Source organism: Mobula birostris, chromosome 3 (genome assembly GCF_030028105.1).
Source record: "Mobula birostris isolate sMobBir1 chromosome 3, sMobBir1.hap1, whole genome shotgun sequence".
NCBI lineage: Eukaryota > Metazoa > Chordata > Chondrichthyes > Myliobatiformes > Myliobatidae > Mobula > Mobula birostris.
This window is the reverse complement of record NC_092372.1, coordinates 192,980,927-193,244,602: the sequence shown is the minus strand read 5'-3', so window position 1 is coordinate 193,244,602 and position 263,676 is coordinate 192,980,927. Positions and strand designations below refer to the sequence as shown.

Sequence of the window (263,676 nt, the reverse complement as noted above, 5' to 3'; positions counted from 1 at the left end):
AGCAGCTCGTGGTTGAGCCCACCAATCGATCAGCTGTTCGGGATTGGGTGTTGTGCATTGAACCAGAATTGATTAGAGAGCTTAAGGTAAAGAAAATCTTGGGGGACAGTGACAGATAGAATTCACCCTGCAACTTGAGAAAGAGAAGCGAAAGTCAGATGTGGAGTAAATGGAATTACAGAGGCATGAGAGGGGAACTGATTAAAGTTGATTGGAAGGGGATACTAGCAGGGATGATGGCAGAACAGCAATGGCTGAGGATTCTGGGAGCAATATGGAAGGCAGAGGATAGATACATCCTAAAGGAGAAGTATTCTAGAGCAGGGGTCCCCAACCTTTTTTGCACTGTGGACCGGCCGACCGGTGGGGAGGGGATGGGAGTGGTTGCCAACGGACAAGGGTAGCAGTCAAATACATTGTGTTTACCCCGAGAAAGACTACAATGACCATGAAGCCCTGCGCGGGCACCAGTGCGCATTTGTGCACGTGCCGATTTCCTTTCTGCAAATCGTTTTTGGCGATTCTGTTCGGGGGGGGGTGGGATGTTAATCACGACCGCAATATAGGTGATAAGTGGCTAATACACTAGATTTAGTTTCTAAAAGGGTTTATCTAATGAATTTAATATTAAACAGACAGCGCATGTTTTCCTCGCATGAATATAGCCATAAGTCAATTATCAGGGGAGGACAGGGGAGCTTGAAGTAAGTGTTGAATGAACTTCCAGTAGAAGTGATAGAGGCAGGTTCGATATTATCATCTAAAGTTAAACTGGACAGCTATATGGACAGGAAAGGAATGGAGGGTTATGGGCTGAGTGCAGGTCAGTGGGACTAGGTTAGAATAGCATTTGGCATGGACTAGAAGGGCAGAGATGGCCTGTTTCCGTGCTGTAATTGTTATATGGTTATACAAATCACTTATAAGTCAATAGCATCATAACATTTTAAGTAACGTTTGGATGTTAAACACACAGCGCATATTTTCCTCGTATGAACATATAAAATCATTGCAATGCACCAAGATCGCTGAATCAGTGGGAGCCCTGGGCTGAATACTTGTTTTCCTGCAACAAGACGGTCCTATCGAGGGGTGAAGGGAGACAGCGATACTCGAATGGGGTTCCTTATGTCCAGTCTATTCCGCAGTTTAGTTTTTGTTGCATTCACTGCAGAGATGTGTTGGAAATGGAAGCAACGTTTTCAGTGCTTCCGTGTCTATCTCAGGATATTTAGCCTTGACTTTGATCCGGAATGCTGGCAGAGATGTTATGTCAAATATACTTTTTAGCCCGCCATTATTTGCAAGCTCAAGGAGTTGATCTCCTTCCCGCTCTGACATAGATGACGCATGCGTAATGAGCTCGTGTGCGTTCGAGCTCAACAATGGGCGTGACAGGGAATGAGGAAAGGTGCAGCTGACTCATATCGCCAAATCATACCGTTTCCTCGTGGCCCGGTACCGGTCCGCGGCCCGGTGGTTGGAGACAGCTGTTCTAGAGGCAGGATGGGTGCAACTGTTGCTGAAAAATTAAGTCAAAGCCAACATAAAAGCAAAGAGCGGACATAAATAAAGCAAAAAATACTGGGAAGTTAGAGGATTGAGACTCTTTTAAAAACCTAGAGAAGGTAACTAAAAAGTCATAACAAGGGAAAAATGGAATACAAAGGTAAGCTAGCCAATAATATTAAAGAGGATACCAAAAGTTTCTTCAGGTGTATAAAGAGAAAAGGAGAGGTGAGAGAAGTTATTGGAACACTGGAAAGTGATGCAGGAGAGGTAGTAATAGAACATAGAACATAGAATAGTACAGCACAGTACAGGCCCTTCGGCCCACAATGTTGTGCCGACCCTCAAACCCTGCCTCCCATATAAGCCCCCACCTTAGATTCCTCCATATACCTGTCTAGTAGTCTCTTAAACTTCACTAGTGTATCTGCCTCCACCACTGACTCAGGCAGTGCATTCCATGCCCCAACTATCTCTGAGTAAAAAACCTTCCTCTAATATCCCCCTTGAACTTCCCACCCCTTACCTTAAAGCCATGTCCTCTTGTATTGAGCAATGGTGCCCTGGGGAAGAGGCGCTGGCTATCCACTCTATCTATTCCTCTTATTATCTTGTACACCTCTATCATGTCTCCTCTCATCCTCCTTCTCTCCAAAGAGTAAAGCCCTAGCTCCCTTAATCTCTGATCATAATGCATACTTTCTAAACCAGGCAGCATCCTGGTAAATCTCCTCTGTACCCTTCCCAATGCTTCCACATTCTTCCTATAGCGAGGTGACCAGAACTGGACACAATACTCCAAGTGTGGCCTAACCAGAGTTTTATAGAGCTGCACCATTACATCGTGACTGTTAAACTCTATCCCTCGACTTATGAAAACTAACACTCCATAAGCTTTCTTAACTACCCTATCCACCTGTGAGGCAACTTTCAGGGATCTGTGGACATGTACCCCGAGATCCCTCTGCTCCTCCACACTACCAAGTATTCTGCCATTTACTTTGTACTCTGCCTTGGAGTTTGTCCTTCCAAAGTGTACCACCTCACACTTCTCCGGGTTGAACTCCATCTGCCACTTCTCAGCCCACTTCTGCATCCTATCAATGTCTCTCTGCAATCTTTGACAATTCTCTACACTATCTACAACACCACCAACCTTTGTGTCGTCTGCAAACTTGCCAACCCACCCCTCTACCCCCACATCCAGGTCGTTAATAAAAATCACGAAAAGTAGAGGTCCCAGAACAGATCCTTGTGGGACACCACTAGTCACAATCCGCCAATCTGAATGTACTCCCTCCACCACCACCCTCTGCCTTCTGCAGGCAAGCCAATTCTGAATCCACCTGGCCAAACTTCCCTGGATCCCATGCCTTCTAACTTTCTGAATAAGCCTACCGTGTGGAACCTTGTGGAACCTTGTCAACCTTGTAATGGAGGTCAAAGATATGGCAAATAAACTGAATAAGCGTGGAACGCTTATTAGCCATTGAAGGCACTAGCTGTAAGCCAGAGGTCTGTGGGTGTCAGGGAGCAGAAGTGAATGAAGTTGCCATTAATAGGGAGAAGGCTCTTGGGAAACTGAAAGATAAGTCACCTGGATCAGATGGTGTACACCCCAGCGTTCTGAAAGAGTTGGCTGAAGAAATTGTGGAGGCATTAGTACTAATCTTTCAATATTCAATAGGTTCTGGCATGGCCCCGGAGGACTGGAAAATTGCAAATGTCACTTCACTCTTCAAGACGGGATAGAAGCAGAAGAAAGGAAATTATAGGCTAGTTAGTCTGATCTCAGTGGTTGGGAGGATGTTGGAGTCGATTGTCAAGGATATGGTTTCGGGGTACTAGGAGGCAGATGGTGAAATAGGATGAAGCCAGCATGGCTTTCTTAAGGGAATATCTTGCTAACAAATCTGTTGGGATTCTTTTGAGAAGTAACAAGCAGGATAGACAAAGAATACACAAAAGTGGATGTTGTGTGCTTGGATTTTCTGAAGGTCTTTGACAAGGTTCCACACATGAGTCTGCTTAACAAGTTAAGAGCCCGTGTTATTACAAGAAAGATACTAGCATGGATAAAACATTGGCTGATTTGCAGGAGGCAAAGAGTAAGAATTAAGGGAGCAGTTCTGGTTGGTTGCCAGTGACTAGTGATGTTCCACAGAGGTCTATGTTGGGACTGTTTTGTTTTATGTTTTTATGTCAATGATTTGGATCATGGAATTGATGACTTTGTGGCCAGGCTTGTGGATGATATGAAGATAGGTGGAGGGTCAGGTAGTTCTGAGGAAGCAGAGAGGCTGCAGAAGCACTTAGACAGATCAGGATAATGAGCAAATGGACTACAATGTCTAGAAGTGTATGGTCATATACTTTGATAGAAGAAATAAAAGCGTAGTCTAATTTCTAAATGGAGAGAAAACTCAAAAATCTGAGTTGCAAAGGGACTTGGGAGTCCTTGTGCAGGATTCCCTAAGGGTGAATTTGCAGATTGAATTGGTGGTGAAGATGGCAAATGCAATGTTAATATTCATTTCAAGAGGACTAGAATATAAAAGCAAGGATGTAATGCTGAAACTTTATAAAGCACCACTTGGTGAATTGTGAACAGATTTGGGCCCTTTATTGAAGAAAGGATGTGCCAACATTAGAGAGGTTCAAAAGAAGTTCATGAAAGTGATTCCAGGATTGAAAGACTTATCCTATGAGGAGTGTTTGTTGGTTCTGGACCTGTACTCAATAGAATTCAGAAGAACGAGGGGGGAATCGTTCAAATGTTGAAAGGCCTTGAGAGAGTGCATGTGGAGAGGATGTTTCCTATGGTAGGGGAGTCTAGAACCAGAGGGCACAGCTTTAGGATGGATGGACATCCATTTACCACAGAGATGAGGAGGAATTCCTTTAGCCAGAGAGTGGTGAATCTGTGGAATTCGTTGTCACGGGTGGCCATGGAGGCCAGCTCATTGGGTGTACTTAAGGAAGAGGTTGATAGATTCTTCATTCTTGATTAACAGTTTTAGGAAGGAAGCAGGAGACTGGGGCTGAGAGGGAAATGGATCCGTCATGATGAAATGGCGGCGCAGACTCAATGGACCAAATGATCTAAATTATGCTCCTATATCTTATGGTCGTCAGTCCTCTAAATATTACCCAATCTCACCACAATTTCCCAACAGCAAACTTTTACTGTTGGTCTGGTTAGGACTTCCAACTGTGTGTCAGATCCCTCTCCTCCCTCAGGCCCTGAACTGTTTGTAAGTGGAAGAAAGGAGTCAACATTCATTTATTCAAGTAAGGCCAATTCTATTGTGCGCACACCTTACCCTCAAGCACACGAGAATATTGTCACTGTGGTCCTATTCAAGACCACCAAATCCCTTCTTTGCAGCACAAGTTCAATTTGTCCCTTTAGTCAAAAAAAAAAAATTTCTAGGCCATTGCTTTTTCACAGTGAACCTTTCAACACCCTGTTATTATAAATACTTTATACAGTACAACGCTTTCCTGTTGTGACCTGCTAATGTGGCGGACAGGTGCTTTCCTTCATGAAATGATGGCTTTCGTGAGCCTTACATCATCAGGTTAAGATGGGGATTGATAGAAATGAAAAGAATTCCAGCCTTGGAATCTCTGAGAACTGAGAATTTTGCTAATGTGAGTACATAAATTGAGTTCTGCCATAAAGTAATAGCTACTATTATAGAAATAAGTATGTGGACGAAATCAAGTGATTTTTATGATATAAATTTTTGTTCAGAATACTGTTGGTTCAGTGGTAAATATTTTCTCCAGAGAAAATCTCTGTTGACCAAAATGACACGTGATCAAGGATGGGCCTTTGTTTGGCATGTGAGATATCCTCCACCTGCTCTCCAGTTCGCCATGGCCTTCTTCAATAACCATTAATTGGTCTGATATCATAATTACACTCATCTGGTTTCAAACACTTTTCCTGAATGAGAAAACAAGCTCTGACTGCACAGTAGGCATTGAGTTCTGGCATTATTTAATGCTGGCCACAGATCAAAGCATGCACCTCTCCTCTATCAGTGCCTAAGCTTGCAACAAGTATTGCCTTCACAGAATCATAGGTTGGGCAACTTCTCTGAGGCGCAAAACCTGCTGCAATGTCTGACTGACTGGATTACATTACGTCAGAGTTGTGCACCATTATGCTTGGCTGGTTCCTTAAGGTTGTTATAGTCAGGGGTGCTCGTGGGAGTAAGCTCCCACTACGTATTAAATGCTCCTAATGGTGCGCATCTCAAATAGCCTCTGACTCAACGCTGACTGCAACTCCTAGCCTCCACATGTGGTTTAGCTTTGCGTCTATACCCACTCATGGGGAAGGCTTCGGGAGTAAACCCTGAGGAAAAATCCGGAGCCAGAGTCCCTAGGGCAGTCCTACATTGAGATCAATGCTGACTGCAGCTCCTGCAGTGCCGCTGGCACTGAACTATATTGGTCTCTGCGGCTCCTTTGCATTCATCAGCTGTGTGGTGAAGGGGAGTCTGCTACACGGCTAACAGCTCGCTCTCCATATCGTACTGCCCTGGCTTGCATACAAGGTAGACCGCTGGGACTCAACTTCCATGATTGACCCTGACCAACGGAGGGCCTCAAAGCAAGTTAATGCATCTCATTGTGCAAAGAATGAAGGATGCTGACAATCAATCCAACATGATTGCAAGGGACGATGTTGCATGACTACTTTGTAAAAGACGAGCAATCATCAGAGAAACTGTAAACAGTTGGTCTGGGATCAAAGGCTCTGAGATGGGACTGAAACTACGTTAGAACCTGTTTGGGGCAGAAGCAGCAGGATATAAATTCCTTGATATATATGTAATGAACTATACTATTTCAGGTAAGTGTTTCAATACTGAAGCTGACGTTTACCACTAGGCTTCTGTACAATAGAAGCATTGATAGAGGTTGGAATATCAATCAGGAATTACATGGACAGCAGACAATAATACAATCTTCAAATTGTTCAAATGAACCTACAAGGCATAGGAAATCCTAAGTTTTATACCATTGTAAATCACACAGGGGACAAATGTTTAAGCAGGCTATATTGAAATCTCCAGAATGAGATCAGGAGGAGACTGGACTGGTTATCTTGCCACTCAACAAATACTTGAGGGACGTACATGCTCTGGCAATCAATTTTGGGGTGTTTATGTACCCAGAAAGCCACGTCTTACTACAGTGGTGGAAAAAAAAGCTATTTATTGTTTCTTTATTCCTAACAAAACAGTATTTGAATATTTAAAAAGTCAGTGGGTGCCATTTGAGATGTGCTCCCAATATAAATGGGTAATCCTATAGAAACACTTACCTACGCCCAACACTGTTGAAGTAAGCTAGATGATTATTGAAAGTGCATTTAATCACCTGCTGTTATCTTTGTGCTAAAGAGTATAAAAAATGCAATATACTTTTCTTTTGGAGAAATTCTTCTGTGAGATTCTCCCAGGAGATTTTGCAAAGTGAATCTCTCAACTTGGAGAAGCTCACGATTAATTTCCTTCATAAGGCTACTGAGAAAGAAAATAACTACAGCAGTTCGAAATAGGATTAATGACCGTCAACAGGCAGCATTGAACATTGAGGACATTCATAAATATTAACTCAAGTGGGAATTATACATAGAGTTCGGGGAACCTGGGTGGTGTGGATAGAGAAGGAGTGGGTAAAGCACAGTCTAGGAAAGCTGTGTACTTTGTAAGTTAAATTCTATATTGCCAACAAAATGGAAAGAGCTGACAATGCTCAAATCATCAATCAGTGTCAATGGAAAGAGAGAAAGAGTTAGCATTTCACATCAGAGACCATGCATCAAAATTATTCTGAAAAGATGAACTTGTTTCTCTTTCCATGGATACTCTCTGACTGTGTCCAACGTCTTATGTTCTGTTTTTGGATTTCCAGGGTGCGTCTGCTTTTTTAAAAAAAATTCCTTATTGCAAATTTTCTAATGACTTTAATTTACTTTCTTGCACTATTCGAGAATTCTGAATTTTTGCAACATTTATGATAGGACCCTATGGAAATTACTATACTTTTATCTATTATAGTTAATGAGAAAAAGTTAATATTCCTCTTCAAAAGAATGATAATTGCCTTGTGATTTAAGTTTGCCAAATTCTTGCAGTTTAGAGGGAATTAATTTGCACTTAACTCACAATCACAAGATAAGAAATACTGACAGATTACTTCATATTAATGCACGTTCTACTTAAATTCATCAATCAGTGCTACAACCAAATTCATGGCAAGAAAGTGGGCTGATTAGCATTTGCACTTCATAGTCATAGTCATACTTTATTGATCCCAGGGGGAAATTGGTTTTCGTTACAGTTGCACCATAAATAATAGTTAAATAGTAATATGTAAATTATGCCAGTAAATTATGAAGTAAGTCCAGGACCAGCCTATCGGCACAGGGTGTCTGACCCTCCAAGGGAGGAGTTGTAAAGTTTGATGGCCACAGGCAGGAATGACTTCCTATGGCACTCTGTGCTGCATCTTGGAGGAATGAGTCTCTGGCTGAATGTACTCCTGTGCCCACCCAGTACATTATGTAGTGGATGGGAGACTTTGACCAAGATGGCATGCAACTTAGACAGCATCCTCTTTTCAGACACCACCGTGAGAGAGTCCAGTTCCATCCCCACAACATCACTGGCCTTACAAATGTTTGTTGATTCTGTTAGTGTCTGCTACCCTCAACTTGCTGCCCCAGCACACAACAGCAAACATGATCGCACTGGCCACCACAGACTCGTAGAACATCCTGAGCATCGTCCGGCAGATGTTAAAGGATCTCAGTCTCCTCAGGAAATAGAGACGGGTCTGACCCTTCTTGTAGATAGCTTCAGTGTTCTTTGACCAGTCCAGTTTATTGTCAATTCGTATCCCCATGTATTTGTAAACCTCCATCATGTCCACACTGACTCCCTGGATGGAAACAGGGATCACCGGTACCTTAGCTCTCCTCAGGCCTACCACCTGCTTCATGCATGCAAAACACACGGGCATCAACTTAACCTGGAGATGGTAGCATTGGTGACCACTTCCAGGTGAAGCTGCACCCATCAGAAAACTGGACTGTGAATTTCCATATATTGGCCACATTTTTCTGACACCAGGCCTAAAATGTTGTCATTATTTAAGCAATGCCTATTTTCTCCCTAACCTGCAGAAATTGAAGGTCAAATCTATGATCTGTGACTATTATGGACTGTGTCTGCAAAATTAGGAGCGCATCATTGCTCTTAATTGTCTTTTTATTTATTATTTAAAGGGATTCTCTATTGACATTGGAAGACCTAACTGGGCAACTTCTAAAATCACTGGAAGCTGCTGAAACCCTTCCAGTGATCACAGAATGTGGTAAAACTGTAAGCAGTACTTCTCCAGAATTTCACTGGTACGATACTCATTCCTTGGTTGTCTCAGTGGAGACAACCTTGGCAACACCTCATTTCCAAGAGCAGTGGCTGGTGATACAAGTAAAGACATGCCAATTATTGAACAACCTGCTCCTGCACAGTCCTCAGACTCTCTGCATTTATTCGCAGATTTTCGAAGCAGGTCAGACTGAGATGAGGAAATGTTATTACTGTGGAGATCAAGGTCACTTAGAAATAGTTCATGAAGTCTGGTTCACATTTGTTTTAATGGCTACTATATCATACTTTGCAAAAGGCATTTAGCACTCTAACACTGAAAGAAGGAGCTGGGGAAAGAGACAGAGCAAAGAATTAAGTTGTACCACAGAGGCAAAATTCAGAAGGGCGAAGAATGCAGGAATGAGGGTGCTGTATTTAAATGCAAGTAGCGTTCGGAATAAGGTGGGCAAACTCGTGGCGCAATTAGAGATTGGTCGGAATGACGTTGTTGGCATCACTGAGTTGTGGCTGAAAGAAGGTCATAGTTGGGAGTTAAACATCAAAGGCTATACTTTGTATCGAAAAGACAGGCAGGAAGGTGTAGGCAGTGGTGTGGCTCTGTTGGTACGAGATGGAATTATATCTTTAGAAAGGTGTGACATAGGGTCAGAAAGTGTCGAATCTTTGTGGGTGGAGTTAAGAAACTGCAAGGGTGAAAAAAACATTATGAGAATCATATATAGGCCTCCAAATAGTGGTAAAGATGTGGGGTTAAGACTGTAAAGGGAGCTGGAAAGGGCATTTAATAAGGGTAATGTCACAATTGTAACGGGGAACTTACAATGTAAGGGGATCGGAAAATCAGGTTGGTGTCAGGCCACAAGAGAGGGAATTTGTTGAATGCCTATGAGATGGCTTTTTAGAGCAGCTTGTGCTTGAGTTTACTTGGGGAAAGGCTATCTTAGATTGGGTACTGTGTAATAACCCAGATCTTAATACAAACAAGAGAAAATCTGCAGATGCTGGAAATCCAAACAACACACATAAAATGCTGAAAGAACTCAGCTGGCCAGGCAGCAATTACGGAAAAGAGTACAGTCGACGTTTTGGGCTGAAACCCTTTGGCAACCCTGTGTGTGTTGCCAGATCTTATTAGTCAGATCAACATTAAGGAATTTTAGGAGGTAGTGATCATAGTATGATTGAATTAATATTACAGTTTGAAAGGGCGAAGCATAAGTCACATGTATCAGTATCACAATGGAATACATAAAGGGAGTTACAGAGGCATGAGAGAGGAGCTTGCCCAGGTGGATTGGAGGGGGATACTGGCGGGGATGATGGCAGAGCAGAGATGGCTGGAGTTTCTGGAGTTCCCACAGAGGAAGTTGTTCTCAAATGGCAGGGGTTGGCAACCGTGGCTGACAAGGGAAGTTAAGGACTGCATAAAAGCCAAGGGAAGGGCATATAGGGTAGCAAAAGTGAGTGGTAAGTTGGTAAATTGGATGATTGGGAAGCTTTTAAAATCCAACAAAAGGCAACAGAAAAGGCTACAAGAAGGGAAAAGATGAAATATAACACAGGATACTACATGTTTTTTTCAGTAACAGTATATAAAGAATTAAAGGGAGATGAGAATTGTTATTGGACCACTGGCGAATGATGCTGGTGAGGTAGTAATGGGGAGCAAAGAAATGGCAGATGAACTTAATAAGTTCTTTGCTTCAGTCTTTACTGTGGAAGACGCAAGTTGTAAGCCAGAGGTCCGGGAGTGTCAGGGAGCAGGAATGAGTGCCATTGCTATTACAAAGGAAAAAGTGCTAGGCAAACTGAAAGGTCTTAAGGTGGATAAGCCACCTGGACTTATCCCAGCATTCTGAGAGAGGTTGTTGATGAGATAATAGATGCATTGATCATGATCTTTCATGAATCACTTGATCCTGGCATGGTCTCGGAGGACTGGAAAATTGCAAAATCACTGCACTCTTTAAGAAGGGAGGAAGACAAAAGGGAGGAAATTATAGGCCAGTTAGCCTAACCTCAGTGGTTGGGAAAGTGTTGGAGTCTATTATTAAGAATGAAGTTTTGGGGTACTCGGAGACTAATGATAAAATAAGTCAGTCAACATGGTTCCTGTAAAGAGAAATCTTCTCTGACAAATCTGTTAGAGTTCTTTGAGGAAGTAACAAGCTGTGTAGACAAAGGAGAGGCAGTAGATGTCATTTACTTAATTTCAGAAGACATTTGAAAAGGTGTCTCACCTGAGGCTGCTTAACAAGATAAAATCCTATGATGTTACAGGAAATATACTGGCATGAATAGAGGAATGTCTGACAGGCAGGAGGCAGCGAATGGGAATAAAAGGGGCCTTTTCTGGTTGGCTGCCAGTGACTAGTGGTATTCCTTGGGGTCAGTATTGGGACCGCTACTTTTCATAATGTTTGTCAATGATTTAGATAGTGGAATTGATGGCTTTGTGGTAAAGTTTGCAGATGATACAAAGATTGGTGGAGGGGTAGGTAGTGCTGAGGAAGCAATGCGATTGCAGCAGGACTTAGATAAATTGGAAGAATGGGCAAAAAAGTGGCAGATAGAATTCAGTGTTGGGAAATGCACGATAGTGCATTTTGGTAAAAGGAACAATAGTGCGAACTATTACCTAAATGGGAAGAAATTCAAACATCAGAGGTGCAGGGGGACTTAGGAGTTCTCATGCAAGACTCCCAGAAGGTTAACTTACAGGTCGGGTCTGTGGTAAAGAAGGCAAATATAATGTTGGCATTTATTTCAAGGGGAAAAGAATATAAAAACAAGGAGATAATGCTGATGCTTTATAAGGCACTAGTCAGGCCACTCTTGGAGTATTGTCAACAGTTTGGGCCCCATATCACAGAAAGGATGTGTTGTCGTTGGAGAGATTCCAGAGGAGGTTCACAAGGATGATTCCGTGAATGAGTGGGTTAACATATGAGAAGCATTTGGCAGCGTTTGGCCTGTATTCACTGGAATTTAGAAGAATGCATGGGGATCTCATTGAAGCCTACCAAATGATGAAACGACTTAAAAAGGTGGATGTGGAGAGGATGTTTCCTCTGGTGGTGATATCCAGAACTAGAGGGCACAGTCTCAAAACTGAGGGACGACCTTTTAGAACAGAGGTAAGGAAGAATTTTTTTCTCCAAAGCGTGGTGAATCTGGGAGTGTTCTGCCACAGACTACGGTGGAGGCCAAGTCTATGGGTATATTCAAAGTGGAAGTCGATAGATTCCTGATCATTTGGAGCATCAAGAGATATGGTGAGAGGACAGGTGTATGGGGTTGAATAGGATCCAGGATCAGCCTTGATGAAATGACAGAGCGGACTCGATGGGCTGAATGGCCTACTTCCGCTCCTATGTCTTATGGTCTTATAGACATTATGTTGCAGTTGTGTAAGAGGACCACAACCTTGTTGTAGGGCTTGGAGGCTTGCATACCACAATGACCCAGAGAGCTATCTTGGCTGTAGTCAGGGCCTTGTGTTTTGACTCTTGGTAGAGCCATCCATGTCAAACAGGTCAAACGGTGGAGGCCAAGCTAAGAGTGGTCCACCAGGCCTCAGGTTCGGGGATTCAGCTCTGGGCTCACAACCCTGACTGGTCAAAAGATAATTCTTATAGAAACAGCAATGATGAATCCTTCTCTACAGACAGAGATGGAGAACCTTCGTTGCTGTCCTAAATGCCAGTGGTGTAACATGTAGTCAGTAAGGATAAGTCACTGGTGAAGCCACACTTAGAGTACTGTGTACAATTTTGATCAGCCTGTTATGGGAAGTATATGGTTCAACCAGAAAGATTTACAAGGATGTCAGACCATAAGACATAGGAGCAGAATTAGGTCCTTTGGCCCATTGAATCTGCTCTGCCATTCAATCATGCCTGATTTATTTTCCCTCTCAAACCTGTTCTTCTGCCTTCTCTCCATAACCTTTGATGCTCTGACTAATCAAGAACGTATCAACCTTTGCGTTGAGTGTACCCATTATGTTGCCCAGACTAAAGAGTCTGAGTTGTAGGAAAAGGTTGGCTGGGCTGGGTCTTTATTTTAAATTTTAAATTATAAAGTCATAAATTTTAAAGTGTTTAAAATTTATGACAGTCATGGATTTGCTGGATGGTAACAGTCTTTTCCCAGGGTGGGGGAGTCCAGACCTAGGGGGCATAGGCTTAGGATGAGAGAGGAAAGAGGGGCAGCTTTTTCCTGCAGAGGGCAGTGAGTATATGAACTAAGCTGCCAGAGGAAGTGGTTGAGGCAGACAAGAGGCATTTGGATAGATACGTGGAGGGGAAGGGCTTCGAGGGATTGGGCCAAATGCAGGAAATTCGGACTAGCTGGGTGGGCACCATGGTCAGCATGAACTGGTGGGGCCAGAGGGCCTGTACCATGCTGCATGGCTCTATGACTCTCTGAGTGTGGCTGCTTAGCCCTGATAAGAATCACAGATTGGTTGGGAGTGGGCCTCCCACACTCTTCTTAAACTGATTGACCCTCTATCTCTCATATTCTTGTAAACGTTTTTGACCCTCTCCCACATTCCACTTAAACTTATGGGGCCTTTGTCTCCTACGTACTTTTTATGTAATGCAATGCTGCTGAACTTACATTGTTAGAATAAATGTTAAAAATTCAGAAGCTCTAAGCAATTCTGCTCTGTATGAAGAGGAAGAGCAGAAGACTATGAAACTGCTGGATTGTTGTCACATCAAGAGGACACTGTGGGACTCACCATTCTCTCAGGAATTTACGCCGTTCCCGAATGCACTCCAGCTGTCATAGTCATAGTCATACTTTATTGATCCCGGGGGAAATTGGTTTTAGTTACAGTTGCACCATAAATAATTAAATAGTAATAAAACCATAAATAATTAAATAGTAATATGTAAATTATGCCAGGAAATAGGTGCAGGACCAGCCTATCGGCTCAGGGTGTCTGACCCTCCAAGGGAGGAGTTGTAAAGTTTGATGGCCACAGGCAGGAATGACTTCCTATGATGCTCTGTGCTGTATCTCGGTGGAATGAGTCTCTGGCTGAATGTACTCCTGTGCCCAACCAGTACATTATGTAGTGGATGGGAGACATTGTCCAAGATGGCATGCAACTTAGACAGCATCCTCTTTTCGGACACCACCGTCAGAGAGTCCAGTTCCATTCCCACAACCATCACCGGCTTTACAAATGAGTTTGTTGATTCTGTTGGTGTCTGCTACCCTCAGCCTGCTGCCCCAGCACGCAACAGCAAACATGATCGCACTGGCCACCACAGACTCGTAGAACATCCTGAGCATCGTCCGGCAGATGTTAAAGGACCTCAGTCTCCTCAGGAAATAGAGACAGCTCTGACCCTTCTTGTAGACAGCCTCAGTGTTGTACCTACTACAGAGTTGATAAGACCATCTGTGATGGGTGGGGGAGGGAGGAAATTGTCAACATTGTGGGTCAAAACTCCGCATCAGGACTGCCAGTGGAGAGGGGAGACGGCCAGTATAAAGAGGATAGGGGGAGCGATGGGACAGGAGTCAGAGGAAAGGTGGAAGATGACAGGCAGGTTGACCTTAGTGGGGTTGTGTGTGTGTGTGTGTGTGTGTGTGGGGGGGGGGGGGGAGGGCAGGGTGGATCGAGCTACCTACCTTTGGACACAAAATATTGACAGTTCCTTACCCCCACAGATACTGCTCCACTCGTTGCGTTCCTCCAGCAGACTGTTAGTTGCTCCAAGCTCCAACTCCCTTATGTCTCTGACATACCTGTTGGTTTACCATGTTGACGTTTGTCTGTATATACTGATGCCAGTGTTTATGTTTTGGGACGTGTTGGTGAAGAGGAAGTGCAAATTGATACTCTCGAATATAAACACAGAACATCTTGTTACCATAAAGTAGCTTGCATAAGATAAAATGATGTACATATGTGCCAGAGTTTGTGCGGTTAAATTCCTCCAGTGCCTCTGGGATACAGAAACAGTTCGAAATGGGATCCTGCTGACTGAAAGAATTTAGAGTTGTGGCATTACCATGATTACTTTTTCTCTTGTAAATTATGTGTACAACCATGCAGACACATACATCAAACTTGATTTCTAGAGTGAATTAAAATGAACTTTCTCTGATCCAGCTGAGTGGCAAAATGCTGAGTCTCAATTTTTTTTTTGCTTTGCCTTAGCTTTTACAAATAAGATTTTCTATGTGAACTTGCCTTGTGCTCTGAGTGTATAGTAATCCACACAGGCTCCTCACACCCTCCCCACAGCTGTTAATCATCATGTGGTTTGAGTCTGTGCTTACGCTCTCACTCCAGGATAAGGAGTCTTTTGTGTTTTTCCCCCGTAAAATTCAGAGGTGCATGAAACCAGTATTTCTTCACCAAATACACCCATTACATTTTAAAACAATCGTGAACATTTTTATTAGTTTGAATAGTATCAATGGTATTTATCAATCTGGGCCTATATTTCCAACGGAGTGAATTTAAACAAAAGATTATGTGGCATTATTTAAAATGTCCAATACTTGCAGAAAAACCGGAACAAAGAGGTGGGGAACCAAGGCTATTTGGAAGGAAAATCAGGAAGCACTTTTTCAAACTGCTAGAGTTATGGTACAGAAGGATGGCACTCAGCCATTCAGTCCACGCTGGTTTAGATATACCCAAATTCTTTGCACTAAAGGGGAACCCGGCGCAATTGGAACTCTCAAGAATGAGACTGACCAATTAAGTCTCAGTAACAAATATGAAGCTAATATTGATAAATAACATTTAGACCAACCTGAGATTTAGCATTACTGGAAAGATGCTAACATGGATAGAGGTTTGGCTGACTGGTAGGAGGCAGAGTGGGACATCTAGAACATCTAGACCAGGGATTGCCAACCTGGGGTCCATGGACACCTTGCTTAATTGCATAAAAAAGGTTGGAAACCCCGATCTAGACCAAGCTTATGGGGAGAAGGCAGGAGAATAGGGTTGACAGGGAAAATAACTCAGCCATGATCAAATGATAGTATAGACTTAATGGAACAAATGGCCTATTCTGCTCCTATGACTTATGGTCTTGCAGTTTAGCAACACTATGACCACTTTTAGTCACGTTGCACTAATGAATTGGGGAGTTTCAGCAGCATTGAGCAGTTTCTCTTTGCTCCTGTCTTCCTGAGTACATCAGGAGGAATGGACCAGAGATTAATCCTCTGAGTTAGTTTCATCTTAATTTATCAAGGCAGTACTCACAGAATCAGACTTGCACAAAGCAGAAACAGTTGAGTGTGATATCTATCTGCATTACTCCCATTTGCCTGCATTAGGACCACATTGCTTCACTCCCTTCCTATCCAATCCTTGTCCCAATGCCTCTTAAATGTTTTAATTGTATTTACCTCTTCCCACTTCCTCTAGCAGCTCATTGCAGATAACCATCACACACTGTGCAACAAACTAACCCCGCAGATCCTCTTTATACTTAAACAAAAGGTGCCGGATAAAGGCCAGCAATATCATAAAGAATCCCTCCCACCCTGCTCATAGACTGTTTGTCCCACTCCCATCAAGGAAAAGGCTATAGAGCATCCACCAGACATAGAATCAATTACTTTCCCCAATCAGTAAGGCTGATTGACACTTCCACCCATGAACCCAGCCCACCAGCACTGCTTTATCATCATTTCCTGTCAGAGTCATCTTATGTACAGACCCTCCTGTACCTAACGTAATAATCATGTATGTAAATAAGCTATTTTATATATTTTTATTTATTTACTTATTTATTGTGTTTTTTTTATTATTGTGTTCTGTATCTTAGTGTGTTTTTCTATGCTGCATCCGATCCAGATTACCACTTTCTTCATTCCCTTCTACGCTGGTGTACTGGAAGTGACATTAAACAACCTGGGATTTTGTGAGCGGTTCTGGTCGCCATTCCATAGAAAAGATGTGACTAAGCTTGAGAGGATGCAGAAGAAAATTTGAAAGGATGCTACTGGGAGAGTCTCCTCTGGAGCGAAGTAGGCTGAGGGGTTATTACATGGAGGTTTATGACATTGTGAGGCACATAGATAAGATGCATTTCCAAGGGTAGGCGAGTCTAAAACTGGCTGGAATAGATTTAATGTGAGAGGGGAAGGATTTAGAGGGGATCTGAGAAACAAGTTTTTCAAACAGAAGGTTGTGGGTTTTTGGAACAGACAGCAAGTGGAAGATCATAATGCCATAAAATATAGGAACAGAATTAGATTAGTCCATCCATCAAGTCTGTTCTGCATTCAATCATGGTGAATTTCTTTCTCAATCCATTTCTCCTGCCCTCTCACTACAACCTTCAACCCCCCTTATCAATCAAGAACCTATTCACCTCTGCCTTATAAAAATACAGTAACTTCATCCTCCCAAATCTCTGTGGCAACGAATTCCACAGATCCACTGCTCTGTGGCTGAAGAAATTCCTTCTCATCTCAGTTTTAAAGCGACATTCCTTTATTCTGAGCCAATGCCTTCAGATCCTAGACTGTCCAACTAATGGAAATATCCTGACATCCACTCTATCCAGTAACTTGCAGATGTAGGTACAATTATGAATAAAAGATATTTGGACAGGTATCTAGATAGAAAAGATTGAATGATATGGTACTAAAGGGATCGTTTGGGAGGACGTGTATGCCGGCATGCAAGCTCAGCCAAATAGTCTGCCTCTGTCCTGTATGACTTTACGATTCAAAGTATAATGTAGCTCATTTGTTTTGGAATCTGATGCCAGTAAGAAAACATAAATAATTAATATTCTTGAATTAGATAAGTGGTAAGTATTCTAATTTGAATAAACTTTTGGAAGATCATCTAAGGACATACAAACTCAGTTTGACCTCAGACATCTAATTGTTCATATACAAAACTTGCATTGAAAGTACAAGGTTTCTGTTTCCGATTTGCCCAAGTGCTCTCTATCCTTTCCATGACATACAGTATTTATTTTTGACAAGACACTGCTGCTACAAAGAACAGCTGTGAACGTTTCACATAGAACCGTGGGATGGCATTGACTACAAATCATAAAGGCTCACTAATCCTAAATATTGTCCTTGTCAAGTCTGTTTCATGCCTATATCGCAAAAATATGTCTACATGATTTCTTCATTCAGACCGTTTTATTGTAGTGAAACATATTTGATATATATGACATTCGATAACTGTGGGAACCTAACTTTGAATCAATGGTGTGTGGATGCTAAATAATTCCAGAGCTTTGTTGCTCCAGTTCATATCCCTGAATTTATATTTGAGAAAGAAAATTAATCAAAAATTAATTTAAAGGCACAAAGTTTGTTTCTCTCTGTCTACCTGCAGCTCTCTTATATACAGGTGGGAGGTTGGTGTGGCATTTAGTGTAATACTGTTACAATGCCAGTAACACGGGTTCTATTCTGCTGCCGTCCGTCAGGGGGTTGTACATTCTCACCGCCTTGGTTTCGTCCGGGTGCTCCAGTTCCCTCCCACATTCTAAAGATGATGGGTTGGTAGATTAATTGGTCACATGGGTGTAATCAGGTGGTGTTGGCTCGTTGGGTAGGAAGGGCTGTTACAGCCCTGTACCACTAAATAAATAAATTAATTTTAAAAACCTGGAAAAGTTAGAAATGTTCATCAGATCAGGAAGCATCTGTGAAGACAACTTAAATTGATGATCACTCATTAGAATCAACTTGAAACATTAGTTCTGTTTCTGTCTCTGCAGATGCTGCCTCACTTTTCCAGTATTTCCTTTTTTTATTTCAGATTTTCACATCTGCAGTTTTTTTTTGTTTTGTGGAACATCACTTGCCCCCAGTTTAGAAGGTCTGAGCACATAATGCCACGTTAATCATGAAATCTCTAATGAGACCTGTTGCACTCTCAGGGAAAACAGGTCATCTCGCTAATTGAAGAAAGGCATAGGAGGTCCCCTCATATCCTGGAAAAAGTCATTAAAATAGATAATTAGGTCATTAAATCATTACTGTTTATGAGGTCCTGATGGGAACAAGACGGCTAGTTACACATTTCAAAGGTATGCAGATGGTTGTGAAATGTATTGGGTAAGCGTAATTTATTTATCTTCTAATGCTAATGTGGCTGACTATAACTGATTGCTTTGCCGAATTAAAGCAAGATACACAAAATTCTGAGTTCCTCCAGCATTTTGTTGGTGTTGCTTGGATTTCCAGCATCTGCTGATTTTCTCGTTTGTTTTTTGTTGGAATTAATATTGGTTCAAAGTTATTGGAATACTGAGCTTTTTGCGTTGAAACTTCTATGGCAGCCTGTTTGTGTTCATAGCTTTCTGTTGATAGGAGATGCAAATTGTCTCACTGCTATAAAAGCCTGGTGGACCTCAGGCACTGCACTGTGTTTGGTTATCTGGCAGCATGTTGCAAGGTGTTTCATTTTGTGATGGGAAAAACAGATACAAAGCAATGTCTAGAGCATGCAATCCTTATTGTACCTTATCATTATCGTACTTTATCAATTTCAGATTGATGCTCAAGGTGTACTAATAGATCCAAATCTCAGTACTGAGGCTTGTGTCATCGTCTGTACTTCAACTGAAAAGACAAATCAAGATGCTTACCATGAAAATCACATGCTGAGTGCTTGCTTTAGGTTGTCTGTTTAAGTTCAGTGTTGCAGATTTATGGAATGCTTGTCATGGGCTTATATTCATGGTTTGACTCAAGCTCATGGTCATACTGTAAACCCTGAAATGTATCCCTTAAACCCTGCCTTCTTGAATCCATTCCTCAAAACCTACCTCTTCACATGAACCAGTGCCAATTGCTGTCTGGAATTCTTCCTTAGAAGCAAGTTTGTAGAGTTCTTTATGTTAGAAGGTAGTCCATAATGTAGGCCAATCTGGCTGATTGTCAATTGCTTTTAATCATCTGTGCTTACAGTGCCATTATCTTATGTCCTGCAGAGCACAGCATTGTCAGTGAAGGTCTTGGGAGTCTCCTTTTTTTTCCTCTACACATTACCAAACTTGCTTCTTTTTAATCGATAGAAAAATGGAAGGCTGAGATTTGAACTTACATCTCCAAGCCTGAACAATCAGCTGGCTCAGCCATTGAATACACAGAGGGAAATGTATGGTTTCGAACAAAAAAAAGTAGGAGGAAATTTGGTAACATACGACAAGAGTAGTATTTAAAAGAAGTTTCATGCATATATTTTATTTAGCGATAACCTAGAATAATATACACCAGTGAAGATACATTGCAGCCTGTGAATTAGTATTTACACTGAGCTGATAAATAGAAGTTAATTTCAGATCTTAGGGGAAAACAAGTAAATTCCCTCTTGCTTTCCTCCACAGATCTTGGCTTCTATACAAATACATACCTTGGTTTAAAAAATAAAATAACTGCTTTTATTTTCAAAAAAAAATGGAAAAGCTTCTAAGATATGTGACACTTGTGAGTTTTTCTGAGATACTTGTATGCATCTTCTACTCAACACAAACACTGCAGTTTAATTTCTTCAGACCACTTGTCTACTAATATTAACATCATCTCCATGAAGCATTCATAAGGAGACCTAATCTTTGCTGTGCAAATAATATCACCGGAAGCAATGACAATAATCCAGCACCTCTTTCAGACCCACACCACGGATAACGTGTAGCTGAATTTCATTTGATGAGAGAAGAGGACTATTCTATGAAACATACATTTCCGGTCTCGCTCCTACATTGTATTTGGCATTTTGTATAACAATCTGGATTTTTGCACAATCTAGTATTTCATTCCCAGTATTGTCACTAGGATCCTAGCAAAGTATAGAGATGATTATATTTGTCCATTCCAATTATAGTAAACGAAATCTGTGGCACAATTGCAGATTTTACCTCCTTAGAGTTGAAGTGCGCCTGTACAGCATTTTTTGCTATATAAGATAGGGTTGAATTATCTCCAGATTATCAGTGTGGTGGTGGTGGTGAGGTGCAATTTGAGATGATAAATTGAGAGCATTAACACGCTCTCAATTAATGAGAATGTATAGTCATTTAAGTTTAGAGTGTGTTCGATTAAGTGCAACACTTCCTAAAGTGGATTAGCACCTGCAGGCGAAACTATACACTGGCCTTTGATGAACAGGAAACTTCACTTTATAAGATTTTCTAGTAAATAAATAATTATCTAGATCCATCTATAGGTTCACTTCTGGATTCCTGTGAAAGTGACTTCCCTGAAATGGAATCTGGGACCTGAGACAACCAATCAAAGTACAAGGAATTTATATCAATTTTTATTTTGGAAGTCTTTTTGTCATTGGATATAATTCAACTTCTATTGACCATCACTTCATATGCTTCCAATATACATACTATATACAAAGATATGCATTAAATTATACAATTTATCTCTATATATTAAGTCACCTGTAAGCCTACTTGCCTTGCTGTCAATTTTGATTAACTTTAGAGTGCCTGTGAGCCATAGGCTCAGAAAGAAAGCTGACCTCAAACTAGCATGACATTTAAAGTTTAAACATATAACATAAATTGTTCTTTCAGAAGTGTTATTCCATTAAATGTCAGAAAAATAACAAATATGTTGTCTAGAGGAAGCAGGCATCTGCATTAGAATTAATTGCGTTTTGTGATTGGTACAAGTTACTCAAGCTTAGAATACTGTAATGTTGATCCTATGGAAACGTTAAGAGGACTCTGCGCCCTTTCATTAACAGATAACTGACTGATAAATATCCAATATCAAGATTTTATATACGTATACTTCATGGCACTCTGTCAGAATGTAAACACTATTTATTTGTGCTTTTCCATTAAAAACAGCAGGATTACAAGATCTGGTTCATTGGCATGATATAAGGACAAGGCAATTTCCTTTGCATTCACTCCCTGGCAGCTTTTATAAAATCCACTGGTAAGTAAATTACGTGCAAACACAAGGATCATTGGCTGAATTTTATGTAGACATTATAGAATTTAACATTCGTTCTATTCCTTCTTAGGATGTGACCTTTGCAAGAAAGGCCAGCATTTATTGGCAATTTCTCACTACGCTGAGGATGAGGAGAGGCTGATGAATAATCAAAATACCAGATATTTAATAATCCTGTTGTTAGTTCTAATCTAATAATACCGTATACATTAAAATAAATATACACATTTTATATAAAGCAAAATCTTTGAGGCCATTTCTTCATTAATGTATAGTAATTCAGAAAGGCACTAGCATGTCCTTCGCGTATTATATTCACCTTATGTTTAAAGCCAATATAGCCCAATGTATGTTAAAAATGCTATAGAATTGCAAGGTGGTGTTGTTAAGTGATCTTATAGCATTTCTCAGCTATATTAAAATCAGCAATCTTCAAGATTGGGTTGAATGGTCTGAGTAATACCATTTTCTGTATTGCCCACTATTTCCTGCAATGAAAAGGCTGAATATACAATCTCAGCTGTGTAATAACGCTGGATGGCAGCGGCTGATGTGAGATTCACACAGAATCATCCATCACTGTAAAGTTTACTGTTAAGATCGACAGCGAACAATTGGTGCTTACAAAACTTTGGGTGCACTGATTGTAAAATTCCCAGTAGGCAGACAATCACCGCAGGTCAGAAATATTTAAATTAACATTGAGCAGAAGTATATACTTTACAAAATGTAAATGAGCACATCTTTTCCGTTATGCTAAGTTCCTGATTAATGACCAGTATTAATTTGCGTGCCTAAGTCTCTATTGCGAATTCTGCAAGATAAGAACTGATCTTCGGTTAGAGTGAAGGTCATGGAGAAAGATGGAAACATGCCCTTTGACAGCTTGTCCACACCGACCGTCTGAGTTAATTAATGGGCAATGACCAGTGTGTACCGATGGCCATGTGTTCCAGTGTGAACTGCACATTGGAGAATGGAAAATGGGGGAGAGCTCTGACTAGCTGCAACTGGACATTTGAATTTCCTTGTTTTTTCTGGTGAATGGAAATCGGGAGTCTCATAGGACTGGCAGTGAAGACGGGAGATTGGAGTGAGACTGGGGGAAGGTGTTCAATCTACTTATCATTTCCCAACTGCAAACAGAACAGTGCTATTGAAGAATGCCACGTGATCTGCTTTGCCAAGTGTTGCTACAGGAATTGACGGATCTTTAATGCCCTGTACAAGTGAGTTCAAACTGAAATCACTCACCATGTGCTGTATTCCTTTGTCTTTTCCAATTGTAACTTTGTGCCAATTGTTTAATTTCTAACTGCCATTCATGAGTTTCCCTTAGTGGGACACTGTGCCTATCTCATTCCCGCTATCCAAGAGGGATCCCAGGCACATTGGAGTGCAGGGTTGGAACTTGTCCCCACTAGTGGGACCATGGAATCCAGGAATATCTGCGGCTAGTGCAATATATCTAGCTTTGGAAAATAATTGATGAACAAATGAACTCTGTTATCCAAAAGAAGATAGGATAGCAGACCTAATGTTGCTGAATGCTTTCTGAGTTATAGATCCCAAATCCCTGTAACTTCCGTACACACTCTTCTTTTGCCAGTATACTCCCTGCAGCTGTCCAGGCATGTACTTGAAGTCTAAGTGTGTTAATCTTCTAATGTTATGCAGAAACTTGGATCTGTCGTAAACCCATTAAGAACCAGTCCATTCTTAATTGGACCAATATTACAAATCCAGATTCAGAGTTCCAGTAGATGGGAAGATCCATTTCTTTCACATAATCAGATAAAACTAAATGCTGATTTGTGCACGTTCAAATGCCTCTACCAGAGAGAAAGCAAATCCAACACAATACTTTGAGTGTAATATTGCTGATTGTTGATATAAAGTCCAGTTCGTAGAACCTCAAAGTAGAAGACCGGATTTAAAAAAAAACTTGTGCTCTTCAGGTAACTGGTGGGTAGCATGTTCCTTCGTTTCAGGTGTCCAGTGTTAGCGTTTCCAGATCAGGCATCACACGTTTGAGAGCCTTCATTCTGCCTCAACCACAACTTCAGCAGATCACCTCTTACTGAACCAACGTGGCCTCTCGTCACTTCCTGCATCTTCTGCCTGGTGGACTCACAGCAGGTGGGTCATGTGCCAAGTTCTCGGTGGATTTATACTGTGTGTTTATGTGCTGGGTTGTGATATTGAAGAGAAAGTTTACAGTTAATTTCTTCCTGGCAGTGACACAGCATTTTATCAATGTATTTGTTAATATAAACGTACATGTGGAAGGTGTTCCAGATGTTTGCATTTGATGAAAGGCAGACTTGTGAACGACACAGTGTAATATCCACAACATTGTCCTGACTGCTTCTTGCTCTTGCCTGCTCCTTTTTCACACCGTCTCAACCTTGCTGGGATCATAAGCATCTGGAAAACAGGAAGCATGTGAGACTTAAGAAAACTGCACACACATCTGCTTCACACAAAATTCTTACAGCTGCAGATCTGCTCATAACTCGGCATGTGCAACCCAATGTGTTAAAGCATTCCGTGAAAGCAGGATGGGCAGTTGCATAAATGTGAAATGGCATTAAGTGGCACAGTGCATCAACAGGTAGCCCCATGATTGAGGTTCGATCCTGACCTGTAGTGGCTGTACAGAATTTGCTCCTTCTACCCAAGACTGCATATTACGTTTCCTTAAACAACTTAAGGATCAGTAAGAAGCATCGGTCATTTGAACTTTCTCTTACTGGCTTATAGAGTCAAAGAGATGTACAGCTCAGAAATCACTCGCCATTCCTTTTAGCACATCAACACCAAAGCTATTTTCTTGCATTAGATCCATATCCTTCTTCACCTTGCCTATGAGGTGTCTGAATGCTTCCTAAATACTATGGCATTTGGATTTCAACAGTGTTTTCCAGATATCAACTCTCAATGCAAAAATAAACTATCACTAAGATCTCATTTAAATTTCCTACCTCTCATTTTGAAACTATGCCCTCTTCTTTTTAGTATCCCTACTATGGGCAAAAGATTTTGACTACTTGCTCTTTCTACGTCTCTTTTAGTCTGTGTACTGTATATACATTCATTGGCCACTTATTGCATACTTCCTGTACCTAATAAAGTGGCCACTGAGTGTTTATTTGTGGTCTTCTGCATATTATCCCTGGAGGTTAAGGGTTGAATCAATAGAAGGTCACTCAGTGGCCACTTTATTAGATACACTTATACACTTGCTCATTAATGCAAATATCTAATCAGCTAGTCATATGGCAGTAACAAAATGCAGACATGGTCACGGGATTCATTTGTTGTTCAGACCACACATCAGAATGAGGAGGAAATGTGAACTAAGTGACTTTGACGATGGAGTGATTTTTGGTGCCAGATGGGGTGATTTGAGTATCTCAGAAACTGCTGACCCCTGGGATTTTCACACACAGCAGTCTCTAGAGTTTACACAAAATGGTGCGAAAAACAAAAAAAATTCCAGTAAACGGCAGTACTTGTTAATGAGAAAGGTCAGATGAGAATGGCCAGACTGGTCCAAGCTGACGGGAAGGCGACAATTCAAATAACCATGTGTTACAACAGTGGTGTGCAGAAAGGCATCTCCGAATGCTCCACATGTCGAACCTTGAAGACGATGGGCTACAGCAGCAGAAGACCATATCGGATTCACTCCTGTACTTAATCAAATGGCCACTGAGTGTATGTCCTACCGATACTTGACTTCACAAAATACATCACCTTCCACTTGTCAGGATTAAATTCCATCTGCCATATTATATCCAACTATCTTGCCAGACCTTCAAACAATCTTCCTCATCATCTTCAAATCCACCAACCTTCATGTTGTCTGCAAACTTACTAATCATTCCTCCTACATTCACATCCAAGTCATTAATATATAATCACAAACAGCAAAGCTCCCAGCAGTGATCCCTGCTACACTCCTAGTCACAGACTTCCAATCAGAAAATATAGTTTTCCACCACAGTCATTGACCTCCCATCAAGCCAATTTTAGATCCAATTAACCAATTTGCCTTTGACCCCTCATACGTCAACCTTTCAGACCAACCTACCAAGGGAGATCTTGTCTAAGTTCCAGATAGACACCATCTATTTCTTACCCTCATCAATCTTCTTGATAACCTTCTCAAAAAAACTCAATCAACTTAGTGAGACAGGATTTCCCCCTCACAAAGCCATGCTGACTATCCATAATCAGTCACTGTCTTTCCAAATGTACACAAATCCTGTCCCTTAGAATTTTCTCCAATGATTTCTCCACCACCAGTGAAAGTCTACCACTACCAGGCTTATCCCTTCTCTTAAGTAAGTATACACAAGAACGTTAGTCCTCTAGTACTTCATCAGTGGCCAACAAAGATGCTAAAATCTGTCAGGGCTCCTGCAAGCTCCTCCGTTGTCTACCATAGCAGTCTGGGATAGATCTCATCTGGTCTTTCCAAAGGTTACCTGGGTTTCTCCCACTCCCCAAAGGATGAAAAACAAATTGGTTAATTACTCCTCAGAAGGGTGATAATAGATTCAGGGTGGAGTTGACGGACAAGTGGATGAGAAACAGTTACTGAGACATAAGAGTGGGAATGATTTGGTGACCTTGGCTGAGAGTTGAATGGGCTAGATAGGCAAATGGCCTCCTTCCGTGAAAGAATAAATGGTAAAATATGAGATCAGCATTTTTTAGGCAGGATCAGTGCTTGGATCCACTGCCTGTGTTGCCTGTTGCTCTGTTTTGGTCAGTGTGTGCAAAGGACTGAACTTGCTCCAGTTGCAGTGTTCGTGCTCTGACACTCTGGAGGCCGCCTGGACATGCACCAGAGCTCAGTTTAATAACACGCACTGCTTCGGGTGAGCTAGCTCGCTGCATGAAACAATCACAAGCGAAGATGCAACCTGGCGATACTTCGGGGCCTGTGGCAATAAGGTGGGTGACTTCAGCTTAGAAATCAAACAGCTGTTTTGCTTGGGGAGACTTTCTTTGCCTTCGTGTACCAAGGGAAAGCCAAGAATTGAAATAAAAACATAAGGAAAATAACTTTGTAACTGTTTTGAACTAATGAGATACAGGTCTGGGATCTTGGCAAGTGTCTTACATGACTGGGCCCAATGAGATCATTTCATGGATCTAATCAGTATTATTTGTAATTACACACATATTGAGGAAAAATACACTACTATGGCATGCTTTAAGATGGCTGTGTTATGAAAACTGTCTAGTATTGCTCAAGAAACTTACTAATGAATCAGTTTCCAGTTTCTATCAACGACTGGTGTGTTGTTATGATTAAAACCAGGGTCAGGGGTAAGACCAGGAAACTCGATGGATGGGAAGAAAACACCAGGACAAGTCTGGAGAATGACTGGCTTCTATTTAGTGCCTTTCAAAACCTCAAGGTGGAGTGCATTCTCTGTGGATTCCAACAAGATCCACTGGCAGAGCGTGTAGACAAATATACAAGAGACAACAAGCTCAAAGTGAATTAAGTCATCTTTAGTCTGTGACTCGTCTCAGAATACCACCCAGGAACTTAGTGTGAACGCTGTTACACCTCAGTCACATGACATAATTCTTAAAGTTCAAGTTTAATTATCACTCAACCATACATGTGAATGCAGCCAAACAAAACGGCATTCCTTCGGAGCACACAAACCAATGTCTCAAAGAAACTGTTACTCTCTATAATCAGCATCCTGGTATGGACGCTCTAATGCAGAGGAAAACAAGAGGTGGTACAGCATTGTAAACTCAGCCAGCTCCATTACGGGCACAAGCCTCCCCACCGTCAAGGACATCTTCAAGAGGCATTGGCTCAAGAAAATATCATCTACCACTAAGGATCTCACCACCCACAACACTTCTCCTTCTCGTTACCACCATCAGGGAGAAAGTACAGGAGCCTGAAGGTCCACACTCAATGATTCAGGAACAGCTTCTTCCCCTCTGCCATTAGATTTCTGAACAGCTCATGAATCCACAAACACGACCTAATTATTCCTTTTTTGTTGCTCTGTCTATTTATTTGATCTGATTTATTTATATATAGCAATGTAACAAGCCCTTCTGATTCATTATTATAATAGTCAATATTAAATCATCTGTAACAATCTTGTCAGCTTCGTCCACATCAGAAAGTATATTGAAAAGTTCAGATGCTTTGTACATTGTGTGGCTTGGTCTTCCATGCCAGGCAGATAGAAAATCGTGTGTCCATTGCCTTCACGTTTGCTCAATTGTTGTGCACTGAGTTTGCCTGTGATCCTTTCCTGCCACTCTTGTGGGCTAGCTTTGTCCCCAAGTAACCCAACATTGGCTGGTAGACAATAACACATTATCATCAACACTGGTGCACCTTAGGAATGTGTGCTTAGCCCACAGCTCTACTCTCTATATACCCATGACTGTGGCGAGGCATAGCTCAAATGCTATTTATAAATTTGCTGATGATACAACCATTGTTGGCAGAATCCCAAATGGAGACGAGAGGGCTACAGGAGCAAGATATACCAGCTGGTTGAGTGGCGTCACAGCAAAAACCTTGCTCTCAATTTCAGTAAGGCCAAAGAGCTGATTGTGGACTTCATTGAGGGTAGGAGGGGGGATCATGAATCAATCCTCACAGAGGGATCAGAAGTAGAGAATGTGAACAAGTTCTAGTTCCTGAGTGTCAAGATCTCTGAGGATCTAACCTGGTCCAAATATAACCATATAACAATTACAGCATGGAAACAGGCCATCTCGGCCCTTCTAGTCCGTGCCGAACTCTTACTCTCACCTAGTTCCACTGACTTGCACTCAGCCCATAACCCTCCATTCCTTTCCTGTCCATATATCTATCCAATTTAACTTTAAATGACAACATTGAACCTGCTTCAACCACTTCTGCTGGAAGCTCGTTCCACACAGCTACCACTCTCTGAGTAAAGAAGTTCCCCCTCATGTTACCCCTAAACTTTTGCCCTTTAACTCTCAACTCATGTCCTCTTGTTTGAATCTCCCCCACTCTCAATGGAAAAAGCCTATCCACGTCAACTCTATCAATCCCCCTCATAATTTTAAACACCTCTATCAAGTCACCCCTCAACCTTCTATGCTCCAAAGAATAAAGACCTAACTTGTTCAACCTTTTTCTGTAACTTAGGAGATGAAACCCAGGCAACATTTTAGTAAACCTCCTCTGTACTCTCTCAGTTTTATTGACATCTTTCCTATAATTCGGTGACCAGAACTGTACACAATACTCCAAATTTGGCCTTACCAATGCCTTGAACAATTTCAACATTACATCCCAACTCCCATACTCAATGTTCTGATTTATAAAGGTCAGCATACCAAAAGCATTTCTTCACCACCCTATCCACATGAGGTTCCACCTTCAGGGAACTATGCACCATTATTCCTAGATCCCTCTGTTCTACTGCATTCTTCAATGCCCTACCATTTACCATGTATGTCCTATTCTGATTGTCCTACCAAAATGCAGCACCTCACATTTATCAGCATTAAACTCCATTTGCCATCTTTCAGCCCACTCTTCTAACTGGCCTAAATCTCTCTGCAAGCTTTGAAAACCTACTTCATTATCCACAACTCCACCTATCTTAGTATCATCTGCATACTTACTAATCCAATTTACCACTCCATCATCCAGATCATTAACATATATGACAAACAACATTGGACCCAGTACAGATCCCTGAGGCACACCACTAGACACCGGCCTCCAATCTGACAAACAGTTATCCACCACTACTCTCTGGCGTCTCCCATCCAGCCACTGCTGAATCCATTTTACTACTTCAATATTAGTGCCTAATGATTGAACCCTCCTAACTAACCTTCCGTGTGGAACCTTGTCAAAGGCCTTACTGAAGTCTATATAGACAACATCCACTGCTTTACTCTTGTCAACTTTCCTAGTAACCTCTTCAAAAAATTCAATAAGATTTGTCAAATATGACCTTCCACACACAAATCCATGTTGACTGTTCCTAATCAGACCCTGTCTAACCAGATAATTATATATACCATGTCTAAGAATACTTTCCATCAATTTACCCACCACTTATGTCAAACTGACGTCAAACTATCCATATATCAATGCAACTATAAAAAAGGCAAGGCAGCGGCTATATTTCATTTGGAGTTTGAGGAAATTTGATTTGTCACCCAAGACACTTGAAAACTACAAATGTACAGTGGAGAGTTTTCAGACAGGTTGCAACGAAGGGCTACTGCACAGGATTGAAAGCTACAGAAAGTTGTAAAATTAGTCAGCTCCATCTTGGGTACTAGCCTCCATAGTATCCAAGACATCTTCAAGGAGCGGTGTCTCAAAAAGGAATCCCCATCACCCAGGACATGCCCTCTTCTCTTTGTTACCATCAGGAAAGAGGTACAGAAACCTGAAGGCACACACTCAGCAATTCAGGATCAGCTTCTTTCCCTCTGTCATCTGATTCCTGAATGGACATTGAACCCATGAACACCATCTCACTTTTTTATTTCTGTTTTGCATTATTTTTAATTTAATACATATATCTACACTTACTGTAATTGATTTACTTATTTTTCTCCTATATTATCATGTATTTCATTTGTTTGTTGCCACTAAGTTAACAAATCTCATGACATTTGCCAGTGATATTAAACCTGATTTTGATTATGATCTCTGATGCATTGTTTCAGTGTTATCTGGTAGACAATAAACCTGGAATCTCGGGAGATCTAGCTAATTGGATACATATTGACTTAATGGTAGGAAGCAGAGGGTAGAAGGTTGCATTTCAGACTGGAGACCCATGACTAGTGTGTGCTTCAGGGGTCAGCATTAGGCCCATTGTTATTTGTTATCTATTATCAATGACTTGGATGAGAATGTACAGGGTGGGCAAGTTTGCATATAACGCTAAAATAGGTGAAATAGTGGGCAGTGAAGAGGGTTAGCAAAAATTAAAGGAGATTCTTGATTTGCTGGTTGTGGGAAGTTAATTTGGATAAGTGCAAGGTTTTGCAATCTGGGAAAACAAATCACAGTTGAACAGTTACTGTCAATGGTAAGCCCCGAGTAGTGTTGTAAAACTGGAGGACTGAGTACATGGTTCCTTGAAAATAGTGTCACAGAGAGAGAGGAGGCAGTGAAGAAAGGTTTTGGGCTGCTGGCTTTCATCAGTCAGGGCACTGGGTATAGAAGTTAGGATATTATGTTGCAGTTGTACAAGATGGCGGTGAGGCTGCCTTTAGAATATTATGTTCAGTTTCTGCCATAAGAAAGATGCGATTACAATGGAAAAAATGCAGAGGAGATTTATGAGGATGCTGCTGAGACTCAAAGGACTAAGATTTAGAGGGCGTCAGAGCAGGATAGGTCTCATTAGAGTGCAGGAGAATGAGGGATGATCTTACAAAGGTGTATAAAACAGAGAGGGGCATAGATCGGGTGAATGCTCACAGACTTTTTCCTGCGGATGGGGAATCAACAACTCGAGGGCATAGGTTTAAGGTGATGGGGAGAGATTTAACAGAAACCTGAGGGGCAACTTTTTCACCCAGAAATTGTTTAGTACAGTGTATGGAATGAGCTGCCACAGGAGGTGGTTGAGAAAGGTATATTAACAACATTTAAAAGGTACTTGGACTGGTACATGGATAGGCAAGGCTTAGAAGGAAATACAAGCAGACAGGACGTGAAGAAGGGAATCTTGTTAGCATGGATGAGTTGGGCTGAAGGGCCCATTTCAATGCTCTATGACTCCATTCATTTGCACCTTCAAATCTGGGGCCTTTGTATAGTTGTCCATTAGAGAGAAATCTCATCCACCGGCATCACGTTAAAGATCTATTTCTAAATGCTAGTGTGGTTCCTTAACAGGATACTAGTTTTCCTGCTTGATCCACAATGTCATAAGTATAGCGACAGTTTTTTAAAAAATTTATTCATTTATGGGATGTGGGCGTCACCAGCTAAGCTAGTATTTATTGCCCATCCCTAGTTGCCCTTGAGAAGGTGGTGATGAACCTGCCTTCTTGAACAGAGTAGTGTGGCCTTCCCTGCCTCGGGAGTGCAATGGTAGATTTCACACCCAGTATGGCTAGCAGAGGTTTTCAGTCAGCAACTAGTGTGAAACCTCTTTCCCGCAAAATAAGCAGCAGACTGTCACGTGGTATGAAGACGAAACCTCTGCTGAGGACCTACCACTCAGCACCAGCAGGGTTTGGACCTGGGGCCAGACGTGAGGTCAGACGGTGGCAATGGGAAGGAGGGCTCAGGGTGGGGAACGATTTTGGGCAGAGGAGGGATAGGTAGAGGGAGAAGAGTTAAAGATTTAAAGAATAAAGATTAGCTTTACTTGTCACATGCACATCGAAAGACAGCGAAAGGTTTCATTTGTGTCAATGATCAATACAGTGCGGGACTGGATTAGGTGCAGCTTGCAAGTGTCCCCATGCTTCCAGCGCCAACATAGCATGCCAATTTCTTACTAACTGATACGTCTTTTGGAATGTCGTAGGAAACCGGCACAACCAGAAAAAACTCACATGGTGACGGGAAGAACGTACAAGCTCCTCAGAGACAGTGGCGGGAATTGAACTCTTGACGCTGGTACTATAAAGTGTTATGCTAACCAGTACGTCACCTACATTGAGGGTAATGCTCAGGTTGGGGGTGGAATACGAGTTCAGAGGGCGAGATCACAGAACGCAGAACAGCACAGCACAGGAATAGGCCCTTTGGTCCACAATGCTGGGCTGAACTCATCATGATCATCACATCTAATCCCTTCTCAAACAAGAGAGAATCTGCAGATGCTGGAAGTCCAAGCAACACACATGAAACACTGGAGGATCTCAGCAGGTCAGGCAGTATCTATGCAAAAGAGTAACAGTCGACAGTTAAGGCCGATGAAGGGCCTAATAGTTCTGGTGAAGGGTCTCAGCCCGAAACATTGACTGTTTACTCTTTTCCATAGATGCTGTCTGGCCTGCTGAGTTCCTCCAGCATTTTGTGTGTGTTGCTCTAATCCCTTCTGTGTGCACAAGGCCTATATCCCTCCATTCTCTGCATATTCATGTACCTAACTGTGAAACTTTTAAATGCCTCTATAACATCTGCCTCCATCACTATCACTGGCAATGCATACCAGCAACCCATCACTCCGTGTAAAGAAACCTACCCCACATCTCCTTTGAACTTTACGCCGCTCACTCTAAATGCATGACCTCTAGTGGTAGACATTTTGACTCTGGGGGAAAAGGGTACTCGCTGTCTATCAATGCCTCTCATAAGTTTATAAACTTCTATAAAGATCAGTGGCAGGGAAGAGCATCAGGAGCTGTTTGGGAAATGGGAAGGCCACCATGGAGCATGGGGATCATGAGCTTGGAGAAAGGAAGGGTAGCAAGGAATAAACACTGACAGTGCTGTTTCCTCTATCCCAACATGAAGCTCATAAGCATGAGCAACTGTTTCCTGGCAAGATAATGTCCTTTGTCTTGGACGGTCTAGGTCATAGGAAGGATGTTAGACAGGAAGCCATGAGTATTTGTTAATGTTAAATTGTTGTGGCATATCTCAGTGGGCAAAAGGGTTGTGACTGAAGGTTTCAAACAAAAGATGCCACCTTCATCACCAGTATCTTTAACCACCTGCCTTATATTACAGAAAATTATTCTATATTATTTGACAGAAATGCTGGACTGGAGGTTCAGCCCAGGATATACTGGTTGAATGTGGCTCTCTGGTAACACCATCCACCGCTGCCCTGCACAGTGGGGTCCGTAGAACAGATTAATAGAACCTACCAGCCTCTGGCATTCAGATTCAGGTTTATTTGTCACATGCACATCAAAACATACAGGGAAACGCTTCGTTTGTGTTAACAACCAACACAGCTTTGGAGATGAACTGGGACTACACGTTGGAAAGAGGACCAGAAATTGAATTGCAAACATTTTGGGAGTAAGTTCTTCATCTAAAATAAATCATGATTTTATCATTTGCATTGCTATTAAGGTTTCATCTATTTGCAGTATGATTTGTTCCTCCAGTGCAAGGAAAAGCTCTCATTTCCCAGCCTGTTTTAATGTAATTGTTGTTATTGACTCATTCAGAAGAATATTAGTCGTCAGTCTATTTGTTTTATTTATTAAGTGGGCATGCATGCAATCTGTTTGAGAACCAGTCTGATTATTATTTCTAACTATGAGCGGGGAGACTGTTGTTAAACACACAGACGTCTCTGAGAAGATCTCACAGAATCCCATCCCAAACCCACCATGAGTCATTGCCTTAGGGTTAGGACGGGGGTCACATTGCTGAATGTGGAATTGAGTACAAAGTGATGTCGAGAGAAACTACATCCTTTGTAAGTTCACTGCTTTGCTCTTTGTGTGCCGGATCACCGCTGCCAGCAGCAGTGCTGCTTGCAGCTTCCCTGTGATTTGGTTTCCAAAGCTGTGGTAACTCCATAATCAGCTGCCCTCCACTGGATACACACAGAATGACAGCATGTTCTGCTGTAGGAAAACAAATATTGCAAGCTTGAGTTCCCACGTCACATGTTATGGAGAAGCTTAAAAAAAATTAAAGGCAGCTAGCAGCAACTTTAGGAAGTTTTGAAAGGAACAGAGGTTGAAATGGCAAACACGAGAATATCTGGGCTCCTGCCCTTTAATTAGAGATAAATATAAAAATGTCCTGTCCATCACAAACTCTTCATCTTAGGCTCCATTACAGAGTAATACAGCATAGAAATAGGCCCTTCAGCCCACTAGCCCAACACCAACCAACAAACACCCATCTGACATTTCTCCTGCATTCCCATTCACTACCCCTCCCACAAATTCTCCTAATGCTCCTCCTTAGGAGGAAGAGAAGAGGGCGGCACGATGCAGCGCACGCGGCCACTTCGGTGGTGATGTCTATTATTTGTCAAGTAGGGGACCGTGCACAATTCTGATTTGATAGAGACAGATGTGAGAGTACAGAGGAACATCTGGAATAACTTCTGAAATGCCCGTTTCGCTGCCGGTTACTGTGTAGTCCAGAATCTCCAGAGGAGAAGGCCCCGATTCCTTGGCTTTGCTTGTTTTGGCCGCCGGGCGAGGTCGAAGGCGTTCGGCAGAGGATGACACTCGGGAGGCTGTATCAGAGGGGCTGGTCGGAGAGTCCAAGTTTTCGGACAGACGGACTCAGTGTCGGCTGTGGTCGGGTGCTTCCAATGCATCAGCAGTTGTCAGTGCCTGGAGGTTTATGGCAGGGAGCTTCTCCATTTGCCGCCTGCTATCGGGGACTCGGGATTCAATTGACTCGGGACTTTGAGACTTTTTTTTAACCGTGCCCATGGTCTATTCTTTATCAAATTATGGTATTGCTTTGCACTGCTGTAATTGTATGTTACAATTATGTGGCTCTGTCAGTGTTATTCTTTGGTTTGTCCTGTTTTTCTGTGACATCACTCTGGAGGAAAATTGTATCATTTCTTAATGCATGCATGCATTTCTAAATGACAATAAACGAGGACTGAATGTTCTCATAATCTAATCTAATACCCATCTACACTGGGAAAACAGAGCAGCCAACCAATGAGGAATTGACAAATGCTTAGTCACGTGCATGCTACGTTTCATGCTAAATAAAGTGGAATTACCCTCAGTGTCACCAGCTGAACTTTGAGGCACAAACTTTGAACCTTAAGTACCCTACGGCACATAACAAGCTGTTATTCCAAAATAAAGGACGTTGAAACATCAGGCACATCACTCTGAAGCTGAGCTGGTTTTACAGGGTTCTACTTCACATCCTGGCACAGAAATATTAAATGTTCTCTAGAAAGGTGTTGGGTCAAAAACCATGAAGGTATTTAAAATGTTACATGAAATGGACACCTTAGTGGATCAATTGGCACAAGCAATTAAAAAAGAACCTACACAGCTTGCTACATTATGTAGCAATGCACTTGTTGAATATCCAAAGTCCAGCATGGTGTCCACATAGTTTTATGAATATCATCATATTGCAAATTAAAGCAATCGTTTTGATGAGAGTGTCTATAGTGCACAACTCATAAATTAAAACTCCTGCCAAAATAAGTAGTGTCATTAGATTTCTTCAAGTAGTGGGACATCGGATTGTTTGGGAAAGAGAATGCTCATATAGAAGATTATCTGTTGAACTCTAGGTAAATATCAATGAGGTCTTATTGGGAAAGACAGGTACCCAAAGCAAGACTGGCCTCAAAGTGGCAGCTTTGTTGGTGCTACAATGCCAGCGCTGATGTAGAAGTGGTGGTCACACTCTTAAGGAAAACAAGTGCTTGGCAAAATTAGAATTTCCACGAAATAATAGAAAGGACTGCAAAATGTACCTGGGGAGCTCTTTAGTAAAAATCAGCCTTTCACAGGCTTCTAAGAAATATCTGTCTAGAAATAGAAGCTCCCACTTTTTCCTGGCACTGTGCGATTCAATTTCCCTCTTCTGGAACAGATTACATTGAAGATCATTTCTGGGTGAAAGTGCACTAGACACAAAACTGGGCTGAGCACTTCAGTGCTGTATTCCTAATAGTGAGCCTGATGGCTCCCCCATGTTGGGCACACGTCATCTGACATAATTATTCAGATAGAGTAAGCTTTCCATTTGTTCCAATTTCATTGGAGCAGAAAGCTGTGCACTATGTCTCATGGCCAGGTATGAAAACATTAATGCCCAGGAATGGGAAAGTCTGCAAAAATTGGTGGATATAGCCCAGTCAATCATAGGAAAAGCCCTCCCCAGCATTGATCACATTGACAAGGAGCACTGTCACAAGGAAGCAGCACTCATCATCAAGGACCCTCCCATCCAGGCCTTCTCACTACTACCACTGGAAAGAGGTACAGAAGCCTTAGGTCACCCACCACCAGGTTCAGGAACAGTTATTACTGTACAGACATCAGGCTCCTGAACCGGTGTGGATAACTTCACTCACCTCAACTCTGAATTGATCCCACAACCTACAGATTCTCTTTCAAGGACTCCGAAACTCAATGTCACATATCAGGGGACTTTATTAATAACTTAGTGCTGCATTCTTTCTGGTTGCGTCACTGTCTGATATGGAGGAGCCACTGCACAGGATCAGAAAAAGCTGCAGATAGTTGCAAACTCAACCAGCTACATCATGGGCTCTAGCCTCCCTTGCAACGAGGATATCTTCAATAGGTGATGCCTCAAAAATGGTGGCATCCATCATTGAGAGCAAGGTGGTACATGTTGACAATAAATTTACTTTGAATTTGATGATCCTCATGCAACAGCGCTGTAGAACTGGGGACACACCACATTACACGCTTTCCAAGATTTTAAAAAAAGAGACACATTGCTGATGTCAGGAAACTGACCGGTACCTTCAGAGATGACTGCAGACTCTTCAAACATCTTCCCGAGTATAGAGATATTTGACAGATTGCACACTTCTTTTACATTGAACTATTGCAATGCCCATTCCATGCAAGCATCAGTGGCAACACTGCTGGCTGCATACCATTACTACAGGAATTGGTATGGCCAAGGCTGATGACGTGTTGGAATGGGGACAATAGAGCAGGAGGAAAAGCAGAGTCCACCAGCAAAGATACAACTCCAACAAACCCCCAGCTAGGTATCTCTGATGAATAACATACTCACAGATTTAGGTTTTCCAAGGATCTCATCACTGAGATATGAGCATTCTGTGGAGAGACTTTTTCCATCTTCTGTTTGGACTATCCCTGGGCGAGGTCAAAGTCAGACTGAGTCTCAATATCTGTGCTACAGGACACACACAGATGACCGCTGCAAAACTTTAGCCCTGACAAGGTTGGCAAATACAGGAGGGGATCTAGCAGCATTGGCAAGTTTGAATTGGGGTTAGTTAGCATGACTCTGCATGTACAAACAAGAAACCATAGCTCTCAAATCTGTTCAGAGATTTTTGAAGAGGTAATCAAGAGGATTAATGAGGCAGGGCAGTGAACATTGTCTAGAGGGACACTGGCAAGGCCTATAATAAGGTCCTACAAGGAGAGCTAGTCTGTAAAATTAGACTGTATGGGATCCAGGGTGAGCTAGCTAAGTGAATACAAAATCACCTTGATGGTAGGAAGGGTGTTTTGCTGACTGGAGAGACATGAGACTGGTAATATGGCACTGTGATCCATTTGAGCAATTTTTGTTCACCAGTTACATAATGATTTGGATGAGAATGTAAAGATGGTGCTGACGAGTCACATTGACGGTTTACAGGCAGCAAACAAGACCACTAACTGTTCTATTTATTACACTTTTTCTGGACTACAATCACTGCAATCCACAGCATGCAATTTACCTTCTTTTGAACCGTCTGTACGACTTGGCATTTTTTGTGGTATCCTGAAGGATCCAGCATCTGGACCATCAGGAATGCAGGTACTGCAGCAGTGGCCATGGCTGGAGTGGATTTGGGACCAGATTGAAGTGGCAGGGCCTGAGCCCGCGAGCAGAAAATGAACCAATATTTGGCCATGGCTGGAGTGGATTTGGGACCAGATTGAAAGGGCAGGGCCTGAGCCCGAGAGCAGAAAGTGAACCAACGGTTGGCTGATTTAAGTGTCGAGTTAGATTATTAAAATCAAGGTATCAAGGCCAAGAATGAAGGATGAACTGGTGCTCAGCTCATTACTTCACAAGTGTTACTCGCCTCAGCACGGAGCTGACTTTGTAGCTGTGGCCTTACTTACCTGGTCTCTGTGGTTCGTGTTCTGTGTGTTATTTGTCTACCTTTTTATTGTTTGCACGGTCTGTTCTTTTTCTCTGCACATTGGGTGTTTGATGGGCTTTGTTGTGTTTGTATTTTTTAAAAAAAAAATAGGCTCTATTGTGTTCTTTGTTTTGTGGCTACCTGCAAGAAGATGAATCTCGAGGTTGTATATAGTATGTATAGAAGAAGTTGGACAACCTGGGATTGTCTTCTCAGAAGCATTGGAGGCTGAGGGTGACCTGTTTGGCATAAATAAAATGATGAGAGGCAGAGACAGGATTGATAGCCAGAGTTTTTCCCCAGGGTAGAAATAACAAATATTACAGTGCATAGCTTTCAGTTAAGTGGGCCAAGACCTAGACCTCAAAACCTTCTTGTGCAACTGGATCTCTGATTTCCTCACTTGCAGACCCCAGTTAGTTTGGGTTGGCAACATTATCCACTTTACAATCAGCATCAGCACAGGTGCACCACAAGGCTGTGAGTTTAGTCCCCTGATATACTTGCTTTGTGCTTATGACTGTGAAGCTAGTCACAGCTCCAATGCCATATTTGAGTTTGCTGATGACACCACTGTCGTTCAAAGTTCAGAGGAAGTTTATTATCAAAGTATGTATAAACTATACAACCTTGAGATTCAACTGCTTACAGCCATAAAACAAGAAACATGAAAGAAACCAATTTTAAAAAAGAGACCAACACCCAAAGCACAGAGAGAAAGAGGAAAAAAACACACAAATCTTGCACAATAAAAGCATTCAGAATGAAAGTGAGTCGATAGGCTTGAAACCTGGAGCTGCCAAAGCAGACCCATAACCTCAGCGATTGGAAATCTGGCTGAATGGTGCCACAACAACAATCTCTCACTCAACATCAGCAAACCAAAGAGCTGATCATTGACTACAACCAGGAGGAAACTGGAAGTCCATGAGCCAGTCTTCAACGGGGATTAGAAGTGTAGAGGGCAGTAACTTTAACTTCAACATTATCATTTCTGAAGTTTGTGAAGAATTGACAATTTCATCTAAAACTTTGAAAACCTTCTATAGATACACAGTGGAGAATATACTGACTGGCTGCATCACAGCCTGGTATAGATACACCAATGCCCTTGAATGGAAAATCCTACAAAAGATAGTGGATACAGCCCAGTCCATCACAGGAAAAGCTCTCCCCACCATTGAGCACATCTACAAAGAGCACTGTCACAGAAAGCAGCATCCATCATCAAAGACCCCTACCATCCAGGCCATACTCTCTCTGACTGCTATCATCAGGAAGGAGGTACAGGGGCCTTACGTGCCACACCACCAGGTTCAGGAACAGTTACTACCCCTCAACCAAAAGGCCCCTGAACCAGAGTGGATAACTTCACTCACGCTAACACTGAACTGGTTTCACTACCTGTTGGCTCACTTTTAAGCACTTTACAACTCATGTTCTCAATATTTATTGATTATTTTGTTTTTCTTTTTTGTATTTGCAGTTTGTCATCTTTGGCACATTGGTTGTTTGTCCACGCAAACACGAGGAAATCTGCAGATGCTCGAAACTCAAGCAACACACACAAAATGCTGGTGGAACGCAGGTCAGGCAGCATCCATCATGCCTGACCTGCTGCGTTCTACCAGCATTTTGTGTGGGTTGTTTGTCCATCTTTGTATGCAGATTTTATGGTGTTTCTTTATATTTACTATGAATAGCCGCGAGGAAATGAATCTCAGGGTAGTATATTGTGACATATATAGCACATTGTGTGCATTGATAATACAGTTTCTTTGAACTTTCAACTTTTCGAGTGGGGGAAAGTTTCAAGATTTACAAGACAAGTTATTTTTAGACAGATTGGTAGCCTGCTGGAATGTACAACCAGGCGAAGTGGTGGAAGCAGATTCAGAAGCAGCACTTCAGAGGCAATTCGACAAGTACATGAATAGGCAGAAAATGAAGGGATACAGACCATGTGCACGTAGATGGGATTAGTTTACTGGGGATACCAGAGACTGCAGATTCTGGAATCAAGAGGTTGTGATGGAGGGTTTTAAAACAAAACATTGATAATTTCTTTCCTCCCTCTGAAGCCGTTCAACTCACTGAGTTCCTCCAGTAGATTGTTTGGAATTCGTCTAAATTGGCATCGCGCTCATCATGGCTATTCTGTGATGTACATTTCTGCATTCTATAAGTGCATGCCCAACAGCACTCAAGAAATTGTACACTTCAAGTTCACTGTTTAGAACCAAAGATCTTATTTGATTGGTACCTCATCCATCAATGCTAACATTCATTCTCTCCATTACCAATGACTTACTGGAGAAACATAGTGTGCTCCTATTTGGTGTTGTGTTCAGTCCTGGAGTTCCCTCCCCAACAATGCTCTAGGAGCACCTTCACCAGCAGGACTACAGAGGCTTAAGGCAGCAGTTCATTAGGTCACCTTCTAGTGGGAAATTGGGGATGGACAATAAATGGCAACATTACGAACAATGGATTAGTTAGAGTAACATAGCATCTAATAAGCCCTTCAGCCCAACTGATCCAGGACAATCAAAACTCCAATCTGAGCTCATCCCATATGCCTAGTTTAGCCCATATCCCTCTATACCTTTCCTACCCATATACATAATCAAATGCCTTTTAAATGTTGTCAATGAACTGGTCTCAACCATCTCCTCCAGCAGCTCATTCCATGTACAGACCACCCTCTGGGACAAAAAGTTATAGGATCATTGAACACTACAGCACAGAAACAGGCCCTTCAGCCCATTTAGTTCATGCCAAACTATTAATCTGCCTAGCCTCAACAACCTGCACCTGGACCATCCCCTTCTTATCCAAACATTGGAATCAAACCCGTTCCACGACTTCTGCTGGCAGGTCCTATCTATGCCACTCATGATTTAAGATCACCCATCATTCTGTTATGTGCCAATGAGTAAAGTTACGCGGTAACATAGTCGTTAGCACAATGCTCTACCGCGCCAGTGACCTGAGTTCAGATCCTGCGACAGCCTGTAAGGAGTTTGTACATTCTCCCTGTGACCACCTTGGTTTCCTCTGGGTGCTCCGGTTTCCTCCCACGGTCCAAAGATGTATTGATTGGTAGGTTAATTGGGCATTGTAAATTGCTCCATGATTAAGCTCGGATTAAATCGTGGGATTTCTGGGCGGGACGGCTCAAAGGGCTGGAAGGGCCTACTCCATGCTGTGTCTCGATAAAAAAAAAATGCTCAACCTGTCTCTGCAACTTGGTCCCTCATGCCCCAGCAACTCCTTCATAGCTCTCCTCTGCACTCTTTCCAGCCTAATGGCATCTTTTCTGTAGGAGAGTTGCTCAAACAGAGGAGAATATTCTAAGTGCACCAATGTCAAATACAATTGCAAACTAACATCCCAACTTCTCTACTCACTGCCCATTGCTGGAGGCTAGCCTGCCAAACACTTTCTTCACCACCCTGTCTACCTGCAACACCACTTTGAGAGAACCATATTCTTTTTTACTCCTAAGTTTTTCTGTTCTACAACTTATAGACAAGACTATTTTACAATTAGTGTTACAGTTAAGAACTCTTATCTTTGCTGGGTAAGATCACTAGAACTAGCTATACAATAGCATCTTCATCACATTGCATGATCTACAGCAGTTCAAGATGGCTCTTTAACACTCCCTTTCAAGGGCAGTTAGTGAGGTATATATTATCCCAGAAGTGCCAGAATTGTGAATGAAGAAAACAATGCTTCAAGCACAATGATTCAGTTTATCCAGAGTAACACAAACAAAACGCTGCAGGAACTCAGCTGGTCAGGCAGCATCTATGGAGAGGAATAAACATAGAACATAGAAATTTACAACACGTTACAAGCCCTTTGGCCCACAATGTTGTGCCAGCTATGTAACCTACTCTAGAAACTGCCTAGGATTACCCTAGCGCGTAGTCCTCTATTTTTCTAAGCTCCATGTACCTATCTAAGAGGCTCTTACAAGACCCCACTGTATCCGCAATAAAGAGCTAACATTTTGGGCCAAGACCCTTCATCAAGACTGCTGTCTTGTACAATTGCAATTTCTGGGCCTCAGCCGGAAATGTTGGGTTTTTATTCCTCTCCATAGACGCTGCCTGACGTGCTGAGTTACTCCAGCACTTTGTGTGTATTACTCTGGATTTCCAGCATCTATGTTTATGAATCCAAATTATCCATCTGTGTCGCCAACTAGCAGAGTATTTACTTGCTGCTGTGCAATGTGGAAAGCCTAGTTAAACAAATCAAAATTAGCCCCTGCTGTACTACTCATTGACAAAACCCAGTCAAAAATATTATAACCAATGCTAGGACATGCAGTTTGACAATTCTCATGAGGATGGACTTTAGGAATCAACCATCTTTTATAGGACTGAGATCAGTTCGGATTTAAAACAATTCAGAAGATGCTCATGGATGTCTTCCAAAATTGCTCTATATATTCACACAGCCTGATTTTACAGATCTTACTGATTTTATAGGATTGAGACGTGAACTCACTAACCTTGGGCTGCTGGTCCACTTTGTTACTTCTGCATATGACAATGGGCCTTTAAATCAAGTTACATTGGAAGCTCGTGTCATGTACATAATATCACTGTGAATTCACATGTATTCTTAGAAAACGTACATTCCTAGATAAAGAGCTGCAACAATAACTAAAACACTTAAATGTTCATAACTAGCTTCAGAGCACTTTAGGAGAAGGCACACAGATGGTACAGAGAGGCAAGGGACTGATCAAAGCTTCTCTCCCTTCTGAATTATGGACTACTCCAGCAAAATGACATGGCAAATGCTTTTGAGCAATCTGCTGAATTCACAGGGGCTTTGAACGGCTGTAGCAGAGATTAGGATGATCTCTGCTTCTGGTAAGCGCAGCCAGAATTTATTATGAAATAAGTAATATCAATTCAGGTGAAAATGGCAGAAGGCAGCACTTCTGTGACTGAGAATGTGAAGTCAAAGGATCCTTTAATACTCAGGCTTTCCTTACTGCCACCACTAGCTTATTCTGAAATATGATTCTAACCACGCGCAGCCAGCTAAAAGTAGGGTAGCAAAAACAAGAAAGCATAGATTTAAGGTGAGAGGGAGGAATTTTAATAGAGGATGTGAAGTACAAGATTTATTTTTACAAAGCAGAGATTGATATCTGGGAAGTGCTGTCAGAGGAAGTGGTGGAATCAGATCCAATTATTAGGTTTAGGAGGCATTTAGTCTCTCAAATAGAGAAGGTACAGAATGATACCACTGTAAGTCAGACAAATGGGATTAGCGTAGATGGGCAACAGATCAGCATGGACACAGTGGGCCAAAGGGCCTGTTTCTGTGCTGTACAGTATGTCACCGAGTTCATACACACTATATTTCATTATCCAGGGACCATAAGATTTATGTTCCTTTGCTTCTCATGCATTCCTGAATTTCATTGCCGACTATTGGGAGCTGTACCCCCTCAGCAGGTCGTGTGAATTTCTCCCCTATTGTCCTTTGCCCATTTCCCTAATTCTCCTCCTTCAAGGGGTACATTAAAAGATCTTGGGGAGATTCTTGCTGGGCAGAGACAACAGTTCTGATAAAAATGACTGACATTCAGGTGTTAGGAAATATATTACTTCCAGGCAGACACTGTGAAAGCAAGAAGTCCATGACCATCTGATGCCAGAAGGCACTGGATCTGCCACTGGGCACCCTATGGAGTCAATGACAAAGCCTCGTCTACTGAGTATACAGTGTGCTGAACAATTGTCTGAGTCCTATATCAGATCAAACATTGCATCTGATCTGAAACTTCACTGATTGCAATGTGCTTTCCAGGCCTGTGGATTAGGAGGTGGCTGGGAGATCCAGTTACTTTTCTAATTACCTTACTTTAATTCAATGTCCTTTCTAAGAGTATTGTGAGTTTTTAAATAAACTTTTTAATACAAATTTTTAAGTCATAGTCTTTTTACTTACTTACTTCAATTGAATGTCAGAGAAAACAAAAATTAAAATGCCCCACAGTTGTGACAGAAGACAAGGAATTCTGTTAAAGTCCATCCGAAGCTTTTCCGGGGTGAGATTTCTATACTGCACTACCTGGGGTCCAGTTGCTGTCCGTATCTCACTAGCCAACTCTTGGATGTAAAAGGGTAGTGAAATTAGCCTTGTTCAGTCATATGTAATCAATGAATAAAAATCACACCTGCTCTGATTATAACCTTAACTCTGCATTTTCCGGTAATGTTTCACACTCCTGCTTATTAAAATCCATCTAACTCTGTCTTAAAAATATTCAAAGTCCCTACTTCTCAGCACCTTTGGAAGCGGAGAGTTCTAAAAATCCAGAAACTTTGAGGGGAAAAATGTGCTCATCTCTACCTTAAGTAGATGACTTTTTAAGCTTTGAACAGTGGCTCCTATAAGGTCTCATGAGGATACATCCTGTTGAGACCTCTTATTAAATGACAATCAAGTTCCCCCCTCCCTGCTCAAAATTCCAGTGGATACCAGCCTAGCCCTGGTCCAATCTTTTCTTAAATTCAGCTCACACAAAATGCTGGAGGAGCTCAGGTCAGACAGCATCTATTGGAGAGGAATAAACAGTCGACATTTCAAGCTGAGATCTTTCATCAGAAATGATAGATCCTCTCCATAGATGCTGCCTAACATGCACTACCTGGGATCCAGTTGCTGTCCATATCTCAGTAGCCAACTCTTGGATGTAAAAGGGTAGTGAAATTGAGTTCCTCCAGCATTTTGCGTGCTACTCTGGATTTTGAGCATCTGTAGTCTCTTGTGTCTTAAATTCAACCCAGCCATTCCATGAACTAGTATGGTAAACTTTCTCCATTTTCCTTCCTTACTAAGAAGGTCAGTATAGTAAGCAACACTCCTCTATCCAGTGCTCTGTTGAACTGAAGTGCAATCTCCCTCTGTGGTGGGATCCACTCCAGCCCAATACAGTCCAATGTTTTCTCTGACTCCACCTCAGATTTCACTGGACACACCGCAGACTGCTGACACTGCAAGATGGAGGCACAAACAATCTGTTAGAAGAACTCAATGGGTTGAGGAGCATTCATGTCATGGGTGGTGGGAGGGGGGTATTGTTGATGCTTGGGCACTGGACTCTGCTTCGAATATAGAACAGTATAGCACAGGAACCGGCCCTTAAATCAGTAATCAAATGCCCAGTTCATCTAGTCTTTTCTGCCTACACAATGTCTATATCCAAGCAAACGCACAAAATGCTGGAGGAACTCAGCGGGCCAGGCGGCATCTACAGAAAAAAGTACAGTCAATGGTTTGGGCCGAGACCCTCTGGCAAGACTGGTGAGAAAAAAAAATCCTGCTGAAGGGTCTCGGCCCAAAACGTTGACTGTACTCCTTTCCATAGATGCTGCCTGGCCCGCTGAGTTCCCCCAGCATTTTGTGTGTGTTGCTTGGATTTCAAGCATCTGCAGATTTTTTTCTTGTTTGCAATGTCTATATCCTTCCATTTCCTGTACATTCATGTGCCTATCAAAGAGCCTCGAGAACACATCTACTGTATTTGCTCCACTAATAGCCCTGGCATCACATTACAGGAACCCACCACTCTGTGTAAAATACCTTGCCCCGCACATCTCCATTGAACTTTGCCCCTCTCATATTAAATTCAGGCCCTCTGGAATTGGACATTTCAATCCCTGGAAAAAGATACCGGCTGTCAGAATCAGAATAATTATCCCTGCCTGATGTCATGAAATTTGTTATTTCGTGGCAGCGCAAGGCATAGAATTATTATAAATTAATAATTAATGGGAAAAAGTAAATATTGGGTTAATAGGTTCAAGGCACAGTACCTCAAGTATGTGATATCCATCGTTAAGGACCATCACCATCTGGAACATGCCCCCTTTGTGGTAATACCATTGGGGAGGGGGTACAGGGGCATAAAGACCTACACTCAACATTTTAGGAACAGCTTCTTCCCCTCTGCCATCCAGTTTTTGAACAGTCCATGAACATTATGTCACTATTCCTGTTTTGCACAACTTACAGTAAGATTTATGTCTTGCACTGTACTTCTGCCACAAAGCAACAAAACTTCATGATGTTTATCAGTGATAATAAGCCTAATTTCATTTCTGTCTACTCTATCATTGTCTCTGATAATTTTATAAACCTCTATCAGTCTCCTGTCAGCCTCGGCCACTCTAGAGAAAATAACCCAGGTTTTTGCAACCTCTTCTTACAGCACACACCCTCTAATCCAGGCAGCATCCTGGTAAACCTCTTCTGCACTTTTTCCAAAGCCTCAACATTTTTCCTATAATAGGGCATCCAAAATTGAAGCAATACTCCAGATAGGGCTTGACTAGAGTTCTATAAAGCTGCTATATAACTTCCCAACTCTTGAACTCAGTTCCTCACCTATAAAGGCAAGCACCCACATGCACTCTTTACCAGTCCATCAACCTTTGTATTTTTACTTTCAGGGAGCTATGGACTTTGACCCTAGGTCCCTCTGTACATAAACATTGTTAATGGACTTGCCATATACTGTGTACTGGCCATTTACATTTGATCTCCCAAAGTGCAACACTTTAACATTTGATCGGGTTAAATTCCACTTTCTATTTCTCCGCTCATGTCTGCAATTCATCTATATCCCACTATATCATTTGGCCGTCATTTAGGCTATCCACACCACCACCAAACTTCACGATGCCTGCAAACTCACCCATCTAGTTTTCCCCTAGGTCATTCAGATACATCTTAAACAGCAGAGGTCCCACTATAGATCCCTGCTGAATATCATTAGTTACAGAACTTCAACCAGAGTAAGTCTCATCGACCACTAACCTCTGTATTCCACGGACCAGCCAATTCTGAATCCAAGTGGAGAGTCAATTCACCATTTAAGATGCCAAATAAGACACAGATTTTAACCCATGCATAGGTTAAAGGTCTTAAAAACTTCCCAATTTTATTTTTGCCAGCTTGAACTTCTTTCTCTACATCTTTGTCTATCATCTCCTCTTTCTCCCTTTAAAATTTCCTGAAGACACATCTTTTTCTGTTACTCGTATTGCCTTACATGGCTCATGGCAAATTTTATTTGCTTACACCCCGGCAAATCACTCGGGCATGTTTTCTACTTTAACAGTTTATATCGATAAAATAACCTAGAAATTCCATTATATCCTAATAGTGCCAGTAGCAGTGCTCTACTCAGCTGCTTTAATTCTGGGCTCATTGTTGCAAACTTCAGTAATGCCCAAGGCCGTTACCCTGCCCTGCCATTTCCCCTCCCGTTCCTCCTCCTTGCAACTAATCATGCTGCAGATGGCCTCTGTTCATTTGACTAAATAATATATTCCCAAAGGAGGCGTAGCTTGTATATCCTTGAGTGTTAATGTGAAAATTGTGAAGTAGCCTCAAACTCAGGAGAAGTTACTTCGGTTTCTGCTGCACCGCCACCCTCCGGAGACCCAAGTCTCACAACAGTGTAACCAGCACAAATACATTGATTTGCTTTAGCAGCTTATTGGACATCATCCATCAACTAAACTGTAGGTACCTGGCATTTCCTCTAAATGGCACTGTTGAGGGGCTTTTCCCATTCTGAATGGCTGTCATTTGAGAGCATTGTGTTAGCTGGGTGTTTGAGGTACAATGAGTTAGTTAGATTTGCTCCGCAGACACTTCATCACAGAACATAAAGCAGCGCAGCACAGCAGAGCCACTTTGGCGCACAAAGTTGTGCCAAACCTATAACCCACACTAAGATCAATCAAATTCTTTCTCCATTTGTCTAAGACTCAAATGTCCTCAATGTCTCTGCCTCTATCACCGCCCTGGTAGCTCATTCCAAGCTATTACAAAACTTACCTCTGACGTTCCCCTGTACTTTCATTCAGTCACCTTAAAATGGTGCCTCCTCTTAGTAGCTATTTCCACCCTAGGAAAAAGACGCTGGCGGTTCACTCAGCCGATGCCTCTCGTCATTTTTAACATCTCTATCAAGTCACCTCTCAGCCTCCTTTGCTCCAATGTGAAAAGACATAGTTCAGTCAACCTATCCTCATAAGAAATGCTCTCTAATCCAGGCAGCGTAATGGTAAATCTCCTCTGTACCCTCTCTAAAACTTCCATATGAGGAAACTGGAATGCAATACCCCGAGTGTGTCTAACTAGTGTCCTAAAGAGCTACAACACCTTGCGGCTCTTGAACTTAATCCTATGACTAATGAAGACCAACACAACATATCCCTTCTTAATCACTCTACCAACTTGTGTGACAACTTTTGAGGGATCTATGGACGTGGATTCCAAGATCCCCCTGCTCCTCCACATTGATAAGGAAGCTGAAGTCACCCATAACAACAACTTTGTCATTTTTGCATCTATTCAAAATATGTCTCCCAATCTGCTCCTCGCTGTCTCTGTTGCTATTGGTGGGGAGGGGTTTATAGAATACGCAATAGTGCGATTTCTTCCCCTCCTGATTAGCAATGCCACTCCCCACCTCTTTCACCTTCCTCCCTGTCACTTTTGAAACATCTAACCTCAGAACATCCAGCAGCCATTCTTGCCCTTGTGACAGCCAAGTCTCTGTAATGGCCCTAGCATTTGCAGTGACATTTACCAAGGTGCCCTCTGGCACCTTGCATCATTGTGGCCAGTTTGCCAATCTAAAAGAACTAGTGGGATAACACCTGGCTTAATATCTTACTCAGTCGTTTACACCTTGTACTACCACACGGGAACTAAAACAAGGTTATGTTAATTATTTTATGCAATGATATTAGTTAAGACATTGATCCTCACATCAACTTACCTCTAGCCTCTTTGCTCTCAGCATCAGCTGTGATTGAAGTCACAAAAGATTCAAAATCCTGATCTAACAATACAATTCTTTCCTTTGTTGCATGTGTGTCTTCCTTTCGAACTGGTGCACAAGGCCCTTCCTTATCTCTTCGCTCTGTGCAACATTTATCCTCCTCAAGCTCATCGCCAGAGTCTGCACTTTTTATGCTGAGACGCCTGATGCGCGAAACCGAGTCCACTTCTTTCATACGGGCCAAGCGATCCAGAGCTGTGCGGCTCGGAGACGCTGCAATCTTACCTTGCAAGGCTTCGATTATTCCTGTAGTGTTTCGACCTTTCCTCTCTGGACCTGTTAGAGAGATGGTTTTGCTTTCGGTGCCAAAGAAGCAATTTTTGTCAGCCCAGTTATAAAACTCTTGGAAAGGTTCATGAAAAATTTCATTGATGATGGCCCTTTTCCCCAACTGCAGTTCTTTGTTACTTTCAGTAACATGCTTGGATAATTTATTCTGGAACACATTATTTCCATTTGGTAACCACGGTCCATAGACTGGGCTGCCTTTCCATTCCAATTGTTTGTCAGATTCCAAGCCTTTTCCCATTCCATGCCCCAGTACTTCTCCTGAAGTACATTTACTGTTTGCCATATGACTGTAGGTACTGTCCAGCTCCTCTTCAGAGGAAGACTTTGCCTCATTTTCTCCTACATCTTCATGTTGAGCTTTCTTTGTTGGGGAAATCAAGGCTTCCACTGCCACGTCAATACCTAAAATCCTGGCAGCTCTTTCTTCAAATGATTCATTTTTAGAAATTCCTTTCGGTGTTTTCCGTTCAAAGAGGTCATTCAGGTTGTCAGTGAGTGGTTTTGGGCTTTTATAAGAATTTAGAGAGCTCAGATCAGTTTCTGAATAAATCTCATTGGTGTTAAATTGGGAGAGCATCTTCCTAGTAACGCCGTTACATTCATTTTCTGGAGCTGGCACATTTCTTTTACCTGCAGCCTTACTGCTGACTAATGAATTTTCATCAATCATCTCGCCTGCCTTTCTTTCACTTAGTTGATAGATAGGCTTACTAACACCATTGATGTTTATGCGTTGGCTTTTGTAATTGGTGTGCTCCACATTCTTTTCATTGTTTAATTTAGTGAACTGTGCATTTTTTGCTGAAAATACATTTAATGTTGTGCTGCTTTTAGTATTTGCTGTTGTTTTGCTGATAGGTTTATGGAGGGGATTACTCAGCTGGCTGCTCAGCTTGTTGTTGTCAGCAGACACGCGAAATGGTTTCTGTACCTCAAGGGTAATGTTGGGATAACGTGGGGGGTGTTTATTAATTCCACAGTCCAAGTTTTCTTTGGGTGCATTTCTATTGGCCAATAGTTTTTCAGGCACAAACTGCTCAGAGTTGTGACAGGAAGGCATTTGAGTGCTTGGAAAGGCGATGTCCGAACTTATCGACTGGGGTGTTGAAAGCTCACCCTCCTTTTGTGGTGCCTGATTGTTCCGGTCCTCCTGTTCCTGAATCTCTTTGTTGAAATTTTCCAGCTCACTGATTGCGTCCCAAGGACGCCGGTTTACCGGCTTCAGGAGAAACTGACCAAAGCCCACAGACGCTTTGCCATTGTTGGATGAAGTCTGGGGACAGGTTCTGCTCGCTTCCACCTGCTCTTCTGCATGTACATCTCTGCCTTTCTCAAAGGGGGTTTTTGAGGCTCCTTCCAGCTGATTTTTGTGCGATTTAATTACCTGATATTGTGTAGGTGTTGTCCTTGAGAAAGCACTGTTTTTCGATGGATGCAAGCTTGTCTGACCATGTATTGGATGGTTACTGAGCTTCTGTTTCTGGTCAGGGATGACAGGAGCACCTGTACTTATTTTATCTCCCTGCTTTAATAAAAGAGTTTCAGATTCTGAGTGGATCTGCCTGTGACTCTGGTTGCCCTTGGAAACATCTTTTATGGCACTGGTGAATGATTGAGTAGCGCGAGGGCCTTTACTGAAACTTGTTTGTGTTTCCTGATCTTTGTACTGGTCACCTGGCCAAGAGCCAGAGGCTCTTAACACTTTGTGCTGGTTAAAGTTATAGCCGACTGCGCGTTTATTGCTGACTTCAGTCCAAGGCTCCAGTTTCTTCAGCCCATTTTCTGACATCATGTTTCCAGTCAATGCTTGCAACTCCAAGTCAGAAGAGGACATGCTCAAAAAGCTTTGTTCAGTTAAATTTCCAGTGCTATCACTCATAGACTTTTCAACATTTCCATTTCCTATGTCACTATTAAGTGCATTTTCATTTGAACCTCCTTCGGAATTATTGAGTGGAACAGACACGAGGCAAAATATTGTTTCTGTCATCCTTCGTTTTGGCTGTTTCTTTCCTTGCATGTCAAAACACTGAGAATCTGGCTCCCATTTCTTTACCTGGGTCACTGTTTCAGTAGGACATTGGTTTGCATGCAGTTTTCCTTCAGATTTGGTACTCGATTGTGGAAAGTGTGCTGGATGGTTTGTGGTTGAAATAATCCTTGAAGAGGGCTCGCACTGGCTAACTACAAATGGTTTGTAACAATGGTCCAACTTTGTGCTGTTCTCACTGTCTGGCTTGCATGCCACCAACCATTTGTTAATGGATGAAGGATCAGTTATTGGCTTCAGGCCTGCCTGAGTAGAGTAAAGCGACCCTGATGGAACAGAGAAGGCACTATGATGGTGTGGTGACCCAAGCATCTTATTTCTGTCTGTAATTTGGTCTGTTGCATTCCATTGTACTTGCTTATAATCCATTCCTTCAAGCTGCTTGTCAGATTGCACTACTGTAATATGCCTAATCCGAGGATCAGTAAATGGTATGTACTTGACAAAAGCCTTTTGATCGTCGGCGTATCCATTATGCGATGCATTATGGTTTTCTCGAGGATGAGGGGCACCATTACCTACTTCATCATTCATATTCTTGTCCTGTAGCAAATGCTGCTTTGCACCATGATCAACGTAAGCTTGTCTTTCATCAGTTTGATTGCTCTCCTCATTTTCTGAGCACCAGTGAGCCTGATCTGCATGAGTCCTTACTGACTGAGAGAGTTGATATGTATTGTTGTCACAACTAGGCACTTTATCAAAACATATCTGACCAACTTTTTGATGAGGTGGTGTTTTATAGGATGGGGGAGGCACATAGACAGGAGGCTCCAAGTTGCCACTAGCAAGAACTTGGGGACAATTATTATGGTCAGCATCTACTTCAGTGTCCTTGGCAAAATATACGCCTTGCCCTTCATTTGTTTCAGGCACCAGGAGACTAGGGATCATCTCTGAACTTCTCCTAGTTTGCTGATACAGCTCGTAGGAGGGAGGTTTTAGTGGTCTATTGAACTTTGCTTTGGGCAGCTGAGTAAACGGAGTACTCTGCCTGACTGTTTCCCTCCATTTTGAACTTGTTTGAGGATTACAGTAAGAACTGCTGTTTTGCAATGCATGAAAATTGTTTGAACACTGATTTTCCTGTCTGTTTCTATTAAAGCCAGACGCTGTTATGTAATGGAGCCCTGTCTGAAATCCTTTGCCATTGCTGTCTGGAAGGACCCGAGGCAATGACTGAGACTTCCCTTTTTTAACATATTCCATTCCTTCTCTTTGAAATACTTCATCACTAACCATCTTGGGCAACATATTTTGTCTCAACCCGTTTCCATCACTGTCAGACAAATGTCTTCCTAAAGTTGACTTCCATTCCTTAGTCCCCAAGCTTTGGCACTTACGATCCATTGGAGCTCTCCACTTGCCTTCGCACACCTCTCTCTCAACCATACTCTGACCTTCTGCTATCCAACTCTTTTGCTGATCTGGTCTACTTGCTTCTATCACCTGCTGCTTGTTCTTCATCGGTTGATCTTGTGATCCTCTCTCTTGTTTTTCGGTTTTCGGAATGGTTTTAGTTTTCATCATGTTACTTCCTTCTGAATCTCCTCGATTTGTATAATTTAATAAAACACTGAAGTCTTGTCCTCTTCGTTTCCAGTAGGTGACATCTTTACCCGAGTTAGGCCTCGATGAACAGAGTAATGAAGGACCACTGTTTAACCTGTAACACAGATGAAGACTGTGGATCACACTTGAGAAACTTGAATTTCGTTAAGACAGCCTTAATAATTTCTCACTAATGATTTGCAAAATAGCTCTGGGAACAACAAGTTTTATAAATAACACCAAATTAACAAAGCCTACAAGATTCATGTTTAAACACATAGGAGGTGAATTGTGCTAACTTTTTTTTGTCTTAAACAACTTGTTTTTAGCTTGCATTAAGATTTAATGAAAAGAAAGCATTTAATAATATTCTCCTACCCAAAGAAAGCTTAACTTGAAATGAAAGGGGGAAGGGGGGAGGGACTGTACCTACTTCCAAGCACCTTAAAACTGTGCCGCCTTGTGTTAGCCATTTCAGCCCTGGGGAAAAGCCTCTGGCTATCCACAGGATCAATGCCTCTCATCATCTTATACACCTCTATCAGGTCACCTCTTATCCTCCGTCGCTCCAAGGAGAAAAGACCAAGTTCACTCAACCTATTCTCATAAGGTACGCTTTCTAATCCAGGCAACATCCTTGTAAATCTCGACTTCACTCTCTCTATAGTATCCACATCTTTCCTGTAGTGAGGTAACCAGAACTGAACATAGTTCTCCAAGTGGGCTCTGACAAAGGTCTTATAGAGCTGTAACATTACCTTACAGCTCCTGAATGCAATACCAAGGTTGATGAATGCCAACACATCATACGCCTTTTAATAACATTGTCAATCTGCGAAGCAGCTTTGAGAGTCCTATGGACGCTGACCCCAAGATCTCTCTGATATTCCACACTGCCAAGAGTCTTGCCATTAATACTATATTCTGTCCTCAAATCTGACCTACCAAAATGAACCTGACACGCATTTATCCACCACCTCATTCTATTCCTATAGTCACTGCTGTGTGGCACAAGCAGCAATCTCGAGATTACTACCCTTGAGGTCCTGCTTCTCAGCTTCCTTCCTAACTCAGTGTATTCTGCTTTCAGGGCCTCCTCCTTTTTCTACCTATGTCATTGGTACCAATATGCACCATGACCTCTGGCTGCTCACCCTCCCATTTCAGCATATTGTGGACATCACAAAGCATGGCACCTGGGAGGTAAACTACCATCTGTGTTTTTTTTTCATGCTCACAGAATTGCCCATCTGCCCCCATAACTATAGAGTTGTCTTCCGTTCCCTACCCTTCTGAGCCACAGGGCCAGTCTCTGTGCTAGAGGCATGGCCACTGTTGCTTTCCCTAGGTAGGCCCCCCACCACCCTCACTCCCAACCCAACAGTACTCAACAATAGGTCCAGAATTCATGGTATACTCGCTGTCTAAGGTGTGGAAGCTCTGGGAGACCTCCAGTCCTCCTGATAATTACATCTGCACGAAGTGCAGGAGATGCAGCTTCTTAGAGACTGTGGTAAGGAACTGGAGCTACAGCTCACTGACCTTCAGCTCATAAAAGAGAACGAGGCGGTGATAGGTAGGAGCTACAGGGAGGTAGTCGCCCCTAAGCTGCAGGAGGCAGGTACCTGGGTAGCTGTTAGGAGAGGGAAAGGGGATATGCAGGCACTGCAGAGAACCCCTGTGGCTGCTCCCCTCAATACCAAATATACCACTTTGGACACTGTTGGTGGCAATGACCTACTGAGGAAGATTCTGGCACTGGGTCTGGCTCAGACATGAAGGAGGGAGATGAGTACAGTGGTGATAGGGGATTCTATAGTTAGTGAAGCAGACAGGAAATTCTGTGGATGTGAAAAAGACATCCGGATGATATGTTACCTCCCAGTTGCCAGGGTCAGGGCTGCCTCTGATGAGGTCCACAGCATTCTAAAGGGGGGGTGTGAGCAGCCCGATGTTGTGGTACATATCGGTGCCAAAAACACAGGTAGGAAAAGGTCCTGAAGAAAGAACATAGGGTATTAGTTAGAAGGCTGTGAAAAGCTGGATCTCCAGGGTAGTAATCTCTGGATTGCTGCCTGTGGATAAGAGTAAGATGACCTGGCAGATGAATGCGTGGCTGGGGAAATTGGTGCAGGGGGCAGGGTTTCAGATTTCCGGATTATTCGGATCTCTTCTGCAGACAGTATGACCTGTACAAACAGTTTGGGTTACACCTAAAGCGGAGGGGGGCCAAATCTTTGCTGGTGGGTTTGCTAATGCTGCTGGGCAGGGTTTGAATTAAGTTGGTAAAGGGATGGGAAGCAGATTGATGGGCTTAGGGTGGGGTAGTTGGTATACATGTCGATGCAGTGTGTAGTGAGACTGTCAGGAGAGACAGGCAGATGATTGGTAATAGTTGGTCTCAGTGGTTTGACTTAATGGGTAACAGGGGGGCAAAAATCAAAAAGGGTGATGAGTACAGTGTTGGTGTTATATTTAAATGCATACAGCATACAGAATAAGGTCGATGACCTTGTAGTACAGGTACGACGTTGTGGGCATCACTGAGACGTGACTGAAAGAAGATTATAGTTGAGAACTTAACATCCAAGGATACACAGAATAGGCAGAATGGATAGAATGGCTCTGCTGGTTAAAAAAAAAAAGAAAACTAATCCTTAGAAAGAGGTGACACATGGTCAGAGGATGTAGAATCCTCGTGGATAGAGTTAAGACACTGCAAGGGTAAAAATGCCTTGGTAGGAGTTATGTGTAGGCCTCCGAGCAGTACCCGTGATGTGGGGTACGAATTACAACAGGAGATAGAAAAGGCATGTAAAAAGGGAAATGCTATGATGGTCGTTGTGGATTGGGAAAAATCAGGTTAGTGCTGGATCTCAAGGAAGAGAATTTGCAGAATGCCTACGAGATGGCTTTTTAGAGGAGCCTTTAATTGCATCCATTAGGGGAAAGACAATTCTGGACTGGGTGTTGTGTATTGAACCAGGTTTGAGTAGGGAGCTTAAGGTAAAGGAATTCAGAGGAGACAGTGATCATAATATGATAGAATTCACTCTGCAATTTGAGAGGGAGTAGCTAAAGTCAGATGCATTAGCGTTACATTGGAATAAAGGGAATTACAGTGGCATATGAGAGGAGCTGGCCAAAGTTGATTGGAAGGTAACACTAGTAGGGATGATGACAAACAGCAATGGCCAGAGTTTCTGGGGGGAATATGGAATAGCTAGGATTGATACATTCCAAAGATGAAGTAGTATTCTAATGGTGGGGTGGGGGGCGGGGGGAAGAGAGAAGATAAGGCAACAGTGGCTGACAAAAGCCAAGGAGAGGGTACTGTATATAATATAGCAAATATTAGTGGGAAATTAAGAGGATTGGGAAGCTTTTAAGAACCAACAGAAGGCAACTAAAATACCACATTGAGCAAAAAGGTGAAATATGAATGAAAACTAGCTAATAATATCAAAAAGATACCAAAAGTTTACTCAAATATTTGAAGTGTAAAAGAGGTGAAAGTGGATATTGGACTCCTGGAAGATGACACTGGAGCGGAGTAATGGGGGAGAGAGAAATGACAGACCAACTTAGTAAGCATTTTGTGTTATTTTTCACTGTGCAATACATTAACAGTATGCCAGAAATTCAAGAGTATCAATGGGCAGAAGTGAGTGTAGTTGCTATTGCTAAGAAGAAAGGTGGTGCTTGGGAAGCTGACAGATCTGAAGGTAGATAAGTCACATGAGCCAGATTCACTACACCACAGGTTCAGATGTGGGTAGCTGAAGAGATAGTGGATGCATTACTACTAATCTTTCAAGAACGACTAGGTTCTGGAATGGTTCCGGAGGACAGGACTATTGCAAATGTCACTCCACTTTTTAAGAAGGGAGAGAGGCAGTAGAAAGGAAATTATAGGCCAGCTAGCCTGACTTCAGTGATTGGGTAGATGTTGGAGTCCATTATTATGGATGAGGCTTCAGGGTTCTTGGAGGCACATAATAAAATAGGTCAAAGTTAGTATGGTTTCCTTAAGGGAAATCTTGCCTGACAATTCTATTGGAACTCTGAGAAATTAACAGGCAAGATAGACAAAGGTGAGTCAGTGGATGTTATCTAGTTGGATTTTCAGAAGTCCTTTGACAAGGTGTCTCAATAAGGTTGCTTAACAAGATAATTCATGGTAATACAGGATAGATACTAGCATGGATAGAAGACTAGATGACTGGCAGGAGGCAAAGTGTGGGAATAAAGGGGTCCTTAACTGGTAGAGCGCCAGTGGCTAGAGATGTTCTGCAGGGGTCAATGTCGGGACCTTTTATTTTCATGCTATACATCAATGATTTGGATGACAGAATTGCTGGCTTTGTGGCCAAGTCTGTGGCCAATATGAAGATAGGTGAAGGGGCAGGAAGTGTTAAGCAAGCAAGGAGTCTGCAGATAGGGAAAATGGGCAAGGTGTGGCAGATGGAATAAACTGTCAGGAAGTGCATGGTCATGCATGTTGGTAGAAGGAATAAAGGCATAGACTACTTTATAAACAGGGGAAAAGTTCAAAAACTTTCCTTTTATGAACATATTTTTGGGCCGATTGAATGATCTGGTACTTCTCCTGGATGATTTTGTGTGGAGTGGGTGTACGCTGCACTCCATTCCTGGTCAGCTCCATACTGCACGTTGATTGAAGCATCAAATAAGATTAATATTCACACTCTCGCTGCAGCCGGAATTAGGTGCTGGAGTATTAGGTCCCACACTACAAGGTTCAATCGCCTCAGTGGCTCATAGTTGTGGTCTCACTTTCAGCTACGGTTTGATGCTTAAATGTTCTGTGTGCTACTTGTTTGTTTCTTTGTTACTTGTTCTTTTACCTTGTGTGCTTGATGGTCTTATTTTTCTTTAAATGCGTTCTATAGTGTTTCTTTGTTTTGTGGTTGCCTGCAAGAAGATGAATCTCAAAGTTGTACACTGTATACATACTTTGATAATAAATGTGCTTTGAACTTTGACTTGGGAGTCCTTGTGCAGGACTCCCTTAAAGTTAGCTTACAGGTGGAGTCGGTGGTAAGGAAGGCAAATGCAATGTTAACATTCATTTTGTGTGGTCCAGAATGCAAGGACAAGAATATAATGCTTTGGTTTCATAAGCATTGGTCAGACTGCACTTAGAGTATCGTAAGCAGTTTTGCGTCCTTATCTAAGAAAAGAATACTTTTCTCCTCAACACTACCTGTGACTCCACCTATCTTTGTATCATCCACAAATGTGTTGGCATTGGAGAGGGTCCAGAGGAGCCCAATGGAATGACTCTGGGAATAAAGCTGTTAACATATGAGGAGCATTTAATGGCTCTGGGCCTGTACCCGCTGGAGTTTAGAAGAATGAGCTGGGATCTCATTGAAGCCTAGCAAACACTGAAAAGTCTGGATAGAGTGGATGTGGAGAGGATGTTTCCTGTAATGGGTGAGTCAAGGACCATAGGGTGCAGTCTCAGAATAGAGGGATGACCATTTAAAACAGAGATGAGGAAGAATTTATTTAGCCAGAGGGTAGTGACTCTGTGGAGTCCAAGTCATTGGGTATATGTAAAGGAGTGGTTGGTATATTCTTGATTAGTCAGGGAATGAAATGTTATGGGGAGAAGGCAGGAGAATGGGATTGAGAAGCATAATAAATCAGCCATGATGGAATGCAGAGTAGACTTGATGGGCCAACTGGCTTAATTCTGCTCCTACGTCTTATGGTCTTATAAAAGCCATTAATTAGCAAGAAAAGTATTCTGAGATGGAATTTCTTGAATTCTGGTATGTATATTGTGCTTACTTATAACCAGAAGGGATTTCTCTTCACGCGAGTCCATTCCGGCAACCAAGAACCAAAAAATGTACATAATATACAGTGGTCATTCTCCTCTAAAGCACTGGGACGTACACTTCACTTGTTACAAGGCAAAACATATTAGTCTGTATAGAAATGGGGATCAGCTGAACAGAATGAAGTCCACCAAGAACACCAGCAACACTGAAAGGGTTGTAACAAGGTCTGAAAGCTTAGAGCGCATGGGCTTTGAAGTAAACCGAATCCAATTAGTACAGGTTTGCTTTCATGACTGGAAGCATGTGACCAGTGACTTAACACCGGTTTTGGTACTGGGACCCGTACTGTTTGCTATATGCATAAATCACTTAGCTGTTAATGTAGGAGATTGCTACTGACACAGAAGTTGGTAGTGATATGGATGGTGAAGAGAATTGCCTCAGGCTTCATAAAAACATTGACCATCTGGTAAGTTGGGCAATGACAGATACAAATTAAGGGCAAAGTGATGCATTTTGGGAGGTCAAACAAAGGCCCTAAGGTGTATAGATGATCAGAGGGATCTTGGTGCACTAGTCCAAAGCTCCCAGAAGGTGGCAGCACAGGTAGGTAGGTAGGTAGGGTAGCCCAGAAGGCACACAGGCGATCGTACTCACAAGATGAGTGAAGTAATGGTACAGATTTATAAAATATTACTGAGGCCACACTGGGTTTATTGCATGCAATTTTGATCATCACAGAATAGAAAGGACAAGATAGCTCCAAAGAAGTTGCAGAGGAGATTCGCAAAGATATCTGGGATGAGGTGTCTCCATTATGAGAGGAGACCGGGTTTGTTTTCCCTGCAAATGAGAAGGCTGAGGAATGGCATGATCAATGTATATAAAATTATACAGAGCATGGACAGGATGCACAGTGATAAACTTCCCACATTGCAGAGGCCTCTATAACCAGTGTGCAAGGATTTAATCGTTGGCTCTGAGGGAACGTTGGCTGCGACACTGGGCCAACTATTGGGTCCTTCTTTAAATAGCATCACGGTGTCTTTTACATTCATTTGAAAGGTGACACCATTACTTGTGCAGCACCCTTTTTGTGTTGCATTGGTGTCATTACATACTGTTTGCTAAATTTTCAGGAGTGAAGCTTGACATAGAACAGTGCAACACAGTGCAGGCCCTTGTAGTAGCCATTGCCAATATGGGGAAAACATCTCTGACAACTCTAACTATGCCCTGTATCATCTTATTCACCTCCATCAAGTCAGCTCTCATCCTCCTTCATCCTAATGAGAAATAGACTAGATCATGCAGCCTATCCATACAAGACATGCTCACGAATCTAGGCAGCACACCAGTTAATTTCCTGCACCCTCTCAAAAGCTTCTATATCCTTCATTTAATGGGGGGGGGGGGGGGGAGAGGGAACCAGAATTCAACCTAATGCTCCAAGTCTAAATTCAAAAAACTAATCAATAAGCTTCAAGACCTTGGCCTCAATGCCTCCTTGTGTAACTAAATCCTTGATTTCCTCACTCGCTGATCCCAGTCAGTTCAGATTGGCAACAATATCTCCTCCACAATCTCCATCAGCACAGGTGAACCACAAAGCTACGTGCTCTGTTCTACTTGCTTCATACTTACGACAGTGAGATGAAGCACAGCTTCAATGCCCTACGCAAGTTTGCCGATGGCACCACCGTCGTTGGCTGAATGGAAGGTGGTGATAAATCAGCATATAGGAGGGAGATCAAAAATTTGGCTGTCACACACTTACTAGGGGCCACAACAACCAACTCACACTCAATGTCAGCAAGACTGAGGAGAAGACCAGTCCTCATCGGGGAGCAGAGGTGGAGAAGTTCAGCAACCTTAAATTCCTCACCATTTCAGAGGATCTGTCCTGGGTTCAGCATGTAAGTGCCATTATGAAGAAAGCATGGCAGGGCCTCCACTTCCTCAGAAATTAGTGAACATTCAGCATGTTATCTAAATCTCTGACAAACTTTTATAGATATGTGATGGAGAGTATATTGTCTGGTTGCATCACACAGCCTGGTATGAAAACACTAATGCCCTTGAAATGGAACAGCCTACAAGAAGTTGTGGATATTGTCCAGTTCATCATGGGTAAAGACCTCCCCACCATTGAGCACATCTACACAAAGCACTGGCATAGGAAAGCAGCATTAATGTATCCAGACCATGCTCTCTTCTTTCTGCTGCCATCAGGAAGATGGTACAGGAGCCTCAAGACCCAGGCCATTAGGCTCATGAATAGTTATTACCCCACAACTATCAGGTTCTTGAACCAGAGTGGATAACTTCACTTGCCACATCGCTGAACAGTTCCCACAACCGATGGACTTACTTTCAAGACTCTTCATCTCCTGTTCTCCATATTTATTGCTCATTTATTGTTTTTTTTTCCTTTCTTTCAGATTTTGCACATTTTGTCATCTTTTCACACTGGTAGCCTGGCTGTCCTTTTGGGTGTGGCTTTTCATTGATTCGATTGTGCTTCTTGCATTTACTGTGAATGCCCACAAGAAAATGAATCTCAGGGTAGTATATGGTGACATTTATGTACTGCGATAATAAATTTACTTTGAACTTCGAAGCCTTTGAACTTCTGGTATTGGACCTGAGATAAAGATTGCCACCACCTACACTATCTACGCCCCTGTAGCTAGAGAGTGGTGAATCTGTGGAACCTATTGCCACAGACGACTGCGGAGGCCAAGTCACTGCAAATACTTAAAGTGGAGGTTGATAGTTTAATGATTAGTAAGGGTGTCAAAGATTATAGGGAGAAGGAAGGAGAATTGGGTTGAGAGGGTTAATAATCAGACATGGTGAAATGGCCTAATTCTGCTCCTATGTCTTGTAGTCTCATAATTTTATGAACTTCTATAAAGTTGCCCTTTATCTTCTTTTACTCCAGGGAAAACAGTCCTCCAGTACAGGCAACATCCTTGTGAAGCTTCTCTTCACCCTTTAGCTTAATCACACCATTGTGTGGTGAATCAGACCTGCACATGATACTCCAGGTTGGCCTAACCAAAGTTTTGTACAACTGAAACCTTGTACTCAATGCTAATAAAGGCAAGCACACCACACAAGTACTTTACCATGCTGTCCACTTGTGTTGCCGCTTTGAAGGAGCTGCATACTGCACCCATACCTCATCACGTCTTCAGTCAGGGCATCGAGTACAGGAATTGGGATATTAGACCATAAGACAAAGGAGCAGAAGTCGGACATTCGGCCCATCGAGTCTACTCCGCCATTTTATCATGAGCTGATCCATTCTCCCATTTAGTCCCACTCCCCTGCCTTCTCACCATAACCTTTGACGCCCTGGCTACACAGATACCTATCAATCTCTGCCTTAAATACACCCAATGACTTGGCCTCCACTGCTGCCCGTGGCAACCAATTCCATAGATTCACTACCCTCTGGCTAAAAAAAATTTCTTTGCATTTCTGTTCTGAATGGGCGCCCTTCAATCCTTAAGTCATGCCCTCTTGTACTAGACTCCCCCATCATGGGAAACAACTTTTCCACAGCCACTCTGTCCATGCCTTTCAACATTCGAAATGTTTCTATGAGGTCTCCCCTCATTCTTCTAAACTCCAAGGAATACAGTCCAAGAGCGGACAAACTTTCCTCATATGTTAACCCTCTCATTCCCAGAATCATTCTAGTGAATCTTCTCTGTACCCTCTCCAATGTCAGCACATCCTTTCTTAAATAAGGAGACCAAAACTGCCCACAGTACTCCAAGTGAGGTCTCACCAGCACCTTATAGAGCCTCAACATCACATCCCTGCTCCTATACTCTATTCCTCTAGAAATTAATGCCAACATTGCATTCACCTTCTTCACCACCAACTCAACCTGGAGGTTAACCTTAAGGTTATCCTGTACGAGGACTCCCAAATCCCGTTGCATCTCAGAACATTGAATTCTCTCCCCATTTAAATAATAGTCTGCCCGTTTATTTCTTCTGCCAAAATGCAGAACCATACACTTTCCAACATTGTATTTCATTTGCCACTTCCTTGCCCATTCTTCCAATCTATCCAAGTCTCTCTGCAGACTCTGTTTCCTCAACACTACCGGCCCCTCCACCTATCTTCATATCATCAGCAAACTTAGCCACAAACCCATCTATTCCATAATCCAAATCGTTGATGTACAACGTAAAAAGAAGCGGCCCCAACACAGACCGCTGTGGAACAACACTGGTAACTGGCAGCCAACCAGAATAGGATCCCTTTATTCCCACTCTTTGTTTCCTGCCAATCAGCTAACGCTCTATCCACATATGTAACTTTCCCGTAATTCCATGGGCTCTTATCTTGGTAAGTAGCCTCATGTGTGGCACCTTGTCAAAGGCCTTCTGAAAATCCAAATAGACAACATCCACTGCATCTCCCTTGTCAAGCCTACTTGTAATTTCCTCAAAAAATTGTAATAGGTTTGTCAAGTAGGATTTTCCTTTGCTTTAACTTTGGCTTTGACTTCTCATGTCAGCCACGGTTGTACCCTTTTTCCATTCGAAAATGTCTTCTGTTTTGGAATATACCTGTCTTGCACCTTCCTCACTTCTTGCATAAACTCCAGCCACTGCTGCTCTGCCGTCCTTCCCGCCAGTGTCCCTTTCCAGTCAACTTTGGCCAGTTCCTCTCTCATGCCACTATAATTTCCTTTACTCCACTGAAATACCGACACATCAGATTTTGGCTTCTCTTTTTCAAATTTCACAGTGCACTCAATCATGTTATGATCACTGCCTCCTAAGGGTTCCTTCACCTCAATCTCTCTAATCACCTCCGGTTCATTACACAATACCTAATCCAGTACAGCCAATCCCCTAGTGGGTTCAACAACAAGCTGTTCTAAAAAGCCATCTTGCAGACATTCTACAAATTCTCTCTCGAGATCCAGTGCCGACCGGATTTTCCCAATCCACTCGCATGTTAAAATCCCCCACAATTATCATAACACTGCCCTTCTGACAAGCCTTTTCTATTTCCTGTTGTAATTTGTAGTCCACATCACTGCAGCTGTTTGGAGGCCTGTATATAACTGCCATCAGGGTCCTTTTACCCCTGCAATTTCTTAGCTCAACCCATAAAGATTCTGCACCTTCCGATCCTATATCACTTCTTTCTAATGATTTAATATCATTTCTTACCAATAAGCTATGCCTCCCCCTCTGCCTACCTTCCTATCCTTCCGATACACCGTGTATCCTTGGACATTCAGCTCCCAGAGACATGCATCCTATAGCCACGTCTCAGTGATGGCCACAATATCATATCTGCCAATCTGTAGCTGTATGACAAGATCATCCACCTTATTCCTTATGCTGCGTGCATTAAGTATAACACCTTAAGACCAGTATTTGGTACTTTTCGCTTTGAAAACTTTATTGCACTGCAACTCATCCCAATGGCTACAAATTTGCCCCATCACCTGCCTGTCTTTCCTTACATCTTTACTGCTCACTATCTTAGATTTATTTCTGTTTTCCCCTTCCTCCGCTCTATCATTCCGGTTCCCAATCCCCTGCCATATTAGTTTAAACCCTCCCTAACAGCTCTATTAAACCTTCCTGCCAGGATATTGGCCCCCTTCGGGTTCAGGAGTAACCTGTCCATTTTGAACAGGTCATACTTCCTACAATATTAAATTGCAGTTGTACAGTATCAGAATCAGATTTATTTTCACCGGCATGTGACTTGAAATTTGTTAACTTAGCAGCAGCAGTTCAATGCAATAGATAATATAGAAGAGAAAAAAAAGTATATCAATTACAGTATACATATATTGAATAGATTAAAAAATGTGCAAAAAAACAGAAATAGTGTATATTAAAAAAGTGAGGTAGTGTCCAAGGGTTCAATGTCCATTTAGGTCTGAGAAGTGGCAGATGGAGTTCAACCCGGAGAAGTGTGAGGTGGTACACTTTGGAAGGACAAATTCCAAGGCACAGTACAAAGTAAATGGCAGGATACTTGGTAGTGTGGAGGAGCAGAGGGATCTGGGGGTACATGTCCACAGATCCCTGAAAGTTGCCCCACAGGTGGATAGGGTAGTTAAGAAAGCTTATGGGGTGTTAGCTTTCATAAGTCGAGGGATAGAGTTTAAGAGTTGCGATGTAATGATGCAGCTCTATAAAACTCTGGTTAGGCTACACTTGGAGTACTGTGTCCAGTTTTGGTCACCTCACTATAGGAAGGATGTGGAAGCATTGGAAAGGGTACAGAGGAGATTTACCAGGATGCTGCCTGGTTTAGAAAGTATGCATTATGATCAGAGATTAAGGGAGCTAGGGCTTTACTCTTTGGAGCGAAGGAGGATGAGAGGAGACATGATAGAGGTGTACAAGATAATAAGAGGAATAGATAGAGTGGATAGCCAGCACCTCTTCCCCAGGGCACCACTGCTCAATACAAGAGGACATGGCTTTAAGGTAAGGGGTGGGAAGTTCAAGGGGGACTCAGAGTGGTTGGTGTGTGGAATGCACTGCCTGAGTCAGTGGTGGAGGCAGATACACTAGTGAAGTTTAAGAGACTACTAGACAGGTATATGGAGGAATTTAAGGTGGGGGGGGTTATATGGGAGGCAGGGTTTGAGCGTCGGCACAACACTGTGGGCCGAAGGGCCTGTACTGTGCTGTACTATCTATGTATCGGATGGCAGAGGGAAAGAAGCTATTCCTGAATCGCTGAGTGTGAGCCTTCAGGCTTCTGTACCTCCTACCTGATGGTAACAGTGAGAAAAGGGCATGCCCTGGGTGCTGGAGATCTTTAATAATGGACGCTGCCTTTCTGAGCCACCGCTCCCTGAAAATGTCTTGGGTACCTTGTAGGCGAGTACCCAATATGGAGCTGACTAGATTTACAACTCTCTGCAGCTTCTTTCGGTCTTGTGCAATAGCCCCCCCACCACACCAGACAGTGATGCAGCCTGTCAGAATGCTCTCCACAGTACATCTATAGAATGTTGCTTAAGCGCTGTCTAGAGCAGGGATTTCCAACCTGGGGTCCACAGACCCCTCAGTTACTGGTATTGGTTCATGGCATAACTGAAGTTGGGAACCTCTGATCTAGAGTATTGTGCACTGTTATGGGAAGGTTGTCATTAATCTGGAAAGGGTGCAAAGAAAACTTATGAAGTGTTGTTAGCACTTCAGGCCCTGAATTCTAGGTTTGAGTTTGGACAGATTAAGAATTTATTTCTCGGAATAAAGGTGTGGTCTTATAGAGGGGTATAAAATTATGAGGGTGAATGTGCTCAGTCGCTTTTACAGTCATTTTTACTAGAGGGCATAGGCTTAAGTTGAGAGGGACAATAGCTTCATATGGAACGAGCTACCAGATGAAGTGGTTGAGGCAGGAAGCAGGTACAGTAACAATCTATAAAAAGACACTGGAAAGACACATGGATAGAAATGAGGGACGTGGGCCGAATGCAGGAAAATGGGACTAGCTCAGATGTACATCTTGGACGGTGTGGACAAATCGAGCCGAAGGGTCCAGTATTGTGCTATATTACTCTCGGGCTCGCTCTGATCCAGAGTACACCCCAGGATCTTGCTATTCTGTGTGTACGTACTGCCTTCATTTTATCTTCCCAGGATGCATTATTATGCTCTAGTCTGAGTTAAATCCTATTTACCATTCCATTCACCACTTTCCCAGTTGATTCATATCCTGTTGTAAATTTAAACAACCTTCTTCAATGTCCACAATGCCACCAGTTTTGGTCTTATCTGCAGACTTAATAATCATGACACCTGCATTCTCATGCAAGTCGCAATATAATGACAAACAACAAGGGACTCGGCCGTACAAATAAATACAGCCAAATAAAACAGTGCTTCTCTCGGAATAAGGTGCAAAGCATAGTATTAAGAGTCACACACAGCACATATAGCTACAATAGCAAAAACCTACAGTCACAATATATATAGCCCAAGCCTCTGAGTGTCATGGTCTGCAGACTGATGGTGCATTAGTCCTCGTCAGGCAGTAGTGCAGCTGTAGACAATTGCAATTCAACTTGTCCAACCAATGCAGCACACCACTAGTCACAGTCCTCCAAGTTGAAAACCAGCTCTCCACTACCATTCCCTGACTCCTAGCACCAAACCAATTCTGTATCCAATTGGCTAGCTCACCCTAGATTCCAGGTATCCATACCTTCTGGACCAGCTTACTTGGTCACCTCTTCAAAAACCTCCATGAGGTTCACGAGGCACGATTTCGCACACACAAAGCCAAACTGACTATCCCTACTCACTCCTTGACTTTCCAAATGCAAATAAATTGTCTCTCTCAGAACCTCTTCTCGTAACATCCCCAAAACCGCTGAAAGGCTTGTCTTTGCAGCACTTCTTGACTAAAGGCACATTCGTCACCCTCCAGTCTTCCAGTACCTTACCTATGAGTAAAAAAAAACATCGAAACTCTCTCCAAGGACCCTAGAAATGTCTTCTCATGCTTCCTACTATTCCATAGGATTTACCTGATCAGGTCCAGGGGATTTATCCACCTTTAAGTGCTTCAACGCCACCAACATCGCACTTCTGTAATGTTTCATGGCACCACTATTTAAAAATGTACTTCAATGAATCCCTTGCATAGCCTTTGCTCAGAGTTGGTTTTCTTCCTGAGCTGGGAGCGCCAATACTGAGCAGAATGCACCAGAGCACACCGAAAGCAGCAATCTGCCAATGCCCACCATAGCAACGGCAGCCTGATGTAACATGGCTTGGCTTTGTAGTGTGGTAGGGCCTTGAATGACATAGGAAGCCACAGACCTCAGAAGAAGTTCTTCCCCACCTTCATCATAAGTAGCACTCTCTATCCAGAAGTAATACGCTTTTGATTCCCCAGTGGAAACAGCCTCTAAATGGACTAGCTTAGATGGGCATTGCTGATCAATATAGACTTGTTTGGGCAAAGAGTATGCTTAAAATGCTGTGTGACTATGCACCCTGTCAAACACACACAGGATCTAGATCTGTTTCTGGAACTGTACCTCCTTACATTTGGTAGCAGGGTGGAGATACGTCTCTGCCAAAGGAGGTGCAAGGCGCTCCTTCCCTCCGCTAGCCAGCAGATCACACTTAGGCAGGGTTTAGCACCTGCTCAGCACCCCCACCCCATCCCACGCTGGTCAAGGTCATGTGAAGCCATGGGAGCAGGTGGTGGATTGTCGTTTGAGCAGCTGGTGCATATCAGCTGGTTATCTGACTACTGACAACAAGTCAATCTCTGAAGAGTATTGATAATGACTGGGGTCAACCATCTTGAAAAGACATGGCCCAGAAAAGGGCAATGGCAAAGCACATCTGTAGAAAAATTTGCCAAGAATATCATGGTGCAGACGGAAGACCCGATCACCCACATCACATAATGTTGATAATGATATTCTTAAGAACCACCGAAGCTAGACACTAATATATTGAAGGTGGATAGATTTCTGGAATGCATGAGAAGCAAGGGTTACAGGGAGCAGAGGAGAAAGTGGAATTGTGGTCAATAATCAAGTTAACTGTAACCTTGCCAAGTGGCTGAAAAGCCTTGTGTGTTATGGTTACTCCTGCTCCTTTTGGTTATTTTCAAAATCCATCGAGAGGAGAACACAGATGAATCTCACAATGAAAACACTGCAACAAGTACCAAAGTGGATGGAAACATTTCCAAGCTCTCTAAAACCCTGTAAGAGAACGAAGTGTCTTGTTGAAAATAAAAGCATTGACTGGTATACAGGATAAATTCTGGGAATTCCTACACTATTTGTTACTGCACAGTTTCCCCACTAACATTACTTTATATAACAAATGTCCCAAAGTGTTCCGAGGAAAATTGTATTCAGCCTGGATCACTGAGAATTAAGTCAGAAAATATGTTTATATATTGCCATGACATTTTTAAAGCAAAAGCAAAGCAGATTCTGAATAAATTAAAGAAATACTGTTTTCATTAATTATTTAAACATTTAAATTTCCAGCAAGAGTAGTGAAAACAAAAAATTCTTGGGAATTTACAGTAAAAGCTATTGTGTAAGGCCCCCTTCAACTCCTAAAGTTTTATCACCAAAATATAGACGAAATGTCTCCTTTATGAATAGCAGTACATGTTACTCAGCCCCAATCTTTATATTGCACAAATATGATACTTGGACATTTTGTGTTATATTAAAACAATTCACAAATATTATGCCATGTACATCCAGGTGGTTTTGATCATATTCACTTGTACAAATGCATCTTCACTCTACCATTACTTCACTATGATTTGGCGTCATTAAGGAGTATTAAAATACCCAAATAAGATCAAACACAGCACTTTTGAGCAATCATGTATTTAACCTTCATCTGGCTTGGAGAGACAGGAACTCATCTCTTTTCGTGATCTCCCTGGTTCACAGCCTGTTCCCAGAAGACTGTGTTCCCTCTCCCAAACCCACTCCTTGCAAATCCCTTCAAAGTCATTTCTTACCTCAAGCAAATCATGTGCTTGGACTGTAACTGGAGCAAGAGAAAGTCTGGAAAAGCAAAACAGAAAGGACCGGGCCTGTCTGGTTCTATTTATAAGAGAAATCAAGCCTATTAAAACAAATGCCCGTTAGTCCATCCGCAAATCCGGCTCCAAGTTATGCACTGTTGTCCTGCGGAGAGTTCCAGCTCAATTGTACCTGGGAAGCTCCATTCCTCCGAAGCAACACCCCCACAAGTTTCCTGCACTACTCTTTGGGTGGGATTTTATCACTGTGGGCTGACTGCTATATGCATTTGCTATGTTATTTAACTTTCTGCATAACCTTGGCTCAGAAATCAGACAGACTTTTGAAAAAAAACTTGGAGCAAGTTTTATTCATAAGTAAAATTAACGGCTACAATAACAGCATTACAAATGATGAACTTACACTTTGAATATCTTTTTTTTTACAGGTTTCTTTGGCACAATATCTGAATGCTCAGCTCCTTTTATCTTCCAAGTGAGTTCTTAAATTCTAGGTGTCTCTATTTGTTACTGACCCACTGTAATTCCCTGCTACTTTGTTATAACACTACCTATACCTTCAAAGAGTTTCCAAGGATCTAAGCAAATCATTGCTGTTAAAGGAAGGCTCAGTACAATTGCAGTTCGGGTGGTCTGACCAGATACAGAGGGAAAAGAAACTGGTTTTGGAGAAATAAAAGTTCAACATAGAAGGTAAATGTTCGGTAAACACAATAGAGTGCACTAGGCAGTGGCTATCCTGAGAAATCTAATACATTGGTCAATCTCTTAGGAGAAACTTTGGTCTTCCTTTCTTGTAATGTGATATACAAGGAATTAACTTCCTTAGCACTTGGCTAGTAACAGAATTTAGGCTGAAAGGCCCAGGGTTCGGCACACTCAGCCGGCGAATGCATTTACATTTGAGCACATTCTAGTCCAGGGCTGTGCAGAAATGCTTTACATGGGCGCACAAGGCCAGAAGGAGGGCAAGGTGGAAAGCTCTTCCTCTGGGGAGTAGAGTTAATAGGCTCCAGAAAGGAATAACTCGAAGGACAAACAGAAAAAAGATCATGCTTCGTTAAAAGAAGATTCTGGAACAAATCTATCCAATTTTCTTCAAAAAAAATCATCTTCAGAAAACTAGCTTTGATTTCACAAGCACCACTTTTCGTCTCCCCAACACAGCCACCACTCCACTTCACCACTGCTCCACCTCATCTCACCCGGCTCTGGATTCACACCCCTGCCTCATCTCACTCCACCACCTGTCCACACTGAACCCACCTCATCGCACCTCTGCCTCATCTCACTCCACCATCTGTCCACCCCAAACCCATCTCATCGCACCCCTCCCTCATCTCACTCCACCATCTGTCAACCCTAAACACAGCTCATCACACCCCTGCCTCATCTCACTCCACCATGTCCACCCCGACCCCAGCTCATCACACCCCTCTCTCACCTCACTCCACCTGTCTGCCCTGAACCCAGCTCATCGTCCTCCTGCCTCATCTCACTCCACCTGTCCACCCTGAACCCAGCTCATCACACCCTTCCCTCATCTCACTCCACCTGTCCATCCCGAACCCAGCTCATCACACCTCACCATCTCACTCCACCTGTCCACCCGAACCCAGCTCATCGCACTCCTTCCTCAGCTCACAAACCACCTGTCCACCCCAAACCCAGCTCATCGCACCCTTCCCTCATCTCACTCCACCTGTCCACCCTGAACCCAGCTCATCGTACTCCTGCCTCATCTCACTCCACCTGTCCACCCCAAACCCAGCTCATCGCACCCCTCCCTCATCTCTCTCCACCTGTCCACCTTGAACCCACTCATCGCACCTCTGCCTCATCTCACTCCACCTGACCACCCTAAACCCAGCTCATCACACCCCTGCCTCATCTCAGTCCGCCGTTCGACCCCGAACCCAGCTCATCGCACCCCTGCCTCATCTCACTCCACCTGTCCACACCGAACCAGCTCATCACACCCCTCCCTCATCTCACTCCACCTGTCCACCCCAAACCCAGCACATCGCAACCCACCATCTCACCACCTGCTGCCTCATCACCACACCACCCCATTACCCACCATATCTGACCCTACACACACTACCTCACCCCCACCAAGACTTCACCAAGCCACATCACCCCACCTAGCCTCAGCTAAACCCACGTCAGATCACCCTTCCCCCATCTCAACTGATAGCACGTCACTCTTCATCCCACCTCATATCACTTTGCAAGCGATGCCCCTCCCACCTCACTCCTGCTCACCATCCCACCCCACTAATCCCAATTCACATTTCCCTACCTCACTCTCTAATACACTACCCCTTTCCACACCAGCACCACACCTCACCCAAAACCATTACACCAGGGATTGCCCAATATCACCTTGTTACTTCACCCCTCTTCTTTTCAGCCACTGTCAGGAACAGACACAGAACCAAAGATGTAGCCTAGAAAAGGCCTTTCCCCACCAAAACTGGGAAACTGAGGAGATTACAGCCATTATTGCAGAGTTTTGAACACAAGTTTTTCCACAAGACATTTTTGCTCTCTAAGGAATCTTTTCCCATTTATTTTATTCCATTGATCTTCAAAGTTTCCTAATATTCAGTGGTGATCAAGGTGAACTTGAAGAAATTACTGAGCCCAACAGTGCAATGTAGTTCAATTAACAGCAGCAGAATTTCCAAAGAGGAAAAACCTAATGCATTTCCCTCAGAGCATTAACATGTAATCAAGTTATCCTGTAAAGGCCGTTGTAATATTTTACTGGTATTCATACCTCAGTATTGAGAGGAAAGCAAAAATTTTGATTGATGTGTTCCAACTGGCTGGCACAGAACTCTTTCCTATTCCTTCTCAACATCCTCTGAAAAAATACACTAACTGATACAAATACAGAGTTCAGTGGAATACTGAACCAAGTTCAATGTTATTAAATAAGCTGATCACAGGACTATTTGTGGACATTGACTAGCTTTGTCACAGAATGACTTGGAGAACACGAAGTAGGGACTGACAGCAGTAGTAGAATGAAAGTCAAGGTCACTGTTGAATGGATGTAACTCCTTTTTGAGGCATACCTCCAGAAAGGTTTCACATTGATATTTCAATTTCCATGTTTTCTGATATATTTCACTTCTGCCTTCCAAATGGGGCAGAGAGACAGATGAACCTAGCATAAAAACAAACAAACAAAAAAAAAAAATCACTTGTCCAATGGTCAATGTATCTTCACTGGATGCAGAACCTTCATCTCCAAGTTTATATACAGGGTTGACGGAGCTGCTAGATTTCAGTGCTGGAGTCTGCAGAAACACGAAAGATTTACCTCAAGCATCTCTGCCTTTACAAGGCCCAGCTGTGGACCAGAATATCTTGCCATTTGGCAGTACGAGTCCAGCATAAGTGGATGTCAAGCCTCAGCCCAGAACATTGCCACGAGTACAGGACAGGGCAAGGAATATTATTTGTTATTCATTTGGTCACAGTGGCCCAGGTCAGCATTTACCATCACCTCCCAATTGCCGGTGAGTTAGAGTTGTAGTGGTGGACACCTCAAAATGTACCCTTTGGCCCTTCTTGTCCATGATGCCTATGATGCCTATTTATGCCAATTCTACTTCTCTACATCAGGCCTATATCCCCTTTTTCTCTTTTCCAAGTACCTGTCCAAATCTTTTTGTGTGTGTGTGTGTGTGTGTGCGCGCGCGCACGCGCCATACTCTGCCAGAGCCTCGGCGACCACTTTTTTTTTCCCCAAGTGGTTGTCTTGCACGAAAGGTTCTGTGAGTGGTCCCCCACGTCCTTCTCACAGCGCAGATTTTTTTTTTTAAAACGAGGCCGAGTTGCGAGCTCAACTCTCAAACCGGCATGGATGGAAAGCGTGCTCGGGAGCGGCCCGACTGTATTCGAACTGGGAACCTTTGCTCCAGAATCCAGCGCTGATGTCACTGCGCCACCAGCTGGTGACCTGTCCAAATACTTTCTTTAAAATAATTGCAATAATTGATGTTTATTTTTAGAAGCTTTTTGTATGACGAATGGCTCCGGGGTTGTACATCTAATGGGTTCTCTTTTTTTTTTCCTCACTTTCCTGCTTAGTAGGTTTTTTTTTGTTATCACAAAATTTTGTTTTCAATCTTTAAGATGATGGTTTTTTTTGAGGTATTGTAAGTGTTGTTACTTTGATGTACTCATGTTAATACATACACACACACAAACAATAAAAAGATTTGAAAAGAAAGTAAAATAATTGCAATTGTATCTGCCTCTACTACTTAATAGGCCACTAAAAATTGCCCCTCATGTGCAAGTGGATGGTAGAACCTGGGGAGAGTTTATACGAATGGGATTAATACAAGATTTATTTCTGTACCCCATTTCTCCAAGACTTGGCATCACTATTTCCAGCTCCTCTGGTTCATTTTCTCTGACACTAGCTTTGTGTCTATTTTCAGGAGCACACGCAGAATTACAATACTAAGACCTTTTATTCAATGGACCTGTGAGGAATAGCAACCACAGCAGGCCATCTTTGTCCTGTCGGAGATAGAGCTGGGGATCGGTGCTAGCAGGCCTCACACCGGGCCTGTGGTTGCAGCACTGGAGAAGGCCGCTCGTGATCCGATCCCGAGCAGAAGTAGATGTTACTTATTCCGAAGATCAGGCATGCTTTAAAGGGTTCACTAAAGGTGTGTAGAACAGGGAAGGGGGAAGCAACAGCCTGCTCTCTGAGAAAATATAAAGCAAAAACAAAACAGGAAAGAAGGGAGATAAAGGGAAACTGTACACAGCAAGTTGATATGACACAAAAGAGTGTTGAAAGGCAAGTCAATAATAATTTTTTAAAAATTATTTAGAACCAGTATCAGGAATGAGGAAAGACAGGGGAAATGAGGCTAATTGGAAAGCTTAGCAAAGACACTGTGGGCCAAATGGCCTCGTTGTGTGTTGAGAACAAAGTCAACAAAAGAGGGAAACAGGATGAGAACATGGCTCTCTGATTTTACAGAGGCTGAAGTGTTGATGGCTGTCAGCTGCAGAGAGATTGCCCAAAGGCAAGAAACAATGTGCTTCAGCTGGCCTGCTCTCTGCCTGCTCCTCACTTCTGAAGGAAGGAATTTGTTTGGAGCTCAGGTTCGCCAGCTATTAATATCAATAACACTGCCTCCATTGCATGCAGCTGTTTCCATCACTTAGAAAATCAGTGGAAATCACAGGATTTCAGCACTTTCCAGGCCACCTGTGAAGGGTTAGTGTCAGCATACACCCAGCCAGGCAAGCCTGCATGTAATACCCTCCACTCAAAAACAACACTGCAGTTTGGTGCTGCTCTGCTGATAGCTTTCCCATTGACAATGATCAAAGATCAAGCTTCTGCTCAGATTGTGAGGCAGATGAATCTTAGCTTCCCCCTACCACCCCCACCCCAGTTGCAAAGAGGCACATATTGCTGTCTGGAAAATTGAAACTGATGATGGGTGGGTGACATTCAGGGAGTTTAACAAATTGCAAAAACAGCAGATCAGCCAGGCCTCTGTGGGATGCTCCACATCTTAACCTGATTTACCCATCTTGCTTTCATATCTCTGACCTAAAACAACCCTGGCAAACCTAGTTTGGAAATGTTAGTTTTGTCTAATCTCTTTAGATTTTGGAGGGATCATTTTCAAGATGTCCAACAACATTTGGGTGAAGAGTTGCCTCCCGCTATCAACCAGAATCACACACTCAGTGATTCAGGAACAGCTTCTTCCCCTCTGCCATCTGATTCCTAAATGGACATTGAACCCATGAACACCACCTCACTTTTTTATTATTTCTGTTTTTGCTCTATTTTTAATTTATTTAATATACACATTCTTACTGTAATTGATTGATTTTTTTTTCTATATTGTCATGTGCTGCCACTAAGTTAACACATTTCACAACATATGCCAGTGATATTAAACCTGATTCTGAATTGCCAGGTTCGAACAATAAACTTATGCCATTATGTTCAGCATTTCCCCAACCTGAGGAACTAAATTCTCCCGACCTACCCTGGCAAATATTTGCAGGGTGTTAGAACTCCACCTTCCTGAGACTTGTTCTATCGACAGATTTGTGTAACCAACTCACTTGACCAACTAGACTACGAGGGAAAACACGGAATGACGAAGACTGGATGGTTGGAGATTAGACACTGTACTGGCATGGATCAAATAGACCACTAACGCTCCTCACGGACCAGCACTGGGCTTACAACAACCAGGTAGTTTTAAAGCATGAAACTCCTTACCCATTAGCACTATGCGAGTACCTTCACCAGAAGTAATATAGGAATGCGAAAATATTCATCGCTATCATCTCAAGAGCATTAAAGACGGGCACGGAAAGAATGTAAAATATATCCAGATCTAATTTGCCAGTGATAGTATTTACAGTAAATAATTTCAACAGTTGTAATACTGCTAATGTGTAAAGACATGAGTAGCATAGACAGGACAAGTGCACACTGTATTTTTCCCAGGTTTAGGAAATTAAGGACTATATCACAGGTTTGTGGCAAGAGGAAGAGATTCAGTAGGAACCTGAGGGGCAACCTTTTCACCCAGAAGGTTGTTGTATATGAAATGAGCTGACAGAAGAAGTGGATGAGGCAGGTACATTAACAATATTTAAAAGGTATTTGGACAGGTACATAGAGGGGAAAAATTTAGAGGGATATGGGCCAAATGTGGGCAAGTGGGTCTAGAACAGTTGAACATCTTGGCTGGCCCAAAGGTTATGTTTCCGTGTTCTAGGACTCTATAACCAAACCTAATGTATCAATGTAACACACACACACAAAATGCTGGAGGAACTCAGCAGGAGAGGAATGAACAGCTAATGTTTTGGGCTGAGACTCTGATGAATGGTCTCAGCCCGAAATGCCAATTTTTCATTCCTCTCCATCTGATTTCCTTCAGCATTTTGTGTGCGTTGCTCAGGATTTCGAGCATCTGCAGAAACTCGTGTTAATGACTGCATCAGTGCTAGAACTGAGCTTTCTATTTTAGCTGCATTTGCTTTCCTCCTTTTCCTTGTTTCCTTTTATAGTTTTTCCTTACAAATACTCATCTGGATTGAGTTACTCATCTAATTATTGTGCTTTCCTGAGTTTGTTATTTTGCATTTTACAGTGATTGGTATGACAGCTGCAGGGCTTGTATTCAAGTATCAATATTAATTAGCAGTTAGTACTCACAAAATGTGTGAAGTATAGTATAAATACAGCCAGGAGAAGCTAGGATGACACCCTTTGACATTGTAAAAAAGGCAAATGTAATTCTGAAATATCTCCTTGACAGTCATCCGTGTATAATAACCACCAGCAAGTTACGCAAGATTGTGCTGAAGCATTGAAAAGTGTGAGAATTTCTCATTCCCATCCACTGATGCTTCTTCTCACAACATGGTGGTGCAATATCTGAAATGGGATAAAAGATGCAGTGAAGCACATACGTCGGTGAATGGTTCTGTTCCAATGAACTATTTTTAACTGTCACATTTGTCTTTCGGAGCCACTCTGCTGTTCTACCTTGTGAGTATTAGAGTCTTGACATGCAGAACTGCTGCGCCACACAGAGGGTGATGGTTTCAACAAATCACATTACTTCGGTCCATGAGGTTTAGAAAAACAAAACTAAATTGAAAGATGGGTCAGCTCAAGCTCTGTATAAGTCAGTATCTCAAGGGATCTATTCAGGACCCAAAATACAAATGCAATCAAGAAGGCACGCCAGCAGCTATACTTCATTAGAACTTTGAGGAGATCTTGTACATAGACTCTAGTGAATTTTTTACAGAGAATTATGTCTGGTTGCATCACTGCCTCATGGGGACTCCATTCCAGAGGATTGAAACTGGCTGCACAAGGTTGTAGACTCCGACAGCTCCATTATGACCACAACCTTCCCCACCATTGAGGATACCTTCAAACAGTGGTGCCACAGGAAGGTGGCCTCCATCATTAAGGACCTTTACCACCCGGCCATGCCCTCTTCTCAGTACCATCAGGGAGGCAGTCCAGGAGCCACACTCTACATTTAAGGAAAAACTTCGTCCCCTCTGCCATCAGATTTCTGAACAATCCACGAACACGACCTCACTAGTCCTCTTTTGCAATATTTATTTTTATTACAACTTTGGGTAATATTTTATGTCATGCACTGTACCACTGCCACAAAAAAACAAACTTCATGATGTGATAATAACCCTGATTCTGAAAAAGCTCACCACAGTTTAACGCAGTGCAACAAGGCTTCCCAGAAATCTGGTCACAGAAGAGACTTCTATTGGTCTTTTCAGGTATTTCTAAAACTCTAATTGTAATATAGACAGAACGAAGCGTGAAAAGCATTGTAAGTTAAAGGCTAAAGAATTGTATAGCTAATACCCAAATTATACATGTGCTGCTGTTTTTGATAACTGTGATAAGGATCTTTAGGTTTCAATTACTTGAGAAGATTCTGCAGAACAGATATGTTGTGTAAACATCTCTTCACTAAAGGGACCTTTGAACTGTCTGTTATTTTGAAGAGTTAGAAAGATCAGATTAAATCTCTTTGGAGATTAAATTGGCAGAGACAAGGGTACATCAGTGATTGTTCACAATTCAGTCTGCAGCCAGAGGGGAATGGGAAAGGGGTATGAGAGTAACCCTGGAAAGAAGGAACAATTGAGCAGTAAAGGGAATTATGGCTGAAATATCACATGAATCTCACGCAGGATTTTCACAATGGTAACTGAAAGACATTACCGAGAAGGCAGACGACTGTTCATAGAGCACGGCAAGAATGGACAAAAACACAACAGATTCTACATGTACTGGAAAGCTTGCAGAACACACAGAAAATGCTGGAGGAACTCAGCAGGAAAGGCAGAATCTGTGGAAAAGAGTAAACAGTTGACAGTCCAGGCAGAGACCCTTCATCAGGATTGGAAAGGACGGGGCAGAAGTCAGAATAAGAAGGTTATGAGAAGGGGAGGAGTACAAGTAGGCAGGTACTCCCTTCTCTCTCTCTTTCTCTTCCCTCACTTTCTTATTTTGGCTTCTGCTCCCTTTTTTCCAATCCTAATGAGGGGTCTCGGCTTAAAATGTTGTCTGTTTATTTCCCTCCATAGATGCTGTCTTTCTTGTGGAGTTCCTCCAGCATTTTGTGTGTTCCTTAAGAATGGACAGACGTAGCATCCCACAGGGTTGGTGAGCATGAGTACTGATGATCTTCATCATTAATATCTTAGTGCCATTGTTAGGTATTTTGTTAATGTAACTTAGAGCAGCTTAACCTCAACTTCATGTGAAACCTGCATTTGTACCTAAAAGATCAAGACATACAGCACTGTGCAAAAGTCTTGGCCACATATATATATATAGTTAGGTTGCCTCAGTCCTTTGCATAGTAATGTAGTAATTTTATGTATTGAACTGTACTGCTGCCACAAAAAACAAATTTCACGACATAAGTGAGTGACGAATAATGCGATTCTGGTATGGGTCTCTATTGTGGACTGAGAGTGAGAAGAGGGCAGGGAGAAGGGAGGGAGCGGGAAACACGAAGCAACTGAGGGACATTTTGTAATGATTAATAAACCAGTTGCTTGGAATCAAATTACCTTTCCTGGTGTCTCAGGGCTGGGTGTGTCTGCACCCACGTACCCTTCCTTGCCCCTGCACTCCACTTCTGCCACTTGTCCCACACCCCTGACATTCCACTCCCGCCATTCCCACCACAGTTTGCTTCTGCCAGGTTTACAAACTCACCTTCCACTCCACGTTGACAACTACAGTACCGTACATGCATACAAACATATAGCAATTTAAATGAAATGAACCAGGAAACAGATGACCCCTGTATTACAGGAATTTACTGACAAAATTCATAAGTCTTTCTCCAAAAATTTGAGATATGGAATGAAATTCACTGTTACAGAATTTATGTGGAAAAAAACACAAATAAGTAAACACAAAAATATTTGTGTAACTTAATGCACTTTCAGATTTTAGACCACAAGCCCATAAGACACAAGAGCAAATTCGGCCATTCAGCCCATGAGTCTGCTCCGCCATTCCATCATGGCTGAGCCTGAATCTCACAGCCCCATACACCTGCCTTCTTGCCATATTCTTTGATGCCCTGACCAATCAGGAAACTATCAACTTCGGCCTTAAATATACTCATAGATGTGGCCGCCACCACAGTCTGTGGCAGACCATGCCACAGATTTACTACTCTCTCCTCAGCACTGTTCTGAAGTGTCACACTTCAATTTTGAGGCTGTGCCCTTCTGGAAATCCAACTAAATGACATCTACTGCCTCTCCTTTGTCCACCTTGCTCGTTACTTCCTCAAAGAACTCTAACTGATTTATCAGGCAAAATTTCCCTTTAGAGAAACCATGCTGACTTTGACTTATTTTATCATTAGTCTCCAAGTACCCAAAACTTCATCCTTAATAATAAACTCCAACACTTTCCCAACCACTGAAGTTAGGCTAACTGGCCTATAATTTCCTTTCTTTTGCCTTCCTTCTTTCTTAAAGAGTGGAGTGACATTTGCAATCTACCAGTCCTCTGGGACCATGCTAGAATCAAGTGATTCTTGAAAGATCATGACCAATGCATCTGTTATCTCTTCAGCAACCTCTCTCAGGACTCTGAGTTGTAGTCCATCTGGTCCAGATGACTTATCCACCTTAAGACCTTTGAGTTTGCCTTCCACTTTTTCCTTTGTTATAGCAATGACACTCTCACATGCTCCCAGACATCCATGGACCTCTGGCACACTGCTAGTGTCTTCCACAGTGAAGACAGATGCAAAGTACCCATTAAGTTCATCTGCCATTTGTTTGTCCCCCATTACAACCTCACCAGCATCATTCTCCAGTGGTCCAATATCAACTCTCACCTCCCTTTGACTCTTTAGATAACTGAAAAAACTTTCAGTATCCTGCTTTTTGTTATTGGCTAGTTTGCCCTCATATTTCATCTTTTTCCTTCTTATAGCTTTTTTAGTTGTCTTCTGTTGGATTTTAAAAGCTTCCCAATCATCCAAATCCCCACTCACTTTTGCTACCTTATATGCCCTTCCCTTGGCTTTTATGCAGTCTGTACCTTCCCTTGTCAGCCTTTTCTGGCTTTACAATAAAGAAAATCACAATATGGACAATTTTCTAAAATACAACCAAGCCCCACCCTCACCTGTACTTTAACTGGAACTAGCTGTCAAAGGATACAGTTACTACATTTAACGGACATTTAGACAAGCACTTAAATAGGCAAGACCTAGAAGGGTATGGACTTAATGTGGACAAATTAGCACAGATAGACAAAAAAGGTCCATGGGCTGAAGGCCCCATTTTTCTGCTGTACAACTCAATGACTCTGCATTTTGCTATTTTATTCCTTAACGCAAAACTTTGGCTTCAACTTAGACGAGCATATCAACAAACATACATGAAACATATGACAACATAACATTTATATTATTGGGTACAGTTAAGAATGCATCAGAATTTGCCAATCTCCCAGCTGTGCAAAGCAAAGACTGAGTATTTCAGTTCAGGGACTCTTCGCCAGAGAGAGCGTGTGGATATCAGGAAGTGTGGGATGTTTGGCATGGGGGAAAATAGAAAATTCCACCACTTGCCAATCCCACTGTGATTCAATTTATTAGGCATGCAAGAAGAATGTTCAGTGAACTTTTTTATGCCAAAGAAGGTACATACTAATTAAAATAAGGAGCTCTTGAGTAAACCACTTCAGCCCCTGAGACCACTCTAAATTTAATAAAATCATGACTCATCTGATAGTAACTTCTTCCCACCCCACCAGCACACCATTTATCAGGTATTTAACTCAATTGCCTCTTTATTGGGTACACCTGCTCATTAATACAAATATCTAATCAGCCAATCATGTGGCAGCAACTCACTACATAAAAGCACGTTGACATGGTCAAGAGGTTCACTTGTTGTTGAGACCACACATCAGAATGGGGAAGAAATGAGAACAAATTGACTTGACTGTAGAATAATTGCTGGTGTCAGGCGGAGTGGTTGAGTATCTCAGAAACTGCTGATCTGCTGGGATTTTCATGCAGTCTCTAGAGCAGGGAGTTCTTAACCTGGGCTCCACAACCTCGGTTAATGGTAAGGCTCCATGGCATAAACAAAGTTGGGAAGCCCTGCCCTGGAGGTAACAGAGAATGGTACAAAAAACAAAACATCTAGTGAGAAGCAGTTTTGTGGTTGAAAATGCCATGTTAATGGGAGAGGTCAGAGGAGAATGGCCAGACTGGTTCAAGCTAACAGAAAGGTGACAGTAATTCAAATGTCCATGTTTGGCAACAAGAAGAGCACCTGTGAATCCAAAACACATCAAACCTTGCAGTGGATGGTCTACAACAGCAGAAGACCAGACTGGATTCTACTCGTGTACCTAATAAGGTAGCCACTGAAAGTATCTTCCTCAGCCTTAAAAGAAAGATTCTGCTTCCAATGCCTTTTGTGGAAGAGACTCTCAATGACTAATGACCCTCTGGTGAAATATATACCTCACCACTGCCTGAAGTGGATGAGATAGCTCATTTTCATATCATTAGTTTTGCTCTAGATTTCCCCCACAACATGAAATATTCTGTCCACGTCCACCCTGCCAAGACTGCTCAGTACGTATGACACATGACAGGATAAGAAAGTGCAATGCAAACAGGACCAAGTCATTCTTCTGCAACAAATTCAATTATATTTATACCTCCCTCACCTTTTATACACATGCTGTTGTTTCACATCTTTTGAAGCTCTTAGTTAATTACCTAATTGCCTATATCACTCAGTGTTGGACAATTCAACTGATCCAGTATCCTCAGGCTTTTTGGAGAGAGCACCAGTTCAAGATTTCAGTCACTGAAAGTTGCTAATGCTCCCAGCACTAGGTATGAATTTCCTGCCGTCAAGAAAACTTCGTTCTCTACATTTCTCCCCATAACAGCACTGACTGTTCAATAAAATTAATTAACCTAATTGGCCCACTTCAGAGTCTGGTTGTCCTGAAGAGGATGCCATGATCTACTGGAACAGCATCCCATGGTTAACACATGATCAGAATCCAAATAACATCAGAGCTCAGCTTGTGAATCTCCTTGATACTTGACGATTGACCAAAATCTATGGAGAAATGTGGCAAAGCTCAACTTGGAAGATCTCATTCCCTGTACGTACTTCTCTCACTCCGAACAAATGGTTGAAATTAGGATTGTCAGGTTAGCTAGACCATTAGGATTTCCTTAAGAGTGCAGGCTGAAGTTGTAGATGAAAGTAAAATTCCTGGTACTCCATTATGAATATGGATGTGGGAAATTACAAAAGAAAATTAGATCATCCTAGATTTCCTGGCCTCCTGTTAACTGTAATGCCAACAGCACACTGATTGTGAATCTATCTCCATCGCACAGAAGCTACAAAACTACAGAGTTCCTTGATACTTGTTGGGTTACATCACAATATTCTCTGCTAAAACCATAGCTGCAGAATTAGGCCACTCGGCCCATCAAATGTTCCCTGATATTCTGTCATGGCTGATTTATTATCCCTCTCAACCATATTATAAAATCATGGCTGATCGTTTTCATCCCCGTTCACCCACCTTCTCTCCAAAGCCATTTAATAATCAAGAACCTGTTAACCTTTACTTTAAATGCACCCAAGGACTTGGCCTCCCGTGGCAACAGATTCTACAGATCCACTACCCTCTGGGTGAAGAAATTCCTCGTCTCAGTTTTAAAGGAACATCCCTTTATTCTGACCCTAGACTCTTCTACTAATGGAAACAACTCTGCTTATCAACTCTATCCAGGCCTTCTAGTCTCCAATGAGATTCCACCTCACACTTCTGAACTCCATCGAGTTAAGGCCCCAGGGCCATCAAACACCGCTCATATGTTAAACCTTTCATTCCTGGGATTATTTCTTTCCTCTATATTTAAGGAACAATGTGTTTGCATTAGAGACAGCACAGAGAAAGTTTACTGTGTTAATTTCTGGAACTTAGTGGCTGATTGGAGAGGCTGAGAGAGCCAGGCCTATACTCAGTAAAATGCATATAAAGGAGAAATGACCTTATCTCACCCATGAGGATATGAGGAATTGAGGAATGTGTTCAGAATTAAGAGTTAGCACATTTAGGATGAAAATAAGGAATAGTTTCTTTCCTGTGGACGATGATTCACTGCCTCAGATGGTAATGGAGGTGGGGCCATTGAATACATTCAAGGCAGAAACTAGTAAACAATCAAGCTACAGAGGAGTTGAGTAGAGAGTGGCAAGGTGGAATCAAGGACAGTGTTAGATGGTCCATGATCTTATTGAATGGACCATCTCTTCACCTGTTATCATGCTGTCTCCTTCAGCTGTATCAATGTATGGCATGAATAATAATTAAACTGATTTGATTTTTTCTGATAGTCTCTGGAATCCTCCAAGGGTTTTAGTATTTTTACCACTGGAATTTTACCCTCTGTTCTCTATCCAGTCAGAGTCATAACACTATACTGCAGGGAAAAAACTGCTATTTGGCCCAGCTGGTTCATGCAGAACTAGTCCTATATATCTGCATTTGATGTCCCTCTAAGCCTTTCCTATCCCTGTACTTTTCCAAATGCATTTTAAGCGTTGTAATCGTACCCATTTCTATCACTCCTCTGGCAGTTTGTTCCATATACCCACCACCCTCTGCGTGTTAAAAGTTGCCTCCACCCCCCCCCCCGGGGGGCCTTGTAAAATTTCACCATCACCACTACGGTGACCAACCTACACACACTAAAAAGCACAAACACACAAACTGCTGGAGGAACTCAACATCTGTGACAGTGAATGTTTCGGGTTCATTTAGACACTCCCTGACTCCCGGAGTTGCTGCAGCAGATTGTTGCTCCATATTCCAGTATTCGCATTCTCTCTTGTGTCGGCAAAAAAAAAATCACTTGGCCGGCTTTAAAGTCCTAAAGTTGCCAGAGGCGCTATGCAAATACAAACGGGGTCACTGCGAAGGAACTCGGAAGTCCGAGAGCACTGACTCATCATTCATACGAGCACACTGCACACTCTAAGAGTTAGGCAACTCACCGGCTCCCGTCGGCCGACGGCGGGAGCAGACGGTGCACCTGAGGACAGCACCCGCCACCGACCTGCCTGCCCTCGCCGTCACTCAGGTCGTCCTCCACTCGGCGCTGCCTACCACCGCTGTCGCTGCTGCTGCTGCTGCTGCCGCTGCCGCTGCCGCTGCCGCCGCCGCCGCCGCCGCCGCCTCTCTCCCCTTCGCACCCGGGCTTGCGCCTGACTTCAGAGTGGCCCCCGGGTTCGAGACTGTCGGAGGAGGACGAAGACGGGGGCTTGGCCCCTGCGTTTCTCTTCGAGGGTTGATAGCCATGAGAAATCAGGAGGTCCTCCACGCTGAACATGTTGCCAAAGGCTTCAGTCACAGCAGGTAGCTCCGACGCACCGCTTTGCAGCAGAAGCCATCACTGTATGTGCATAAAAGGAGAGCAGAATGTAACCGAACGTTCATCTTCTTTCTACTGAGATTCACGAGTTAGTAACCCGGTTGCTGACATTACTAAGATTCAGTTTTACTCCGTTCCTGACCCCGGTAATCTCGCTGTGACAATCCAGTCTGTAGCGCTGAACTGCACACGCTCAGACACCCACTACAAATATGTTTGCACCGTTTCCCTCCAGTTAATATTTCTCTGCACTTTTATCAGAAGGCAGCTATGAGGAGTGCTGCTGATTCGGTCGTTTCGGCATCGGAGCCTTGTCTTTTGACAACAGCTTTTAGCACTTAATAGGCACTCCAAAAAGGGAAAACTCGCGATTTTTAAAAGCCGAACGTAAAACAAAATTCCGTGGGTCAGAGGTCCGGCAACCTCACACCGAGGCAGCCGAGGAGGGAAAATAACCTCAATGTTACATTTAGCTGTTAATCAAGGTGAACAGATGCCATCAACTGACCGCGATAAAAACTAATTAACTCGAACGGGGACGGATATGGCCGAAGATGTATTGTGTGCGGTAAACATGGGGGGGGGGGGCGAGGTATGAGGTCTAGCGGGAGAGGGTGTGGTTTTTCAAGGGGGAAGATGGCGCGATAGGGGTATAGTGAGATGGGTCAAGAGAGGTGAGGAGTGTCAGGAGGGCGTGGGGTGTGAGGTGTATTGGAGACGTGGTGAGACTAGGAGCAGAATTACGCCACCTGGCCTGGAATCACCCCACAATTCAATGACAGATGATTTTTCTGTCACATTCTCACAGTAGCCCTTAACCCCCTTACCAATCAAAAACCTATCAATTTATGTCCTGAATACATCCAATGATTTGGTTGCCGCTGCCACTGCACCCTGAGACAATGAATTCTCACAGATTCACCACCTTCTGGTTGAAGAAATTCCTCCTCCTCTTAGTTCTAAAGGGATGTCTCTTGATTTCTAAGGCTGAGATCCCAGCCCCTCCTACTACCCTTCCACAGTCACACTCTCCAGCGCTTTCAGTATCTGGTGGATTTTAATGACATGCTTCTTCATTTTCTGAACTGTTGTGTTCTGGCTCAGATGCATCAAATGATTGTCAAGAGGTTGATGTCTGTTGGGAGAGGGAAGATTGTGTGCGGAAGAGAAGGTGAGGAGGGTTGGCTGTCTGCAGAAAGTTTCTACATCTTATCCTTGGCACTTCATTCTGCTTTAGCTCCCGTTGGGTTGTGAACCTCCTAACTGCAATGTCAGAAATGTTGTGCATTAAGCTTTGCTGATGTCTTTCCCACACTAACTCCCTGTTTCTCCAGTGAGGTGCACATAATCACTGTGGAAACTGCAGAACATGTTTCTGAGGTAGCCTTTCCACTCCCCTGACAGAATTTGAAGAGATCCATTTCACAGCAGCCCAATAAATGTATAGAAATTCCAACCTGAACATTAAATGCTGCTAGTTAAAAATAAGCAAAAACTGATCAAGGAAAACCATTAAGAATCACCTTTGTTTACTGGGATGAAAACCTCTGGTCAGGCATAATCTGAATCTGGATATGTGGTTCAAAGTATAATGTTACAACCTGATCAGCCATGTTCTTAAAGGCAGAACAGTCTAGAGGGGCAGAGTGGCCATCTGCTTCAAATGCATATGCCCATATGGTTAACAATCACATCAAATATGATTTTTGAAAATTATACAATTGTAATATTAATAACATTTTTATTCACCTTCTTAGAATAAAATGTGGCTGATGACAGTAATGGGACTGGAGAATTTGGGGCTACATTTGAAAGCTGGTATTAAAGACAGTTGTTCTGACCAGAGGGAATCCAGGATTGTGAGAATACATGTGATGTGGAGGAATATAATGGCAGTGAATCTAAAATAAAGCAAAGTTTATAGTTGATAAAACATAGAACAAGGGAAGCAAACATTCAGGTCTTCAAGGTTGAGACAGGGGAAACTGTAGATTCTGGAATTTGAACCAGCACTTAAAAATCTGGAGGAACTCAGTGGGTCATGCAAATGTGGCGCAATTTTTTTTAAGAACGAAGAGCGTGAAAATAGGGAACTGCAGGTCAGAGAGATTCCAACATAGTGGCAATAAAATGCTCTGAAAAGCGTAATAGGATTATGCAGGGTCAATGTGGACATATGACGGTAGAATCACACAGTATGTGACAAATCTATTTGTAACTATCTGGGTGATTAGCAGATGGCATGTTTGTGTCCTTTCTGAAGAGTTTTGATAATGCGCTGTATGGATTATTAAACAAAATTAGAGGTTATGCTGGCATGGGTGGAAGATTGATTAATGAACAGAAAACAGAGTAGGAGTAATTCTGCCATTTTTATGTTGGAGGCCGTGACTAGTGGGGTGCTGATTGGAGCTGATGCCTCAGCTGTTTGCAGCCTTTATCAATAATTGAATGAGAAGATCAAATAAAGTATATCCGGAGGATTTCCTGGTGATACGAAGCTGTGCGTTGTAAGGAGGATACAGGATGCAGAAGGACTTCAGGGGTGTGGAGGACGGAGAAGTGGATGACTGAGGGCATAGCAAACGAGGGCATAGGTTCTTCCCCCAAGTCGCTAGGCTTCTGAACTCCCTGCCGCTTCATATTCAAAGTGTCAATAGTTCATCTATTCCATACCTTACAATTATTTAATATTAATGCTCTTTAGTTTTTTTATTTGTGATTCATCTGTAGATTTTATCCTTACTTTCATAAGTTATGGAGTGTTATGTGTACTATGTGCTTTACACCCTGGTTCAAAGAAACATTATCTTGTTTCTATACACATTATATGCTTATATACATTATAAACATGTATATAGCTAAATGACAATAAACTTGATTTGACTTGGCATGTGGAAAATGTGATGTCACAACATTAGTAGAAAAATATATTTTAAAAAAGAGTGTTCAGAGGGACCTGTGTGTCCTTGTACACAAATCTTTGGAAGTTAACATATTACTACTACTACTACTACTACTACGTCGACTCAGACCTAGGGGGCCGATGTCAGGCACTAGTTAACATGCAGTACTACAAATGACTCAGAAGGCAAATTATGTATTATAAGCTATATATATATATTGGCCTTGATATAAATAAGATGTAAATATGAGAACAAGAAAGGCTTGACTATGTGATTAAAATGTTAGATACAAGTTTAGTCTCCCTACTGAATGAAAGATCTGCAAGCAATATTGAGAGTGTCACAAGGGTTCACATTGAAAAGGGTAAGGGCCCTGAGGAGAAGTTAAGCAAACTGTGAATAAGAGAGATCCCTTTGAGATTACAGCATTATTATGAGAATGAACAGTTTGGATGTGGAGTTGTTATCTTGTTCAGCTGTGATGTCTCGAATCAGGGATCAAACTCCCAAGATCAGTGAGTCATCCATTTATGTCTGAGATAAGAAGGAACTTCTTCACCCAGAGTGTGGAAAGTCTTTGGAGTTCTACACTGAAGATGGTTGTGGAGGTTCAGTTAAGTCGATTCAAGACGGGGATTGATAGATATTTTTGGATATCCTGAGAATCATGAAATAAGGGGTTACTATAGGAAAAAGAAACCAGCCATTATCTTATTGAATGGCGGTGCAGACATGAAGAAAATATTCTGGCTTCTGTTTCTTTGATCCTTACAGTAGAATCACAGACATATGTTGTGAAAATTTTTGTTTGATGGCAGCAAGGGCAGTATAAGGCATAAAAATGTACTAGAAGTTACAACAATAAACTAAATGGTGCAAAGGAGGAATGGCAAGGTTGTGTAGATGAGTTCATGGACTGCTCAGAAATGTGATGATGGAAGGGACAAAGCTATTCATTAAACATTGAGTTTGTGCCTTTAGGCTCCTGTATCTGCTTCCCGATGGTAATAATCAGAAGAGGACATATCCTGGTGGTGATGATCCTTAATAATGACAGCACTAGTAGGTGTAATCATATGATGCTCCAAATGGAGGTGAAGGCCTGACTTTACAGTGAGGGTAACCTCAACTGCGTTCAGCTTTACAATTATGCTAAACAAGTTTGACTCAGAATAGATGTAACAGCTGAATACTTGGCATCCATGAGCTAGGAAAGGGTTGCATCTGTAAGCTAATCTGTAAACTCTGGCCTATCCTTCACTCTACCATAACTATGAGGTGCAGAAAGGTATGCTGGGTGTATAGTTAATAAGGTGCAGACTTTGTGAAATTGCAACATGAGACAACCTGTATGGTAAACCGTAAAAGCCGTATGCCACTAACAAAGTGATTCCACAGCCAATAGGTCAGATCAGATCTTTGCAGTCCTGCTATACCCAACCATAAAATCTAGTAGACAATTTAACATCTGGCTATGAGAGGATACATGAAGGACGTCCACATGGTCAAAAGTGGTAGAATTTAGCAATGTATGGGTGCCGGTATATACTGTATCTGAATCATTCACAATGGCATTCAGACAGTGTAGTTGATCCTCCTCAGCTTCCCCCTAAGATCCCACTATCACCATCACCAGTCTTTAGCTGAATCATTTCAATCCATAAGAAGGGCTGAAAGGCACCAGGTTTCAATGAGATTCTCCACTTATTCTTCTAAATTCTAGCGCGTACAGGCCCAGGGCCAACAAATGCTCCTTGTATGACAAGCCTTTCATTCCCAGAATCATTTTTGTGAAACTCCTTTCAACCTCTCCAATTTCAGCATATCCTTTCTTAGATAAGGGGCCCAAAACTGCTCAAGATATTCCAAGTAATGCTAGAGTTTTATAAGATACTTACCAGTTTTTTATTCTAGTCCTTCAGAAATGAATGCTAACATTGCATATGCCTTCCTCTCCACAGACTTAACCTGAAACTTAACCTTTACGGAATCCTGCACCAGGATGCTCAAGACCCTTTGCCTCTCAGATTTTTGAATTTTCTCTCTGTTTAGAAAATAGTTTACGCTTTGTTCTTTCTTCCAAAGTGCACGACCCTTCCCAAGACTATATTCCATCTGCCACGTTTTTCCCATTCTGTTAATCTGTATCAAGTCATAATGCAGCCTCACTGCTCCCTCAGCACTACCTGCCCCTCCACCTACCTTCATATTGTCTGCAAACTTGGCCACAAAACCATCAATTCTGTTATTCAAGTCATTGACATATAACTTAAGAAGTGTTTCCAACACAGACCCCTGTGGAACCCCACTAGTCACAGCAGCAATCAGAAAAGGTTCCCCTTATGTGCACTTTTTGCCTCCTGCCGATCAGCCAGTGCTCTATCTAGGCTAGTATCTTTCCTGTAATACCATGGGCTCTTATCCTGCTAAGCAGCCTGAAGTGTGGCACCTCATCAAAGGCCTTCTGAAAATCCAAGTACACAATATCCACTGATTCCCCTTTGTCTATCCTGCTTTTATTTCCTCAAAGAATTCCAACAGATTTGTCAGGCAAGATTTTCCCTTCAGGGAAACCATGATGACATTAGCCTACTTTAACAATGTGCCTTCAGGTACCCCAAAACCTCATCCTTAACAATCGACTCCAGCATTTTCCCAACCACTGAAGCCGGGTTAATGGCCTATAATTTCCTTTCTTCTGCCTTCCTCCATTCTTGAAGAGTGCAATCCATGCCAGAATTTACTGAATCTTGAAAGATCATTACTACTGCCTCCACAATCTCTTCAACTACCTCTTTTGAACCCTGGGGTGTTGTCCATCTGGCCCAGGTGAATTATCTACCTCAGACCTTTCAACTTCCCAAGTACCTTCTCCCTCATAATAGCAACTGCACTCACTTTTGCTCTATTACACTCTCAAACCTCCGGCGTACTGCTAGTGTTTTCCACAGTGAAAACTGATGCAAAATACTTAGTCAGTTCTTCCACTATTTCCTTGTCCCCCATTACTACCTCTTCATTGTCGTTTTCCAACGGTCCGATATCTACTCTCTTCTGCTTTTTATAGATCTGAAAAAACGTTGGTATCCTCTTTGATATTATTGGATAGCTTAACTTAATATTTCATCTCTTCCCTCCTTATTGCTTTTTTAGTTGCATTTGGTTGATTTTTAAAAGGTTCCCAATCCTCTAAATTCCCACTCATTTTTGCTCTATTATGTGCTCTATTATATGCTCTCTCTTGCTTTTATGTTGGCTTCAACTTCTCTTGTCAACCATAGTTGTGTCATCTTGCCTTTAGAATATTGCTTCTTTTTTGGGATATATCCTGTGCCTTCAAAATTGTTTCCAGAAACCCCAGTCATTGCTGCTCTACTGTCATCCCTGCTGATGTCTCCTTCTAATCAACTTTATCCAATTTCTCTTTCATGCTTCTATAATTCTCTCTATTCCACTGTAATACTGACACATCTGGCTTTAGCGCCTCCCGCTCAAATTGCAGAGTGGATTCTATCATGATCTCTGTCTCCTGTGGGTTCCTTTACCTTAAGCTCCCTAATCAAAACTAGTTCGTTACACAACATCCAATCCAGAATAGCTGATCCCTTCATGGGCCCAATCACAAGTCATCTTGTAGGCATTCTAGAAATTCTCTCTCTTGAGACCTGGCACCAACCTAAATTTCCTAATCTACATGCATACTGATATCCCTCATGATATCGTAATACTACCCTTTTGACATACATTTTCTATTTCCTGTTGTAATTTATAGCCAACATGCTGGCCACTGTTCTGACACCTGCATATAACTCTCAACAGTGTCTTTCTACCCTTGAAGTTTCTCTACCCACAATGATTCTATATCTTCCAATCCTATGCACCTCTTTCTAAGGATTTGATTTCATGTTTTACCAACAGAACCACACCACCTCCTCTGTCTTCCTGCCTGTCCTTTCAATACAATGCGTATCCTTAGATGTTGAGCTCCTAAGCGTAATTTTCTTTCAGTCAGAACTCAGTGATGCCCATAATTTCGTACCTGTCAAACTATAACTGCACTACAAGATCATCTACATTATTCCATATAATGTGTGCATTTAAATGTAACACCTTCAGTCCTGTATTCATCACCCTTTTCGATTTTGTCCCCCTGATACAGCTCATCACACTGACTGGAAATTTTGCCCTATCATCTGCTTTTCCTTCCTGACAATCTCACTATACACTGCCTCTGCTTATATGCCAACTGCCCCATCCTCAGCCCTATCACTCCATTTCCCATTAAAATTCCTGAAATTCACTTCAGTGATTAAAACCCATGCTGGATTAGGAGTGATTTTTTTACATTGACCTGTGGTGATGTGTCCTTTGTGCTAGTTTACAATTCTGATGCAATATGAGATGAGTCACTAATGTAATTTGCTACAAATGGGCTTGCAACCTACGTTATTCCGTGAATTATGACATTAGTGTTTGGTATGTTGGAAATGGTCCGACCTTCCCTATGGGCTCCAATGATTCCAATCAATGACATGGAATACCATTCCCCATCATATTTTAAATCAAAGGCATTTGAAAATAATTTCTGACATTATTTTGGGCCACCTAACTGCATTTCTTTTCAATAGAACAGTTCAGCTCTGAGATAGTTGTCCTAGATCATTGGGAGCAAGAAAATACTGATATAACTTGTAAATATTTAGACCTGTCTGTTTTAATAGCTAACCTATCAAGCTAATAAATATATAACAATTTATCTTAATACAGAAAACCTATTTTCCATGGCATGGAGAGTGTTTGAACTGGGCAAGTTCTGCTTTATGGGCCGTGCCTGTTTGGAAAGTGGGAGGGGAATTACCAAGATGGCAGTGTATTGTTTCATGCTCTGTGGTTTTAAGACACAAAGTGTCAATAACTCATTTAAACAATGACAAAGACCACATATTTTCTAATAAAAATGTAGCATCTCAACCATCAGCATTGACGTTCTGCTATGTACGCACAGTATCAATGCATCCCTGGGCATGGCTCAACAGCAACACACTGTGGCAAATGTAGGTGACAGAATATTTATTTGTACTGCATCAGAATACACAAAGGCGCCTTTGTTAGAACAATACAAATAATATCTCCTTCACTATCTAATTTTAGGGCTGATTTCATGCAAAGAATAAAGGGTGGTCTAACCCTGAACAAATAACTAATCATACCAGGCTGACTATCTGAACCTGCCAGATTTCTTGCTATCCATTAATTTACATCATTTTATTTTCTATAAATTCTCTTAGCAACTACCTCATCAAACCCTCCCACAATTTTGAATGACTGCATAACTTAAAATGCTGAATGGTTGAAAAAATGCAAAATCAGCAGCTCTCAACAGGATGGCTGGAAGAATCCCCAATCAGCAAAAAAAACTTCATAGCTTTATATAGGTTTGTATATTATAGATTTATATAGACTTCCTCAAAGAAAATGTCAAGGCGCAGAAGAGAATTGTCCAGGGAGATCCATTCAATGACGAAGCTGACTTGAGGAGTGCAAAGGTAGTGAATGATAAGGGATGATTGCTGAAAGAAAGAGGGTGAGTATACTGAGCATGTGTCAAGCATACAGCTCACAACGTGACACATTTCTCAATGCACTGAGAAAATTCTCAGCAGCATCTACCTCCTCTTAACCCTTCTAAATCTCTGCAGATGTCCCTTCAACACAGAGAAAAATCATCCTCTTGCTAATATACCTTCATCATGTGATCTCATTGACCCATTGACATACTACTACCAGATCTTTGCCCTTCTTTTCACAGCAGGCAGAATATCCTTTGAAGACCGAAGTGCCCTTTAATGGTGCGGAACAGGCCACAGCAAAGAATCTCCATGGTTAGGGCAAGCAACATGTGAAGTCTCTACTTTGACAAAGAGCAGACCTTCAGGAAAAAGGGGTGGAAGCCACTGAAGGAGTGGTCAAGGGAAGAAAACATTGCTGGCCTTCTGATGAACCAGCCTTTCAGGTCTTCCTTCTTCCCAATGCTGCAAAGTACCCAGTAGGCCGCAGTACTGAGGTCACAGCTACAGGCACCACAGCATTAGTTTAATCTTTCACTGGAAGTATTAAATGTTAAGGATGCTGTGACTAAGGCAGAACAGGAAGCACGCATACACACACACAGAGGCACGTGAAAGGGGCTTGGCTAGAATTCTGGGTGTAGTTCCACAATCAGAACAATAAAACTAATAAAGACAACTTGCTGGCATTGCTAAATAAAATGGTAGGAGAGAGAGGAAGATAGGAGGAAATAGATAAGACAATGTTGACAGCTATTAAAAATGGGCTTAATGGATTGATGAATGAATAGAGGATTAAGCTAGATTGGGTGGTTGAGTGGTGTCACAACAACAACCTCACAGTCAACATCATGAAGACCGGGGAATTTATTATGGAATTCAGGAAGAGGAAGTTGGGAGAACACACAACAGTCCTCGTTGAGAAGTTAATGGTGGAAAGGGTGAGCAGTTTCAGCTTCCTGACCATCAACATCTCGGAGCTCAATTCTGGGCCCAATACATTGATGAAAACATGGAGAACGCACTTGGCTCTACTTAGTTAGGAGTTTGAGGAGATTTAGTGTGTTAACAAAGATTCATAGGTGAGCATTCTGATTGTTTGCATCACAGCCTGGTGTAGAGGCCCCAATCCACAGGATCACAAGAGGCTGAAGAGGTTTGAAGACTCAGCGAGCTTCATCACAGTGATAACCCTCCCTGCCATCGAGGACATCTTCAAGAGCAAGTGCGTCAAGAGGGAGGCATCCATCACCAAAGATCCTCACCCTCTGGAACATGGCCTCTCCTCATTACTACCATTGTGGAAGAGATCAGGAACCTAAAGACTGACGTTCAACAATTCTGAAAAGCTTTTTCCCCTACGCCATCAGATTTCTGAGTAGTCCTTCAATCTATGGACACTACCTCATTATTCCTTTGTTTCTTGCACAATATACTTTGTAATTGATAGTAAATTTATGTCTTTGCCACTACTGCAAATATCACATTAACTAGGACAGTAATAATAACTTTAGTCTGATTATTCCGATTCTAAATAGCCTCAGTGGTCAGCATGGACATGGAGGCCAAAGGGCTTGTTTCTGTGCTGTACAAGTCTATAGGACTCGTAGAATTTTTGAAAATGAACTGATGGCGATTCTAAAAAAAAGTCATGTTTTCAGTTTTCTAATTTTGTGGAGACTAAGTCAGCTTTCATGTGTGTAGTTTAACGACATTCATGAGCTAACCATACTGTTATTTATGTTAAATATACTTTCTGAAGCCCAACATCTAGTTAGTGGACAATAACACTCCATGGCTTCTTTATTAGGTACCTCTTGTCACCTTCCAGTCTGTATGAACCAGTCCAGCCATTGTCTTCTGTCCTCTCTCATTGACAAGCCGTTTATGTCACAGAGCTGGTGCTCACTAGATGATTTTTGTTCTTTGCACCATTCTCTGTAAACTCTAGAGTCTGTTGTGTGTGAAGATCCCAGGAGATCAGTAGTTTCTGAGATACCCAAACCACCCTGTCTGACACCAGCAATCATACCGTGGTCAAAGTCACCTAGGTCACATTTCTTCCCCATTCTGATGTTTGTTCTGAACAACAAATGAACCTCTTGACCATGTCTGCATGCTTTTATGCATTGATTGGCTGATTAGATATTTGCATGAATGAGCAGCTGTAGCTAATAAAGTGGCCATCAAGTTTATATCTGAATCTGACTGAAAGGACAGATTAAGAATAGATGGAGAAACATACTATCCTGCTACATTTCTTTGTGCTCCATAACTGTCCATTGAAGAGAACAGAGATGAAGGGTGCATCAGTCTTCAGATCACGATCAGCTTGCTTTGAAAAGAAGGCAAACAACAGGAATTCTGCAGATGCTGGAAATTCAAGCAACACACATCAAAGTTGCTGGTGAACACAGCAGACCAGGCAGCATCTCTAGGAAGAGGTACAGTTGACGTTTCAGGCCGAGACCCTTCGTCAGGACTCGGGCCTGAAACGTCGACTGTACCTCTTCCTAGCGATGCTGCCTGGCCTGCTGCGTTCACCAGCAACTTTGAAAAGAAGGACAAGGTTTGGGAGTGATGTGTGAGTGACTTGATTTCTATTTGATGGAAGCAAATGTAATGCAGAGGATATGGGATAATTGTTAGGCAATTGATATCATTCCAGTCAGGCAACTTGGTTGGCACAAACAACCAGGCTGAAAGGCCCATTTCTGTGCTACACACTGTAATGCTATGACTCTATTAAAATAATCATTTAGTATCTAGTCTTCATTCAGTATTGGGGTTCAAAGTTTAAAGTCAATGTAAATTTATTATTAAAGAAATTATATGTTGTCATATACAACCTTGAGATTTTTTTTGCAGACATTTACAGGAAAAAAAAAGGAAATAGAAGATAATTTTATGAAAAACTATAAATAAACAGGCAAACAACACTCACAAAATGCTAGAGGAACTCAGCATGCCAGAAAGCATCTATGGAAACGAGTGCAGTCAACATTTCAGGTTGAGATCCTTCTTCAGTCCAGATGAAGATTCTCAGCCTAAAATGTCGACTGTACTCTTTTGCATAGATGCTGCCCGGCCTGCTGAGTTCCTCCAGCATTTTGTGTACGTTGCTTGGATTTCCAGATATGCAAATTTTCTCTTTTGTTATAAACAGACAAAGACTGACAAAGAACAAACGTGCAAAAGAAAACAAACTACATGTGAAATTAATACTAAGGATATGAGTTGTAAAAAGTCCTTGGAAGTTGGCTGTAAGTATAGAATCAGTTCAGAGCAGTGGTGAAGGAAGTTCTCCAAGCTGGTTTGGGAGCCTTCGTGTTGTAGGGTGTAATTGGCTCCTCAGAGCTGGCAGACTAAGTATAATGTGGCAATTGCTCTGCTATGTAGATACTGTCATTTGGACCAAGTGTATGTGAAAATTAACCACTCCACACCACCCCTCATCGCCCCCCAAACCCAATCCAGCGCCGTTTGCAAACTTTACCTGACTGGATGTTTGGCTGCACTCTGTAATCCATGGAGTACAGTTTAGTAGAATTTCCAATGTTGAGCAAAAATTCAGATTTTCCTTTCTACATTCTTGAGTTGTATAACCTTTAAACAAATCTGTGTAAAAGAAAAATGCATGTAATTATTTGTCTATCTGAGAGAGAAAAAGAAATGAGCAAGTTGATGGGCTCCAGATTCACAGATATAAAGGATCTGCAAATATCTTGCATAAACCAGGCATTCTTCACATATTAACCAGCAGTGAGTATCAGCAAGCTATTATTTACCATGTAGTAAGCTGTACCACAAGACTTTCTGAATAGCAAATGATGAGAGTAGTGTGAAGTTGTGATAGGTAAATGAAGCTGCAATATTTTTAGATATTTTCCACTCTTCTTATCATAGATATGTCAATGTCATCGTTGTGTTTTTTTCGTAAATGAGTTGCCAACTCCTTGCAGCCTTCACTGATTCTGATAGCGTGTGAGGATCAAAGGGAAAAATCTTCATTAGCTTAGACTCTTATCTATCTCCAGGCAAAATTGTCTTCAAAGTTTGGAGGTCATGCATAACAGACCTGATACATTCTTTAGAATGTCTTCAATTTAAAATTAGCTTTGAGTCACCTGTGCTTAATTGCATGCATGACAAGTTACATATTGTACTTACTGGTTAGAATTAACCTTAAGCAGAATCAGAGTTGTATAGCACAGAAACAGCCTGCTCAGCTCACCAAGTCCATGGTGTTTTACGTATTTACCCACAGCAGGACAATATCCTTATACGACTGGTATTATGTGCATTTTTGGACACCACACGAGATGAAGGATGTGAGAGTACAAAGCACCAGGAAGTCATCTGGATTGGTGGACTTTGGTTATGGGGAGAGATCAGATAGGTTGGGTTTGCTTTTCCTGGAACAAAGGAGGATGAGGGTTGATCTTTCCTGATATATACAGACACACATATACACATATAAATAATTATCTCCTCACCCCTTATGGGTAGTGTGTATGTGTATTTGTCCCTCAATCTAGGGTCCTCTACCAGAGGCCTGGGAGCATGAGGGTTCAATACAGTGTCCTTGCTGTTAGTAGGCGCTGTTCTGGACCGAGATCTCAAATGTTGTTCCCAGGATTTGTTGGAGCCACTCTCGCAGTTCAGTTATCCCCTGGGATTACGCTGGCTTTAAACTTTCACACCCTTTCTATCTGCTCTTTCAAGCCCTGGTATTTCTCCAGCTTCTCATATTCTTTCTTCCTGATGTTACTGTCAATTGGGATTGCTACATCCATTACTATTGCTTTCTTCTGTTCCTTATCCAGTGTTACTATGTCTGGTTGGGTGGCCAGTCCAAATCAAGACATGAAAGCAATCCTCTGTTGACAATGTTTGATCGCTGGGTAACCAGTTGTTCTTCCATGAATGTGGATGACGGTCTTCGTTGTTGCCAGAGTCCCCACATGTGCTTGATGTATCCTCTCTCATATGGGTTGCTGTTGAAGCACCATTCCAATAATTCCACGTTGTCCAGTCTAATCAATTTATTGTTTGTTCCGGTAGTGAATTTCTCACCAGATGGTATCAGTTCTCTAACCATTGGCGTGGATCTTGATAATCTGGGCGATGTCCGATGTCTTTGTGTTCATCCCACCCTCATTTATGGGTAGATGTAGTGTAAGCGTGAGGGGTCCAGCCTAAGATCCCTACTGGGCTGCCACCACTGGGGCCTGAACCCCGGATCCCCACGTCGCGGAGCCCAGATGGTTCCTGGTGTCGGCCTTCAAAGCTTGAATATATATATTCACACACATAAATATACAGGTGGCTGTGGAGAACAGGTCACTGGATTTATTTAAGGCAGAGGTTTATAGATTGTCGATGGAACAGCATGATGAAATGATGGAAGAGACCTCATGGGCCTCCTTTTTCTTATGGTTGCCTATACATACATACATATGTTTATGTGTGTGTGTGTGTGTGTGTGTGTGTAAAAGAAGTTAGAAGAAGGCATAGGTTTAAGCTGAGAAGGAGGAGTTTTAAAAGGAATTGGTGTGGATCTTTTTATTTTACACAGAGAAGAGTTGGTATCTGAAATGTGCTGCCAGAAGAGGTGTTGGAATCAGAAAAAAATTACATTTAAGATATATTTAGACAAACAGTTAAATAGGACAGCCATAGAAGGATACGGACTAAAAAGCAAATGAGGTTAGTATAGATGGGCAGAAAGACTGAAATGGACATGATGGGCTGACGGGGCTATTTCTGTGCTGTACAAATCCATCATTCCATGACATTGCTATCTGCCATGGAATTGTGCAGTGTTATCATTGCATGGGCTGAGAAAGATGTCTGACTTCATTGTAATTTGTATATTGTCTGCAAGATTTAGTTTGTTTTTAATGAGAGAAGTCAAAAGATCCTGAGTTGCATTGGTCCTAAAAATCGAGTGAAGTAATTATAGACACACACAATGGAACACTGCAAAAGACTGCCTGTGCCTTTCAACATAAGTGCGCTCTATGCAAACTTTCTGTGTCTCAGTATTTTGCTGAAGCACAGGTAAGGGACCAAAGACAATATTAAAGTCATAGAAAAGGAAAATATTTGGCTATTTCAATATTAGAGAAATCCTTGTCCTTCAAATTCCTAAGAGTGAACATCACCAGTATCCTCCCCTGGTCCCAGCATGTAGATGTTGAAAGCTAATGAAACCTGGGATATCCCCTTTGAACCTCAGCCGTTTTCATTGACAGCATAGACAGCATCCTATCCAGATGCATAGCAACTTGGTATAGCAACTGCTCTGCCTGAGACAGCAAAAAAATGCAGAGAGTATGCTCACAGCTCAGCACAACACAACTGCCCCCACCACCCCTCCTCCCATGAACTCTGCCTACAGTTCTTCCTACCTCAGCAAAGCAGACAACCACTCAAACATTCTCTCTTCTCCCCTTGGACAGAAGATACAAAAGCCTGTAAGGATGTAGCACCAGTCTTAAGAACAGTTACTATCCCCCAGCTGTAAGACTACTGAACAGTTCCTTGGTATGATAGGATGCACTCTTGTCCTCATACTCTACCACATTATGGCCTTGCTCCTTCTTGTCTGTCTGAACTGCTCTTTCTCTGGAACTATGACACTTTATCCTGCATTCTGTTATTGTTTTCCCTTGTACTGCCACAGCATAGTGTTGGAGTGAGATAATCTGTATGGATGGCATCCAAGACAAAGACTTACACTGTGCCTCAGAACTGTGACAATGAATAAGTGATTAACCAGGTGAAATAAGCACATTGTGATTCTGAGACTGAGGTCAGGCACTGTCTTTCGCATACCCGAGGAGACACAAGAGCCTGCAGATGCTCCAATCTGGAGCAATGTACAAAAAGCTGGAGGAACTCTGTGTCAGGCAATATCCATGGAGAGCAACGACCATTCAATGTTTCAGGCAAGCCCTTCATATGGGTTGACAAGTAGAAGGGAGATAGCTAGTATTAAAAGTCGGAGGGAAGGAGTGGAGCAAGGAACATGTTTGTCCAGGGCAACCTGCATTCTCTCCTCTTTGTTTTAACTCTCTCTAGCTCCACTGGCTGAGTTCTTCTGTTGTGTGGAGAACACAGAGCAAATCAGTTTGCACTCCAAATTTAACAGCTCAGTGCTTCTTCTCTTGCAAGCGTCACTTTGCAGTCAGCGCCCACCTCCTGTGCTGGATGATACAAATGATCGAAGCACAGTATAAAGTACGGAACATGATGCCGCTCCAGAGGGTGCAGAAAACAGCTGAGGCCTGAAGCTTTGTTATTTAATGCATTCAAATTCCAGTCAAGGGGCAACTGGTGCAAAGGGACTGATACAGAGACGGTTAATTGAGCCAACTCCTTTGTAAGGGAGGCTTGTGACTGACATTTGGGCAGAAACAATGAAAAGGAATTTGTAAAAGAAAACATTATTGATAGAATCCTCTCAACAAGTGCTTGGAGGTGAGGTCAGCTGATCTGTTTGGCTTACTGGATAAAATGATTCACAGCATGGACGACTTTGGGAAAATGTAAGTGTTGTACTGTGTGTTTACAAATGAAGGTGAAGAAGAAAATTTTAAATAAATTATCTGATGAAGTCTGGTTCCTAGTTACTTAAATATGTAATCAAGCCCCAATGGTGCTTGAATTACCTTCTTTCTATGCAAATAAGCCTCCAAGAGGACCACAACCTTGGCATAGGGTTTGGAGTCTTGTGTGCTTCAATGATCCAGAGAGCTTTGTTGGCTGGAGTCAGGGCTTTGTGCTTTGACTCTTGGTAGGGTCATCCACGTCAAAAAGGTCAAAGACTAGAGGCCAGTAATCCTCCAGGGGTTTGACTCGGGGCTAACGACCCTGACTGGTCAAAAAAAGTTCTGAAAACAGTGATGAAGAATTCATTGATGCCCTGAATGGCAGCAGTGTAATGAGCAGTAAGTAAGTATGCAAATAAAAATAAAAAGAGGGATAAGAACAGGAGATGGCAAGTGGCATCTTGAGCTAGCTCTGCCATTAAGTAAGATCTAATCTTGGTCTAATTTCCTCTTTCATGCCCAATGAACATAACCCTTGACTATGGACTAAAAGTCTCTCTCAGCCCTACATAACTCATAACTCTCCAACGAAAAAAAGTTCCAAATATTGATAAGCCAATGAGAGAAGAAACTTCCCTTTGTCACTGTATTAAGCCATTGTGTGAAACTATGCCCCTAGTTCTAGATTCCCCCACAGGTATATATTCTTCTAATACCTATCTCCTCGAGATCCTTCAATAAATAACCTCTCACAGAAAGGAGAAGACCTGCAGAGATGGAAGTCCAAGCAACACACACACAAAATGCTGGAGGAACTCAGCAGGTCAGGCAGCATCTATGGAAACAGTCCCCGTTTCAGGCCGAGGCCCTTCATCGGGAACATCTCATTGTTCTAAACTCCAATGAACGTATCACCAGTACGCCCAAATATTCCTCCCAGATCGACCTCCTTATCCAGCAAACAGTGATCCTTCTCCAAGCTGCCTCCAATGCATTTACCCTTTGTAAACCAAGGCCCTGACACTGTGTGTGTTTCAACAAAGTGCAGACGCTGGAATTCATTCAAGTGGGGGAACTTGGTGAAGTGGGAGAATAAAGTACTGTGATGGCACTTTAAAGAAAATTCATAATCAAATTAATAAGTCCTAGCAATGGCAAAGCACATCAAGTTTGATAATTTGCAAATTTGGGTTTAAGGAGGGTGAGTGTGAATGCAATTGTGTGAAAAGGCTGCGATTGTCTTTTTTTGAGAACTATTGGCAGTGGACAGGCAGAAGTGGGTTGTTTTTACTTTTCTACCCATCCCTTGGGTCTTTGCTCCAAATCTACTACCCACCCAGCAAAGTGCCTTTTCCAAAAGCTCCTTTCTGGAAAGCACTGTAAAATTGTGGGCCTCAGTTGTCCAGGGTTGACCATGGATGTTAGATAATACTCCTCCAAGAGGACCACAACCTTGTTTAGGGTTTGAAGACTTTTGTTCCTCAGTGATCCAGATAGCTATGTTGGCTGGGGTCAGGGCTTTATGCTTTGACTCGTGGTAGGATCGCCCATGTCAAACAGGTCAAAGGGCAGAGGCCAGAATAAAGGTCCTTCAGATTTGGCTGTTTAGTTCAGGGCTGTCAACCTGACTGGTAAAACAAAATTGTTACAGAAACAGCAATGAAGATTCCTTCTACATCTGAGTGTGATGGTAATCCCGAGTCTCCATCTGGGACCTGCGTGGCTGACAAAAGTGAAAACCAAGAGGAAGCTACTGACATGATGAAGGAAGCCCCGAACACCACCAGAGATGGAAGACGTTCATTGTTGCTCTAAATGCCAGTGGCATAATGGGCAAAAGATAATTAAATAATACTGTCAAGCTATTAAAACAAAAAATTCATGCCATCATTACAAGTTTCTTCCTTCAGCATTTAATCTGATCAATCATTCTAGCAAGCTCCCCCCCCCCACACACACCTCCCTTTACTACCTCAGTCACTTCACTGCACTGTAAACACTAAACTACTTTCTACAATGCTGCCTCTTTATAAATCCATGTTGGTATTTATGGTGCCTATAAAAAGTAGTCACCCCCCTTGGCAGTTTTCATGTTTTATTGTTTTACAACATTGAACCACAGGAGATTTAACTTGGCTTTTTTTTGACACTGATCAACAGAAAACAACTCCTTTGTGTCAAAGTGAAAACAGATCTCGACAAAGTGATCTAAATTGATTACAAATATAAAACGCAAAATAATTGATTGTGTATGTATTCACCCCCTTTAATATGACAGACCAAGTCATCACTAGTGCAGCCAATTGGTTTTAGAAGTCAGACCATTAGTTAAATGGAGATCTGTTTTTGGAGACCTGTGTGCAGTCAAGGTGTTTCAATTAATTGTATTAAAAATACACCTGTATCTGGAAGGTACAGCTGCTGCTGAGTCAGTATCCTGGTAAAAATTGCACTATGAAGACAAAAGAACACTCCAAGCAACTATGCAAAAAGATTATTGAAAAGCGCAAGTCAGGAGTTGGATACAAGAAAATTTCCAAGTCGCTGAATATCCCTTGGTGTACAGTTAAGTCAATCATCAAGAAATGGAAAGAATATGGCACAGCTGTAAATCTGCCTACAGCAGGCTGTCCTCAAAAACTGAGTGATTGTGCAAGTGACTAGCGAGGGAGGCCACCAAGAGACCTATGACAACTCTGGCGGAGTTACAAGCTTCAGTGGCTGAGATGGGAGAGACTGCACATACAACAACTGTTGCCTGGGTACTTCACCTGTCACAACTTTATGGGAGAGTAGCAAAGAGAAAGCCAGAATTGAAAAAAAAACTCCAATGAAATCTCAGCTGGAGTTTTCCAGAAGGCATGTGAGAGATTCTGAAGTCAGCTGGAAAAAGGTTCTATGGTCTGATAAAACCAAAATTGAGCTTTTTGGCCACCAGACTAAACAATATGTTTGGTGTAAGCCAAACACCACACAACGTCAAAAATACACCATCCCTACCATGAAGCATGGTGGTGGCTGCATCATGCTGTGGAGATGCTTCACTACAGCAGGCCCTGGAAGGTTTGTGAAGGTAGAGGATAACATTAATGCAGCAAAATACGGGCAAATCCTGGAGAAAAACCTGATGCACTCTGCAAGAGAATTGCGACTTGGGAGAAGATTTGTTTTCCAGCAAGACAATGACCCCAAGCATAAAGCCAAAATTACACAGTAATGGCTCAAAAAGAATAAATGTTATTGGCCTGGAGTGGTCAAGTCGGAGTCCAGACCACAAACGAATTGAGATTTTGTGGCTGGACTTGAAAAGGGCCGTTCACTCATAATCCTCATGCAATCTGACAGAGCTTGAGCAGTTTTGTAAAGAATGGGGAAAAAGTGCAGTGTCCAGATGTGCAATGCTGATAGAGACCTATCCACACAGACTCAAGTTTGTAATTGCTGCCAAATGTGCATCTACTAAGCATTGACTTGAAGAGGGTGAATTCTTATGCAATCAATTATTTTGTGTTTAATAATTGTAATAAATTTTGACCAATTTGTAGAAATTTGTTTTCACCTTGACACGAAAGTCTTTCCTGTTGATCAGTGTCAAAAAAGCCAAATAAATCCACTGTGATTCAATGTAAAACAATAAAACATGAAAACTTGCAAAGGGGGTGAATACTTTTTATGGGCACTGTATGTATTTATGAAGATTTATTCCATATCCGCACCTCTAACTTGAATTTTATATAATTCTCTATTCTTTGTAATTGTTAAATGTTGTATTTTTGTTGCATGTCGTGCCATCACACCACGGCAAATTCCTAATACATGTGAAACCTCGGTTTCCTCGGGCCGAGCCACTAGAGCTACCTAGACCCTTTAACCAAGCATTCCCTGAGATCATTAACAAAGCACCCCCTGCACCCTCCTCCTCTCACTCTATATTGACTCTTCAAGATGCCTACAGACATCTAAACAATCTTTGATCATGTCTCATATTTTCCCTGCACTTTTGCTCTCCTCCCCTGAATAGAGTTCCCCAGATACTTACCAGTCTCCACATTCAAAAAGTTGTCCTTCACAATTTCTACCGACTTCTAGGAGGATGTCTGCATCAGACATATCTACCCCTCTTCTCCCATTCAGCATTTTGTTGGGACCAATCCTAAATGGTCCACTCTATGATCTTCCTTACCCACTCCCCTTTTAACACCACTTTCCTATGCAAGCACAGAAGAGGCACACCTCTACTCTTATTACATTTGGGGACCCAATTAGTCCTTTCAGGTGAAGCAGTGATTCATTTGCACTTCTTCCAGTCTAATGTACTGGATTCAGTGTTTAAAAAAAAACGTGGTCTCCTTTACACTGGTGAAATGAATTGCAGATTGGTTCTGCAGAACATCTGCATCAATCCACTGGGGTGACTCACTGTTGTCTGTCACTTTAATCCTCTCTTTTACATCCACACTGACCCACATGTCTGTAGCCTCTAACAAAGTAATAATGAGGCCTAATGTAAGTTTGAAGAACAACACCTTATTTTCTATCTAAGCACGTTATAGTTTTCTGTATTTGATATAAAATTCAACAACTTTATTGTCTCTTTATCAGAACTGTCCATTATACAAGTGTCCATTTGTAATATTGCATCAGATTTTCCTTCTCTGTTAGCACAGTCTCACCACAGTCTCGCCATATCCCACAACCCTGCACTTAACATCTTTTTTTCAGGGTCCTTTGTTTGTGTTCTTATTCCCATTAATCCAATCACCTCTACAACACATCCCCATGGCAACCGTGGCCTCTCTTTTGTCCTATCCATCTCATCCCCACCCTCTCTGTTTTCTCTCATCCCTAGTTATGACAAAGGGTCACTGTCCTGAAACATTTCCACAGATGCTGCTGGACCTGCTGAATGATTCCTACCCTTTGTCTTGTGTTCCAAAACTCTAAGGTTCTTTAATAAAAACTCAGATTTGGCAACCTTTGGCTGACTTTCTTAACTTTTCCATTACTACTTAGTGTTCTTTCCATGAAATGTAGAAGGATGTTTTCTGCATTAAGTTTACTACTTTACTATTGAGTCATTTGAGCTACACGATGGCCTGAATCAAACTGGATCATTTTTCCTGATTTTGCTGCGAGGGTTTGTTCTTATGTATGCTATTGTTGAGCCATTACATGCATTGTGTATATATTACCAGTGCTAGCAGTGATGAAACTTGGCATGAACACAGTAAGATCACATTTTCCACTTAGCTCAGTTCCAATACATCAGCACAGATTGACTAATTAGGCCTATTATTTGGAGGCTTACTGGACTGAAAGTACAGACCAGGCATTTGCACCTCCCCACCCCACAACCTTTAAAAGTGCCATTTTCCTTATGTTCGTCCTTTTGGGGGAACAGAGAGCAGACAACAGTTACTGGACTGTGGGGCATATTGCTTGAAGTTATTCCAAGTTTAAGACAAAACTCCTGACAACATTTGAGTTTAAAGTAGCTATCAAATATTATTTGGTCTGTTTAATTTGAATAAATAACAGGAAATAAATCACAAGTTGAAATTACTCACTAATTGGAAGCAATTAGCAGAAGTAATCCTCTGGGCAGGACATCAGAGTTTTAACCTTCCCCTGACATGATGTTGCTGCAGGTCTCAGTCACAGAAACTCTTGTGGGATGATCCTGTTTCTTCACTGCTGATGGCAGAGTCCCTCCCAGCCATGCAGTTCTCCCTGCTTCCCACCCAAAATAGGAGAGTTGCTGGCCAGTTGAATGACTCAATGACTCTCTTGCTCAATACAATTTTATGAAATATGGTTAACTCTGTTGAAGTGGGTGAGTTGCTGATTTACATTGCTCACTTAAGCAAGGCCTGGAGTTAAAATTGAATTTTCGGATGTATCGCTGTTCCCGTGCAAGTTACTGCGATATCATAGAATTGTAGAAGACAGAAGGAAGCCCTTCAGCCTGTAAGGATTATGCTGAGTTGAAGAAAAAACATCCATTGTAACACCACCTTTCTGCACTAGGCCCACAGCCCTGAAATCATAACTTGGCCATCATTTAGCCAAGTATGTTTCGTATGTGTTGAAGGTTTCTGCTCTTTACAGACAGTGACTTGCAAATTGCTTTGATCATTTAGGTGAAAAAAGGTTCCAAATCTAGCCTCTAATCCTTTGACCAGATATTAAAATCTGCAGTGCTGTGTAAAAGTCTTAAGCGCATATATGGTCAGCGTGCCTAATACTTTTGCACGGTTCTGTAGTGGTATTATGTATGGCACTGTACTGCTGCTGCAAAAAAACAAATTTCATGACATATGTGAGTGATGATAAACCTGACTCTGATATGGGTCCCTATTGTGGACTGTGGGTGGGAGAGGGGAATCATGGTTGGAAAAAGGGGAAGGGAGAGGGAAGCACCAGTGAGACATACTATAATGATCCAATTGTTTGAAATCAAATGACCTTGCCTGGTGTCTCAGGGCTGGGTGTGTCTGCACCCATGCTATCTCCCACCCCAGCAGTCTTTCTGTGCCACCTGTCCCACACCCCTCCTGCGGCTCTCCACCCTTGCCATCCTCAACACCCTTTATTACCGAGACCTTTGGCAGGTCTGGAGTCCTGCTGAAGGGTCTCGTCCCAAAACGTCAACTGTACTTTTTTTCCATAGATGCTGTCTGGCCTGCTGAGTTCCTCCAGCATTTTGTGTGTGTTGCTTGGATTTCCAGCATCCGCAGACTTTCTCTTGCTTTATCCTTTGTTACTGCGAGATTTTCAAACTTGCTGTCCGCTCCATGTTGAGATATACAGTACTGTGCAGAAGTCTTGGGCACCCTAACTGTATATATGTGCCTTAGACTTTTGCACTGTACTGTATCTGGTTTTTGCTCTCACTCAGGGAAGTAGGTCTTGTATGTCCAAGAACCCCCTCCCACACCAGTCTTTCTCCCGCCTACCTTGTCCCATTGGGCAGTAGATACAACAGCCTGAGAATGGGCATCACCAGACTCAAGGACATTTCTATCCTGCTGTCATAAGACTTTTGAACGGGCCTCTTGTTTGAGAAGCATCAACTTTTCATCTCTCAATCTACCTCTTCATGCCCCTGCACCACACTTTCTCTGTAACTGTAACACTATATTTTGCACTCTGTTACTGCTTTTCCTTTTGTGCAACTTTGATGTATTTATGCTTGGAGTTATCATGCAAAAGACAGCTTTTCATTATATCTCTGTACATACAACAATAAGAAACCAAGTACCAATTAACAGGACCCTCATGACTCTAGAAAATTCTATGAATAAAGTCTCCTCCCAACCTCATCATTTACAAAGAAAAGAACTGTGACCTGTCCTATCTTAGTCATAGCTACATTTTTCAAGTACTGGTTGTCATAGGTTACAACAGCACGTCGATAGGATGCAGAACTGGATGAGATGTGGCAGATAGAGTTCAGTCTGGTAAAGTCTACAGTGATGCACTTTGGAAGGTCGAACTTGAAGACAGAATACAGGGTTCTGAGCAGTATTGAGAAATGGAGGAACCTGGGGTACCATAGATCCCCTAAAGATGCAGAGCAAGTTGACAGGGTGGTTGAGAAGGTATATGATGTGTTGGCCTTCATTAATCAAGGGAATAAGTTCAAGAGCTGCGGGGTAATGTTGCAGCTCTATAAAACTCTGGCTAGACCACATTTAGGGTATCTCCTCATTAAAGGAAGGATGTGAAAGCTTTAGAGAGGATGCAGTGGAGATTTAACAGGATGCTGCCTGGATTAGAATGCATGTTTTATAAGGATAGATTGAACAAGCTCGGGCTTTTCTCACTGGAGTGGAGGATGAGAGGTGACTTGATAAAAATATATACGATGATAAGCAGCATAGATAGAGTGAACAGCCAGGGATATTCCTCAGGGGCATATGGCTAATACAAGGGGCATCATTTTAAGATGATTGAAGAAAAGTATAAGGGGTATGTCAGAGATAAGATATTTTACACAAAGAGTGGTGGGTACTGTATCTGCCTCTACACTGCCAGGTGTGTGGTAGAGGAAAGTACAGTATATTAGGAACATTTAAGATGCACATGGATGAAAGAAAAAATGGGGGGCTATGTGGGAGGAAAGGATTAGACTGATATTAGAGTAAGTTAGAGGTTAATTGCTGCTGAATTGTAGAAAATGTTTAGAACCAAACTCTCTGGTAGATCTGGATAGACCAGGCAAGGATAGTCATGAATCTGAAGGGATTTTCCTAAAATCCCTCAATGTTATGTTTGCCATTACCGAGGTTGGATTTGCAGAATTATTTTATTACTTGAATTCCTCAGCTGCCATGGTGGGATTTAAATTTATGCTTGGAGATTGATGGTTGAAAACTCTGGCTGATGGCCAGTATTTTCTTCGCTTCCTCTTCTGGGAAACCCTCAGGTTTAAGAATGTTCAATACAATTCCATTTGGTGGGTTCCGGTGTGACTTATGAGACCAATATGAAATCCACAGACCCTGTCACAGATGGGTAGTCAATGGGATGGGTGGCTATACACTGAAATGATAGTTCCACTATTTATGCTGGGTTTCTTTGTTCTCCTGACGAATAGACCCAAAGTTCTTTCTGTCATTTCAAATGCTGCTTCATCATTTTGAGCTATTGTAGGACAGTGATTCTCAGGAAGCACTGGAGATGTTTCAAGGAGATTTTGAGAATATTTCAGTCCATTTAATGTTGTGCCATGAGCTCTTAGGGCTCAGAATGGATATTATGTTTTAGGATGCTGATGTTAGATATGTGGGTGGAGTAGCCTGCCGAATGGTGAGAGTAATGAAGACTTCAGCATTGGGAATGATGGCCTGGGAGAGGATGCTGATGCAGGTTGCTTATCTTATTAGAGATTTTGGAGGATTTCACAGAAAGACAATTGATGATATTCTTCCGGTGCTCTGAGACCTTTCATAAGTAGGGATCACATGACCCTGATCTTCATACATCCATTTCCTCAATTGGGTTATTGAAAGATCACTCTGGAGAAACCAAAAAACAGTCCATATTTTGTCAAATGGGAAGGTTGTTTGGTGGAGGCAGATTGATTGAAGACTCAACATGTTTTATCTAGTACCCATTCTCTTATTGACGATGACTTGGAGTCCAACCTCCAATTGAGTGTATGTGCAAGTGCCATCTGCATTCTACAGATCAAGTTGGAGTGACCTTAGTTTTGGAGTGGAGGCAAAGTACAGTTGCATAGTTTGCCATTTGTCCTGTAGGTTAGCTTATTTCTGCAATCAGGCTTTCAGCATTGTAGTAATAAAGGCAGGAAAAAGTGTTGAGGCTTGATATCAATCCTGTCTCACAAATGTGACTGAGTTTTTGGAGGAGTTAATTAAGAAAATCGATGAAGGCACTCTGGTAGATATGGTATATATGGACGTTTGCAACACTTTTGACAAAGACCATCATGGTAGGCTGGTCCACAAAGTTAGGACTTCTGGGGTTTGAGGTGCATTGGCAAACTGGATCCAAAATTGGCTTGGTGTTAGGTGGCAGAGGGGAGTGGTGGAAGTTTGCTTTCCTTACTGGAAGTCTATAACCAATGGTGTACTGCAGAGTCTGATGCTGGGACTTATCATATATATAAATAGCTCGGATGAGAATGTATGTGAACTGATCAGTAAGTTTGCTGAAATCACAAACATTGTTGGAGTGGTAACTATAAAAAGAGGCTCTGAAACTAAATGGAAGAACATAGATCAGTTGGAAAGTTGGTCAGAGCAATGGCTGATGAAAAATTAATCCAGACAAATGTGAGGTAATGCATTTTGGGACTTAAAACACTAACAGGATATAAAGAGTAAATGGCAAAGTCCTTGACAGTGGTTAAATACAGAGGGAACTTGGGACGCAAGTTCATAGCTCCCTGATAATGGTAACACAAGTGGATAAGGTAGTGAAGAAGGCATTTGTCATGCTTGCCTTCATAGACTGAGGCATTGAATATAAGAGCTGGGACTTCATGATGCAGTTGTACAGTTTTGATTCACTCTACATGAAGCTTTTAAAAAAGTACAGAAGAGGTTCACTGAGATGTTGCCTGGAATGGAGGACTTTACTTACAAGGAACGAAAAATAACAAACTTTCGGAGGAATTCAGTAGTCAGACAGTCTTACTTACACCTCCCAAGTAAAGGGTCTCAACCCAAAATGCTGACTACAGATTTTCCCTAACTTGCTGAAATCCTCCATCAGCTCTTTCTTTGGCTTGAGGTTTCAGCATCTGCACTCTCTTGTGTCCCTGCCTTTCAGGAGAGATTGGGTAGGCTGTGTTTATTCACAGTGAAATGCTGGAGGCCTGAGGGGTGACCTTACAGAGGTTTAAACATTTTGAGGGCTGCAGATAGGATAGATACTGAGAGTCTTTTTTTCCCTGGTGGTAAACCTAAAACCAAAGGTCATAGGGTTAAGGTGAAATGTAGATAAATCTGAGGGGTAAGTTTTTCAAACAGTGGGTGGTGGTTAACTGGAACGAGCTACCAGAGGAAGTGATGGAGGCAGATACAAACGCAATGTTTAAAGGGCACTTGGACAAGTACTTCAGATAGGAAAGCTGTAGAGGGAAATAGTTCTAATGTTGGCAAATGATATTAGCATATGTAGGTAGAATGGTCAGTATGGATGAATTTTACCACAGGGCTCATTTCTGCGCAGTACAATGTTATGATTCCATCAATTTGCACTGAGATTGCACTATTATTGGTGACTACCATGACTTGCTCATCATCATGTGCCAGACTGAAAATGAGGATGAAAGTCTGCCATTTTAGGATGATTTTCCACATTCCCCTCTGACCGGCAGAGTGAAATGTTTTAGTGAGGTCAAAAAGGCAAATGTATACCAGTTTATGCTGTTCCCTGAATTTTTTTTGTATAAGTTAACTACCTCATAATTGCACTTAAACTGAAAGTTATAGAAAGTTCTATAGTTAAATTTTTATAGTAACATTTTTATGATCTTCCTGTTCTTATATTCCATGCCTTTGCTTATATTAAAGGAAAGTTTCCTCATGATCTTCATTTGACTGCCTCATTGACCCATCCTGTTACCCTTGAAGGTCTGTGGATATACACTCCAATGTCACTCTGTGAGTTGTACTTCTCAGTATGCTTTCATTTATTGCTCTTTCCCTTGCCTCAATGAATATTTCTACTTGCATACCCTTGCATTTCCCTGGATTAAACTCCATCGTCAATTTTCTATCCATCTGACCTCAGGATAGTTCATCCATGTTTTGCTGCAGTCTGAAGTTTCCCACCTCCCTCTTTACTCACAGCTATTCATTAGGAACCATACCACACCTTCTGCCTCAAAACATAGGTTATTGTTTTGATCCTGAATGAGCCCAGGGGGGGGAAAAAAACAAAATAAGCAATTTAGTTTCTCATGTCTAGTATCTTTTATCTCTTTAATGTATAGTGGGATTACCACTCCCCCCCCCCCCCACCGACCATGGCCCAGACACCCTCACTGACCATGGCCCAGACACCCTACCCCAACATCAAACGTAAGTAATAAACCCCTAACCTTAGCATATTCATAACCATAAACCTTAAAATTTGTGTGAGGAGGAGGACAATCCCAATAATGGCAAGTGTAGGACCTGTTTAATGAAGGTGTTGGCCAGATCAGAGTGGCAGATCATGTGAGACTGAATCTCCAGTCATGAGATCAAGAAGCACAAGAGGGATAATTTTCCCACTGCCTGCATAATTTCCCCATGGAAATCTAACATTCTAAAAGAATTTTTCAAGTTGGGAAAGTTACTACCTTGACTATGCTAAATCTACACTTCTTCCACCGGACTAGCCTTAGTCCCAAAAAAAAACACTAATGTCCTTCAATTTTTGTGCTTGCTATGGTATACTGTGTATGGTCTAAAAGGTCCTTTTGAGTGCAATTAAGGAACGTTGTGTCCTTGAAACCTTTTCTCACTGTGTATGTCCTGGTTAATATTGGAATAATATTAACAGGTATACTATTAAATGATTCTGATAGAGGTTTATACAACAATGAGAGGCATAGAAAGGGGAGACAGTCAGAATCTTTTTCCCAGGGTAGGAATGTCAAGTACTGGAACACATGCATGTAAGGTGATGGGGAAAAGCTTAAAGGAGGTGTGTAGAGCAACTTTTGTTAAAGAGTGGGATTGGTTCCTGGAACAGGGTGCCAGGGATGGTGGCTGAGGCAGATATGACTGTGGTGTTTAAGAGGGAGGTTTTTAGATTGACACGTGAATATGCAGGGAGTGGAGGTATATGGTTCAGGTACAGGCGGAAGACACTTATTTTGCCATTGTGTTTGGTGCAGATATTGAGGGCTGAGAGGCCTGTTCCTTTGCTGTATAGTTTGATGTTCTGTTTTCTACATTCTAATAAGAGCCCAACAGCCTAGGCTGCATTTGATGGAAACCATGACAGGTCCCCACCAGGTGGGAAGCATTCACCTAATAAAAGTTTACTAAGGAGAAGGGTTTTACTTTATTTAATTTGTTACTTAACGAAGGTTTTATCTATTATAATGAAAAGATAAGGACACATTTGGAAGTGTTTCAAACTTCGATCTGAGAAAATCTGGCACATAGATGAAATAAAAATGGAGGACGATGTGGAAGTGAACAGTTAATTTGATCTTGGAGTATGTTAAAAGGTCTGCATAATATCACGGACCAAAGCCCTATATATTGTCCTGTACTGTTGTTAGTTCTATGTTCTAAAAACAGAAACATTTAACTGTCTTATTGATCAACATAATGGGAAATAGTCTTTGATTTAGCAATATAAAATAAATATAAGAACGTCTGGCAGCAATGGTCATTAGGTGAAAGATGTGCAAGTTTCAGCCTGTCAAAACATGCTTGATTTGCCTAAAATTAACTACAACTTTATTGGGAATTGATTTACTAACTTCTGACATTTTTTTCTTCTTATTATCAACACCAAATTATATTCCCTGGCAAAGTCAAAGGTTTATTCTATCTTCTGCTACACTAAATTTTACATAACAAGGGAGCATTCCGAACTTAACTCCCTTGAAAACTTGGGAGAGTGTACATTCTCTGAATTATTGATTAAAAAGGAGCTACATCCTCGGACAGGACTGACTGTTGCATACTCTTTCTAAATTAAAATAAGCTTATGATCAAAGTTTGATGATTAACAGATGATTAAAGTTTGTAATTTAAATAAGCATCCAAGTCAATTTTACATTTCACAGACAGCAAAGATCCCAATTTCAATCCTGGGTACACCACAAGTGAAAGATTTCCAATCAGAAAATCATCCTTCTGCCAGTACCCTCTGCCTTAACCTTCTGGAACAGCCTAGCATGTGAAACTAAATCAAATACATAACTGAAGTCCACATAGACAGGGACTGATTAGGGGAAGCCAGCATAGCTTTAACATCTACTACACTGCCTTCATCAATCTCCTTAATTACTCCTTAATCTCCTCAAAAAACTTAGTCAAATTATTGAAGTAGGTATTCCCCACCCCATCCCCCATAAAGTTATGCTGGCTTCCCCTAATCAGTCCCTGTCTTTCCAAATGAACCTAAATCCTATCTGATAGAATTTTTTTCCCAATACTTTCCGTACCACTGACGCAAGGCGTTTCTTGCCTATAATTATGTGATTTACCCCCTCCCTCACTTCCTGTTTTAAATGAAGGAACATCATTTGCTTTCCTCCAGACTTCTGCTACCTTACCTTTGGCAAATGAAGATGCCAAAATCTCATTCAAGGCCCCAGCAATCGCTTCTCTTATTTCCCATTGCTTTCTGTAATTGATCACAACTGGACCCAGGGATATATTTATCTTTATGTATTTACTACCTCCATTTCTTAAGGGTTACATGGTTCAGATATTGAATGTATTCCTCACCATCTTCACATCCTTCCCCTGGGTGAATATATACTACTTAGCCAACACCCCTGAGCTCTACACATGGAATAGTTACCCTTTGTTCCCCAAGATACCCATTTTGTCCTTATCCATTGAAGAAATACCCCTTCATATCCATAATCCAATCTTTCCCCAAGCTACCCTTTTGCTCCTAATATACCTGTATAATGTTTCTTCTTAATTAACTTTACTTATCAAGGATATCTAATAACTGTTTTTGGAATATAGAGTTCCAAAAACAGTTGAGTATTCAACTACAACTCTATATTCCTCGACCGATTTACTTGACTGCAGTTGCCTATTCCTCTGCCTTTCAAATTCTCCCAGTAATTTTCTGCCGTTCACTTCCACCTCTTCTACTTTTGAGTCTTCTTCAAGATGGCGGTGCATCCAGTTGCAGGCTCCAACTAATTGTGTAATTGTTCATCCTTTACATGTTCCTTATGATTGCAAGGCTCTGTTGCATATTAAGAACACCAACTACAGGTTGAATGCCACTTATCTGAAATTCCAAAATCTGAAAACCTCCAAAATCTGTTTTCTCTTTAGTGTTGACTTGACATCACAAATGGAGAATTTCCCCAAGGTGCTGGGAAGGTTCCCAGGTGATGCTGATCATGAAACAAGCAAAGATTTATCACAGCGAAATGAAAATTGAGGTAATTGTTTCGTGTGTAAATTATAAAATGAATGTCTTTCACGCTCAGGTAGATACACAGAACGATGTGCTTCCATTCCACCCTGAAGAGCAGGCACGCTGTCTGGCTGCAGCTGATGTGAGGAAGACCCTAGTCAGGGTTAACTCATGTAAAGCTGTGGGGCCTGATAAAATGCATGTTCAGGTGCTGAGGGACTCAATACAGCTCTGTAAGGAGGTTCTAACAAGCATTCATTCTCACCATTTTTACAGGAGCACCACTGAGAGGGTTCTGACCAGCTGCATCAACATCTAGTACAGGAATTGCTAGGCATTGACCGCAAGTCCCTACAAAGGATTGTGAGGACTGCTGAGAGGATAATCTGGGTCTCTCTTCCATTCATGAGAGATATTTATCTCAAAGGGCCTTTAGCATTGTCAATGATTTCTCTCGTCTGGCCAACAATGTCACCACCCCCCCCCCCCCATCATCAGCATTAGGACCGGAACTATTAGGATGGGAAACACTCCTTCCCCCAGGCTGTAAAACTACTGAACTCCCTGCCACTTTCCAGGTGTCATCATGTGTATGAAGCACCAGTCGCGCTATACTGTTTGCTTTTTTAACTTGAGTTGTAAATACACTTCATTATTTGTTAATTTATTTGTGGTAATATTACTTTGTGTGTTACGTGTGTGAGTTATAGACATGTACGGTGTTGTGCACCTTGTTTTGTTTGGCAGTATACATGTGTATGGTTGAATGACAATCAACTGAACTTCAACTTGATCTATGCTCAGTTTCCCACCCCCTACCAGGCTAAATTCTCCCAGACAACAAAGACAGTGACCCCAGCCCTGTTGAATTTCAGACCATCAGCTTACGCAGCAGACACAAAGTACAGATGCTGGTGAATGAAGCAACAAGTAATCCGCTGGGGGAACTCAGCTGGTCAAGCAGCATCCGTGGGAGGAAATGCATTGTCCTCCTTTCAGCTCGGAAACTGATACAGGATCTCAACTTGGAATGATGACAATTCCTTTCATCCCACAGACGCTGCTCAACCTGCTGAGCTCTTCCAGCAGATTTATGGGACTCTCCTTCCTCAGAGCCTATCACAGTGTTTGAGGAATCCGAGACCCTTCCTCTGCGCTGTGTCCTGTTTCTGTGCCCACTGGCAAGTGGCAGCTAAAGTAATTTGGAGCTATCTACGTTTAAGATCCTGCTTCTCAAGCTGAGGTCCTTGTCCCTTTTTATACCCGTTTCATTGGGCCTGCTATGGTCCATGACCTCAAGCTGTACATTATTCCCCTCCGGATTTTCTCAGTGATATTCATGACTCTGGCAACCCATAGATAATGCACCAAAGTGGAATCACTTCTTCATGAAACATTCATCTTCTCCCCTAAATATAGATTCCCCCTAAACTAAGGGCTTAGCTCTGCCTACACTATACAGCTGAGCCACCTACGGTCCTTTGGTCCAGGTTCTGAATGAACTCAGGGTATCTCACCTGCCACCAGTACACAGAACTGAAGTAAAGAAATAAGAGTGAATTTCCCTTCAGGGTCTCCTATAATTGTTGCCTCCTTTTATTTATGTCTGTTTCCTGGCCCCTCCCTGCCTGCACTCTGTTCAGCTCTGGGGTGATCACCACACAAATGGACCACAGTGATTTCTCCTGTTACTCAAGCTCCAAAATCTGGGGCTTATGTCGCTCCAGGTGAAAAGAAATTGGAAAGAAAAGAAATGGGATATAAGAGCTGCAAACACGCCTGATGACAAGATTAGTGGTTTGTTATAGAATCAGGGAACAAGTTATAGGGAGAAAAATTAAACATGTATTTTACGTCTGTTTTCTTCAGAGAAGAAAATGCAAAATGTCTCCCTGAAACAGTGGAAACAGACCTAGAGAAAAATAATTGAAAGGAAATGGTATTCATTTTGAAAAACAGTATTGGGAAGATGAAGAGGATTGACAAGTAATTAATTCTGAGAAAATGATAGCCTGCACCCCAAGTTTTGGAAGTAGGTGAGTACAGACATGGTAGATGCTCTGGTTGTTATCTTCCAAAATTGTATGCATTATAAAAGAGTTCCCACAGATGAGAAGGAAGCAGATATAATCTCACTATTTAGGAAAAGAAGGAGAGATAAAACTGGGAACTATTGACTAGTTAGCTTGAATTTGTAACTGAGTGATGGCTAGATTCTATCAAAAAAGAATATTTAGATGTGGTTCGAGGTTATTGATCTATTATCATCTATTGATAATAGTGATTTGGAGGAAAAGTTCCAGGTTAACCACTCAGTACTGAGATGAGAAGGAAGTTCTTCACCTAGCGAGTAGTGGATCTTTGGAATTTCCCACCAAAGCGGAGATAAGGAGGTTCAGTAAGCAAGTAAATTCATGGAGATTGATGGATTTGGGGATATTGAGGGAATTAAGGTAATAGATTTGTTCAGGAAAATGGCGCTGAGGTAAAATATCAGCCAAAATCTCATTGACTGGCAGGGTAGGCATGAGGGACCGAATGACCTATTCCTGCTTTTCTGTTTTCAATTCTCTGTTAGGAACAGAGGATTACAACTGAAATGAGTATTGTTCTAATATTTAACTGAAATTGTTGATATTCATTTGCACTGATAACTTTTCTCCAAATAATGTGCAAAATTCAACAACTGTGTTAAACGGCAGTAAAAGAAGTAGATTAATTTCATTATTAACTTACTTTGAAAAACCTTATCTAGTAGAAGATGAGGAAGCTGATCTTTACAATTAGAGTGAGGCATGCTATTATTTCAGAAGTCTGCGTTATATAAGAAACAGAAGGCAAAGCCTTCCCGTCACGTATAGCAAGAACGAACTGCAGTTAACACTGTCAAATGTTCCAGCGCATTTCAAATCCTTCCAATTACACTCAGGTACACCTGTACACGTGCACGTTAATGCAAATATCTAATCAACTAATCATGTGGCAGCAACTCAATGCATAAAAGCATGCAGACATGGTCAAAAGGTTCGGTTGTTATTCAGACCAAGCATTACAATTGGAGAGAAATGTAATCTAAGTGACTTTGATCATGTAATGATTGCTGGTGCCAGACAGGGTGGATTGAATATCTTAGAGACTTCTTGTCTCCTAGACTTTTCATGCACAACAGTCTCTAGAGTTTACAGAGAATGGAAAAATGAAAAAAAACAGTGAGCGGCAGTTCTGTGGGTGAAAATGACTTGTTGAGGAGAATGGCCAGACTGGTTCAAGCTGACAGGAAGGTGCCAGTAACTCAGATAACCATGTGTTACAAAAGTGGTGTAGAAGAGCATCCCTGATTGCCAAACCTTGATGTAGATGGGCTACAGCAGCAGAAAATCGGACCGGGTTCAACTCCTGTGTCTAATAAAGCGGCCACTGATTGTATCTGCATCCTTGTCATCTTATCTGCTTCTCACGCCCTTGCATTATGCCCCCATTTCTCTATCTGTATGTCAATGGAAAAGAGAAAGAAAAATGCTATAGATTATGACTGTGAGATCAATTGCATAGAATGTAATATGTAGCATTTAACTCTCTGAAGAATAAAAGATGAAAGGAAACTGAAAATACTGAATTTGCAAGCTGGAGCAACAAGAACTAAATCTTAAACATCTTGTTTATATTCCACTTTCATAAAGCACAGCAAGTTTAGCCATTCCACTGCTAGGATTCTTCATCAGTCACTTGTACAGTCATCAGCCCCCAGCCTTAGTGTAACACTAATAATTTTCTTCTTCCCCCATCTGATTCCTCGATTATGACAAGATGATCTGGTCCAAAAGTATGTTATGTTATCAGGAAATAAAAGTATTTTGTAAAATATCTGAGCCATTTGCTGGTTTTAGCCTTTGTCTGAAAGACAATTTGGTTTCCTCAAGATGAGCATTAACCCTTTCCCAGTGGAAATGCTGCTTTCCAGAGGAAGCCGGCGTCTGGCTATTTTGACGGAGTGCAAGGTGGCGAGATCATTGTGTCTGTACTTGGAGATGACACAAAAATAGAACAGTCGGCTGGATTAACTGAAAGGAGAGGAAATCTGGCAGCATGGGGTCTTCTCTCAATAAGGAGGAGAGATTTGTTTATTAAGATTTCGACTGAATCCTAACGAGGCAAATGCTAGGCATATTGTCTTCCGTACTTATCTACAGGTTGTGGACCAACAGTAGAACCAGAATGGACACATCTGTCATCTGAGCTCGTGAGGATGACATAGCTCCTTTCCTGAACCAAGCAGCTTTTCAAGACAATGCAGTAATTTCACAGTCAATATTACTGATGCCAATTTCTCATCTCAGATTTTCCTAAATACAGTGGATTCCAATTAACTTGGGACTCATCGGGCCTAGTACATTTTGGCCCAATTAAGCAGCTGCCCCAATTAGCCAAAGTTTCATGGAAACACTTAAAAAGGTATACAAAAAGGCAAACTACTGTTAACCTTGGTAACCAATCATGTACCTAAATTAAATACAGAACAAATTAGAACACTACCAATACTACGACAATACTATAAAACTGAGTATTAGTTCTTAATAGTTATTGATGGAGGAATTAATCCAATATATGCTGCCGTATTCTTTTGATTGACTGTATTTGAAGAAAATCCCTGCAGGCACCTAGTGCAGGTAACGGGTTACCTTCATACAATGCTCTCAGTCATTGCATCATCCAAATCTTCATTTACATTGTAACATTCAAGGTGATTGCCAATACCTTCATTTTTTGTTTGTATTTCCTAACTTGTTGAAGTAGTGAAATAGTTTCATTATCACTCCTCGTCCTTTCTTGCATCTCCAAGCCTGGATGCTTGAAACTGCAGTGAGCAAAGCAAATTTGAGAGGTTTTACTGCTTATTTCTTGCCAAGAATCAGTGACAAAAATCACTGTTTTTTTTTGGACACAAAGACATGCAACCGATGCTATTTAAAAACTGCTCACTCTAAGCATAGTGTAGTGTCTAATAGCCACACAAGTGCACATAACTGATGGTAGTTAGAAACTGTTCGGCAGCAGTCTCCTGTCCTAATTAAGTGGCAAAGTGTCCTAAGTAAATGAAGGGAATCCTGGCTATTTTCTCAATAAGATTTTGTTCCTTAAGAGTTGTCCCAAATAGCGGTTGCCCCAATTAACCAACTGGAATCCACTGTACTTGTATTTATAGTCTGTAGTTAAAGTTGGACTGGGATTTGAACTCATGACTCTTAACATTACTCCAGTGGATACAAGTGCAGTAACTTAATTAGTAAGGGTGTCAAAGGTTATGGGGTTGAGAGCAATAATAAATCAGCCATGATGGAATGATGGAGCAGGCACGATGGGCCGACTGACCTAATTCTGCTGCCATAGTCTCATGATCTTTATGGGGTCTTATCCTCTTTGCTACTGTACCCTTTGCAATGCACAGGCTGACGAGCCACAAGCCAACACCTTGACCCTTTGTCGAGAGAATAATTTGGAGTGCTTAGCCTGTTCAGTTCTGTAATGTGAATACGTGCAATTAGAAATGTGTTCAGACAAGTTGCTCCAATTAATGTCAATTAGGACAGACAGCCACCAGAGATGTCTGTCTCATCAGTCATATTTCAAATCTAAGCCAGACAGCGGAAATAGAAGGGAAGCTTGCTAACTCACAGTGTCACCAGACACCTTGGTGTTTCAAAGTTCATAAACAATATGTTGTGCTTTTTAACTTCCTTCAGTGCAGTGTGTCAGTGCCTTCAATTAGAGCTTGTCATCATGTCAGATGCTCCTCTGGAAGGACTCTGAGATCAAAGGGATTGTACACACTGGCATTCAACTAATCATGCCAATCCCTGCCGGATATTCTGTCCAAGATTCAAGGAAACAAGAAAGAGAAAGTAAAATACTGTTTCACAGACTTGTACTCCAACCACAAATGAAAGTGACCACCCTGGCCACACCTACGTTGCTCATCCAAGAGATTGAAGATGCTGGAATCTGGAGCAACATCAGTCTTGGTCATTGGTCCAAATGGCCGAGAGCCTTCAATAGGGTCTTGGTCAAAACATTAACTGTTTATTCCCCTCCATAGATGCTGAGTTCCACCAAAATTTTGTGCGTGTGTTGATTATTAATCCACTTGTATTGGTAATTAGGTCCCAATCATCAATAACTTTTTATTTATAACGGAATTATACAGTAGACCACTAAATGCATTTCTGCATTTCTGGCAGTTACTTCCTTGAATTGATTCCCTTTATTGTTGGGTAATTAGCTCAGATGAGGTAGTGACTAAATTAAAAGAGCTTTACAAGTTAATACAATAGTGTATCATAATTAATACATAAGACGATGACATAATGTTTTAGAAGTTTGCAAACATGCAGAAGGTAAAGGTATGCGATAACGTTCCATCATCTGTTCAGGTGCAGTTATCACACATGCAGTTATGGTACCAGAGCACACAATTATATTTCCATCTAGCTCAACAATTGCATAATGAGTAGGATTGGCGTCTGGATTGTTTGACGTTGGGGGGGGGGTGGGGCTGTGGTGGTTACACTGCAACCCAACATTAAGCTGTTTCAGATCATGTAGTATTTCTGGCAGTAATTTAGGTTCTGAAGGAACTGTATGCTAAAAGCAGGCATGAACTGATTAACATCTAAAATTCATAACTCAGCTGTGGATACCCTTCCATACATTGCATTAAGCTTCAAAAGAATATATCTTCCTTTATATCAGTCATGGAGCTTTGATGAAATTGTATTGTACATGCTGTGCTGGTGCCATTAACCCCTGGCTATCAGCATACAGAGCTCATTAAGGATCTGTCCAGCCACTGTCCTCAGTGAATGTGCCAGTTTTAAATTGGTGTCGTACAATGAAACTGGTTTTTCAAGACTGGCAGTTCAAATGCAGTCTCTAAATATGACATGAATGCAATCAAACTCATGATATCCCAAACAGAAACTTATTTCTCTTGTTCCCAGCTCCTCCAACTTCACTTGGCTGCTCAGTGATCAGTTCCACAAATATCTTCATACTCTCGAATGATTAACTAACCAGTAGAGAAACGGGGAGGATCTGTCAAAATCTGATGTGCAGCATTATAGAGTGAAACCACTTTATATTTAATTAGCCACAACAATTTGGAACTGCTGCTTAACTAATTTCATAGCCAGTCAAGAGTTAATTGGATTTCTTGCTGTTGCCTCATTTCAAACCTGGCTAGATCTTCTCATGGAATTAATGGCCTTCCAAGTACCTTACAGATTTGGATATAACCTTTGCTTTTCTCTGTAAATAGCAATCATGATGTTCCAATTTCCTGTACAATAACCTACTTCATCAGAGCACACACGGCCATCTAAATCACCCACACCCTGTCCCGAAAGCTTCAAGCAATCCATTTGCAAGCAGAGATGACTCAACTCTACCTACACTGGGCCTGCATTTTCAGCTGTCAACTAACCAAAACTGCCTTCTTACAAGCAACTGAACCGTGCAACTTGAAATAAATTCGTTAAGGCTTAGGTGCATTAACAAGATTGTTCACAGAGTGAAGGATGAAACGTTACAGCAAGGCACTTCATTTCAGCAGAGTGCCCATTTAAAGGCTTGTTCCTGATGACTGAGGTTCCCAGCAGCCGCTTCATTTAATCATTCCACTTTGGAAGGGCTGATGCAAAACACAGTACTGTAACCAATCGCTTGTTATTTAGTGCATTAAATCAGGAAAGTGTTTGGTTATCTACATATGATTAGCCTAGGAACACGTAATCATTGATCACAGACGTAGTCTGAATTATGCTTCTGGTTTGGCAACATGTGAGGAATTCTAGAGCACACACTATGTTTTCATGGCCTCTGCATGGAAACATTACAGAACAGAACACGCCAGGTCCGTGTCCTTCCTGAGCTGCTAAGAATCCCAGATTGTAAGAATTAATTATCGTATTTCTGACTGTCAACTCAAGACCTGCCACTCCCCCACCAATCTACTCATTTCCTCAATGTGGCTGCAGTTTGAACATAAACTTTCTACATATTTCTCTTCCTGGCCTTAGAATGAGACAAAAGTAGCTCCAGTAGAATTTCTGAAGAGACAGCAAGAGAAAATAAAATGCTCTTTGAAGATTATGGACACTAAAAGCTCAAAAGGGACCGTCTGTTTAACCCAGAGCCCCTCAGTGCAAAAAAGGGGAAAGAAGGACACAGTGAGGCCAGTAGGACTGGGAAAAGACTTTGTCTGAACAAAATACAAGAGAACAATTGTTTCCTACTGGGAAAAACAGACCCCCACTCGTCAAGGTTAATTAGTATGGATGCTAGCCAATGTCATTAGTACTGCAGAACCAAAAGCAGGACCTCACAATGTGCACATGACTTGCAAAGTATTGTCAGGAAACTACCAGAATTACTTGTTCAGCATAAAAATAAATGAGGCTTTGGCTGAAGCACTGTAATCTGCAGCCACAGCGGAGTTACATTGGAAACACTGTGATGTTTTTACCTTTTTGAACATGCTGCCCAATTTTTTAAAAAAGCACTCTGCTCGCACGACAGCGGGTTACATCAGTGCACAAGCAATGAAATGCAAAACAAACGTCTGAATGCTTGCTAATTTTTTACTGTTCTTTCTGGAAATGCCATTGCAGGCTATCATGCACCAAATGGGCTTTAAAAAAAATATACTGTATTGGCTGCTTCCTCACAGGATGGTAACACAATTGATGCAGCTGGATTATATAGGCTTGATGGGAGCTGGGGCACAATGTGCAACTTTGGTCTCTTTATCTGAGAAAGAATGTACTTACCAAGAATGGCAGGATAGCTGTGTGAGGAGAGGTTATGTCTATTAGATTTGTCTTTATTAGAGTTTAGAACAATGAGAGGAGGTTGAACTGAACCTTTAAAAAATCTGGCAGGGTTGGACATACTATATATGGAGAAGATGTTTCCATGGCTGGTGTGTCTAGAACAAGAGGTCATAAACTCAGACTACAGGGCTAAAGATTTAAGAATGAAATGAGAAAATTCTTCACAAAGAGGCTGGTGAACCAGTGGAACTCACTACAACAGTGGGATGTGAAAGACAAGTCACTGAGAAGGATAAATGCATTAAGTGATATGGGGAAAGACCAGGAATATAATATTGAGACTGATGATCAGCCATGATCATAGTAAGAAGTGGAGCACGTTCAAAGAGCTGGATTGTCTGGTCAATATTTCTGCTGTTGTCCATCCCTAGATGCGCCTGAATGAGGGGGCATTTAAGAGGCAGGCAGGTGTAGATGTGCACAGAGGTCTGACAAGATATGGACAGGATATTCCTTTCCCTCAAGGCTTATATTAATGGTATGGAAATTATTGGAGAAGGTTGTTAGGCACATCTGGAAAAACATGGACTTAATAGGGATAGTCAGTATTGTGTAGCAGAGGTCAGAAATATGGGCTGAAAAATGGCAGACGGAGTTTAGTCTGGACAAGTACATTTGGAAGGTCAAATGTAAGAGGAAAGTATTCAGTAAGTGGAAAGACCATAAGGATCATTGATGTACTGAGGGATCTTGGGGTCAAGTCCAGAGCTCTCTGAAAGTGTTCACACAAGTGAATAAAATGGTGACGAAGGCACATGGTATGCTTGCCTTCGTTGGTCAGGGCATTTGGTATAAAAGTAGGGATGGAAGGTACAAAGAACTGCAGAGTTTAGGATCTGGAGCTGCAAACCAATCTGCTGAAGGAATTCAGAGGATTGAACAACAAGCGTGAGTGGAAAATAATTGTCGATGTTATGGGTTGAAACCCTGCATCAGGACTAAAAGTAGAGTGGGGAGATGGCGGGTGTAAAGAAGAGAAGGGAAGTGGTGAGGCTGGAGTCTCGGGTGATTGCGGACTGCAGAGGGTGCTAGATGGCAGGCAGGTAGTTCCAGGTAGGGGAGGGGAGGGGAGGGGTTGAAGTCGGGAGACAGTGGCAGGTGGAGGCAGACAAAAAGAGGGAGAAACAATCAGAGACGGATGGAGTAAGGTGCCGGGAGGGGATTGTAAAGGTTGGACACAGTGGGCGGAGCCTTTTTGTGAAACGCGGTGGGTGGATGAAACCAGGAAGGAAAGGGGAACAAGATGGGTAATGGGGATCTGGGAGGGGTGGCTGATGTAGAGGGAAGAAAATGAATGAACCAGAACATGTTTGGAAAAAGAGGGAGTGAGGAGGGAGGGATGAGGGAAGGTGTGAACAACCCATTGGAGAGAAGGTTTACCTAAAATTGGAAAATTCAGTGTTCATGTCATTGGATTGTAGACTGCCCAGGTAGAATATGAAGTGTTTTTCCTCTAGTGAAGTCACGATAGGCCACATTTGGAGTATAGAGTCCAGTTCTGGTTACCACACTATGAAAAGGGTGTGAAGGCTTTCGAGAGGTTGCAGAAGAGATTCACCAGATTGTTGCCTGGATTAGAAAATATTAGCACTAAGGAGAGGTTGAACAAACTTTGATTGTTTTCTCTGAGTGAGGGGAGACATAATAGAAGGATATAAGTTTTTGAGAAGTAGAGATAGGGTAGATAGTCATGACTCTTTTCACAGGATGGGAATGTCAAATTCTAAAATGTATAACTTTAAGATGAGAGGGGAAAGTTTCAAGAAGATTTATGAAGGAAGGTACAGGCCATGTGCAGGCAGATGGGATGAGTTTAAAGTGGCATCATAGTCAGCACAGACATGATGGGGAAAGGACCTGTTCCTCTGTTGTGTTCTAATCCCATGATTGATTCTGTCTATTTTGTATATTCTAACAGCATTCGAGTTGCATCATTGTTCAAGAAATCCGAAATTTGCCTATGTCCTATCACCTCTGACTGTGTGGCTAGGTACAGCTCCAACACCATATACAAGCTTGCTGATGACACCACTGCTGTGGGCTGTATCAAAGGTGGAGATGAATCAGCATACAGGAGGGAGATTGAAAATTCGGCTGAGCGGTGTAGTAACGACAACCTCTCCCTCAATGTCAATAAGACCACAAGGAACTGATTGTAGACTTCAAGAGGGGGAAACCAGAGGTCCTTGAGCCAGTATTCATCGGAGAGGGAGAGTGTCTGTATCATTAAATTCCTGGGTGTCACTATCTCAGAGGACCTGTCCTGGACCCATCGTATAGATATAGTTGCAAAGAAAGCACAGCAGCGCCTCTACTTCCTCAGAAGTCTGCATAGATTTGGGATGTCATCAAAAACCTTGGCAAACTTCTACAGATTTGTGGTGAAAAGTATACTGACTGGTTGCATTACGGCCTGATGTAGGGACACCAATGCCTTTAAGTGGAAAATCCTACAAAAGGTAGTGGATTTGGCCCAGTACATCACAAGTGAAGCCCTCCCGACCATTGAGCACATCTACATGAAATGTTGCCATAGAAAAGCAGCATCTATCGTCAAAGATCATCACCACCCAGGCCATGCTCTTTTCTCCCTGCTGCCATCAGGTAGAAGGTGCAGGTGCTGTAGGACTTGCACGACCAGGTTCAAGAACAATTATTACCCCTCAACCATCAGGCTCTTGTAAAAAAGGGGATAGCTACACTCACTCTATTTCCTGTGTTCCCACAACCGATGGGCTCACTCTAAGGACTCTTTGTCTTGTTGTTTCATGCTTTCGTTACTTATTGCTTATATTTGCAGTTGCAGTTTGTTTTTCATTGATCTTGTTTACAGTTACTGTCCTATAAATTTGTTAAGTGTGCCTGCAGGAAAAAGAATCTCGGGGTTGTATGTGGTGACATGTACGTACTCTGAAAACAAATTTTACTTTGAATTTTGAAGATGAAAATAGAGCAATAACTCTGTGAATGCTGGACACATTACAAAATTTTAAGCTGTTTTGAACTGATGCTGAAAGCCATACTTCAAAATGAAACTCATATTAGACCAACAATAACAGGTGCTTCAAGCCACAGTACCCATTCCTAGCCAATCCTTCCTGAACACCTCGGAGTGCTTTAGAATGAATTGCCCTCAGATTTTCTTTCTAGTTAAGTCAATGATTAGAGATTGGCCAGTGATAACCACAGAAACTGCTGGACGAAAGGTGGTTGAGGGCTGGCTTGTGGTTCTTCACACCGATAGTGGAGGCATTCTGGACAACTCTCATCCCAATGAAAAGCAATGACAGGGGCCAATCAACTTGGTGAAAAAAATCTAAATTGGTTTAAAATCATTATACCGGCAGAAAGTATGGTGTTCAATCTGAACTGAACCGAAGATATGTGTTATAAGTGAATCTTGGCTTATTGATGTTCCTAGGTGTGCAAACTGCTGTCAGTTTTTGTGGTGAACTTTGGAAACAGTGGTTGAGAAACAGATGTGACATTTACAGGAAAACCTTACTGATTCTACAAGTAGAGTATCAGAATTTCCAGATTTATAAAAGAGAATACAGTGTGAAAACTTATGACTAAACACATATTTGTGTGTGTGAACATTTCAGACAAAAGGATGGCACTGTAACGTCTTGCATCTTATCTTTTCAAGACTCAGCTTGATAAAAGGGCATTAAACTGTGAGTGTCACTGGAAGACCAGAGCTAAGTGTACATCTTTGGAGCAACACATAAGAAGTTGCAAAAACTCAGCAGCAAGAGAAAATCTGCAGATGCTGGAAATCCAAGCAACAGACACAAAATGTTGGAGGAACTCAGCAGGCCAGCCAGCATCTATAGAAAAAAGCTCAGTTGACGTTTTTGAAGGGTTTTGGCTTGCAACGTCAACTGCACTTTTTTATATAGATGCTGTCTGGCTTGCTGAGTTCCTCCAGTATTCTGTGTCTGTTGCAAAAACTCAGCAGGTTAGGCAGCATCTATAGGGAGAAATAGACAGTTGACATTTCAGATTGAGACCCTTCGTCTACTTTCTATTTCCCTCTACAGATGCTGACTTACTGAGTTCCTCCATCTTCTTGTATGTTGCTCCAGACTCCAGCATCTGCATTCTCTTGTGTCTCCATTTTGCTTATCCTTAGTTGCCCTTAAAAGCTGGTAATGTTTGGTAGAAAAAAAGGATGAGAGGTGGAAACCTCAACATCAAATACCCAAATTTGCACATGGTGTTTCTGTGGCAGGATCTTTAATTTTGTTCAATTTCTGATATATTATTCCTCTTGTTCTCATGAGCCTGCCAACTCCTCAAACCTGCAGGTGAGAGAACTGAATAACCAATGAATTCTCTCATCGAATTCATTAATCTCATTCTAGTGTAACTAAGTCAGTCCAGTGACAGGCATTGACCAACATGCATCAACAGAAGCTTTTGAAATATTGCCGAGATAAATGTGAGGATTTTTTCCCCTGTTATAGATTAACTTGGTTACTCAACTTGCAATGTAACTGGGTCTATCCAGTTCTGTTTACAATGCAATTAAACTGGATTTGACTTTTGTCATGTGATTCTGTCTCCTATAACATAATTATAAATTCGTACTTTGAGAACTATAATTCTGGTTTATAAAGTCTGTCTGCTTTTTTTTGCTGAGGCATATTTTTCTAGGCAGATTGCCCTGGCAGACTGGTTCCTGACAGCACTCTGAGGGAGGATTTTCAAACTAGTGCAATGCAAAGACCACCCAACTGTGTTAAGAAAGGCCTGCATGCTCACGGTATGCAGGGTTGAGATGTTCAAATGTCTTGTGAGCATCTTCCAAGGATTGAAATTGGTGTTTCAGAGAGTTCTGGAACAAGTCGGTGTTAAATAATGGAATATATGGAACGAGTGAACGTGTCCACAAGGAGACGATTGCTCAGAACCCAAGCTGCATTTAGAAAATAGGGTCGGAAATCAAGGGTCTGAGGTACATTCCTTCTGCTTGAAAAGTGTCTGAACCTCTTCAGATTTCCATAATCAAAGCCTTTCTACAGAATTCACACTTTGTTGTTGCAGATTTCAACAGTGGTTAAAGCCAAATTGCAAAAAAGACCACTTGTGTGTATCATTATTCTGTACTAAGGATCTTAGTAAGCAAGATTGCATTATATTTTGAAAGTTAGTACAATAGTGGAGGAGAAATTAACCTCCTTTAATTTGCTAGTGTATAAATATAAACAAAACTGTATACTTTTAAAAAGACAACAGAGGGAACAGGAAGCTTAACATTTATTTGTGGCACAGTTGGCAGCTAATAAAGCTGCTGCCTCGCAGCCTCAGAGTCCTGCACCCAATCCTAACCTTGGATGCTGTCTGTACACAGTTTGTACAGTTTTCCTATGACCGCATCGGTTCCATCCATATCCCAGAGGTGTGTGAATATGTAGGTTAACTGGTCACTGTAAGTTGCCCTTGGTGTGCAGGAGTTGATAAAAAAACGTTGGGAGAACGATTAGTGTGACTAAGTGTTTGATGGAGTCATGGTTGGAGGGCAGGTATCTTTTTGCTGGAAATCAAAAGTAGTATGAAAATATGCAATTTTCTTCATATATAGATATAAATTACAAAGGGAGTCATGTCAAGTCTTCTACAGCTCAGCTGAAAAATTGCTTCTGATTAGAAGATGCAAAAGATGTTTACTAGAAAGGAAGGAAGAGCTTTTGTTGCATGGAGAATCCAGAGAAATTGCAATTACCTTAGATAGAACAGAGAAACCTTCACAGTGTCATTTAAAACAATGAAGATGTTTGATGGAAATAGGTAGCGATGAACATAGTGGAAAAAGGACCTTGAAAGACCTAAGATGACTATTTTTTCCTAGCAGATTTTTATGATCTGGTATGTCCTACTTGAAAAGATGCTGGAGTAGACTTAATAGCAACTTTCAAAAGGAAACTGGACATATACTTGAATTAAAAAGGACACTTTAGGCTGTTGGGAAAAATCAGAAAGTAGGATTCATTAAAAAGTTTACGAGAGTGAGTTCAATAGGAAAGCTCTTTCAGCAAGTTGGAACGGGCAAGACCTGTAGTGTGTGTAACACTACAGCACCAGCGACATGGGTTTAATTCCGTTGCTTTCTGTAAGGAGTTTGTATGTTCTCCCTGTGACTGTGTGGGTTTCCTCTGGGTGTCCCGGTTTCTTCCCCCTTTCCAACATTGTAGGGGTTAGTAGGTTAGTTGGTTACATGGATATAATGGGTTGATTGGGATGGGAAGGACATGTTACTGGGCTGTATCTCTAAATAAAATAAAAAGATGGGCTGTGTTAGGGAGTATTCTGGAGTTACTGTATGTGAATATAGCAGATATTAATTCAAGCAAGAACCAGTCTTCAGTTCTTATTGTAAGCTGCAAACAGTAAATTGAATTTAAAAACACAGTAAGAGATTTGGTTTGCAAAATAATGACCATGAGATGTTTGCATATACATAAGTTCTATTGAATCTCCTACAGTTACCATTGATCTTAAAGGTTTAAAATGTGATGTAGTTTTGAGTTTGGGAGACTATAGAGAGGGTCTCCAGAACAATGCCTGCTTCTTGTGATGAACAAAGACTTAGCTACACCAGCAAATTCAGTGTCTCTCCAGTGACTTTGATCACAGTCACAACAGGCTGAATAATCTTTCTGTGCTGCAACGTTTTCTTTATAGAACAAGTATAAAAATAGATTTTTTTGGAAATATCTAATTAAATCAATTACAATTTTAAACTGCATAAGTGGAGAGTAAAAAAAGAGATGGTTATTTCAGTGCTGATTCTAAATGCTGTTCTCTGTTAGTCAGATCTGCACTGCAAGAGAAACTGTCTCTGGTGCGAGCCAGCTCTTTACAATCCAATCACAAAAGACAGCAAGGGGCCAGATTGAAATGGCCTTAATATTTTCACCTCAGTGCCTGTTCCAGGAGCATCAGGAAGATTTGAAGGGTATCACCTGGATCTTGTATTTAGTGAATTCACTGGGTTTCTTCGTGCAGCATTTAGGACTATTGACATGAGGAGATGGAAGGTCAATGGATCAGATCCAGACTTTCTGATAACCCTTGTGATTCTCTGACCCTGTTGGACGTATAGTGTTTATAATAGATCAACCAGTATGTAGTTTTATTCTGCTTGATCCCTACTGATAATAAAAAATTAGCACTTATTATTTTGCTTATTCTTTTCACCTGAAGGCATGGCTCCCTCTCTGGGGTTTAACGATATTAGCAGCAATTATAGTCTTCTTCCTTTCTCAAGTGACAGACTGATCTTTCAGCCTGGTTTTTTTCTGCCTGAAAGAAGCCCACAACATAAGTTATTTGTGAAGGCAGTATACCCATGGAAAAATTGCAGGGAACCTGTAAACATTGGACAGGAGCTTCCAGCAAGGCCTGCAGCCTTGGCCCCAGCCTCTCCATCAACCACCATCTCGAATTTAGAATTGTTACTCAATAACAGTACTCTTGCCTATAAGATAGAAAAACATCTCATTCTAAGAACCTGAACCCATATTCTGGCTCTGGGCTGTCAGACGTGTCATCTTTTGAGTGAGCATTTAAGGTGTGGTTTGCCTCTCTTCTTCCATGGACACAGAAGATTCCATGTTGCTATTTGTAAAGGGCGTGTAACTTGATCAAATCTTTCAGCAACCAAAACAAACAGCTACCTAGTTGAATGCCTTGCCGTTGTCTGGGGAACTTGTTGTCTGGAAATTGATTGCTGTGTTAAAAGAGTGATCATAATTTTTTCCAGATATAATTAGCTGTCAAACACCCTGGGACATTGTGAAATGCAAGTTTCTTTTGCAGTTGCATGATGATTTGAGAGATGAAACCACATCCAAACTATTCAGTAGCCCAGGTGCTCCAAGAGGTTCTCCCAAACAGTACTACAGATACTGTTCGACTCCTTAAGTCCATTTTTTAGACTATTTATTAAAGGAGCCAAATGCACTTCAAAGAAACGTTTCCAAAGGTGATCTGTGCTAATATTCTCATTTTTTCCATCCTCAGGGAGGTCCCACTTTGACCCTGGCAAAGTCAACTGCAGTGTTTATAGATACCAACTTACCACAGTCTATGAGTAGATAGATAAAAATGGGTTGCGACTTTTATTTTTGGTAGGTCTTTCATGATGATGATCCTGAGGCTGAAGATCATCCTAAATCCAGTACAAACAGTAACAAGGCTGGTGAAATGTAGGGTCAATATGAGAAATCCAGAGAACCAGACTACATCAATCACCATGGAGGGATCAAAGCTGAAGTTCATCTCTATGTTCAAAGGATGGCTGTATGATGTTTACACTTCATACTGAGAGAATTATGGAACTGTTGAAGCACAGTAGGAGGCTACTCAGCCCATCAATTCTGTACTGGCTGCTAATACAGAAATATCCCCAGTCCATTCTCCTTTCTCCAGATTATTTTCTGAAGTATCTAAACAATTCACTACAATGGTACCAATTGATTCTCGTATCACCATTTGTCCAAGCAGTGGGTTTCAGAACAAAACTTTAAAAAACACTCAGCAGGTCAGGCAGAATTGTGGAGTTAATGTTTCAGGTTGAAGTTTTTCATCAAAGCTGGAAAAACATTAAAAAACAAGTTAGCTTTAAGTTGCTGATAGAATGGGGGATGGAGGGATCAAAGAGAATGCCTGAACAAAGGATCTGATTCTCTTTCCTTGGATAATATGTGACCTGAATATTTCCAATCTTTTCTGTTTCAGATTTCGTTTTACAGTAACTTGCAGGTCCTGCCTGTTTGAGGATAAATGTAAGAGGCTGTGAGTAGGAATAAAAGGATCCTTTTCTGGTTCCCTGCCAGTGAGTAGTGGTGTTCCACAGGGGTCGGTGTTGGGACCGCTTCTTTTTATGCTGCATATCAATGATTTAGATGATGGAATAGACGGCTTTGTTGCCAAGTTTGCAGATGATATGAAGATTGATGGAGGGGCAGGTAGTGTTGAGGAAACAGGAAAGCTGCAGAAGCACTTAGAATAGGAGAATGGACAAGAAAGTGGCAACTGAAATACAATGTTGGAAAGTGCATGGTCGTGCACATTGGTAGAAGAAATAACTGTGCAGACTGTTTCCTAAATGAGGAGAAAACCAAAAATCTGAGATGCAAAGGGACTTGGGAGTCCTTGTGCAGAACACCCTAAAGGTTAACATGCAGGTAGAGTTGGTGGTGAGGAAGGCAAATGCAATGAAACATTCATTTCAGGAGAGCTTGAATATAAGAGCAAGGATGTAATGCTGAGGCTTTATAAGGCACTGGTGAGGCCTCACCTTGAGTACTGGGAACAGTTTTGAGCTTCTCATCTAAGAAAAGATGTACTGGCATTGGAGAGGGTTCAGAGGTGGTTCACAAGGATGATTCTGGGAATTGTGCAGAGGATATGGAGAATCTGCAGAGAGATATAGATAGTTTAAGTGAGTGGGCAGGGGTCTGGCAGATGGAGTATAATGTTGGTAAATGCAAGGTCATCCACTTTGGAAGGAAAAATGGTAGATCAGATTATTATTTAAATGGTAAAAGATTGCAGCATGCTGCTGTGCAGAAGGACTTGGGAGTGCTTGTGCATGAATTGCAAAAGGTTGGTTTGCAGGTGCAGCAGGTTATCAAGAAAGGGAATGGAATTTTGGCCTTTATTACTAGAGGGATTGAAGTTAAGAACAGGGAATTCACGCTGCAAATGTATAGGGTACTGGTGAGGCCGCTTCGGGAGTACAGCATGCAGTTCTGTTCTCCTTATTTGAGGAAGGATAAACTAGCTTTGGAGGCGATGCAGAGAAAGTTCACCTGGTTGATTCCAGAGATGAGGGCGTTAGAAAATGAGGAGAGATTGAGTTGCCTGGGACTGTACTCGCTGAAGTTCAGAAGGATGAGAGGAGATCTTATACAAAAGCATATAGAATTATGAAAGGGATTGATAAGATAGAGGCAGGAGAGTTGTTTCCACTGGTAGGTGAGACTAGAACTAGAGGACATAGCCTCAAGATTCAGGGGAGTAAATTTAGGACAGAGATGGGGAGGAACTGCTTTTCCCAAAGAGTGGTGAATCTGTGGAAATATCTGCCCTATGATGCGGTGGAGGATATCTCAGTAAATATACTTAAGACAAGGTTGGATAGATTTTTGCACAGTAGGGGAATTATGGGTTATGGGGAAAAGGCAGGTAGGTGGAGATGAGTCCATGATCAGATCAGCTATGATCTTATTGAATGGCAGAGCTGGCTCCCAATGGGCCAGATGGCGTACTCCTGCTCCTATTTCTTATGTTCTTAAGAAAGGGTTATCATACAAGGAACATTTGATAACTCTGGGTTTGTGCTCATTGGAATTTAGAAGGGTGAAGGGGAATCTCAATGAACCTTTCGAATGTTGAAAGACCTAGACAGAGTAGATGTGGAAAGGATGTTTCCCATGGTGGGGGAGTCTAGGACAAGAGGGCACAGCTTCAGGATAGAGATGCATCCATTTAAAACAGATGTGGAGAAATTTCTTTCAGGATCAGAATCAGAATCAGAATCAGGTTTATTATCACTGGCATGTGTCGTGAAATTTGTTAACTTAACAGCAGCAGTTCAGTGCAATACATAATATAGAAGAGAAAAGTATATGAACAAATAAGTAAATCAATTACAGTACATGTATATTGAATAGATTAAAAATCGTGCAAAAAAACAGAAATAATTATATTAAAAAAGTGAGGTAGTGTTCGAGGATTCAATGTCCATTTAGGAATCAGATGGCAGAGGGGAAGAAGCTGTTCCTGAATCACTGAGTGTGTGCCTTCAGGCTTCTGTACCTCCTACCTGATGATAACAGTGAGAAAAGGACATGCACTGGGTGCTGGAAGTCCTCAATAATGGATGCTGCCTTTCTGAGACACTGGTCCTTGAAGATGTCCTAGGTACTTTTAGGCTAGTACCCAAGATGGAGCCAACTAATTTTAGAACCCTCTGCTGCTTCTTTTGGTCCTGTGCAGTAGCCCCTCCATACCAGGCAGTGATGCAGCCTGTCAGAATGCTCTCCACGGTACGTCTATAGAAGATTTTGAGTGTTTTTGTTGAGATACCAAATCTCTTCAAACTCCGAATGAAGTATAGTCGCTGTCTTGCCTTCTTTATAACTGCATCGATATGTTGGGACCAGGTTAGGCCCTCAAAGATCTCGACACCCAGGTACTTGAAACTGTTCACTCTCTCCACTTCTGACCCCTCTGTGAGGATTGGTATGTGTTCCTTTGTCTTACCCTTCCTGAAGTCCACAATCAGTTCTTTCATCTTAGTGCCAGCTTGCTGCTGCGACACCACCCCACTAGTTGGTATACCTTGCTCCTGTTCGTCCTCTTGTCACCGTCTGAGATTCTACCAACAATCATCAGCAAATTTACAGATGGTATTTGAGCTATGCCTGGCCACACAGTCATGGGTGTAGAGAGAGCAGAGCAGTGGGCTAAGCACACATCCCTCAGGTGCGCCAGTGTTGATCGTCAACGAGGAGGAGATGTTATCACCAATCTGCACAGATTGTGGTCTTCCAGTTAGGAAGTCGAGGATCCAATTGCAGAGGAAGGTACAAAGGCCCAGGTTCTGTAACTTCCTAATCAGAATTGAGAAATGATGGTCTGAAATACTGAGCTATTGTCAATGAACAGCATCCTGACATGTTGTCCAGGTAGTCTAAAGCCATGTGAAAAGCCATTGAGATTGCATCTGCTGTTGACCTGTTGTGGCAATAGGCAAATTGCAATGGGTCCAGGTCCTTGCTGAGCCAGGAGTTCAGTCTAGTCATGACCAACTTCTCAAAGCATTTCATCACTGCCGATGTGAGTGCTACCGGGTGATAGTCATTAAGGCAGCTCACATTATTCTTCTTGGACACTGGTATAATTGTTGCCTTTTTGAAGCAAGTGGGAACTTCCGGCCATAGCAGTGAGTAGTTGAAAATGTCCTTGAATACTCCCACCAGTTGGTTGGCACAGGTTTTCAGAGCCTTACCAGGTACTCCATTGGGACCTTCCGCCTTGCAAGGATTCACTCTCTTTGAAGAAAGCCTAACATCAGCCTCCAAGACAGAGATCACAGGATCATCAGGTGCAGCAGGGATCTTCACAGCTGTAGTTATATTTTCCCTTTCAAAGCAGGCATTGAAGGCGTTGAGTTCATCTGGTAGTGAAGCATTGCTGCCATTCTTGCTATTGGGTTTCACTCTGTAGGAAGTAACGTCTTGCAAGCCCTGCCAGAGTTGTTGTATATCCGATGTCGCCTCCAACCTTGTTCGAAATTGTCTCTTTGCCCTTGAAATAACCCTCCGCAAATCATACCTGGTTTTCTGATACAGGCCTGGGTTGCCAGACTTGAATGCCATAAATCTAGGCTTCAGCAGATGAGGTACCTCCTGCTTCATTCATGGCTTTTGGTTTGGGAATGTACAGTAAGTCTTTGTAGGCACACACTTATCCACACAGGTTTTAATGAAGTGGGTAACAACTGTAGAATATTCATCCAGGTTCGAAGATGAATCCATGAGTACAGCCCAGTCCACAAATTCAAACCAGTTCTGTAAACACTTCTGTGCTTCCCTTGTCCATACCTTCTTGGTCCTCACTGCTGGTGCTGCAGTCTTCAGTCTCTGCCTATACTCAGGGAGTAGAAGTACAGCCGGGTGATCAGACTTCCCGAAGTGAGGGCATGGAATAGCACGGTAGGCATCCCTGTTGGTGGTGTAACAATGGTCCAGTGTGTTGTTTCCTCTAGTATTGCAAGTTGATGGTAATTGCTTAGTGATTTTTTTTTAGACAGAGGGTGGTGAATTTGTGGAATTTATTACCACAGGCAGCTGTGGAGGCCAGGTTGTTGGGTGTATTTAAAGGCAGAGCTTGGTTGGTTCTTGATTGAACACGGAGGCGGGAAAAGGATCAGCCATGATTGAATGGCTGAGCAGATTAGATGGGCCAAATGGCCTAATTGTGCTCCTATGTCTTATGGTCTTTATTAAAAGGACCAATTGACCATAAGGAAAATAGGCTTCTTCACTTTTCCTTTCCAAAACAGCTACAAACTTTTGTACCTCCATTCAGTTTCCTCTCAACCTCCTTTACTTCAAGCTTCTCCATTCTAACTGACCCATTTGATGTTCTCCAAATGTTTGGTGCTATCTGGACCTCTTCTCAGGTTATGCTCTTGCAGAGGAACTCCGTGTGACTTCCTTTTATTCAATGTAATTGCATCAAAAATAATGTAACAGCAGAAAGAAACAAATTCAACTCCAGAATAAAGAACCCATGACACTTCTTTCTCTGTGAAAAGTGTCTAGGACTCCAGGAAGAGAGAAATACATTGACCACATTCCCCATCAAGACTATATGATCTCTCGCACCTTATAAAGTACCGTCATCTCTTTGATTGTATTAGTATTGATATATTCAAATTATATTGATAGTTTCAAAACTACAATAATGCCATAAACTACAATAATGAATACCTAAATTATTTGCGGTGTATATATATATATATATATAAAATTAATTTTAACGCATGATACCCAATATTATCTCACCCTTCAGTATGAATAATTTTATTAAAAATCGCTATTCACTTATTCAACAAATTAATATTTTAGAAAGACTTAGTTTTCTACTACATAAGAAGAATAATAACCATTAGAATAATTTGAGAATTAATTACATTAAATAGAAAATAATTACAAAACAAGATACATAATGTGTGAATTTGAATTGCTGCCATGTCTGAAGGAAAAGCACCTGACTAATAGGTGATAAAACGATGATTATAATTTAAACACCATTCCTAAAATAGTGAAAACTCAAAATGAGATTACAATCCTGATCTAGTCTCTTTATTATACCAAATATTTTAAGAATGCTTATGACCACAAAAATTGGAATTTCCCCCTTTTAATCTTTCCCAGCTCTTCATTGCCATTCCTGCTTCCTGATAATAACTTGTAGCTCTACTTACATGTCAATTTCACTAAAGATAATGGTTTGTGGGCAGGACGCTGTTATTTAAATTACTACTTCAGATTACAAGTTGTTGGTGAAGTACAGATGTAGAATTGCAGGGGAGATTGAGATAGATTTGGAGACCAAAGCATGGTCAAGGACTATGGAGAGGAGAGAAAAGTTGAAACAGTAGCTTGCAGGAGTAGGAGGAAGGGCTAGGTAGGCTTGGATGGTCTTTCAGTGTAGTAATAGCAGATTTGAAAAGGAGGAGGAATGTAACAGGAGAGTTCAGTTATTTGAAAGGATAATTTCAACAACTAGATTTCCAAAATAGGTAGGAAATATTTATTTATTTTACTTTTACTTTATTGTCGCCAAACAATTGATACTAGAATGTACAATCATCACAGCGATATTTGATTCTGCGCTTCCCGCTCCCTGGATTACAAATATTAAAAATTAAAAATAGTAAAAATTAGTAAATATTAAAAAATTAAATTATATATCATAAATAGAAAATAGAAAATTTGAGAGTAAGGTAGTGCAAAAAAGCCAAGAGGCAGGTCCGGATATTTGGAGGGTACGGCCCAGATCCGGGTCAGGAAATTATCCTATTGCAAAATGGACTTGACCTTACTTTAAATTCTGTTCATCCTAGTGAATATTCAACTCCAGGGTTTCTTGTATTACAATAATTAAGAGTATGAAACAGTTTATTGATCTTGCTTTTTTCTACACATAGTTGAGTCCACCAATGTCCTTCGTGCTACAGGAGTATGGGGCCAACTGTATGTCAACACTAACCAATAGATACTTTGTATAAAGAATAAGTCCTGATCAGGGATGGATACTTAAAGTGAAGCATGTGTCCATTATAACTTACTGCAGATATTATGAAGCAACAAAACTGTGATATTTTGTTCTTGGTGTTTTGGGCTAGAGAATTGAATACAAAAGCAGAGTTGGAGAGGAAACAAATTCCTGTCACACATTTTAGAAGAAAAAGAAGCCTCACATACAATGGACTAGATTTATTGCATTTATTTTAAGAACAGAAGGAAACTCAGGGTAAAGAAAAGACATTGTGTTTATCAAACCAACGGTATCTAGAAATCATGATGGGGAATTTGTTTGAAGTCCCCACATCCCACACCTTCACCACATTCTCAGGAAAGTAATGATGTAATGTTTATAAGGCGCTGGTGAGGCCTCACTTGGACTATTGTGAGCAGTTTTGGGCCCCTTATCTTAGAAAGGATGTGCTGTAACTGGAGAGGGTTCAAAAGAGGTTCAGGAAAATGATTTCAGGTTTGAATGGCTTGTCCTATGAAGAGTGCTTGAAGCCTCTGGGCCTGTATTCACTGGAATTCAGAAGAATGAGCGGTGACCTCATTGAAACCTATCGAATGGTGAAAGGCCTTGATAGAGTGGATATGGAGAGGATATTTCCTATGGTGGGAGGGCCTAAGACCAGAGGACACAGCTTCAGAATAGAGGGGAGTCCTTTTAGAATGGAGATGAGAAGGAATTTCTTTAACCAGAGAGTTGTTATTCTGTGGAATTCTTTGTCACAGACAACTGCAGAGACCAAGTCATTATGTATATTTAAGGCAGACGTTGACAGATTCTTGATTGGTCAGGATAGGAAGATATATGAGGAGAAGACAGGAAATTGGGGCTGAGAGGAAAAATGGATCAGCCATGATGAAATGGTGGAGCAGACTCGATGGGCCAAATGGCCTAATTCTGCTCCCGTGCCTTATGGTTTTATCCTCAACGAAAAGCTTCATATTTAATTATCCCATTGTGGACTTAACAGATACACACTACCGGTCAGTCCTCAATAGCACATTCGAAAGATGCTACTTTTGATAGAGAAGCATCCACACAGAATTGCACAGAAGTGACAACCTAGATAATTGAGCTTATGTTTATTTCTTATAATTGATTCAATTACAATTAGGCTCAGTTAGTAGTACTCTCACTTCTAAATCAAATGGCTTTAGATTAAAGATCTGAAAACAAATACCTGGGCCTGCATTCCTGAGCAGTGCTCAATAGGTACTGTGTTGTTAGATGGAATATCTTTCAGATGTGACATTAAGTGATGCCCCCATCTGCTCTGTGAGATGTACATGAGATCGGTGACACTATTGTGAGGATGCAAGGAAATTAATTATCACTCAGTAGGTTTAAAATAGGTGAAAACAAAGAATGCTGGAAACACTCAGAACTGTTACCATCTGATCTGCAGAGTATTTTCAGCATTTCTGGTTTTGTTATAGATATTGTCATATTTCTGATTTTCACTAAAATCTCATCTTTTTTTTACTTTGCTATTTGACAAAACTTGCAGTGCACAAATCTAATTGACTTGTTTTTATTACAACAATGAGAAAGTTACATGATTATTTCATTGGCTATAGAAGTTTAAGGATAGGTTTCAGATAAGTGCAGGGTGTTGCATTCGGGCTACTACTTTTCACATTGTTTGTCAATGATTTGGATTATGGAATTGATGGCTTTGTGGCAAAGTTTGTGGCTGATACAAAGATAGGCGGAGGGGTAGGTAGTGCTGAGGAAGGAACGCAGTTGCAGCAGGACTTAGACAAATTGGAAGAATGGGCAAAAAAGTGGCAGATGGAATACAGTGTTGGGAAATGTATGATAATGCATTTTGGTAAAAGGAACAATAGTGTGGAGTATTATCTAAATGGGGAGAAGGTTCAAACATCAGAGGTGCAGAGGGACTTAGAAGTCCACATGCAAGACTCCCAGAAGCTTAATTTACAGGTTGAATCTGTGGTAAAGAAGGCAAATGCAATTTTGGCACTTATTTCAAGGGGAGTAAGGAGTAAAAGCAAGGAGATAATGCTGAGTCTTTTAAGATACTGGTCATGCTACACTTGGAGTATTGTCAACAGTTTTGGGTTCCATATCTCAGAAAGGCTGTGTTATCATTGGAGAGAGACAAGAGGAGGTTCACGAAGATGATTCTGGGAATGAAGGGGTTAACATATGAGGAGCGTTTGGCAACTTTTGGCCTGTACTCATGGGAATTTAGAAGAATAGAGAACATAGAACATAGAATAGTACAGCGCAGTACAGGCCCTTCGGCCCACAATGTTGTGCCGACTCTCAAACCCTGCCTCCCATATAACCCCCCACCTTAGATTCCTCCATATACCTGTCTAGTAGTCTCTTAAACTTCATTAGTGTATCTGCCTCCACCACTGACTCAGGCAGTGCATTCCACGCACCAACCACTCTCTGAGTAAAAAACCTTCCTCTAATATCCCCCTTGAACTTCCCACCCCTTACCTTAAAGCCATGTCCTCTTGTATTGAGCAGTGGTGCCCTGGGGAAGAGGCGCTGGCTATCCACTCTATCTATTCCTCTTATTATCTTGTACACCTCTATCATGTCTCCTCTCATCCTCCTTCTCTCCAAAGAGTAAAGCCCTAGCTCCCTTAATCTCTGATCATAATGCATACTTTCTAAACCAGGCAGCATCCTGGTAAATCTCCTCTGTACCCTTTCCAATGCTTCCACATCCTTCCTATAGTGAGGTGACCAGAACTGGACACAATACTCCAAGTGTGGCCTAACCAGAGTTTTATAGAGCTGCATCATTACACTGCGATTCTTAAACTCTATCCCTCGACTTATGAAAGCTAACACCCCATAAGCTTTCCTAACTACCCTATCCACCTGTGAGGCAACTTTCAGGGATCTGTGGACATGTACCCCAAGATCCCTCTGCTCCTCCACACTACCAAGTATCCTGCCATTTACTTTGTACTCTGCTTTGGAGTTTGTCCTTCCAAAGTGTACCACCTCACACTTCTCCGGGTTGAACTCCATCTGCCACTTCTCAGCCCACTTCTGCATCCTATCAATGTCTCTCTGCAATCTTTGACAATCCTCTACACTATCTACAACACCACCAACCTTTGTGTCGTCTGCAAACTTGCCAACCCACCCTTCTACCCCCACATCCAGGTCGTTAATAAAAATCACGAAAAGTAGAGGTCCCAGAACAGATCCTTGTGGGACACCACTAGTCACAATCTGCCAATCTGAATGTACTCCCTCCACCACCACCCTCTGCCTTCTGCAGGCAAGCCAATTCTGAATCCACCTGGCCAAACTTCCCTGGATCCCATGCCTTCTAACTTTCTGAATAAGCCTACCGTGTGGAACCTTGTCAAATGCCTTACTAAAATCCATATAGATCACATCCACTGCACTACCCTCATCTATATGCCTGGTCACCTCCTCAAAGAACTCTATCAGGCTTGTTAGACATGATCTGCCCTTCACAAAGCCATGCTGACTGTCCCTGATCAGACCATGATTCTCTAAATGCCTATAGATCCTATCTCTAAGAATCTTTTCCAACAGCTTTCCCACCACAGACGTAAGGCTCACTGGTCTATAATTACCCGGACTATCCCTACTACCTTTTTTGAACAAGGGAACAACATTCGCCTCCCTCCAATCCTCCGGTACCATTCCCGTGGACAACGAGGACATAAAGATCCTAGCCAGAGGCTCAGCAATCTCTTCTCTCGCCTCGTGGAGCAGCCTGGGGAATATTCCGTCAGGCCCTGGCGACTTATCTGTCCTAATGTATTTTAACAACTCCAACAACTCCTCTCCCTTAATATCAGTATGCTACAGAACATCAACCTCACTCATATTGTCCTCACCATCATCAAGTTCCCTCTCATTGCTGAATACCGAAGAGAAGTATTTATTGAGGACCTCGCTCACTTCCACAGCCTCCAGGCACATCTTCCCACCTTTATCTCTAATCGGTCCTACCTTCACTCCTGTCATCCTTTTTTTCATCACATAATTGAAGAATGCCTTGGGGTTTTCCTTTACCCTACTCACCAAGGCCTTCTTATGCCCCCTTCTTGCTCTTCTCAGCCCCTTTTTAAGCTCCTTTCTTGCTTCCCTATATTCCTCAATAGACCCAGCTGATCCTTGCTTCCTAAACCTCGTGTATGCTGCCTTCTTCCTCCTGACTAGATTTTCCACCTCACTTGTCACCCATGGTTCCTTCACCCTACCATTCTTTATCTTCCTCACCGGGACAAATTTATCCCTTACATCCTGCAAGAGATCTCTAAGCATCGACCACATGTCCATAGTACATTTCCCTGCAAAAACATCATCCCAATTCACACCCGCAAGTTCTAGCCTTATAGCCTCATAATTTGCCTTTCCCCAATTAAAAATTTTCCTGTCCTCTTTGATTCTATCCTTTTCAGTGATAATTATAAAGGCCAGGGAGCGGTGGTCACTGTCCCACAGATGCTCACCCACTGAGAGATCTGTGACCTGACCCGGTTCATTACCTAGTACTAGATCTAGTATGGCATTCCCCCTGGTCGGCCTGTCCACATACTGCGACAGGAATCCATCCTGGACACACTTAACAAATTCTTCCCCACCTAAACCCTTGGAACTAATCAGGTGCCAATCAATATTAGTGAAGTTAAAGTCACCCATGATAACAACCCTGTCATTTTTGCACCTTTCCAAAATCTGCCTCCCAATCTGCTCCTCTGTATCTCTGCTGCTACCAGGGAGCCTATAGAATACCCCCAGAATGCATGGGGATCTCATTGAAACCTATCGAATATTGAAAGGACTAGATAAGGTGGATGTGGAGAGGATGTTTCCTCTGGTGGGGCTATCCAGAACTAGAGGGGATGGCCTCAAAATTGAAAAGCGACCTTTTAGAGCTGAATTACAGAGGAGTTTTCTGGCCAGAGAGTGGTGAATCTGTGGAATGCTCTGCCACAGATTGCAGTGGAGGCCAAGTCCGTGGGTATATTTAAAGCAGAGGTTGATAAGTTCCTGATCGGTCAGGGTATCAAAGGATATGGCGAGGAGGCAAGTGTATGGAGTCCAATGGGATCCGGGATCTGCCATGATGGAATGGTGGAGCAGACTCGATCGGCTGAATGGCCAAATTCTGCTCCTATGTCTCATGGTCTTATGATCTACATGGTTCCCAGAAAGTGGTATCACAAATAGACAGGGTTGTTAAGAAGACTTTCGGCAGACCTTCATCACATAAAATGCTGGAGGAACTCAGTAGGTCAGGCAGCATCTGTGGAATAGATTCAATGGTTCTATGGTTCAAGCCCAGACCTTTCATCAGGCCTGAAAGGCGTCAGCCCGAATGTATACCCTTCCATAGATGCTGCCTGACCTGCTGAGTTCCTCCAGCATTTTGTGTGTGTTGCTTTGAATTTCCAGCATCTGCAGAATCTCTTGTCATCAGTCAGGCCATTGAGTACAGAAGTTGTATTGCAGTTGGGCAAGATGTTGACGAGGCCACGTTTGGAGTATTGTATTCAGTTTTGGTCACTCTGCGATAGGAAAGAGGCCATTAAGTTGGGAAAAGAATGCAAAGGAAATTTACAAGGATGTTGCCAAACTTCAAGTTATGGAGAAAGGCTGAGCAAGTAGGGACTATTTTCCTTGGAGCGTAGGAAAATAAGGGATGGTGTTATGAATGTATTATAACCACATGAGGGAATAGAGTATTTTCCCCAGAGTTTTGGAATCAGGAACTTGGCAGCATAGGTCTAGAATGAGAAGGGAGAGATTTAATAGGAACCTGAGGAGTGATATTTTCACCAAGAGAAAGGTCCGCATATGGAATGAGCTACCAAGGGAAGTGGCTGAGGCAGATATGTTAATATTTAAAAGGCACTTGGACAGGGACACGGATAGGAGAGATTTAGAGGGATATGGGCCAAATGAAGGCAGGTGAGCTAGCTTAGAAGGGAATCCTGGTCGGCATGGACCATTTGGGCTGAAAGGCCTGTTTCGATATTGTTCGAGTCTATGACAAGTGCCCTAGAAATGTTGGGCTCACGTACAATACAGAAATGACCACCATGTCACATTAACCTCAAGCTCCCATTCATTCTAATATCATTCACTGGCATGTTAGTTACTGCCTTCCATGCCTTAGTGATTCTAGTGCTCAGCCAGATGTTTCTTAATGCTTTAAGAGTCCCTGCCTCCTCCACCCACTTAGGCATTTGTTTTCTAGATTCCAACCACTCCTTGGCAGAAGCAAGTTCTTCCTTAGATACCCTCTGCACATCTTACTCTTCATCCTAAACATATGCCTTTCAGTTTTAGACATCTCTACCGTGGGGAAAAGTTTGCTACTCTCTATTCTATCTTTTCCCCTCATAATTTTGCATTAGGATGCCCCACAATCTCCACTGCTCCAAGGAAAACAAAGCCAGCCTCTTCAGTCTGTCTCTGTCCTCATAAATTCCATGCTCCATCTCGAGCAACATCCCGGTGAATTTCCTCAGCACTCTCTCCAGTGCAATTATATTCTTCAATTAGTGTGGTCCTCAAACTGTACACTGTTTTCTAGCTACGAACTGAGATGTTTTAAGGTTCAAGATTAACCTTACATCTATAAAGTGACACTGGGCTGTTCACAGGTGACTGACAGGAAATTATAGTGGTGGAGCTCGTGGGAGGAGGTGCTCATCGGCCTTACTGCTAGGAGAAAGTAACGGTTTTTGAGTCTGGTGGTCCTGGCGTGGATGTTATGTTGACTCCTCCCTGATGGGAGTATGACAAACAGTCATGAGCAGGGTAGCTGGTATCCTTCCCTGGCTCTTTTCCGGGCCTTTTCTGTACATGTACTTGATGGTGGGTAGGCCAGCGCCAATAACCTCTTTCTCTAGTTTTGTGCCCTCGCTAATGCAGCTAAGTATCTTGTCTGCCTTCGTTTCTATTACTGCCACCTTTAGGGATCCTTCTGTTCCTCAATAATCCACAAGACCCCATCATTCATTGTGTATATCCTATCATTATTAGTGCTCCAAGGTGTATCACCTCACACTTAGCAGCATTAAATTCTATCTGTCCATCTGATTAACTGACCAATATCGTCCTGTAGCCTAAGACTGCCTTTCTCACTGTCAACAAAACTTTGTCAATTTGTCAAAATTTATCAATTTTCATGTCATCTGCAAACTTTCCTCTTACATTCATATTTACATTGTTGAAGTACATAGTAAATGATAAAGGTCTCAGTACATATTCCCGTAAGACCAGAAGACTATGAGACATATGAGCAGAATTAGGCTATTCAGTCCATCAAGTCTGCTCTGCCATTCCATCATGGCTGATCCTGGATCCCACTCAACGCCATACACCTGACTTTGTGCCATATCCTTTGATGTCCTGACCAATCAGGAAACTATCAACTTCCACTTTAAATATACCCATGGACTTGGCCTCCACCATGGTCTGTGACAGAACATTCCACAGATTCACTACGCTCTGGCTAAAAAAAATTCCTCCTTACCTCTGTTCTAAATTCTGAGGCTGTTCCTCAGTGTCTTCCCCAGTGAAGATAGATGCAAAGTACCCATTAAGTTAATCTGCCATATCTTTGTCCCCCATTACTAATTCACCAGCATCATTTTCCAGTGGTCCAATATCAACTTTCACCTCCCTTTTACTCTTTATATAACTGAGAAAAATCTTTTAGTATCCTGCTTTATGTTATTGGCTAGTTTGCCCTCATATTTCATCTTTTCCCTTCTTATAGATCTTTTAGTTGGCTTTTGTTGGATTTTAAAAGCTTCCCAATCATCCAACTTCCCACTCATTTTTGCTACAACATATGCCCTTTCCTTGACTTTTATGCAGTCCTTAACTTGTCTTGTCAACCACGGTTGCCTACCTCTGCCATTCGAGAACTTCTTCTTACCTATCCTGTGCCTTGTGAACTATTCCCAGAAACTTCATCTCTGCCAGTATCCTCCCCCAATCCACCTGGGCAAGCTCCTCTCTCATGCCTCCGTAATTCCCTTTATTCCATTGTGATACAGATACATGTGAGTTATGCTTCTCCCTTTCACATTGCAGTATGAATTCAACCATTTTATGATCAGTGCCTCCTAGGGTTCCTTTACGTTAAGCTCCCTAGTAAGATCTGGGTTACTACACAACACCCAATCTAAGATAGCCTTTCCCTGAGTAGGCTGGAGCACAAGCTGCTCTACAAAGCCATCTTGTAGGCATCAACAAATTCTCTCTCTTGCAATCTGCCACCAATCTGATTTTCCCAATCCCCTTGCATATTGAAGTTCCCCATTACAATTGTGATATTGCCCTTATTACATGCCCTATAGATGTACCATGGAGAGCACTCTGACAGGCTGCATCACTGTCTGGTATGGGGGGACTACTGCACAGGACCGAAAGAAGCTGCAGAAGGTTGTAAATCTAGTCAGCTCCATCTTGGGTACTAGCCTACAAAGTACCTAGGACGTCTTCAGGGAGAAGCGTCTCAGAAAGGCAGTGTTCATTATTCAGGACTTCCAGCACCCAGGGCATGCCCTTTTCTCACTGTTACCATTAGGTAGGAGGTACAGAAGCCTGAAGGCACACACTCAGTGATTCAGGAACAGCTTCTTCCTCTCTGCCATCTGATTCCAAAATGGACATTGAATCCTTGGACACTACTACTTCACCTTTTTAATATACAGTATTTCTGTTTTTTTCATGTTTTTATATACATATGCTGTAATTGATTTACTTATATATTTATTATTATTATTTTTATTTTTATTTTTTTTCTCTCTTCTATATTATGTATTGCATTGAACTGCTGCTACTAAGTTAAAAATTTCACGTCACATGCGGGTGATAATAAACCTGATTCTGATTCTGATTCCAGCTCCCTTTGCAATTTCAACCCCACATTTTGGCTACTATTTGGAGGTGTATATATGATTCCCATAACGTTTTTTTTACCCTTGCAGTTTCTTAAACTCCACTCAGGAAGATTCGACATTCTCTGATCCTATGTCACTTCTTTCTAAAGGTGGAATTCTATCTCTTACCAACCGCCTATGCCTTCCTGCCTGTCCTTTCGATACAAGGTATATCCTTTGACGTTAAGCTCCCACCTATGGCCTTCTTTCAGCCGCGACTCAGTGACGCCCACAATGTCATACCATTCAATCTCTAATTGCGCCAACAGTTCATCCATCTTTTACCAAATGTTATGAGGATTTAAATACAGCACCTTCAGTCCTGCGTTCCTTGCCCTCTTGAATTTCGCTTCTATGGTACAATTTAACTCTTCGCTCTGTCTGCATTTGTACCCAGTCATTGGCTTGTCCTTCCTTACATTCATGTTACAACCATCATCTACTTGTAAACCTGCTGGCTCATCCTCAGCTCCACCATGCTGGTTCCCATTCCCCTACCATATTAGTTTAAATCACTTCCAACAGCTCTAGTACATCACTGGTCACAGGCTTCCAATCACAAAAAAAACATCCACCATCAGCACATAAATATAACGCTCTGTTTTCTTTCTGTCCTTGCAAATCACTGATTTTTCTTCTGACCACTGAGGGTTCAGGTTTCAGCACTGATCAATGTTCCTGTGATTCTCTGTCTCAATATTTTTTGCTAGTTCTGTTTAAAAGCTGGAGACATAGGACACTGCTGGAAACTTTGAGCAACACTCACAAGATGCTGGATGAAGTCAACAGGCCAGGCAGCCTCTGTGGAGGGAAATGGATAGTTGGAGCCCAAATGAAGCGTCTCTTGCTACTTGTTAGTTTGGTTTAAGGCTAATGTTTTGTCAGCTAATTAATTAATTGGGATGGGTTATAAAGGCAAAAAAACAATTATTTATTTAGTCTCTTAAAATTCTAATGAAGTGGAATGAGATAAAGATTAGATTAAAGATTAGCTTTATTTGTCACGTACGTTGAAACATATAATGAAGTGTGTTATTTGCATCCAATCAAATCAGCATCTTAATATCTAATAAAATGATGAATTGGGGTATCTGATAATTTTTTTTTGTTCTAGATGTTTCTTTTAACTTGTCAGCAGGTTGATAAGAATTGATTTGGCTTTTGACCATAGTGAGAGGCAGGTGGTTAACTACAATGAAAGTATCTGCAGATACACACTCAGCTCCAGGTGACTGTATGAGGCAGATGATGATTATCTGAGTTAACTTGTCTGTTCTGTTATGAGAGCAATGCAACCCAACCCAGAAGTCCAATGACGGAGACAAGATCTTGCACACGGAAGGTCCACAGTCATCCGAACAATGATGAAGCTGGCCACCTGACCCAAGAGCACATTAAAAGAGGAAAAATGTCCTCTTGAATGGGCTGAGGCTTACAGACATTCAGAGAAGAAGCAAGAGGACACATCCTTAATGAGCTGCTGAGATTTAGGGGTTCTTAAGGGGTACTTCAATCAAGAAAAAAAAACTGCAAGCCACCCACTTCCAGGCTTTATTCTCTCCCAATTTTCTCTGAAATATTCGTCTGTTGTTGAACTCACAAAATCGCCCTTCATTCAGAGCATGCAACAATATACATGGAGCTAACACAAACTTTCACACCTGGCCTCTTCCACCTCTCTCCATACACATCTCTGACCTGGACTGTCAGGAAAGGGCAAACTTGCTGACAATCTTCAGGCCAGCTTATTGTTTTCCTCCTGCTTTCCAGGGGGTTGAGTGTCAGCCCTGATGGAGTAGCTCAACCAGCAGACAATATTTTTGACAGGAAATCTCCACAAGCCTGGCAGTCTCCTTACAAGTACACACTCTGAATTAGAAAGTGGCTTAATTAGTTGCACACTGGGCTTCCTTTGGTGATGGACATTTAAATCATAAACAAAATAAGTGGCATGTTTAAACTAAGCCCGAAGAAAACTACCTTTGCAGCTGTTGACGGTGTGCCGGAATGAACAGATTCAGCTCTAGCAGATTTTTAAATATAAAATCATTTTGCATACTAAAGCAGTCCATTTTATTCAACAGTAAACCAGATTGTAATATAATGCAATGTTCTGCACAAATACTTGGTTTAAACTATGTCTTTACTACTTTCAATAGCAAATTGTTCAGCAAGGTATGAAATATTGAGTTAACTCAAGTGTTTACTGACTCATTTACAGTGCCTTCAAAGCAAGCAGATGCTTTCAGATTCCTGGCTAAACTTTGCAGCAGCTCCACAACTGTGTACAATACAAGTGGCGATTGATTTCCTGATGTAAATGGAAAAGGGCGACTTACTTACCAGGAGTACAGCTCAAACTCTGTCTGCCTGCTTGTTGCCTTTTGGGTGTGTGTGGTAAAGCAATGCATGAAGAGACTGCTGAGCATGCTCAGTGTGGGCAGCCATTCATGAAAGATACTGTGGCTGGATTTGCTATCCTTGCCAGCTTAATAGCTCTGAAGTGACACAAGATCTGACAGAAATAGTAGTTAGTGGGAGGCATTTCCCCCTTGTCTTTGTGCCTTTCATCCTTCATTCAATAAAGGAGGAAAGCCTTCAGTCAAAAGTGGCAGGACTTATTGTTAACTCTAACGTTATCCTGGCTTATTTTTACATCATGAAGTACTTAAGACATATACAATTGTTCACACAAGAATGTTGAAAGTGTCATGCTGGATAGTCTCATTGAGGTTGAGCTCAATACTGTTCACTAAGAGACAAATCGGAGGCTATAATCAAGATGTTGGCCAGTTTAAGAGGAAGCTGTATAGGCAGGAGCAAATTCAGGGCAGTTTCTCATTCCTATTCAGCCCTTCAGCTGAGTTACTGAATATCATTTTAGTGATGTCACCACCTCAATAATATCTTTACCAGTAGTGCCGCTGAAATCCACAAAAGTCTTGACATAGATGTCTAGTTTGATTTCTACAATACCTACAGGCTAGCCTCCATGTGTAAATACCATCAGCACTAGCTTCTCCAGGAAACACACACAAAATGCTGGATGAACTCAGCAGGCCAGGCAGCATCTATGGAAATGAGTAAAACAGTTGGTGTTTTGGGCTGAAACCCTTTATTAGGACTAGGAAAAAAGATGACAAGTTAGAGCAAGAGGCTGGAGGGAGGGAAGGAAGATGTGCAAGGCGGGAGGTGATAGGTGAAACTGGGGGGGGGGGAATGAAGTGAAGATCTGGGAAGCTGGTAGGTGAAAGGGTGAAAGGGATTAAGAGCTACGGATCCAGGACTCTGTCACTGGTATTCTAGACTATCTAGATTCTAAAGGCTACCTCGCCTCTCATACTCATGTTGTATCCAGTGACTTTAGTGGGATCTGGATTGCACTGGTCTGTAGTGGTCCGTAGCCTGTCAAATGTCCCATTGGAACAAAAGCAGATCCTTGTGAAATGGCTGAGTAAGTGAACTACTTGAGGCTACCAATGCCCTGGAATTTTCTGCCAGCATGAGTCAGTACTTCTAGGAAGGAAAGCTTTGTCTTTATGTAGGGCCTTCGATGACCAGAAGGGCTTGACTGCTTATGATGTGTAAGTGGGTTCCTAGGGTTAGGTTTAGGGTCACAGATCTAATGCATCACAGCCTTGTATGTGTAAATGGGTTCCTAGGGTTAGGTTTAGGGTCACAGATCTAATGCATCACAGCCTTGTATGGAAACATCCATGCCCAGGAATGGAAAAGGTTACAGAAAGCAGTGGACACAACCCAGTCCATAACAGACAAAGCACTCCCCACCATTGAATAGATTTACATGGAGCACTGCCACAAGAAAGCAGCATCCACCATCAAAGATCTCCAGCCTCCAGGCCATGTCCCATTCTCGCTACTACCATCAGGCAGGAAGTACAGAAGCCTTAGGTTCCATTCCTCCAAGTTCAGGTAGAGTCATAACCCACAACCATCAGGCTCCTGAACTGGTCTGGATAACTTCACTCAACACTGCTCTGACTGAATCCAGAACCTACTGACTCACTTTCAAGGACTCGACAACTCATGTTTCTCAGTATTATCTTCCTTTACACATTGGTTGTTTGTCAGCCTTTATCTGTTTATGTCTATATTTTTTGTAAATTTTATTACTTCTTCCTGTAAATGTCTGCAAAAAAATTGAATCTCAAGGTTGTATATCATAACATAAAAGTACTTTGAAAATAAATTTAGTTTGAATTTTGAACTTAGAACTTACTGCACGTATTATATACAGTATAATCCAGGCTGATTGCTTTTGGATTTTCATTTTGTTATTATTGTTAATCAGTAAGAATAACAGAAAGATGCTAAAATTCCTGGTTTTACTGCTAGAGGAGGCATGAGGAATTAGGCAGCCGAGACGAAATTCACCCACTCACTGAAATCGCTGGGATGGAACCCACTGGCTCGGTGCCCCTGCTTGGAATGTTGCCCACCATCTTGATCCAAGTGAGAGTCCGTCACGTATTTACATGGAAAATGTATTGATCTGATCAAGTGAACCAATCGCATTGGCCCGAAGCCTCAGCCCCAAATTTACTGACTTGGAAAAGCTGTAAATTTCAATATTTTTAAATGAATCCAATTTTCAAGTAATAATGAGAAAAATTTAAACATTTATAAAATAAAAAAATTAAGAACTTCCTAATGATTGAAAAAAAATTGAAGTGAAGTAATACCAATTACATCTTACCTACTCCTTTGCTTCCAATTATGAAGTCTGAACTTGACGGGACAGGGACCCTGGGCCAGGGACTAACCTGACAACCACTTCCCCAATACAATTACCATGTATCACAGATCAGAGCGTGGGACTTCCAGCTGCTTAAATTGCTGAGCAGCTTCAGTTCCATTTGGATTCGCCATCACACGCCAACAAGATCCAGCCCACCACGGAGGAGGCTGGCAGATTTGTAAAGGCATTGATCTTCGTTCTGCTTGAAAGAAAGCAGGGATTTTCTGGACAAACCACAAGCTGATGAGCACCTTGTGGATCTGTGCAAACTAAACCCTTTGCACTTATCTTTGGGGGAATTGTAGTATTTGCCTAATTCAGGGTAAGGTGAACAAGAGTTCACTAAGCTGTGGAGCCCAGCTGCGTCTTAACAGGGGGATGTAATCATCATGTGGAATCTTTGATTTGGGTGATAAAGAAGCTGTTTCAGGATCTGGGCTGCTGAATTAGCCTTGTTTTGGATTAGAGCAGAAAATAAACCACAGAGTTTTGAAATTTGGAGTGTGAAATGGGAGATACTTTCTCCTTGTTCCATCACCAGATGATGCAAATTCAGTAATTTACAGAGATATATTCAGCTCAACTAAGGGTACAAATCCCTCATAAAGGTCCCACATGCTTTTTCAGAGCAGATCTGTGTTAAACTGTGTCATCTGACACCTAGCAGTGCAGCACAAAACCAATGACAACAGATTAGCAAGAGTTTTATCAGTCCCTCGAAGTTAAAACAGGGTCAACCTGCAACCTGATAAAATGTTTGAAAACCCGAAAATGCCTTAGTTAATCTTTTTCATTGAAGGCTGAGTTATCTCTGTGACATATGCCATTGCAATTTTCCCAACAGTAACTATCTTAAGCTATTTATATGTCCTTTAGTGGTGGGTTTAAGAAACTTTTCAGAAGTTCTGTCCCTCCCCCAGAAAACCAAACAGTGTTACAGAACAAGATCAATGAATCTCCATGAAGAAACTCAGACCAATGTCACACAGTCAACAGCCAAATCCCATTCTATACAGGCATTGATTTCCCTGTCAGGTCTTCTGCTGAGAATTGTGGGCATGCTATGTTGGTGCCAGAATATGTGGTGACATTTATGGACTAACTGAAGGTTATATCGGTTGTTAACACAAATGACACATTTTGCTGTATGTTTCAATGTACATACGATAAATAAATCTGAATCCGAATTTGAATCCATGAGGGATTTCTCTATGACTTTAAAGGAGATACTTCTCAAAGACAATGATAGTAACTGGGTCATACACTATTGGGTCACAGTGATGCCCTGGTTCCACCTCCATAAATACTGCTTCAACAAAAGAAAACATATGCTTCTTTCCAATGACCAAGCTTTCCATTATTGACCCAACTATACAACAGTGTGTGGATGAGCTACTATAGCAAAAAGTAGAACTAGTATAGCAGAAAGCATTGATACAGAGAAAATTCTCAAAGGCACAATTTGGTGATCATTGTGTTGAATGTCATCAGAAGTTCAGGGTTCAAGAGACCACACACATTGTAACTGGATGATGGCAGATCTGACCCAGCATCAGTAAATAGTGAATTCTGGGCCTTATATCATTATATATATTTTGTTTATCATCTTAACATGATGTCATTTTCATTGGCTGTCCTTGTCATGCACTGTGATGTACTGATAATCTGCTAATGAGGTGAAGATTGTGCTCTTTCTAAATATTATTCAGTTACTCTTATCACTGTGTTTCAAAAAAGTGGACCCACAATTGCATGTTGCCTTCCTTTGTCCTGTAATAGTCCTTTCTTTCAATCTCTATTTGAATTATTCTTTACTTCTCACTAACTCTATTGGTTCCCTTCACCATCACATAAACCTCTGCTTAAAGTGTGTTAATCTCAGCTGAAGGCACTGAACACATGGACAGATGTTCATGTAGAGGTGAAAGCAGAGGTAGAAGGGAATGCTCCAGGCAGTGTAAGGAATGTGCACCTTGAAACTGTGGTTTTGAACTTTTGTCTTTTTATGTATGTTTGGACTGCATAACTGAACAGTTTTTCCTGTTTAGCTTTGCAGGTACTAGTGGCCAGGAATGTTGTGTATTTAATGTTCCAGTAATATTTGAGTAGTATTGTAAATATGTTGTTTGACTAAGTATTCCTTGTTGTTTACATACTGCATTGTGGGTTATATGTAAAAGTAAGAAAATTGCATACGTTATGGCGCTGCCACATGATACGTGTGCACCTCACTTAAAGTAAACAAGAAGTTAAACTCACATTTCGGATTCCCATGTCTCTATTTTATTTAGTTTAATATTTTGGAGTTATAAAACATAACAGTGGTGACAAAATATTTTTTACATGAACCTCAGATGACTACTGATCCAGGAAGTGCAGTGAGATACTCAAGTTTTAAAATGTGTAGCAAAACGGTTAATTTTTACAAAAAATGCAGCACATTATTGAGACATGATTGAGTTTAAAAAAGGTAGAAAATGGAAGGATTCGCCAGTTCATAAACAGTGAGCACCGGGCGATAGTAATCACAAAAAAAGAGCAGAAATGGCTGGCTAGATTATAAAGATAGATGCGATCGATTGCTCATCATGTAACTGGTTCATGTATACAGAGCTAATTAAGCAGTATTTGGAAACAAATGGAATAGCCAATGGGAAGCGAGTAACAGATTTGCTGAGAGCATTGGGCTTAAAGGCATTCAGTTTGTTTCGAAGTTTTCAATCAAACCAGCTGAAATGAACTTTACTAATATTGTAGAATCCATGCAAGAATGTTTAGAACCAAAACCTTTGTTGAATGCAGAACACTTTAGGTTTCATAAGTGGAATCAAAAGGAAGGGGAGTCCATTTCAGTGTGAATGGCTGAATTGAAGAGATTATCTAAGCATTATCAGTTCACCAATTGGCTTCATGATGAACTGAGAGATTGTTTAGTTTGAGGAATCTCACAAGAAAGCATTCAAAAATGGCTCCTAACTGAAACACCACACACATTTAAAAGAGCAGTTGAAATTACTGTTTTAATGGAAACAGAAGACAGAGATGTAATTGAGTAGGAGTGAGGAATGAAAGTGAACATAAACAAAATTGCAATGTCTGAACAGCAAGCAGCCTGTACAAACAAATTAAGTTAACATTGTAGCAACGGTTCACATACACCAGACCAATGCAGATTTAAAGGAGAGAACTGCAAAAATGCCACTAAGTAGGATACATACAAAGAGCATAATAAATGGACTGCAGAGAAGAAGGTAAAAAGTCAAGTGGCAGTTTCAGAAAGAGCACTAATCTTCATGCTGTCGATGAAAAATTTGATAATAATGGGAGTGACACAGGGCTGGGTCACATTGAGATTTATTACATGAAATCTAACAAGGGCAAGCAATATGATTTACACTAGAAGTGAATAGCAAATTAACTAAAATGGAATTGGACACTGGCTTGGATGTTTCAGTCATTCCATGAAGTGAGTTTGAGTGGCATTTCAAAGATATTAAACTGAAGCCTGCAGATTTCTAACTAAGAACATATACTAGAGAAAAGGTAACTCCTATGGGAATGACATTTGTAACTGTGAAATACAACAACCAACAAGCCACATTGGACTTGTATGTGGTAAAAAAAAATAGGAGGGCCAGCATTCTGAGTCAACTGCAACTCAACTAGAGATCTATCCACCATTTGCGTGCCACATCCCCTGCAATAGTCAACTGAAAGCAAATTAAGAAAAATACTGGATGGTGCCACAGCAGTGTTCAAGGATGGCACTGGAAAACTCAAACATGTTAAGTGCATATGCTGCACCCAAATTTTGCAAAGCCCGTTCAGTTCCTTATACCTTCTATAATAAAGTAGCCAGTGAGTTAGAGGCTGAAGGCGTTCTTTCCAAGAATGTGCCTGTCAGGATCTGTGGTGATTTTAAGGTTACCATCAACCCAGTACTGAAAGTCTTTCAATACCCGCTACCCAGGATAGAGGATATTTTTGCAAACCTTTCCGGAGGAAAACACTTCAGCAAAGTGGATTTAGTTGAGGCCTACTACTAAGGAGATGGAAGGAGAGTCAGGTAGCACGTGCACCTGCACTCTGGCAGAAAGCTATGAACCAGGTGCTGCAACGCTGATAACATCATTCTTACTAGTAAGGATGACAAGGAACATCTCCAAAATCTCAAGACATTCTTTTAAAAAAATAGAAAATTGCAGGCTCAGAGCATGATGCAACAAGTTTGAATTCTTTAATCCAAGCATTACTTACTGTGGTCACGGTATTGATGCACAAGGATCATGCAAGTGTCCTGAGAAAATTCAAGCAGTAGTGGATGCCTCAAAGCCAAAGGACATGTCACAGTTGCAGTCCTTCATAGGATCTGTCAATTACCATAACAGGTTCCTGCCAAACCTGGCTACTGTGCACCACCATTTGAACTCACTACTACAGATCAGGAAGAAATGGCAATGGACAAAGCAGTGTGAGGTGGCTTTCAAAAAGTTAAAGGAAATGGTGACATCAGACACTGCAATCACACATTATGATCCACAACATCCAGTGAAGCTTTTCTGTGATGCCTCGCCTTATGGTATAGGTGCAGTCATTAAACACATTATGAGTCATGGAAGTGAATGGCCCATAGCCTTTGCATCACATTCCCTTACCACTGCAGAGAAAAATTATGCACAGATTGACAGAGAGTCCTTGAGTCTGGTTTGGAGTGTAAAACGTTTCACCAGTAATTGTATGAGAGGGTTTACCCTTATCAGAATCAGAAGCAGGTTTATTATCACTGGCATGTGTCGTGAAATTTGCTAACTTAGCAGCAGCAGTTCAATGCAATACATAATATGGAAGAAAAAAAAAAGTAAAAATAAATAAATAACTAAATCAATTACAGCATATGTATAATGAATAGATTAAAAATCGTGCAAAACAGAACTATTATACATTAAAAAAGTGGGGTAGTGTCCATGGGTTCAATGCCCATTTAGGAATTGGATGGCAGAGGGGAAGAAGCTGTTCCTGAATCACTGAGTGTGTGCCTCCAGGCTTCTGTATCTCCTGTCTGATGGTAACAGTGAGAAAAGGGCATGCCTTGGATGCCGGGGGCCCTTAATAATGGACACTGCCTTTCTGAGACACCATTCCTCATTACTGATCATCAACCATGAGTGTCCGTTTTCAATCCACAGAAGGGTTTTCCACAAACAGCAGCAGATGGGCTCTGTTTCCTGGTGCATACGACTACAAGCTTGAATTGAAGAGGACGACTAATCATGGAAATGCAGATGGATAATCCTGTTTGCCCTTGGGAAAGGAAATTCTGGAAAAAATTACAAAAAAGAATACTCCTCTTGACATATTCTCCCTAATGCAAATTGAAAGTCTTTCTAATATGGCAGAGATGATCCTGAGGAAAACCAGAACAGATCCTACACTGTCTCAGGTCTATGTGGCCACCCAAAATGGTTGGAATGTGCAGCAGCAACTCCAGTTCCATCATCTTTACCAGCGCCGGGATGAACTTGCCTTATGCGGCGACTGAGAGTTGACCATCCGTGCTGAGAGATAAAGTGTGGGAGGAGCTACATATATGCTGGTCATCTTGGCATGTTTAAAATGAATATGTTGGCTCAAGGCTTTGTCTAGTGGCCTGGGATAAATCGGCAGATCAAGCAGCTTTCCATGCACTGTACAGGATGACAACGTGTCCAAAAGATGCCTAGAAATGTGCTTTCCATCCCTGGGAATGGCCTGCATTGCCCTGGCAGAAGATTCATGTGAATTTTGCCAGACCGTTCATAGGCATAAATTTCTTGGTAGCAGTGGATGTAGCTACAAAGTGGCCAGAAGTGTGTGCAATAGTCTCCACTACAGCCTCACACACTGTTGATGTGTTGAGAAGTCTCTTTGCTAGGACTGGTGTTCCAGAACGCTTAGTCAGTGACAATGGACCACTGTTTGTAGGGAAGCAATTACAGTCATTCCTAAAAATGAATGGAATAAGACATATTACATCTGCACCGTCTCACCCAGCTACAAATGGTTTGGCGGAAAAGTTTGTCCCGGGTCTAAAGAGTGCACTGCAAGCAATGTCAGCAGAACACTCCACATCAACACTGAACCTGAAGCACGCCAATTTCCTTCTTGCATATCATAATGCAACACACTCCACAATCAACAACTCACCAGTTGTGCTGTTCCTCGGTCCCCCGCCCCCCCCCCCCCCACCTTGCGTTTGCACTTGTATCTCCTCAAACCCAATCTCAGAAACAGTACGCAGGACAAATGGATGAGACAAATTGAAGACTCTTCAAACAAGAAGATTTGATGTTTCACTCCTGGAAAAATAGTCCTGGGGAGGGACTACAGAGGTGATCAAAAGAGGGTGTCGGAAAGATTCAGGACAGAACTGGGCCACTCTCCTGCACACTGGAGTTTGTGGCTGATATCATCAGGAGACGGCACATCTATCAGTTGAGGAGAGCATAGCTGATTGTTTGAGAAGAAAGCTGGCTACCGCTATCAGGACCACCTCCTGCAGTCTCAGATTCAACTACTACAACTGCCATTGAGGAAGCCCCAGAACCTGACTTTGTTTCACAGCCACAAGTCTCACCTGCCAGGCAGAGTGATTCCCCCTTGTTAGGAAAGCTGTTATCCCATAAGAGTAAGAAATCTTTAGGCCTGAATGGTACAATTTAAAATTTAGTATACTGTGGATGTCTGAGTATAGTAGTGTATACCGTGTATACAGTTGAAATGCATTCTGTAGTGAGTTGGAGCTATATCCATTCTATCCTTGGGCCTTAACAGTCAAATACTTACAGCTACTTAAAGGAGGGAGAAGAAGATGGCGACGTGACGCAGCGCGCGTGGCTGTTCCAAATGAATATCAATATGTGTAACTAGGGGTGCCGTGTATCAATCCGATCAATCTAGATTTCATGGGGACAGCTGTGAAAGCACAGAGGAACATCTGGAGAAACTTCTGAAATGCCTGCTTTGCTGCCGCTGCTACTGTGCGATCGAGAATCTCCGGAGACGTAGGCCCCAAATCCTCGGCTTTGCATATCACCTGTTGCCGGGGCCGGGGTCGAAGCGTTCGGCAGAGATGGTGCCCGGTGCATTGGTGTTGGGAAGTGGTCGGAGGCTCGGAGTTTTTCGGACGGACTCGGAGTCGGATTGTGGTTGGATGCTTCCGGGATGCTGCATCGGCAAGTTGGCGGCGCTGGAGGTTTACCATCTGCGTGAGATGATGGGACTTTGAGAGACTCTGAGACTTTTACTGTGCCGTGTCCTTTTCTTATCAAATTACGGTATTGCTTTGCACTGTTGTAACTATATGTTATAATTATGTGGTTTTTGTTAGTTTTTAAGTCGGTTTGTCATGTGTTTTCGTGATATCATTCTGGAAAAACATTTTTATTATTTCTTAATGCATGCATTACTAAATGACAATAAAAAGGGACTGTGTGTCCTCATAATCATAATAATAATACTCATTGTAATGCTTCAATGGTAAACCTGACTGTCTTCCTCAGGCACAAGTTAGTCAAATGACAAGTCCCCCTAGATATACCCCCTCAGGTGAACAGGGCATGATCTTTATAGCTAAGCAGGGAGGAGTGTTGTGTATTTAATATTTCAGCAATATTTAAGTAATATTGTAAATATGTCATTTGATTATGCATTCTTGCATCGTGCTTTGCAGTTTGTATGTAAAGGTGCATAATTTGCTTACGCTGTGGCACTACCACAAAGTTAGACTTACACGTCAGACTCCTATGTCCTTCTTTTAGTTAGTTTAACCTTTTGGAGTTGCAAAACGTAACGAAGTTGAGAACGGAATCAATGGCAAAACTCGTTTACTGGGTAGGAATACTGGCATCACACCTTCAAAGGTTCAAAGAAAATTTTATCATCTGTGTCACCATATACAATCCTGAGATTCATTTATTGGCCTACTTTAAGCAAATTTTGGCTCAACTGTGTCTTGAAAGGCGCTTGGATAAGTTGTGGCGTCATACAAAAAGCTGAGGAATTTAACATGTTGATGCCAAAAATTATTCGCTAATGAGTTATTGGGTCATACAGCACAAAACCTCACCGTACTGCTCATCACATCCATAAAACCAATTTCCCCTGGGATCAATAAAGTATGACTATGACTATGAAAGGTAAAGAGATTAAAATTAGCTTTATTTGTTAAACGTACGTCAGAACACGCATTGGAACGTGGTGTTTGTGTCAAATCTAATCAAATCAGCGAGGGTTGTACTGGGCAGCCCACAAGTGTCACCACGGTTATGGCACCAATTTAGCCTGTTCGCAATCTGCTAATCCTAACCATATGCCTTTGGAATGTCGGAGAAAAATAGAGCATCCAGCGGAAATCCACGTGGTCACAGTAAGAACGTATAAACTCTTTATAAACAGCAATGGAAATCAAACACTGATCTCACAGCTTGCAATGCAAAGTATTTTGCTAACTGCTACACTGCCATACGGCCAAACCTGCTCACTTGCACTGATCCCATTTGCCACTTATACTAATCCTAATTGCCTGCATTAAGATTGTATGAAATGAAATTCTGGCCTTTATTGCGGACAAGGTAGAGGATGAAAGTCGAGGAATCTCATTACAACTAACTCATCTAGATGCTGTGTGCTTTACTGTTTGTGCAGGGATGGTTCACTGGATTGATTTCTAACATGAAATGGCTGTCTTGTCTAGAAAGATTGTTTAAACGGAGACAGAACTCTGTGGAATACAGAAAAATGATCTGATCGAGATATCCAAGACATTGATTGATAATTAAGACTGATTTGAGGGAAAACTACTTTTTTTTTCTGAAGAGGCTGTGAATCAAGGAACTCTATATTCCAAAGGTCTGAATCATGAAGCATGATCAAGGCTGAGAAAGGTTTTACATTTTAGGGGGATCAAGGAGAGTAGGAAATTGGAATTGAAGTCAAAATCAGATCAGTCACTGTCTTATTAGCTTGCTTGAGGATCTGTTGAATTACTGCTGTATTTTGACATGCTCTTACATGTTCTGATAATAGATATGTTTGTGTGGGTATAAAGGAGGCTTGAATGGATCGGGGAGTGTGGAGCCCTGTGTAAGGATCAGCCAGCAGGAACTGCACCAATGAAGAGAGGAGGTGGGAGAACAAAGACTTCCCAGGCAAATGGGTGCTGATTGGAGTCTACATCTGACCAGGACATGAGTGAGAGGAAAGTAATTACTGCTTCCTGGTTTTTAAGTGCGGAAGCAGCAAAACTATTTTTAAAATTCAAAAAAGTCAAAAATAAATTTGTACTGTGACAACAGCAGTTTATCTTTTAAGATGGATAGCAGCCCCAAGAACGGGGCAGTGATCAGCAAAGATGGGTTCAACTTGGACGATTTCCCTTCTAATTAGCAGTTTTAGAGGAAGTTTGGGTGCAAAACACACTGATTTTTGCAGATGTGAACTTTATATTCCTCCACAGTCAAGGATCAATGAAAGAACATGCTTTTCAGGAAGGAGGGAAGTGCTGACATCCATCTTCTCACTGTTGCACCTCCTCCATTTTTCTAATGAAATCCTAACCTGAGGCCCCATCAGTCTTTTCCGCTGAATGTTACAAATCCCGACACTATTTCTATTTGTGTAGTGTAATTATCCAATTCATCTTGGCCAAATTCATTTCTTGGGAAAATTGGGTATTGTGTTTCCTCCATTACATGGAACTACACTTGAAAAGTGTTTTGAGATTTGAAAGGCTTTCTTGAAATGAAATAATTTGTTCTTATTTATTAGCCTGGGTCCAAGGCTGAGATAAACCAGTGTTAATGAATTTCTTCAAAATGTAAGGTCAGTTTCTATGTAGACAAATACAAACCCATCAAAAACTATACATTGACAGCCAGGCTTTCTGCTTTCTTGTGCTGTACACATTCTAGATTTCTGAAGTATCTACAGGACATCCAGTGACAACAGGCTTCATTTCAACAAGGCTGTAAAGCTGTACCAAAAACTGTACTTCTTTGTAAAGTAAGTGTTGAACACCGTAAAAACTATGTAAAAACCAAGGTTGGGGCAATTGCTTGAGTGCAGGAAAAGGGAAGTAGCATATTGTCAGTAATCTGACCCATTCGGGCAAACTCTGATCATGTTCGGTGGAATGTTTTAATTGGCTGCAAAAGGACAAGTGGGTTCCTGTTTTCTCACCAGGGCCGCATCTCACCAGAACTGTCAAAGTGTCAACGAGGTTAATGACAAATCTTCTGGATAATGTCATGGAAGAATGTCTGAGATGAATTGAAAATGTGTTAATCCTCTTTGATAATTTTATTAGATGTAGTTGTATTGGAGATGGTAAAGGAAGAACATTTATTCATGATAATTTATTCAGTGATGATAAGCCTGATTCTGGTTCGAATTCTGAGTCTGAAGGTGCAGCTATAGGGTGAAAAATCCAACCAGGTCATATTTAGGTAATTTCTCTGTTACCTAGAGGTGATGTAATCCTTCTCTACACTCCCATCTGCAATTATTTTCAGAATATAATCAAATAGACGTCACGTAGGTTTTTTTTAGATGTCTGAGATTTTTTTTCATGTCAATTAATGCACTCAGGAGGAGAAGCATTATGTGTCTGAAAATTTCTACATAAGACTTTGTGAATACAATCACTACAAGCAGCCTGCAGCTGACATGCTTAAATCTCCCAGTAAATTAATGACTGATGAATTATTTTCAGAAGGTAACAGAGAGAGCAGATAAGGGTAGTGCAGGAAATGTACTTTATCTTGGCCTTGAAAGAAACCAGTGGAAAGTGCAGATGTGACTATTTGTAGTGAGGAATGGTGGTTAGTGGGGTTGAAGCACCCTGGCTTCAAAAACACAATTGGGGCTAGAGGAAGCAATTGAAGCAGATTCATTAACAACATTTAAAAAGGTTTGGACATTTACATGGATAGGAAATGTTTGGACGGATATGGGCTAAGCACAGACAAACAGGAATTTTGATTGGTATGGACCAGCAGGCCAAAGGGCCTGATACTCTGCTGCATGAATCTATGATTCTAAAACCATGCAATATCCAAAGTTGAGGGTAGTCAATATTGAGGAAGAGTTTAATAAGTCAGGATGCATTAATAAACTCATACAATTGGTAATTAATTGGAAATAAAATTCATATGAAATAAATGAGACGTTTTATATTTTTGATGGGAAGAATAGGCAGGTCACTTATTTGGAAGGTTCAGATTATGGGAAGAAATAGATTGTAGAGTATAAGTAATCTGGTCACATGCTGTGGCACATGTTATCAAGGCCACAAAAAGGAAAACTAAACACTAGGACATTTAAATAAAGGTAAAGAATTAACATTTAGAGGGATTATAATGCTATATCAAACCTTGTTTTGATTATGCTTTGATAACTGCATGCAGCTCTGGTTACCATATTATAAAAATGATGTGGAGACACAGGGGGAAGAGACAGAGAAGATTTACAAAGTACTAGAAGTGCAAGGGCATACAGTACATATCAGCAAAGGATGAACAGAATAGGTTACTTGCTCTTGAGAAACAAAAATGGAGGAGGATTTTGATAGGGGGATTATTTTCACCTGTAGGAAAGAGCCCATTATTGTAAGATGGAGAATTTAGATACAAGTACTTTGTTTTTCAAAATGTAGTTATAATGTACCTACTGGCAGTGGTTGAAGTGAACAGTGTAAATGCATTAAACAAGAGGCTAGGGTGATGGGAATAGAAGATTACACCGATGGGTTTAGATGAGAAAACACAGGCTTGAGTGGAACATACTGTAAATGGTGGCAGACTGGTTGGGACAAATGGTCTGTTCCTGTGCAATCCTTTGAATAAATGCTTTTATAAAAAATGTCCATTCAAGGATCTACAGAGAATTTTTCATTTCAGGAGGATCAATGCTGATAGGCACATATATTTCCCCCTTGGATCTATTGAGTTGTTATAAAGATGTATGGGAAATGGATTTAAGCATATAAATGATTTTTACCACTTGCATGAGACCTACATATTTTTGTGCTAGCAGACACTCCCTGAGGAAAACATCCTGGCAGTTAGAATATAAGTTGGATGTATGCATCTTCATTGGGCTAAGATGTAAGCAAAAACTTAGACCTAAGTCTGCGTCTGTCAGAGCCCATTGCACAAAGTGCTGACTGATGTTTTCCTTGGGGAAATCAAAAAATATTCAGAGAAAGGAGGCAAGTTCCAGCCGAATACTTTCAGAAGCAGACTTCCTGCTTTGTTTCTTCATTGCCAAGTAATTTAATGTTCCATCAAAGGTACAAAAAAAAAGTAATCGCAGCCTAAGGATTACGGGGCCACGTTAATTTCTGCCCTCTGCTTTGTTAGTCTGTGCTATATTCTGCAACTCTAAAGTCACCAAGAGCTGCTCCATATTTGGACCTTCCACTGCCCTCTCAAACATAGAAGTGAAAACGCAACATTGTTTTGTATAAAAGAATAATTTATGTGCAAAATAATTGAGAACAAGTGTAACTTACATGTGACCTAATGGAAATATGAGAGAAGATAACTGGTGCGTCAATCTTGCCTCTACTCACATATGATGCCTGGACTAACAGTTCTAAAATGAAGAAGGCAAGAGTCCTGCATTTATTGAGCTCCTTTCTCTGCCTTAGAATATCTCATTGCTCTTAATACCCAACAATAAAGTTTTGAATTGCATCCACTATTGCAAAGTAGGAATATTAGCAGCCATTTTCTGTATAGTTCCCTGCACACAGCAACAACTAGATAATCTACTTGTCAAGGTGCTTGTTTAAATAAAAACGCAATGTTGCTCAGGGCACCAACAACAATAGTGATGCTCTTTGTGCATCTATCTCTCCTAAAAGACAGCACCCCTGACAGTGCCCTGGAGAGTCAGCTTGTACTTTGCTGCTCAAGTTCCCAGATTAGAATCAGACATATAGTGGAAATACTATATCTGAAGGGGAAATAGATTTTCACCAACATTTTCTGATTTTAGTGTATCAGAAAATTTTCACGAAAGGGGACATGTGCAGCCAACAGAGCAATGGTCGAGACTAACTCTCTAACCTGCCTCTGTGCTGCTTTGGAATTTTCAGAAAGGGGCAAACATAAAAAGCATTAAGGGATTAAATTCCAACAAATATTTCTCCACAAAGGGCACAGGTGAACCCACAGCTGACTGTGTCAATTGATGAAAAGGAGCAGAGTTAGGTATTGTGAAGAAGTGTCCATGTCTGCAGACAGTCTTGTTACCAGCTAATTGGGAACCACAATGTTAATTATGAAGACGCATTTCCTTATTGCTACAAGGCAGGACAGCAGTGCAATATTATACAGGGGATTGTTCATGTGGCAGAACCTGTCAATTCCTACATAAGGCATCATGACTCCCGTACATAGGCCTCCTTTGAACTGTGTCAGCGACCATCTTATCGCAAACTTAAAGCTGAATACATGCAGTGTAACCATTGACCATCTGCTGAGACATTTATATCCGGTCACTCTCTGGTGACTACAGTACTGTGCAGAAGTCTTGAGTGTATATATTTCTATAGATAGATAGATAGAGAGCCTATGACCTTTGCACAGTCCTGTAGTAATTTTATGTATTGCACTGTACTGCCACTGTGGAAAAAAAACATATTTCAAGACTTTTCTGAGTGATGATAAACCTTATTCTGATATGGGTCTCTGTTGTGGACTGAGAGTGGAAAGGGGACAAGGAGAGGGGAATGAGGATTGGGAAAGGAGGAAGGGAGAGGGGAAGGAATGGGAAGCACCAGAGAGACATTCTGCAATGATCAATAAATCAATTGTTTGGAATCGAATGTCTTTGCTTGGTGTCTCAGTGATGGGTATGTCTGCACCTGTGCCAACCACATCCCCCATGCCCCTGGCACATCTTCACTGCCACCTGTCCCAAACCCCTCCCGTGGCACTCCACCCTTGCCATTCCCAACATCCTTCATTCCTGCCAGACTTACAAGCTCTCTCTCTGCTCCACATTGACAAATACAGTACTCTGCACAAGTCTTAGGCACCCACCCTAGCTATATATGCCTAAGATTTCTGCACAGTACTGTATATTTGAGCAACATCATGCAATTATAACAATTGGTGACTAAATACACTTACAATAGTTATAGTTACCTACATAAATATCTTCAATATTTCAGTGTAGATGGGTAACTGTGTAGGGATTACATGTTTACAATGGGAACATTGTTATCTCAACCGACAAGGCAATTTTCTAAATCATTTATGGAAATAAATCAGCTTGATTGAAAGGAAAAGTGAAATATTTGTCTATCAAATGACTGCTCCATTTTAATCAATAAAATTAAAGGAATGCCACTTGGGAGGGTAAAATTAGCTGTTACAGCAGCTGAAGAGATGCCAGCGTGTGGCATGCCCGCTCAGAGATAGTGTGACCCATAGGGTTTTTCTTTGCCTGGGATTGTGGTGGCAGCAGGAATCTTTGACTGACGGCTGGCACACAACTTTCTGGCTGGGGGGGGTGGTTTGTGGTTGAGTGGTGAGTTGCAGGAGCTGGAAAAGGGTGCAGAGTTGTGGACGTGCAGGAGAACAGTTGTCTCTACCGCTGAGGTGACTTTTAAAAGGGTAGAGGGGACAGATATCCAGAGTGCAGTAAGCATTTGGAATGGGCTCTGCCAACATATTTTCTGTGGAACTAGAACCATCTGCCACCTCTCTCTCAAAAAGAAAATCACAAACTGTATTGCTTACCCTTTATGCAGTGGCTCCTTTAAAGATATTTTCAAGTGCTTGTGCCTGATCCACAGCTGAAAGCAATTTCACTCCTCTCTGTTCCTAACAGAAATCTGTCGATTTCAGTCCTTAAGAGTTTTAATTATCAAAGCATCCACAGACTTCTGTTGGTGGGAGAAAAGAGTTCCAGATTCCCACTCCATGGGGTGGGTGGAGAAAGTGCTCCTTAGTTCCACTCCTGAATGGCCTCTTTCAGATTTTAAGATCAGGTTGTGACATAAATAACAACCTAACTTGGATCAGGCTGGATGGTTGCAGGGGGAGGGATCAACCGAATATCTAGCATTTCACCAGACGAAGATTTAAAGTGCTCTATCATTTGAAAGCAAGTGACAGCAAACATGGACAAATAATCTTTGGCTATCTTTCTAAAGGTTGTGCAGAGGTCAATGGTTGATGTCAAATTACTGGAAGGCAAAGAGAGTCCTTTAAGCAAGGGTTGGAGTGATACAGCACCCTATATCTCTGTTCATTTAGAGTGCTTGTGAATCTTGTAAACAGTACAAGTCTGAAAGAATAAAGCTTCTTGGAAATAAGCTTCAGGTTGTTTTCACTAATCAAGTATGACACCTCCTTGTTGTTGTGCCTCCAACACAGTAAAACAAGAATTCAGAGCTGCTAGCTTCAATCAGACAGAAAGTTGTTATGGCCTTTTCTCCCATGTGTGGAGACTCTGTAAATGAAAATGCGGAGCTCAAGAAAATAATAGAAAAATTTGCTATCCCCATATAGGAGGAACATGACTTTACCAACAGGAGAACCTTTGTGCTAATTTGCGAAAATACTTTTTTTTCAAACTATTAGACATTTTTATTCCCACACCCCTAGCTAAGAGACCTTTCCTTACTGAGATTTTGTTGTGCCAAATAGTGTGTATTTCAGGGTGCTACGCCAAATGCTGGTTCCCAAGTTCGTTCACTATAGCTAAGGTAGACCAGAGAGTTGGAAATGTAGTGCAGATTGGCCACTGTCCATTGTCTACAGGACCTGCTATCACCGCTTCAACATATTAAGCTTGAAACCATCAATATCAATCCATGAAGAGGTGCTGGTCCCAAATGGTCCAAATAAGCAAATAGCTTTAAATAAAAAAATGTTAAATGTGCATTATTACATGTGTAAAGACATCAATTATTGTCTAGATGCAAGTTTCATAGGGACAGCAATTTTTCTAATGGTTGTTATTTGGAATTGCATTTGTTTTTAAAATTTCTAGTACCACTTCAAATTTCAAAAACAGCATGCTTTGACATTTTGTTATAGACCACCTAATGGGGAGCGAGAATTGGAGGAGCAGATTTGTAAGGAGATAGCAGATATTTGTAGTAAACACAAGGTTGTGATTGTGGGAGATTTTAATTTTCCACGCATAAACTGGGAAGCCCATACTGTAAAAGGGCTGGATGGTTTGGAGTTTGTAAAATGTGTGCAGGATAGTTGTTTGCAGCAATACATAGAGGTACCAACTCGAGAAGGGGCAGTGTAGGATCTCCTGTTAGGGAATGAGATAGGTCAGGTGACGGAGGTATGTGCTGGGGAGCACTTCAGGTCCAGTGATCACAATGCCATTAGTTTCAATATAATTATGGCGAAGGATAGGTCTGGACCCAGGTTTGAGATTTTTCATTGGAGAAAGGCTAACTTTGAGGAGATGCGCAAGGATTTAGAAGGAGTGGACTGGGACAATTTGTTTTATGGGAAGGATGTAATAGAGAAATATAGGTCATTTAAAGGTGAAATTTTGAGGGTACAGAATCTTTATGTTCTTATTAGGTTGAAAGGAAAGGTTAAAAGTTTGAGAGAACCATGGTTTTCAAGGGATATTGAAAAATTGGTTTGGAAAAAGAGAGATATCTACAATAAATATAGGCAGCATGGAGTAAATGAGGTGCTCGAGGAATATAAAGAATGTAAAAAGAATCTTAAAAAAGAAATTAGAAAAGCTCAAAGAAGATACGAGGTTGCTTTGGCAAGTAAGGTGAAAATAAATCCAAAGGGTTTCTACAGTTATATTAGTAGCAAAAGGATAGTGAGGGGTAAAATTGGTCCCTTAGAGAATCAGAGTTGTCAGCTATGTGTGGGACCGAAAGAGATGGGGGAGATTTTGAACAATTTCTTTTCTTCGGTATTCACTAAGGAGAAGGATATTGAATTGTGTAAGGTAAGGGAAACAGGTAAGGAAGTTATGGAAACTATGATGATTAAAGAAGAGGAAGTATTGGCACTTTTAAGGAATATAAAAGTGGATAAGTCTCCGGGTCCTGACAGGATATTCCCAAGGACCTTGAGGGAAGTTAGTGTAGAAATAGCAGGGGCTCTGACAGAAATATTTCAAATGTCATTAGAAACGGGGATGGTGCCAGAGGATTGGCGTATTGCTCATGTTGTTCCATTGTTTAAAAAGGGTTCTAAGAGTAAACCTAGCAATTATTGGCCTGTAAGTTTGATGTCAGTGGTGGGTAGATTAATGGAAAGTATTCTTAGAGATGGTATATATAATTATCTGGATAGACGGGATCTGATTAGGAACAGTCAACATGGATTTGTGCGTGGAAGGTCATGTTTGACAAATCTTATTAAATTTTTTGAAGAGGTTACTAGGAAAGTTGACGAGGGTAAAGCGGTGGATGTTGTCTATATGGACTTCAGTAAGGCCATGACAAGGTTCCACACGGAAGGTTAGTTAGGAAGGTTCAATTGTTAGGTATTAATATTGAAGTAGTAAAATGGATTCAACTGTGGCTGGATGGGAGACGCCAGAGAGTAGTGGTGGATAACTGTGTGTCAGATTGGAGGCCAGTGACTAGTGGTGTGCCTCAGGGATCTGTATTGGGTCCAATGTTGTTTGTCACATACATTAATGATCTGGATGATGGGTTGTAAATTGGATTAGTAATGATGCAGATGATACTAAGATAGGTGGAGTTGTGGATAATGAAGTCGGCTTTCAAAGCTTGCAGAGAGATTGAGGCCAGTGAGAAGAGTGGGCTGAAAGATGGCAGATGGATTTTAATGCTGATAAATGTGAGGTGCTACATTTTGGTAGGACTAATCAAAATAGGACATACATGGTAAATGGTAGGGCATTGAAGAATGCAGTAGAACAGAGGGATCTAGGAATAATGGTGCGTAGTTCCCTGAAGGTGGAATCTCATGTGGATAGGGTGGTGAAGAAAGCTTTTGGTATGCTGGCCTTATAAATCAGAGCATTGAGTATAGGAGTTGGGATGTAATGTTAAAACTGTACAAGGCATTGGTGAGGCCAAATTTGGAGTATTGTGTACAGTTCTGGTCACCGAATTATAGGAAAGGTGTCAACAAAATAGAGAGAGTACAGAGAAGATTTATTAGAATGCTACCTGGGTTTCAGCACCTAAGTTACAGAGAAAGGTTGAACAAGTTGTGTCTTTATTCTTTGGAGCATAGAAGGTTGTGGGGGGGACTTGATAGAGGTATTTAAAATTATGAGAGGGATAAATAGAGTTGACGTGGATAGGCTTTTTCCGTTGAGAGTAGGGGAGATTCAAACAAGAGGACGTGGGTCGAGAGTTAGGGGGCAAAAGTTTGGGGTAACACAAGGGGGAACTTCTTTACTCAGAGAGTGGTAGCTATGTGGAACGAGCTTCCAGTAGAAGTGGTGGAGGCAGGCTCGATATTGTCATTTAAAGTTAAATTGGATAGCTATATGGACAGGAAAGGAATGGAGGGTTATGGGCTGAGTGCAGGTCGGTGGGACTAGGTGAGAGTAGGCATTCGGCATGGGCTAGAAGGGCCGAGATGGCCTGATTCCGTGCTGTAATTGTTATATGATTATATGGTTATATGACATTTTATGGGCAAAATTACAGCCATTGAAAAGTGCAAGAAACCTGTAAAAAAAAACAAGAGAAAAGGTGGTGTAAGGACATACAAGTACAAATGTAAGAATAGCTGAATACAATACTATAGGATCTTGGTGAGACTACGTTTGGAATATTGTGGAAAAAAGACATTCTTTCTATAGAGGGAGCGAAGATTTACCAGAATGGGAAATAGATGAGATGTAGTTAACAGCTGTATTCATGGTTCTTACCTAACTGTAGCTTCCCCTCTATCATAATGGACAGAGCTCTTAGTCACATCTCAGTAATTCCCACATCTCTGCTCTTACAGCTTCTCCTTCTGGGCAGAGCAAGGACAGAATTTTGCTGTTCTTTTTCCAGCAGCCACCACATTCAATCAGTTTTCCTTAACAACTTCCACCAGTGCCAACTAGACACATATTCCTTTCCTCCCCTTTCAGTATTTTGAATAGATCACTCTGTACTCCTCAACAACCACTTCTTACCTCATGGCAATGTCCCATGCAACCACAGGGGATTAAGCACCTGTCATTTCACCTCTTCCCTTCCCACCATCCAAGGACATAAACAGTCATCTGCACTTTCTCTAATCTAGTGCATTCCATTTGGTTTTCACAATGTGATCTCCTCTACTTTGGAGAAGCCAAACACATACTGGGCAATGGCTTTGGAGAGTGACCCTGAGCTTTCTGGTGCCTGTCACTTTAATCCATGGTCCCATTCCCACTCTGACATATTTGTCTCTGCCCTCCAGCCCTGGGAAGCTTAAGCAACAACACCTCTTCTTCCTTCTGGGTGTGTTGCCACCTTCTGGACTCAAAATTTAATTCTATAACTTTAAATAACCCACTCTTCCTTTCTGTCTGCATCAGAACCGGCCATTTTTGCTTGTCATGATATTAGCTCAGTTATTCTTATGTATAGTCTGGTGCTGGGCATGTCCCACAGCCTCGCTTTTAACACCACTTTACACAGTTAAAGAAGCATAATGCATACCTGCTTTCATTAACCCATTTGGAATTACTCTATCAAGAATATTCCCTTCCTTCTATCCATTTCATGGCCGCCTTCTCTGCCTCAAAAAATACGAACTTCTTGCTCTCTCTTCCCCAGTTCTGATGAAGGATTCTGGAGCTGAAACTTTTAACAATTTTTTTTCCACAGGTGACTTCTTAGGGATTCTGTTATTATTTCTGATTTACAGATTCAGTAATTTTTTAAAAATATTCATGGCCGGTCATTCAGCCCATCCAGTCTGTGTCAGTTTGGCTTTCTGCCTAGTCCCACCTACCTGCACCCAGAACATAGCTTTCCATCTCTCTCTCATCCACGTACCTATACAAACTTCTCTTAAGTGTTACAATTGAACCTGCATTTACCATTTCCATTGGCAGAACATACCACACTTGCTCCACCCTCAGAGTGAGGTTGTTTCCCTTAGATTTCCCTTTAACTATTTCACTTTTCACCTTAAACTACGAGCTCTAGTTCTAGTCTCACCCAACTTGAAAGGAAAAGGTCTACATGCATTCATCCTATCTATACCCCTCATAATTTTGTCTACTTCTTTAAATCTCCCCTCATTCTCCTGCACTTAATTCACAATTTATTTGTTCTCTATGACTGCTTCTCCAGCATCATCTTCCAGCAGTTCAATATCCCTCTCATGTCTCTTTTACCCTTTATAGATCTGAAAAAAAACTTTGGTATTCTTTTCTTTACCCCTATTGTGTTTTTAGTTGCCTGTTGTTGGTTTTCAAAGCTTCCCAATTCTATAGCTTTACACTATTTTATTTGCAATATTATGTGCCCAGTCTTTTGTTTTCATGCAGGCTTTGCCTTCCCTTGTCAGGTACAGGTGCTTCGTCATTTCTTTACAATACTTCTTCTTTGGAATGAAATTAGTCTGTGACTCCCAGAAACTTCTGCCTTTGCTGTTCTACTATCATCCCTGTTAATGTCCCCTTCCAATCAACTTTGACTAGCTCTTCTCTCATGTGTCTATAGTTAGCTTTAATCAACTGTAATATTGATACATCTGATTTTAGCTTCTCCCTCTGATTCTGCAGGGTGAATTCTATCATATCATGATCAGTGTCTCCTAAATGTTCCTTTACCTTAAGCTCCCTAATCAAATTTGGTTCATTACACAACGCCTAAACTATAGTTGATTTTTCCCTAATGAGCTTGACCAAAATCTCCTCTAAAAAGATATCTAGTAGGCATTCTACAAATTCCTTCTCTTGGGATTCAGTGTGAAACTAATTTTCCCAGTCTACCTGCATATTTAAATTTCAATGACCAATATAACATTGCCTTCCTTTCATGCTTTTTCTATCTCCCGTAGTAATTTGTACCCTACAACCTCCCTACTATTGAGAGGCCAATTTATACAGTAACTTCTATAAGGTTCTTTTTACCTTTACAGTTTCTTAACTCTATCTACAAGGATTCTACACCTTCTGATTCAATATTACTTCTTGCTAAAGATTTGATTTCATTTTTTACTGACAGAGTCATCCCAACTTCTCTGCCTATCTGCCTGTCTTTTCAATGGGTTGTGCATCCTATTTAGTTTCCAGCTGTGATCTTCTTTCAGCCATGACTCTGATGTCCACAACGTTGTACCTGGCAATGTTTAAATGCACTACAGCTCATCTAACTTTTTTGGGGTACTGTGTATACTAGATACAGTGGATCGAAAGGTCTGATTCTGTGCTGTGACACTTTAGAACATAGAACATAAAACATATAACTGTACAGCCCAGGACAGTTCCTTTAGCCTATGATGTAGTGCCAATCTTTTTTTCAGCCCGAAATGTTGAGTTTCGAGTATAAGACCATGAGATATAGGAACAGAATTAGGCCATTTGGCCCATTGAGTCTGCTCTGCCATTTCATCATGGCTGATTTCCTCTCACTCCTAATCTCCAAACTTCTCCCCGTATCCCTTCATGCCCTGACCAATCAAGAATCTGTCAATCTCTGCCTTAAATATACTTAAAGAATTGGCCTGCACGGTTGCCTGTGCCAAAGACTTCCACAGATTTCCATAGATGCTACCTGGCCTTCTGAGTTCCTCCTGCATTTTTGTGTGTGTTGCTTTGGATTTCCAGCATCTGCAGATCTTCTCGTGTCCAAGATTAATCAATCTCTTCTCTCCTGCATAGCACGCTACTCTTCCTTCATTCAAGTGCCTATCTAAGGGTCTCTTAAATATCTCTAATGTATCTGTCTCTAACAAAGCTCTTTACCCCTATGCTGTCCGAGGCCATGGCAAAGGTCAGGGAGTTGGTGTCATTGTCTCTGAACTGTCACCCACTGAGAAATCTGTCACCTGACCAGGTTCATTGCCTGGTGCTATGATCCTGAAGATTTTGTATTTGGAACATCCTGATGTACTGGATAAAATACTGTCAGCTTATTCACTCCAAGGCATAAGGGCACTGATTAATTTTGTTGATAATAACAGCTAACATTATCAGGAGATCAGCTGAGGCCCTAATCCAAGTTTCAAATGAATAATCTCTGGGTTTAGTCTTTTCTTTCATGGTGTAAGTGCTTTCAATGCAACCCTTAGTAGAATCTGCTGATCTATTAGTGAAATGACTAAGCAATGTCATGGGTACAGCGACTTATGCATTGAGTCTAATGCCAACAGATAGAGTTGTCAGAAGGAAGGACAGTATGCACTGAGAACAAGGCTATTTGGCCCAACGGGTACTCTTCTTTGAAATGTACAATACATGTTTTATCTACCAAGACACTTGTGTAGTTTTATGATGCCTCAATGTGCTTTCAACAAATGAAACAATTTTGAAACCTGGTCACTGTTACAATGAAGATAATCTAGTGAAATGAAAAGCCACCTAAATACCAACATTTTTGAAAACTAGCTGATTGTAGAGCTACTAGGACTTGATGTTTCAATCCCTATGGTAAGTCGGCACTCTCAATGTGGCAGTGGGCTTGGAGTGGTGACAAGGAGGGAGGGTAGGTACGTCATTGGGGTCATCAGGTGGGCACCTTCCTTCTTTGACATTTCGTTGATAAGCCCATGACATCTCCAGAGGGCTCAGCGGTGCTACCTGGCTTCCCAGATACACCCCCCTCAGTTCCATACCCTCTTGTCTTCATCTTGCAGCCCAGTTGTTGTCCTTCCTTTTAATCCAAATCCAATTGCTGCTTTCTTCTGCTGCATTTGACAAGGACTTGATTGCTTGTTGGAGGGAGTGACCCCTCACCCCCATCTTCTTCAATAGACTGGTCGTAGATGTAGCAACGAATCCCCTGCATCCCACTTCTACAGGGAAAATCTTGGTCTTCCAGCCATTCCGGGCAGCTTCAGTTGCCAGTTCAGGGTACTTGCTCTTCCTCTCATAAGCTTCTTCAACACCATCTTCTCATGGTACTGTCAACTCCACAACATATGCCAGCTTGGCTGTTGTGGACCACAGGACCATGTCTGGCCGGAGTGTTGTAGCCACAATGTCTGGGGGAAACACAAGCTTTTTTTCCAAGTCCACGTCCATTTTCGAATCCCGAGCAACCTGCAGAATGCTTACATCTTTTGATGTTATATGGTGCTCTGGAGGGTGGCCTGCTGGTACAAATCGTGTGATATGGACATTTCCTTCCGACGTTTGCGGGAGAGCATTTGTGGTGATACGCCTCTGTTCTGAAAGTCTATTGTGCATAATTTCAATTATAGATTGTCTCAATGTGTATAAAAATGAACTAAAGTACAGCTCAAAATAGTGCCAGTCCTAATTCCTAATGTTACCTCATCGGACTGCAATGTTTTCTCAGGGGAATAAATGATGGATGATAAACGTTGGTCATACCAGCAGCTCTCCTGTCCTGTCCCATAAACCAATTAGGAATGCATTTAGTATAAGTGTATCTCATCAGGAATGGGCTCCAGCCAGCCTCCCATTTTCAAAGTTCAGCATGGAGGGAAATAAGATACAGCAGGCACTGGGACCTGGAGCTAAAATCAATCTGCTGGAGGAGCTCAGCAGGTCAAGCAGCATCTACAGAGGCAAAGGGATAGTCAACATTTCGGTTTGAATCCCAATGCAGGGTTTTGACCTGGAATCTCAACTACCCCTTTGCCTCTACTGAAGTGCCTTGTTCTTAGAGTTCCTCCAGTAGTTTGTTTTAGCTCTAGGGTTCAGCTTGCTGGAGTTCAGACTGTGGATCCCTGAAGCTCTTCTGAACTGTACTAAGTTAAGGGGTTGGAGAAGCAGTGCAGCTAATCCCACTACTTTACTCTGTGCCAGACTCTTCATTAGTTTAAGCTTTTTAATAAATCTATCTTTTTTTTACACTTATTCAGTTTTTATGTAATATTCTTTTAAAAGTCCATTAGAAGTGTTCTTAAAAGCCTGGTCACCATTCTCAGCCACTCTGCCCCATGGAAGACCAGGGATTGGAGGCCACTGGCACAATGGTACTTATGGGTGCCATAGCGAATCAGTGTGAGGACAGACTGGAATACGGTCTGGCCCACTTCATTACCCAGTTAAAGGTGAATATACTGAATCCATCCAGTGCACACAACTTCACACTTCACTCAGTTCTCTCACTTTAAGTTGCCAGATTTCTGCTGTTTCATAAATGGAGACAGGCACAATGATTCTCCTCATTAATCACTGTAATACTTTATGATAATTACATTTATAAAACAAAAAGTGTAAAACCACATGAAGTGAGACTGACGAGTACGTCAGGAAGCAGCCTAAGTGATCAAGCTGACCTCGGCTTTCTGAATGCTTTTCACAGATACACACAAAACGCGCAGCTAAATGCGAACACACACACCCCAAGATTTGCACACAGTTGACAACCTGCATATTATATCTGATCAAATTTCAACTTTCAAATGCTTATTCTAAATCGTTTTGGAATCTGAAATTGTTCTTTTTCCTTCATAAGTTTCATGTTTTGGGCATATTCCAAAACGCTGCACACTTTAGCCAATCTATTCTTGCCTCTGTTCCACTGCAATTAAGCTTCACTGCACAGTCTACCACTTTCAGTTTTTTTTAATAACTTCAGAAATCATAGCCTGATGCAGTAGGGGCCAATTTCAACTCAAGTGTGAATAATCCGTTTACCTCTGGAGTACAGCCAACCTTATTATGGAAAGAGAAATGATTTTCATTTGCACTCAATAAGGTAACAGAAGAAACTTTGTGTAATTCCTTCTCCGTTTATGAACGGAAAATGGTGCTAACCTGATGTTGAGCTTACTGCTTCACGAGTGTAAAAACTTGTTTTAATTTACAGTTCTACAGCCATCCAAACATGATTAGCAATAATATCAGTCAGATTATGTGGTCACTTCGAATGATCTGGATAGCTAGCTAATTGATTCACTGCTCAACTACTATGACAGTAGGTTGAAGCAGAGAAATAGAACCCACTCAGCTCAGACTGGGGTGATGTCCCACCGTGGGTCTCATACCTAAAGCAACACAATCCTTCTGACAAGGGGGTCCCATGCTACTACTGTATTTATGAGGGAGATCAGCAATGTAGGCCCAGGGGTGATAATTATACAGTGGGAATGGTTTAGAGAGAAACTAGAGCTGGAGTCCATGATCCTGAAGTTAAGTCATACATCACAAGATTTGGGAGATCCAGAAGCCGATGGTTGATACTTGCAATGGAAAAACAAAGGCCAATTCTGTCAAAGGGAGGTATTCCTCATTCCGCTTGACACAAGTTGCTGTAAGTAAGGCTAAAGTAAAGACAGCAGAAAGTTAAACTTGCTTGTAGATTTTGTAATTTTGGGAGATGCATTTCAATATTAGTCTGGTGTTGGGGAAGGGGAGGGTGGGTATTGAATAGATTTTCTAGTGTGGATCTTGGAAAAAGTTTCCAAGGGTAAATCCAAAGTGATTTCTGCCTTTCGAAACCGGTGACGTAAGCAAGAAAGTTGTCCTGAACAAGTTCCTGGGAAATTGGGCTTGCAGACATTGTCAACAAAAGCAGGATGTCCTGTGGGTTTATCCTTCAGCTGAAGCGTAGCTAAATGGATTCCTAAGTGCAAAAGCAGGTGAGCTAGCAGGTCTGGTGAAAGCTGAGTGACTGTTCTAATGCTCTGTTCAGAAAGGGCTAAGTGGAACTATGCTGGCTCTAACCTATTCTTGGGCAAATACTCAGTGTTACATATGCAGGTCAACTGATTTCAGTGGAGCTGAATCTGACGGGCAGCTGAAATGACTTCACCAGATTTATTGCCCAGCCCAAGGCAGACTTTTACTCTCTCACATTAGGCCTCAGGGGATGTGAGCGTTCAAAGTAAATTTACTTTGAACTTTAAATTCGCATCCCCTGAAGCACATCTTCATTAGCCATCAGCCACTCGGGCAAATCTCATTTGCCAGGTTTAGTGCCACTTCCCTGAGGCTTTTACAGCGGTCGCCGGACACTGCAGAATAATTCCACAGCTTCGGAGATCGCACGCTGCTAAATTCACGTAGCTGGCCTCAGGTGTCCAGAATCAAGAACACTTGCGTCAGTGAAACGCAGAAGGAAATAACTGGGCACAGCTGTTTGTTTGGCGTTAAGTAGCTGAGAGATTAAGGCGCATGAGATGTGTGTTCAGAAAGCAGGAGGGTCACTTTGTGTGCACAAGCTCCCGGTCAGCAAGAGCCGGCTTGACGGTTCCTGTTGATTACAAGACTGCTCTCGGTAGGAAATGAACACAGCAGCTGCTGTAGTCCTTGAACACAGGAACTGGGCTGTAACATTCACAATAGCTGTTAATACTTGCTGGCATTGCACAGTAACCGTTACACATTACAGTAATACATCTATTGGAAGTTGTACAAGGGAAAGTGAGGCAACTGACTCCACAATTTACGGACTCACTTTCCTGGACTCTACAACTCATGTTCTCTGTATTATTTATTTACATTTTTTTTCTTTATTATTTGCATGATTTGTCTTCTTTTGCACATTGGTTGTTTGCCAGTTTTTGTTATTTACAGTTTTTTAACCATAAATAAACTAGTTAACTAAAAATATGGGGAATTGGGGGTTAACTACACTCACTTGCCCATCCATTGAGATGTTCCCACAACCAATAATCTCACTTTAAAGACTGTTTATCTTTTTGTTTCATGTTCTTTTTATTTATTGCTATTTATTTGTATCTGCAATTGCACAGTTTGTTGTCTTTTGCACTCTGGCTGATCTTTCATAGTTACTATTCTATAAATTTGCTGAGTATGCCCAAAGGGAAATGAATCTCGGTGTTGTGTGTGGTGACATATATGTACTTTGATACTAAAATTTACTTTGAACCTTCTGCAAATTTATTCTATTTCTTTATTTTCCTGTAAGTGCCTGGAAGAAAATTAATCTCAAGGTAGTATATGGTGACATACAGATACTTCGATAATAACTGTTACTGAACCTGGCGGTGTGGCTCCTGTACCTTCTTCCTGATTGCAGCAGGGAGAAGAGAGCAAGCCCTGGCTGGTTTCACTCTTACACAGATGGAACTTCATGTAAATGGCAGTCTCCCTGGCCTGAGGAGAGAAGATCTGGTTTCTCTGTGTCCACCTCCACTCGTGTTCTGTGCCCAACTGCAGTGCAGTGCAGCTCCTCTGGATGACCTGTTGGGAATGTATTCCTGGCAGTGAGCTGTGCTCCGACGTGGAGAAGGACATGGCCTATTGAGGCCCGTCTGAAAGGCCTGTGTACGGAGGCAAAGGAACCTGTGGCTCTGGCTGGGATCCACCCTGTCAGAGCCTATCAGTAATCCAAGACAGTTAGTCATTAGTGAGGCTTGTGATGACTTCATGACTGAGTCTTCCACATGGGACGCAACCTGGTACGTCCTGTTATTCCCATATGTAACATGTCCTCCAGCACTGAAATTCCCCAAACAATGAATATGAACAGAGCGATCACACTCTATTCATAGTAAACTGTTTTGGAACTCATTGAAAGTAATTTGTAAAAGCATATCTCTTAATTCAAATTCCCTCATGGATGGAGCTTCCGCCTGTATAGGATCACACTAATATTTATCCAAAGGATGTTTTTCTATTTGTTCAGCTGAAATATATGTGTGTGCACTATTGTTTTAAAAATAGCTTGAAATGTGATGATACCCTCAATAATTCAGTCAGTTAGATGTGTCCTAATACCTTCTTTTGTAATGACAGTCTTATGAGATCCTTTTCTGAGGGCAAGTGTGATTTCTTCTGATTGAACCTTCACTGTCTGCTGGATCACCTGCACTTGTGCCAGATTTCCATTTCATTTTCATTGATGATAAGCAGACTTTATGATTGCTAATATTCCTCAGACAAGATTAGACTAGTTCTTCAGAATTTATTTCCATTTTGGGAACTGATACAACAGAATTTTTTGCGTCCATGCTCCAGTGACTTTAGCACCTCCACTTATGGCCTGGCACTCCAGGATTTCCCTGCATTTGAACACCCCCAAAATGCATCACCTCACACATTGGTTTATTATCATTGCCTGATATGAATAATTAAACAATAGAGTAATGAGGTAGTGTCATGAACAGTTCAGAAACCTGGTGGTGGACGGAAAGTAGCTGTTTCTAAAATGCTGAATATGTGTCATCATGCCCCTGCACCTCCTCCCTGATGGTAGTAATGAGAAGAGGGTATGTACCATGTGGTAACAGTCCTTAGTGATTCCTCCTTGTTTCTGTGCCCAGATTTTCTATTGTTTTAAATCCTGCTGTGGCATTTGATAACCTACTTTGATATCCACAACTCCACCAATTTCCATGTCATATGCAATCATAAAAGTCCATTTTCATCCAAATCATTAATTTACATTGCAATCACTGTGGGTCCCAATACTGATCCTAGCAGACCACTGGTCATTTTCCTAGATTCAGAATAACACCCCCCTACCACCACCTGTCTTGTGTGCCTTCAGCAAAGCATGTGAGTGTGAATTCTAACTGCTGGTCTATACACTTGCTGAGAGGGAGTTACCGCAGAGCCACCAGCCTCTCGTTTTAACTTTACCCGCTCCATGAAGAGAAATTTACAGATGTGAATTTGTTCATAATGGAGAAATTATAGATCAAAGACAAAAGATAAATTCAATTTATAATCCTGTAGAATATCAACCATTGAAATACAAATGGGTTATTGATGGTGAGTAAAGAGCTTTAAAGTAGATTCTGCTTTCCCTATAAGCCAGGAGTGGCGAACCTTTTTGAGAGCTAATGCACGAATCTTCTAAAATATTCTCTCGTGTCTCATGCCATGGTAGTTTCTAAACAGGGATTAGCATTGATTAATATATTAATACCAATAATTATGGACCTTTTAAGGAAAAAGAATGAGTCTTGTCGTAGAGTGGACACAGATTGGTGTGAGTTCTATGTGACAGGGTTGGAGATTTTGATATGTGGTATTAGCACCCGTTCAAAGCACTTCATGATAAATGTGAAATTATAACCCTTTGTGCATATTCATAAAAGATCGAGGAAAGGAAAATAAACTCATTTAACTCTCAGTAAAACTTTTGCTGCTGCACTAATGATGACAAACTTGTATTTGGTTGTTTTGAGAGCTATGCACTTAGCACTAGATTCATCAGTAAATCTGCTCCTATAATTAGATTTAACCTGGCTCATCACTGAAAACAATGACTCACATGAATATTCAATGTGGTGCTAAATTATATACAGTATTTACCTTTATTATCACTGAATATCAAGTGCTCACTCACAAACAACAGAAGACAAAGTATAAATAGAGCGAAGCCAGTGTCAACTTCCCCAACCACTTGCTATCCAATTGCTAATATGTACACTAGGTCCGTGAGGATTTTAAAATGCTTCATCCAGCATCACGAGTTTTTGCAACCGTTCAGCTGGTGCCAGGATGGCATGAAACGTTTTCGGTGAGAACATCTCACTTGTGCTGATTACCATCTTTTTAAACAGGATCTGACCAACTATCTTGCTGGAATGAAAACAGGTCTAAGAGGATAACAGCAGGTAGTGATTAACTGTGATAACTCTTCAGCTGCATGACCTTGAACAGGTGGCAGGTGTGCAAATAAGTCTTGCAAGAGTGCTTCACCCACAAAACTGCGCACTTCCAGTGTTCCAATGCAGGTGCACCTTACAAAGCCCAGGAGAGATTTCAGAAATTGTGATACCCATGCACAAATGAATTAAGCATGCTTAGCAAGTGCATAGTTTAGAAAATCAGTGTGCCATTAGAAAGAATGATCTGCCCCATTGTTGAGAAATTATGTGGATATTATACACAGGAGATTATAAAGTCCTATATACTCCATTTTGACTGTGGAAGGGTGGGGTCTGTGTACTAAAGTGAGTTTTCACATATTTCAAATAATTCCATTGTATTCTTATAGTGTTGAGAAGACTATTATCTTTTTACCAAATGTGTTTCAGTAACCCCTATGAATCACACACCTGGTAACTTAAAACAGAGTTCAGCATGAAACCATAACAAATGGAAGCAGAGCACAATCCAGGCAGAGAAAGTAACACAGTTGTGTGAAAGTTGTTGGGAAAGTCATGGAGTAGAATTTGAAATCCAGATGTATGTCAAGATGAAGTTGAATCTGCTTCCAGTGAGTTAGTATCGGGGGCAACGTAACCTTGGTGGAACAGAGGTTGTGTCACACCAAAAGCTGTTTTCTCCGATTTTAGAGGTGTCAGGTCGAGTATAGGTCATGGTCTGCACAGCAGCCAAGATTGTGTTGCTCAAGGCTACAGAAAGTTCATTATCTAATTTTTTAACATCATAGAAATGACACAAAATTGTACTATCCCAGCTGCTGTTCGTATGCTGAGGCCTCTCTTCCAATGGAACCATTTTCCTATTGATTCCATTGTAGATCTACTGTTAACTTATAAAAATAAGATGCCTGAAATTGAATACCGTATTCCTGTGATATCTAACTGTAGTACATAACTGCAGTGTGTAAATAATGTAGAGCCATCAAGTCCAAATCCCCATGTTCAGTTCATTTATCTACCAGCATTTCCATCTGCCATTCTTATCTCTGAGATTGACTGCCTCACCTGATAAGGACTGCTTCTTTTTATGCTGTATATCAATGGTTTAGATGTTGGAATAGTTGGCTTTGTTACCAAGTTTGCACATGATACAAAGATTGGTGGAGGGGTGGGTAATGTTGAGGAAACAGGAAGGCTGTAGAAGGACTTAGACAGATTAGGAGAATGGGCAAGTAATTGGTTAATGAAATACAACGTTGGAAAATGCGTGGTCATGCACTTTCGTAGAAGATATACTGTAAGTGTGCAGACTATTTTTTAAACAGGAAGAAAATCCAAAAATCTGAGATGCAAAGGAACTTGGGAGCCCTTGTGCAGAACACCCTAAAGGTCAACTTGCAGGTTGAGTTGGTGGTGAGGAAGGCAAATACACTGTTAGCATTCATTTCAAGAGGTCTAGAATACAAGAGCAGTGAGGCAATACTGATGCTTTATAAGGCACTGGTAGGGCCTCACCTTGAGTACTGTGAACAGTTTTGGGCTGCTTATCTAAAAAAAGATGTGCTGGCATTGGAGAGAGTTCAGAGGAGGTTCACAATGATGATTCTGGGAATGAAAGGTTTGAAATTCTTTGAAACCCTTTGAATGTTGAAAGGCCATGTTTTCCATGGTGGGGGATTCGAGGACAAGATGGCACAGCCTTAGGATAGAGGGGCATCCATTTAAAACAAAGATGCAGAGAAATTCCTTTAGCCAAAGGTAGCTGTGGAGGCCAGGTTGTTGGATATATTTAAGGTGGAGATTGATAGGTTCTTGATTGGTCATGGCATTAAATGTTAAGGGGAGAGGGCAAGGGAGTGGAGCTGAGGAGAGGGAAAAAACGAGGATCAGCCATGATTGAATGGCGGAGCAGACTCAATGGGCCAAATGGCCTAATTCTGCTCCTATGTCTTATGGTCTTATAATGTTAATCTCCAACACTATTCTCGAGGCCTGCTTCTTGACAAACTGCATGAATAAATGAACATCCTTATAATCCTGGCTCACTGGCTTGTACAAGCAAGCAGATTCTCCAACCATTTCCTGAGGCTCCCTTCAATTTCATGGATCTTAAAGTTAACTAATGCTTCTTCTGTGGTTTTTATCACTCTCTTCCATTATAATAGTCATGTTCACATGAAATAGAAGCAGAAGACCCTCGTGCCTGCTCCACCACTCATGAGATTAGGTTTGGATTCTGATCTTCAGGATGATGTATTGGTTTTGAAGGATTACAGTGCCTATTCACCAAACTTGGTTTGTATTCTGTTGAGTTTGTAAGGCTAACAAATTCCATAATCTGTTTCCTCTATTGGGAAAACCTGAAAGTAAAGGATTTAATCTTAAAAGGAAACTTGGGAGTAAAATCAGCAAATCACTTTTTTTTACAGAGAATGGATAACTAGAGACATATTGGTCAATTGATTTTTTTTATGACTGACACAAAAAATGTGAGATAAAGGAAAATAAAATAAATTGGCCAAAATTGGTTTATTATTGTCACATGTACCAAGGTATAGTGAATAAAACTTTGCTTGCATACTATCCGTACAGATCATCTCATTACATCATCGCACTGATTTGGTACAAGGGGAAAAGTCAATATCACGTTTGTGGGAGGATGGAGATACTGCTCTGTGACTCATGCTGATAACATAAGAACATGAGAAATGCGTATAAGCAGTAGTAGGGCATTTGTTCCCAAGTGTCTGATCCTCTGTTCATTCAGATCTTGGCTAAGCTTTTATCAGGTTGCTATTATATAACCACATAACAATTACAGCACAGAAACAGGCTATCTCGGCCCTTCTAGTCCATGCTGAACGCTTACTCTCACCTAGTCCCACCGACCTGCACTCAGCCCATAACCCTCCATTCCTTTCCTGTCCATATACCTATCCTCATGCACTAGACCCAGTATCCTTCAGTTTCCCTCAGTCAAACATCTATTGATATCTGTCCTGAACATATTCCATAACAAATGCTCCACAGCCATTTTGGGTAGAGATTTCCAAGGATTCTCTTCTGTCAGAGCAAACAACTTTTATTTCTCTCAGTCTTGAGCGTATCTTGATTTTGAAGCTGTGACTCCTAGTTCTAAACACCCTATTTAGAGGAAATATCCACCCAGTCAAGCACTTTAATAAGGTTAAGGATATTTCAATGAAATTGCCTCCCATTCCTCTCAAGAATATAGACCTGGTCTGCTTAACCACTTCTCAAGTAACAAGCCCGCTCCCCCACCGAATCTTTGCTTATTACACTCCTCAGGATATTAATTGAACTTCAGTCTTATTTTATGACAATAGGTTGAACAAGCCAGGGCTTTTCTCTTTGGAGTGAAGGAGAATGAGAAGTGGCTTGATAGAGGTGTACAAGATGATAAGAGGCATAACTTGAGCAGATAGCCGTAGACATTTTCCTGGGACAGAAATGACGAATATGAAGGGGGGATAATTTTAAGGTGGTTGGAGGAAAGTACATAGGGGGATGACAGAGGTAGGTTTTTTACCCAAAGAGTTGTGGATTTGTGAAACGCCTTGGCAAGAGTGGTGGCAGAGGCAGATACATTTAAGTCATTTCAGATACTCTTAAATAGGCACATGGATGATAGAAACATGGAGGGCTATGTGGGAGGGAAGAGTTTGATTGATCTTAGAGTAGGTTATAAGGTTTGCACAATATCGAGGACCGAAGGGCCTGCTCTGTACATTGATGTTCTATGTTCAAAAGTATCCTTTTATTCATTTGTCATTCTGTTCATAATAATCCCAGATTTTTCCCCTTCCGTTAACAGTAGGCTGCTACTCATTGATAGTGGGCACTCAGCACTTCAATCAATGCTATTTAAAAAGTGGACCAACTGCATCTTATTAATAAGCTGAGATGGTGCTTAATACAAGTTAGAATCTTGTAATGATACAGTCAGCTTGCTGTTGGAAAACACAGGATTAGCTTTAAATATGGACAAAAAACCATAAGTGGCTATGAGAGATCTTCACATCATCAACCACTGTCTAGTAGTTAGCAAGACGTTATTACAATTCGGGGCATCAACGTCGTCTGGAAGGAGCTTATACATTCGGAAGAATGTGAACACGTGGGTTTCCACTGGGAGCACTGGTTTCCTCCCACAGGCCAAAGACATACTGGTTAGTCATTGTAAATTGTCCCTTGATTTTGCCAGGTTAAATAGGTGCGTTGCTGGGCAATGCGGCTTGTTGGGCTGGAAGGGCCTGTTCTGCGTTGTATCTCAAAATAAACAGACATCCTACCTCTCCCGGAAGTTCCGGGGGTCTCCCGCATATTGATAGCGGCTCCCTGATGCCCGGAAATTATATACAATATCCCGGAAATTGATTTTTTTGAGAGGGAGAGGGAGAGCGAGCATCCTGATAGGTTTACTTAGCACGAAGGGAGACCAATCAGTTTTCTCTGTGGGCGGGCCTTACAGTCGACTTCAAAAATAATGACAGTGTTACTGGCTGCACTGTTTGCAACAGTGACTTTTCTATTGCCGTGGTGGGTTAAAATGTAAAAAACATGTTGAGGTGAGTTTATCAGGTGTCATTCATTCATTAGCATAGCTAACGTTATTTAAACTAGCTGGCTGGCTGCTAAGGAGTTACGCTATTGATGTCCTACGTGATGAGGCCAAACTCCCTGGTAGACTTGCTTAAAATTGTAATAGAATAAACATGATAATATAAGTACATATTTTAATCCCACATTTTCTGCATATACCCAACTTGGTTTACAGATTAGACAAAAGTCACTAAACGAAGTATTACATACACCCTTGGAGGTCAACCCAGGGTGGAAGGGATATGGGGTTATGGGGTTGCAGGGGGCGGGGGTGCTACCTCCCTGAAATGATGGTGCTACCTCCCTGAAATGGATTTTTGCAGGGTGGGATGTCTGAAATAAATCAAATAAAAATTTGCAGTCTATTCCAGTATCTGCATCATCTTCAATTGCTTTCTCTATTGCTGTTCTTAAAATTGCAAACACAGAGCAGGATGAAGGCTGATATGGAAGTTTACCTGCTGCCATTAAAAGAGATGTGTAGATGCATTTTCTGAGTTACAGTGCCGTATCTACAGACGCATCCCCCAGCATCTGCAGACTCACACGTTCCATTCGGCAGACACATGAACCTGCCTCTGATCTTGCTCTATTGCTGGCAGTCTGATGAGGTGTACAAATTGCAATCAGGTAAAATGCTGCTGGAAGACAACCCTGGTTCAAATCCCCGAAAGAAAGCAATTCTGCTATGACTGGGCTGTAGTTTGGCATAGGTCAACAACTGAAAGCTTCAGAGGGTTGTATATTAAAACGTAGTTTGTTTTGAAGGCTGTAATGTGCATAATAGCTTTATTTGGATTCAGGCAGGCCACAAACTGGAATGGTGGAGAAAAGTAGATTATGGATTCCTATTTCACCTTCACTCACACCAATAGATACATTTGAACAGACACCTAAATAAACACTATTCGGTGACATTTTACAACACTCATCAAAAGCAAAGAGGCAACAGCTGCCATGTTCTGGATTTCTATCACTGAAGATAGAATAAAACACTATTAGACATTACACCATTTGCCAGAGTAAGGCCAAACATGTGCGGATTAGATGCCTTGAAATGCTCCAGTCCTTTCAAAACCTTTGAAAATGTATTGCATATAATTGCAATATACCTAATCAACATTACCTGAGTTCATATTAAAAGAATGTGGTACTATTCTGCACAGCCTCTCTTAGGACTGACAGAAGAAAAGAGGTTGTATTGGATATCTTAGTCAGCTTAGAGGTGCATAAATCTCCAGGACCCATGAGATGAGTGGGAAACAAGGGAGGAGATTGCTGTGGCTCTGACAGAGATATTCCCATAATCACTGGCCACATTATTGCAGCCAAATGGCTTGAAGTCAGCAAATGTGGTTGTTCTGTTCGAGAAGGACAGTCTGGTCAAAGTCAGAGTTGAGTTTACTGTGAGATGCGTAAGTACATGTATGCACACGTGTGTGACAGTAGCGATCAGCCAGGTAACTACAAGCCCATGGGTCTACCAGCTGTGATTGAGAAACAAATGGAAAAAATCCAGATTACTTGGCAGTTGGAGAAATCACAGATGGTCAGCAGGGCTTTGTAAAGACTCTAAGTTAACCTTGTCTAATTTCATTGAGTATTGAATTGTGTTGATGGGAGTAGCATGTTAATAAATTCTCTATAGACTTTGGTGAGGTCTTAGTCTAGGGTCCCCATGTGATCAGACTGGTCCAAAGGTTAAGAACCTATGGGATTCATGGCAATTTGGGAAACTGGTGTTGGGAAGCAGAGGGTGATGCTGAAGGAATAATTTTGTGAATGAACGCCTCTCACCTGAGGTGTGCTATAGGGACCGGTTGAGGGATCCTTGCTATTTGTTATAATATATGAATGAAAGTAGTAGGCATGTTGAGTAATTTTAATTATAACATGAAAATTGCTGGTGTGTGTAGTGAAGAGATTAATTTTCACTACTAAACTATATTGATCCATTGGTAAGATAAGAAGCATGGCAGGTGTAAGATTTTGTGGGAGAATTTATAGATTAGGATATACACAAAGAATGGTAGGATCATTAAGAAACAGAGGGCCCTTGGTATACATGTCCAAGCATCCCTGAAAGGAGCAGAAAAGGTACACAAGGTGAATTAAATAGCATACTGAATACTTCCCTTCATTAGCTGGGGCACAAAATTAAGATGAAGGAGATTATAATATATCTCTATAAAACACTGGTTATGCAACAAATAATGTACTGCATATAGTTCTGGTTACCACAGCACGGTCTGGATGTGATTAAAGATGAGACAGTGCAGAGAGCATTCATGTGTGTGCTGCCTGGATTGAAGTAGTTCAGTTAAGAGGGGGGACTGTGTAAGTTGTTTTGTTTCTTTGGGGTGGAGACGCTGAGGGGAGATCTGACTAAGCTACACAAAGTTAGGATGGGCATGGCTGGTGGGGAACGTATCTACAACTAGAGAGTTATCACTGAATGGGTGGTGGATGTGGTACTCTCACGGCATGAGGTTGATGATGGGATGACCATTGTGTTTAGTATCGATAGGTATTTGATGGCCAGCACAGCAAAATAGCCAATTTCCTTTGATAATAGAGAGATTCTGAGATTGCCTTAGCAACTCCTTGGAGCCAAGTGACTGCTCCCTATCCTTTCAACTGGAAACAGTGTGTGAAACATGGAAAGGGCAGGGAAAAAGCACACAAATGCAGATGCTGAGAACAATACTTGTGCTGACTGTCAGACCAACTGATTAGAGTTACTAATAACCTTCTTACAGCCAAAGAAGCAGGGGAAACCAGAACAACAGGCCTTCCAGGTTAAAGAGAAAATCCCAGTAAATGGGGGGGGGGGGGGGGGAGGGGGAATTCAGAGTCAGTTCTATTGGCACAAGTCACATACACAGCAAAAGTACATTTATTCCAATAAAGCTGTTTCCGTGGGTCGATGAACCAAAGGCAATACTTGGAAAACTGACTTCACGTTCAATGCCTCTAAGTATTATCAAAGAGATTTCTATGCATTCAGCTTCACACACACCAGCCAGCAAGGACAGAGGTATCCAGACTGCTTTGATCTTTGCGGCTCCATTTTCCAGCAGAGATTGAATGACGGCAAGTCCAAAGTCACACATAAGTGCGTATTGCCATCTTCCTTCTCACAGCAGATTCACTACCATTTTTAAGCAAAGTCCGAGATGGACAGACTGCTGTGTCACTCCTCCCAGGCCTAGCAAACCTTCCAAAAATCACTATTACTTGAAATTATAAAAAAACAAGTCTTTTCCATGAAACAATCAGGTTGCCTTAATCCAGTTGGTTCACTGAATTTATCATCCCTGCCTGCCTGCAAGTGATTCCAGCCAAGCAAGCCATTCAGCTGTGCAACGGCTATCAAATTAAAAAGGCTGCAGTGATTCACGAAGGCCACATAACAAAACTCTCTCAAGGGCACTTAGATCTGAGCAGCTTGAATAGTGAATAAAGAAAGGGAACCATCAGAGCCAGAGGAAACACAAGAGATTCTGCAGATGCTGGTAACACACAAGAATTCTGGAAGAACTCAGAAGGTCAGGCGGCATCTTTGGAGAGGAATAAATAGTCGATGTTTTGGGCCAAGACCGTTCATCAGACACCCTGTTAATCAGAGCCAGAGTTATCTCCTGGACAAGTATTTGGTCTCTTGATGGGGGCGGGAGTGGGGGGTGTAGAGGATATATTTCCAAGAGATTAGCTGGGATGTTTTTGAGTTTCTTTTGGCTTCCTTTGATAATCATATGGGTTTGGAAGAGATGGAACCTTTGATACTCAAGGTAATGCATACATGTGGAAAAGAAGGATGGAATTTGATTTTCTCCAGGATTAGAAGTTTCCCTTGCGATGGTGTGTTAAACAAACAACACAAATTCTATTCCCTGGCTGATTACATGCATATGGAATTTTAATTGTTCTTCTGTGAAGGATCCAGTTAATCCCATATCCATCAGTGTGATAATCTCCAGATAAACAAGGCCTAATGTTATCAATCCTTGTACAGTTGATTTAAAGGGCATAATTTTCCTGGTCCAATCCAGTGGCTGCAGTACCAGGCCAGGATGATGAAGATGGGGTTGTGCCCTGCTCAACGACCACAAAAAAGTAGTCGCTAGTTTATACTTTCAGGATAGAATAAACTGCCTGGAATCATGAGGTAGATTTGTGGTTACCATGGAGTGGGGTAATTGACTCCATTGTGGAATCATTCCCCAGTGTAAGTGGGCAGGGACTGTCAAAAAACAGTGATAACATTTCACATAGACCATTTAGTACAATATCTTGTAATATTGCTTAGATTTTTTTTTGGGTGGGAATATCAGCAGAATATGTTGGAATTCAATTCATTTATGATTATTTCATGCGCTGAGGTACAGTGATAATCTTCCATGCAGACCATTTCATTACAATAGTGCATTGAGGTAGTACAAGAGAAAACAAAATCAGACTGCAGAATAAAGTGTTACAGTCACAGAAAAGGTGCAAGACTATAACAAGGTAGTGCAATGTACGAAATATCACAATTCAGCAGAGCAAGTAAGCCGTGGAAATGCTTCCCTGCAATAGATGCCAATGAAAGTAACGCGTGGCATCTTTAATTATAAAATAAGATTATAGTTCACTATATCTACAGGGAAGCTATGAAAACTTTAAATTCTAACAGTGAATTATATTCACAATAATTCCATTAAACATAAATAAATCAGCAGTTATTATAAAAGAATTCAACAAATTCATGCAATACAAACAGTGCCAATTTCTTTTAGAAATAATTTCTTCCATACTTTTTTACCAAAGCGTCAGTGATGCTCATTTGCATTGCATTGACAAAGGAAGTCTAGTTTTTCTTATTACTGTCACATATTCTCAAAATCAGATCAAGAGGAGACAAAAATGGGTGCATCGCAGAGTCCAAAACAACCGTGCTCGCCTCTTTGCTCACTATTAATGGGACTCCTAATGGGATTCTGATGATCTGAGCTTTCAGAACGCTCACAGTGTAAAGTATGATACATTGTCGCTGGCACAGGGCATATTACTGTTTCTCAGTGATCTTTACTCTCTGGTTGGAGGCAGTGTGGAAACCTCATAAACTTATGAAGTCACATTGTAATGACCAAAAAAAGTTCAATCAGAATTGTTACCCAAATTAGCAAACGCTGAACAATGATAACCTTACCTGAGGTGAAAGAGTTGTTCGTTACTCTGCTATTGGAACTGCTGTTGTACATTGAAGTGACCTAACTGAATAAAACCACAGTCTGGAAAAATAGGCTGCGAGCTGGTCTCTTCTCAGAGTGCACTCCCCCTTCATCCTGCAGCTGTTTCCTAAACAAAACATTGCTATTGTTCTGTTATCTGCACCATACCACACACCCTTCTCTGAAGAGCCCTGTATGCAAAGGCTGTGTCAACCATACAGTAACACACTACTGTATGTGCTACAGCACAATACAGGCCCTGTTGGCCCTTGTCATCCTGGTGTATTTTTAAGGTCTGTGGGGCTGATATTTCCTTGAAAGATGTCTTCCTTAGTCACTTAAGCTTCTGTAGATTCACAGGTATCCTGGAAAATCAGAGCCTCTGTGACTTCTCCAGCAAATTTTAGGAGCATAGCAAATGAACCCTAAGTCAATTCCTCTATTTGAGGTGGTGGGGGTGGGGGGGAAGATAGATATGCCATCAATAATTCTTGGGACTTTTCCCCCAGCTTTTTAATTCGGTCACACTTTTAAAGTAGATTATTTTCTTGAACACACTGGAGATTTGCAGATGCTGAAATCTGGTGTAAAAAAAATCTGCTGGAGGAATTCTGCTGGTTGAGCAGTATCTGTGGTAAGTTCTTGAAGGTTATTACTCACCCATAGTAATAACTGCTGGAATCAAAGGGTAGAAACAATTGCAGAAGTTGAACTTGAAATGGCAATTGATTTTGCAAGATGATTTGATTGTGAGCAACTCACATCATATTTTTTCTTTGGGCTTTTCATTATATTTCATACTTATTTATGCTCAAGATTGATCAATAATTGTAGGGAAATAGAAAAGTGATTTCTATTTAAATCCCTTTGATTCTTCTGCCAATTACTGACTCTCGCAGCTAACTTGCAGCAGCTAACTAATCAATCAATCTCCCTTTAAGATGTGGCCAGCAAACAGAGCATCCAGGGAGAACATGCAGCCTCCACACACACAGCTTCAAAGGTCAAGACTGAAGCCAGATTCCTCAGATGGCAGGACTAATGGCTAAACCACTGTGCCAATTACTACTTCTTAGTGTTTTAGATAAGTATATTATTTTAAATTTAATGTGTCTTTTGAATTATTTAAAACTATTTTATTTTCAGTGGGTTTTGGTTGTGAGTATCATGACCAACACTTTATGGAAAAGAATTTGTATGATTTTTTTTCTGCATGAACTCTTTGGAATTTTTCAACGATTGGCTGATCAAGAATTAATTTTTATCTTTGACTCTAAAGAGTTGGAGTAAAATTTGATTGCTTGCCATAATCAGATTTGCTATCCAAATAGCTTAGTAAAATTATTGTGCATTCTTGTCACTGAATAAAAACTAAATGCAGGAGAATGGCCAAGACAAGATCCACATATTAGCAAGTCGGCTGAGGTTGTGGATTGAGTCATTGATTTCATGCTGATCAAGTTAATTTAAGGGTGAGGAAATCTGACTCTTGACAGAAGTATTTTGGTAGTATTTTGGTTTGCCCTTACAGTTACTCTCTGGTTTAGACGAACACCTAACCCCAAAATTACATCAACACCAGTGCTATGCCCAAGATTCATCTCCAACGTGATTTTCAACTCAACAACTGAAAAATTAGTTTTTTTTTTAAGTCACTGAACATCCAACTCTTACACATGTCATTTCCCTTGAAAGTCTGCTATTTAACACTTACCTTCACTCTGAGCAGTATGTCCTTTGACCTCAAAGCCAATCTCAATCCTTGACCTGTGAAGGTCAAGGTTATGGCCATTTTTTTTAGCTTGCTAGCCTTTGGATCATTTCTGGCTCTTCTACTGATCTCCTGCAAATCTCGCTGCTTGTTGCATTACTGAAGTCATCCAAACTCTATATTTAAGGAGAGACAAGTTCACCTTACTTTCCTTTAGACCAGAAGGGGAAACAAAGTGGGCACAGACATTTGTCTGCATTAAAGGCTTCCCCCAACACTCCAGTCATTGTTAGACTGAAAGCAAGAACACAAGAAAATAGGAAAAGAATTAGGCCACTTGCCCTCTCCTGCTATCCCCCTATTCAATATGATCATGTCTGTTCTATAATAGCCTCAACTCCTCTCTTGTTCCAGATCCTGATAACTCTCAGGTAGTACTATTCCTCTTTGGAAAGTTCCTGCCAGGAGAGCATGGCTGGACTCCTGTAAGGTCTCCATTGTCCTCTTACCCAAAGAAAAGAACATATCTTCCCTGACCAACATCCTTCACTAATCTGCCAATGTATTTGCACCTCCTGGAAGACTCTCCCACCTACTGCTTCCATTCATTAAACAGCAACTCTCTGCAGTAGCCAGAAGAGTGCTACTTACAGTACTGTACCTCTGTTTGAAAGAACTGACTATGAGATCACAGCTGCTAGACTAAATGGTGGCAACTGCAGATCCTGACACAGATCAAAACAACAGCCCCTGCTGAAGCTGACGTAGCACAGTTTTGCATGGGGACAGGCAGCGATGCTAAACCGTGACCTCACAACTGAAGAATTTGTTTGTTACATAACATTCACATAGAAGGGTAAAATACCCTACAACATTGATTTAATCCTATTTTAAGGTTGTAAAGCAAATACAACCCAGGACTTTTAAGGCTATTGGGGAAAAATACTGCATGTAGTAATTGTGTGACAAATACAGTGGGTAAATATAAATACTGAACAGAATTCGAGGTCCAAACTGACTTTTGTTAAAGTCATTTATAAATGTTCATTTTAACCCTTTTACTGCTGAAGTTATCAGTATAAAACAGCATAGTTGGAATATTTTAAGATGATAAGATTTTATATACTTTCAAACTGCTGATATCACGGATCGTCTACATTCTGGCCTGAATGCCTTTGACGGGTAACTCCAGCCACCCATTGTAAAAGGCTTCGTGTCACTCCATAATTCCCTGGACTCTGGTTTTGGCTCAGCTCTTGCATGAATTACTTCCAGCTCTAGTAGAAAGGGTGTGAATGTCTGTGAGAGAGGGCAGATGGTATTTTCTAGAATGGTTCCAAGTATCATCTATTAGGCTGACCTAGAGAGGCCAGGATAGTTGTTACCGGAACAAAACTCTTTGAAAAGAGATCTGAAAAATAATGAGATTTATAGACAATAGACAATAGGTGCAGGAGTAGGTCATTTGGCCCTTCGAGCCAGCACCGCCATTCACTGTGATCATGGCTGATCATCCACTATCAGTATCCAGTTCCTGCCTTATCCCCATAACCTTTGATTCCACTATCTTTAAGAGCTCTATCCATCTCTTTCTTGAAAACATCCAGAGACTTGGCCTCCACTGCCTTCTGGGGCAGAGCATTCCACATATCCATCACTCTCTGGGTGAAAAAGTTTTTCCTCGACTCCGTTCTAAATGGCCTACCCCTTATTCTTAAACTGTGGCCTCTGGTTCTGGACTCACCCATCAGTGGGAACATGCTTCCTGCCTCCAGCGTGTCCAATCCCTTAATAATCTTATATGTTTCAATCAGATCCCCTCTCATCCTTCTAAATTCCAGTGTATACAAGCCCAGTCGCTCCAATCTTTCAACATATGATAGTCCCACCATCCCGGGAATTAATCTTGTGAACCTACTCTGCACTCCCTCAATAGCAAGAATATCCTTCCTCAAATTTGGAGACCAAAACTGCACACAATACTCCAGGTGTGGTCTCACCAGGGCCCTGTACAGCTGCAGAAGGACCTCTTTGCTCCTATACTCAAATCCCCTTGTTATGAAGGCCAGCATGCCATTAGCTTTCTTCACTGCCTGCTGTGCCTGCATGCTTGCTTTCAGTGACTGATGTACAAGAATACCTAGATCTCGTACTTCCCCTTTTCCTAACTTGACTCCATTTAGATAATAATCTGCCTTCCCGTTCTTACCACCAAGGTGGATAACCTCACATTTATCCACATTAAACTGCATCTGCCATGTATCCGCCCACTCACCCAGCCTGTCCAAGTCACCCTGAATTCTCATAACATCCTCCTCACATTTCACACTGCCACCCAACTTTGTGTCATCTGCAAATTTGCTATTGTAAACGGCTGCGGTCCCAGCACTGAACCCTGCGGTACCCCACTGGTCACCACCTGCCATTCTGAAAGGGACCGTTAATCGCTACTCTTTGTTTCCTGTCAGCCAGCTAATTTTCAATCCATGTCAGTACTCTGCCCCCAATACCATGTGCCCTAATTTTGCCCACTAATCTCCTATGTGGGACTTTATCAAAGGCTTTCTGAAAGTCCAGGTACACTACATCCACTGGCTCTCCCTTGTCCATTTTCATAGTTACATCCTCAAAAAATTCCAAAAGATTAGTCATGCACGATCTCCCCTTCGTAAATCTATGCTGATTCGGACGTATCCTGTTACTGCCATCCAAATGTGTTGTAATTTCATCTTTTATAATTGACTCCAGCATCTTTCCCACCACTGACGTCAGACTAACCGGTCTATAATTTCCAGTTTTCTCTCCCCCTCCTTTCTTGAAAAGTGGGACAACATTAGCCACCCTCCAATCCACAGGAACTGATCCTGAATCTATAGAACATTGGAAAATGATTACCAATGCGTCCACAATTTCTAGAGCCACCTCCTTAAGTACCCTGGGATGCAGACCATCAGGTCCAGGGGACTTATCAGCCTTCAGACCCAACAGCCCATCCAAGACCATTTCCTGCCTAATATAAATTTCCTTCAGTTCATCCATTACCCTAGGTCCTTTGGCCACTATTATATCTGGCAGATTGTTTGTGTCTTCCCTAGTGAAGACAGATCCAAAGTACCTGTTCAACTCGTCTGCCATTTCCTTGTTCCCCATAATAAATTCACCCGTTTCTGTCTTCAAGGGCACAATTTTGGTCTTAACTATTTTTTTCCTTTTCACATACCTAAAGAAGCTTTTACTATCCTCCTTTATATTCTTGGCTAGTTTATCTTCGTACCTCGTTTTTTCTCCGCGTATTACCTTTTTAGTTATCTTCTGTTGCTCTTTAAAAGTTTTCCAATCCTCCGGCTTCCCACTCGTCTTTGCTATGTTATACTTCTTCGCTTTTATTTTTATACTGTCCTTTACTTCCCTTGTCAGCCACGGCCTCCCCTCACTCCCCTTAGGATCTTTCTTCCTCTTTGGAATGAACTGATCCTGCACCTTCTGCATTATTCCCAGAAATACCTGCCATTGTTGTTCCACTGTCATCCCTGCTAGGGTATTATTCCTTTGAACTTTGGCCAGCTCCTCTCTCATAACTCCATAGTTCCCTTTGTTCAACTGTAATACTGACACTTCTGATTTTCCCTTCTCCCTCTCAATTTGTAGATTAAAACTTATCAAATTATGGTCACTACCTCCTAATGGCTCCTTTACCTCGAGATCCCTGATCAAATCTGGTTCATTGCACAACACTAAATCTAGAATTGCCTTCTCTCTGGTAGGCTCCAGTACAAGCTGTCCTAAGAATCCATCTCGGAGGCACTCCACAAACTCCCTTTCTTGGGGTCCCAGTACCAGCCTAATTCTTCCAGTCTCTCTGCAATGTTGAAATCCCCCATAACAACTGTAGCATTACCTTTGCTACATGCCAATTTTAACTCTTGATTCAACTTACACCCTACATCCAGACTACTGTTTGGGGGCCTGTAGATAACTCCCATTAGGATCTTTCTACCCTTAGAATTTCTCAGTTCTATCCATACTGACTCTACGTCTCCTGATTCTATGTTCCCCCTCGCAAGCAACTGAATATCATTCCTCACCAACAGAGCCACCCCACCCCCTCTGCCCTTCAGTCTGTCCTTTCGATATGACGTATACCCTTGAATATTCATTTTCCAGGCCCTGTCCACTTGAAGCCATGTCTCTGTTATTCCCACAACATCATACTTGCCAATTTCCAGCTGTGCGCTTAGAAATGGTGGAAGTTGTTTTGTTATCATAAAACCCAAGGACCAAGAGAAGCAGACGTAAAGGAAAAGGCACAGGTGAGATGTAAATGAAAGCTTTTTAACTCACAGTGTGATTGTGATCTGGAAACATGGCCTATGAGGGAATAGAGTCAGGTTTTTTAAAGGAAATTGGACAGGTAGTTGGGGGGAAATAATCTGCAGACCTAAGGGGGAAAAATGAAGAAGGGAACAGATTAATTTGCTCAACAAAGAGCTGAACTGGACTATTCTGACCCAGCTAACTTTGTCAAAGTTCGCCTCTACTTAGATTTCACATCAAAATCAACAATATGGTCGAGCCAGAAACATACCTGAAGGGTAGCAAGCTCATAATCTGGAGGGCTTCTCACAGTGCCTTTGTCCTAAACCTAGCTAAACAATATCCTTTCTGAACCATTCCCCACGCTACATATTCAGAGTTGACAGAAAACTGCTGTTTCATGTAAGATCTTATAAGTCATTCTGTTGTGCAGGCAAGGTCCTTGACACTGTTTCAGAACCCCATCAATCCTGTTCTTTGACACTTATTACAGAGTTATTTTAAAGAATTGGTTGGTGCTCATTTGGTGCAAGTTTATTCTACTTGCTAATTATTCTGCAAGAAAAAAAGTATTTTTAATCTCTTATCTGGCTTGAACTTCACTAACTTTGGACTCAGTTTCTTGTGATTATGCTCTTACGGTCTGATTTAATAGTCAGCGTTAGTATGTCTGAATTTTTCAAATTGAGGTAGATAAAGGCCTACCTAACAATCTGGATTAAGACTCATTAATGATTTATACAGCAGTTGACAAAATTTTATTAGATAAAAATCAACAAATCATCCTGAAATGTCCCTTCTTTCAATTACTAATGTATCTCCAAGTCAAACAAATTACTTTTTTAATTAGCTATACTTGATAAATGAATAGTTCGTAGTTAGGGCTGAGGCAGACAGAAAGGTCCGGACACACTTTAATAATCGGGAAGCTACTTCTGATGATAAATGGATTTTTGCCAATGTTTTCTTTGCTGAAAAAATAGTTACAAATTCAAGAGCATGAATATTCTTGAATCAACAAATTCATGCAAAAGTGGTTTGTTTCAGTCCTTGCAAAACTGCTATCCAATCGTAACACACCTATAACAACAAAGGCACACAAACAGTAAATATTGGGATCAATTTGCTGATCTCTCAATTTCTATTCTCTTTACAGACATTGCCTGACAGGTGCTTTTTGTTAATATTTATTTTGTTTTTGATAGCTGCAGCCTTTGTTTCCTGTGCACCTATGATCCTTTAAAACTTCTCAATCACATAATTAGCAATCTAAATAAATCAAAATTTGATCAGTGAATAACAATAGTTGAATACCAGCAAAGTGAAGAAGTCCTACTTCAGAGGCTGATTGGGCCCAGGGTCATAGGGTGATAATGCAGAACAGGCGACTGCCGCCTTGAGTTCACACGTGGTTCTTGTCTGGGAAGGACCACAGTTTGACTAGAAGCTGTTGAACTATTAGCTGAATCATGCTGGTTAACAATCTGGATTAAGACTCATTAATGATTTATACAGCAGTTGACAAAATTTTATTAGATAAAAATCAACAAATCATCCTGAAATGTCCCTTCTTTCAATTACTAATGTATCTCCAAGTCAAACAAATTACTTTTTTAATTAGCATGAAACTGGTTTGCAGTTGGGAAGAGAACTGTCTATTGCTCAGCAAGTTGATTCGGTTTGTCACCAAAGACTCTGGAATATTTTGACAGATATAGCGTGGGCAGCATTCTGACTGGTTGCATCACTGCCTGATACAGAGGCTCAGGATCAAAAGGGGTTGCAGAGAGTTGCAGATATAGCCAGTTCCATCCCTTCCCACCATCAAGGACAACCTCAAGAGGTGGAGCCTCAGGAAGGCAGTATTCATCATAAAGACCCTCACCAGCTGAACATACTCTTAATGAGGAGACACAGGAGCCTGAAGACCCATGCTCAACAATTTAGCAACAGTTTCTTCCTTTTCTGCTGTTGGATGTCTGAACGGTCCATGAATCCATAAACTCTACTTTGCAGTTCTTCTTTTGCACTATGTATTTGTTTATTTATTTGTTTGTTTACTTATTTTTGTAACCTACAGTAATTTTTCTGTGTCTTGCAGTGTACTGCTGCCAGGAAACAGCAAATATGCCACTGATAATAAACCTGATTTTGATTCTGATTCCTAGGAGATTTGATTAATGCAGTATGTTGGTATGGAAACCTGGGCACAATGTCACCTCCCCTAGAGTGATGCTGTGCCCATTGTGTTCAGTGCATTCTCAATATTCGCAGGAACTTCTAAAAATAGCAGCTTGGCTTAACCTACTGTGCAAACTTTGTTAGAACATGCAGACGCTTAGAATGGATGAGTTAGACCATCTCTTCTATCCATTCACATTCTGCTGATGAGGAATAAAGCTTTAAAGATCTGAGGCAGAGTTGGGGAATCATTGGAGACTTGCAGGAAAGGGGAATCTTTACCATTGCCTTAAAAGTCAGGAGATTAACAGTTAGTAAACTAGTAAAAGCAATTAACTTTGCCCCTGAATGAATTCTTAAGTATATTTGTGTACCATGTGACTTTTTTATAAAGATTAATGGTCAAATTCAGCAATACTATTCTATTGTAAGAGAGTGCTTGGTTCAATTTGAAGCACTCTCGTTCGGCCAGAAGTTTGTGAGTTCAAACCCCGTTCTATGATTTTGGTGTAAACTCAGCTGATAATTCAGTGAAGTAACAAAATGTTCTTGCATTTCACAATATCTTAGTATCCCCATACACTGTACATTGAAGCCAATGAAGACAAGCTTTTTAAAACGATTAAAAAACAAGAGTGTGCCTTAAGTACTCAGCAGGCCAGTAGTATATGTGAAGAGAGAAATCATGCTAATGTTTCAGTTTATGACCCTTCGAGTGAGTAATTTATATAATTTTATATATATATATATATATATGTTTATGTCTGTCTTGTGAATGTCTGTCTTGCAGCTTAATGTGAAAAAGACTAAGGAGCTGGTGGTAGACCTGAGGAGAGCTAAGTTACCGGTGACCCTTGTTTCCATTCAAGGGGTCAGTGTGGACATGGTGGAGGATTACAAATACCTGGGGATATGAATTGACAATAAACTGGACTGGTCAAAGAACACTGACGCTACCTACAAGAGGGGTCAGAGCCGTCTCTATTTCCTGAGGAGACTGAGGTCCTTTAACATCTGCCGGACGATACTGAGGATGTTCTACGAGTCTGTGGTGGCCAGTGCGATCATGTTTGCTGTTGTGTGCTGGGGCAGCAGGCTGAGGGTAGCAGACACCAACAGAATCAGCAAACTCATTTGTAAGGCCAGTGATGTTGTGGGGATGGAACTGGACTCTCTGACGGTGGTGTCTGAAAAGAGGATGCTGTCCAAGTTGCATGCCATCTTGGACAACGTCTCCCATCCACAACATAATGTACTGGTTGGGCACAGGAGTACATTCAGACAGAGACTCATTCCACTGAGATGCAACACTGAGCGATATAGGAAGTCATACCTGCCTGTGGCCATCAAACTTTACAACTCCTCCCTTGGAGGGTCAGACACCCTGATCCAATAGGCTGCTCCTGGACTTATTTCCTGGCATAATTTACATATAACTATTTATGGTTTTATTACTATTTAATTATTTATGGTGCAACTATAACGAAAACCAATTTCCCTCGGGATCAATAAAGTATGACTATGACTATGACTATTATGTATTTGATGCTGCATGTCTGGGATGTTGCTGCGAGTAGGGTTTTCATTGCACCTGTGCACATGACAATAAACTCAACCTTAATGTTGGTCCAGTTATCTTGATCTCCATACTCGAGGAGACTTGCCCCAGAGTCAGTGCACCATGGTCTCACTAGAATGATTCAAGGAAGGAATGGTTCAAGCGAGACTAGCCTACACTCACTTGAAGACTCATTGAGCTGAAATGTCTGTTTCTTCACAAATACCACAGGCCCTGCTCAATTTCCACAATTTCGGCTTTGTAATTTAAGCCCCCAGCATCTGCAGTTTTTGATTTTTTTATATAATTACAGAGTTTAACAGAATGAAAAGTAATTTTAAAATATTGAATATGCTAAGACTATTTCCTCAAAATGGAGAATTTAGGATAAGGGGCATTGGAACCAAGTAAGTGTCCACTTAGGAGAGGAATGAGAAGAGGATGAGAGGTGGAGACGGTCAGCAGTTTTAAATTCCTTGGTGTTATCATTTCAGAGGATCTGTCCCAACACAGAAGTACCATTACAACGAAAGCATAGCAGTGTCTATACTTTCTTAGAAGCTTACGAAGATTTGGCATGACAGCTAAAACTTTGACAGACTCTATAGATTTATGGTGGAGAGTATACTGACTGGTTGCATCACGGCCTAGTGTGGAAACACCAATGTCCTTGAACAGAAAAGCCTACAAAAAGTGCTGGATATGGCCAAGTTCATCACAGGTAAAGCCATCCCTACTATTGAGCACACCTACGTGAAATGCTGCAGGAAAGCAACATCCATCATCTGGGATCCCCACTACCCAAGACATGCTCCCTTCTTGCTGCTGCCATCAGGAAGAAAGTATAAGACCTTCAGCACTCACACCACCAGGTTCAGGAACAGTTTTTACCCCCTCAAATATCAGATGCTTGATCCAAAGGGGATAACTTCACTCAGCTTCACTTGCCCCATCATTGAAATGTTCACACAAACTATGGATTCATTTTCAAGGACTCCTCATGTCAGGCTTGTATATGGTGACATATATGTACTTGATTATAACTTTACTTTGAACTTTGAAATGTCCTTAAGGATTATAGATCTTTGAAAACCACCTTCGCAAGAGCTTGGTTGTGGCAGGGATCTTGTGATGATGTCACTACACCATTCATAAATACAGCAGATTCTGGTTAATTGGGCCATCGGTTAAGTGGGACAGCCACTTATTTGGGACAACACTTAAAGAATGAAAACTAACCGAGAAAATAAACAGGATTCCCTTCATTTATTTGGGACACCATCCACTTACTTGATGCAGGAGACTGTTGTCAAACAGCTTCTAATATCATCAGACGTGCACTTGTGTGGACATGAGCCATTACACTGTGCTTAAGGAAAACAGTTTTAAATAGCATCAATTGTTGTGTGTTCGTGTTCAAAAAATAGTTATCTTTGTCTCTGATGGTTGGCGAGAGATAAGCAGTAAGACAATTCAGAACTGCTTTGCTCACTGGGGTTTCAAGCATTGAGGCTTGAAGATGCCAGAATTGGCTGAGAGTGAAAATGAAACAATTTTGCTTCTTCAACAAGTTATGGACTACGAAGAATTTGAAAGTGTTGAAAATCAAAATAAGTTGCAGAAACTTGTGAGGTTAGTCAGCTCTATCATGGGTACCACCCTCTATAGTATCCAGGACATCTTCAAGGAGCGGTGCCTTAGGAAGGCAACGTCCATCATTAAGGATCCCCACCACCCAGGACATGTCCTCTTCTCACTGTTACAGTCAAGAAAGACGTACAGAAGCCTGAAGGCAGACACTCAGCAATCCAGGAACAACTTCTTCCCCTCAGCCATCCGATTCCTAAATGGATGTTGAACCCATGAACACTCCCTCACTACCTATTTCTGTTATTTTGCGCTACTTATTTTAACTTCATTTATTAAACATATGTATATACTTAATGTAACTGAGTTTTCTTCTGTATATTTATTTACCATGTATTGCATTGTACTGCTGCATAACGTTAACAAATTTCACAACATATGCCGACAATATTAAATCTGATTCTGATCATCTTGAATGTTACAATGAAAATGAAGATTTGGAGGCAGTCATTAGGTATCTGTGTTGATTTTCTTCATTTACCGTCAATTTAAATAATGCACTAGTGTACATTGGATGAATTCCTCCATTAGTAATTATTAGGAAATAATAGACAGTTTTATAGTTCCATATTTCATTTCATTTAAATACATAATTTGAAACTCAGTTAAATGGTAGTTTTCTGTTCGGGTATAGTTCGTGCAGTGGGAATGGCTCCAGGGGCTGTATTTTGTTCTGGATGTGAGAGGTGGGAGTTCTGGAAGGCTTCCAGCCTCCTGGATAACCACACCTGCACCAGGTGAATGAGCTGCAGCTCCTCACGGAACGTATTAAGGAACTGGAGCTGCAGATCGATGACCTTTGACTCATATGGAAGAATAAGGAGGTGATAGATAGGAGCTACAGGGAGGTAGTCCCCCCTAGGTTGCAGGAAGCACGTAATTGGATGACTGTCAGGAGACGGAAGGGAAAAGGGCAGCCAGTGCAGAGAACCCTTGTGGCTATTCACCTCACCAATAAGTAAACTGCTTTGGATACTTTTGAGGGGGACGAACTACCGGAGGGACTAGCAGCGACGGGGTCTCTGGATTGAATTTGACGCTGTTTCTCAGAAGAAAAGAGAGGTGAAGAAGACTGCAGTAGTGATAGGGGCTTCCATAGTTGGAGGAATAGAGACAAGATTCTTTGGAAGCAATAGAGACACCCTGATGGTATGTTGCCTCCTGGTTGCCAGGGTCAGGGATGTCTTGGATCAAACATGGTATTCTAAAAGGGGAGGGTGAGCAGCCAGAAGTCTTGGTACATATTGGTACCAATGGCATACAGTAATTAGGAAAGTTGAGGAGTTCCCAAAGAGAGATTTTAGGAAACTAGGTAGAAAGACCTCCAGAGTAGTAATCTCTGGATTGCTGACTGTGCCACACACCATTGAGGGTAAGAATCAGATGATCTGGCAGGTGAATGTGTGGCTGAGGAACTAGTGCAAGGGGCAGGGGTTCAGATTTCTGGATCATTGGGCTGTCTTCTGGGGAAAGTATGAACTGTACAAAAGGGACGGGTTACACCTGAACCTGAGGGGGGCCACTACCCTTGCAGGCAGGTTTGCTACAGCTTTTCGGGAGGGTTTAAACTAATTTCTCAGGGGAGTGGGAACTCATGTGATAGGGCTGATAATGGGGTAGTTGGTTTACAAACAGAGGCACAGTGTTGTGAGACTGCTAGCAAGGAGAGGCAGATGATAAGGCAAAATTGCTGTCAATGGGATGAGTTTCAGTGTCAAAGGGGAACAAAATCAAAAAGGGTGATGAATACAGGACTGAAGGTGTTGTAATATGGAATAATGCAAATGAACTTATAATACAATTATAGATTGGCATTTTGTGGGCATCACTGAATCATGGCTGAAAGAAGATTATAGCTGGGAGCTTAATGTCCAAGGATACATATTGTATCATAAGGACAGGCAGGTGGGCAGAGGGATTAGGAAGCTCTGCTGGTAAACAATTAAATGAAATCATGAGAACTGGGTGACATAGGATTAGAACGTGTAGAATCATTTTGGATAGAGCTGTGTAATAAGATGCTGACTGGAGTTATATGATCAACCATGGTTTTCGGTCGGGCGCCGGGCACTCGAAGAGATTTGGCGGGGGGCGGGCGCCTGGCGCTCGGCTGGGGGCCGTGGTCGAGTGGTTGACAACTTGGGCCAGCTCCCCCACCGGACTTAGTCTGGTGAGGAGGGTGTGAGGGCACCCAGCAGGACTGGAAAAAACAAGACCTGACAAAGGGCGGATGAGCTCCTTGTGAGCCAACGGCCATCTTCCGTGGAAGAGATTAAAGCCTCATCACGTATCTACAAATCGTATGCTATGCACCTAGTTAGAAGAGACATGATGAACTTGGGCGCTGCACCGTGTGTCTGGACCTGCCCAAGGCCTCCGCGTAAGGAAGGGCCGAGCACGAAGAAGCGGCCGTGGCTGGAGGCCGACACGGCCTCGGGCTCGAGTTCGGGGGAGGCGGTGGCGGGCGGTGCCAAGGCAACCAGCGAAAACAAACTGGAGGAGAGGCTGTACTTGGGTGGTGCTGTCACAAGATCGAAGAAGATGGAGGTGCATAGCTACCAACCTCGGATTTGGGACAGCACCCACTGACTGACTGACTGACTGGAGTTATATACAGACCTCCAAACAATAATAAAGATGTGGTCTACAAATTACAATGCGAGATAGAAAATGTATGTCAAAAGAGTAATTATTACAATAGTCATGGAGAATTTCAATATACAGGTAGACTGGGAAAACTAGGTTGTTGTTGAGTCCCAAGAAGGAGAATTTGTATAATGCCTATGAGATGGCTTTTTACAGTATCTTCTGTTTGAGCCCACTAGGGGATCAGCTATACAGTACTGGATTGGATGTTGTGCAATGAACTGGAATTGATTCGAGAGCTTAAGGTAATGGAACCTTTATTGGCGGGTGATCATAATATGATATAATTCACCCTGCAATTAGAGAAGGCCACATAACAACAAATTTTATAATGTATGCCAGTGATATTAAACCTGGTTTTGATTAAGTCAGATGTATCAGTATTACAGTGGAGTAAAGAGAGGGGTGAGGGTAGATATTCATTGGAAGGGAACACCAGCGGGGATGATAGTGTATACACAATGGCTGGAGTTTCTGGGAGGAATTTGGAAGGTACAGGATAGACCTATCCCAATGAAGAAGTATTCTAAAGGCAGGATAATACAACTGTGGTTGACAAGGGGAGAAGTCAAAGCCAACATGAAAGCCAAAGGGAGGGCATATAATAGAACAAAAATTAATGGACATTTACAGATTGGGAAGCTTTTAAAAACCAACAGAAAACAGCTAAAAAGTTGTAACGAAGGAAAAGGATGGAATACAAAGGTAAGTTGGCCAATAATACTAAAGAGGATACAAATGTTTCTTCAGATACATAAAGTGTAAATGAGAGGTGAGGGTAGCTATTGGACCACTGAAAATGATGCTGGAGAGGTAGTAATGGGGGACAAGGAAATGGTGGACAAACTGAATAATAATTATGTTAGAGTCTTCACTGTGGAAGACTCTAACAGTATACCAGAAGTTTAAAAGTGTCAGGGGTTAGAAGTAAGTGAAGTTGGCATTACCAGGTGCTTGGGAAACAGAAAGGTCTAAAGGCAGATAAGTCACCTGGACAAGATAGCCTACACACCAGCATTCTGAAAGAAGAGGCTGAAGAGATTGTGGAGGCATTAGCAATGATCTTTCAAGAATCAGTAGACTTTGGCATGGTTCTGAAAGACTGGATAATGGCAAATGTCACTCCATTCTTCAGGAACGGAGACAGCCAGAAAAAGGAAATTCTAGGCCAGTTAGTCTGACCTCAGAGGTTGGGAAGATATTGGAATCGATTGCTAAGGATGTGATTTTGGGATACTTGAGGGCACATGACAAAATAGGCTGAAGTCAGCATGGTTTCCTTAAGGGAAAATCTTGCCTAATAAATCTGTTAGGTTTCTTTGAAAAAATAACAAGCAGGATAGACAAAGGGGAATCAGTGAATGTTGTTTACTTGGATATTCAGAAGGCCGTTGACAAGGTGCCATACGTGAGGCTGCTTAATAAGTTAAGAGCCCATGGTATTACAGAAAAGATACTAGTGTTGATAGAACATTGGCTGATTGGCAGGAGGCAGAGTCTGAATAAACGGTACCATTTCTGTTTGGCACAGGTGACTAGTAGTGTTCCACAGGAGTCTGTGTTGGAACGGATCCTTTTTACGTTATGTGTCAATGATTTGGATGATGGAGTTGATGCTTTGTGACCAAGTTTGAGGATGATGTGAAGATAGGTGGAGGGACAGGTAGTGTTGAGGAAGCAGAGAAGCTACAGAAGGACTTAGACAGATTAGGAGAATTGGCAAAGAAATGGCAGATGGAATACAGTGTTGGGGGTGTGTGCTCATGCACTTTGGTAGAAGAAATAGAAGTGTAGACTGTTTTCTAAATGGAGAGAAAATTTTAAAATCTGAGGTGCAAACAGACTTGGAAGTCCTCATGCAAGATTCCCTAAAGGTTAATTTGCAGGTTGAGTCAGTGGTGAGGAAGGCAAATGCAATGTTAGCATTCATTTCAAGAGGACTATAATATAAAAGCAAGGATGTAATGTTGAGGCTTTATAAAGCACTGGTGAGGCTTCCCTTGGAGTATTATAAGCAATTTTAGGCCCCTATCTAAGAAAGAATGTGCTGACATTGGAGAGGGTTCAAAGGAGGTTCATGAAATTTATTGAAAAGCTTATCATATGAGGAGCATTTGATGTCTCTGAAACTGCATTCGCTGGAACTCAGAAGAATGAGGAGGGATCTCATTGAAACCTATCGAATATTGAAAGGCCTCGATAGTGTGCATGTGGAGAGGATGTTTCCCATGGTGGGGGTGTCGTAGAACAAAGGACACAGCCTCCGAATAAAGGGACATCCATTTAGAACAGAGATGAGGAGGAATTGCTTTCACTCTTTAGAGAGTGATGAATTCATTGTTACACGGCAGTTGTGGAGGCAAGTCATTATGTATATTTAAGGTAGAGGTTGATAGGTTCTTAATTAGTCAGAACATGGAGGGATACGGGGAGAAGGCAGGTGACTGGCGCTGAAAGGGAAATGGATCAGCCATGATGAAATAGCAGAGCAGGCTAGATGGGCCAAATGGCCTAATTCTTCTCCTATATCTCATGGTTTTATGGTCTTTTTTAAAATATCTTTTTAACTATTTCCATGAAACAGCTAATTGGCCAGCCGCTTAATTGGGCCAAAATATACTGGTGCCAATGTGGTCTAGTTAACTGGAATCCACTGTATACCATTTTTCTGTTAAATACAAAAGTAGGAAGCATTTGCCAGAAATAATTTTAGCAAAAGCCTTCCATGTTGTATATTCTCTAGTGATAGAATCAGAATTCTGCTGTATTTTCCTTATCAGTAAGGAATTCTGCCTAACATTACTATATGACGAAAAATTGTTTCCACTTGCCGATAACATTGAATGCAACTTATCACTATAAAAGCAAAAAAGGAAGTTCAAGAAATATTTTCACACAAAAGATGATTCAATAATTTACTGTAGTTATCAAGGTGGAATTGAGGACAATTTAAGAGAGGGGGTAAATACGTAAGAGGTAAAAAAAAGTTAAGATGGCGCAATTTTAAGAGGCTATTGTTTGCATGCAGCCCCAATAGGAATCGTCAAATATTCCCAATTAGGACTACTACTGCTGAAACTCACAGTCACAGCTATGGGTACTTCAGAAAACAGCATCATTTTAAGAATCAGTACTAATCAAGAAGGTTCAAAACCTGGGCCTCTGCAACTGGATCTTCGACTTCCTCACTGGGAGACCACAGTCTGCGCGGATTGGAAGTAACGTCTCCTCCTTGCTGACAGTCCACACTGGCACACCTCAAGGATTCATGCTTAGCACACTGCTCTACTCTCTCTATATCCACGATCGTGTGGGGTGGCACAAATACCACCTATAAATTTGCCGACAACACAACTACTGTTGGCAAAATTTCAGATGGTGATGAAGAGGTGTACAGGAGCAAGGTAGATCAGCTGGTTGAGTGATGTTTCAGGAACAACCTTGCACTCAATGTCAGCATCACCAAGGAATTGATAGTGAACTTCAGAAAGGGGAAGTTGAGGGAACACTCACCAGTCCTCGTCAATGGATCAGAAGTGGAAAGGGTGAGCAGTTTCAAGTTCCTGGGTGTCAACATCTCTGAGGATCTATCCTAGGCCCAACATGTTGATGTAATTACAAAGAAACTTTTTCATAGGAGTTTGAGGAGAATTGGTATGTCACTAATGACACTAGCAAATTTCTACACAGCATTCTAATTGGTTGCATCACCATCTGGTATGGAGAGGTCACTGCACAGGATCTGAAAAAGCTGCAGTAAATTGTAAACTCTGCCAGTTCCATTACAGCCTCTAGCTTCCCCAGCATCAAGGACACATTTAAAAGGCGATGCCTTAAAAAGTTGGCATCCTTCATTAATGACCCCCATCACCCAGCCGTGCCATCTTCTTATTGCTACCATCAAGGAGGAGATACAGGAGCCTGAAGACACACATTCAACATTTCAGGGACAGTTTCTTCCCCTCTGTCATCAGAATTCTGAATGGACAATGAACCCATGAACACTACCTCAGCACTTTTTCCTTTTGTTCTGTACTATTAATTTAATTTAATTTAATTTTTTACATATGCCTCTTACTGTAATTTATAGATTTCACAGCATATTGTATGCCGGTGATATTCAGCCTGACTCTGATTCAGATACATAGAAGGAAAAATATAGAGGAAGAGCAGATAGCTTTTGCAGTAAAACTAATACGGACACCATTCAGCCAATAAAATGCCATTTTAATTTTCGTACAGTAGAAGAGTTCACCAATAAGTTTCTAATCAGAATCAGGTTTATTATCGTGAATTTTCTTAACTTATCAGCAGCAGTTCAATGCAATACATAATATATAAGAGAGAAAAAAATAATAATAAATAAATCAATCAATTAAATCAGTATACGTATATTGAATAGATTTTAAAAAGTGCAAAAAACAGAAATACTAGATATTTAAAAAAGTGAGGTAGTGTCCAAGGGTTCAATGTCGATTTAGGAATTGGATGGCAGAGGGGAAGAAGCTGTTCCTGAATCACTGAGTGTGTGCCTTCAGTCTTCTGTACCTCCTACCTGATGGTAACAATGGGAAAAGGCCATTCCCTAGGTGCTGGAGGTCCTTAAAAATGGACGCTGCCTTTCTGAGACGCCGCTCCCTGAAGATGTCCTGGGTATTTGTAGGCTAGTACCCAATATGGAGCTGACTAGATTTACAACCCTCTACAGCTTCTTTCAGTCCTGTGCAGTAGCCCCCCGCACCCCCACCCCCCATTCCAGACAGTGATGCAGCCTGTCAGAATGCTCTCCACAGCACACCTATAGAAGTGTTTGAGTGTATTTGTTGACATGCCAAATCTCTTCAAACTCCTTAAAAAGTATAGCCACTGTCTTGCCTTCTTTATAACTACATCGATATGTTGGGACCAGGTTAGATCCTCAGAAATCTTGACACCTAGGAACTTGAAACTGCTCACTCTCTCCACTTCTGATCCCTCTATGAGGATTGGTATGTGTTCCTTCGTCTAACCCTTCCTGAAGTCCACAATCAGCTCTTTCGTCTTACTGACGTTGAGTGCCAGGTTGTTGCTGTGGCACCACTCCACTAGTTGGCATATCTCATTCCTGTACGACGTCTCGTCACCAGCTGAGATTCTGCCAACAATGGTTGTATCATCAGCAAATTTATAGATGGTATTTGAGCTATGCCTAGCCACACAGTCATGTGTATAGAGAGAGTAGAGCAGTGGGCTAAGCACACACCCCTGAGGTGCGCCAGTGTTGATTGTCAGCGAGGAGGTTATGGTATCACCAATCCACACAGACTGTGTTCTTCCAAGTCAAGGATCCAGTTGCAGAGGGAGGTACAGAGGCCCAGGTTCTGCAACTTCTCAATCGGGATTGTGGGAATGATGGTATTAAATGCTGATCTATAGTCTACACAAATAACTATACATAAAATTATTATTTGTAGTAGCCAGTCTATTCAATTCCATAACGGGTAAGAATGCAACTTTAGGCTTTGATTTAATTATACTTTTGTTTGGATTTGTACTGACAGATTTTGAAAGGAACATCTTTCTACATTTCACATAGACTGCTAGAGAAAGTGCTATTTAACTTTTAAGGATAAAATGATTCTGTGATAAGTCACCAGAGGGTGACGTTATTTAGAACCTATTCTGTTCCTCGTTCCTTAAGGTTATCATGGCCTGTAGTGGTGGTGGGGGGGTGGTTTGATCCTAGTGTGGATAAACTCCCACTACATATTAAGTGCTCCCAACAGTGTACATCTGAAAAAGCCTCTGACAACCGAGTCCAGCTCCTGGCCTTCACGTGTGGCTTAGCTACTAAGCCCGGTGGACCTGTTTCTACTGACAGTCACTTTGGGCAGATGGGGTTCGCCATCCATGGTTGGCAGCTCACCTGGGAGAAGGAAAACTCTGAATTCAAACCAAAGCTGCCTTACAGCTATAACTACTCATGAGGAAGGCTTCAGGAGTAAATCCCGAGTAAAAATCCAGAGGTAGATCCCTGAAGCAGTCTTACGTTACTCACTGGCAACTCCTGTGACAAACTGTGTCGGTCTGTGCAGTTCTTTTGGATTCATCAGCTGAGTGAGGAGGGGGAGACTGCTGCATGGGCAACAGCTTACTCTCCATGTCGAGCTGCCCTGGCTTGTGTACTGGCTTGCTTATTGGCTTCAATTGACAGAAGTCATTATTCTATTCCTTCATACAGGTTGTACCTGCATAGACAGGGGTTTGTTTCTGATGAGGCAGCAGAAGGTATTCTAGGAAAATGCGGTCCTTTTCATCTTTAAAGGAAGATCGGTGAAGCTGATTCTTTAAATGGCATAAAACTACATATTACAAACTAGAAGAATTTGCCATCTTGTATATAAAACATAAAATGAATGTACTGGGAATTGGGCGGGGGGATGCTAATGTAATATGGGGAGAATAAATGAGGATAGATGAGTGCCTAATGGTCAGTGACACCACAGACTCAATGGGCTGAAGAGCTTGCTTCCATCCTGTCAACTCCATATATTAGTGACTATCAGCAAGACAAATGTTATGTTGGGTTTTATTGCAAGGACTTTGAAGTGCAGAAAGCTTTGTTGCAGATGTACAGAGAGCCCGATCTGAAGTACAGTATGGAGTTCTGAGTGGATGCTATGAGGAATATATCTCCTTTCAGCTGATACAGTGAAGATTCACCTGTTTAATTTCTCAGATGAAATATTCCACGGAAAAAAGACTGAGAGGGATGGGCATGATTTCTCTGTGAGTTAAAAGAAGATAAGATAATTTCACTGATACATGTGTTGCCAGTGGTGTTGCTGCATGCAGATACAATTACAAAGCTTAAAAGAAAATAATTGAATGGGTGCTTGGACAGGAAAGGTGTTGAGAAATATGACCACAATGCAAGCAAGTGGGATTAGATTCAATAAGTTTCACAGTTGGCATGGAAGAGGAGGTCCAAAAGGGCCAATTTCTGTGCTATAAGATTCCATGATTCTAAGATTGTGAGGCAATTTAAAGAGAAACACACTGAGAAACAGCTTTGCCCGCTTGGGGTTGTGGTATTGAAACAGGAAACACTTTCCGCTGTGCTCCAAGGTGTGCGGTGATAGTGACAGGCATCAACAACTGTGTAGTAGAGGTGGAGATGAGATTGAGTGTGAGATCTGTCGATGGGGATTGAAATGCTGGGTGCCACGGGAGCCCTGTCCTACAAGGTGAGTATGAATCTTCAGTCTTGATTAAGGGGTCAACTGCTCATTTCCTTCCATAGGTGCTGCCCATCTTGCTAAATTCCTCCAGTATTTTCTGTGTGTGTTACACCTAATCTGGTGCATTGTTGTGAAGACCTCATTATCCCAGGAGCACTGGAGGAGCAGGTTGGGGGTTAGGTTGTGCTAATCTCTTCCTCAATGATCCAAATGAGGCAGATGTTCCAATGTAGGCGAGACTCATGCGGAGGAATGCTGAGTCAACTTTCTAGAGTGACTCAAAAAGCTAATGTGATTCATTTTGAACTAATTTTTTTTTGCAAATACATAGCACTAGATCAACAGCTTTCAACAATCTGATTTACAGTTTGCCATCTGAGATTAGAGGATGGTTTATTTCTGACTGAGTTCAAGGCAAATTTTCTCCCTGCTTTGCTGCAGTTCTTTGTATTAGATGGTTATGAATGCTCAGTTGTTGAGCTCAGAGCCAGGAGAAGAGCTGGAAAAAGTTGTGCTTTTTTAATGCCTTGCAACAGACAACTGAAAGATGATCTTGTGGAAGTTTTTTTTTAAAAAAATCACATCTGTAGAATACTTTTCTGGATCGCAGGATGCTGCAAATTGCTTTGCAGCCAATGAAACATTTTTGGAAGTGTAATCTCCTGAACTAGGGTTTCCTCATGGAAAGTTCGGAGTGCAGTCGTGGAGCAGTCATTGTTAATGTGCTCAAAATCATGGAAACATTGACAAAGGGAGAATAAATATAAGGGAAGCATATGCGTGGTTGTAAACAGCTCTGAACAAAGAGAACAATGAAAATTCAGTGGCTGCAGCAACCAAAGAATGGAGACTCCTGCAAAATCTGCCACATAATACAAAGCTCCAGATGGTTCAACGTACGCTAGAAGCACAAATTACTTTGAATTTCACAGAGATTGTCAAACATCACAGGCATTAATAAAAAATAATTGTATCTGTGGCCCATGTGACCAATCATAGTAATCATTCTTTAGTAAAGCAGCAGCAAATTTGCACAAACAAATTGCTGCAAACATCAAATACGGTAAGGAAACGGTAATATTCTCTTGGTAATGTTCCATGAAGAAACGATTGATCTGGGATACCAGAGAATAATTTACCTGCTCTTCTTTGAAATAATGTATCTTTCATTGTACATCAATTTGGTGAGCTGGGGTTCTAATGTAAATAGCTCATTGAAAATATGGTGGGACTGATTATGTAGCAGACTCTGTCACCAACACGAGTCATGCAAGTCCTGTTTCAGCAGACAATTCTGGGGTGCTTCTAACATTTTGTCTAAATTTACAATTTTTAAAGACTCCATCTGAGTGTTAACATTATCTACTGGACTAAGAGGAGTGAAACCCATTCTCTAGGCTGACAGAGGAAGGTTCTGTTTCTGTTAAAGTTATTTAAACTATGAATGAGGATAAAACGAGATAAAAGCTAACTTGCATAGATCATTGCCAGGGATGATTACAATCCATCCCTAAAATTAACAGTGAATCATGGACAGTGTGGCTGATAGTGAGGACAGAAGTTCCATGATGAGCTTGTGTCCACCTATCAAAGCAAATTGGAAACTATTGTAAACTACAACCCAGTTAGAGGAGGGACATGAAAGACTCAATTCAAATACAAACATACATAGTTTGGGCAACGAGGAGTCTGTCTCAGTGAGTCTGTCTTTCTTGGTTTATTTCTCAAATTAGTATCTGAAATCCAGCTTAAACCATTCACTGAAGCTCATCCAAATCCCTCCAAGGGCAATATATCCATTATGTCCTTACACCATTAAGGAAGTCTTGGTACATAGTATTACAAAATACCTACTCATTTTCTGGAATTTAAAAAAAAATGTTTAGAAGCAGGATAAACTTGTGCATGCTGTTCACACAAAGTGTAAAACAGGATGCTTCGGCTGGTCAGCATTTGAAAAAGCCTTCATGGTTGTCAGCACCTGAAATCTTTGTGCTTCTTGTGTTTTGTACCAATAGAGAGATCAGAGCATTTTTATTCCTGGAACTGATCTGTCCCTGGTGTGTAGTCAAATAAATGACATCACTCTGGATTACTGTGGGCCACATGTTCCACATGTTACTTGTGACATTTCTGGGTCAGTTGAGAGCGAGTCTATTCATGGGCTGAAGATTACCCTCTCCATTCATGACGTTAAATCAGAACTGTCAAAGGGACCCCCACCTGAAACATGAACTAATCCCTTTCTCTCTCTACACAAGTCAATACGCCTGATGTGGTAGTTTCTGGTTTTAAAGTTAAGGCATTCCATTGGCATAATCAGGGAGCTAATGACATGAGAGAAACAACATATTATGATAATTAAAATGCATCGCAGGTTGAGTCCCTGCCAATATTTTTAGCCTACATCATTCAATAATATCCTTTGATTCTAATGTTCATGATGAGTTATTATTAATATTTTAGCAATAATCAATGGGTGTCTAAAACTAGAGGGCACAGATTTAAGGTGAAAGGAAAATGGTTTAAAGGAACAGAAAATAAGATATTGGAGAAACACAGGTCAGACAGTGAACAGAAGTGCATGGTTGGTGTTCCAGGTTAAGGTCCTTCACCTGGACTGAGGGTTTGGAGTCAAAGGATTATAGAGTCATACAGCATAGAAGTAGGCCCTGCTCCATGCTCACTTAGATACCCCATCTATTTAAAGGGGATCCATCCATCCATAAAACAAAGATCTGATGGATAAGATTTTCCTCTAAAGGGCAGTTTGTATCTGGAAAGAGCTGCCAGAAGAATTGGTGGAGGAGCAGGAACAATGTTAAAGAGGCATCAGGACAGGTACTTGAATGAGGAAGGCGCAGAAGGGTATGGAATTCATTCAGGCAATTGGGATTAGTAACTTTGCCATGGACGATCCCAAGTTCGCCTGCAAAAGGAGGCGGGTTGGACATGGGGCTTGCAACCCCCATCCTGCAAAAACCCGGCACTGCAGAAGTGCCAACAGAAGCTCCAAAGACCTCATCCCTTGGAGAGGAGGGATCCTTAAAGATGGGCCACTTCTGGGGATAACTTGAAAGACTGACCCAGGAGAGAGGGCTCTGGAGAGCTGTTGACAGTGGCTTAAGCCCAGTAGTGGTGATGGGTTTATCAAAAACTGGGATTAATATAATGGACAACGTTGATGCATTGTGCTGAAAGGCCTGTCTCTGCTGAATTATGTGAGATAAATGAGCTTATTACCGTACTGCTGGAAAGGGTAAGACATTTGAAGAATAGACAAAAGTTTTGGAACCGTGACTGATTGTGGTTCCCTTATTTAGAGTCATGGAATTTTTTAACCCCTGTATTCCACCCTCTCTCCCCCACACTGCCCCAACATATTGCCATCTCTCACTGAGATCAACTACCTAAGAAGATCAGATCTGTGGCTTTCCTATACTGTATGGCCGAGAACCTCACCAGAGGACACCCAGACCCAGCCAGCCACTGGGGGAGCCAAGATAATTATCTCAAAATGTTCAATGAATTGGGGAAAAAGAGAAATAAAGGAACAGTAATTCTGGATGTTGAAGCATCATCTTTAGCCATGTCCATCTTATTCTCTGGGAATGAACATGTTGGAAGCAGTAAATACAGACTACATTCACAGACTCACAAGTTACAGACACAACAACATTAAGAAATTGGTACCATGGAGCCTCTTCACTGCAATTAGCACCAGAGATTGTCACACAGACAAAGGCAGCCGACTCTTTCATCACTGTATTAGAAAATCATGAGTGTATCTAGCACTGCTCCAACCACAGCATGACATGCCTGACGAGGTGATTATTTCGAGTTCAAGCACAGTAGGGCTCTAAATCTGTTTACCAGTTCTGGCTACTTAAAGGCCAGCCCTTCCAGAGATACGTCAATAACCCTAGACATCTGAGAGCTTCCCTCCTATTTAAATCTTCAGCGTACTGTTACCTACTTAGCAATTAGCGTACGTGAGTGCAATTAAGAGCACCAAATATAAGCAAAGCCTTACCTCACAAGAAACTAGGAGCTATGATTGCTTCCTTCCACAGATGGGGCTGCAGCAGCTGGAGCAAGTTCTCCAGCCGTTATCTGTTGTGCATCATACAAATCCCAAGCCTGCATTTGACAGAAACTGATACTCTGAGCTGTGGAATGACTGAACACTGCAGCCTTTAAGCACTAGGGAAAGATTTGGGGGGGGTGGGGGAGGTCCAAGTATTAGGGAAGAGGACTGAAGGGTGAGTTAAAGTTGTCGTAGTGATGTGATTCTTTTGAGCTTGTTGGAAAGAACAGTTAAAAACCTCAATGTAAGCAGTCCCTTGCTCACAATTCGACTTTGAGAGTCTGCCCTCCTTCGTCCAATTATGTCAAAGCCAACATTCTAAGTAATGGTGGAAAATTCCAGAGCACTAAGATAACATACTCCTGTGTTCTCAAGTAAATCAAAGGCATGTGTGGAATTTAAGGCTAGATTCAGCACAAGAAAAGATGCCCATCTGCAATGTAGCATATGTACAGTGTAACTGACTAACCTGCAGAGCATGCGTTTAGATCGATATAATGGATGGAGCTGGTGCTGGATACAAACATTCTCAATGCATTATTGTGCAATACACATCAATTACCCATTCTTAACTAACTTCCCTGTAAGTGGAATCACAGTTTACTTTTCAAAGCCAGCACCAACACTAGCTTGGAGAAAGAGCAACTCAGAATTAGGATATTGCAGATTTTTTTTTAAAAAACAACAAAAGAGTAATTCAGTCTTTATATGATGTTTTTATGATCCTCTGTCTTTTCATCTCATTTACAATCTGTCTGAAGTCGCCTACAGCAAAGTATCATTTGATTTTCCTTTTTACTGTAAGAGATGGGCAGCTTACTGTTTTTGTACTGAGTGCATCCAGAACAGTTTGAACTTATTAGCACTCCAGACAAACTGCACATGGTAAACCATTGCAGGCGAGATCATCACCTGCGGCTGTTTTTGCAAGATGTGCTGAGTATTTAAAGAGCCAGCAATAAAATAACACAGAGATTTTAAAAGATATAACATATGCACATCAAAAGCAAAGTCTTGAAATGATCCTTAGCCTGTAATCAAAGTGGCTTAGTTTGGCATTAGAAATTGGAACCTCTCCTATTCAACTCAAAGATAGGGTGTGAGACTTTAGTCCCAGAGGAGAAAAACCTAATCACTTGGAATTATTTGCAGCCTGGCTGTGAGACACCAGCAACAAACTGGCAGGAAGTAAACACAAAAGGAAGGGGGAATGAGTTCAAAGACAAATTTCCAGATGTTTTTGACAAAGAAGCAACATAACAACAGAAGGAATTTAAAGCAGATGTATCTTCTTGTGGAAGTTGTTCAAGTTTGACTTTACAACATTCATGAACATGTAGAAAACATTCATTAAGAATGGTTCTCACAACTCTCCTTCGTAAACTGCCCTACCTATTAGTGTAGCAAATCACCCCAATAATGTCTCTGGTTCAATTAAAGCTCTGGAGTCAGAGTTAGGAGAGGAACCAAGCATTACTTTGGGCTCGTTTTTTTTTGGATTAGGAAAGGGATTTTCACTCATGTTTACTGTGCAGCCACATTTGATGATGTACACTATCTGGATCTATCTCATTTGACTCCAGTCAGTCCTGAACTACATTCCTCCTGATGGGAAATAACAACTAAGAAGGAATTGGAGAAGACCTATTCCCACCTTCACTTGCTGCTGCAAAATAATCACTTCAATCGACTGTTCACACTCCTACCATGCTGATCTCCACTGTGGTCGACCAGCTTTACACAGTGGCATCTCTGAGAATGAGGAAAATGACGTTGATATCACTATTAAACTAGTCCTTTTGTTTTGAAGACATGCCGCATCATTAGCTACCCTTGTTGAGCAAGTTCCAGGGAAGACAGACCTGTAGAGGGTTAGCTTCCACATATAGGACTGTGCAATGACTCAGGCTGGATCTGTAACAAAGACAAAACATGTCCTTTTTGTCAGCAATTGACTTCTACACTAATTTCAGTTAGCCACAGAGGACGCTTTCACAATTGTATATATGTTCACTGTTCAATAAGTACCCCTGTGCAGGTATAAAAGCTTCTGGGATAGAAAGATTAGGCTTGAATGTAATGTCAACCAAAGCTAGTCAAGGGAACAGTTGTCAGTTTAAAGGTACTGTCTTGCACATTGGGTGCAGTATAAAATACGTTTGAGGTGCTGTAAAGCTGCACGGCAACCTCATTTGTTATACTTCTATAGCATTAATTAAGTTGTTTAAATATTATTTTTCACTCAGAATAGAAAATGAAAGCTGTTCATGTTCATAGAGACAAAGAAAGATACACCTTTCGGCCCACCAAATCTATACTGACCATTAACTCATTTACACCAATCCTACATTAATTTCACATTTTCATCATCTTCCCCAGACACTACCACTCACCCACACACTTTACATTGGCCAGTTAACTTATCAACCTGCAACCTTTAGAATGTGGGTGGAAACAGGAGCACCCAGATAAAACCTGGAACAGGGAGAATGTGCAACCATCACACTTCTCTAGATGTCAGCACTGAACCTACGTCTTTGGCACTGTGAGTCAGCAGCTCCAGTGTGCGACCCATGGTGGCCAAAAGGGCAACTGTGAGAGCAACACATGAATTATTCCATACAGTTGGCTCAGACCCTGTGAACTAAAATATCATCAAAGCATTGCAAACACAAGTGCCCATGTGAGGTAGTTTGTGCATCTTTAGTAAGATACACATCATACAGTCACAAACACTTCCCGGAGCACGTGAGAATTTTAATGATGCAAAAATACTTCCTAAAACACTTCCACTAAAAAGATGTAAGTTCTGAACATTTCAGTCGAAAGTTTATAGCTATATTCTTTCATTAAATTTATGATTTGGAATGTGTTCATACATTAGAAAGTCATATTTGACCATTTCCAACTTCAGACATTCCTAGAATTGACAAGTGATGGAAGCAGTGATATTCGGAGATACAGTGATAAATTTCCTCTAGTTACTCTTAAATTAGCAACCACAATGAATCTTTGGTATTATGCATTAATTATCTGAAGTTCAATAGACAGAAGAAAAAAAGATTGAAAAAATGTTTAGATCTGCTCTGATGAATAATATCTTGTTACACGTAGCTACATATTAATACTATTTAGTTCTAATATTGAAAACATTTCTCTTCATTTCACTAATATCGGAAGTTACAATCAAAGTTACAGTGATGAAATATTTAAAAATAAGCTAATAATAAATCTTTGAAGACAAACTGAACAAAGTTAGAAGAGTGAAGACAATGGAACATAGGTACAGGAATTAGACATTCATCCCCTTGAGCCTATTAAGTTAGATCAGAGCTGAATTGCACCTTTACCTCATCATGCAGCTTTGATCAAGATCCTTTGATTACCTCATCTAAGAAATATCTATTAGTCTTGGTCTTGAAAACTTCAAATAAACTAATATTCCCCCCTAACCATCTCACCCTCTCCTCCCATCTGGTAGGCGCTACAGGAGCCTCCGCTCTCGCACCAGCAGGCACAGGAGGAGCTTCTTCCCTGAGGCTGTGACACTGCTGAACCTCTCATCACAGCGCTAAGCAGTATTATATCTATATTGTACTGTCTCAGTACTTTCATATTTGTGTGCTGTAGCACGTTTTTTTGTTCACAGTTATTTTGTAAATAACACTATCCTTTGCGTTTCTGGTCAGATGCTAAATGCATTTCATTGGCTTTGTATCTGTACTCAGCACAATGACAATAAAATTGAATCTATTCTAATCTAATCTAATGTATTCACCCCCTAGGGAGAGAATTCCTCTTACTTTATGTGTCTTGAGTGAAGTGAAGTTTAAAGATTTGATTCCCAACTAGCCCAGCTCTCACCATAAAAATTGTGCCCATTTGTAATGGAATAAACTCAGATTCTACAACTCATCCACAAAACTTCCCTCTTAGTGTTGTATCATTTCAGTAAACTTATGCTATTTTGTCTCAAGGCTCAACATATTCTACTAGTGAAATTCAGAACTAAACTGGAGACTCTGGACGAGGTATGACAAATCTCTGTACAATTGAAGCTGAACTTCCTCCTCACTGAACCATCTTGAGTTAACAGTTAATATTCCATTAAATTAATATATTGTTCCTGTGCATCACTTGTGTTTCTGCTATTCAAGACCCTTTATGGTTTTGAATATATGTTTGTACGGTTTCTAGAGTCTCAGCACTTAGAATCAAATTGTATTACTTTGCTCAAAAGTGGATGAACTCACAATTCTTCACCTTGAATTTCTTCTGCCACAATTTTGATCATCAGCTCAATCTCTCCATGATGCATTGTAATCTCTGATTCCCATTTTCACCAGATATTCTTTCTCCTGATTTAGTGTAATCTGCAAGTTTGGATTAAAGCTTTATCTGTACATCGATATCACACTGTATAGAATTCAAGGGGAAATAGCATATGGTCTTTTCTTTGGCTGTGCGGACATCTTTTTGAGAAAAGTCACTTCTTGAAATGAGTAAGTTGGTTTATTAATGTCATATTTACTATTGTACAGTGAAAACTTGTCTTGCATACTGCTTACACACTTCAATTCAATATAGCAGTGCATTGAGATAGTACAAGGTAAAATATTAACAGATAGCAAGTCTTGTAGTTACAGAGAAAATACAGTGTAGGTAGACTAGCAAGTACAAGGTCAGAATGAAGTAGATTGTGAGGTCAGTAGTGTATTCTATTATACTAGGGAACATTCATTAGTCTTATAAGAGCAGCAGAAAGCTGTCCTGTGCCCAGTGGACCCTGCGTTCAGACTTTTGTATCTTCTCCCGATGGGAATGAGGAATAGTGAATGTCAGGGGTGGATGGGGTCTTTGATTATACTGGTTGCTTTGCTACGGCAGTGAAAAGTGTAGGCAGAGTCTATAGAGGGCAGGCTGGTTTCCATCACGGTCTTGTGCAGATTAGTTGCAATACTAAGCCATGATGCATTTGTATAGGGTGCTTTCTGGGGTGCATCTGTAAAAATCGGTATTGCTCCCAGATTTGGCAAAGAATTGATGGTGGATTGGCTGCCTGTTCTATAAGGAAGTATAACTCTCATTCCTAGGGATTGTAGTAGGGGCAGTGAGGTGTTGAGGAAGCCCAGGTCTGATTTAACCCTAAGCTTTCCAATAGTGTAGAAGAATATCTCTGTTTATCATGCCGTGCAAGAAAACTTGGTGACCTCCTTGGATCTCCATTTGGACCAAGCCCACCTTCCCTCTTGCTATGGTTTCAGCTCTCGTGAACAAACAAGTTGAAAGAGCATCATGGTCTGATTAACATCACCAGATCCTGACCTTTGATCCTTAATTAAGACCCCACAGTCCAGGAAAGGGCTGGGCCTCAGCTGCCATCCTAAACATTTCCATTAATGTAGCAAAGAATAGGTATTAAATAAGGATAATGTTAAGCATCCCTCAGTGCTTAGATCTCAGCAGCTTAGATCTAGTGAGTTCCATTCTCTTGACATCTGTGTGCTAGAGAACATTTGATGTTTATCTCTTTAATGTGCAACTGATAATCAATCTATCACACAGCAAAAACAGCGCATCTCCTCTTCCTATCTAATCTCCATGGACTGCTGGTCTCCTACTATCTCACGTTTAAGATAAACACAGCAGATACTCAGCAAGTGAATTGCCATCTGTGGAGAGTGAAAGAGTTAACATTTCAAGTCAATGACCTCTCACGTTCCTGACCACCATCCTAAATTCATCTTTCGCAGTCTGAGTGTGCCTGAGTTTGAGTTTAACTGCACGTACGTATATAGCTAGGTATAATATTTCGAGAAATATATACGGAAAGGTTACCACTAGGAACAGATGTGCCTTTTTACATTGAACCAATTGGATTTTATTTGCCCAATTTCAGAATTTAAAAAACATACTCAGATCTGCTTTTCTTTCGATATAAAGTATTTTAACTCCAATCTCTGTGGCTGCCTCTCATGAAAAGTTCAATGGTGGGGACGCTGTTAGTTTCTTTGATTGATATTTGGAGAAGCTGGTTTTGTCAGATGGCAGCCAGCATCACTTGGCCAGAATAACCCTTTGTCCAACTCCATGTTCTCGCTTGGAGAGTCTTCACACTGGGTCTCACAAAACGTACTATTTGTTGCAGTCTGCTTGTAAAATCATACATTATTATTACATTACTTCACATTCTTGGCCATCTGCAGCTTCTGCTATTTGGTTTGGCACTGCTTGTCAAGCTTTACGTTATTCAATAGTAATTTTCTGCCTCTTTGCTCTGGATGAGTTGCTATGCAGTAAGCATCTGTGAAATCCATTTCGTTTCACAGCGTGAAGTATAAAGCGAAGCAATGGCTCTCATACAGATCCAGGTAATCGAGGGTACCATGTGATTTTCCATCAGTCAAGCAATCGTTTGTAGCATTAAGATTAACCAAAAGTGAAGGAATATAATACATTTCATGGAAAATAATACAGAGTTGTTGAGAATTCTTAATCTACAAAAGTGGCATGAAGTAAAATCAGCTTAAATATTAATCCTGGCTATAACTTTTGATTTTACACAAGAATGGTGCGGCAGTTCACACTGAACAGGTGGGGGGGGGTGTAGAAGTCAATAGAGGCTCTTGAGGAGACTGAATGTCTCAATTTTAATTCACTTCTTATTCTTGTAACAACTTAGAGTGGGATTCTAGGGTTTGTAAAACCTGATAGTTGACAGAGTATGAGGGGGTTGAAAACCATAGTTAAGTTATTTAAAGATGCCTTCATTATATTGCTGATTTTCCTGACTGACTGGGCAGTAGTATCTTAAATTGACATATTTGTGGGTTTTTTTGGGGAACATACCTGGCCAATACTCCAGATTGATGCCAGTGTTGTAACTGTGACTGTACTAGAACAGCTTGATAAGAGACACCGCTCGTTCTGGAGCAGATACATTAATACAACTGTTTGGTCCAATAGTCTTTGCTTTATCAGCTTTTTGATATATTATGAGGGAACTAAGTTGGCTGAAAGCTACCTGCTGTGATCAGTTTGGATTGGAAGCCAAAATGTACCATTCTATCAATTCTCCTGGCTGCAAACAGTTGTGAGTTCTTCAGCCTTTTCCTTAGAAATCAGCACTTGGGGCCTTGCCATTGTCACAGATGATATAAATAAACTTCAGCATAAGCAGACATCGCACCTCCCTGGAAGTTCCGGGAGTCTCCTGCATATTGATAGCGGCTCCCTGATGCCCGCAAATTATATACAATATCCCGGAAATCAATTTTTTTGAGAGTGAGCGAGCAAGAGAGAGAGAGCATGAGAGTGACCACGAGAGAGAGCGAGAGCGACCATGAGAGAGAGAGAGAGAGAGAGCAACCACGAGAGAGAGAGAGATAGAGAGAGAGTGAACGTGAGAGCGACCACGGGAGGGAGAAAGCAAGCGTGAGAGCGACCACGAGAGAGAGAGAGAGTGTGAGAGTGACCACGAGAGAGAGAGAGAACGCGAGAGTGACCACGAGAGAGAGAGAGAGAGAGTGTGAGAGCGACCACGGGAGGGAGAGAGCGAGCGTGAGAGCAACCACGAGAGAGAGAGAGAGAGAAAGTGTGAGAGCGACCACTAGAGAGAGAGAGAGCGCGAGCACGAGAGCGACCACGATAGAGATCTCTCTAATCCAGGTGTCTTTAGCTTCCTCAGAAAAAGTGGCATTGGTGAGCTTTCTTGATTGAGTAAGGTGCAATCTGGGTCTGTGTGAGATGTGCACTCCCAGGAGTTTGAAAATGCTTGCAGATTCCACTGCCGTGCCGTCGATGTAAAGAGGGGTGCAAGTTCTCCCAAAGCCTATAACCACCACCTTTGTCTTGTTGAAATTAAGGGAGAGGTAATTTGTCTGGCACCAGGCCCCAAGCTCTTCCACCTCCTCTCTGTAGGCTGTCACATCATTGTTGGTGATGAGCCCCACCGCTGTCGTGTCATCAGCAAGCTTAGCGATGCGATTTGGTTGTGCAGTCGTGTGTGAGCACAATGTACAGCAATGGGCTCCGTACACAGCCCTCGGTCGGCATCCATGTTGAGGATGACAAGGAGGGAGGAGTGGTGGAGCATCCTGACTATCTGACATCTGATTGTTAAGAAGTCACACACCCAATTGCACAGTGGCATGTTTAGACCAAGGATGAGGAGCTTGTTCACCAGGGTCTGTGGGGTGATAATGCTGAATGCCAAAATGAAATCTGGAAACTTTCCGGATATCGACTGTGATTAATTTAAAATTGCATTGGACTTTGTTGTGCATGCAGATAATTTCATCACATCAGTACACTGAGGGGGCATGAGGGGAAAGAATACAGAATTGCAGAATGATGTCACAGTTACAGATGAAGTACAGAGTAGGTAGATAGTAATGTGCAAGTTCATGACAAGGTAGACTCTGAGGTCAAGGGTTTATCCTTATCACATTGGGGGATCGTTCGATAGTCTTATAAAAGCAGGATAGAGGCTGGTCTTCAGTCTGGTACACTCGGCCTGCATGGAGCTCTGTGTTGCTGCTTTGCAAGGCTGGTACTTCATATCCATGTGTACTGATCCTGCTCCTCTCCAACTCTTCTGCATTTCTCACCAAACCACGGTTGCTCCTTGGTTTGACGGCAGTAGTAGATTCAAGGTCCATGAAGCTACAGACTGTGGAGGTCTACTGCTGCTAACCACTCGCAGCCCCTCGTGGATGCCCGGTTTTGATTTGCTAGATTGCATGAGTCTGCCACTTTTATCATGGTGCCACATGTCATGATGGAGTGTACCCTTTGTGTGAAGACAGTGTGAACTTCTGTGGTTCCTGAGGTCATGGTACTCACAGAGAGTTGTTGGGTAGGAAGTTCAAGAATTTAGTCCCAGTGACAAGGAAGGACCAACTATGTTTCCAGATCAGGATCATCTGAGTTAGGCTGGAGCTCCCAGTATGTTGTTCTCCCTGCTCCTCTGCTTCTTTCCGGTCAAGGCTGCAGGGTTGGGAGATGCTATCAAAGAAGACTTGGTAAGTTGCTGCAAAGCGTTGTGTGCAACCATGGTGACCAAAGGTGGAATGAATGCAGATTTCTGGTAGTACAGTAGATGGCATTTTGAACAGGTTGGGGTTGGGGTTGAGTGCTGTTTGCTTCACTCTTTCAGGCAAGTTGAAGTTATTCCATTCACTGTCCTGAATTGGGCCGGGTAGGTAGTTAAAGGGTAACAGGGCTGTGAGGAAGTGAAACACTCATTACAGAATATTCAACCTGTCATTGGTCTCACTATCATAAATTTGATGTGGTTGGTCCATTACATTCTCTGGTCAATGCTAACTGCAGCATGTTAATACTGGCAGATTTGGTGTTGGTAGATTCTGGGTATGACTCAACCTTGAGTTAGAGTAGGATTTCTCCAATTGTTCAACAAGTCAGAATCAGAGCTAGGATCAGAATCAGGCTTACTATCGTTGACATACTGTACGTCATGAAAATTATTGTGACAGAAGTACAGAGCAAGACATTAAAAGTTGCTAAAGTTCAACGTTTAGAGTAAATTTATTATCAAAGTACATATATGTCACCATATAGAATCCTGGGATTCACTTTCTTGTGGACATTCTCAATAAATCTATAGAATAATAACTATAACAGAATCAATGGAAGACTGCCCAACTAGGGCATTCAATCAGAGTGCAGAAGACAACAAAACCATACAAATACAAAAAAAAATTAATAAATAAAGCAATAAATATTGAGAACATGAGATGAAGAGTTCTTAAAAGTAAGTCCACTGGTTGTGGGAACATTTCAATGATGGGGCAAGTGAAGTTGAGTGAAATTATCCCTTTCGGTTCAAGAGTCTGATGGTTGAGGCGTAGTAACTGTTCTTGAACCAGGTGGTGTGAGTCCTGTGGCTCTTGTACCTTCTTCCTGATGGCAGCAGCGAGAAGAGAGCATGTCCTGGGTGGTGGGAGTACCTGATGATGGATGCTGCTTTCCTGCAACAGTGTTTCTTGTAGATGTGCTCAATGGTTGACAGGGCTGTACCTGTGATGATCTTGGTCGTATCCACCACTTATCGTAGGATTTTCCATTCAAAAGCATTAAGTTACAATGAGAAATATATATATATATATAAAAAAAAGTAGTATGTTGACCAGGATGATAGAAAGTGCACTGCATGAGCCAGGGGCTTCTTTGTCTTGAAATACTAATTATTCTTGCAAGAAGTTTGCTTGCACAGCTCCCAGCACAATGGTGTTCTGCAGCTGCTTGGCCTTAACCCAGAGGAGAGGAACTCTGTGTGTGTTAATGCTTGCCTTGAAATGTAAGTCCTGACAGGATATCAGCAGCTGCTCTTGTGCCTTCCTTCTGAATAAACAGTCGATGTTTTGGGCCGAGACCTTTCTTCAGGATTTGGAATGCTGGATATACTTGGGTTCGGACCATGGCATGGCTGTTGAAGGAAGGAATCAGCACTGTTCTATCAGTCTTCCAGCTCTGTTTTGACACTGTGTTACCCATATGAATATACTGTTGTGTCCCTGGCTATACAGAAAATTGCTTAGGTATGTCCAGTTCAGAAAATAAAACAGGCTAGCTAATTACCACCTTGTCAGTCTATTCTGAACCATCAGCAAAGTGACGATGGAGTCAACAAGTGCCTTTAGGTGTCACACATTCACTAAAACTTGCTTCCCAATGCCTTGTTTCACCAAGCCCACTCCATTCCAGACTTCATCTCAGCTTTGATCCAAACATAAATCAAAGAGCACCGTTCCTGAAGTGAATGAGAGCAAAAGTCTTTGACATCAAGACAGCATTTGACTATGTGTGGCATCAATGAATTCCGGTAGAACTGCCACCAGTAGCCAATGTTCATTGGTTGAAGTCATGATGGTTGTGATTGCTGGAGGTTAATCACACAGACCCAGTGCATTGTTGTACTAGGTCTAGGAGTATGTCCACTTTCAGCTGCTTCATCAGTGATCTTCCTGCCATCATAAAATCAGAAGTGTGGGTCTTTGCTGATATTCAATTCCATTCTCAGCTCCTCTGAAAATGAACCATTCCATTGCCTGCATGTAGCAAAGCCAATAGTTAGGCATGAGCTGATGATGCTGAGTGACAAGTTACACTTGGTCATGGAAGTACCACACATAGACCCTACCCTTTGGAGTCTCAGCCATATTAATGGAATTAGCATGCAAATAGATCATGATGTCTATCTAAGAGATGGATGTCAAAGCAGAAGAGAAGGTGTGTATGTTGTGCTGAGCAATTTACTGAACACTTTCGTAAGACACAAGCCAGGATGGATTACTCTTGATTGACCTGACTAGCACTTCCTCAAGTACAATTAAGGGTTGAGCAATAACCTCTGTCCTTGCCATTCATGCCTGACTCCTAAAATACAAATAACTTAAAAAAAAGCACTTTCCAATGGCTGAATATGTTTTGCTGTATTGGCGTATGTCCCTTTCAGAGCTGTAACAAAAATCGCACCTGCTGGGCTAAATGCTGACAGCTGCAGGAACTTGCAGCACATCAGTGGGAAAGCCATGCTGAAACTGACAGTGTTAGTTTCAGCAAAACATGGCACAGAAAACAGACACGGTCATTCTGCAACTGTTACTATTGAATTTCTCACTCCTTATGCAATTTTCACAAAGAACATTATGATCACCCACAATACTGTTTTATTAGTATTAAAAATGAATTTTAGTGCTGGTTGCAAACTTACTGATCACAGGTCAAGTTATGTGTTTGCTTACATTGCAAACTCTGATGAATGGTCTTCTGAAATCTAACTCATTTCTCTTTCACAGATGGCGCCTAACCTGATGAGTCTTTCTAGTATTTCTGTTTTTGTTTCATAGAACCATAGAAACATAGAAAACCTACAGCACAATCGGTTTCCACCGATTAAAATGCATGTTATTTTATCCAAGCAAGAGGGTTACTACATTTAGATGAACTTCTGAAGTAACATAGACATAGCTGAGTGCAGTGATCTCCACATAGCTCTTCCATGGTCTTAAAGAGACATACATCAACACAAGCAGACTTAACGCCACAGCTCTTAAGAACTAGATTACTTGGTATGGCAACTACTCTACTCAAGACAGCAAGAAATTACAGCGATTTGTGAACACAGACAGTCCATCAGAAAAAACCAGCCTCACCTCCATGGACTATCTACATTTCCCGCTGCCTTGGGAAAGCTGCCAGCATAATCAAAGCCCCCACCCACCCCTGACATTCTCTCTTCACGACTCCTTTCCATTAGGCAGAAAATACAAAAGCATGAAAGCATGCCCCACCAGGCAGAAGGACTTTTGAATGAATATCTAGTACAATAAAACTAAACTGTTGACTTCACAATATACCTTGCCATGGTCCTTGCATATTATTTGTCTACCTGTAGTGCATCATCTCTGTAACTGGAGCATACAGTACACTATTATTGCTTTACCCTGATGGGACTAGGCAGAATAATACTCCAGCACAGACAAGATAGGATGAAGGGCCTGTTTCTGTGTTATAGTGCCCTTTAACATGGGAGTCTAGTACGAGAGGGCATGACTTAAGGATTGAAGGGCGCCCATTCAGAGCAGAGATGCAAAGAAATTTTTTTAGCAAGAGAGTGGTGAATCTATGGAGTTTGTTGCCATGGGCGGCAGTGGAGGCCAAGTCGTTGGGTGTATTTAAGGCAGAGATGGACAGGTATCTGAGTAGCCAGGGCATCAAAGGTTATGGAGAGAAGGCGGGGGAGTGGGATTAAATGGGAGAATGGATCAGCTCATGATAAAATGACGAAGCAGACTCGATGGGCCAAATGGCCAACTTCTGCTCCTTTGTCTTATGTCTTATGGTCTTAACTCTACGACTCTATGACTTTGTTCTACTGTAATGTATAATAATTATATTTTGGAATAATTTGTAAGGATGGCTTGCAAAACTAAGTTTTTTGCTGCATCTCAGTACATGTGACAAAAATAAACCAATTACCAATAACAAATTGTATCATGTCCCAGGAACTTTTCATCCAATCGATTCCTTTAGAAGCCTAATTAGCATTTCCATTTTAATGAAGTAATTTTGACCTTCATTTTGTAAACAACAATATCTTACAAATTACAAAGAGGAAATAATTGATTATGTTTTTAATATTATTCACTAAGGAAAAAATAGGCCGAGATATTGAGAGATCTGTTTTACTCTTCAATTTCCTTCATCTACTTTCACCAGATCAAAAACTGTCAGTATCTTATTTAAGTATGAAATAACTAATAATGCTGTGCTTTGTACATTCAAATCCAGAACAACTCAAACTCACAGCTTAGTGACTTTAAGATGAAAGGAGATGTGAAAAGAGATGTTAGACAATAAGACCATAAGATAGAGGAGCAAAATTAAGCCATTTGGCCCATTGAATCTGCTCTGCCTTTTCATCATGGCAGATCCAATTTCCCCCTCAGACCCAATCTCTTGCCTTCTCCCCATATGCCTTCAGACCCTGATCAATCAAGAATCTATCAACCTCTGCCTTAAACATACATAAAGACTTTGCCTCCGCAGCTGCCTGTGGCAAAGAATTCCACAGATTCACCACTATCTGCCTAAAGAAATTCTTCCCCATCTCCGTTCTAAAAGGATGACCTCTATTGCGAGGTTGTGTCCTCTGGTCTTAGACTCTCCCACCATAGGAAACATCCTCTCCACATCCATTCTATCAAGGTCTTTCAACTTTCGATAGGTTTCAATGAGATCATCCCTCATTCTTCTGAATTCCAGTGAATACAGGTCCAGAGCCATCAAATACTCTTCATATGACAAGCCATTAAATCCTGGAATCATTTTTGTGAACCTCCTTTTGACCCTCTCCAGATTCAGCACATCCTTTCTAAGATAAGGGGGCCAAACCTGCTCACAATACTCCAAGTGAGGCCTCACCAGTGCTTTATAAAGTCTCAACATTACGTTCTTGCTTTTATATTCTTTTGAAATGAATGCTAACATTGCACTTACCTTCCTCACCACAGACTCAACCTGCAAATTAACTTTAGGAAATCCTGCACAAGGTCTTCCAAGTCCCTTTGCACTTCAGTTTTTTTTGTATTTTCTCTCGATTTAGAAAATCGTCAACCCTTTCATTTCTTCTACCAAATTGCATGACCATACACTTCCTGGCTTTGTATCCGTCTGGCACTTCTTTGCCCATTCTCCTAATCTGCCTAAATCCTTCTGTAGGCTTTCTACTTTCTCAGAAACACCTGCCCCTCTACCTATCTTTATATTGTCTGCAAATTTTGTAAAAACACCATCAATTCAATCACCCAAATAATTGACATACTGTAGCAATGTGCTACACACAGCGCTAGAATAACGACACGTAGTCGGTGAGTTGTAGTTGCGAGAAAAGAGGTTTATTCAAACCTCACGGCCTCCTTTAAAGCCTTCCCGTTTCCGCCCTCCCCGGGGGATACTGCTGTGGGGAGTGCATATTTGCAGACCCTTCCCGCGGGGAGGTTTTTCCCCCTGCTGGTGGAGATGGCCTGACGCCCTTTTTGGGGCGGGCCTCTCTGCCGGCACACGCCGTTTTGTGAGCCAGTTCGAGTGCGCTGGAAAGTGGGTCTCCACAATACAACATAAAAGGAGTTGGTTCCAACTCAGACCCCTGTGGAACACCACTAGTCACTGGCAGCCAACTAGAAAAGGCTCCCTTTGCTCCCACTCTCCGGCCAATCAGCCACTGCTTTATCTATGCTGGAATCTTTCCCATAATACCATGGGCTTGTAGATTGTTAAGCAGCCTCATGTATGGCACCTTATCAAAGGCCTTTTGAAAATCCAAGTTACACAACATCTACCAATACTCTTTTGTCTATCCTGCTGGTTATTTCTTGAAAGAATTCCAACAGATTTGTCAGGCAAGATTTTCCCTGGAAGAAACCATGCTGACTATTTCCCTCCAAGTACCCTTTGACCACATCCTTAATAATCGACTCCAACATTGAGGTCTGCATAACTGGCCTACAGTTTCCTTTCTCCTGCCTCTCTCGCTTCTTGAGGAGTGGAGTGACATTTGCAATTTTCCTGTCTTCCAGAACTATTCCAGAATCTAGTGATTCTTGAAAGCCCACTATTAATGCCTCCACAATCTCTTCAGCTACCTCTTTCAGAACCCTGGGGAGTACACCATCTGGTCCAGGTGATTTATGTACCTTTATACCTTTCAGTTTCCCAAAAAGCCTTCTCTTTAGTTGTGGTAACTTCACACACCTCATGCCCCCTGACTCCTGGAACTTCCACCACACTGTTTGTGTCTTCCACAGTGAAGACTGATGCAAAATACTGATTCAGTTCGTCTGCCATTTCGTTGTCCCCCATTACTACCTCTCCAGCATCATTTTCCAGTGGTCCGGTATCCATTCTTGCCTCTCTTTGACACTTTTTGTATCTGAGGAAACTTTTGATATCCTCTTTAATATTATTGGCTAGCTTACTTTTGTATTCCATCTTTACCTTCTTAGTGACTTTTTAGTTGCCTTCTGTTGATATTTGAAAGCTTCCCAATCCTCTATCTTCCCACTACATTTTGCTCTATTATATGCCCTCTCCTTGTCTTTTATGTTGGCTTTGACGTCTCTTGTTAGCCATGGTTGTGTCTTCTTTCCTTTAGAATACTTCTTCCTCTTTGGGATGTATATATCCTGTGCCTTCCCAATTATTTCCAGAAATTCCAGCCATTGCTCCTGTGCTATCATGCCTGCCAGTGTTCTTTTCCAATCATTTCAGACCAACTCCTCTCTCATGGCTCTGTAATTCCCTTTATTCCACTGTAATACCGATACATCTGATTTTAGGGTCTCCTTCTCAAGATTCAGGATGAATTCGATCATATTATGATCACTTGCCCCAGGGGCAAGTGTTCAATGGTGCTTTGCATGGTTATGGAGAAATGTTCGATGTGTAAGGGAAGGCAGAATAGTCACAAGATCAATTGATAGATGAATGTTAAACAACACTCTGACTTCTGGTTCATCCATCAGCTTCAGTCTGGATCCCCTCCCGGTCCTGCATGCTGATTACACCAACCTAACTGAATTTCCCAGTCCCAGTTCTTGCAGAGAAGATGCCCCCAGTTGTCAGCGGGAATGCTGAAATTGTTGAGGCCTTATTTGACCTTTTCACTATTACAGAGCTCTGGGCTGCTGGCATTTCTTGAATTGGCCGTGGAGCATATATTTGGCAGAAGGGCTTGAGGCAAATACAGCAAGTCTCCCAGCCAAAAAAAAAGCCTGTCAGTGTGTGATTAGACAAGGATCTTGTTATTTTAATACATTTGTCTGATCTCCAGAACAAATGAAGCTAATTTAAACAGAAATCTTAGTTTTAAATATGTAAAATATACCGGATAAAGTGGATAAATACTGACTGTCAATCCATTGCAATGGGAATTCCATCACACTCAAAATCTCAGTTTATATCTTTGATCCAGTACTGACCAGAAGATTCGTTTACTTTAATGTGGCATCTAACTGGAGGCTAAGAACATGGAACACTGAAAGATATGGTGCAGAAGGAAGCTTTCAGTGGCAGGCCTATCAAAACTGAACTGGGATTAATCCCACTTGCTGGCTCTTGATCCATAATCCCGTGGTTTATGGAGCTTCTGGCGTCTTATTAAAAATGGTGAGAGTTTCGGAGTCCACTTTTCAGGTAGTGACTTTGATCCTCTCCATTCACTGAGCGAAATAATTTTTCTCAGTTCTTTCCTCATAACTATAAAAGCAGACTCAATGAAGAAGAAATTTAGAGATGTTAGAAGCTGGGAATAGATGTGGACTGCTGAGTCACTCTGCCTGCCCCACTATTCAGTCATTGATCAGTTGCCTCACTCCGTTTGTATGTCTTTGCTCCAAATCCTTTGGGGCAAAGACATATATTTACCAACCTCAATTTAAAAATTCTAAAAATGACTAGATTGATTGCTGTTGCAGCAGAGAGGTGTAGTTTCAATAAGTAGCTTTACAACAGTGACCTGAAGTGCAGATCATGAGGAAGACCATGATGTACAGCAAGGCCACTGTCATACATTTCCAGTTGACAACCCTATGTTAAGTGGGAAGGTTGTACTGCACTGAACAACATTATAATGGGAGAAGTACATGGTCTCTGGAGAAAGGCAAACCTGCCTTGCAAATGTAGTCTGGTCATATGCATTAATCGTTTATGTTGAAACCTCCCTCACAGTAAAAGCCATGTCCAAGACAAACGTTTAGAAGTGACGTTACTTTGAACCTTGGTTGTTACAAGCCACTTATCTCTATTGTAAATGTTCTGGCTCATCCTGCTTAAAAACCTCAAAGAGCACAAGGCCCATGGTCAGCACTGAGACATCAAGCATATGAGCAAAATTTATGCTGGGCTGTATGAGACCTATAGGCCTTTCACTTCATGAAGGACGTAGGGCTGTTTTTCTAACTGGTGGCCTATTTTCTTATCATTAACTTTTGGAAAAGGCTGCTTCCTCCTCTGATACTGCACTGAAAAATACAGCCTTGGAAATCAGTAAATTGGAAAGACTATAACTAAATACTCGGGCTGAAGAAGTCTAATCTGGGTTCAGCTGGAGGCCACGTTAGCTGAGAATGATATCAGTGGGCTATGTGCAGTGAAAATGCAAGCAGGCCATTTGAAGCAAGACAGCCTTGATAAATGAGCTGGGACTAATAGGGGATTAATCTCCTTCAAGTGCATGATGTATTTTAAACATCACACAGCCATGAGGGTAAATGTCTTTCTCTGTGTGGTGATGTCTTTTGCCCAGAGTTTAAGTTCTTGGCTGAATTGATCCAGATGGGGGAGGCCTGATGTCTGGGACTGAACTATCTTTTCTCAAAGCTAGTGGAAATGTAGCCCTGCCTCCAGGAAAATAGTTGGCCTTGCCCCATTCCCAACATAACTACATCCTTGGTATTGTTCGGCAGGTCCCCTAATTAATTATCAGGGTCATGCACAAGGCTCTTTTATACGGTTAGGACTCACAATAGCAGAGGATGCTGAATTACTGTTTTTGGTCTGACTTGGTCAATATGCATTTGTTCATGCCATTACTAGCATCAAGTGTAGTCTTGTTGAAGGGAACCCAAGGTTTTTCTTTCTTTCTGTAGCACCAGAAAGGGAAAGTTCTCTTTGGTCCGAAATTAAACACCAGGGAAGTACAACAAATAATCTGCTGGAGGAACTAAGCAAGTCAAGCAGCATCCGTAGAGGGCAGAGGAACTGATGGTGTTACGGGCTGAAGCCCTGCATCAGGACTGGGTGAGAGGGGAAAGGGCTGCTGTCTGCTATCACCCACCTAACATCAGGCCCTGCTGCTCTGCTTCTTTGCTCCTGGCTGATGCAGCAAGTCTTTGCATCCCACATAAATAACCTTCTGATAAATGACCCTTCTTTCACAGCTGTACCAGTTCCATCACATCCCTTTAGAATCCAGTTTGGCAAGGTCTGTCTGTGTGATTTCCAATGGGTGTGTGATGGTCTGTGTGGTATCAGTGGGCTGAAGGGCCTGTTTTCATACTGTAGCCCTCCAGGTCTCTATGGCACTGTGCTGATGGCACCTTAATCCTGAGATAAAGTTTCATGGATACGAGTTGTTACGGGTGGGCGGGGATGCTTGAAGCAGAACTTCTCTCATGTGAGAAATGGCCATCTCCTGATGAAGGGCCCTTGTCCTGAAGCTTTGCCCTTCCAGGGATGTGGATTGACTTGCTGAGTATTTCCAGCAGCTTCTCATTTTTTATTTTATCATCTCCTGCACCCAGAATCATTGGTTTTGGTCCTGGATAAGTTTGTTCTCCAATCATCTGAACTACACTAGCAGCTATTAGACCCTGAAGATTCTGAAAAACACCAAAGGCACCTGCATGCACCCTCCTTGGGACTGAGGAAGTGATGAAGTTTAAGGAGGATAGTGATCTTATGTATTGTATACACTGGATAAAAAAAACATGAATATCGGTCCTAAGGAGCATTATAGGTCCCTTTGAGACATGGGATAGTGTTAACATTTGCTCTTCTCTGAATTTGGATATAGGGTCAAAAACCAAGCTAATCCAGGATTCAGAATATTGGGGGCCAGGCTGCAGAAATCCAATTCTTCTGCCTTGCTCTTGTGAAATCTGCCCCATCTATATCCAGGCTGCTGAATGTCAAAAGGCAGCAGAGTGTAAGAAAGTAGACAAATATCAGTTAAGTTGCTTCCTTAACTTATTATATCAGAGAACTACGTTGTCCGGCCCTTGATGACCAGGTGGCTGTTTTCAACTGCTTGTTGTCTATTTCTTATTTGATGTTCAAGAAAAGAAGGAAGCTTGTAAATCAGGGAGGTGGTCTAGCTTAGCTGCTCAGTGCCTGTCTGGTGACGGTAAATGTTGGAATATGCTTATATGTCCAAACAGGACTCCCATGGCAATCATGTGGCTTGCTCCCAGTTTCCATACGTGTAATTTTCTACAGCAATGGGTGGAATAGTATGACAAACACAAAAGAATCTGCAGAATCTGGAAGTCCAAAGCAACACACACAAAATGCTGAAGGAACTCAGCGGGCTTATTCAAACTGGAAAAAATGGTTTAACTACATAACACCTCATAGGCCTGATTTTATTCTCACAAGTCAAGGAATATGTTGTAAAAAAAAAATCACTCCCTACTCTGTACATAGTTTTCTTCTTTTGAATGTTCTTTCTTTCCTCTTCTTTCTGTAAGTGTATACCTCAGATAAATATTATGTGGAGATTTGTGACAAATATGATTATATGATATATATGTACAGTACCTGAAATATACCTTATGGAAATGTTTGTTTGATGATGAAATTCAATAAAAAATAAATTACAAAAAAAAAAGAATAGTGGGAGAGTATTAATGTGGTTGACTGTAAAATGAGTATTGTGCAGCAAGAGACTCACCTCCCGACAGCCCAAAGCAAAATGATGGAATACTCTCCACTCGCCTGGATCAGTGCAGCTCCAACAACAATGAAGAAGTTTTCCACATTCCACAACAACGCAGCCCACTTGACTGGCACCCAGTCAACCACACTAAGAATTCCCTCCCCACACACAGTGCACAGTGGCTGCATTATGTACCATCTTGGTCCCTCTGACAGTACCTCGCAAATCTGTGAATTCTACTAACAAGATGGACCAGGTTAACAGATATTTGAGTATACTATCACCTGCAGGGCATTGGGTATAGAAGTTGAGACGCTGTGTTACAGTTACACAAAATGCTTGTGAGTCCACAGCTGGAATATTGTGTTCAGTTTTGCTTGTCCTAATACAGCAAAGATGCCACTAAACCGTAAAGAATGTAGAGGAGATTTAGGAGGATGTTGCCGGGACTTGAGTGACCGAGTTATGGAGAGGGATTGAGCATGTTGCGATTTTATTCATTAGACCACAAGAAAATGATTTTAGGAGGTTGTATAAATTATGAGGAGCTTAGGTAGGGTGGATGTGCACAGTCTTTTTTCCAGGATTGGGATGATTTAGTAAGAACCTGAGGGGAAAATTCGCAGCTAGAGCATGGGCGGTATATGAACCGGCTGCCAGAAGAAGTGGTTGAGGTAGGTACGTTAACAGCATTTAAAAAGTATTCAGGTACATGGAAAAAAAAGATTTAGAGAGACATGGGCCAAATGAGTGCAAATGGGACTAACTTAGATATGCATCTTGGTTGGCATGGACCAGTTGCCTATTGTTGCGCCATATGGCTCTACGGCTCTATGACTACACGACCATTGTTTGCCCATTCTCCTCCATGTCACACACCATTCTGACTTAGAAAAACATTGCAGATCCTTCCTTGTCATTGGTTCTAAATCCCAAAAGCATTGTGTGATAGCTTCGCCACAAGGAATGAGACGATTCATGAAGGTAGCTTATCAACCACCTTCTCAAGGCCAAGTGTTCATGGATAATAAATGCTGTCTTTGGCCATGATTATCAGATTTTGAAAGCTATATAATTAAAATGTAATAGCTTCATCATGGGTGTCAAATTTCAGCTCAGGAATTGCAAGTGCTTTTGGTATTCCAATTGGGTTCTCAGAAAATTCCCAAGACAGTTGTACTCCATGTGAGACTGACTCCCTCCACTGCAAATAATTCAATAGAAGGTAGAACACAGAACAAAAAACAGAGAGCAGTACAACACAGGGAATGGCCTTTAGAGTCATAAAGGCCCATAATGTTTCGCTGAACTAATTAAATCAGGAATCAAGTACCCAACTAATTAATCCCTGTGTCCATGTCCATGTCCATGTCCATATGTATCCATATGTCCATGTCCTTCCATTTCCTACAAATTCATGCGCCTATGTAAGAGTCTTTGGATGCCTCTATCATATTCATCCCCACCACTGCCCTAAGCAGTGCATTCCAGGTGTAGACCACTCCCTGTGTAAAGAAACAACTCAGCCAGCACATCTCCTATGAACTTACCTCATATGACCTTAAATGTATGCTCTCTGGTATCAGACATTTCAACTCTGGGGAAAAAACGGGTACTGACTGAGAACCTTATCTATGCCACTCTTAAACTTATAAACTTCTTTCTGATCTCTTCTCAGCCTCTGCCCCAACAGGGAAAACAACCCAAGTGTGTTCAACCTCTCCTTATAGCACATGTACTCTAATCCAGTTAAACCTCGAAAACCTCTTGTATACCGTCTCTAAAGCTTCAACCTGTTTCCCCTATAATGGGGCAACCAGAATTGAATGCAATACTCCACATGCAGCCTAACTAGAGTTTTATAAAGCTGCCTCCTCCTGACTCTTGAACTAAGTTCCCTAACTAACAAGGGCATTCATGCTGTATTCTTTCCTTACTACCCTATCAGCCGGTGTGGCCACTTTCAGGGAACTATGAACTTGGACTCCGAGATCCTTCTACATACCAACACTGCTAAAGGTTTTGCCAAAAACAGTGTATTGTTCCTTTACATTTGATCTCCAGAAGTGCAATACTCCATACTTGGTTGGATTAAGCACCGTCGGCCATTTCTCCACCCATATCTGCAATTGACCTATACCCCGCTGTATCCTTTACCAGTCTTCTGCACGGTTGACAGCATCACCAATCTTCGTATCATTTGCAAACTTACTAATCCCATCATCTACCTTTTCATCCAGGTCATTCCTTAACCATTCTCCCACTGAAAGGTCAGTCAGCCGGCCTTGATGATTACCCAACACCAGGTCCTGCCTATTCTTACTGATCATGACACCTACTTTCCTCTCAATCCCTTTACTTTCTGATCTGGTGCTCTGCTTCTCATTCCCCTTCCAAACTAGTTTAATCCATCAACTGGCAGTAGCAAACCTCCCAGCCAGGATATTGGTTTCCCTACAATTAAGGTGCAAGCCATCCATCTTGTACAAGTCACCCCTGCCCCAGAAGAGGTTCCAATGATCCAATAACCTGAAACCCATGCCCGGTGCACCAGTTCTACAGCCACACATTCATATTTCTATTGCTACCCTGACTAACACATTGCACTTGGAATAATCCAGAGTTTAGTACCTTCATGGTCCTGCTTTTCAGCCTCTTTCCCAACTCCTTATGCTCAGTGTGCAGATGTCTTCCCCTTCCTACCTATGTCATTGAGACTGATGTGCACCATGAATTCTGGCTGCTCATCCTTCCCATTGAAAATGTTCTGCAACTTCTCTGGCACCCTTGAGGTGACACACCATCCTGGTGTCTCTGTTGCAGCCACAGAATCTCCTGTGTCCGAGTCTCCAATCACAACTGCTCTGCCTGATTTTACCCCTCTCATGTTGGCCTCTGCCTCCTTGCTAACTCCCTGAGTTAGAGGACTGGTTCTCAGCTTTCCCAGAGTTACCTCCCTGCAGCTCTCTGGGACTTTAGAGAACTTCAGTGAGAACTGACCTTAGGAACAGCCAGATCCATGCATGCAGCCAACCCACCAACTTTACACCTATTTTGAGCAATACTCAGAAATGACCGGACAGGGATGAAAATAAAATTATTACACTTCTTTAATAAAGTGGTTTGAACAGAGAGGAATAAAATAATGACTATTGTGTATATTTCAGACCAGCTTGATCATTGTTCTTCACAGAAACAAGTTGGTGGGTAAAGTCAAAGCAATCAGAAGAATGGAAGTGAATTGCTAATGACAGGTTTATTGACGGTTTGAAGTACTAGGCAGAGATTTCTATTTTAATGCTGAACACAGTATCTGATGTAAACAGCATGTCATTTTTATTTCCTTCTGCAAAGAATGTATAATTTTGGATTAAAGTTCTTTGGCAAGGAACTGATTTGGATCTCATATTGTATCCAAGATAATCTGCCTGCTGTTTCAGCAAGGACATGAGCTAAACTGTGAACTGTCATACACCAGCCATCGGGGTTGTTGTTCAAGAGAAGTTCAAACCAAACTGGAAATGCTGCTTAAAGTGCTCCGTGAGTGAGCCAAGAGTAAGTACTTATTAGGCTGACAATATGCACAATGATTGCTCCCTGACCCTTTATAAATAATATAGATACTGCAGTCAGACAGTCACACCAAACACCCACAGATGAGCACTGTGCAAAGGAAGATCTCAAGTTCAATTGTGCAGGCAGGGGGGCAAGGCTGAGATCTACCATGGTTAATTTATAGATGTTGGTGGTCATGGAAGCACGCCAACACCGTATAAATAGGAGAATAGTAATAGATGAATGACTAGGACAAAATGGGAAGATTTGACAAAGTGAAACAACACTATTGTTAGTGTGGGCTGTGTGTCAATTTAAAAATCTAGGCGAGTGGCCAAGAATGATAAGTTGTGAGACCATCAAAGGATACAAAAATAAAAGAAGCTATCTGTAAATTATTGGTAGTAGCAATAATGGGGAAGAATTGGCTCTTGCATAACCACAGGGTGTTGCAGACCTGCTTTCACCTCTGTCCTGTCTTCTTTCTACTTTTCCCAAAGTGTAGTTGAGGATGGACACCCAGCTAGTGTAGAGCCAGGAAGAGACCCATATTTTCCTTGATTCTTATTCAAATGAGTTACAAGGGGTTATGTCTTGCATTCAGCGTCCAATAGCTGCTCCTTGAATACTGAGGCAGAGAGCCTAACTCTTTACTATCTGAGGAGAATTCCTCAACTGCATTTTGGTGCCCACAGGCACATCCCTCCTCTGACTAAATTCCTCATTCTCAATTATGTCAACCGTCATGGACATCTGAATATTACTCAAGCCAATTAGATTGAAGTTAAGATTACTTGGGTCACTGTAGGAAGAATGGCTAATTGAATCCATTGTGATAAGGCCTGACGTCTGAATGTTAGAGATAGTTTGTAACCCGGAAATTAACATCCCAACATAGAATGAGAGAATCAAAGTCTTCATTAGACCTGGAAAGGGTGCATACAAGGAGAAAGTATTAGCTGAAAGGAGGGGTTAGACAGACTTGGATTGATTTCTCTGGAGTGTCAGAGGCTGAAGGTCGCTCTGATAGAAGTTTATAAAGTAATGGGGCGGGGGGGAGGGGCGGGCAGAGTAAGTAGCCAGATCTTGCTTGGCTGTGTGGAAATGTCAAATGTCAAAAGGTATCCCTTTAAGGTGAGGGCTGGTGGAAATTTAAAGGAGGTTTACAAGGCAAATTCTTTTATGCAGAGAGTGTTAAGTGTCTGGAGCATGCTGCCGGGGCAAGTGGTAAAGGCAGATATGATAGCAACAGTTAAGAGGTATTTAGACAGACATGTGAACTGGCAGGAAAGAGAGGGATATGGACTGGCGGAATAGTTGACACTGACGTCATGGGCAGAAGAGTCTTCCCCTGTGCTGAACTGCTCTGTATTCTATGTTCTGTGCACTGCACTGGAAAACTCAGCCCTGTGTCTTCAGGGTCTGTTCATTGCATAAGGTATTTCATGTCAGTATATGGTGACTAATTTCAATTACAGGTGCAGTTAATTAAATTGCGCTATTTTTCCCACCTGAAATGCAACTTCATTGTTAGTGAAACATAAAGTGTAATCCATTATAATTATTGCAATTGTCGTTGATTACCTGGATTGTAATTTACTAATTTACTTATTTCCACACAGTGTGGGGTCATTCATAGAGCCATAGAGAAGTACAGCACAGAAACAGGCCCTTCAGCCCATCTAGTCAATGCCAAAACCATTTAAACTGCCTACTACCAATAACCTGCACTGGGACCATAGCCCTCCATGTCCCTACCAGCCACGTACCTATCCAAACTTCTCTTAAACGTTGAAATCATGCTCGCATGCATCACTTGTGATGGCAGCTCATTCCCCACTCTCACGACCCTCTGTTCCCCTTAAACTTTTCAACTTTCACCCTTAACCCATGACTTCTGGTTGTAGTCCTACCCAACTTCAGTAGAAAAAGCCTGCTTGCATTTACCCTATCTCAACCCCTCTCAATCTTCTTCATTCCAAAGAATACAGTTCTAATCTGTTCAATCTTTCCTTATAACTCAGGTACTTCTATCCTAGCAACATCCTTGTAAACTTTCTCTGTATTCTTTCAACCTTATTTACATCTTTCCTGTAGATAGATGACCAAAACTGCACACAATGCTTCAAATTAGGCCTCACCAACATCTTATACAACCTCATCATAACATCCCATCTCCAGTACTCAATACTTTGATTTATGAAGGCCAGTGTGCCGAAAGCTTTTTTTAATGACCCTATCTCCCTGTGATGCCACTTTCAACAAATTATGGACATGGGTAAATAGAAGGAGCTTACACAGAGTTATTAAACAATGTTATTTGAGATAATAGTTTTCAACACTTCTGTCTGTTTTGTTATGCTGCCTCCATAGGCTATTTGTTCTTTGAATGTAGTACTTCTTGTTATGTCCTTTTACAATTAATTTTGTATTGTTATTGTTTAATTTGACCTACCTCAATGCATAATCTAAAGTTTTGGGCTGTATGAACAGTTTTCAAGACATGCTTTTCTTTGTATCTTGGTACATATGGCAATAATAAACCAATACCAATATGAATATAATTAGCAACATCTCTTTTATTCAATTCAGGATTTTTCAGAAATCAATAATTTTTGGAATAGAGAATTCCAGTAAATTTCATATTAGTGTCAATGCAACAATCTATTCCTGAACATATACTGCTGTGTCACCGGAGTATCATTTTGATTGGCTTCAGACGCAATATATATATACGGCTCAAGGACCACAGATGACCTGGCTGGTGTACAACTCTCCCAGATTAGGTTATCAGTGGTCATTGTTCACCATAGTCTGGTTGAACTACAGAAGGGATTGTAATATATTTTCTGTGAGCTTATCATTGGCTTCAGTCTCCAGCCTTCCTCAGATGATGCCTGTCCCTGTGCTATATAAACCTGGGCACATTCCAGTTTGCCCGGACTACCGAAGTGTGCATCTGCTTGCCGTTCTCTTGCTTCCACCCTGAGGCAACTTGACTGTTTTTACAACATGCTACATCTTTCCACTGGACAGTGGTTGAGTGAATTCCCACATATCCAAAACCCTGCAATGTCACTTGATGTGAATTGTGAACTGTTGCCTTGACAACCGCATTTGGGACATAGAGTCTGGACAAAAAAACCCTCAGGATGGCGGAAGATGTGCTTAAATCAAAGTCACATCACTTCAGGAAGTTGGGAGGATGATATACTGTTACCAGATAGCTATTGCCTGATGGGTATCTACATCCACCTTTACCTGAGGTCCACCAGCACCTCATCTTCAAGCACTGGCTTCCATTGCCCCATAGCCATTCTTTCATTACATTTTTACATGAAATCCTTCAGTTTTGCATTCAAATCTGTTCAGTGTAATGATTGACCAGCTCTCTCCCCCAGATGTGATGAGTGAATGTGCTCTGATGTTTCTTTTCTCATAGATTATGTTATGCAGAAGGCAAGTGGGTGTTTAGCACCATCTACCAGCCTCTCGCTCGCTGCTGCCAGAGGGAGGTGTCTGCGTGTGGCGGTCTCTTGCTCGCTGCTCCTAAGGGAAGGTCCCTACATTCGAATGGTCTCTCCTTCTCCCTTAATGCTGTCGGAGGTCTGCGGTTTATGGATTGGACTATAGTTCATTTGGTCTCTTTTGAATGTATTTTGGTTGGATACTTTCAATCTTATGTTTATATATTCTGTGTTTTTCATTTGTTCTTTCTTGTTGCTGTTTGAGTGATTTGTTTTTTGCGCATGGGGGCATTGAAGTTCTTGTTGCCGTTTGCACCCGGGGGTTGGGGGGGGATGCTGATGTTTTTCTTTGAATGGCTTCCATGGTTTTTCTATGTTTTGTGGCTGCCTGGAGAAGACAAATCTTTGAGATGTATTCTGCATACATATGTACTTCGGTAATAAATGCACCTCAAACCCTGTACTCCTACTGCTTCAGCTCTGAAAGTCAATCCCTCAGATGAAAACTGAAAATACAGGGCAGGACCACAAGGGAGAAACAGCAGCTTGGTTGGTCATTTTCACTAATAGTTGCGGGCAGCTCTGGCAGGGAGTGTTGTGATGTGCTTGAGGGAGCCAATTAGACAATTGAGCTTTGATGAAAATCCTCCTTTGCATTCATGTCAAAGAGTTTTTGATCAGACTGCGCTCATTCCTGTCCCCTACATGTGTACATTGAACCTTTCAAGCCCAAGTATGACCTCTACAGTAATTATTTATTCTAAATAAATTAATTAATACATGTGAACTGATGGAATGTTTCAAGTCCAAGTATCACAGCCATTTGCCCCCTTTTCAGTTTGAGCATCTCAGTAAATGTCAGAACAATACTGGTTGGAGATCTTGCTTGGTAGCTGCTCTAAGACCCCTTCCTATGCCATCTGTTTGTAGTATTGGCTCTTTCCTGACATCTGATTGGCATAGAGTCAAAGAGACATACAGCATGGAAATCACAGCAGGCCAGGCAGCATCTCTAGGAAGAGGTACAGTCGACGTTTCGGGCCGAGACCCTTTGTCAGGACGAAGGTTAGTCCTGACGAAGGGTCTCGGCCCGAAACATCGACTGTACCTCTTCCTAGAGATGCTGCCTTGCCTGCTGTGTTCACCAGCAGCTTTTATATGTGTTGCTTGAAATTCCAGTATCTGCAGATTTCATCGTGTCAGCATGGAAATCAGCCTTTTTGGGTCAAATGCTGCACAATTGCTGTTTAAGACAATCCCATTTGCCTACATTTGGCCCATATCCTGCCAAACACTTCCTCTCCACGTACCTTGCATGACATTGGCTCTGCTGTGACCATCATTTGATCCTGGAACTGCTTGCTTACTGATGATCAACCAAAGCCGTCCAATTAGTCATAGAGCTATAAAGCACTACAGCCCAGAAACAGGCCTTTTGGCCCAGTTAGTCTGTGCTGAACTATTAATCTGCTTCTGCAAACTGCACCTGGACCACAGCACTGCATACTGCATACACCTCCCATCCATGTACCTAACCAATTTTCTCTTAAATTTTGAAATTGAACCTGCATCCACCACTTTCACTGGCAGCTAGTTCCACATTATCACCACTCTCTGAATGGAGAAGTTCCCCTTTAGGTTCGCCTTTCACCCTTAACCCATGACTTCTAGTTCCAGTCTCACCCAAGGTCAGTGGAAAAGAGCCTGCTTACATTTAGCCTATCTATACCCCTCATAATTTGTTATCTTCTCTTAAATCTTCCCTCATTCTCCTTGCACTAGGGAATAAAGTCCCAACCTCTTCAACCTTTTCCAATAAATCAGGTCCACAAATCCTGGCAATATCCTTGTAAATTTTCTCTGCACTCTTTCAATTTTATTGATATCTTTCCTGTAGGTAGGTGACCAGAGTAGCATAAAATACCACAAATTAGGCCTCACCAACATCATATACAGCTTCATTATAAGATCCTTGATACTCTTGATTTATGAAGGCCAATGTGCCAAAAGCTCTCTTTACAGCCCTATCTACCTGTGAAGCCACTTTCAGCCTATTTATTTCAGCTGGTCCAGCTCCAACTGCAAGCTGTGGTAGTCTTCCTTGCTGTCCACTGCATCCTCAATCTTGGAGTCATTTTTTTTTATTATCAGCTGTCTCAGTGGTTTATGCACCTCACATGGCTGGAGCTGGTATTTGCTTCTGTGCTTGATGTATCCTGGGAAACAATGGATCCCAGATATACATGTCTGGCTCTGACTTTTGACCACTGCCTTTACCTTCTCTGGATCTGCTTGGAGCCTCTCTATCGGACATCATGAAGGAAATTCCTTCCATGTGACATTTAGTTTCTGTGGAAGTTAACTTCAACTGCCTCTCTTTTGCATTTGAAAAGCAATGGAAGTTAGCAAGGTCCTTGACGAAGATTCACATGGAAGGCTAATCCAGAAACTTAAGTCACTTGGCGTTCAGGATGAAGTAGTTCATTGGATTCAACACTGGCCCAGCAGAAGAAGCTGGAGTATTGGAGCTGTAAATACATGTCTTCTCTCTGACTGGAGTCCTGTGACTAGTCGTGTGTTACAGGGATTGTTGTTGGGTCAATTGGTCTTTATCTATATCAATGATTTAGTTGATACCGTGGTAAGTTGATTCAGCAAATATTAGGATGACTCAAAAATCGTGGCCATAGAGGACAATGACATATTGCCTTCGCAAATCACAACATACTTGGGATGTTATATTGAAGTTTGATAAGATGTTTCTAAGGCTGAATCTGGACTATTGTCTGCACTTCCGGTCCTCTACCTACAGAAAGGATAGTAATAGGTTTGAAAGAGTGCAGATAAAATTTACACTGTTTTTGCTAGGACAGAGGACACAAGTTATAGGGAAAGGTTGAACAGGTTAGGGCTTTATTGCCTGGAGTGTAGGAGAATAAGGGGAGATCCTGTAGAGGTATACAAATTTATGAGGAGTATAGATGATGTAAATACATGTAAGTTTTTTCCCCCTGGGGATGGGTGAGACATGAACTAGTGGTCATAGGTTAAGGTTGAAAGATGAAATTTTTAAGGGAAACCTGAGGGTGGTGTGAATGTGGAACGAGCTACCATCGGAAGTGGTGGATGTGAGTTAATTGCAATATTTAAGAGGTTAGGATAGGCACGTGGATGAGAGAAGTATAGCTGACTATTTTCCTGGTGCTGGTAGATGGGACTAGGCAGAAAACCAGGTTGGCATGGACTAGATGGACTGAAGGTCTTGTTTCTGTGTAGTAGAGCTCCATGACTCTTTGCAGCATCTCTCACCTTTTTGCCATGCTCTACATCTGCCTCCGTAATATTTTCTTCTCCAAAGCCAATAATATTTTCCACTATGATCTTTACACCAGTAAGTCTATAAAGAGTTTTGTCCAGTCTTTGTGTGTGGGCTGATCTAAAGGACGACTTCTTCCGTCGATTTATTTCAAAGGATACGCTCCTTTGCTGTTGATTTCTACGTGCTGAATTCCATTCTTAATATCGTGTACTCAGAACACTTCTGTTCTGCAGGATATATTGAATTAGCTTTACTGGATAATGGTTCATCTGCAGAACCATTTTCAGTCCAAATGGATCTTTAGCTTGTCTGACATATCCACACACATCAAGCTTTATACTCAAGGATGGGAATATCCAGTGTTACAGTGATCTCTGCCTTCTTCAGCCATCCAAGCCTACCACTTACTGTAGCTTCTCATTGACAGCTACTGCATTAGCTTTTGAAGTAAATGTGGCTGGCTGGTACGTCTCATCCAATTTGGGATGATATTTTCCTTTGAAGTATTCCTATACTTTGAAATAGTTCTGTAAATGTATTAACCATTGCCATCTTGAGTGAGAGAGTGAATTCCCCCTTCTGTTCCTCCCACTTGTTCGGCAAGCTGCTTGCCTCTGGGGCAATATCTGTTCCATTATCCAATATGCAAGTCAATGCTGTACTAACTAATGGAAGAAATCTAAGTCAGCACTTGCACACATTTACCACATACTATTTCAGTGGAGATATTTCTACCTTGTATCCTGTCACACAGCTATCAGCAACCCATCTTAGCAGCTGAGTCCACAATCTGTCATTATCAAACCTCACCATAACTCTTCTACTTCAATAATCAATGTTTCCAGGAAAGCCAAACTTAACGTTAGTATAATGTTCTAACAATCTTTATTGACACCATGTTGCATCTTGCAGTCTTGAGCAGCTGTAATTCCTTGATTCAAAGTAGCCCTTATCATATTATATGGGCCTTTAGTAAGTCAAGATTTAAGATGATTTCTGAGCTACTCACTAACTACAACATGGACTCCTGTGCTGTCATAAAGAAACTGGCGTAAACTTGCAAAACAGAACATAACCTTCCATTTGGGCAGTTGCAGTTTTCTGGATACAATACCAAATTGTAACTCACTTTCTCTGTCTGTATCAGAACTGGCCAGTCCATGTATTATGTTCTCTGCCAAGTATAACCTACCGGATATGTCCTATAGGTTTCCAATTCACAACTTCTACCTTTATTTGCTTTTGCTCCCACTCTTCAACTGCTCTATGTATGCTTAAGGTGTTGCTCTCTAGCTACCCACATCAATAGGATGACCTTGTTTACAACTTTATCCAATGATAACCCAGTCTCACTATATCACAGACACTGCCTTCCTTCCCTTCCACATTTCTCTCTGTAACTTTAGACAATTTGTTGCCCAACTCAGATGAAGGGATGTTGACTTGAAACATCATCTGTTTCTCTTTCTGCAGATGTTGTCTGACCTGCTAAGTGTTTCCTGAATTTATATTTTTATTTTATACCTGCAATGTACCAGTTCACCATGGTGTCTGGGCAACAAACACCATGGCCTAGAAATGCAGGAGATTAATTACAGTGTTATTGTGAGGTGGCCCTTCATGTCTCATGTTAATACATAAGCATTGTGCATTGATGCTTTCAATTTTTTTAGTCACATGGATTGATTCTTATGGATCAAATATATTTTACATTAACACAAAAGGCCATTGCTTACATAATTTTTAATGGTTTTGTCATATTACACTGTTACAAGGGCAAGATGAAGTAGTACAAGCTAAAGGTCCATGCATCTTTTCACTGTCCATGCATTTATATTGATAATGTGTGTGAAAGCTTCAGTTTGTTTCCTTCTTTGCAGTTTCCATGACAATAATGCTACTACATAAGTCAGAGGACCAAAATCTTTCCTCCTAACCTTCTTGCCTACCTGCTGCAATTTTCAGTCAGATTTGGGAGGCTGAAATGTTGCAATATCCCCCAGAATAGAAGCTCTGTCCTCTTTTGCAGAGATCTTAACAAATCTACTGTAAGTAACATAGGTGTTGCTGTGGATTTCCAGCATCTTGTATCCTATAAGTGATTACAGTCTACAGTGGTACAAACCCTGTGTAATTTACCAGATACAATTCTGGAGTTCTAGGTGTGAACCTTGTTTCCTATACCATTTTCATTCGGGGTTTTGAGCAGAAATGAATATAAGTTGATGATTTATGATACACTCCCTTTGTAGCCTTCTTCCTCCAGAATCAGTATCTGGTTTAGTATCACTAGCATATGTCATGAAATTTATTGTTGTGTAGCTGCAGCAGCAGTACCATGCATTAACTAATAATTTTAAAAAACTGTAAGTTACAATAAGAAAATAGATTTAAAAAATTAAATTAAATAAGTAGTGCAAAAAGAGAGCAAAATAAAATAAAAATAGTGAGGATACAATAGTGCACATGAGTTCATTGTCCATTTGTAAATCTGATTGCAGAGGGAAGGAAACTGTTTCTAAAACATTCAGTGTGTGTTTTCAGGCTCCTGTACCTCCTCCTTGATGGTAGCAATGAGAAGAGGGTATGTTCTGGGTGATGGGGGTCCTTAATGATCGATGCTGCCTTTTTGAAGTATCGCATTTTGAAGATATCCTCATGCTGGGGAGGCTAGTACCAATGATGGAGCTTGCTGACTTTACAATGTTCTGCAGCTTTTTCCAGTCCTTGAAAGCAACCCTACCACACCAGACAATGATACAACCCGTTAGAAAGTTCTCCATGGTACATCTATAGACGTTTTTCTTAGGTAATATGTCTCCTCAAACTCCTAATGAAATATAGCCACAGTAATGCCTCCTTTGTAATTGCATCGATATGTTGGGCCCAGGATAGATCTTCGGAGATGTTGGCACTCAAGAACTTGAAACTGCTCACCCTTTCCACTGCAGATCCCTCGATGAGGACTGGTATGACTTCCCCTTCCTGAAGACCTCAATCAATTTGTTTGATTTTACTGACATTGAGTTCAAGGTTGTTGTTGTGACACCACTCAACCGAATGATCTATCTCCCGTAGGCCTCCTCAACATCATCTGAAATTCTGCCAACAATAGTTGTGTCATTGGCAAATTTATAAATGGCATTTGAGCCGTGCCTTGCCACACTCTCATGGGTGTGGAGAGGGTAGAGCAGTGGGCTAAGCATGCATCCTTAAGATGCACCAGTGTTCATTGTCAGTGAGGAGGAGATATTATCTCGAACTCGAACTTCCAGTAATTGCCACCCCCCCAACCCTTCACCATTCCCCATCCCCTTTTCCCTCTCTCACCTTATCTTCTCATCTACCTATTGTCTCCCTCTGGTGCTTCCCACCCATTTTCTTTCTTCCATGGCCTTCTGACCTCCCCTATTTATTCCCGCTTCTCCAGCCCTGTATCTCTTTTACCAATCAACTTCCCAGCTCCTTACTACACCCCTCCCCCCCCAGTTTCACGTATTGCCTCATGTTTCTCCCCCCCACCCCCACCACCACCTTTTAACTCTACTCCTCATCTTTTTTTCTCCAGTCCTGCTGAAGGATCTTGGCCCAAAACATCGACTGTACTCTTTTCCATAGACACTGCCTGGCCTGCTGATTTCCTCCAGAATTTTGTTGTCATGGTCTCAGGTTTTGTCTTGAGGGATGTAATGGCCTGCAAACCCTGCCAGCGCTGACGTGCATCCCAATTCTGTCTCTTAACTTCAATTGGAATTGTTTTCTTGCTCTTAAAATAGCATTCCATAGATCATACCTGGACTCTTGTAGCGTGCTTGATCACCAGTCTTCAATGCCACAGAATTGCCAGGGACTTTAGTATTTCTATATTGACATTTATTTCCTACACCTCTGATGAATAGTAGTTAAGAAGTGGCCTCGTTTGTGCAACATCTTCGTGATTACTCCTCAAAGCATCAATTATTCATGGGGAACATAATACTTCTCCATTTTCTACTTGTCTTCATTGATCATTCTGAAAACAATGTAAATCAATAAGCATGGATTTTGTACACAATAGTTAACAGGTTTTAAAACTATATTCACAATTTCAGTTTGCTTAATATTCAGAGGTTGATACTTCCTTAAAGTCTGTTTTCAATCAGATATTCATTTGTTTCTAAATGTACACAATATTGTAAGCTTGCAAAGTAAAATGTTGCCCAGTTCCATCTTTTTTAAATTTGTTGAATATAATGGAGTCTGAGTTCCAATTTAATTCAGTATGCTAGGCCAAATTTGGTTAACTATTTAGCCTAACTTGGAAAAAAATCCCGGTTCTAAACTCTTAAACCGAGAGTTCCCATACATTAGATGATTACCCTGTTTTGATGAGTCCATTGGTTTGAAAAATAAACTTTTATTTTAATAAGTTGAAAAGCTTCTCTGGACAGTGACAGCAATGCAATTATGAAATAATATACAGATCCTGAAATGTTTCCAATATGCTGAAAGCTATGGGCTAGATCCAAATGAAGATTCCAAAATTATGAGTTTTCTGCAAGTCTTAAGAATTATATGCAATTTAATATTCCTAATTATAAGCAAGTACTTTGATAGTCAACAGGGAAATTCTGGCTCTGGGGCAATCCAGGATTTTTGTTATTGAGTTTACTGCTGTTTCCAGACATGGTCTTAAGTTTGAGTCCCTTCACATTTGTTTATAAAAAGCTGGCAAAGTTTGGTAGCAGACAGTCTGTTATAACCGAGATCAACAGTATAAATTTAGCCAGAGGTCCTCTGACCTGCTCAAGAATTAGAACTAGTTGCCAATTATTTTCTTGCTTTCAATTGAAATTCAGGTCCACATTAAAGATGTGGTTAAGGTTGGAAAAAAATTTGAATATATATTTCAGTTGGTTGATTCAGATAATACACACAAAATATAGTCTCAACAATAATATTCTTGAAAATTTCATCTTAAATTTTTATTAAATTCTTCTGTATAAACAATTTGTTTATTAAAGCAAAAATTGAGAAAGTGATCAAAAATTGAATTCTGGAGGCAACTTGGTTTGCTTAAGTACAAAAGCAATGCAAATCTGATAGGAGGAGGATTTCTGTATGGTGCTTAAAATATGAACTTTATACTTTAGGTGATATTTCTAGAGAAATCATCACTCTGTTTATTTTGATATTGTTGATGTCAAAGACATTAGTAGCCAGTAATTTGACACTCTGAGCTGTGGGGAGAATGTATCTTTGTGTGTGATAATTAATCTTCTTCAGCAGTTTCTCAGCATCAAAGATGACTTAACAAATTATTCCCTGTGAGAACAGCCAACAATCTGCCAGAGGAACTCAGTGGCTTAAATAGCATCTGAGGGAGCAAAGGAATTATTGATGTTTCTGGTTGAAACCCTATATCAGGACTGAGGGTGGAGAGTGAAGATAGCCAGTGTAAAGAGGAGAATGGGATTGGCTTAGTCCACCAATCACCTTAGACTCCAATACCATCACTGTTTATATGTTGCTCGGTAACTCATTCTTTTGAATATAATGGAATAAATATTGCCAATAGCACTGCATTGTTGGGTGAATAGGATAATACCTATTAGGAGTTGGACAGCAGAGATGTGAATGAGTTTATATTCTGAAGGCAATCAGGTGTGGATGAGTGTTTGAGTGGTAGATGAATTAAATTGGTGAAAATAGGCAATGTAACATAATGAAGGCAGACTGCTCTACTGGTGGTGAAGATAGTGGGAAAATCCTCAAATCAGAATCACCTTATGACTAAGGTAAGAAAGTGCTTGACTCGGTCATAGAAAGTTGCCAGAGAAGGAATGTATCTAATGTTGTGAAAACAGATTTCATGATAGGAGCTCAAGACAATGGCTTTGGTCTTCATAGCAGTAGACTGAGATTATTAAATAAATTTGCACATTTTCATGTTTTTCATCATATTTGAAAATATCACTAACAACAGATAATATTGCAACTCCTTTTTTTTATTGTTTTCATACTCCCCATGGAATTAAAGTAACTTAGACTTGGGGTGGCTGTTGTCAGGCATTGGTTAAGCAGAAAAATAGAACAATAGAGACCCTAAATTGAGCAATTTTAGAGCCTGACTAATTGCAGAGTTTGAACATTAGAAATCAAAAAAAGGAGTAGTCACAACCCATAAACACTGCTCTGGTGTTCAGGGGGATCACTGCTGATCTTCACTAAGCATTTCTTTAGCAGGGAAAAACAGCTTTCACATCACGTTTTCTGCCATTTCCCGATACAGTTCTAAATTTGCTTCCTAGTGATTAGAGCTCAGCCAGATTTGTTTCAATGTGTCACCTCACAGTCATTACAGATGGTAAGGTCTTCCAGGAACAGCTACTATTTGTGGGAATAACTGGTAAGATCGGATTTTGGGATGTGGGCATCACTGGCAAAGCTGGCATATATTGCCTAATGGTTGAGAAGGTGGTGATGAGCCAGCTTTTAGACCACAGCCACCCTCCTGGTTGGATAAGGAGATTTAGCACTTAAACTAGCAATAATATCTAGCAATATCCAAATCAGAATAGGTGTGATTTTGGAGGAAGACCTGCATGTGATAGGTCTCCAGTGTGCTGCTGCCCTGTACTACTTTGCGCTAGAGGTCGCAGGTTTGAAGATGTGGTTTGATTTGCATCTTGTAGATGGCACCCAGTGCAGCTACTGTGCGGCTATGATAGGGCGAATGAATATTTAGTTTGGTGGATGGAATGAATGAAACTGGTAGCTTCCTACATGAGTATTGTTGTAGCATCACTCATTCTGGCAAATGGAAACTAATCCATCACATGAGATTTGTAGAGGGTAGATAGACTTCTAGGCGTCAAATGAGTCACCAGCTGAGGGTACTCGGGCCCTGACATGCTCTTGTAACTATGGTGTTTATGTGGCTGGTGCTCCATTTGAGTTCCTTCTCAAAGATAACATTAAGATGTTGATGTTGGGGACTCAACTATGGTAATGCCGTTGAATGTCACTGTTTGGTATCGGTGCCAGACCCGTGAGTGGAGTTTCCTGGGTTCGAAACTAGTCGGGTCTGCAACCAGTCGGGTCTGCTCCCAAGTATGCTTTCTATCCGTGCCAGGTTGAGTGTTGAGATTGCAACTCGACCTCGTAAAATAAAGGGAAAAATACTGTGAAAATGTCTGTGTGAGGAGTGGCGCACCACACAATCTCTCTCTCGCTCCATGCCTTGTAAAAGCCATGAAAAAGACATCATCACGGACACACGCACGCACAAGCAGATGCACACGCACAGACTCGTACGCATGCAGGGACACACTGAAAAAAAAAGAATGTCACTGCTGTTTGGAACTTCTGTGGTGTAAATGTTACTTGACACTTACCAGCCTATACTAGCATGCCCTCTAGTTGGAGAGCTGAATGGTCTGCTTTATATTTGATTATTTTTACTTTTATTTAAAGGTACACCACGGTTACAGGCTCTTCTGGCCCAATGAGCCCGCACTACCCAGTTACACCCATGTGACCAGTTAACCTACTAACCAGTAAATCCTTGGAATGTGGGAGGAATCCAGAACACTTGGAGGAAGCCCACACTTAAATGGGAAGAATGTACAAACTCCTTACAGAGAGTGGTGGAATTAAGCCTAGGTTGCTGGCATTATAATAGCATTGCATAAACTGCTAAACTACCATGCCACTCTGAGGATCCCCTACAGGGATGTCTGGGATTGGGGTGATTGACCTCCTACAACCACAACCATCTTCCTCAGTGCATGGGGTGAGCAGCCACTGGAGTGTTATCCCATTTATTCCCTCTGTCCACAGTTTTACCAGAGCTCTTTGATGCCAAATGTTGCCTTGATGTTAAGAGTAGTTACTCTCAGTTCACCTCAAGGATCCAGCTCTTTGGTCCATTTTGGATCAAAGCTGTGACGCAGTCTGGAAAGAAGAGGTTCTGGAAAATCCTTTACTGCATCAGTGTGCAAGTTATTGCTGAGTAGATGTTTCATAAAAGCCCTGTTGGTGACAGTGTCCAATACTTTGCAGATGATTGGGTTAGTAATTATTGGGGTTGAATTTGTCTTACTCTTTGTAGGCAGGACATAGCTTGGCATGTTAGCGCCAGTGTTGTGAGTGCTTGAAGCTCTGCAGTGGAAGTCTTCAGTACTACCACTGGGGTGTTGTCTGATACCATCCTTTATTAATTCATTTACTAGGTATGGATATCAATGCTGGCATTTAGTGATTATCTACCTGTGATGTGGTAGTTAAATTGGTAGTATGTTGGTGAGTTTGGAGTTACATATATGCCAAACTGGGTAAGGAAGGCAGATTTCCTTCTGTAAAGCCCTGGAATTCACGAATGGATTCTTCCATCGCACACATCAAAGGGTGGAAGAGTTCAGCAGGTCAGGCAGTATCTATGGAGGGGAATAAACAGTAAATGTTTTGATCATCCTGATAATGGCATCTACTGTGGACCTGTTTTGACAGTAGGTGAATTGTAGTGGATTGAGGTTTCTGGGAAGCTGGGGTTAATGCATGCCTGACGAGCCTCTCAGAGCCCTTCATGGTGGTGGACGTCACTGGGATGTGATTAAGGTGTGTGACCTTGTTTTTTGTAGGTACTGAGATAATGGTTGAGGCCTCCATCAGTCAGAGTTGACTACAGATACTGCATCCTAACCGTCTAGATATGTAAGCCTTGGCAGTATGATATGGAGAGCAAGCTGTTGCCCATGTAGCAAGCTCCCCTTCTCCATGCATCTGATGAACCCAAAAATTAGTCACCTGGATCAGATGGATTACGCCCCAGGGTTCTGAAAGAGATTGTGTAGTAATGATCTTTCAAAAATCTATGGATTCTGGCATGGTTCCAGAGGAATATCACACCACTCTTCGAGAAGGGAAGGAGGCAGAAGAAAGGAAAGTACAGGCCAGTTAGCTGACCTCAGTGTTAGGGAAGATGTTGGAGTTGATGAACGTGAGGCACAAGATAAAATAGGCCAAAGTCAGCATGATTTCCTTAAGCATGACAAATCTGGAAAGAGAATTGATGGATGTTGTGTTCTTGGATTTTCAGAGGGCCTTTGACAAGGTGCCACTCATGAGGCTCCTTAGCAAAAGAAGAGCCCATGGTATTACAGGAAAAATACTAGCATTGGCGTTTGCCAGAAGCAAAGAGAGGGAATAAAGAGAACCTCTTTCTGATTCGCTGTCACTGAAGAGTGATGTCCCACAGAGGTCAGTGTTGGGACCACTTCTTCTTGCATCGTATGACAATGATTTGGATGACAAAATTAATGGCTTTGTAGCTAAGCTTATGGAGATATGAAGACAGGTGGAGGGGCATGTAGTGATGAGGAAACAGGAAGGCTGCAAAGAGACTCAGTCAGATTAGGAGACTGGACAAGGATGTGTAAATGGAATGGTCTTGCACTTTGATAGAAAGAATAAAAGCATAGACTATTATCTAAATGGGGACAGAATTCAAAAATCCAAAGTGCAAAATGACATGAGAGTCCTTGTGCAGGATTCTCTAAAGGTTAATTTGCAGGTTGAGTCATTGGTGAGGAAGGCAAATGCAATGTTAGCATTCATTTTGAGAAGACTAGAATATCAAAGCAAGGATATAATGCTATGGTTTTATAAGGCACTTTTGAGGTCGCACTTGGAGCATTGTGAATAGTTTTGGCCCCCTTATTTAAGAAAGGATATGCTAACATTGGAGAGTGTGAAGAGGAGGCTCACTAGAATGATTCCAGGAATGAAACGCTTGCTGTATTAGGAGAAATTGATGTTTCTGGGCCCTTACTCGGGAATTTAGAAGAATGAGGGGGTGTTCTCATGAAACCTATTGAATACTGAAAGTCCTAGATAGATTGGATGTGGTGAAGATGTTTCCTGTGGTGAGGGAATCTATGATCAGAGAGCACAGCCTCAGAATAGAAGGATGTACATTTAAAATGGAGAAGAGGAGGAACTTCTTTAGCCAGAGAGTGGTGAAGCTGTGAAATTCATTGCCATATGCAGCTGTGAAGGCCAGGTCACTGTGTGTTGGTAGGATGTTGATAGGTTTTTGATTAATCAGGGCGTGGAATATTACAGGGGAAAGCAGAAGAATGGGGTTGAGAGAAAAACAGATCAGCCATGATGAAATGATGCAGCGGACTTGATGGCCCAACTGGCCTAATTCTGCTCCTATCTCTTAGGGTCTTATGGAACAGCCGATGAGAAGCAAGAGCCAATTTTGCTAAGTGCATTGGATTTAAAGGCATACAGTTTGTTTAGAAATTTAACCACTCCAACCAAACTAGCCAAAATGAGCTTTGCTGTATCAAAAAAGTAATGCAGAAACATTTAGAACCAAAACCATTGTTGATTGAGCAACAGGGGTGTCATTAGCAAAGTCATATGGAAGGGTAGTCCATTTCTGTCTATGTGGCTAAATTGAAGAAATTGTCTGAGCATTGTCAGCTCAGTGATTGGCTTAATGATGCACTGAGAGATCTGAAGCACAATTCATATTTTAAAAAGCTGTATCAATGGAAAGAGCTGACAGAGATGCAACTGAATTGCAGTCAGGAATAAAAGTGAGCGTGAACAAAGTTCAGCATCTAAACAGAAACCAGCCTGGCCGAACAAATCATGGTACCGTTGTGGCAGTGGCTCATATACGCCAGACCAGTGCAGCTTTAAATGTGAAATTTGCAGAAAATGCAACAAAATAAGTCACAAACTAACAATAGGCAAGCAATATGACTTTCAGCAGAAGTGAATGGCAAATTAATTAAAATGGCATTAGACACTGGTTCAACCGTTTTAGCCATTCCACAAAATGAGTTTAAATGACATTTCAAAGATACTGAACTGAAGGCTGCTGAGTCAAACTAAGAACTTATGCTGGAGGAAATATAACTCCTGTGGGAATGACATTTGTAACAGTGAAATACAACAATCGACAAGCCACGTTGTGCTTGTATGTGGAAAAAACCGGAGGGCCAGCATTGTACCTGAGAGAACTACAGATTCATAGGAGATTAATCCACATCCCCTGCAACAGAGTCAACTGAAAGCAAATTAAGAAAGGTACTGGATGATGCCACAGCAGTGTTCAAGGGTGGCATTGGAAAACTCAAACATATCTAGGGTAAAATAGTGCTAAATGAAAATGCCACACCCAAGCTTTGTAAAACCCATCTGGTTCCTTTTACCATCCGTGATAAAGTAGCTGGTGAGCTGGATCGCATGGAGGCTGAAGGAATTCATTCCAAGGTTGAGTGGAGCCCGTGGGCAATGCCAATGTTCCCAGAAGCCAAGAAGAATGGGTCTGTCAGGATCTGTGGTGATTTTAAGGTACCATCAGCCCGGTACTGAAAATAGATCAATATCTTCTGCCCAGGACAGATGATATCTCTGAAAACCTTTCCAGAGGAAAGCACTTCAACAAAGTGGATTTAACTGAGCGCTACCTGCAGATGGAGATGGAAGAAGAATCCAAAGCTTTTCTCACTATCAACACTCACAAAGGGCTTTATCAGATCATTTTTGGAGTGGCATCTGCACCTGCACTCTGACAGAAAGCTATGGACCAGGAGCTGCAAGGCTGCCCAGGCACTCAGTGTTACCTGGATGACATCATTGTTACTGGTAAGGATAATGGGGAATATCTCCAAAATCTCTGGCAGTGTTACAAAGATTAGAAGATTATGGGCTCAGAGCACAATGTAACAAGTGTGAATTCTTTAAATCAAGCATCACTTACTGTCACACTATTGGCCTATAAGGATTACTCAAGTGTGCTAAGGAAATTCACATTTGTAGTCCTTTATAAGATTTGTCAATTACCACAAAAAGTTCCTGCCTTGAATTCATTACTTCAGATTAGGAAGGAATGGCAATGGACAAAGTAGTGTGAGCTGGTTCTGAAACAGATAAGAGACACTGTACTCACATTATGATCCCCAACGTCCAGTGAAATTTGCCGTCCATTGTTCAGAATGGCAACAGGACCAGAAGAAAGGTAGCAAGAGCTGTCAGAACCACATCCTGCAGTCACAGAATCAACTGCGAAAACCACTACAAAGGAGGACCCAGAACCTGAGGTTGTTTCACAACCACAAGTCTCACCTGCCAAGCAGTGATCCCCCTTGTCAGGAAAGATGTTATCCCACAAGAGTAAGAAATCCTCCACAGTAATTAAATCTTTAGGCCTGAATGGGACAATTTAAAATTTACTATCCTGTGTGTGTCTATATTTATTAGTTGTATGTGTATATAGCTGAGATGCATTCTCTATTGAGTTGGGACTTTATAGCTAAACAAGAGAGACTGTTATATACTTAATATTTCAGTAATATTGTTTGAGTAAACATTTTTAATTGCTTAAATAATTCATTACTAGTTATATGTAAAAATACGTGCATTGCATACAATTCGCCTTGCTTAAAGTAAAAAAACAATCTAAGATCTGTTGTCCTGGGCTCCCATCTTTTTGCTTTTGATTAATTTTTATGTTTTGGTGTTAAAAAATATATAGAGGGGCCATTAGTATTCATGATGTTCTGAGCTGAGATTTTGTATTCAGTGCCCCAATCAATAAAGGTGAAAATGCAATAGACTTTCTTTACCACGTGATTCTCTTGTGATGCTACTTTTAAGGAGCTATGGTTTGAAGGAGCTAGCATTCCTTTTACATCTGGCCATTCAACATGTTTATTACTGGAGTGTTCACATGGAATGTCTTTAGAGGCTGCATTCTAACGTGCATGTTCTCTAGTAGCTGAACATTGGCTTTTGATGGGATTTGTGCCAAAAAGCTCAATAAACGTTCAAATGAAATGGCCTCAGGTTACTTTATCCCGATATAGCTGGGAGCTTAATGTCCAAGCATACACATTGTATCAAAAGGACTGGCTGGAAGGCAGAGGGGGTGGGGCAAAAAATTTGAATCAATCATTAGAAAGAGGTGACAAAGGGTCGGAAGGTGTTGAATCATTGTGGATAGAGCTGAGGAACTGCAAGACCCCGAAGGAAGTTATATACAGATGCCAAACAGTGGTAAGGATGTGGTCTACAAATTACAAAAGGAGATAGAAAATGCATGCCAAAAGGGGAGTATTATAATAATCATGGGAGATTTCAATATGCAGGTAGGTTTGGAAAATTAGGTTGGTGATGGATTCCAAGAGAGGAAGTTTCCGGAATGCCTATGAGACAGTGGCGGCGCCATTGGTTTTTTCTTGCTGGTGCTACAGTGGGGCTGAATTATTCAGTGATGGTGCTGAGGGATGCACTGTATGGTAATATGTATTCTCAAGGCTAGACGCGTGGCGTTAAAAAGTCAGTTTCAAGCATTATGTGCCTACTATAAATGCCTCTGTTGATTCATAAGCAACAGCAATTGGTAGATCTAATATAGATGTGAACTGTGACAGTGTCAACAGCATCGGAGACAACCTGGGCTACATGGAGCATAAACAAAACAAACGAACAGAGCATCCGAGCAACAGTGGACAACGTGAATCACGCACCAATCCTGCAATCAGCGTCAAATGCGTGCTTTTCAACTGAAAAACACAAAACGAACCCACTGCTATTCCCATTACATAGACAGCAATGCCAAAAGGTACACCGTTATTAAAGTCAAATAAGGCAAACAACAGATCCAAGACTTTACCAGGAGTTGGACAAATTGTACTCTGACCATGCAATACCTCAATTAATTCGGCTATTGAATTTAAAACAAAAATCAACAGAATCACCGCCTGGAAGTCTAAGCAAAACCAGTAGGCTTAATAGCAGTAAATGTAATATTTTAGGATTTGCAGGAAACATAAGGACTATGGGGGTATCCACCACAAAGTAATAATAATAATCAGCATTAGTCTTGGCCCAAATTTTTAAAAAATCAACTGCACTCACCATTGATGTTTTCAGAGAAGCACAATCCATCTGTTGTTGTGATTGGTGGCGAAAGCATCAATGATTTTCTGGATGTCAAGTGCTTTGGTCCTCCGGCTGTTTATGGTCAACAGGGCCAAGTTGCTCTTCTGAGCATCGCCGCTGCTATTCCTTAAGTAGTTTTTGATGCGTCTGAGGCAAGAGAAACCCCGTTCGCATGAGGCAGATGTAACAGGCAGAGTCAGTAATATGCAGATTAGTTTGTATAAATCTATGAATGCATCGCTGTAGGGTCTCATTAGAGCAAGAAATTCCACAGTGTCATTCACTGTCTGTCCTTGCTTTTGTTTTGTTTCCAGCAGATGCCAAACCTGATGTAGCTCTGCAGTCAGGTTCACTTCAGTCACTCCATAGTATTGGGCCATTGGATAGAAACAGTGCTTGCGAAGGTCATCAGAGGATGTGACAGGTGTGCGTTCAGTTTGGGCCTCAACAACAAAATCATGTAGGCGGCGGGGTGGCTGGGCCTGTCTCCTTTCATGTGTTCTGCTCTGTATACCGGTCTTGACACACAGGTCCCTAGCTGTTTGAAAGCTGTTGTAGCTTTCTGCCAGTTGCCGTAAACAGAGACAGTGAAGGTAATCTCAGAATGAAACCCATGTCCTCCACACAGGAAATGCCTGCATGCGAAGCAGAATGTAGCATCTTTTGTGATTGAATATTCCAGCCAGGAGTACAGGTCAAACCTGCCACGAATACTCCTTTGCTGATTGCCAAACTGTTGCGAAGGGTACTTTTTCAATGCTGACTGAGGGGGTCCTTCCTCAGGCTGCTGGCTAACATCGCTAACAGTATTTCCACTAGCACTAAGGGCAGCTTCATCCATGTTCTCTTCCGAATCCCTCTCCATTTCTTGTTCCTCTATTTCGCCCTCACACTCCTTCGATGAACTGCTGTCGTCCTCATCCCCACTTGCTTCTTTCTGCATGTCACTTTCAATTAAGACAGGCTCAGGCTGAGACACCACTGATCCCTCTGGATGAGGTTGTTTTCCGACTAAAAATCGATCCATTTTTCACGCCCGCCAAAATAATGCACATGCCAGGCCCACGCTTGCTTGTAAAAGCACAATGTGCGCGTGTGGCATCCGTTAGTCTCGCGAGACCATGGATCTACGCCTGGATGTATACTATCAATCTCTCGCGTGAGTGAGAGTGAGTGAC

General features: G+C 41.6%; 1 protein-coding gene across 5 annotated transcripts; it reads right to left on the bottom strand.

The window, feature by feature from the left end:
* Positions 1-20,118: 20,118 nt before the first annotated feature.
* On the bottom strand, positions 20,119-218,315 carry jcada (junctional cadherin 5 associated a). Of its 5 annotated transcripts, XM_072253916.1 has the most exons (6): positions 192,868-192,952; positions 119,305-119,444; positions 97,312-97,433; positions 84,966-85,363; positions 49,500-53,569; positions 20,119-24,296 (listed from the first exon to the last, which is right to left on the bottom strand). In XM_072253916.1, exons 4-6 carry the CDS (start codon positions 85,298-85,300, stop codon positions 24,262-24,264), a joined length of 4,440 nt encoding a protein of 1,479 aa, XP_072110017.1. In that variant the 5' UTR covers positions 85,301-85,363; positions 97,312-97,433; positions 119,305-119,444; positions 192,868-192,952; the 3' UTR covers positions 20,119-24,261. The 5 variants fall into 5 exon arrangements, with proteins under 5 accessions (XP_072110017.1, XP_072110018.1, XP_072110016.1 ...); XM_072253917.1 differs by lacking the exons at positions 119,305-119,444; positions 192,868-192,952 and adding an exon at positions 218,200-218,315; XM_072253915.1 differs by lacking the exon at positions 119,305-119,444 and having other exon boundaries at positions 192,868-192,963.
* Positions 218,316-263,676: the final 45,361 nt, after the last annotated feature.

Excerpts from the sequence above, each read along its gene's own strand:
- jcada (XM_072253917.1), bottom strand. The coding sequence starts at position 85,300 with ATGTTCAGCGTGGAGGACCTCCTGATTTCTCATGGCTATCAACCCTCG. Across the intron at positions 53,570-84,965 it reads CCGTCGGCCGACGGGAGCCG|GTTAAACAGTGGTCCTTCAT; the intron begins GTGAGTTGCCTA and ends TCTGTGTTACAG. Across the intron at positions 24,297-49,499 it reads TGAGAGCAAAGAGGCTAGAG|ATGCTTATGATCCCAGCAAG; the intron begins GTAAGTTGATGT and ends CCTGTTTTCCAG.